The sequence below is a fragment of the Adiantum capillus-veneris genome, chromosome 20 (genome assembly GCF_014529385.1).
Source record: "Adiantum capillus-veneris isolate H3 chromosome 20, ASM1452938v2, whole genome shotgun sequence".
NCBI lineage: Eukaryota > Viridiplantae > Streptophyta > Polypodiopsida > Polypodiales > Pteridaceae > Adiantum > Adiantum capillus-veneris.
This window is the reverse complement of record NC_140950.1, coordinates 74,513,202-74,801,559: the sequence shown is the minus strand read 5'-3', so window position 1 is coordinate 74,801,559 and position 288,358 is coordinate 74,513,202. Positions and strand designations below refer to the sequence as shown.

Sequence of the window (288,358 nt, the reverse complement as noted above, 5' to 3'; positions counted from 1 at the left end):
TAGGTTGTCAAGTTGGGGATTGACTTGAATTGTTAGAGAAGAATTATCCCCCTCCGCATGATAATTTGAAGGTAGTTGGTATATTGGGGCTCGACTGCCTGTCTTTGGCAAGAAGGCGCATTATGGTGAAAAACATGTGTTTTTTGCGACATTGTGGTACGTTACCTCCTCCTTAATCTTTTTAAGTTCTTACACAAGCCAAATACATCTGTCAAGAACTCTCTATGGTCAAGCAGAGTTGTTGTGCCAAACTTTCCTTGTCGCTCTTTGCACTATCTACCACGTAGGGAGACCTTGGGCTCATTGATCTTGCCCTTGTAGATTAGTACCTTGCTAGAGAAGCTAATTTTTTGGGGACTCCTTCTGGGCAACGAGTCTTAGAAGGAGATCCTTCTCACTAGGATTCATGCTTTAGTTCCTCTAGCAAGTGGCCCATGGTGCCTCTAGATTTGCTATATTTTCATAGAGATGTGCACAGTTGGGTTGAGTTGATAGGGAAGGCGGATCCACCGTGAGTTTTCTTGGGGCCTAAGAGATGTTGCACCCATGTCTGAGGGGGAGAAGAGTGAAGGTCTGAGGAGGGGGGGGGGGGGGGAGAGAGAGAGAGAGAGAGAGAGAGAGAGAGAGAGAGAGAGAGAGAGAGAGAGAGAGAGAGAGAGAGAGAGAGAGAGAGAGAGAGAGAGAGAGAGAGAGAGAGAGAGAGAGAAAGAGAGAGAGAGAGAGAGGGAGGGGACAAGAGGGGGGGGGGGGAGAGAGAGAGAGAGAGAGAGAGAGAGAGAGAGAGAGAGAGAGATGGAGGAGAGGAGAGGGAGGGGAGAGAGAGAGAGAGAGAGAGAGAGAGAGAGAGAGAGAGAGAGAGAGATGAGGTAGAGGAGAGGGAGAGAGAGAGAGAGAGAGAGGGTAGGAAGGGAGAGAAAATGAAATGAAATGAAATGAAATGTTATATTAACGTCTTCAAAAGGCCAGAATGACCTATGAGACCAAACTGATACAAAAGTGGTGAATCTGTTACATTGTCTGGGTACCTTAGTACCAAAGTACTAAGTGTGAAAAGTGTGAAAGTGTGAAAATAAATGTGAAAAACTAAATACAAAGTATTAAATAAAGTTCTTACGAGCATTCTGGGTGTCTGGCTAGAATGCTTCTAATCCTTTGTTGTAGTCTCGTCCGGTGAAGTGTGCTTCTGCATCTCGGTCGTGGTCGTCTCGATTTCCTAAGCTCAATCGCCCTGTCAATGAGGGTGCCTTTGGATGAATGTGGGTACTCCTTTGTGCTGGCTGCTGGCCTCTTGCTTCTCCTTCCACTTCTACTTCTCTCGATCCGAAGAAATCTGTGATCTGCCTCTGAGGCTGTAGTGATCTTTGTCTTCTCATTAGATTATCCCTGTGCCGATCTAGTTCCAGTAGGTACAAGCCTAAGCATCTTTGATCTTGGTATTGCATGACTCTATCTAGAGGTCCAAAGCCTTCTTTAAATAGGCAATGGAAACGCCCATGTATCTCATAGTATACGGTGCAATGGCATATGTAGTGTAATTCTGTCTCCGGGTCCATTCCGCATAACTTGCAAATTCTGCTCTTAGGTGGGATTCCCCTAAATCTGCCAAATTCAATTTCCAACTGGTGTGAGGATGTACGAGTCTGACCAATAGCACATCTCAAACCATGAGATAGGTGGGTATCCATATAGCTCGGGCGAATCACAAATCCATCTTCAGATAGCTGTAGGAAGTTTTCTTTGTAGTCGGCCATCTTCGTGCCCAATTCTTGTGTAGGGTCTACCCATGTCCTCTTAGTATTCAACTGTATAAGATCCTGACGGATGATTTTATTAATCTCCGTTCGTGTAATTGCCAGTGATGGAGCCGCAAGAGAGTATTGGAAGGGGGGTAATCTTTCCATACTGAACCCGTGTCTGTGAAACCACGAGGACAGTTGTGCATACCAGCATGATGTATCCCCTTGCATTGCTAATTGTCGAGAGGATTCGAGGGCCAGTCTAGTATATCGGCAATTATTTGTATCCCACAAACCATGTATAAAGAACACTGATCTGGTAAGATCTTCAATTTCTATCGGAGGGGCAGCTAGTTCCGCTCGGGTAATCGCGTGTGGTACGGAGGCCTTGGATCTAATCATTCGGGAAATCATAGATACCAAAGGTCTCTCCATTGACTTCCAATTATCCTGATCCACAGATATAGAGAGAGAGAGAGAGAGAGAGAGAGAGAGAGAGAGAGAGAGAGAGAGAGAGAGAGAGAGAGAGAGAGAGAGAGAGAGAGAGAGAGAGAGAGAGAGAGAGAGAGAGAGGAACGAGTAAAGTCAGAGAGAGGGGGAGATAGAGAGAGAGAGAGAGAGAGAGAGAGAGAGAGAAAAGAGAGAGGGAGGAATGAGGTAGAAGAGATGGATAAATAAGGAGGAAGAGGATGGCGGCTAGAGGAGGTGATGGAGGAAGAAGGTGGAGGGGAGGGAGGATGTTGGAGGAGGAGGCTGAGGAGGAGAAGCAAGTGGAGGGGAGGAGGCACATGGGCGGCAAGAGGAGGAAGGAGGAGGAAGTAGAGCTAAGGAGAGGGCGGCAAAAAAAAAAAAAAGCTCGCTCCTAAGCTCGCTCAAAGACCTAACTCTTTAGGTTGTATTGAATAGTAGAGTGCCTCTGCCATGCTTTAAGTTATAGCCCCTTGATATGCATCGAGAATGCACATATGTCAGGTACAAGACCAAGCATGCTTGAGGAGGTGCAAATAGAAATATTGAGCTTCAAATGAGGTAGATTTGATTGTTGATGGAGTTGTAGGAAAGTGTGCACATGGAGAGTGAGAAAGAGAGAGAAGGCTAACATTGGGATATTTTGGAGCACAACTTGCAATGCTTCTAGATCATGTAAGCTCTATATTTCTTTTTGGATATTGAATGATGAGGGGTTAGTGAAGTGGGCAATTGGACATATCATGTTTGGCTAGAGCACATCGGACCTTTAGACCTAGAAATCACCCACTTAAAGGCCAATGTGCCTTCAAAACAGCTATGGACATATAATATACAAAGCATATAGTGTCTAGATCAATACTCAAGTTCCATAAGCACTCGATAGTGTGAAAACTACTCAAAGGGTAGACATTTGGTCAATACACTAGCAATGTTACTTTCTATGTGAATCTTGACAAGATAATGATTTTACTCTAGCACCTCTCTAATGAAGAGAGCAATGTGCTTCATCTCTCCATGGAACTTTTCCATTATTGCCCCAATGTCCCACTAGACAAGTAAGGCTATAGCTTCCTTTTTGGAATCCAATACAGCAACATAATTTTCTTGTGTGGTAGACTAGTACCAATCTTGCAAACAAGCCTTACCATGAAATTGTATCACCGGTGAATGTAAAGACATAGGCTGTCGTAGACTTATTGTCTACATAATCTTTACACATACATCTGTCTCCAAATAAAATGCACAACTCTTTTTCACCAATTAAGTATCTCATCACACTTTTGAAAGCATCATACTGCGTATTTCTAGGATTTTCCATAAATTTGCTAGCGACTCTCCTAGCAAACATAATGTTCTCATGAGTTCCAATTATGGTATACATTAAAACACCAACAAGTAGATGGATGCCAAATCCTGGCCATCTCAACCCTTCTCTCATTTTTTTTGTCTAAGTTTTACTTATGGAGGCTAAGGAGTAGGTAACATACTCTTCACTTTATATTGAAATTATTTGACAACTAAAGAGCCTTTTTTGACCTTATTGCATAATGCACATATCCAAAATGTGGTTTGCTTTACCCAAATGCTGTACGTAACTACATCTACCTTAAGACGCCACTTCCTAGTGTTGTGTATATCATCCACACATGAGATCAAAATTTGTATAGTTTTCTTTGTATGGAGGTAATGATCAATCTCTCTCTGCCTATATCCTCAAGACTTCAAAAAAGCATCAAACTTTTGATTTTGTTTCCTTGTTGCCTTCTTCAAACCATAAATAATTCTTTAATCTTACATACCCTCTAAGTGTTGCATATAAATGTTCTTATTAAGGTTGCTTTGTACGAATGTCATCTAAACATCCATTTGGAGCAACTCCATGATGTCCCCTAAAACCAAATCAAGAACTATCCGCAAGGTAATCATTTCGACAAATGATAAAAAGACCACGTCAAAATCTATGTCTTGCTTTTTCTTGAAATCTTTAGCAACTAATAGGCTTCTCATCATTCGGTTTGATCTTCAACCTATAGACCCATTTACATGACAAATCATCCTTCCCTTTTGGAAAATGTAATGAGCCAAATTTTGATTCATCTCCATCTTTGATTTCAAAACACTCTCCCACTTAATCTTCTCATCCCATAACATAGATTCATCATAGTAGGAGGGCTCTCCACAATCTATCCATATAACATTGTGTAAGCTTGGCCTAGTTCAGTTGGCCTAGAAACCATCGTTTCCTTCTTCATATAAAAGGTTTTACATGAGGAATCAACTATCCCACTATCATTTCAGCACCACTTGATAATTTAGCACTTCTTTTTGCATGGTCAGAGCTACTAGGACTACCATTTATGCACATTCTCTTCACCCTGTGGCACATGGATAGCATGTTTTCTTTATGGACATGTGGTATAACAACTTGAAAGGTAAGCTTCCTCGTCTTTACTTCTTTTGGAGGGCTCTTATGCATTTCTTCTTATTAAATATGAAATCTACGGGTTCTCATGTAAGAGACTAGATCAAAAACACAACAGCGTATCTCCCAACTTCTTTGTATCTAATAAACCACACTTTTGCGGGTCTGGTTCAAGCTTCTTCCCAAATTCATTTAGCACATGTGAAAATACTTTGCAACCATATAATTTGAAGTGATCATACAAAAGTTTCAACCACTTGAGTCTTCTTCTTGAACGCGGTCATCTAGTGCCTTCAAAGGTGATATATTGATCACATGAACTATGGTCTGCATATCTTAAGCCCAAAATTCATTTGAAACTTAGCATGAGATAGCCTACTATTTACTTTCTCTTGAATTGAGTGATTCAACTCTCAAAAATTCTTTTGGGTAGGTGTATGAGAAGAAATATACTCTCTATTAATACCATGTACATCACAAAAGCATTGGAATTCTTGGGATACGCTCCAAAAAATTTAGTCCTCGAGACATTATGCTTCTTACCTAATGGAATTTGGATGGAAAAAATCAACTTTTGGGTGATACATAAAGTATCTATTGGGAATTGTGGGCTTTGTCTCATGATCCTCATGCAAGAGTTAATTTAAGGCTACAAACCACCAAATATGATTCTTGGATTGAACCTCTAAACATATGTTTCCTTCTTGTTGTTATTTACCTCTACATCCATGCTAGCAGAGGCCTGTTCATCAGAAATAAAGCTTACTGTTAGAGATGTTCATTGTTGACCCTTCAAATATAGTTAGGAATTCATCAAGCCCTATCACAAAGATGACTTTACCAGCACACTCGTTTTGAGTTAATGCATAAACTCTTATCATGGGCTCCTAATGCTTCAATAAGTTAGCATACAAATTGTTAAACTTGTTGTTCCATGGGCATGAGATCATCAACCCATTGAAACCTACCTAATAATATTGCAACATTGTTTTTGGTGCCTTTCTTTGCAAGTTTAACAATATAAGGTGTTGGAAGAAATTTGAAGAGCCTTTTGCCCTATGACCTAGTGTGACCTCTTTGAACAAAGCTTCATATGCTTTGAAACCTATCCTACACTATCACATACCTACATTAATTCTGGTGTCACAATATCATGCGATTTGAAGAGGAATTATGGCACAAATTAGGGCCGCACTCATATTCAATGGATCATTCAAAATCTCTACAAGTTCTTTTGATTTGGCAGTGTTTTGAAGTAGTGTATGTCTTGTGGATTGAGGTTGAGCATCGGTTTCCATCATCATAATGGCCAATGCCCACAGGTTGGAAAAAAAATAGTAGCATGTCAAAAGCATGCAAAAAAAATTCTTTGTGTGTGGAAAAATAAATGAATGTGCACATTTAGTTTGTTTGATGCATTCCTTTCCTGCACCACCACATATAAATAGGACTATCATTAATAATCTCTTGTGTTTCCATGCATGAAAGCCAAGGGGAATGTACATGAGGTTATCTATTCAATGATGGTAGCATATTGGGTGATATTTGAGTGACCTTGATCTAGTTTGATTTTAAAGGTTGATATGTTGATAAAGATTGTAGCAATTCTAAGCACGTGAAGAGAGGTTGGTGATTACAGAGGTAAGAAAAGAAGGAAGAAAAAGATAGGAGGTATGGAGGAAATTGAGGAAAAAAAGGGAGGAAATTCTGAAAATACATCGAACTGATGTTCTTGTGTGTGTGTGTGTGTGTGTGCGTGCGTGCGTGCGTGCGTGCGTGTGTGTGTGTGTGTGTGAGAGAGAGAGAGAGAGAGAGAGAGAGAGAGAGAGAGAGAGAGAGCACAAGATGATGTTTCACATAGCAAGGATAGGGACTTCACCATGATTTAATGCTTGAGGTGATGATGTACAAGCATGAGAGAGGGAGATAATGAAGAAAAAACAATGGGAGAGGGTGAGAGAGAAAAAAATTGCACACTTAGAAGTGCTACACTTGTTGCCAAATCTTGGTGGTGGATGTCCTTCCATTGATTGGGAGAAGGAGCTAACTTTAATATGAACAAATGAGAGAGAGAGAGAGAGAGAGAGAGAGAGAGAGAGAGAGAGAGAGAGAGAGAGAGAGAGAGAGAGACTCACCCTCGACTTTATTCTATAAAAATGAATCTAAATAACCAATACTAATAACAACAATTAATGTGTATCATATGTACATAGTAGAGTGGATATGGCACTTACATTGATCTAGATAGATAACCATGACCTCAGAGCTTATGTCAGCAAGAGAGTGAAAGGCATGCTATTTTGGGGTGGGTTCTTATTTAAGATGAACACCGAAGTAAAAAGTTCCTCCCCTTTATCACATATTGAAACCAACCTATGGAATGACACTTAAAGTGGGTGTCATATGATTGACTCATAATAACAAGTTTTGAGATGATGCTTCAAAATGTTAGCAAAACAACAAAAAAAGGTTATTTGTGTGTGTGTGTGTGTGTGTGTGTGTGTGTGTGTGTGTGTGTGTGTGTGTGTGTGTGTGCTGTGACACTGCCAATTATGACACCCAATTTAAGGGTCATTCCATATACATATACATACATGTGTGTGTGTGTGTGTGTGTGTGTGTGTGTGTGTGTGTGTGTGTGTGTGTGTGTGTGTGTGTGTGAGAGTGAGAGAGAGATGAAGAGCCATTGTCCATGAAAATAGATTCGTAGGATCTAGATTTCCATTTTTTCAATTTTCACATGTTATTGTACATTGAATATGCTTTTGTAACACATAAAGTCTCTTGCTCAAAAGCAGTAATCAATCGGGATCAGCAAGGATTTCCAATTGGGGATAGAAGGCCTTATCTTTTTGTACCTTGCCCCTTTGATGTTGCATATACCATGTACCATAATCTTGTATCACTCTTTGTATACACATAATGAAATGAAACCAAGACACATCCAAATCTATAGGCATCTGAGAGATAAGAGGAGGAATCACTGCTTCAACCATAATTTGGAGGCTTCATGTGAAAGATATGCAATACGCCTTTTGAGGGTGAAGAAGAATCTTCAAGAGATGCATCAAAATAAATTAGTGGAGCCAAAGAGGAAAATGATCAAATAGGGTGAAGGAATAATCAATCCTCATCTTGCATGCAAACATATCATATTGTTAAGTACCTAGTAGGTACCATCAATCCAACCATGCACAATACATTAAGTGTCCATCATGAGTTAAAGTATAGCCCCTCTCTGGTGGAGATTGAGTGATGGTCCACAAATCTAAAAGACCCACATCATTGACCATATTATCCTTGAGATATTATCGCAAGAAGAACGTTCAAAACTTAGCATGTGTGAATGACCAAATGTGTTTTACTGCTTGCAGAAGCATTATGAAAATCACCACACCATAATGCCTACAATCATCAAGAGTATTTATCTAGATCTTGCCAAAGGTGACTTCTTTGAGCTGAAATAGTATAAGTATGTATACCAAAAAATTCCAAAAAGTTTCCTTGAATAGGACATTGAAAGAATATTCACCTCCCCTTAGGATCATTGTGGGCTAAATTGGATGTAATTCATGTTGTATTATCATCAAACACACAAATAATGACATGTCCCAACAAATGCAATCCAAAGTCCTACAAAGTACGAAGATTGTTTAGCAAACTTCTACTGATCATATCCATGTAAGACTACAATATCTATGTTGCATGTATGTACATATGCAAGGTTAGCTTCCACTTTTTATTGTTGCACAACCCACACACATTATATGTGAAACATCTCAGAAAAGTGTGCATCTATTCAATATTTATATATTAGGAAATTGTTGAGCTCATTTTTGGGTCTTATAAAAAATTGCTAATGTGGCAAGCTTTCAAAAAGTGCGGACCGGCAAAATTTTTGCAAATAAGATCAAAATTTGTCGGAGGTTGAATATTTAGTATCTACTCTTCAAAAACTATATAATGATATATAGCATGGATCTATCAGACATTTCCTTCATATAGATCTCAAAAAAGGTGATTCTAAGTTACTGTAACAGTAACAAAAACTAGCTGATCGAAAAACATGGCATAAATTTCATAGAACTCATCCAAAAAATTTGTACCTTGGCTCTTTAGAATCCATTTTTCAAGAGCTCTCTAATAATAGATTATGTCATGGGAACTGAGCAATATTTTGAGGGGTTTACCTCGTTGCTCTTTTTTGTGCAATTTTGATGATGTGGCACCCTTAAAAGGCCCAAAAATGAGCTCACGTTTTTCCTAATCGAAGGATTGCAGGAAAATGACATCAAGAAGTATTTCCCATTGACAATTCTGCATCCATGCCAACAACCAACAAAGGAGAATCAAAATGCATTTCTTGCAAAGGAGGGAGTTGCATAATTGAAGACAAGGTTGTGGTATGAAGCAAGGTATCTTCCTAAGAATGGGACCACTCTTTCCCATGCTTCAACCTGCATTATGTGATCATGAGAAGTGGATATAGAATGTCCGTCACTTTTTCCTTTCCGAAGAAGGCACATAGTTTCTTGAAGTAGGCGGAAGTCTAGGATTATCTGAAGTATGGAGCCTTGATTTACCCTTGTAATTTTCTGTGGTAAAAGCGCACATTTGTAAGGCCCCCATTATGAGGAGAAGCCATCGTGCGTGAAGGAAAATCACTCACCGGAAACCAAAATTTCCACGGACAAGAATCAGGGGCAACTTTAGAAGCCTCGGGGGCGAAGGCCCCCGAGACTTTTTTTCGCCGGAATATTATGGCCGGACGGCGGCCGGAAAGTGGTCGGAAAACAACCGGTCGGTTGGCCGGTGGCCGGTAGTCAATGGCCGATGGCCGGTGGTCGGAAGTCAATGGCCGGTGGCCGGTGGTCGGAAGTCAATGGCCGGTGGCCGGTGGCCGAATTCAAAAGCGGACTTGTCTTCTCAAGGGCGGCCACACATGGGCGGATTGGAGGGTCCGATTTGGACTTATTCGCACAAGGGCGGCTACACATGGCTGTCTCTCATAAGAGAGGGCAGCCCTTTTGGTCTATAAAAGGAGGCCATTTCTACACACATTGTATAGTGTGAAGTTGATGCAACAAGGTGAGTGTGAGGTGGTGAGAGTGAAGCAAGGTGGGAGCTCCATTAAGGGTATAATCCCTTTGTAAACTACTTCTTGTTTTGAAGTACTAAAGCCATTGAGTGGCTGCTTTCCCGTGGACGTAGCCCACATTGGGTGAACCACGTATATCGTGTGTACTCTCTCTCTCTCTCTCTCTCTCTCTCTCTCTCTCTCTCTCTCTCTCTACTCTATAATCTCGTGTATATAAATCTGTCTCTCTCCATTAAGTAGTCTACTCAATTATCTATTTAGCTACGTCTTATTTCCTAATAACTAGTATCAGAGCAAGGTTTGCTTGTAGCTAAATTATCTCAAGGAAAGATGTCCTTGAATTGAGTGGGAGTTATGGCGGAGGAAGGGAAGCTCAAGATTGAGAATTTCAACGGCAAAAACTACCAACATTGGAAGATGCAGATTGAAGACTATCTCTACCAGAAGGACCTCTATTTGCCACTAGGCGGTCTTGCGAAGAAGCCCGTAACAATGGCAGATGAAGCATGGATTGTCCTTGATCGGCGGTCCTTGATCGAAAGGCACTGGGAACAATCCGGTTAAGCTTGGCGTCAACGGTGGCCTTCAATGTTTCGGAGATGAAGACCACGGAGGACTTGATGAAGTCACTTGACGACTTCTACGAGAAACCATCGGCATCCAATAAGGTATTTCTTATGAAGCGCTTGTTCAATCTAAAGATGGCAGAGAATGGTTCAGTTGCAGAACACCTAAATGACTTTAATACAAACATAGTCAACTTCGATCAGTGAAAATCAATTTCGATGACGAAGTGCGAGCTCTCCTTATACTATCATCTCTACCGGATAGTTGGGACAGCCTTGTGATGGCTGTAAGTAATTCTATCTCTGGCACAAGTACTCTTAAGTTTGATGATGTTGTGGGTGTTCTCCTAAGCGAGGAAATGCGAAGGAGAAGCACAGGAGAATCATCAAGTTCTGCACTATCAGTGGAAACAAGAGGAAGGCCTAAGGAGAGGTTCAAAAACCAAAAGGGTCGTGATCGCTCAAGGCGGAGCAAGTCACGCACAAAGTCAGTTCTTGAATGTTGGAACTGCGGCAAGAAGGGCCACGTCAAGAAGGATTGCTGGTCCAAGAAGAAGAAGGAGACAGAGTCTCAAGACAACAAGCCAACATCGGAGGCCAATGTGGCAGGTAAAGTAGAGCAAGATGCTCTAATTCTCTCATTAGACAATGTGTCTAATTCCTGGATAGTAGATTCCGGGGCTTCATTCCATGCGACACCACACAAGGAACATTTCCAAGACTACACCAAAGGTAATTTTGGGTATGTATACTTGGGAGATGAAGAAGCTTGTGAGATTGTCGGCAAAGGTACAGTTTCTGTCAAAACTGCTAACGGAAATGAATGGAAGCTTAAAGATGTTAGGCATGTTCCTTCTCTTCGCAAAAATTTGATCTCCACAGGATAGTTGGACGATGAAGGTCACAACATTGCATCCGGAAACAAACGGTGGAAGATCTCAAAGGGATCTTTGGTGGTTGCCAAGGGTGAAAAAGTCGGTACACTTTACTTGTGTACTGTTAGCACGCAACCTTCAGCTTGTGCAGCAACTACAGAAGTTGACAGTGTGGTGTGGCACTACCGACTTGGGCATATGAGTGCCAAAGGAATGAAAATCCTTCAAACAAAGAAGCTTCTACCAGGTTTGAAAGAAGTGGACTTAGAGTTCTGTGAAGATTGTGTTTATGGTAAACAAAAGAGGGTAAAATTTCAAAAATCAGGAAATGAAAGAAAAAATAAAAAACTTGAGTTGGTTCATTCTGATGTTTGGGGTCCTGCAAGTACACCATCACTTGGTGGCTCATTGTACTATGTAACATTCATAGACGATGCGACTAGAAAAACATGGGTTTACGTCATGAAGAATAAATCCGATGTATTTTCCATATTTCAAAGGTGGAAAGCCTTTGTGGAGAATGAAACAGGTACCAAGGTTAAATGCCTCAGATCCAACAATGGAGGCGAATATTGCAGCCAAGCTTTTGAAAGCTTTTGTGCTAGCAATGGCATTCGGAGGCAAAGGACAACCCCAAGGACACCTCAACAAAATGGGATTTCGGAAAGGATGAACAGGACAATCATGGAACGAGCACGAAGCATGCGGCTACATGCAGGCCTACCGCTTGAGCTTTGGGCGGAAGCTGTAAGTACGTCTGTGTACTTAATCAATCGGTCACCCTCAACGGCATTGGATGGGGGAGTTCCAGAAGAGGCATGGACAGGTAAACTGGTGAATCATGCATTTCTCAAAGTGTTTGGGTGTGAGGCTTTCATGCACATAGATAGAAGCCTAAGATCAAAGTTAGATGCAAAGTCCAAAAAGTGTTTCTTCATTGGCTATGGAGAAGGAGACTTTGGGTATCACCTATGGAATCCTGAAGATGGTAAAATCTTAAGGAGTAGGGATGTAATTTTTAACGAACAAAATATGTACAAAGATTACTTGGAAAGAAAACAAACAAAAGAAACAGGTGATGAGTACATGGAGCTTGAGGACGGTGAAGACTCAAGGACTGCAAACGGTGACAATGTGCAACAACGTCAACCAAATGAGGAGCCTCAACCTATTCCCCGAAGATCTACAAGATCAAGTAGACCTCCAGAAAGGTTTGTTCCTTCCTTCAACCATCTCTTGATCTCAGATTCTGGAGAGCCGGAATCATATGAAGAAGCTATGCAACATGAATCCAAAGAAGAATGGATGAAGAGCATGCAAGTGGAGATGGACTCACTACATCGCAACCAAACATGGGAGTTAGTTGAGTTGCCTAAAGGTAAGCGGGCACTTCAAAACAAATGGGTGTACAAGCTAAAGGAAGAAGAAGGTGGGAAGAAAAGGTACAAGTTTAGGCTTGTGGTAAAAGGTTTTTCTCAAAAGAAAGGTATTGACTTCAATGAAATATTTTCTCCTGTTGTAAAAATGAACTCAATTAGGCTTGTCTTAAGCCTTGTGGCTGCTCATGATCTAAATCTCGAGCAAATGGATGTAAATACGGCATTCCCTCACGGTGACTTAGAGGAGGAAATCTACATGCTTCAACCAAAGGGGTATGAAGTAAAAGGTAAGGAGAAAATGGTTTGCAGATTAAAGAAGAGCTTGTATGGTTTAAAGCAAGCATCAAGACAATGGTACTTGAAGTTTGATCGATGGATGTTGGATCATGGATTCACAAGATGCAACTCGGATCACTGCGTCTACACGAAGAATTTGGGAGATGGGAAATTCATCATCCTAATGTTGTATGTTGATAACATGTTGATTGCAAGTGCTAACATGCAGGACATCAAAGACCTAAAAGAGGAGCTGTCCAAATATTTTTCAATGAAAGATTTAGGTTCTGCAAAGAGGATACTTGGTATGAAAATATCAAGGGACGGGACGAAGAAGACAATAAAGCTATCTCAAGAAGATTACATCAAGAAGGTACTAGAAAGGTTTGCAATGCAAAATGCAAAACCAATTTCTACACCTTTGGCTGGTAATTTTAAACTAACGAAGGATATGTGTCCAAAGACACAAGAGGAGATAGCCTATATGTCTAAAGTTTCATATGCTGCAGCGGTAGGTTCTCTAATGTATGCTATGGTCTGGACAAGGCCAGACATTGCACATGCAGTGGGAGTTGTGAGTTTATTTGAATTCAATTTTTTCCCCCAAATAAACTTAAAATCTAGAAAGTAAGACCATATCAAGTAACATATCTACAGAAAGATCTCAGCATGTAAATCACAGATCTATAATCTATGTTCAAATTTGATATTATTTATACAACTTATAGAAGGCCAAAATTATCAACTTCCTTCTGGGAGGAAAATGTTGTTGGGTTAAGGTGGATAGGTTAGTGTGCCATTCATGCTAATGTCATGCTTGAAGGTTAGTGTAGAGCTTGAGAGAGAAACTATTGCACAATACAATAATTGAAAATGATAGACTTCTCATTATTCAGCATAATATGCTTCTATATAAGTATATACAAATAGAGAACCTTTTGACACATGAGCACACGATGTAGCTGCCTATGCACAAACAAGGCATGCACAAACATGAGTGGCTTTTCTTTACACATGGGTTGTAAGGGGTTCTTCACATGGGTTATTGACACGTGACCTTTTTAGGTGGAAGAGATTGTTCACACAAGAGATGCAACAAAATCTTTCATCCCAACAATCCTCCCCTATGTGGGTTTTGGTTGCATATCACTCACACAATTCTCCCCTCAAAACACACTAGGGTGAGGCACACAATTCACAAGCCTCCCCTTGAATACAAATCTATCTCCCCTAGACACAAAGGGTGTAGGCACACAAAATATCAGGGTGTAGGCACACACAAGCCTCCCTTGGCACAAATAGAGGGTAAGGTACAATTGAGAGAATTCTTACATTACATCATCATAAACCAAGTCAATATTGTTGCCATTATCTTCGTCATAATCTCAAGAGGTGGCAAGGTTGATTTTTGCTTTTGTTTGATCTTTGAAATGCTCTTTGTGATCGATAACATGTGAATATTTATTGTTGAGTCTGCAATACTTTGTAGCATGGTTGTTCTTGCCACAAATGTGACAAGGGTTGATTTCATAGCAATCCTTTAAAAGGTGATTTGTTCTACCACAGTGTGTGCATTTTAAGTTCCTTTTGTGATTGCGGTTGTAGCAATTGGAGGAGAGTAGATACGCACCATTTGATTGTTGTTGACTGACTTTGACTTTCTTTCCGTGCTCTTGAGGAGAGTTTATTCTATCTTTAGTTTTAGGGATTGGGTCTTTCTCTTTAAGCATTGTTACAATTTGGCCAAAATTTGCATCTAGTACTGCTTTGAGAAGCACATCAATTTGGTATTCATTATCTACAGGGTATTTTATATATGTCAATTGTGTGCAAATACTCTTGAGCCTATTGACTAGAGATGACACATCTTCTCCAGGATCCATAAGCAATCCATAAAGCTGCATTTTTAATGCAATTTTAGGATTCTTGGCAATAGCACCAAAATGTTGCTCTAAAGTTAACCATCCATCATGTGCAGTGGTGCAATCATCTAAATAATGCACAAAGTTGTTGGCAAGGGATGTGAGCAGAATGCCTAGTGCTTGCTCATCTTTAGCTGCAAATTGCGCTAAGCTTTGTTTTATTTCTACTCTATCATCTTCAGCTAGCGGTTTGATGACAGACCATAATTGCTTTTGCATTAAATAGCCCTTAGTTTTTGCTTACCACGTGTGAAAGCCATGGCCGTTGAATTTATCGATGTTTTTATCTCCCCCCATGATTGTGCAGTGTTGTGTGTGGTGAGAGGAAGGTCTTACTCGCTTACACCCACCATTCTTGCACACATGGCATGCATCTATTCAATAAAATGTTCATCAGCTCCATAATAGCATGGCAAATAAAGAGGCCCTCCTAAACCTCATCATCTTCCTAATGTAAGTTAAAATGGCCTTTTGTCCACTGATGGATCACCAGAATTGACCATGATTCTAGTGAGTGTAGGTTTATTTGTATCCCAAAACACACAAAATTGATTGGAGTTGGCATCCATATTTGGGAGGTATATCACCTTGCCTAACTGAGCAACCAATAATAGAAGAAAAAGTTTCCATGTGCATGGTAATCCCACTGTTTCCACCCAAATTGGACATCTATGATAGATCAAACTTTGATCATCTTTAGTGAGAGCAGAGGGTCATACATGTGTCAAGTACATATTGAAAAAAAAGGCGAGATTGACAATAATTGTGAACAAGCATCCATATCTACCAACAATACCTCATAAAAGCCTCTTGCACCAAAATATACCCCTCTGACAGCTTGTCCTTTAAGCAAAAAGTCAACCAACTAACCCACATCCTGTGTAGAGGGCATATTTCTTGGAGGATTGTGTTAGACAAGGGGAACTAGAACCTAGGAGTCCACCTCCCAACCACCCACTATAAAGCATGACTCCTAGTCCTTTTCCCAGGTTGGAATCCCTTTCCACACTGCCTTGCCCTTGTCTAGTACGGCCTTGCCGTTGTCCTAACATTACTCCCTCCTTAAAGAAGAGTTTTCGTCCTCGAAAACAAAAGTAGGGAACTTCTTCTTAAGAACACTAATGTTTTCCCAAGTGGCGATGTTACCATATACATGTGGAGTGATGTGTGTGAAAAAACTAGGACCGCGGGGGCACTTTTTCCCTCTTTAGGAGGTTTTTTCCCCCGAGCATTGTATATACACCCATCACTCTAGGGCTATCTGTCTTTCCATTGCACACTGAGTAATACACTCTCTATTGTGTGCCTTGAGCTTCCTTCATCTTCTCCAAGCTATGTGCATTTCTCTACAACCCTAATTCCAACAATTGGTATTAGAGCAGGTTACATCCTCCCGGGCTTAGTCACCAGCTACTCCATCACACGCCTGCTCACTTTCTCTGATTACAGTGAGGTTTGGCGAGCGTTCGCAGGTCGACAAATATTTCGGGTCTGCTCGTAGAGCTCAGTCTACTCATATTTTTTATTCGGGCTCATTTCGGCCCGCGTTTCCACTACAGGCAAGTCTGCACATGCTATTTTGTCATTTTGTGCAAAATTTTTGTCAGTGCCAATTTTTGCATAACAGGTGCCTTACAGTCTTCTACGGTTTGTACTATATAGCACGTGTTGTTTCCGCTTAGTTTCTCCTCTTTTCGGGCAGTTTTCACATCAAGTGCAGCATTTACCATGGCTGACAACAACACAGGTGTGTTCAAGATGTTTACTATTGAGGAAAAGTTGGATGGGGACAATTACCCTATGTGGGCTTACATGATGCAACATGTTCTTGTGTCAAAGGGCGTTTGGAATATTGTGAAGGGCGTTGATGTACGTCCTGGTTCTGAGGATGCAGGCAATGTTGAGGATGTTGCAGGTCTTGCTGCAAGGATTGCTGCTATTAGAGTTGTTTTACCTACGGTAGAACAAGCTCGTTGGGATGTAAAGGATGTGCAGGCTCATGCATTGATTGCGTTGTCTGTGAAGCGCACCATTGTTTCTCACATCCGTTCAGCAAAATCTGCAAAACAGGCTTGGGATATTTTGGATGGTCTTTATGCAAGCCGCAATGAGGCTAAAATTGATTTGTTGCATAAAGAGTTGGAGTCAAAGATTATGCATGAGGAAGATGATATGGACACTTTCCTTGCTAGTGTCAGGGATATCAATGAGCAACTTATTTCTGTAGGTGAAGTCATTTCAGATAGCTCCCTTTTGCAGACTATTCTTGATGCCTTATAAGATTCTTACCATACTTTTGCTAGTACTTGGAGACTTATGACCCAAGGAAATCCATAAGTTGTCAACTTTGATGCATTATACACATTGCTGTTTCAAGAGTCACTTTCCAAAAAAAACAGGACTAGACGCGTGCAATTGATCAGGCTTTTATTGCTTCTCAAAGAAAGGGTGGTAATAGCAATGCAGCCACTTCTTATGGTTCTGCTGCGAGTGGCAAAACTTCTGTTCCCAATGCTTCTGTTGGCAGCACTTTGTTTAGCAATTCTGGTGATAAGGGCAAAAAGAATATACGTTGCCATTATTGTAAAGCTAATGATCACTTGATCAAGTCGTGTCCTAAGTTGAAGGCCAAAGAGGCTAAGAAGAAAGAGGGTGGTTCCACTACAAATACAGCCATTGTTGAGTCTTCTGTAAAAGGAGACTGTACTGTTGATGTTGATGCAGAATGGGCTTTTACAGCAGAGTGCACTTACAATCCTGTTGTCCATGATGCATGCTTGTCAGTTGCTGTAGATTCACATGTGTGGTATTTTGACAGTGGTGCTACAAAGCACATTACCTCACATCATGCATTGTTCACCTCTCTCGAGTCTGTCCCTCATGGGAATTCAGTCACTTGTGCCACAATGCCTCTTATCCGGTGTCGTGCAGCTCCGCTCCCATGCAAAGAAAGATGCCAAAAAAATGCACATCAGGTTTGTTTGAAGCTTACCTGATTAATGATCAGCGATTAAGGCGGCCTCGTAACAGTTCAAATTTAATATTAAATGTATGTCAAATGCGGCTGAAAGGGCCAAAACATGTCTTAATGATGCTAAAAAGTGTTATGCTTGAAGTGTTCATGGATGGGATATTGTGACCTAAAATTGTAGTGCTTGATGTGCTCTACCGGCATGTCTTTACGGCTCGTCGATTGGAACTACTGTGAAGAAGTTATGGGAGTTTAAAGTTCAAGTCGATAGCAGATCCGTGCCGGATTGGGCAACTGCAGTTGAGGGGACAAAAATGAAATGAATAAGTCAGGCTGAAGTGCTCACTTTGTGGAGTGCGTCGGACTTTTCAGATCGGTGATCAGATTTATAGTTGCCAAGTTATTGACCGTTTAAGATTTACTGGGGGGCCCGAGTCCGCACTAGTCCGGTCCACTCGGTTGGAGTGCCATCTAAGAATTTTTGACATCGACCAAGATTCGGGACGTTATGCAGTAATGCTTTGGTTGATATGTTGTGCCTGACGAGAATATTATGTATTGGAGTTTTCTTATAGCAGGAAATCCCCAACACGACTATGGCTTAAGCAGATACGAAGTCGAGGGTCTTTTTTCAAAAGTAATCACCTACACTTGCATCTTAATGGCTTGGTGGCAAGGTCTACAACACTAAACCTGGCAACAAAAATCTCGATGATGATGTCAGCCGAGGGCGGCTGAAGAAATATGCTGATGATGGCGATGCTTTAGTCGATCTGTATGCCAAATGTGAAGCCCCTTGAGGGGAACCGCGTGTCCAATGAGACACTAAGGCCGCCCAAGAGCCGGTGACCACCCACATAAGCCTTAGTAAGTGGACGTCCATGAGGGAAAATAAGGAGGGCTTTAGTGTCTGAAGAGGAAAAGAAAAAGAAGAGAGGTCATGGCGTGGCAGCGTGCAGAGGGTGCAAGAAGTGAAGAAAGGCATCGCGCTGGGCGCTATGGTGCTCGGGCGAGCCCGCTGGAGAAACGAAAAGTGCTCAGAGCACCGGCACGAGTAGTTTTGGTGCTTTTTCCGCCACAAACGGTGCTAGTCCAAATCCGCAGCTTGCCATATCATAAGAGTGGCTACCCATTAGAGACGTCGCTAATGGGTAGGCCAAATATAGAAAAGGGGGTATGCAACCTACAAAAGGGGAATCGTGTGGTTATTTTGGGGGCTCCTCCTCATGTCATTGAGCTCTCTCTATCCGGGAGAAGAAGAGAAAGCTCTTAAGCTCTCATTAAAAGCTCCTAAGCTCTCATTAAAAAGCTCTTAAGCTCTCATTAAAAAGCTCTTAAGCTCTCATTAAAAGCTCTTAATCTCTCAATAACCGCTCTTAACCTCATAAGCCATCCTAAACCTACTCTAAGCCCAAGCTCATAAGCCAAACCTCTCTAAGCTCTCTAATCCAAGCCTCACCTTCACTAAACAAGCTTAGGCCTAAATTCTTATTATCCTTAAGCCAAGCTGAGCTTCTAAACCTCATTAGCCATTCGAATGAGGAAGCAAACCATCCATAACCCGTAATAATCTTATGCAAAAACCTCCCAAAGCCATAGCTGAGCCATAGCTGAAGAAAGGATCAGGCTCCCTGCCTCTCGACCTCGAAGCAGCAAGAGGGAGTAAATCAGGTCATTATCACTTTTCTTGTTTAGCACCTGGATTAAGCCAGGTTTCATCTTGTAAGGAGCATTAAGCCTCCATTAGTGATTGATTAATCATGGATTTTGTTGACTAACTAGAATTAGGCAAAATGTTTGTTTTAAACACTGTTGTCGTTAATTGTGCCTGCTGCACCTTTTTCCCCGCACCTCTCACAGCCAGGGGCCCGGTGCCTTCTCGGCTCACCTTTCGTACAATTATCCCCCGACATTCTTGGTGCACCCGACGTGAAACGAGCCGGGGTGAGCACTGTGGTGGAAGAAGATGTCGACACCGCAAGAGGCTGCCATGCAACAATGTGATGAGGAGTTTGCTACTTACATGCAATAACAACAGGCTTCCCAACAGCAGTACAATTTGAAAGAGAGGATCCGTAAAGCTTGGCATACGGTTACCAAGAAATTGCATCGATTTGAAGTCCGAGATATTAGCAAGTTTTTCAATATCTATGAGCAGGCAATGGAAGAGAATGGAATTGATGATCAGAATGCAGTAGAAGGGTTTCATTTAATTGTGGAGCCGGAACTTAGGAGTCGAATTAAAAAAATTCAGGTGGTTCAAGGCCCGAATTGGCAAGATTTCAAGAAGGCACTGCAGGAGGAATACTTCCTTGAGGATTCGGAAAGAGTAACCAGGCAAAGCTTTTATGAAGTGGTGCAGAAGAAGAACAAAAATCTATCTACATGAGAGTTATTGCGGGAATTGGAGAAGAAATTCGAGAAACTGTCCTCGAGGGAGCAACGTTCAATGAGGGAGCAGAAGGTTGAGTTGTTCATTCAGGGTGTTGATCCTCGACTTCAGAAGAGTTTAGTGGAGTTGCTGGAGGATCCAACAGGAGAATTGAGCTTAACATCCGATTGGAAGGTAGTCACTGAAGCAGTCAACATGATCGTGAAACAACAAATGAGAGTTGATAAGCTGATCGTGGCAGACATCATGGATGTTGCAGAAGAGGAACCTAAAGAGAAAACAGCCTCGGCAATACCCAGAGTGGAGGAGCCAATTCTTGACGAATTGGTGAAAGGTATTCAAGAATTAAATTTGAATTTTAAAGCTGTTAAATTTGACGGACTAGCTGCAAAGGGGTCTACATCTGAGCCTAGACAGATGCCACCACGCAAAGGCTGCTACCAATGCATGTGGTGTGACAGTGAAGACCACAAGTACATTGAAGAATGTGATGATTTTGACGAAGCTTAGAAAAGGAACGTGGTGTTTTGGAAGGACAGGAAGATTCACCTTAGGGCAATAGGTGAGATGCTCCGCCTGAACTTCGGTAGAGGCGGCATGAAGAAGATAGTTGAAGAGATTCAGCATAATGTTGCTCTTGTGCAAGCAGCTACATATGGGCTGCAAGTCTGCGGGAAGAGTGATGATGATGGTGCAAGTACCAAAGGTCAATTATGGCCTTATGTTTTGAAGACAACAGAAATTGGACAGGTAACTTATGGGAAGCTGCGGCAAGTAGGGAATTCAATTCGAGAAACCACAAGGTGGACTAATCCAGTGGATTCTCTCTCGGTGTATGCATTCATTGCAAAGTCTCAAGCTAATGAGGCTATGGTGGAGGAAAAGCAGAAAAGAGATGAAGAAGCTCCTGGGACATCAAAAAGGACAACGAGGTTCAACAACAAGCAAGAAGAAAGTCCTGCTCCTAAGCCCGCTCTTGAAGTGGTGACAGAGGATGTACCTAAGGACAAAAAGCAAGGTAAACCCAAGGGACCCTCTTATAAGCTCAAGTCTGACATTGAATTAGCTACAGATTTAAAGAGATTTTTTGAAGAGGGAATTCTGAATAGCAAAGTGGAGCTCACATTAGGTGATATTTTGGGCATTGCCAAACGTAAAATTCATGAGGAAATAATAGATATCATCAAAAGAAAGCGGCAGATACCAACTGAACAGGAGTCGGAGTTAGTGAAGAGCCAAGCAGTACACCACATTGAAGCAATTTTGGACGAGTATGAAGAGTATTTGGCAAATCTTGAAGAAGAAGAAGAAGAAGAAGAGTCGAGGTCTATGGTGGTGTCAAATCCAACCGTACCTGAGGTAAGGCATGTTTATTTCAATGAAGATGAAGATAGTGAAAGCTGAAAAAATTTCGCCAGAGTTTCGACACACAATGGCTATCAACACAAAATAACCATTGTCCTGAAAGCTCAATACAATGAGCAATCAAAGCGCATCAAACTACACTCAACATACATGCATAAGCTCTGCAAACCTGTGTCCAACAAATGCTCACAAAGAGTACCACAGGTGACCATACATGTCATCTACAACCAACCTCTGCACTTGCTCACAAGATCTACTGCTCACCACATAAGCATACATAGAGCATTACCCGCTCAAAGACCATGTATGCAAGCCACAACACTGCAAAAGAACCACTCAACTGCAACTGGCAACACCTGTCGGAGTACTAAACTCAACTTGAACCTAGGAGTCAAACTCGATCTTGCAACACCTCATATGTGTCTGCTACCTGCAGTGTGCACGGGTAAGCTGTCTGCAGCAAAGAAAACAACAGAGCCCAAAACTGTCCTGAAAAACAATCTCTGTGTTTTTAATTTCAGACCCATTTTCACTCCGAATCAGAAAACAATTCCTTCTATAAAGTCGTAGATCTTGAAGCCAGCTCCGTTTTCAACCAAAAAGTTTTGGAATCGGAGCTTTGTAGCTCAAGTTATGAGCAAAACAGTAGACTGCCAAAAACTGAACGACTTTCTTCTATGCTTCTTTGAGCTCATAGAAAGGCTCAAACTCACTTCCCACCTCGATGCGTGAGCTGAATGTATCAATCTCACAATGCTTCCATGTCTATGGAAGCTCCAAGCTCCAATCTGTCGCCGAAGTAGCCGTTGCAAAGCTTGCCAAGAAGAGGGAAAATGTTGTACACAGTGGACTGGTCTGTAGAGGAACTGTGGACTAATCTATGAGCACTAGGAAGCTCCTGAGAGCTCTCCTGCAAGCCTCTGTATGGCTATCCACAAGCCTCCTCTATTTCTTTGCTCAGATCTGTGACCTTTGTGCCATAGCCAACGAGTTCATCGCGAAGCCGTCCATCTACGCTCTGATACCAATTGAAGGGGATCGGAGAGCACCACAAACAGAGAGCTAGAGAGAGAAGGAGACACACGACACACAGATATGCATGGGGAGACTCAAAGAGTGAGCAGCCCCCTACACACTTATGCTATGTATAAGGTATACAAGTCACTGGGCGCCCAGACTCTGGGCGGCCGGGCAAGGCAAAGGTGCCTATACCCCAACAGCTTGTGCCAATTTTAAGGTAACATTAGGGGATGTCTGTGATGAGCAAAATTTCTTTATACAGGAGCATTCCTCTTATCCATTAATTCTGGGGCAACCCTACATTACGGCTGTGCGAATGGAAACCAAAGTGTTGGATGATGGCTCGTCGGATGATGGCTCGGCCTATGCCAGGGTCTGGAGCCGAGATGGTAAGAAAGGAGTGAAATTCTTGACTGTATGTGTTTACCATGCCAGGAATAAGGACAGTCTACGTGATCATCCAATGCCGAAGATACGCAAGGAGTTTAGAGAACACAGGTTTGCACTGGATTTTCTCGGAGTGCCATTATAAAGCGGGACTATGGTGGTACAAGTGAGAACAAGTTTTCACAAAGAGAAGCTTTCTCTTTGGAGTTTTTGGGGTTAACATTTGAAGGTTCAGTCTCTTTCAAAAAAATTAATGATTTGCCAAAGTGGGAAAAACAGTATGTTTCAAGTATACAAAGTGAATTGCAAGGTTGTGATGTGCTTGAATCAGATGATGTGATTTCAGGAGTCTTTGAAGAGGTATCTTATGTAGATACTACGTCAGAGCTTGAGGAGATCAGGCAAAACAGGTTACAAAGCGAAACTAAAGTGGTTAAGGTCCATTCAATGGACATGTATGATGAGGTAAGTATATATGAAGCAATTATGCATATTGAAGATGATTCAAGTGAAACTATTGAAGCACAGGTAAAGACAAAATACAAGACTGTTGCAAAGAAAGTGAGGCCAGTGGCTACACCGCTGCCAGAAGGAAGTGATGGGATGATCAAGGAGGCTTTTGGACAGCCTATACTCAGAGATCCAAAGAACATAGGGCATAAGTTTACTAAGGAGACACTGCAGCAGTGGAAGGTTGGAGAAGACGGTTTCCTCAATGAACAAGAGATCAAATGTTTTCAAGGTATGCTCAAAAAACATGGTAAAGCTTTCGTTTTTGAGCCAAGTGAAATTGGGTGTGTGGATCCAAGTGTTGTTTCACCAATGGTTATTTTCACTGTTCCACACATGCCATGGAGCTTGCGTCCTATTCCAGTTCCTAAAGCTCACTTGCGAAAGCTTATCAATTTGCTTAATGAAAAGATTCAAATGGGAATTTTGGAGTCGTCATGTGCTCCGTATTCTAATCGATGGTTTACTGTTCCGAAAAAAAATGGTACATTAAGGTTCGTTCAAGATATGCAACCAGTTAACAAGGTAACAATCCGCAATGTGGGTACTGGCCCAATTGTGGATGAATTTGTTGAGGCCTGTGCAGGTAGATCTATTTACTCCATGGGTGATCTTTATTCAGGATATGATCAATTCCAGTTAGCTTTGGAGAGCAAGGATCTTACTACAATGTGTACTCCTCTTGGTTTGGTAAGAATGTGCACTCTGCCACAGGGTGCTACTAATTCAGTAGCTCATATGATGAACGGCATGAATAAGGTATTAAGGGACTTTATCCCACATGCTACTATGCTTTTCATTGATGATCTACCAATTAAGGGCTGTGAAGAAGGCTCAAAAGATGAAGCAAAAGACCAGAGGGGGTGCCGGCAGTTTGTTGCTCAACATATTGCTGACTGTGATGTTATACTATCGAGACTTGAAGAAGTTAACTTAACACTTTCATGCCAAAAATCAACTTTTTGGTGCTACAGAGGTCTTAATCGTGGGACATATGTGCAGTTCTGAAGGAAGAAGGCCAAGTCTAGCAAAAGTCGAAGCTATTCAAAAGATGAAGGAAACATGTTCTTCGATTACTGAGGTTTGTTGATTCTTAGGTGCATGTGTGTTCTATCGTATTTGGCTGCCACACTTTGCTCATGTTGCAAAGGTGCTGTATCAATTTCACGAAGAGGTAAAAGGTTTTCTTGGAAAGAAGTTCACACACAAGCTGTCAAGAAATTAAAGAAGATGCTTCTTGAGGCTCCGACCTTGAGGAAAGTTGATTATAAATGCAACAGGCCAGTTATTTTAACAATTGACACTAGCCTGACAGGTATTGGATGGGCTATAGGGCTATAGGTCAAGATGATGCTGAAGGACACAGGTATGCAGTGAGATTTGGAGCCAAGGTGCTCAATGCTCATCAATGAGGATATCCATAGGTTAAGAGGGAAATTTGGGGCGTTTCTATTGCTCTAAGGACCGATAAAGAATACTTTATTGGAGCTTCTGTTGTGGTAGAGACAGATTGCTTACCACTGATAGGGATGATTGCAAAGTGCTCTACTCCAGACATTGCCATGCTACGATGGATAGCCTATATTAAGTCTCTTAACCCTGAATTTTGTCATATTGCAGGTAGAGATAACCCTGTTTGCAGATATGTTATCAAGAGTCGGGTTTGAAGATGAAGAAGAGATACTGACCATGAGTGATAATGTTGGCTTGAATTTCTACACATCCTCTTATCTACATGCAAATTGTGGAAATATTGCTCATGTTTTTGAAGTCTTTTCTGAAGAATTTTATGATAAAGAGTGGCTTATGATTGGCCGCTACCTAAGTACTCTCGCTAGACAAGAAGGATGGAGTGATCAAGAGTTCAAGAAGATGAGGAAAAAGGCCTATGGCTATTTCCTGAAAGATGGATATTTATGGAAGCAACCGAAGCACCGGTTTGCATTTGCGACAAAGCAACCCAACAACAGGTGATTAAAGAGTTTCATGAAAGTCTATGGGCTGGACACAGAGGAGTCTGGGCAACCTTTGTCAAGATTAAAGATCAATATTGGTAAAGGTATGTACAAAGATGTGGTTCAATTTGTGGAATCATGCTTAATATGTCAACAATACTCTAATGTGCGACATAGAGATGGGTTGCATCCCACCTATCCACTAGCTATGCAATACAAGTGGGTGGTGGACCTTATTACAATGCCAGTAGGAGTGTGGCAGATGAGATATATTGTTCTTGCCAGGGAAGATCTTACTAATCAGGTTGAGGCAGAGCTTTGCGTACCAAAGCTACCAGTTTAGTATGCAAGTTCTTGCTTGAAGATGTTATCTCCAGGTATGGATGTGTTGGCAGAATTACTGCGGATAGAGGAGAGCTGGATGCAGATGAAGCTCGAGAGTTTTTTTCTCATATGAGTATTAAACTTGCTCTCACTACAGCATATAATCCAGAAGGTAACGGGAAAAGTGAAAGAGGACATCCGCCTATTGTTAAAGCTTTAGAGAAGGTGTTGAGTGGCATAAAATGGTAACCATCTTTTTTGCAACATTTGTCAGCCTACTCAACGTCCTCTTCCTCATATGTGTATATATTTTTCTACGCTATTAAGTTATCTAGAGTAAATTCCCCCTCTTCATTTAACCTTTGTGGCGACACATACATTATACTCTTCCCGAAAATGTCACCTTAGTCATATATTTATATTACCACCCTTTTCTTTTTTGCTTTGTAAATAGAATAAGCATACAATAACCAACTATATTACCCCAAACTTTCTTACCTCTTGTGAATTAGTAGTAGAAAAATAATATATCCATCTTCCACCCCATATAGATAAATTCCCATGAAAATCAACTCTCCACTTGTCTTTACCAAAGATTATGGTCCCTCTCTACAAGTCTTCTATGCCCCCTACATAGGTGGCCCAATATCTCTTAAGAATATACATATAGTTTCTCTCCTTTCAAAAAGACTCCAATTGTATATTCTTTTCACGAGAAAATAATATTGGGCCCTCCTCTATTTGTTTAAGCATCATAGCCTTGAAAAAGCATGATTCCCCTTGGATGCATACAAGCAAAGGGCCCATACAAGAAGACTTGGAAGCAAAAGGTTCCCTAGCCTAGTGTGGACCTTCCAAACCGAATTCCTTGGTGCATGGGCATGAAGAATAGTCCAAATTCATATCAAACATGTTAAGAAGGTCAATTTTGCCTTTTGAAGCATGTCATTCAGAGCTACAGGTAAAACGTTATGGTCAAAATAGTGTAAATCTGTCAGATTTGCAGCAAAAGGGAACTGTAAATCAAGTAAATCAAGAGGGTGAGATCTTATTTTTCCCCTACTCATCTTCTAGAAGAGCAATGAGTGTTCAAGGTCACTTGCATGTGATGGGACCAACCTAAAGATGCTTTCTAAATGCCAAGACAGACAAGTTGAGATACCCTGCAAGAGCCACCCGTAGGGCCTCATGGTGGGGCCCACCTACATTATGCACCCCTATGGAGCCTTCACGGTCTAAAATGATATTTTTGGTGAATAAATAGTCCCTTTTATGTCCAATATTCAATGAGTGGTCAAAGGACACTTAATTAGGTCTAATCACTTACTCTAATTAAGTGTAGCATAATCCCACTCCTACACAACTATAAATAGCCCCCCTTGGAGAGACTCAAGGACACACACCTATATTTTCAACTTCATGTTGTTTCTTGATCAATAGTAGAGAAAACCCCAACTCTCCCTCTTTCACATCCTCTCTCCTAACCCTCCTCTTTGGAGGAAGTGCAACTCTATTCTCCACTCTTTCCATTCTACAATCTCTTACTCCATCAACCCAATAAATCATTTGTAGCACCTCAATAACTTGTAAATACATCATGATCTCTCTCATGGTTATGTTAATGATCATGAAATCATCTTCAAAACTTTCACGTGTCGAAATTCGTGATGGTTAGCCAGCGTCTGTCCTCCCCTTAAAAGGTGTGCGAGAAATCAAGTAAGTGTTCTATTCTCAATTTACCATTGGTTTGTTTCTCCACACTTATTCAATTGGTCTAAAGAAATTTCTCACTCCAACTCTCTTTTGCTTCATTACATATGCATGTGGCTACCTCTCATGGTGATTTTATTTGTGTCACGGCATTGCATAGATGGAGATGAGCTCTCTATGCAAAGTGTGTTAGTTTGATGTAAGTGATTCTCTTGTGTGTTTGAGAGGCAAGTCTTGTGCGCATGATTTTTTGATGAGTGCTTGAGAGAGGAAGAGTTTGGATGTATTATGGGTATTCTTATGGGGAGAAGGTGAATGCTATTCCACAAATTGCATATTTCATTTTGATGCACGGCATTGGGTTGCATAATCGTTGATGGTGTTCAAGTGTCCAAAGTGTATATAGAGTAAGGGGGTTTTCAAAGTGTGTTGCTTGAGTGGGTGAGTGCAAGTGTTATTTTGATTGGTTTCCTTCTCCACTCCCAAAAGAAGGTGGTGCCCCAAGTAGTGTGCGTACCTCTTTACGAACATTTTGTGAGGGTAGGCCCATTGGTTTGGGTTTAGAGGCCCCATTTCAAAAAGCTCGCCCTCAGTGTGTGAAGGACATATTGGTGATTGGCCTAAACTCTTGCCATTTGCTTTATGGGCTGATCTCACTACACACAGTTCAGTTACAGGATTAATGCCGTTTGAATTGATGCATGGGCAAAAACCCATTATGCCTATAGAAGAAGCAGTTACGACTTGGACCATAATGCCATGGGAAGAAGGTATGTCTATTGAGGACTTGCTTGCTCTACTTATTCACCAGCTTGAGAGGCGTCAAGAGGATATTGAACAGGCTAAAGAGAAGCTTAAGGAGGCCATATTGAAGAACAAGGCAACATTTGATGGAAAGCATATACTACGACCACATGCTATCAAAGATGGTGACTGGGTACTTGTCTATGATAGTAGCTTGGATAACCAATACTCTGCTATGCAGAAAATGGTGAAACGGTGGTTTGGACCATATGTGGTGCAACATGTTTCTGATAATGCGACATATCAATTCTGTGAACTAGATGGTACTATGCTTAAGGTGCCTATTGCAGGGAAAAGGATGAAGATGTTCAAGAAGTGAGAAGGCAAAATTGCTCTTGAAGATTCTCTGATCATGTTATGTATACATCAGATGATATGTCTGATGATGATTCCAATGAAGTTGGTTAAGTGCAATTGGCACAGACCGGAGGCTGTGTAGGTTCAGAGGGGGTGGATGTCGTGCAGCTCCGCTCCCATGCAAAGAAAGATGATAGAAAAATGCACATCAAGTTTGTTTGAAGCTTACATGATTAATGATCAGTGATTAAGGCCTGGTACCAAGTCAATTTTAATGTGAATGTATGTGGAATGCGGCTGAAAGGGCCAAAACATGCCTTAATGATGCTAAAAAATGTTATGCTTAAAGTGTTCATGAATGGGATATTGTGACCTAAAACTGCAGTGCTTGATGTGCTCTACCGGCCTGTCTTTACGGCTCGTGGATTGGAGCTACGGTGAAGAAGTTATGGCAATTTAAAGTTCAAGTCGATAGCAGATCCATGCCGGATTGGCCATGCCGGATTGGACAAATGCAGCTGAGGGGACAAAAATGAAATGAATGTGTGTGGCTGAAGTGCTCACTTTGTGGAGCGCTTCGGACTTTTCAGATTGGTGATCGGATTTACGGTTGCCAAGTTATTGACCGTTTAACATTTATCCGGGGCCGATCCGGGGCCGAGTCTGCACTAGTCCAGTCCACTCGATTGGAGTGCCATCTGGGAATTTTTGACATCGACCAAGATTCGGGATGTCATGCAACAATGCGTTGGTTGATATGTTGTGCCTGACAAGAATATTATTTATTGGAGTTTGCTTATAGCAGGAAATCCCCAACACGGCTATGGCTTAAGCAGATACGAAGTCGAGGGTCTTTTGTCAAAAGTAATCACCTACACTTGCATCTTAATGTCTTGGTGGCAAGGTCTGCAACACTAAACTTGGAAACAAAAATCTCGATGATGATGTCAGTCGAGGGCGGCTGAAGAAAGATGTTGATGATGGCGATGCTTTAGTCGATATGTATGCCAAATGTGAAAGCCCCTTGAGGGGAACCGCCTGCCCAATGAGGCACTAAGGGCGACCAAGAGCCGGTGTCCGCCCACATAAGCCTTAGTAAGTGGACGTCCATGAGGGAAAATAAGGAGGGCTTTAGTGTGTAAAGAGGAAAAGAAAAAGAAAAGAGGCCATGGCGTGGAAGCGCGCAGAGGGCGTAGGAAGTGAAGAAAGGCATTGCGCTGGGAGCTATGGTGCTCGGGCGAGCCTGCTAGAGAAACAAAAAGTGCTCAGATCGTCAGCGCGAGTAGTTTTGGTGTTGTTTCCACCGCAAACGGCGCTGGTCAAATTCGAAGCTTGCCATGTCATAAGGGTGGCTACCCATTAGCGACGTCGCAATAGCAAAGGGGACATGCAACCTACAAAAGGGGAATCATGTGGTTATTTTGGGGGCTCCTCCTCATGTCATTGAGCTCTCTCTATCCGGGAGAAGAAGAAAAAGCTCTTAAGCTCTCATTAAGAGCTCTTAAGCTCTTATTAAAAAGCTCTTAAGCTCTCATAAAAGCTTAAGCTCTCAATAACCGCTCTTAACCTCATAAGCCATCCTAAACCTACTCTAAGCCCAAGCTCATAATCCAAACCTCTCTAAGCTCTCTAAGCCAAGCCTCGCCTTCACTAAACAACCTTAAGCCTAAATTCTTATTATCCTTAAGCCAAGCCGAGCTTCTAAACCTCATTATCCATTCGGATCGAGAAGCAAACCATCCATAACCTGTAATAATCTTATGCAAAAACATCCCAAAGCCATAGCTAAAGAAAGGAACAGGCTCCCTCCCTCTCGACCTCGAAGCAGGAGGAGGGAGTAAAGCAGGTCATTATCACTTTTCTTGTTTAGCACCTGGATTAAGCCAAGTTTCATCTTGTAAGGAGCATTAAGCCTCCATTAGTGATTGATTAGTCATGGATTCTGTTGATTAACTGGAATTAGGCGAACTATTTTTTTTGAACACTGTTGTCGTTAATTGTGCCTACCGCACCTTTTTCCCCGCACCTCTCACAGCCAGGGGCCCGATGCCTTCCCAGCTCACCTTTTGTACAATTATCCCCCGACACCGGTTCAAGGAGTTGGAAAGATTGTGCTTACTGGTGTTAATGGCAGTTCTTTCACACTTGTTGATGCACTTTATGTACCTTGGATCAAGAAGAATCTTTTGTCTGTATCCGCACTTGCTAAACTTTGACTTGTAGTCAAATTTGTGGATGACAGATGTACTGTTCATGATCTCATTTTTGGTGATGATTACTCCAGGCATGCATGGGTATTTCGGCTTAAAGCGAAGTCCGAAGTTTTTATGTGCTTCAAACAATTTCTGGCTATGGCTGAAAATGTCTCAAAATGTACTATGGGCACCCTCCGTTCCGATCGAGGGGGGGAGTATATGTCTCATGAATTCAATGCATTTCTGGCTAGTCATGGGATAAAACACCAATGTACAGTGCCTTATACACCTCAGCAAAATGGTGTTGCTGAGAGAAAACACAGGTCACTTATGGAAATGGCACGATGTATGGTCAAAAGTCAAGCTTTGCCGCATTCTTTTTGGCTTGAGGCCATCATGTGTGCCACTTATGTACTAAACAAGTGTCCTACGAAAGCTTTGCAGTCTATTACTCCATATGAAGCATGGCATGATAGAAAGCCTTCTATTGAACACATGCGTGTTTTTGGCTGTTTGGCATATGCTTTGGTGCCACAAACACAGCGCAAAAAATTGTATGATAAGGCTGGCAAATGTATTTTTGTTGGTTATAGTGTTGGAAGCAAAGGTTACAGGTTGTATCATCTGCAAAAAAAACGTATTCTGGTTTCATGGGATGTAGTGTTTGTGGAAGATTCTGTTCAACCCTTGCTATCATGTACTAGAGACAGTAATGTAATCTCACAGGACATTTATGACACTTTTTTGCCTCTTTTTAGTGGTGGAAATACGAATGTAAGTTACAATGAGGCAAATACACAGGCTATGGGGGTTTCTAACAATGTTACAGATCAGCCTATTACTGATGCAGATGTACTTGATGAGGAAAGGGCTGAAAATGAGCAGGCTAGAGGTATGCCAAAATGGCTGGTGCACACTTTGCGTGACAGTAAATTGGATGCACCTTTGTCTAGTCGAACTCGTTCAGGCTCTCGCCATGCATCTTATGCATCAGATTGTTATGCTTTGGTTGTGTCTAGCTTACATGATGTTGAGGAGCCTCTATCTTTTGATGAAGCACAGAATTCAGAAAATTGGATGGCTGCCATGCAATCAGAATATGATGCACTTATAGAAAATTACACATGGACTTTATGTGATTTGCCTCCTGGAAAAAAGGCCATTGGTACGAACTAGGTTTACAAGTTGAAATGCAAGCCGGATGGTGAGATCGATCGCCATAAGGCTCGACTTGTTGCAAAGGGTTATGCACAACAAAAAGGCATAGATTATGAAGAGACTTTTGCTCCCACTTGTCGTATGACTACTGTGCGTTTTCTATGTGCATTGGCAGCTCATTTTGGTTGGGATGTACATCGATCAGACATTGTTACTGCTTTCTTGAATGGTGACATATTTGAGGAAGTTTATGTAACGCAGCCTCGCGGTTTTGTCATAAAAGGACAAGAGGACAAAGTGTGCAGATGTAAGAAGGCTTTGTATGGGTTGAAGCAATCTCCTCGTGCTTGATATGAGAAAGCTGACACTCATTTGGTCAAACGAGGCTTTCGTAATAGTCCAACAGAAAGCACATTGTATGTAAAGCGTGAGGGTGATGTACTTCTCATTGTTGTTCTTTATGTCGATGATTTGCTGATCACTGGACCAAATGAGAGACATATTGCTGAATTTAAGGCTCATTTGAATGCTACTTTCAAGATGACAGATTTGGGACTGTTGCATCACTAGTTGGGTATACACTTTAAGTAGTGTGATGGTGGTATTGCCTTGTGTCAAAAAAGTTACATAGAGACATTGCTATGTAAGTTTGGACTTGAGGATTGCAAAGCTATTGCTACTCCCATGGAAATAGGTTTGAAGTTGAGTCTACATGATTTTGGCGATTCGGCTGATGTCACTCTTTATCAAATTGTTGTTGGCTGCCTCATTTATGTATGCTGGATATTCAGTTTGCAGTCTCACAGGTCAACAGATTTATGCATAGCCCAGGGTCTAAGCATTGGCAGGCTGTCAAGAGGATTTTCCGCTACCTTAGTGGCACTTTACATCTTGGCTTGTTTTATCCCAAGGGGGGATCATTGTTGCCAGACTTACATGCTTTCTCAGACTCATATTGGGCTGGTTGTTTTGACACGCGAGTGTCCACAAGTGGTTTTTGTTTCATGCTTGGTAGTTCATGTATATCATGGTTGAGCAAGAAGCAACCTACTGTGGCCACTTTGAGTTGTGAGGCTGAGTACAGGGAAGTCTTCACAGCTACGGTTGAGTGTGTATGGCTCAGACGCCTTATGGCTGATTTGGGTGTTAGACAGGACACTGCCAACACTATCTACACTGACAGTCAGAATGCATTGGCAATTGTGAGGAACCTAGTTTTTCATGCTCTCGCACAAAGCACATTGAGGTGCATTACCACTATGTCAGGGAGAGGCTCTCAGCAGGAGAGATCATCTTGGCTTATGTGCCAACACAGGACAACCTTGCAGATCTTTGCACAAAGGCATTGTCTCGTGAGAAGCTTGAAGCTTTCCACAAAGCTTTGGGCTTACTCCCCTTTGTGAACTGATCATGTCCTCAGGGCATGGAACTTCCCTTTACTCATGTGCTATCTCTCGTTCACCGCATCACTCCAGGGGGGATTCGTTACCATATACATGTGGTAGTGATGTGTGTGAACACACTAGGACCGTTGGGGCATTTTTTCCCTCTTTAGGAGGTTTTTTCCCCCAAGCATTGTATATGCGCCCATCACTCTAGGGCTCTCTATCTTTCCATTGCACACTAAGTAATACACTCTCTATTGTTTGCCTTCAGCTTCCTTCGGCTTCTCGAAGCTGTGCGCGTTTCTCTGCAACCCTAATTCCAACAGGCACCTTTCTCGGGTCGATCTTTCCACTTGATTAAGGCTTATTGACGTACATGATGACGCGTACGTAAATCATGATAGTCGAGAATACGTTCAGGTTCATGCGGTAAGGTAGGAGGTTCAATGAAATCAACCAAAATATGTTGGTCAATGACATTGTCGTCCCCATGTCACCGCTTACGTAAACGGCTTACATGAAACACCGGATGAATACGAGAATGTGTAGGTAGCAATAATTTGTATGCACGATCAGCTACTCGCTTGAGTATTTTGAAAGGCCCACAATATCGGGGAGATAATTTAGGTGTTGGCCAAGTTTTCAGACTTTCTGCATGTTCTGGCACACGTAAAAATAATTCCTCCCCTTCTTCGAAGGTAATTTGCCGATGTTTCTCGTCAGCGTACTTCTTATACCAATCCTGTGCTTGTCGGACGTTCTCACAAGCGAGTTTTAGCATATCCATGTGGTCTTGAAAAAAATACTTAACTTGTTGGAGCTTTGCGGTTGCCAACCCCACCGTAACAGGTGACCTAGGTTGAAACCCGTACATGAGCATGAAAGGACTAAATCCACTTGTGACATGCTTAACGCTATTGTAGGCAAACTCGAGAATACGTAAGTATTCTTCTCAGTCTAACTGTTTTTTGCTAACATATGCTCTTAGCATATCCTCTAGCACTTGGTTAACTCGTGCAGTTTGACCATCTGTTTCTGGATGATCAGTTGTACTGAGGTTTAGTTGTGTACCCAATCGTTTGAACACAGCCCTCCAAAAATGTCTGTTAAACTTGGGATCACGATCACTGACGATGTTACTTGGCAAACCATACAACTTGTATAGATTGTCGACAAATAACTTGGCTAGTTCTGGAGTCTTAACCGTTGATTTGGTTGGAATAAACTTACATAGTTTAATCAACCGATCTACGACCACCCATACCGAGTCATGACCTCGTACAGTGGTTGGTAAACCCACAATAAAGTCCATAGAGATACTTATCCATTTTCCATTGGGAATGTCCAAAGGATGTAAGAGTCCACCTGCTTTCAGGCACTCTCCTTTGTTACTTGACATTTTTGGCAATGCAAGACATAAGCTTGAACAAAGCCATGTAAACCTGGCCAGTAAAACTGTCATCTTACGAGAGCATAAGTCTTTCTAATACCCGGGTGCCTTGCACTTGGACTATCATGACATTCATAAAGAATTTGGCGCCGAATGTCTGTGTCCATCGGAACACAAACTCTCCCCTTATGGAGTAGGTACCCATTTTCGATGGTGAAATGCTTCCATCGTTGTAGTTCATCACTCGATAGAGGAGAACTATGTGTGGAGGTTAACGTTACACTACCATCATTGGAGTGAGAAGAATCCCTCATTTGTACATGGCTCCATACTTTGGAATATGCTTTATCATGTCCATATTTGTCTTTGAGAGAATCCAAAAATTCACTATGAAGTTCCGTGAACAAGAGAGAATTGATCTCCGGCATACGACTTAGAGCGTCAGCCACCACACTGTATCATCCTTTACGATATCGGAGCTTGGCATCATATTCCTGAAGAATCTGGGCTCACCTGGCTTTCCGACCCTTCAAATCATTTTGTTGTGTAAAGCATTTGATGCTTTTATGGTCAAACACAATCTCAAACTGAGCACCATACAAATAATGCCGCCATGTTTTTAAGGCAGACACTATTGTATAGAGTTCGCGCTCATAAGCAAAGTAGTTCTACTGAATTGCATCAAGATTCTTGCTTTCAAATGCAATTGACCGTCCATCTTGTAACATGACTGCTCCAATAGCACGGTCACTAGCATCCATTTCCAAAACGAATGGTTTCAAAGGATCTACAATAGCTAGTATGGAAGCTGTAGCTAATGCATCCTTGAGCGTATCGAAACTGTGCTACTAAGAGGGTCCCCAATGAAAAGCTTTGCCTTTTCCTTTCAGTTGATCCATCTCATGGGAACAGCAATATTAAAAGAGTTTTTAACGAACCTTTGGTAAAAACCTGTAAATCCTTTTAAAAAATGTAATTCTTCCATATTTGTAGGAGAAGACCATTGTCAGATTGTATCCACTTTGGATTGATCCATATATAGCCCATTAGCTGAAATAATATGCCCAAGATAGTGAATTTCTTCTTTCAAAAAATCACACTTAGATTCCTCGGCATATAATTTATTTGTTCGTAACAATTCGAACACCTACGTCAGATGTTGTAAGTGTTATTCTTCAGAAGCACTGTAGACTAGAATTTCATCAAGAAAAACGATGACAAATTTGCCCAAGTACGGCTTCAAGACAATCTTATAAGTGTAATGAATGTTGCAGGCACATTGGTTAACCCAAAGGACATCACCAAAAACTCGTAGTGTCCAAACCTTGTTTGGAATGCAGTTTTGGGTATATCAGCAAGTCGAATATGGACTTGGTGATAACCTGACCACAAGTCTATTTTTGTAAAAATGCGAGCATGAGTGAGTTTGTCGAACAACTCATCCACTCGTGGCAATGGGTACTTGTTCTTAACCGTAACCGCATTTAAGCCACGGTAGTCTACGCACATGCGCACACTGCTGTCTTTTTTCTTCACTAATAGGATAGGAGAAGCCCATGGTTAAGAACTAGGTTGGATTAACCCTCTGCTAATGTAGTCAGCAAGCTGACGTTCCACCTGAGCAGCTTCAGAGTAACTCATACAGTAGGGCGGTTTATTGACAAGTTTACTGCCTCCAACCACATCGATGCTATGTTGCATCGATCCTCTCGGCGGCGGTAATCCTAATGGAAAATCATTAGGAAAAATATCTTGAAATTCCTTTAATAACTTTTGTAACTCACTAGCAATGTTTGCTTGTTTGGAAGTAGCCATTGGTGGAGGAGATGAGAGAGAAGCATGCAGCATTGAGGAATGTTTAACAGATTCAATGTTAGAGAAAATGAGACAATGAGTAACACAAGAAAACTTGATCTATTTCATTATCAGAAATGAGCTGCATAAGCTTAGCTGTACATATCAATGGTGAAGGAGGTACATCCTTCTCTCCTAACAACAACACATCTGTGCCATGGGATTCGAACATCAAGCTGTTGTGCTCATAGCTACACTTCAGTGATGGTCCTAGGCTATGCAACCATTCCCTACAAAGGACCACGTCTGCCCTCTCCATGTTCATAACTTGAAAATCCAAGGATGTGGAGTAACCTTGTACTTCTAACGGAACAGCTCGGACTTGAGTATCCCAGATTTCAGTACCATGTCCATTCATCATTGCTACCTTGTAGCGGTGGGTACTGGGAGTTTGAGGAAATTTGAGTTTTTTCACCAATCTGTAATTGATAAAATTGTGAGTAGCATCGTCATCTACCAAGATGCGCACCTTGTGCCCTTGAAAAAATCCGTGCATAGGCATACGAAAGAGAAAAAAGCGCCAAAGGGGCGCCACTCAGGGGAGGCCGAGCAAAATGGGGGTCGATTACACGGCTGGAAGAAGCCAAGAGCGACCGTGGAGCCGGGTGTGGAGAGGACCACATGAGGCCGGCTCAGAGAAGCTGAGGAGATCTCATCATCCAGAGCTGCAACTACGAAAGGAGAACGAGGCCGGCTACAGAGAGATGGGTGGGTTTTCAAGAGTTGGAGGTCGCCAGCTTGAGCAAGGAGGGAGGCGGGCCTTTGAGGTCTGAGGGTTGCATGAGGAAGCTCACCAATTGCATGGGTGATCCCTGCAAGAGATTGAAGGGCTGCCAGCTATGAGGATGGCGGAGACCTCCACGTTAAAAACAATCCAAGCACTGCTAACCGGTATCACAGGGGTGGGTCGAAACCTGCAAAAGTAGAACAATAAGATACTTGACGAAAAGAAGCCCTCAACGCTGCAAAGGAGGAGGGCCGCCAGTGATTGGAGGCATCAAGGGAGTGCAGTAGAGGACGCCGCCAGGCAGGAGCATGGAAGAAGGGTTGGAGGTTGATCGTCTTTGTAGAAGATCATCGAGAAGGATGGAAACAGTTATACTCCAAAACATGTGTATTATGGGCTCTATCATTGCCCAACTATGTGATAAGATACTGCCATGATATCAATCCATTCCAGTCACCAACCAATGATTATTGTCTCTCTCAACCTCATGTCTCGTTAGGCATAACCAAGTATGGGTTTTCGGTGTGTGTCGAGTGCATGAGTTTATATGTGGGGGAACATTATAGGCCAAGCGTGTGCCTTGTTGCATATGAATTTGTGAATGTTAGAAGTTTAATATGCTTTGAGGTGTGTCGAGTCGAGAGTCTGGGTGAAAGAAGGTTGTAAGCTTATAAGCAAATTTGTGTTTTCATCAATCTCGAATTGTCTGAGAGTGTCAAGGTTGTTTTGCTTGGCATAAGGTTCTTTGAAAGGGGTGGAAGCTTAACCCAAGCATGCTTGCTTTGTGGTCGAGTGGGTGTAGTCGGGGTTGGTCGGGTATGGGCTTGGACATTGAATGTTTGCAGATCGGGAGACTAGGCGTGTGTTTACTAGGGGATAGGGGTGCTGTGAAATCACTGGGCTATAGAGAGGCATTCAGATTGTGTGCTGGTGGTTTTCCCATTTCCCCCTTTCCATCTTGTTGTGCCCCCACTGAGGATCCATTGATTGCTTCCTAACAAAGTGTTCATGCGTCAAGATGAAGCAGGAGTTTGGTCAAGTGTTCAAAGGAGATGAAGATACAGACGATTGAATTGCCGATTTTGAGCTATTTATGTTGACAGTATTGCAGATGTCAGGTGATAAAGCAAGGCTCCAAACTCTACCTTTGGTGATGTGAGGTAAAGCAAAAGTTTGGTTCGATGGCTTAGAAGATGTGCACAAGTAGAATTGGATCGGATTTTGAGAGCACTTTCTACAAAGGTATCGAAAGGTGGTGTCGACTTCGGAGGCAGATGCAAAGCTCAAAGGCTTACAGCAGGAAGTAAGTGCAAATTTTGATGCTTTTGTTGATAAATTTGAAGCTTATTGGGGGGATTTTGCGGCTGCTACCCAAGCAACCAACGCGGGGTATTTTAAGCAGGCAAGGTTTCTATCTTGCCTGCATCCCTATGTTTGTGAGAGGGTGGACTATGAAGATCCAAGGACCTTTGATGAAGCTATCAAAGTCGCTAGAGCAAAGAGTCAAAAGATGAAGAAGAAAATGGAGGCAGGATTGTTACAATCTATACTCGCGGTAGCCAGTGGACCTAGGCCCAAAGAGATTGATGAGCATCAAGAGGTAAAAGCCCTTTCTTTTTTTGATATGAATGTGATCAAAGCACGTGAAGCTGATGCCAGGCTAATGGAGGTAGAACAAGTGCCAACCAGGTCTCAAAGGATACAAAGAGGCATATTCAGAGTGCCACCTAGTTTGCTTCCTCAAGAGGAAGAGGTGATAGAAGATCTTAAAGAAGAGGTATCATTTCTAGAGCCAACAACGAAGCTAACAGCAAAGGTTCCAGAACCGGTAAGATCACAAGAGGAGTTCGACAGTTCTCATAGCTCCAGCAGCAGTTTGGACACAGATAGCATGTGGGAGACAGAATCCATGTATTCTAGGTATGAAACTTATGATGTTTTTCATGTAGATGAAGTGGAAAAAAATGTATGTGAGTTGCCTGCCATTCATTTGAAGGTAAAGGAGGAGCATACTGCAAGTGTGGAGATGCCTTGTATGAACACGCCAATCGAGCAGCCCTATCTTGTGCCTGGTGGTGGTGAGTGCTTGCTAGAAGAAATGTGGTTTGATTGTGCATCAGACCTAATTGAAGAGCAGGTTTTTGAGGATGACTTGCAGGAGCTAGGAACAGAAGCTATGGTAGGTCAAGTTGATTTATCTATGCAAGGGGTGGGGCAACCTTGCCTTGATGGGCATGTCGAGGTGTACTTTGAAGTTTCAAAGTTTGTGTGTAGCCGTGGAGAGCTAGCTCCGGCAGATGACTCTATGGAAACTGATGCGGGTGCAGCCTATAAGAGTGATGCTCCATGCAAAGAGGAAGGTGCCACCAACCTTGCAGGTGATGAGTTATTTGAAGAACAGGTTGTAGCTCTAGCAGGTCATGTTCTTGAGTATGAAAAGGTGGCCTTGGAGATATTTACAAAGGGTCTGGATACAGGTTTGCAAAGGGATCAGGTTTGCTTGGTTATGTAGCAAGTGGAAGCAAATGGCAAGGCATTGAAGCTATGTGTTGTGTTGTTGATAGCTATGTTGTTCCAGGTTGCTTTGCAAGGTGTACTATGCAGGTTTCACTGCTCATATGATAAAGGTGATGATATGGAGAGTTCTCTAGCAGGTGACATGATAGCTGCTTATGGTACCAATACTTCAAGTGGTCGAAAGTATTCTTATGGTTGGCACGAAGGCTTATGGATGCAGGGTGACAAAGCTCCATTCTATGAAGAGCTGTTAGGGTGGCTTGTCTATTGGCCTACAAGTGCAAAGGAAGGTTTGAAGATGCATGCTTTACAGATGGATGGCCACGGCCAATGTTTTGTTTTTGATCCAGGTGGACCCTATGCCATGCTTGGGGAAGCCTGGAGTTTTCCATTTGACCCTGGAAGATGATGCAATAGCTGACGACTTTCTCTCTATCTATATAGCCACTATATCATTTTTTCTTATGCAGTCTATATACCTATGTTATACCATTCTCTTTATGCAGTACTATTTTACCTAAATAATGCTATGGTTGAGCATGAATGCTCAACGAGGAGGTGGGCAATGATGCCCAAGCCGTGTCGACCCGAGAAAGTGTCAGTGACAGGTGCACGGCAGCAGATAGGTTGATGGTTGCAGGCTTGGTCATGTGCTAGATGCACATTAGAGCAGGTACCGCAGGGACGTGTATGCCAGATCCGGCATTTTGCAGCCAAGCATGGTTGTGAATCTTTGCTAGAAAAATCATGTCATTGTGTATATGAAGGTGTCGGTCATGCTCGGCAAGTTCAAGATACGACGGCCGGCCATGAATTGTCGCCATTACAAGGAAGGACCAATGTAACGAGCTGCAAACGTGATGGGGGTCGGAGAAGAAGTCGACGGGCATGCCAGACATCAATGGCGTGTGAATGCTCGCCACATCGAGGTTTTTTTTTTTTTTAACAAGAACAAATTTTATTTAGGGGCATGCAAACGAGGGCTATGGGCTCTGTAGCTTGCATGGGAAAGTCGCCATCTGCAGGTGGAAGGAGAAGAGTTTGGCAAGGTGGTGGGCGTGCAGGAGAAAACGGCCATCTGCATGGGAGAAGGAAAAAGGCGGAGAGTGGAAGGGAGGGGCCATGATCGAGATCTGGTGCAGAAGCCGCGAGGGCTGCAGCTCATCAAAACCAAGGAGTTGGAGGTTTATGGGGTCTATGCGGGGCCGCCAGGGCGTGAGCAGGAGAATGAGCCGCAAACGGCTGGCATGAAGGAAGGGTCGCCAGAGGTGGCGAGCAGGGTCAACAAGGGGTGGCATACGAAAGAGAAAGGGCCGCCAAAGGGACGCCACTCAGGGGAGGCCGAGCAGAGCGGTAGTCGGTTTACAGGGCTGGCAGAAGCCGAGAGCGGCCGTGGAGCCGGGTGTGGAGAGGACCACATGAAGCCGGCTCAGAGAAGCTGAGGGAGATCTCATCATCCAAAGTTGCAACTAGGAAAGGAGAACGAGGCTGGCTACAGAGAGATGGGTGGTTTTTCAAGAGTTGGAGGTCGCCAGCTTGAGCAAGCAGGGAGGCGGGCCTTTGAGGTCTGAGGGCTGCATGAGGAAGCTCACCAATTGCAAGGGTGATCCCTACAAGAGATCGAAGGGCTGCCAGCTATGAGGATGGTGGAGACCTCCACGTAAATAAAAAAAGCCAAGCACTGCTAACTGGTATCACAGGGGTGGATCGACACCTGCAGAAGTAGAAGGATAAGATACCTGACAAAAAGAAGCCCTCAACGCTGCAAAGGAGGAGGGCCGCCAGTGATTGGGGGCATCAAGGGAGTGCAGTAGAGGAAGCCGCCAGGCAAGAGCATGGAAGAAGGTTGGAGGTTGGTCGTCTTCGTAGAAGATCATCGAGAAGGATGAAAAGAGTTATGCTCCAAAATATGTGTATTATGGGCTCCATCATTGCTCAACTGTGTGATAAAATACTACCATGATATCGATCCATTTCAGTCACCAACCAATGATTATTGTCTCTCTCATCCTCATGTCTCGTTAGGCATAACCAAGTATGGGTTTTCGGTGTGTGTCGAGTGCATGAGTGCATGAGTTTATATGTGGGGAAACATTATAGGCCAAGCATGTGCCTTGTTGCATATGAATTTGTGAATGTTTGAAGTTTAATACGCTTTGAGGTGTGTCGAGTCGAGAGTCTGGGTGAAAGAAGGTTGTAAGCTTATAAGCAAATTTGTGTTTTCATCAATCTCGATTTGTCTGAGAGTGTCAAGGTTGTTTTGCTTGGCATAAGGTTCTTGGAAAGGGGTGGAAGCTTAAGCCAAGCATGCTTGCTTTGTGGTCGAGTGGGTGTAGTCAGGGTTGGTCGGGTATGGGCTTGGACATTGAATGTTTGCAGATCCGGAGACTAACTGTGTGTTTACTAGCGGATAAGGGTGCTGTGAAATCACTGGGCTATAGAGAGGCATTCAGATTGTGTGCTTGTGGTTTTCCCATTTCCCCCTTTCTTGTCAAATACATTAATTACATGTTAAAGGCCCAATGCTATTGGGGTGTATAATGTTATGAATTTTGGGTTTATGATGGGTAGAAACTTTTGACTGTTTTATTCAATGCTTTTGGATCATGGCATGGTCATCAACCTTCCACAATTTTACTTATAATAGCTTGTCTAAGAACATGTAGTAAGAGAGATTAAACTAGCTATTGGCATAATCATAAAACACTGTATTATGAAACACATTATCACGAGTAATCATGAGGATCAAACAATACTTTGATATCCCTTTTTCACTTGTGATAAAACATTATTGCTTATGACTATCCATTTCATAAGTGAATCATAAGCCATAAGTATTTTGCCAAATACAGATCCATTCCGATTATCAAAATTGGCCTAACGGTAAAGGAGAGGGGCTTTAAGCGTGTCCGCCATGGTTCAACCTGTGTGACACGTGGGTGTGAATGGGGGCAATCCCATAAAAGTAGTTGAAACTTCACATCGGAATGCACAAAAGAGAAAAGAAAGGAACAAAAGCAAATTGTCTTTGTTAAGGATATGTGAAAGATCTTGCAATCTTTCACAAACTTAAACTTGCAACTCAACAAAGACACAATGAAATGGACTAGGCAAACATCTTGCTATGTATGTTACTATAAAGAGACATTTCTATTATGTGTAGTACCTTTTCCAAAAAGGATGTTGCTTCCACAACTCTGCTATATTCTCTAAAGGTACACCTTTTGTTTCAGGTAAAAGTAAGCTAGTGAAAATTGTCATGACGAATACCCAACCGCCAAAAAAATAAAATATACCGGCTTTAAGGTGGCACAACATGGCTAGAAAGACTTGAGCTGTTATAGAGATGAACAACATGATGACACATATGTTGATGCTTTGCCCTGCTGACCTTATTTCTAAAGGAAAAATTTCACTAGGAATAAGCCATGCTAATGGCCCCCATGACCATGCAAAGGCAACAACAAAACCGAGTATCAAAAGGATGCCTACAATCCCAAAACTTGTCGAAAGTTCATTGTGCGATTTTAGCTTCCATTGGAGAAGAGCACCTGTTAAAACCTGATTAAAAACATGTTCTTTGTTAGAAACATGTTTTCCATTATCAATGTCACCAAAAAAAAAACAATTGTGAAGCCAATAAGCCATTAAGCGCTTCTAAGTACTTGCGAAAACAATCCCTTTTTTTTGTTTTTTGCAAAATAACTCTTTTCTCCACATCTTTTATCGCGTATAATTCAATCATCCTACAGATAAATAAAGGCAATTTTAAAAAAAAAGTTTCTATTATGATTATCCTTATCAAATATATCCCTTTATACGAATATATGACAATGTGATGCTTTGCAAAGCAAACACCTGTTGTGATTAACTGTTCTCAATTTAAATAGTGACATCATTTGATGATTATTTCACATAAAAATAGAAAAGGAAGTTTTTCTTTCATGGTTAAGACTTTAAAGAATGCATTTTAGCAAGTTGAAAAATCTCTTTTGTTTGAACCAAAACATGCCATTGTGTTAGTGCTAAGAAAAGAAAGGGCTTTCTTCAAGGCATAAAAATCACTTACCAAGAACAAGAGCATGGTGGATCCTCCCCAGAAAAACACTTTCCTTCGTCCAAATTTGTCAATACAAAGAGCGCCAATGGCAGTTACTCCTATGCTGATAACTCCCAAAATTATCGTGGAGTAAAGAGACGCATTTGTGCCAAACCCAAGAGTTTGGAATAATATGGGCATATAGAATGTGATGATGTTGATGCCAGTCACCTTGAAAGGAATTTTACATTAGATGACCTCAAACTTTGAGAAAACAACATTTTTTTTTTAAAAAAAATCAAAATTACATATGATACATATGCTAGACCCATTTGAAACAATAAGGGTACCCCGACATGGGGAGGGTGTAACTGTTTTGAGTTTACCCCCCCCCCCCCCCCCCCCAACAACACACCGGCCACCACGGGTGTGAGAGAGAATCCCATGCCATCAATCAATTCAAGCATTGTATTACAAGAACCGGCATGGGTCGACCGACTAGGAGTTCAAAATTGAATTAATGAGTCACAAATATACCTCCAAGATACCGACCATATAGTCAATCAAAAATGGCTCTTACAAACATGCAACAATACTTCCATTTTAAGTAAATGAACTTTACCTGTTGAAAAAAGGGAATCGCAAAAGCCATGATAAGTTGAGGTCGATATTGTCTCTGCAAAATACTTTTCCAAGGGCTTTGTATAGACTTTGAAAGCTCTGTAGCTTGAAGAAGGTAATTGAACTCCTCTTGCACGTCGGGAGTGCCACGAAGTCTTTTGAGTACCATGAGTCCATCATCTAGATGACCCCTTTGTATAAGACTACTTGGCAAATCCGGCAAGAATGCAAAAGCAATCGTTATTATGAGTGCAGGAACAAATGCTAAGCTCAGTGACAGCCTCCATCCCCATGGAATTATATTTACTGTTCCATAATTCACAAGAAAAGCTGATGTGCCTCCAAGTCCTATGGCTACTTGAAACATTGTTGTCAATCTCCCTCTTAATCTTGAAGGAGCCATTTCTGAAAGGTATAATGGTACTGCCTACATACAATATGGAAGGACAAAAATACTTAAAGAGTTGAAAATATAAATCTGTATTGGATATTTCTTAGAGAGACTACAATGAAAAAGAAGAGAATTTTTCTCGTGTTTATTGATTGACTCTGAATTAGATACTCAACTAAAATCCTTGATAAAAATTCTTCTTTTTTTTTAGTGAAATGTGTGTGTGTGTGTGTGTGTGTGTGTGTGTGTGTGTGTGTGTGTGTGTGTGTGCGCACGCGCGCAGGGACGTGCACGCATGTGTGTACCTATTTTTTTTCATAGTTGTATGGTAAATTTACCAAAAAAAAATACATAGTTGTATGGTAAATTTACCAAATTTACATATTTGGCATATGTTATGTTTATGATATAATCTATCATACTTACCATGCTCTGTAAGCATGGTGAGTTGTAAAATGTATACCCTTGACCTTTAGTCAATGGCCAAAGGCCAGTCTATATTTTTCAAGGAGTATAATGAAATATTTAATATGAAAGTTGTAAAACTTGTGTGTGTGTGTGTGTGTGTGTGTGTGTGTGTGTGTGTGTGTGTGTGTGTGTGTGTGTGAGAGAGAGAGAGAGAGAGAGAGAGAGAGAGAGAGAGAGAGAAGAAGAAGAGAGTTTTAACGTAATAGGAAACTATCCCAAGAGACCTTAAAGATCTAGCCGACGAGGAGTTGAACTCAAGACCTCTTATTCAAGAGGGAAATGGCATAACCAATCTACCACACTTGGGTGATAGGGGGGTAACCAATTCATTCTTGTACAAGGGACAACTAGAAATGATTATGTACCGTATTATCTATACGGTAATTACAGTTGATTACGGTTAAGTAATACGGTACATAAACATTTGAGATCTCTTGGTTGTACCTACTTCCAAGTCGATCAATAAACATGAGAAAAATTTCTCACTTGGTATATTACTTAACCATAATTACTATATAGTTGTCCCCAACTTGATTTAAAACCAACTATAGTTAAGTAATATACCTAGTGAGTGTTACAAAGTCTTAGTTTTAATGAATACCATGATAAGGTCCTTGAAATGATAAGAAGGTGAAGAAGAAGAAAACTCACTTGGTTAGTGAAGCCAAGTCCTACTCCAAGGATGATGCGCCCCAAAAGTAGCATCCACAAGTTTTGGGCAACTCCATCAAGGATTGAACCCAACAAAAAGCATATCCCACCTTCAATCACCATAGTACCAACATTTTCAATCTCCTTCCTTTACATACTATCTCGCCATCAAGAAATTTTGACATTTTCTAATTTTCTATGTACTAAAATTTAAAAACACAATTTTTTTATCTACATCTTTTACATGCTTAGTTTGATCGATTCTTCAAACCTACACCTCTTTTTAATCGACTTAAAGGATGTTTTTGAGACATTCAACCCATAATGTTATCAGTACATTTCTAATTCAAAATTTGATCCATTTGAACTTTCCCATACTTTTTCTTCTAAAGAGCCATGGATCAAAAAAATAATCAAAGTTTTTCCTAAACTCCTGGTATGAAATATACCCAAGAAAAATGATAAGCCGACAATTTCACACATAAATTAGTAATTAGAAGTGACAAGAAAGAGCACATCGTTTTGTGTGTGTGTGTGTGTGTGTGTGTGAGAGAGAGAGAGAGAGAGAGAAGATTATCATCCAGATATGACCCATGGGACCAAAAACAAAATATTACGACAGTTCCTTCTAGGAGGAGGTGCAAGATACATATTAGTTAAGGATTGAGAGTCCATAGGGACGGTAAAAGAAAAGAACAAAACCTAAGGGTGACCAAGTGAGAGGGGAGTTGGTTTGAGAGAGAGAGAGAGAGAGAGAGAGAGAGAGAGAGAGATGGATGTGGGCTTTTCAATAACAATGCCATCGCACTCATAAATAAGTCCAATTGGAGCTTTGTTTCATGTATGTACGACTCCACATTGTGAATAAGTAGTTTCAATACCTTCAATTTAAGCAAATCATTCCTAAGAGTGAACCACCTTAAACAACTCTAGTAAAGCACTCAGATTAACTTACAAATTAATTGCAATATTAATCATTACAATTGACACAGGCCCTATGCAACATAAAAACAAAACACACGCACCAAACAAAGCCACTATTGACCGTGCGTGCACCCACATAATCACATTTTGAGCTATGAGACATTGTTAGCATGAGTCTAGTATCTAGTTAGCATAAATGAGCCAATTGTGAGACATGCCCCAGTACGGAAAGAGATATACCCCTGATTTAAAGACAAAATTATGGAACATGCTTGGAATCTTGCTTATGTGTCCGCTTGTGGTGTGTTGAAAAGGGAACTATTAATGGGGCTGGAGTATCTCTAATCCTTCAAGAAGCCTCATAAATTGACTTTTCTAAACTACAGCACTAAGATAAAATCTGATAAATTTCAATATCAGCATCATTTAGCGACTTATCATTAGAAATCTGATTCCCAAATAACAACCATGATTAGATTTGCATAATTCCCCCCAAAACTACGATTTTTCAGTTGGTGTCTCTGATATGGCTCCTTTACCGTAAATCTAATGACACAATACAAGGCATATAGAAACAATTCTAATGGCTAATGATCCTTGTTGCATGCCAGCCACTTCATTACCATGCATGTCAAACATAAGAAATCAAGGATACCTGTGAGGATGGATACTCGACGCCCGTAGTCTCTAGTCACCCTAGATGCCACAAAGGAGGCAATCAGGCCCGCAAAATACAAGGATGATGTAAAAAGAGTGAGGAGCTGACTATCAAATTTACAATAGTTGTCTGTCTTGGCATCATTCTTCTTTCTGTAGACCTTTGGAAAAAACTTCAATAAAAAGTCATCCATGGTTGAGACGCCACCTATACATTTACAAACCAAATGGGTCATGGAGAGGGTCTTTATTTGTCAAAAAAAGCAAAATGGCAATACAAAAGAAAAAAAAAATCTATGGGCAGAATCTTTACAATTGAATTTATATAAAATAGAAGCTATTTCCTCGGCTTGTTTTGGGTGAATTTATACACATATTTACATACACCCACACATAGAGGGAGGCTACCCACCTCATATATGCATCCATACTTTATCAGCTAAGGTTAACTTTCAGGGTGCCTGCCACATGTTGTACGCTTGAACACGCCACATGTTCAAACACCTAGAGCACACCCACTATAGATAGACCATAGGCCGCAGTAGCGAGTTCGAATCCTCCTTGTGAGTGACACATTACCAATTGGTCGCCACTAATGGAGGCACCCCAAAATTAGTCACTATTTTACTTACACGCATAAGCTACATAAACATTTGAGGTCTCTTGGATGTACCTAAGATCTCTCTCTCTCTCTCTCTCTCTCTCTCTCTCTCTCTCTCTCTCTCTCTCTCTCTCTCTCTCTCGACTGATAGTACTTGAGTTCAAAACTCGTCTTTGAGGTCTCACAAGAAGTTTTGGACAAATTCTCACAACAATTCTCACATCGTGACTTACCTCAATTCTGTGAGGGAGGCAAAGCATACCTAGCTAGGTACGACTGGGGGCAAGGGATTGCCAGCCCGGTGGGGGGGCTGGCGGTCCCCTACCCCCAATCGTACCTAGCTAGGTATGAGGTGCCTCTTGAGCAGAAGCTCATGATGTTACGCATTGTAACACTGAAAAAGGCTTCGTTTTCCTACATGAATATTCTTGTGTCTCTTGGGGTTGTTCCTACAACGTTAATAACCTCTCCCTCTCTCTCTCTCTCTCTCTCTCTCTCTCTCTCTCTCTCAAACAAACACATAACACACACACACACACACACATAAACACAAACGCATAAGGAGAGGATGCAGACATACCAGAGATGCCCAAATCATAGCCAAACAAGAGGCCGCCAGAGGCGGCCGTGAGGCAGACAAGTACAACATAGGCGGTGGTCTTGTCATGGCCCGCTTTGTAGAGCTGCTTGCTGTTGCTGCTGCTGCTGCCGCCGCTCTCTAAGTGCAAGCTCATCTTGGACTTCTGCTACACATGAGAGCGGCCTTCCCCGGCCCTTCAATTTATGCCATATACGAAACCAGGCTACATGTGGCAGCTGGACGCTGAGTGTAGTATACAAGTAGTATACGTACTGCCGCCCTCCTCCTTTCTCCATCACACAGCCAAAGCCTCCGTTTCATTGTGGGTCCTTCCTTGCAGCGGCCTGAGGCTGCCTCTTTGTGTGTGTGTGTGTGTGTGTGTGTGTGTGTGTGTGTGTGTGTGAGAGAGAGAGAGAGAGAGAACCTTGTGCATCTTGCATCTGATCCTTGTGAGCATGGGTGTGCTTTGGACACAAGGGTCCCCTCATGAGTAGCCTATGTCGTAGGCTAGTATGTCATTCCCTTTTTAGTGAGAACAAGTCCAGCTATCCTTGGAAGAGTCCCTTCCCATACCCCACCCATTATTTTCTCATGGGAATGACCTCTTCGAGAGTGATCACATGCATGACTCCATTGCCAACTTGCATCACTCTAGGGTGGCACCCAGGTGTGATATACACCTAGCTGACTAGGTGGCCACCATTATGGGCACGTATCCCACTAGCAACACTCGTGTTCGTAGACAACAAGCCTTCGTGTATTTTTAACCGGCTAAAATCATAAAATCCATGCCAAGTTCTTGAAGAAAAACAATAAAACCTTACAAGTTTTGGTGAAAAAACCGGTAAATCCTTCAAATTTTGATCTGGAAACAAAAAGAGAAGTATGCCCCTTTTCTCTTTGGTTGGGAAAAAAGTTTTTGGCGGTATATGCTCTAGATGTATACCAAAATGCCTTGCACACGAAAGAGCCAAACTCAGCAGATAGTTGAATGTATAGAGGAGTATGACCAATGTGCTGCATTATTTGTGTTAAATTATCATTTTATACAAACAACATATTCATAATTGTATTATCACAAAATTTCAAACATTTTAACCAAGTATTTGATTGTATAAGATACTTTTGAATATTTATGGTGCTTATAAATCGCAAAAAACATCAATCGATCTTAGAGAGAAGGGGGGGGGGGGGGGGGGGGGGACCATGTTAGGCTTGTTGTGGAAACATGAAGCTACTGCAAAGTCTGCACACTAGAAGACATGTGCGTGCTTCGCCCTCTACACTTTTGTCTAGGTGTGTTCATGTGTTGTTGTCACACGAGGCTTGCTATGAGTTGTATCGTTGGAGTACCGCCATTGATTGTTGGTTGGAGGTGTTGTCAGGCATGCCATCCCTTATTGCTAGCCTTTGCTACACCCTCAACTTACTATGTGAACCATACATGTGGCACATTGTTGCTTTCCCATCAAAGCCAAGGTTTGATTGTCCCATACATCCTCTCAATGCCATTGATAGCCTCCCATCAACTATGCATCATCAATCCAGTTAAACCATTAGGGACATTCTTAAAAGAAGTGAACGAGCCACATTGAGATGTAATGTGCTTAGGTGCACCAATGTCAAATTATCCTAGATGATCTACATAATTTGCAATGCATGTTGAGGTGCGGGGTTTGTTGCACCGTAAGAACTCTTCCTATCCAATGTGTCATCTATATAAGCATTACCCATGTGACACTGTGTGATAAACCATGTGTGCCATGTGATGCCCTTTAGGCCATGATGAAGGGTCAAGGGTCAAGGGCCAAGCTAGTAGCTTGCCCTTCGAAAGAGTCAAGTGCCTTTTGGAGAAGTGCAAAGGTCACCTGTGTTGTGCCTATATAAGATGGCTTTTCTATACTCACTGCAAATCTAATGCAATCACTATGTTCATTTCCAACATGAATGGTTCATTGTTCGATCCACCATAACCTTTCAATACATGCATCATGAATTGATGGGTCATACTGACAGTGCACACTAAAAGCCCATTCTCCATCTTCTACAACATTTGCCAAAATTTGCATTTGAAGAAGCAATTGCAATGGTTACATTTGCTTCTTTTGCAAGCTTCTTTGGCCTTAAGTTTTGGACATTGCTTGATGATATGATCGTTTGTCCTACACTAATGACATTTCAACTTCTTCTTGCCTTTATCACTAACTTCGCATATCTATTATTGTTTTAAAAAGTACAAGCTACAAGGGTAGACATGCTACTTGCAAAATCATTAGAGGTGTCAATAGTGGTATTATTCCTTTGTCGTGCTTCCACAAATGGATGTTCAATAACACACACTGATTAGCTATGTTTAGAATGGGGTCTCTTGTAGCAATATAGCCTGACAAGACCGTCAAACTTCACATCATCAAGTTTATTCTCCAATACAAACCTAAAGGTGGACACAAAAGTTTGATAAGAATTTAGTAAAGGATGAAGAACTATACACAAGCGTAATATCAAGAATGATCTTACCAATGGTAATTAACTCCTCATTGAGATCTTTAATCTCAACAAGAAATACATCCATCTCATCCTCCTTGAAGGCTACATTGTCGTACGAACACTCACCAAAAATCCCCTCAATGAGAGAAAGCACGGGCGTTCACTAGGAAGTATGTAAGATAATATGTGCGAACGAAATAAAGGATTTATAATTAGGTACATTTATATAAAAATTTACTTACATAAAGGGTTTTTTAATTTAAAAAATAAAAAATTTCATACATAAGGGATAATTTTTTAACAAAATTGCGTACATAAGAAATACATATAATACTTGAAAATATACAAGCAAGGGATTATTTAAATATCTCTTGTTCGCACATGTTAAATGCAATTTTTACATATTAGACTCCCTAGAGAAGAAAGTAAGCTTTTGAGGGTGCTAGCGACGCTGCCCGGGATGTCATATGATATCAATTTTTGAAAGTACCCTTGCAAGAATGTACATAAAGAAGGAGAAGACAAAGGAGAAGCTCAAAAGCCCACGGTATAGGAAGTATTATTAATCAATGTTAATACAAAGATAAGGTTTTTTCTAAAGTGGAGGGCATATGTACAAGCCAAGGGAGAAAACCTCATAACAAGCAAAATTTTTAAGGTGGAAAAATATCCTTATGCTAGCTCCCCACTAAGAGGGCACTACCTCCTACTTATCTAACAGGTGAGGTCAATTGCATTCGCATTTAGGCTATAAAACCTTTCTTTATAGATTCTTTATTGAGTTGATTGAATTAGTCATTTTGTTCTTCCATCTTGCACATCTCTCTCTCTCTCTCTCTCTTTCTCTCTATATATATTTATTTATTTATTTATTTATTTATTTATTTATTTATTATATTTTTAATTTTTTTATTTATCTTAGCATGGTACTAAATCAAGATTAGTAATTTATTTAAGATATTAGATATCCATATTCTATTACTCAATGTGGCCTAGTGATATTAATCTTTGGGTGGTTTATTTTCAACCTTCAAGTGCTATCCATAGTATTTCTCCATAAACGATCTCTAAGATGTTGGATACTATATAGCCATCAAGGACACCATTCACATTGCATAGTGAGCTATTTACTTAGCATAGTGAGCTTACATTGCATAAGGTGCCACACCTTCACAGACTCCCAACACTTGAACTCTTGCCCTTTTCCATCCAAGCAAAGGGCAAGAGTTCATTAGTGCTACTTCATCTTCCCTCTCAATGCCACTCATAGCTATGGCGTTTTGCTCAGCTTCTGGTTCAATAGTTACAGGTTTTCTTTTTTAATTTTTTATAAAAAAACAAGTTTCCTATATTTGAAGGAGCTTACTAAAGGGTTGCTCACACACTTGCATGGCCTATAAGGGAGATGCTCAAAGCATAAAAACTTGTGACTTTTTTTATAGCAATGACTCACTCGTTTCTACTACAAGCCAATGATGAAGCTATGGATTAGAAAGAGTGAAAAAGAAACTACTTCAAGCATATCATGGCATCTCAAACCATGGTACTATGAGCTAGCTCTTACTGCAATCTTAGGACCTCTCCTATCCTAAAAAATGGAAATATATGGTATTGGCATTTCTGGTTTGGATCAACTAGAGTTCTTTGGTGAAAATGATCCAAGTTTTGTACAAGTTTTGGAAGATATTGCAAAAGCTAATCTCTAGATTGAGCAACAATGTCAAGCTCTTGATTGAGAACCTCTTACCTTCTTGGAAAACTCTGAATAGCATTATTAAGCATAGCACAAATGAAACTCAAAGGTTTTTTTCCAACTTGGTTTTCCTTTGCAGTATAATCAAGCATGTAGTTTGGTTTTATTGCATGTGATAAGCCCGCCCATTGCATTTCCGTCACATTTAAAAGAGTTAAGAAAACTTTGTGCTCTTTCTATAGAGGACTGCCCTTCCGGGGGGGAATAGGCTGACCTTTGAACATTCTGTATGGCTCAACCTTTGAACCTGGTACACAAGCCTCTAAGCCAAGTTGGCTTTTGTTCAGTCTCAGAGCTTTTCATGGTTAGTTGAAATAAGGTTATATGATAAACCATTCAGATTCCATGCTAACTTTCAAATTTCTATCATTTCAATCCTTGAAATTAAGCATAATGTCACCTAGGTTAAGCTCCACCTATGAGTTGAAGGGGAGAATGTTTGGTGGTAACTATCCCTATGCTAACCTTCCTACATTTGACCTAAGCTATGAGTTCACTACCTCCTAGTTATGACCCAATCAGTGAGGTCACTTGCATCAGCATGCAAGATATAAAGCCTTTCCATGTACATTCTCATTGATTTGATAGAGTTGATTTAGTCGTTTTTGTTCTGGGGGGGCGTTGCAGAGAGAAGGGGGGGGGGGGGGGGGCTTATTTAACATGCAAAAGGGCACCCAACAAAGGGCTTACATATAATACAGATTATTAGAGAGTTTTAACATAGGCATTGAATACACGTGATATAAAGGCTTTGCATTTAGTGAACCCCCCAAGTTTTTGTTATTCCATCTTGTATCAACCTCTCTCTCTCTCTCTCTCTCTCTCTCTCTCTCTCTCTCTCTCTCTCTCTCTCTTTTCCCCAATTTTATTAAATGTGTTTACACACATCACTATCCTAATATTGTAGCGTGAACTATGTCCTAATTTTGCTTGAACATTTGGCACAAAGATTTTTTTTATTTTTTTCAAAACTCACAATCCGTGAGTGAATTGAATTAAAACCAAAAAATTACAACACCATCCATGCTCATATCGAGCCATGGAATCCATCAGCATACTCAACAAAACAAGACGATGAGGGCTTTACATGGAGCCCTTACCCCAAGATACAACCCATACAAAAGTAACCATCATATTACAACCACCTCTAAGAAACCGTATACCGAGACGGCAAGAACATAATCTTGAACAAGGGGGGAGAGATGAGCTCCATCACCATACGAGGCTCCGATGAACGCCAACCGCCTAAGTGGAGCCACAGTCGAGAGAAGGAACAAATCAGTGGACTATTGAGGTGAGCCGAGAAGCTTCATAAAGAGACTTTCCAACTATGATCGTTGCTACTGAGGGAAGGACCCTTGCCATGATCCAGCACCCACCATCTGTAGCAACACACCAGGACCGATGGCCATACTCACCATGCAAACCACCATGACCATGGAGCACCACAAAGGCCACTCATCAATCCACATAAGCTAGCACTTCAATGAGGACCATAAAAGCAAGGGAAAGAAAGTGTTGCCACCACAGACTCCTTACCACCACCAGAGAAGCATGTACCCCTTTTGCCCCCAAGCCACACAACAAACCCTAGCATGCAAATTTCTCATCATAGAGAAGGGGGCCACCTCCCACCCTCGTTGCCAAATAATGTTGGTTACCAAAGCCACGGACAAGAGCCGGCCCAAGCCGCCAAGTGCCCCCCTCTTGGAACGAGCTCCGACTCTCTGCAAACCAGTTCTGGTCCCTATGCTAGCCAATCCGTCACCTACAGAATCGAGGGATTTAATATCCATGTAATTACATAAAATTTTGTGTGATCACAAGGAGTTATTAACATATTAACATAATCACAGTTAACATAATCACAAACAAGTCGGTTTAGGACGACCTGGTAACCCACAAAAAGCCTGTCAGGCTTTTACATTTTCCCGACACGCCCGTCGGGGAAATATAAAAGCCCGACGGGCCCATAACTAAATATATAGACGGGCCTCCTCGAGCCCATGGGGTGTTATTTTGTGAGCGTTCCACAAAGAGAGAGAGAGAGAGAGAGAGAGAGAGAGAGAGAGAGAGAGAGAGAGAGAGATCGACGACCTCCTATGTAGGTACATGGAGAGGAGAGAAGGAGTAAGGGGGTCGTGTGGGAGCGTGATCTGCATCGCAGTCTACGGAAGTAGCAGAGTACCTAACCACATGAATGTTTGTGTTGTGTGTGGTAGATGCCTTTTGTTGTATTGTATGGCAATAATAAGGTACCTTACCACACAATGTGGATGTGTGAATAAGCTATTCTACAGAACAGTTCTTACCATGGGGTCATCACCTCCATTACGAGGGAAATATGATGTCCTTGTGGTAAGTATTGGCTCATCATTTGGGTACTACGTCGGGAACATGGAGATATTTGTATCCTTATGGTGAGTCAACTTCCCTTCCCCTTGCAAAAAAAGATATGGGCATCGATCGATAATGTGGCCATATGATGTTTGTATGCAAACTATTATTACTCTTTAGATTCGAGCGGCACTCGATCGGTAATGCGGCTATAGAGTGTCGTTTGATAGAAGCATTTGTTTTTGGATAAATGTGGCGTTCAAATCGTTAACATATATGTGTATGTGTATGTGTATATATGTTTTTAAAGTATTAAGTATATGAAATACTTGGTCAGTAATGTGGTTGTGAAGAGTATTTCATATACAATTTTTTGTATTGTCTGTAATTGGCTTTTTTGAATGTTTTTGTCAAAATTTATCATATTTAATCATATATAAAGAAAGTTTGTTGATTAGTGTTAATAAGTATTGTACAATCAAACACAAATTTTTGAAGCAAAAATGGCTATCAATCCATATTAATCTTATCTTACACAGTCTTTTCACATCTTTAGGGTTTGTCCAAACTAGTGTGCGAGTGTCGGTTGCTCCCTGAAACTTTGATATGTTGTTTTTTATTGTCCAATGCAAAAATGACACCCGAGAGAAAGAAAATTATTATGCGTGTTATTCAAAAGGAGTGTATAATGGCAATATCCTTGTGTGCATATGGCCGTTTTCAACAAATAAATCAAAGTGACATTTTCATTATAAAGATCTCACTAGCACAGTTTGGGAGAACATAGAGTGTAGATTGCATGTCAAAGACCAGTACGAGTTGTTGTTGCCTACATGGATAAGAGAATTAGACCCCCCCCCATTGCAAGATCAAGACGGTGCTTGGCAATATGAAAGTATGTTGCTGAGATTTGAAAGAATATCTTCCTTTCACTTACGATATGGCTAAAATAGAGTTGTGGGATAAACAATGGGAGGAGCAAAAGATAAAGATAAAGTGGGTTAAAGATCAAGACCAGTCCACTTTACCCAAGCGACTCAAGATGGCACAAGTTACGCAAGGGGCCATGGGTGGTCGATCAGATGCCAATGGTACCGGCACAATCATGCGCACAGCGTTGAATGTCAAGTGCGCACATCTGATCGGTATTCCTCACAAGGCCCTGGTAGAAGATGCGAGGATTGGAGCAAACTCTTTGATGTATTCACATTATACACTATTAAAAGTATTTCATTCTCTCAAGATGGCACAAGTTACGCAAGGGGCCATGGGTGGTCGATCAGATGCCAATGGTACCGGCACAATCATGCGCACAGCGTTGAATGTCAAGTGCGCACATCTGATCGGTATTCCTCACAAAGCCCTGGTAGAAGATGCGAGGATTGGAGCAAACTCTTTGATGTATTCACATTATACACTATTAAAAGTATTTCCTTCTTTCCAGAGCATATCACATATGTAGGAAAATGCTACAAGGGAGAGGAAAAAGAAAAATTTGATAGCTTTCGGACAGAGCAAGGCATGCAAACACTTCACCTCTCCATTTTTAGATGCATTGGCTTTACCACCAAGGCCCCTTGGATCACAATCTTTGCATACTACAATGGGGCACTTTGGGAGATATGATGTGCAATTTGTCGTTCATGCAAGGAGCGTTCAAATGCTATATGCACAGGCTTCAATACGGCTAGAGGAATTTGCCTCCAGTAAATCAACAATTATTAGAGATACAAACTGCACGGCTCAAAGCATTGATTGAGCAGATGTCAGTTATTTTGCGAGCTTTGATTGATGGCTTTGCGGCTACTCACTCTGTTGGTATAGTGCACAATGACTTACATCCCTACAACATAATGCTAGATTTTACTCATGCAAATAAACCCCGAATTGGCATTATTGATTGGGGCATGATGCTTAGAACCCCAACCAAGTGCACATCAAACCATTTTGTGCATCTTGCAACTCAATCTGACTTTGCAATTTTGGAGGCAAAGGAAACAGGGGAACGTGAGTTCACAAAGAGACCTAGATTACTCCGGAAAGATATGATCCACAGTGCTCATATCCATACTCAAAAGCTAGCCACATTTATGCATTAGTTTTTCTATACGATGTGTTAATAGACTTCTAGAGTGCAACTAGAAAAGTGTACTTTCCAAAAGAAGTATTTTACCACCCCGACTAAGATGCTATGAGAGCTAATTTAGCAAAAAGGTGGTCACCTGGATGAAATTAAGAGAGCTCGAAGCTAGAAGAAATCAATATGATATTTTTCTATCCTTTAAAGAGCACAAAGAGAGTTAAGGACATGAAAATCTTAAACCTTCTTGACATTCTTGTCATTGCGGTTGTAAGCCTTAGTATCCTTCACAATGAGCTTGTATATCTTACCTTTCTTGCATGTTGACATTTGTTTCCTTTTTCACTCTATCATGCAAAGTTTCATCTTATTTGATCAACACTCCACGTATCTCAATAGTAAGAAGATGATTTTTGTTACGATATACATGTGGTAGTGATGTGTTTGAACACACTTAGGGCCACTGGGGTATTGTTTCCCTCACTAGGAGGTTTTCTCCCCCTGCATTGTATATACACCCATTGCTCTAGGTCTAACTTATCTTTCCATTGCACACACTAAGTAAAACATCCTATGCTGTGTGCCTTGAGCTTCCTTCATCTTCTCCAAGCTGTGTGTTTTCCTGAAACCCTAATTTCAACAATTGGTATCAGAGCATGTTGCGTCCTCCCGAGCTTAGTCGCCAGCAGATCCAGCACACGCCTGCTCACTTTCTCCGATTTTTGTGAGCTTTGGCGAGCGTTTGCAGGTCAAAAAATATTATGGGAAAACTCGTAGAGGTTGGTCTGCTCGGATTTTTTATTTGGGCTCATTTCGGGCCCCGTTTCCACTACAGACAGTATTGCACATGCTATTTCTTTCAGTGTTGTTTTTTGCATAACAAGTCCCGTACAGTCTTATACGGTTTGTGATATATTGCACGTGTTGTTCCCACTATGTTTCTCCTCTTTTCGGGTAGTTTTCACATGAGGTGCAAAATTCACCATAACTGACAACAACACAGATGCGTTCAAGATATTTATTGCTGAGGACAGATTGGATGGGGACAATTACCCTATGTGGGCTTACATGATGCAGCATGTCCTGGTGTCAAAGTGCATTTAAACATTGTGGTGGGCATTGATGTACGTCCTGGTTCTGAGGATGTAGAATGTTGAGGATGTTGTAGGTTTTGGTGGCATTGATTACGTTGTCTGTGAAGTGCACTATTACTCCTTACATTCGTCCAGCAAATTCTGTGAAACAGGCTTGGGATATTTTGGCTTGTCTTTAGGCAAATCGCAATGAGGAAAAAATTGCATTATTGCGTAAAGAGCTAGAGTCGAAGATTATGCATTACATGGACACTTTCCTTGCTGGTGTTAAGGATATCAATGAGAAACTTACTTTTGCAAATGAAGTCATCTCGGAAAGTTCCCTTGTGCAGACTGTTCTTGATGCTTTGGCAGACTCTTACCAAACTTTTGCTAGTACTTGGAGACTTATGACCCAAGGAAATCTTGAAGTTATCAAGTTTGATGCATTATGCACATTGCTGTTGCAAGAGTCTTTCCAAAAAAAACAAGACTAGACAGCGTGCAGTTGAACAAGCTTTTATTGTTTCTCAAAGAAAAGGTGGTAACAACAATGTAGCCACTTTTGTTTGGTTCTTTTACAAATGGAAAATCACATGTTCCTAATGCTTGTGTTGGAAGCAGTTTGTCTAGAAATTCTGGTGATAAGGGGAAAAAGAAGATATGTTGCCATTACTATAAAGATAATGATCATCTGATCAAGTAGTGTCCTAAGTTGAAGGCCAAAGAGGCTAAGAAGAAAGAGACTGGTTCCACTGCAACAAATGCTGGTTTCACTACAATTGTAGCTATTGTTGAGTCTTCTATGAAAGGAGATTGTGATGCTGATGTTGATGCAGAATGGGCTTTTAGTGCAGAGTGCACTTATGATCCTAATGTCCATGATGCATGTTTGTTAGTTGTTGCAGATGCTCATGTGTGGTACTTTGACAGTGGTGCTACAAAGCACATTACCTCTCATCGTGACCTATTTACCTCTCTTGAAGATGTCCCTCATGGGAATTTTGTCACTTGTGCCAACAATGCCTCTTATCCGGTCAAGGAAGCTGGAAAGATTGTGCTTACTATTGCAAATGGCAGTTCTTTTACACTCGTTGATGCACTTGATGTACCTGGGATCATGGAGAATCTTTTGTCTGTATGTACACTTGCTAGACTTGGACTTTTAGTCAAATTTGTGGATGACAGGTGTACAATATATGATCTTAGTTTTGATGATGAAATTGTTGCATCTGGCATTTTATCTCGTAGACTGTATAACCTCACTTTGTATGACAAGTGTGGGTAGAATTTTGCAAATGCAGCTGTGGATTCTAAGGCTATTTCAGATGCAAAACTTTGGCATGCACGCTTTGGACATCTGAATATTGTCAGTTTGCTGCATTTGCAAAAATCTGATATGGTTGCTTCTTTGCCACGTCTTGAAGCACCTATCAAACATGTTTACGAAGGCTATATTTTGGGCAAGATGCAGCATTCAAAGTTTCCAAAGGATGGTTTAGTTAGTGCCACATGTAGGTTGTAGCTTGTGCATAGTGATGTTTGTGGACCCATGAAAACTATGTCCTTGGCAATTACTTTTACTTTGTGACTTTCAATGATGATTACTCCTGGCATGCATGGGTATATCGGCTTAAAGGAAAGTTCATCGTTAATAAGAGGAAAAACAGGTCACTTAAAAAAAATGGCACGATGTATGATCAAGAGTCAAGCTTTGCCGCATTCCTTTTGGCTTGAGGACATCATGTGTGCTACTTATGTAGTAAACAGGTGTCCTACGAAATCTCTACAGTCTATGATTCCATATGAAGCATGGCATGATAGGAAGCCTTCTATTAAGCACGTGCGTGTTTTTGGTTGTTTGGCATATGCTTTGGTGCCACAAATAGTACAACACAGGAAATTGGATGATAAGGCTATCAAATGTATTTTTGTTGGTTTTATTGTTGAAAGCAAAGGCTACAGGTTGTATCATCCGCAAACAAAGCGTATCTTGGTCTCACGAGATGTTGTGGTTTGTGAAAGATTCTATTTAGTCCTTGCTATCATGTACTAGAGATAGTAACGTAAGGTCTTAGGACATTTAGGACACTTTGTTGCCTCTTTTCCTTGGTGGAAGTTCGAATGTAAATTTTGGATGAGGCAAATGTACAACCTATGGGGGTTTCTGAAAATGTTACAGATCAACCTATTACTGATGTAGATGTACATGATGTACTTGATGAGTAAAGGGCTGAAAATGAGAAGGCTAGAGGTATGCTTAAATGGCTGGTGCATACTTTGCGTGACAGTAAATTGGATGCACCTTTGTCTAGTCGTACTCGTTCAGGCTCTTGCCATGCATCTTATGCATCCGATTGTTATGCTTTGGCTGTGTCTAACTTACATGATGTTGAGGAACCTCTGTCTTTTGATGAAGCACAAAATTCAAAAAATTGGTTGGTTGCTATGCAATCAGAATATGATGCACTTATAGAAAATGACACATGGACTTTATGTGATTTGCCTCCTGGCAAAAAGGCCAATGGTAATTTATGTGAATGATTTTCTGATCACTGGACCAAATGAGAGACATATTACTGAATTTAAGGCTGATTTCAATACTACTGAAAGATTTGGGACTGTTGCATCATTACTTGGGTATACAGTTTAAGAAGTGTGATGGTGGTATTGCCTTGTGTCAGAAAAGTTACATAGAGACATTGCTATGTAAGTTTGGACTTGAGGATTGCAAACCTATTGCCATTCCCATGGAAACAAGTTTGAAATTGAGTCTTCATGATGTTGGTGATCCTGCCAATGTCACTCTTTACCAAACTGATGTTGGCTGCCTCATTTATGTATGCAACACGAGACTAGATATTCACTTTGCAGTCTCACTAGTCATCAAATTCATGCATAGCCCAAGGTCTAAGCATTGGCAGGATGTCAATAGGATTTTTTTCTACTTAAGTGGAACTTCACATCTTGAGTACAAGGTAATCTTTACAGCTTGAATGTGTATGTTTCAGATGCCTTATGGTTGACTTGGGTGTTGGACAGGACACTGCCATGGTTTTTTCAAGTTCTCCTCATCATTCTAAGTCCATCTAAGATCTAAGACAAAAATAACTTTCATACAATGTTGTGAAAGCATGAATGTGTCTCTTTCATCATCCCACACTTCCTAGAGTTCTCTTGGATGATGCCACTCTTAGCGCCACACAAAGTTTCAATTGGACCACTAGTACCAAACGTGAACATTTCTACATCAAGAAATAGATGGTAAATTTTTTGAAATTTTTATTCAAGATGTCTTGGATGGGGAAAAAGTAGTCAAGCTATCTGATTTGTGTAATCTCTAGCTCTTTTTTGTTTTCTTCAACAAAGTTTGCCATCATACAACTATAAAAGTGGCCCTTTGCATGCCTAATTGTACCAAAATGCCAACCATGCAACCGTAGAGAAACCTCATATACATGATATTGCCTATACTACAAACGAAATATATCTTTTAATGTCATGATACAATATCTTATGTCTTACATGCCAATCCCAAGCCTTTAGATATATTCCTCGTGTTTGTTGATTACTACTCCATTTCAATTTGCCTCAAATTGTTGCATCTGGCCACGATCTACTAAAACATTCTAGAAGTTTTTGAAGGTGATTTGGATATGAAAGATTTCTAATGACCATGGTTTTGTTTGAATTGTGTATGGCTTGCTAACCATTGTTGCTTTGCCTCTTTGTATCTTCAAATCCTTTTTTGCATAGACTTTGAGATAGTATACAATATTTAGTATCATTGTTTCATGTATTTTGACTTCCATTTTTCTCAAGACATCTTGCCCTTAAAGTTCATCCGTAGGGACTTTGTTTAGGGAGACCATAGTGAAGTCATCTTTAGGTTGGATGAACATAAGCCCTCACCGATAAATAAAAGTGACTCTTGCACGAACCATCCCTTTTCCATAATCTTTGACAAACAAATCACTTCAAAGTTTCCTTGCACCTCTCAAAATGTTTATTTTTGGCCAATTACGGTTACATATATACGTGATGAATAGATTTGGCTTTCCCTTCGTATGCACAATTGCCATTGCATCAAGATACAATTGGCACAAGATACAATTGGTACAAGTGCCAAGGGCCACCCATAAAAGATGAGGGCAAGAAAATTTTTTGCTCACACATCAACCAAGGATAACATCACTCTCAGGAAAATGCACCATGTCAACCAATCCTACCGATATGTCTATCCTCGAGGCAAAGAAAATTCTTTGACTCACACATCAACCAAGGATAACATCACTCTCAGAAAAATGCACCATGTCAACCAATCCTATGAACAACTCTACCCTCGATGTCTATTGGTTGTTGGGAACCCATGCAAGAGGACACTCATCAATGGAACAATACACATTGAACAAAAATTGCTAAAGTAAATGACCCCCACAAAGCAAGCATAGCTCTCTATTAGCACAAACTTATAGACGATATGCATAGTACTCTCTTTGACTAACACATTGTCGATTACTCAAGGCATCCAAAGAGCCATGCACATCGTTTGGAACAAGTAAAGGGGATCCTCACTTGCCCCTTTGCAATCTCAGCATCTATCTAAGCCTATTCCTCTTCCCGGTAGGAATAGCCTCCATAGCACCTTCCATAAAAAGATTTTCATAGTTGGGGGCCATTGAGGGTCGTATATGTTTCTTGTTACTGACACGCATCTGGACTCTAGCCAATGCTTCCACCACCCTTATTGATGAGTGGGGAGAACCAATCTGTTTTGAATATAAGTCTACAATAAATTTCCTTTGCTTGGTGAAGTTTTTGTGCTCGGGCTAGTGCCAAACTTTCCAATTCAATTCATCCCCACAAATTGACATAAGCACATTGCCAAGACCTTCAACCGCTTTGTCTATCAGTAATCATTTAGTTCCATTGAGATTAACTAGGTAGCTAGCTAATCTACTTCTTTCCAGCTCGTGCTACCTCCATCCCAAAACCGGGTCGAGTGTATGAGTCCTTTGTTATTGACTTTTCTAACAGCTTCTCTCCATTAACGAATTTAATCAATCACCTCCCACTTTAGAGAGCCAAGGGGACCTATGTGTTATCGAGTTTTTGAAATATCTAGTTGCCTATCCCCATTCTAGTGTCTCTGATGCTTTGGTACATTTTCATACTAGCTCACCCATGTTGCTACCTAGTTTCAGGTTCTCCCATCGAGGTGCCATCAGTTTCTCGTGAACCCGAGCCTCTTTTCACGAGCCCCTTGGGAAAATAGCTTCACCTTGTCAATCATGTGCCATGCCCATGCTTGGTCTTGCTTTGTGATTGAGACCATAAATTTAGCACAATAGGGCTTCGACTTCCATTGTAGGGTCAAGGATGCCAGTACTGCCTTGCTCCTTGGGTCAACACACTCCCATTTTTCCCACTACGAAGGCACCATATCTTTACATCAGAAGTTTTACATGAAAACTTATGAAGCCTCCTTACTATTGAATTGATCACCTGTGCTTAGTGACAGTACATTATTTAACCACTTTGTTGCATGCCTTCCATAGACTTCCATGTTGTGGGGACAAAAGTAATCTTAGGAAGAACCGTAATCTCAATTGTAAATGTATTGTTAGACCCACACGATCTATGAAGCTCTGAGTTCATATTGAGACCCAAGATTGATAGTAGCCCTTAATCCCATCCCTTATATGCCCATGTCAATTAGTGCTAAGGATAGCTTTTTTAGAGCTAGGTCACATGGGCCTCCTACCAAGGCTTGCCAAAAACATTTTTCCTAACCAAAGGAAAAAATGGTACACTTAGAATTCTCCTGATTTTAAGGTTAAAATTGGGAGCATTTGCTAGTATTTACACTAAAATTTGGAAAAAAATCTGGGTTTTCTTCAAGGCAAGCTCGAGATCTAGCCACAATTTTGTAAATTTGGCAAGTCCAAAATGCACTAAACCTAGGCTTTTTCGGAGACCTGCCTCCTACCTTGTTTCCTACTAGGTAAGCACTTTGTCATTATCCACCAAAAGCACCCATGATTATGAGCAAGGGATCTACTTCAAGCTATCGAATCTTGGTCACTTTGTCATAATAATGATTGCTCGTCATGCTCCTCTCATTGGCAAAGTTGATTGTTGTTCATGAAATTGGTAGGTCTACGCCTTCTGTGTGACCTAGACCCAATGCTCAAAATACAAGTTTTTCTAAAAACTTGAAAAGCCTACATATGGCATATTTTTAAAGGTAAATTGAAGGTTGTTAGTATAAATTTCCTTGAATTTTGTAGGTTTTCTCACCTTAAATTTACAATTCAGAGGTAAATTCTATAGGTGCACTAGAGACAAAATTTTGGGTTTAGGGAAGGAGGTGAGTGATGCACGTGCAACTTGCGGGCTCCAAGGAAAAAGTAGATGGCAAGACTTTGAGAAGCAATACAATGAAGAGACCAAAAGTATGCAGGTTGTAACGTGTGGTGGGCTAACTTCGAATCTTTTAGGGGAAAAAAAATCTTTTAGAGAAGGTGAAAATTCACTATGGCCTACATAAGGCTATCGAGAAAAATTTCATAATAAGAGGCTTCTTGGTGAGAGAGAAAAATAGAAAGTGACATTAATACTTTAAAACATGATACCTACATTATGACTTTCTCTACACAAGTAGCATTGTGAACAAAAAGGTGAAGTACTTGGTTGGATCGATCCCTTTCCCGATAGCTCGTTCACTTCGATCATGATCTCTTCTCTTCCAGTTGAGCTCTAACCACTTTGTATAGTGGTCAGATTGGAGGAGTACCCCCTAGTATCAAATGCAACAACTGAATTATTCAGATTATAATATATTTAAAAAACATAAAAAATAATGATGAAAAAACACTTGAAAAGATTGTCAGAAATTGACCAAAAAAATCAAAGTGAAAGAGGACTAGAAAGATTGTGTTTGAAGCAAAAATCAATGTCCCCTAGAGGTACACAAATGTCAACATTTTCTCACAAGGGCTTAAAAGAAATTATTAAAAATAAAGAAGTTTATTATCTTTAGCTTGCCTGCTAAAGCCAAACAAGTTTCGCTTAAGCAGGTCTTGAAAGTCTTCCTTACTTTGAACTTTGAAGATTGCCAGAGATTGGATTTGAAAATGGTCCAAGCCCATCGACTAAAGAAAGCTTGTTTGTTTGTATCCTTTAACTTGCAAAGTTGACACAAGCACATGACCAACGTGTACACAATGCCATCTTACACAAAGGCTTTATGATTGTGCGATTCAGGGCTAGCAAAAATACATTTTTCCTAACCGATCAAAATAAGGGGAACCTTGAAATTCTCCCGGTTTTCAGGTCAAAATTCGAAGCTTTTGCCAGTAATTACACTAAAAATTGTGTAAATTTACCGGTTTTCTTAAAGGCAAGCTCAAAAATTTCAGCCGGTTAAAATACACTAGACCCCAATGATTTAGCACCCCATCACATACCCCAAACAAATGTGGTTTTATTTGGCCGCCCTAGAAGATCCCCTAGTGTGCCCTTAGGCCAAATAAAAGCACCAAAAAGTAGCATTGCATCTATGAATTGTCACCAAAACATGGGTTGGTTGTATCCCTACACAAATACTGAGGCCAGCTACAATTTAGAACATCCTATACTCATCCAAAAGAAGGAGAAAGGGCACAAGTGGCCACATATCTTGGCATGCATTGTAAATTTCTCACTAGCATATTAAAAAATAGCAGCTATAATGTCATTGGAGCTCAATTTTTAATATCAAAATTTAGACATCATAGCTAGAGATCCCAGTAAATAGTTTGGATTTTTGCACAAATCTTGCTTAGTTACCTAATTTTGGTTGACATATAAAGGCCAAAATTTTGTATTTTTGGAGGAAGTAGGTCAATCTTGGAGGTCTTTATTCAAAAAACTTATCAAAAATCAACGAGAGCTAGCTCAGTTGGTAGAGCAAGAGCTCCTTGAGTCAAAGGTCTTAGGTTCAAACCCCCTTGACAGTTCGTATGACATGTAGCCCTTAGGGGTTGTTCCCCTAGTCCAAATGATGGATTGGCCACCCTAACCCGGTTGGGATGACTCACCTTAAAAGTCGAATTGCCTCCACCTACGGGGGTTGGGGGTGTGTGTTGTAATTTCAAAGTTCTACTCTCTCAAAAGAAAAAAAAAACTTATCAAATTTTTTTCCCCTTTCTGTTGGTGCATGAAAAGTAAAGAAAGAATAGACCTTCAAAGGACACGAGATCAACTGTGTGTGCATTACGGGAAGGTGGAATTACCTTAACTAACAAAGGACAAAGTTTGAACTTTCCTTTTTAGCCTTTAAGCGTGCCTTCTAGACCCAAATACTATTTTAGTATTAAGGGGTCTCCCAAGATCTCTCTCTTTCTTTGTCTTGATCTCCGGTCCTCCTTCCAATCCCTCTCTCCTTATGCCAAGTGGCAAAAGGTGCATTAGATATAGTAGTGATAGACCAATTAAGGAGCAGTGACGGTGCTCATGAGTGCTCACATTGACTCATGAGTGTTCACATCATTGATTGGTTTCTAGCATAAATTTTGTGGTTTTTATATCACCGGGCAATCATTTTCAAGGTGAACGAGGTGCACTGTTCGGGAAAAATCAATTTCACAAAATTCCCTTTAGGGTAGATCCAAAGGAAATTTTGTAAAATAACCGGTAATTTTTACAATTTAACTAGTAATGTTGGAGAAAAGAGGCACATTTTTTTCGAACATTGACAAGGTAAAAATTCACTATGCCAAGGGGCAAGGGCCCAAGGGGCTCCAAGGTGCATTAGATATAGTAGTGATAGACCAATTAAGGAGCAGTGACGGTGCTCACGAGTGCTCACATTGACTCATGAGTGTTCACATCATTGATTGGTTTCTAGCATAAATTTTGTGGTTTTTATTTCACCGGGCAATCATTTTCAAGGTGAACGAGGTGCAGCGTTCGGGAAAAAATCAATTTCACAAAATTCCCTTTAGGGTAGATCTAAAGGAAATTTTGTAAAATAACCGATAATTTTTGCAATTTAACTAGTAATGTTCGAGAAAAGAGGCACATTTTTTTCGAACATTGACAAGGTAAAAATTCAATTCACTATGGCCTACATAAGACTACTGAAAAGAATTTCATAATAAGAGGCTTCTTTGTGAGAGACAAAAGTAGAAAGTGACACTAATAATGTTAAAAAAAAATTACCAATGTAGCCCTGTAATTTGTGGAAATTCTCAAAGTACCCTTCAAATTTAAAAATTTCCCATAATACTCGTGTATCAATTTGCCCCAATTTTTGCATAATGTAATTTTTATGTCAATGGAGGTATGTCTTTAAGCATCTTAGACAAAAGTATTCACCAATGAACTCACAAATAGCGACATATGTGCCTAAAAATGATGAGAGATTTCATCTTATGTGTCCACTATACCATTTAAAATCCTAGTTCTATCATCCTCTATTAAGGGAGAACAATCTTCCTACGAAGAGTTGCAAAAATTTTGTCTTTAGAGATATTTGTGAAATTGGTCTTTAGAGATATTTGGGAAGGACAATTAAGACAATTGGAAAAATTTTGGTCAAATATGAGGAGCATATTGGGAATTTTTAAAATTTAAGAGGGTATTTTAGAAATTTTCACTAATATAAGGGTATTTTGATAATTTTTCTTATTTAAAAACATGTGGTATCACAATAAAATATCATGTTTTATGAAAAATAAAATAACAATGAACTATTTAGATTATAATATATTCCAAAAGCATAAAAAATAATTCTTAACACAATACCAATGTCTCTGGGTACACAAATATCAACTCCTTCTCACAAGGGCCTAATAGAAATTTAAAAAAATTTTGTTTATTATCATTAGCTTGACATGTGGCACTAATCAACAAGCTTTATCCAATGGTCCATAGATGCACCCAAAATCCAACCCTTTACTAAAGACTATTGAATCTTTCGAAGATGCTTTTGAGATCCATTTGATTCTTTTCATATGGAGCAAAAGCTCTTCATATAGCGAGGGTTCGAACCATGACGACGAGTTTACAAACTATTCGTCGCTCTGACCACCCCAACCAGAGCTGCTAGGTGTCGAATTATTGAAGCCTTACATATATTTTAAAACAATACATGCGCCTTGTCTTACCCTCCATGCCCGAAGACCTTCATGCTCTGCCCCACCTTCGTCTCACCTTTACCTTGCGCCTCTTGCCTGCATCCCTTGCCTCATGCAACACGAGCCCTTTACCCTCCTGAGAGTGCTCGCATGTTCAAAGATTCTTATAGCTTACGATTTTGTTGAAATCGTGCAAACATACTTATGCAGTCCAAAAATAAGGTTTAGTCATAAATGCCTTAATTTGGGTACAAAGTCTGTTTGTCTCATTAAATCGAGCTCAAGAAATGAAGGCCAAGGAAATGAACTTTCTCTAGCAATGGTGCTCACATCCATAAGGGCAAGAAAATGGTTTTTCTTGGGCAGTGATGCTCACATCTAGCAGTGGTGCTCACATCCACGAGGCAAGAAAATGGGTTTTCTCTTGCAGTGGTGCTCACATCCACAGGGCAAGAAAATGGGTTTTCTTGAGCAGCAGTGCTAACATGACTATGAGCACTAGTGCTTGCGATTTTCTTTTTACCTTGATTTTTAAGATTTAACTAATTGATAATAATAATAATAATAAGCCAATTGGATTCGACTTTATGATAAAAGCGAGGGGCTTTAAACGTGCTCACTATGGTTGAACCCCTACGACATCCGTGCGTGTGGGTGCAATCCTGTGAAATTAGCTAATGCAAAGCATCATATTGAAAAAAAAAAGATTGAACTAATAAGAAAGCCCCCATTTATGCCAAAACCTAAGGTATTTCAAACTAAAACACCTTATTTTTTGCCTTGAAAATGAAAGTCCAAAGAATTGCAACAAGGATTTTTCATTTTCAATCAAGAGTTACACTACATATTGCAACATGTGAATAATGCTTGGTATTATATATTCTAAGTCAGCAAAAGTGTTGAATCATTCGACCATCGTTGTCATAAACCATGGTAAGTAGGTCCCCAAAACTAGTTTTTTAGAAACCATTAAAGGGTATCTTGGGGAGATGCTATATGGAAAAGGGAAGGGATGAACTATTTTGGGCTTGCAAAAGGGCCAAAGTGGCACGTGACAGAGAGACAGAAGGAGCGATCGAAAGAGATGCCATGTGGCGTCTGCAGAGAGACAAAGGTGCGAGGGGCCATTCGTAGCCGATTCACGTTAGGTAGTTGGCAAAGCGCAGTCTTGTGATGACGCATCCCTGTTGCACGAGATCTGCAATCGGCAAAGACGAGGGAAGTTTGTTCTCATGTTTGAGCTTTCACCTATCTCTTGCTATTCAATTTGGATGTGCTTATATGCTATAACTGCAAATTTAAATCAGTCGAGGAGTTGAAAGTCCGCTCTAGACTGGTTTGAGGGTTTGTTTCTTGCGTCTTAAAGTAGTTGCATCGACATTTCTTTGGAGATCCTCTTTATCATGGCATCTGATGATGGCATTGTCGGTGGCGGTGAAGGGAGTGCAAGCAATGTGTCACCCAACGACGGTGAGAGCATGGACTTCTCTGGAGGTTTGCTTTTCTGTCTCGTGTGCTAGTGTTGTTTTACATTGTCGGTCTTGGTTTCTTCGTGCTTGCGAGTGATGCAGTTGAAAAAGTTTGTTGCGCTGGTGTTGTTCTCCCGATCCTGCTACTTGCTTTTTGTTACGCTTGCAAGTGATGTACTCATGATGGTGGTCATGTGTTTGGGTCCACAAAAGTGCAACAGCAGGGCTGCGGGTGCATGGGCCCTTGCTCACAGTATCAGCAGGTCACCGGTGCTACGAGGGGTTGGACCCTCATTACCCCAGCGTGGGATTGTCATCAGGCCGCGAGCTGCCCTACGTGGAGCCGCAAGCAGCCATCAGGCAGTCGCTCACCCAGGAGCCCGGAGCAACCCAAGCTCTATTCACTTGTGTGTCTCAGCGCTCGCATACGGGTTCTGGCCATCTATTTCAGATGCCTGCAGTGGGCTGTGGTACTGCACCATTGCGCCCAGGTCAGGGGCTGTTTTGCTTAGTCACCTGGACTCTGCAAGGCCAGGGTGATTAACTCTCTTTGAGTTTGTGGACATAGGCAGCAGGCCTTTTTGACTGAGGGGTTGTCTCCTTCTTTTGGCATGTATTCTGGTTGCGGAGCTCTGTCGAGCTAGACATCTCCTGGACGTGTTCGGCTAACGCTTTGAGACCCGGAGTTGGCTCCGAGGTCCGAGGGATTGTGGATCCCTCTCTCTATTTTGGTACTTGGCTATCATTCAGGTGTTTCCGGCCACTATAGACCCGGCCATAGTGTTGCTCTCGGGCTCGAGAAGCCCTCGTGTGTTGATCATTGTTGGAGTATTGTGGGTTCCCCGTTGTATCAGACCAAGGGCCCTAACGTGTCTTCGCCTTCAGTAGGCCCTGCTCAATCCCATCGAGTACCCCGCTAGGGGGCTCCTTATCAACAAACCTAGGTATTCCTAATCGCCATCCATGACTTCGATGGCTTCCGTGTTCAACGTTGCTCCCCGTGAGCATAAGGTCGCAATACAACAACACGAGCATCACAACAAATCTGGGCTTGATCTCCCAAGACCCTCATTTACTGTCATGTTTGAAACCAAACTCGGCCCATACCATGTTACCTCCTTGCATTTTGCCTGGCTCTCCAGCTCAGGCTCCACTTGTCCGTGCCATCTTACCATCGAGGAGATTGTCTGCTGTACTGCAGGACGTCTCAGGTAAAGGGACAACTAGCCCTTTGGTTGCATCATTTCTGGCCAGTCAAGCCAGGCCTGGGGGCTCAATGTCCTAAAAAACATTTCAATCCAAACTTTTCTCCATGCTTGCCATTCAATGGACAGTTCTCCCGTGTATCAAGTGAGTACAATGATTACGACTAGGACACGAGTTCCTACTAACCACCGCTCATTTGCCCAAACCATCTCGATAACATGCTTGGTCGTCCGCTGATTCGCAGGACGCCTCAGTCGAGGGGAGTTTGAACCCTCCAACCGCACCATATCTGATCGGTCAAACAAGGTCTGAAAACCCCAGCTCTTAATGGCCAGGATTTGTGAATACTTCACGAACGGGCACCTCGTCCCGAGTGACAAATCCAGAAACTGGTGGTTCATTACATCTTCATCGAAGTACAATTGCACGCTCACCATAATCTGCCCCTTCCTGCCAAGGCGCATGCCCGTTGAGAACAACCCCAAAGGTGTTGCCTCCAGTTTCTTTAACTCTGCATACACCCCACTCGACGACCCTCTGCCTTTGCTAATCATAGCACTAGCATCATGCACACGCAACGGCTGTCCCGTATCCCACAGCCCCAATCTTTTTATGTTCTGGTTATACCTTTTCTGACCCGTCTCTACTTGCAACAACTCACAAACCTCAGTAAGCCCAGCCTCGGGCATCAGTCCTTCATTAGCTTTTGACTTATGCATGTCTACGCATACTCGCATTTCCCCATTTCCTGAGGGGAGTGAATCGATAGGCTCCACCTGACGCTCTTTATGATCATCCTCACTTGAGTAACTCGCAATCTTGCCACTTGGCTCGGAGGCCTCCATATGCGTTGCCTCTCGAGCAGAAGCTCATGATGTTATGCATTCTATGAAAAACATTGAGAGACTCCGTTTTCTTGCTTGAGAAAATTTATAAATCTTCTTGTGTATGTAACCTGCCAAGGGATTTGAAACGTGACATTTTCCAAGATTAAATAACTTGTTTGCTTGCTCATCCAAAAAGAAATCATATTTGGCGCAAGCTTGTTCGCATCCTTTCAAGAAGTTCGTTTTTGCGCCTCGTTCTTCCTTTGCTTTTACGAGTGTGCTGCTTGCAGGATGTTTTTTACGCTCTCTTTGCTTTGCTCAACTAGTCAATGCTATGGTTAATTGGATGCTTCCTTTTCTTTTCCTCCTGCAGAGCTACGTAGGTTCGTTGAGTCTCCTCCATGTCCTGCAGGCAAACGTTCATCGCACCTGGTAGTGTCGAGCTCTGCCGGGTTGCCAGGGGGTTTGTCTGCAGCTTAAAGGGTGTCACCAAGAGGGAAGAATTGGGGTGTCTTGTGAGCCGGAAAGGGTGTGTTGAACAGTGTGGGTGCGTTTGTGCTGTAGGGTGTTTTTTGCAAGGTGTGAAGCGATCGTTCTGTATGCTAAAGTGGAATTGTTAGTGCAAATTAGCCAATTTGAAGGTGTTATTAGAGAGGTTAGGGGTGTTGTGGAATCCCTGGGCTATAGAAAGGCAAACATTTTGTGTGTTGGGTGTGTTCCCTATTCCTCCTCTCCATCTTCTAGTGGCCCCAGTGAGGAGCAGCTGATTGCTCGTCGGTGTTGATCCAAAACGGTTGTTTCCATCAAGGAGAGATGGCAGCGCATAGTTATGGACCAGTTTTCACCGGAGAAGAAGATCCAGAAAAGTGGATGGCAGATTTCAAGTTGTATGTTCTATCACTGCATATGCCAAATGAAGATAGCAAAATGCAAACGATTTCGTTATTGATGCGGGGAAGAGCAAAGACATGGTTCTATGGTTTGGAAGGAGAGCCAAGACTTATGTGGCCGGCGTTGCGGGCCCGTTTTCTACATGATTTTTGAAAAAGAGGTATCTCCTGTCGATTTGGATGCAAGGTTGAAAAATTTGAAGCAGGACGTGAATGAGGAATTTGATGTCTTCCTCGCCCGCTTTGAAGAGTGTTGGACGGACTTTTCAGTGGCCATACAATTGGTCAATGGTAGTGAGTACTTTAAATTGGAAAAGTTTATGTCTTTTTTGCATCCCAAAGTTCGTGAAAGGTGGATTTTGAGGGCCCGGAGAATTACAACGGGGTTGTTGCTATTGAACGGAGCCGGAAAATTAAAAAGAATATTGAGCAAGGTGCGTTGGGGTACGAAGTGATGGTTCCCAATCCGACCTCAAATCCGAGAGAATAAGTTCAAATGGAGAATCAGCCTAATCGAGGGGTAGCGATTGTTCCTCAACAATGGGTACGTACAGTTCAAGATTTGTTTGAGCAAATGCAAGAGTTGCGTTTAAGTGTTATGGACAGAGGTCAAGCAAGGGCAGGAAGAGGCAGGGCTCGGCAACTGCCTGGCAAATGTTACAATTGTGGAGAGGAGGGCCACTATGTTCCAGATTGCCCTCACCCACCGAGGAAAAGGGGCGTCATGTATCCTCTATTTGATCGAGGCAGGGGTCAGGCACAGTTTAATGGCCAAAGGAAGCAGCAAGCAGTCAAAAACCAAGCATAGGCGGCTCCGTCAGGTAACAATGAAGTGCAAAGGTTTAATATTATTGGTGTTGATAGGCAGGAGGTTGATATTATGGACAACAAAAGAGCACGAGGTGAAAGAGATACCGAGACGGAACGTGAAACTAGAGTAAAGAAGGGGAAAGAAAAGGTGAACAAAGGTAGAGAGCAGCCAGAGCGACTCAGAATGATTTTCAATTGGGACGCGGTAATCCGGAATATGATCTGGTAAGAGATGTTCAAAATCAAAAGGATAACATCACTTTTGGGCAGTTGCTTGCATTAAACCCTAAATTAAGGAGGCAGTGGTCAACCAGCGTCAGTACGAGGCTTCCCCGAGTAGGAGGAGATGTGCATGCGGTACAAAATCTAGCCTTAAAGGTAGGGAGTCCGACTGATGTGCTTCCAGTGATGGACGTTTTGCTTGAAAAGAAGAAGCATGTTCAAGCCGATGATGAGCTTTCCATTAAAGCTTGAGAAGGAGAGATAGAGTATTCTTGCTCCACACATGAGATTGTGTGAGTGTGTGTGTGATAATGCCTTGCCAAAATCAGCCCCCTCTCTCTCTCTCTTGGTTGACCCCTCTTGCAAATTACTCTTGTTGGCACCCCATTGGACCCTGCAAAGCTTAGCCAATCATAATTGAGAAGCATAAGTGATAGCCTTGTAGCATGTGTCCCCCTTTCCTCTTTTTTGAGAGATTTAGGTAATTAAATAATGCAACTAAACTCTCATTGGACCCCTTTGTCTTCTAGCCAATAGGAATCAGGCAAGCCATTGGGTTGTTGAATGCTCATTGGACCCCTTGGGAGACTATCCAATAGTCTTCTAGAGAGCTTAATTATTATTGGTTCTTTTATCAAGTGTTTTTAAATGAATTAAACTAGATTTACTCTAGCTTAATTCTCATTGGTCCACCTCTATGGCCATCCAATAGGATTTGAGTGCACCTTGTGCGCAATTGGCCTAGAGAGCTAGCATGTGTCCACTATTCCCTTTGTGTAAAGGGGCTTGCATGAATGTGTGTGTTTCTCCCTCATCCCCTTTTAAAAGGGTTGGCCCCCTCCTATGTAGTAGCTTGCAAAGACCTTTGTGTACACTTAAACCATCCAATTTTCCCTAGGGTTGGACCATTGGACATAACTGTTGAATTTTGGAACCTTAGCATTTTGAAAGTCTTAATGGGCTGAACCTAAGGGTTTTTGAAGGCCATTGTTGCACAATGCTCTTTTGCATATGGCCCCCCCTTTGGATCTCTATTGTCCCTCCTTTGGATCCCTACTGTGGCCGGTTTGCCAGCTTAACCAATATTCTAGCTTTTTCTCCCCTGGTACTTCCCCATATTAAATGATCAGTTTAACATGAGACAATCATTTAGGAGAATTAGATATTAGTTATTATAACATGTGTTGAGTTGTCTGGGTGTATGAGTGTGTACACGGCATCTTTTTCTCCATCAACGTGTCACGAACCATAGCAAAACTGACAATCATTACACTTGAATGAAAGACCAAAGAGAGAGGAACACAATGCAAGTTTTGGATTTGAAAATGAATTACCCAGTCATTAGAAAAGTGGATTAAAAGTTAGAGCAGGTTAGTAGCTTGAGCGTACATTCTGCAAAGTTCCTTCTTCTTCAAAAGATAATCCTTCTTTATATTAAAGCTATTGATCTTTATACCTAGGGCTTTCTAAATGGTCAGTGGATGGTTCACATAGACCTTTACAATCATCATGACAAAATTACAACTCAAGGAATCGGCCTGCTACTCTGGAATCAGGATTTACACAGAGTACCACTAGACTAGCTTGAAAAAATAATACAACACAAATGTGGTGTTCGTCTATGTGTCCGGCCATGTGGGCTCCTATTTGTTCAATCCGCTAACATTTCCCCCTTTGTAGCTCGTGTCGTCCCTTGACACGACCATGTGTAGTCTTGTCATTAGGGTTGTCTTCAAGATTGGTCTTTAGCTTGGGAAGTGCATTGTCATTGATGATGCTTCCCCCTTCCTTGAGTGCTTCATATCTGGCATGTTGTTGATATGTGATTTGAGCTTTGATTATTGAGGCAACTTTTTTTCTTGTTGCGCATTCCCCTCTTTGTTGCCAGTCTTGGTTGTCGTGAAGATGGATTTTGATGTGTCTGAGTTTGTATAATTGTTCATCTTTGTGGCATGGACTTTACAATGGGTTTTCTTTCAAAGTCCACTACAATTTGAGTTTTTTGCAATAGGTATCCAACGTTGAAACACTCTGTGAGCTACATTTGGTTGTTGTGGATAGCTTGCATGTTGAAGTTGTCATTGCCTGTCCTTTGGTTTTGTATGCCATTCTACATTTTGTCATTGCTTGTTGAATCTTTGTTGTTGTCCTTGAATGTAAGATACGCTTTTGATAAGTATGATGGGATCTACAGTTGCAGCTCCAAGTCCTTGTTTATTGATTTGTGTAGCCATTCCTTATTGTTGATGTAGGAGGATTACATACAAGAAGATGATGTGTTTTTAGATTAGGGTCTAAAACCTAGATGACCAAATGGAAAACCATCGGTGGGAAAAAATCACCTTTGGTATACTCTCTTATTGGAGTTAAGCATTTGGACACGACGTACCTATCATGCAAGGTGAGTACTTGGGAGAAATAAAGGAAGAGTACCTAATGCAGGTGTCAATTATGGGACACTCTCTATGCGTATGAAAATTTTTTGATTCCCCATTTTGAGAACTCCTCTATGAATTCTTGCAGGAGTTATGCTATGTTTGAAAAATCATTTCTATTTAGTGGTTGGAACCAAGCCAAGGTTGTTCCTTTCAATGTCAACGGAAATCCCTCATACTGAGTATGTAAATGTGCAATTTGTTTAGCTCTCTCCTGACTCTTTGTATTTTGTTTTGACACACTAGGCCACTTGATATGGTCTTAATCTTTGTGTTCCAGTCACCAATCTAACCAATTCGTAGTCTTTTGGAAAGATGTCTCTCATTCACTCCTCTCGTCTTGGAGAAAATCCCGGTGGAATCCTCTCTGGTATATGCTCTAGCATTGTTTTTGGTTGACAGTAAGAGATATCGGAGTGCCCATGTACGTATATCTCTCTAGGTCAATTGGATCAACAAGTTTGTACTCATGTCCATACTTATCTACCATCAAAACTTGCACTCCGTGGGAATCTATATACGTGAATGCATAAAGGTTCTTATGGGTGGTCAACTCTCTAACATTGGGTTCTACACACTTGTAGAAGATATATGGATCTCCATTTGTGAACCTATAAAATCCATCATGAGTGCAATCCATAATCACTCTCATGGATTCCTTGGTTTTGTTAAATCTTATGTTTGGTTTATTTACCAGAGGATGCCTCTCCTCGAAGTATTCTCCCAATCCCGTTGTTGAAGGCATTGCAACATTTCTTGCATTTTTCATGTCTTTGAGTGGAGTAGAAAACCCTGGTGGTGGATGATTTGTCATGGTTTAGTCTCACTCAAAGCTATCAAGGTAGTCTCTTACAAGCCCACTTTGGCTTAGTGCAACTTATCCCTTTTTGCCCCCGGTCAGGTCTTTCAAAATTCAAGTCTTTGTGATCCTTTGGTCTTTGGAAACTGTGTTTGGGGCACGCTAAAATTTTGGAATAGGAAACTAGAAAAAAATTATCTCTAAATCTAAAACTATTCTATTGCCTGCAAGCTTTCTTCTTGGCTATACCTGACTCAATTTGGAGTTTTCTATCAAAAGTTAGAGAAATTTTGGTGAACTCCATTTGAAACAGCACTCAAAACAGTTTCACGACCAGAACATAGGAACTTTGGCTTGTATTTTGACCTCCCAAAGGTATTTTTAGCTCAAAATTGAGATTTGGAATGTCCTCAAGTATGTCTACAAGATCATCAAGTCACATACCCCCACTATGCGGAGGTATATGGACCGCGATCCATGTTCCTCTGTCAAATTTTCAGACCAAATTTTGACAGTATGTAGACAAGGTCATATGCAGGCTTTGTACCAATTTTCATCATATTTTGAGGTTGTGGTACATGGATTGCGATCCATGTTCAACCACGTCTAGATTTGATCAATTGGCAGCTTGCTACTCTCTATGTCCATAAGCTAATCTCAAATCTTTTTGGATTTGGACTTGGTTTGATAGGTTAAATAGCCAACACTAGGTCTGCACAGTGGTTTTTAGTCTATCACCTGTTTTGCTCCCTTTTGACCCAAATTTGTTGGTTTTTTTCCTAAGATGGACTTGGGGATATGTTTCCTTGTGTATGCACTACTAATCTGGAAAATTTTGGGTCAAGCTATCACTATGGGTACATGGATCATGATCCATGTTTGGAGCCCAAATTGACTTTTACTGGTGCCATCAGAATCAGCGTGAAGAGTAGGTCCTATGGCACCCAAATTTTTTGAAAATGGACCTCTGGATTGAAAATTAGGTCAGTTCTTGCACTTTGTTAGTATGCTTGACAGTTCTGGATTTTGACTTGGTTTTTGATATCCAAATTTAGTTTTGAAAAGACCACTAGACTCCTTCTGATGTCCTCTAACTATGGTGCAAGTTTGATAACAATCTGTGACACAAGAACATGGATTGTGATCCATGTACCTATGTGTCAAAAGGTACTAAAACTTGGCACCACAGCTTCCCTTCGATCCACTGATCTCTGCTATATGGTTTTTGTGTGATTTAGACGTTTTTAGGTCAACCAAAAGTCAATTCACATATTTTTTTTAGGGTTTTCACCTTGAGCTGATGCTTCCAAACATGGATCACGATCCATGTCCCTTTTTGACATTTGGAATAGATATTTGATTAGTACATCCCTGATAATTAGTGGAATAACTTTGCCAAAAGGGACCATAGCAAAAAGATGCAAAAAAATTGATCAAAATACCAAAATTCTGTCAGATAGCCAAAAGCCGCAAAGCAGACACAAAATTTTTCTCGTGGTTGGGCAAAATTGATTCAAATTCAAAAAGATTTGGGGAAGAGTGTCACCATAACAATAAGTTGACCAAGTTTCATGTCAAAATGAAGTCAAACATGGATCGTGATCCATGTACCTCATCATGATCTTTGGCTGAAAATGGACAAGTGGGTAGTTGATACCATTTGGAACAACTTTTCCAAAAGGCACAATGTCAAGAAATTGAAAAAAGTTGGGCTAAATAGCCAAAAACATAAACTAGTCAAAAACCACAAGGCAGACATAAAAACATGCTTTTGACTAGAAAAAAAATTTCCAAATTAAAAAAGAAGTGGATGAGTAGACTAGTAACAGTGCAAGTAACCATCAAGCCAATTTTGGTGTTTAGATGTGATGGTACATGTATCGAGATCCATGTACATCATCATGATTTTTGGCTGAGGTTTGAGCAGTATGTAGCTGAGACATAAACAAACACTTTTCCCAAAAGAACCATTTGCAAAGAAGTTGAAAAAAGTGATCAAAAGAGCCAAAAAAGGAACATTCCCAAAACCTCCACAGTAGACTGTAGAAGTCACTTTTGGTTGGGCAAAAATGATCCAAATTCAAAAATTTGTGGATAAGCAATCTACAAAGATCACAAGCTATCAGTACACCAAAGATCAAGTCCAAGAGTGGTGGAACATGGATCGTGATCCATGACCCCCTAAGGAATTTTTGGACAGAAACTTTTTCAACTTGTAGCAGAGACAATTGTGAACAAAAGTCCCCAAAGCAACATTGTCAAAAAAGTTCAAAAATTGGGTCAATTGAAAACCCCCAAATTTTGTGTCTACAATGCTTATTTTGTTGTTTTTTCCCTATCAGCCAATTTTGATGTGATTTTTGAGTTTTTCTTTCAAGCAAACTTGATCAAAGCAATATCCCACTGATGCACGGTGTCAATGATCACTTTTTTGCCAAAATGGTCTCTGGGAGTCATATGGATCGCGATTCATGTTCCTCCACAAAATCTGGCCAAACCTTTCAGACTGTTTTTAGAGAGTCTGCTAGTGCGCTTGATCCACAAATTTTTGAATTTGGATCATTTTTCAGCTCTCTACCATCAAATTTTTAGAATTTCAGAGTTATGGTCATTTTGGCCAAAATATGATTTTCACCATTTTTTCCCTCAATCTTTAACCCAAATTTGATGGTGGTAGTTTCTACTTACCCTACTCCTAAGTACAAAAATGAAACTACAAAGAAACACAAACAAAACAGTACAAAATAAAGTCAAAACAAAAAAGGAAACGGCACTCTCAAAGCATAGAGAAAATTGAAGAATGAAATACTTTTGGCTATCTCACTCACAACCCTCTTTACCTCTCGAGAATAGATCTAGCAAGTCCTCGAATCCTAAACTCTACCAAGCATTAAACCCTGTGTCTAGCTGCTTGACTGCTAAAGTGTAAATGGAATGGAGGACAAATCTTCGAAAAAGAACGCTCTAAATACGCACTAGGTCACTCACCATCTAAGGATCACATCCCCGCCAATGGTGCCAATATTAGAGGGTCGCCGCAACAAACGTCTGTAGCATAGCTATCTGGCACTAACATAATGTCAATACTCAAGGAAGTGACTCGGATGATGGGCACAGAGACTCTTTGAGTTAATCAATCTTAAGAAGCGAACCTAACAAGAAAACACACCAACTCAACAAGCAATCACCACTCAATGATTAGGGAAATCTGCTTCTGTCCTTTCTCACCATGCTAGGTCATCACGGCATTTCGGTACTTGAACGAACTCAAAATGCAACGATACTTTAGAAGGAGGTCTAGGACACCCAGGGGCACTATCCTACCAAGTCTAGTTGCAATTGCACAAGGTACCAAAATCACAATCCATCATAAAAAAGGTCTTGAAAATTGTAACAAAACATACCATATATATTGCCCAATTATCTAAAAACGCTCTCCTATGGTCAAAACGTCAAAAAGCGGTGATTTAAACACTCAAATTTGCAATTAAGGCTCACTAATGCGTAGTTGCAAACCATAGCAAAACTAATATTTACACTTGAATGAAAGAGCAAAGAGAGAGGAACACAATGCAAGTTTCAGATTTGAGAACAAATTACCCAATCATTAGAAAAGTTATATACAAGTTAGAGCAGCTTAGTAGCTTGAGCGTACCTTTTGCAGAGCTCCTTCTTCTTCAAAGGATAAATCTTCTTTACATTAAAGCTATTGACCTTTATACCTAGGGCTTTCTAAATGGTCACTGGCCAGCTCACATGGACCTTTACAATCATCATGACAAAATTACAACTCAGGGAATCGACCTGCTACTCTGGAATTAAGATTTACACAGAGTATCACTACACTAGCTGAGAAAAATAATAGAGTACAAATGTGGTGTCTCACTACGTGTCCGGCTAGGTGGACGTCCGTTCATCAATCTGCTAATATGAACATAATCAGAGGCAACCAAAGACGAAGTCCAAATCTCTCTACAACCTTCAATCAAGCAAACAACATAGGAGCTTCAAAGACCATCACATTGCTTAGAGTAGGAAGCCTCGTCAGCAAATGCCAATAAGAAAATTGCTTATACCCACATCTTGCACAGCATAAATCTTTTCCATGCATTGATTGTGTATGCATAATAGGGTTACATTACAAGACCTGTATTTGCACATTTTTTAATGTGTCCAAGCACAGCACATACCCTTGACGATACCCTGTCGTCCAAGAGGACTCCAAATAGAAGGAGGGGAGGCATTCTAAAATGCGGACCTAATATATGAATATTAGAGGGCAATTTTTTGTTATCTGCATTGAATTTTTGCATTTGATTGTGATAATTTTTTGACAAAATTCAGAGTATATGCCTCATAATAGCCTTATAGAAAGAGTACGCGGACAAAGGTCATATATGAGCCCCTAGGGACATGTGTATGTACCTCTCTCTCTCTCTCTCTCTCTCTCTCTCTCTCTCTCTCTCTCTCTCTCTCTCTCTCTCTCTCTCTCTCTCATATTGGGCACAAGCATCGACGGAGAGCCACCCAATGTGTGTGTGTGTGTGTGTGTGGGGGGGGGGGGGGGGGGGGGGGGGGGGGCATGCATGTGAAAGGCCTTTAGGAGAGAAAATTTTTATAAAAAAATCTAAAAAAAAAAAAACCTCTGCTCTTCTTTGATTTATTGCACAGAGATTTTTGTGAGAGCTGATCACATGGCCGGTTCTCTACATCTCTAATTTTGCTTGATTAAGAGCTTGTAGTAGCTCGTCGGCCCTCAACAAAGCTCCCAAATGTGAGCTACTTGACATGCTTTTAAAGGTGCTTGATTTTCAACTACTTAAATCTATCCTGCGACCCGAAGTTTCTCTACACTTGAGCTCTTGATTTGCTACGCTTAGTTGCTACCAAGTACGATCTGCTTGATCCAAAATGTTTCCTCTTTGCAGGGTTATCAATATGCGAATGATTTTGCTTTTTGTTGAGTTGATTTTTGGTTTTATTTAGTTATTTTTTGAGATTTTCTTGAGAAAAACATGGAAAAAAATCCATAATCCAGATAAATAAAAGACTAAAGAGATGCCTGGGCGGTACAAAGAGAAGAAGGGATAGAAAAATGACCACACTTCACGAGGTATGTCTCAAAAGCCATATGCAAAAGGCTATAATGCTAGAGGTAAGAAAAGAATGCTGACCAGTCTTCAACAACATGAGGCAAAAATGACTGAGAATTGTCATAAAACTCTGGGATGGCCTACAAGGACAAAAAAAGTTGGTGATGCGACTAAATGAAAGCACCCATCAAGTATAAAGTTGTCTATCAGACACTTTATGCAACTACAAGGCCGTATACAGGAAGTAGATCTTGATACTATAAATTTTTTATCTTGTATGTGACTTAATGAAGCCTAATAAACAAAAGGAACTAACTACTGACAAGAAAAAGGGAGATAGAAACGACAATTTAGTCATTATCACGCTAGATGTCTGCAAGAGCAACCAGGGGTCAAGCTAAATTTTGGTCATCATCATTGGTTCTACATGTTTAAAGGATGCTCAGAGTATTATTCATTTGAAGTTCTCTATCCAGAAGATGCCAGAGATGCCCATCAGTCATTTTCAAGACTAAAATCCAAAAGCTAGCTTAGAAAGCCAAATACAAGCCCAAACTTTGTCGGAAGGCCATGAATAGAGAATACAAGCTAAGGGTGAAAAAATAATTTATTTATTTTTTGTAAAGGATAGAAGTCTAAACCTCTAGCCAAAGATGCAATTTTTCAAATTTGAAGCCATGATAGCCATCTACATACCTTGTATATCATGTATATGAATTTTGGGGACAATCCTAGCTCATAGATGGTCATTTACCGCAAATGATGTCGCATAAGGCCTTTTTGAGCAAGTTACTAACTTGGGGAATGAACTGGGGTTTGTCAAGCATTAATTATGTCACGTATCAAGTAGAAGAAGTATAATGATTTACACGGCACACAAAAGCTAACAGTGGAAAATGTGACTTTCATCACCATGATGAAGGAACAAGAAGTCCCCAATGAAGAACAACAAACACAAAAGGTAGACAATTGAAGACTCAAAGCCTTAAGTCATTTCTGAAGTTATAGTAAGGCCTACAACCACTTGACATCAAAAGAGATTCTAGCAAGGACTTTACAAAGGCATCCAAAAGACAATGTACAAGCAGTGGAGCAAACAAAGGAAAAAAAAACAACAAAGACCGCACCAATATTGACAATCACGTCATGTCAGGGATGACATGTATTCGGAGGGGGGGAGCGTTGACAGTACAGCATAACTCAATTTTTGTACCAAAGCCTTATTTTTTGAGAGCTATGAAATGATACAGATTATGGTTAAAAACATCAATTGTAAGAGTGGTTATTCTAGTTGCAAAAGTCGGAGAGCGATGGCACCTCCTGATTGTTGTAAATACAAAGCCCTTTGACCCATTGCACTCTATTTTGGTTTAACCTATGTTATCCTCAGTATATAAGGTACCTGGGTCATTTTGTAAAAGAGAACTTTATCTTAATCAAGTTTTGAGTTGCCGTCAACTGTGTGTGACAGAGAAAGAGAGAGAGTGTGAGCTTCATCGTGACGCTACTTCCTGCTCGCTCATCACATTGGAGATTTGACAGCACCATTGCGATAGGCTCGGAGAGGCTACGCAACAACGCCAAGCATTCCATGTGAAACAAAGCACACATGCTAACACATATATGAGTTATTTATGGTCGTAAGTGTATCAAACAATGTCTATTTTATGCGTTCAAGTAGTTGCTAAAATCGTGGTAACATAAGCTACGCAAAGGTACTCATAAATTTTAGTTTTAGGCACTTTCAAAATTCTGCTCTATCTTCGTACTACGCGTTTTTTGCCGATGGGTTTGGAGTGAGGATTTTGAGTGTAGAGGCTTTGGGGTAAGTTTATCCTAGTGAGAGGATGGTGTTCCTTAAGTTTTGTACGATTCTGGTATGATTTGATGAGTTTCCTTCCGTTTGTGTGTATGTGAGTTGGGTGGTGTAGTTGAGAGCTTTGAGATTCTTGATTTTGGTTTAGTTGGCCTTCCAGAGTGTTGTATGTGTGGGATGATCTCAGCCTGACAAGCTATAGAGATTGCCTCCGTGCACCTATGGTGTCTTGATTGACATTATGTTGATCTAGGTAGTATTGCATGCACTTTATAGGTGGTGTGATTTGCTCCCACAATAGCCATGAGAATGTGCATATGAAGAAAACCATTCTCTATGAGGTGTCACATGGAAATGGGCTCCAAAATCTATGATCCAATTCTAATCACGGCTAGCATCTTGTGCAATAAGAGCATCTAGACTAAGATCTGCTATAAAGACAAGAACGTTTGAGGAACTATGGACCTCGGGCACTTCTTCAATCTTGGGAGACTCTATCACATTGAGCTCCAAAATCTTAGCTTTGCCCTTGCTGCCATTGTCAGACTTCTTATTATCATGAGGCTTTTTCTTATTTCTTGCCATGTGCAAGAATCTTTCTTCAAGTGTCCTTTCTTATGGCAATGGTAGCACCTAGCATTGCACAAAGAGCCTCTAGATTTACTTCAACAAATTTCTCAAACCTTACTTTTGGCACGGCTGTGAATGTGATCTCTTTGACCTTATTTGCTAGTGTGGCAACTTATGCATCACCTTGATTTGCAGGCTACATTGACGTCCTGCGTATCTCTTCACTGAGTAGATTGAAAACCATAACATCATATGCCAACTTGCCCTTGGGTGCAGAGTTGCTAATCATTGTGCAAAGTATGTCCCATGAAGAGGGTAGAGAGCATAGTAAGAAGATGGACCACACTTCATCATCAAATTCCAATCCCTGTGATGTTAATTGATTAAAAAGTACATTGAATGTGTTCAAGTGCTCGAAAACTATTTCACCGTCTTTCATGCAAAGATAAAAAAGATTCTTTATCAAGTACACTTTGTTATTTGCACTTTTGAATCTCATATGTGTTGCACAACTTATCCCATAAGGATTTAGCAGTAGCTTCACCCACCATGGTAAAATAGATAGTTTCAACTAAGTGTAAGTGAATAGTGGACCTGGATTTTGATCTAGCATTTTCCATTATGCTTCTATATAGCCATCTCCCTCTCCATGCTCAAAGATTGGCTCCATTTGACCTTTTTGGATCAACACATCTTGGATTTTCTATTTCCATATAGAGAAATTCATGCTATCAAAGTTTTTCGATATTGTAAATGTCTTTTTCGATAAAAGATGTCATGTTTGCAAGAATTGAGCACTAGGGAGGTGAGGCAAAAAGTTATGGTGAGAGATTATGGTAGAGTCTTCTTTGTCTTGGAAGTGAAAACTCAATTCAAATCACGTGTAAAATGCATAAAACCAACTCAAGGGAGTAAATTTGGGCATAAACTATTAATTGTCACTCATAAACAACTACCACACATGGCCTCAAGCAAAATATCCAATCAAATACATTACCGATGGCGAGGGTACTGAAGTAGGAAAGTCCAACAACTTGTAACATTGAAGGTATCTCAACATTTGAGAATAACATAGCTCAAATAAAACCTCGCGCATGACTCTCCAAAAGGTTGAGCAAACACAAAGGCTAGCCATAGTTTCAAAAAGGGCTCTTCTAGATCGAGTCTTTAAAACGACCGAGAAATTGCCAAAAAATTCCAAACAAAGACTCCACATGGTGTACAATAGGTAGTACCTGCAACTCAACATACATGAATAATTGTGCACAAACACGCACCAAAAACTACTGCATGCAATTGAAAAAATCTTTGCAGGGATATCTGCTTCCAAAAGAGCTCACTAGCATTGTGTGTGCTCAAGAAAATATGCATCTGTCAATGCATAGCTATTCGTAGAGAAAACTCCTACTAAAACCACTGCTAAGAATGCCTAGAAGGGGTTATACCTATGTGCATGTCTAAAACCCTTGAGAAATAGGTGTATGTGGCCTTGAAAGGCCCCCTATAAACCTGATGTGGGAAAAACTGTGTTTTGGTGTAGAGTAAACACCAAACACACTAATGCTTGAAGCCAAAACTAGGCCAAAAACAAGGCTGTTGTGCTTGATGCTGATGTCAAATGGCATTCCTCAATGAAACAGGTACCTTACCCAATCATGTCAAGAGCGCTATCGTGCGCAAAAAAACACCCGTCCGCGGGAACGTCAGTGTCGAGGAAAGATGATCGAGAAGTTCATCGATGTTGTCTGGCTCTCTATGCCAAAGTCTGAAAAGGCCATTGCTAAAGTCATGAAGATTTCATCAAGGCCAAGGAGAGCTACTCTCACACACCAGGCTCCCACTCAAAGAGAATTCTCTCTCTCTCTCTCTCTCTCTCTCTCTCTCTCTCTCTCTCTCTCTCTCTCTCTCTCTCTCTCTCTCTCTCTCTCTCTCTCTCTCATTTACCTGCACTACTCGATGCTCTTTACAGATCGATTTGCCTTGCCCGATTCCGCACCTTACTCAATCCTTAAATGCAAGCCAAGACAAGCTTTTCAAGATTGCTTGATTGTACTTACAGAGATTCCAATCCCTCCAAGCCCAAGAGGGGCTACGCACACCGGGATGGGGAGGAAGTGGGTTGTGCTCCAGATCTGGCAATTTCGTGCTCTGATACAAGTTAAGGGGAGGATCATGCATACGCGAGTGTGTGCAAAAAGGAGGAGAAGAAGAGAGGAGGCACAATTTTGGGGAAAACAGCCAAGAAGGGTTTAGTGTGCGTGCTTCTTTATTCATACGTATATGGTCAATGAGGGGTTAGTATACACAAGGGGGTTAATGGGTTAGGGTCACATGGGCACTGGCCACAGGGCCTTTACCCAATAAGGATTAAGTTAAGAGGTCATGGAGGAAAGTTACGAGGGAAGATAGCGAATGAATGATGTGATTAAGTACTCCCCCCTTTCTTAGGTAGATCCTACCTTTCGAAGATGCCATCACTTTTTGAAACCAATTGTTCCAGGTTGTAATAGTAAGGACTTTGTCCAATAGTTTCCCACCACCCCATGTGTTTCATCCAGTTGCAAGGGTGGTAAGGTATTTTTGTGTAAACTAACTTGAAGTGTTTCTTCACGCAAAAAAATTACAATGGAGGACATAGGTTCATTTGTACTTTTTTGGAGATTGACAATGGTAGGTGGTGGTTGGGCTGTGTAGAAGATTTACATCTATGGATGAACTACATGATGTGCTAGAAGCTTCATTTGACTCCCCCCCTCCTAAGCTAGGTGGAACAAATTGTTCTTGTTTCAGAACCCAAACTAGCTTCAAAACATGTATGGAGTACTCCGTGATCTTTCCCTTTTTGCAGTCCTTAATTGGCTTTGGAGTTACAAGGTGTGGCTTACGTGGTTTTGTAGACAACAGGAAAGAACACAGTGTATGTTTAGGTACCCAAATTTTATCATTGCCGTCATAGTAACCTTGGGCTTCCAATAATCATTTACAAATCTAACGCACCGTATCCTTGCATTTATTGGGGCGAGCGGGGGATTTCTTGTGAGGCTTTTATCTTGAATAATATTGAAGATTAGAAGAGTCCATTGAAGATGCTTTACAGACCCATTGATATGTACCCCTTGTCAGGTCATGTTGAGTCTTGGGTGCAACATTCTCTGTTTTAGCCATGGAAATTGAAGATTTAGAGGGTTGTGCCACAGGTAAGGATGTTCTAACCTCTCAAATATGTGATGTTTCTTCGTTATGTGTTCCCTCAAGAGGTGATATCTCAAGGGCCATTCCTTGAGTGGTAAGGTTAAAAGTTGGTTTCTGTGTTGTGATGCTCACGGTTCCCCAATCAAAAGTACACATAGTTGTAGACATCCACTTACGGCCTAGGTTTATTTTGCCCTCCATAGCACCAGCATGCATGAACAAAAAAGCTTTGAGCCATGATCCCATTGTCATAAATGACAGGAGTGTGTAGGATTCTAAAGGCAACATTTTTCTTCTTATTGATACCCTTGACTTGAATGGTACTCTCGGATAAAGGTGGTTTCTCTAACTGATACCACACTCCATAAAATAGTAAATTATGTTGAGCTCATGTATCCAATAATGCATTATATAGTACTTTGCCATAGGAGCTATTCAACTCAATTGGGTATCCTAGAAGTAGGTCAAAGTCTAGAAAATAGTCGTCTGTTTCAAGTTATTAGCCTCTCGTTGGCACCTAATATGTTGTTGTCATTCTCGAGCCTCAATTTGGGCTTGTACCTTTAACTTTGCTTGTGCCTTGGCTTTCTTCTTTTCATAGATGGAGCGTAATTCCTCTTGGCTTAGAAAATCATCGTATCTTTTGAATTTACTTCCATTGAGGCATCCAATGGTTTCAACTCCAATAGTATCTTTTGAATTTACTCCCATTGAGGAATGCAATGGTTTCAAGTCCATTAAGAGTCTCCACACAATGGTAACTTGTGGGGTTTTTTCACATACTCTATATGGCCCTTTCCCAAAATATTTCAACTTTTTCTCTTTGTTACTTACTCCGTACATAAGGACCATATCTCTAACCTTGATATTTTTGTTCTTTAAATGGTGGTCAAGCCAATTCTTTCTCTTATCCTTCTCCACAAGGGCATTCTACACAACCAATTGCCTCTCTTCTTTTAGCCTCTCAAGGATATATAAACCCTTGACTACTGGGTTACCATCCCAACCTTCTTGAGAAGCTACTCAAAGACTAGGAATGAAGAACTCCTATGACATAATTGCTTCTTGGCCATATACCATCCTGAATGGTGTGCAATTAGTATCCACTTTATAAGCGTATGATAAGCCCATAGAGTGGATGTAAGCTTCAAATCCTAATCTATATGATGAGCCTTCACCGTCTTAGTCAAATTAGAAATAAGAGACTTGTTGGTACTTTTGGCTTGGCCATTTGCTTATGGATAATAATCTGTAGACTTGTGGTGGGGCTATCATGAAACTTGATATGAGTTTCCTTATCATTCCATTTATAAAATGGGTACCATTATCATTCACAATTTTAAAGGAACCTCCAATCATGTATTAATATTTTTGAACAGAAACTTAGCTATTGTCCTTACATCAGCCTTGCGTGTAGCCCTAGCCTCAGCCCACTTTGTCACATAATCAATGGAAAATGATGATATACTGGAATTTAGCGTTACAAGCTATAGGACTAATGGGACCTACAAAGTCTAAGGTCCAATTTTCAAATGGTTGGGTGACCTTAATATGAAGTAAGGGCATTTTAGCTTCCCGTGTGTTGTTTTGTAGTGCTAACATTCATCATACCTTTTTGCAAAAAGTGATGCATCCTTGAATAAGGTAGCCCACCATACCCTGATTGTAATACCTTCCTAGCAGTCAAATCTCATGAAAACTGGCCTGCAACTACGTCCATTTTTGCTTCTTGAAAAATGTAAAAATACTCATCCTCACAGGCACATCACCTAAAAATGTCATATTTTTCTCGTTTATAGAGAGTTTCAACAATCAAGCAATAAGGTTTACATTTCTTGATTAACTTTTGAGCTAAATCCTTTCAAAGCTTTTGGGTGGAAAACCATTTGCTAAAAAGTTGACAATTTTTTCACTCCATTCACGCATGGTCTCAATCATAAAGAGGGGAGTATCAAACAACTCATCATCAACTCCAATGAGGACTTCTCCATTGGGTATGCAAGACAAATGATCAACCATGACATGTTTTCTTCCAAGCCTCAAAACCATCGTGAAATCAAATTCAATAAGAATGAGTAACGATCTTGTAATTCTTTCCGTGGAGCATGGCTTATAGAATAGATATAGTAACGCTTGGTGATCAATATAAAAAACAAACTTGGTGGCAAGAAGATAATATTGGAATTTCTTTACTGCATAAATTATAGCTAAACCTTCTCGCTCTGTAGTGGTGTAGTTCATCTTAGCAACATTTAACTTCAACAGCTAGAAAAGCTAATGGGGTATTTCAATTTATGTTCTCCTAGTTGAGTTAGAACACACCCAATAGCAAAATTGGATGCATCAATATGCACATGGAAAATTACATTCCAATCACGCACTCATAAAATCGGGGCACCTTTCAAGGCCTTCTTTAATAAATCATAAATGCGATCACATTCCTCAATCCAATTAAATTCAATAAGAAGCTTGTACAACAAATGAGCTATCTCTGCAAAGTGTAAAATAAACCACTGATAATATCCAACATGGCCCATGAATTTTTGAAACCCCTTATAATTTGTACATGTCGTGGCAATTCTAGAATGGCTTTAATTTTTCCCTCATTTGTAGAAATCCCATTTTTGGACAGCATATACCCTAAAATGGCTCCATGTTGAACCTAAAAATGGCATTCAAAAGGGTTCAATGAGATACGATATAATTTGCACCTCTCAAACACCTTTTTTTGTAAATGTGATACATGCTCTTTCCAAGAGGAATAAACACAAAGGTCATCTAAAAAAGCTTCACAAAATTCCCTTACATACTCCTGGAAAGCAATGTTTACTAATCCTTGGAAGGTAACAGGGGCATTCATTAAGCCAAAGGCCATAATATGAAATGTAGACACTCCAAATTTTGTTATAAAAGCAATTTTTGCTTAGTCCTTTAGCACAATTGTGATTTGATTGTAACCAGAGTACCCATATAAAAAGCTATAAGCCTTTTTACCTGCAACTCTCTCAAGCACATGTTCCAAATATGGCAAGGGATAATGATCTCTCCAAGTGGCTGCATTAATCTTTTTGAGGTCCATGCAAATCCTAAGTTTCCCCCTTTTTTTTGGCACATTGGCAATCAAAGAAACCCATTTAGAGTGCTCAATGGGTATATGAATCTACATTTGATAAGATTTCAAGTTCTTCTTGAAAATCTTTGCTTACTTAGGATTCATTAGGTAGGGTTGTTGTTGGATTAGTTTAGAAATGCTAATCATTGAAATTGTACGTTGTACTACAGAAGGTGAAACGACCTTCATATCATGATACTTCCAAGAAAATATGTTTTTGGTTTCCTTGAGAAGCTCCTCTTCAATCTCAGTAAGTAAGGTCTTGGGCGAAAAAAACATGTTTAAATTCCTCATGAGAATCTGCTAGTTCTATCTCCTTAACTACTATGAACCATCCTAGACTCCACTACTTCCATCGGTTTGCGTTTGTTGGGCTTTGGTGTACACAACTTTTTGCTCTATTGTGGTATAAGCTTTGAAATGTTTAGGTGTAGGATGTAAGTCTCTTGTTGTGCGAGGGTCTTTGCTTCCTTTTGCTATTGAGCTGACTCTCAGTTTTGGAGTCTCCTTGCGGTATGACTTACTTTTGGCTTCTATGCAATCTCTAATTGTGCAATGTCAAGAGGTCACAAATTGCACCATATGACACTCTGAAGGTTTTCATCCCAACTGTCTACCAACTTCAATGAGCTTCACATATCCCCACACAACTGAGCCATTTTGCGGTGGATGTCTTTTTTTAATCCTAGCACGTACATTTATCGTCACCTTTTATATCTCTTACTTCTCTTGTATAGTTTTCAGCTTTGGGTTGCTTTTGACACAGACTCACTAGATTCATCCTCATCCCCACCCTCTTCACTCCTTAATAAATTGTCATAGGATGTTGTACCGGGCCCCAAAAGTTTTGTTTCCAAATTTGAGCTTATATGTGATGCCAGCTCCCTATCAAGCTCGTAGTCAATTTTTTATGGTGATTCGGTCTTTGAGCCACATTGGTCACAATCTTTTGAGGCATTAGTAATTTGGATGCCATTCATGTATTCTCCTTTTAGATCCTTAGAGAGTATATGCATTGCATCTAACATGTTTACTGTTGCAAATTGCAGTACTTCGTCCCCCTTAGGTGTTACCCAAGTTGTTCCTCTATTTCCCTAGATATCTATGGTTGCCACTAGGTGTTAGGAAATAAGACGTAGCTAAATAGATATTTGAGTAGATTACTTAATGGAGAGAGATAGATTTCACACACAAAAGATTATAGAGTAGAGAGAGAGACAGTAAACACGATATACGTGGTTCACCCAATGTGGGCTACGTCCACGGGAAAGCAGCCACTCAATGGCTTTAGCACTTCAAAAGAAAAAGTAGTTTACAAAGGGATTAAACCCTTAATAGAGCTCCCACCTTGCTTCACTCTCACCTCCTCACAGTCACCTTGCTGCATCAACTTCACACTATGAAATGTATATAGAAATGGCCTCCTTTTATAGGCCAAAAGGGCTGCCCTCTCTTATGAGAGGCAACCATGTGTAGCCGACCTTGTGCGAATAAGTCCAAATCAGACCCGCCAATCTGCCCATGTGTGGCCATCCTTGTGTAGACAAATCCGCTTTTGAATTCGGCCACCGGCCATTGACTTCCGACCACCGGCCATTGACTAACGGCCACTGGCCAACCGGCCAACCGATCGGTCATTTTCCGACCACTTTCCGACCGCCGTCCGGCCATAATATTCCGGCGAAGGGGAAAAAAAGTCTCGGGGGCTTTCCGCCCCCGAGGCCCCTAAAGTTGCCCCTGATTTTTGGCTGTGAAAATTTCAGTTTCCGGTGAGTGATTTTCCTTCACGCACGATGGCTTCTCCTCATAATGGGGACCTTACAAATGTGTATTTTTACCACATAAAATTACAAGGGGTAAATCAGGCTCCATACTTAACACTAGGTGTACCCAGTTGATGTTGTCCGAGTAAACCATTCTTTATAACGGTATTGTAGTGGGGCTTGGTGAATCGAGGTGTCAGATTGGTTGTCTATTAGAAGTCTATTCCCTAAGGGATGTGCTCGACCATTTACAAGATCAACTTGAATGACAGAGTCTTAGAATTGTAAGTAGAAATGATTTTTAAAACAACCATGTACCATTTTTGCTTCCCTCATGAAAGGAAATTATAAGATTATCTCATTTGACATAGGATGCTTAGAGGAAATCATAACGTGAAGGTATGTCTTATTTTGTGTCCAAGGACTTTGATATTGAGATCTTTTAGCATTCCAATATGTTTTGCAATAGTTCCATTAGCCATTTTTACCACTATGTTTGTGACTTTGAGGTGAGGACTTCCCATAGATTTGCAATATTTTTTAGTTACAATGTTGAACCCGACACCACCATCGAGGATTCCCCTTTATATTTAATCCCTTAGTAGTGATTGATAGGGTCACATTAGATTCATCACCTTCAAAGTATTGATCCAACTTGGTATTAGGTATTTAAACAACAAAGCTTTCATCTAGTTTGGTCTATGGATCCAAGAATTCCTCCTCAACTAAAGTTTCATTGGGCCTATCCATATATGCAATTTGTGGTGGCCCAACTTCCAATTCTCCATTGAGAAATTCTCAAAGAGCAAAGAATAGCTCGGGATCTTCGTACAACTTTGACATGATAGTGGTTTTGACTTCAGAAGCCATGACATCCATTGATTTGGTAATATTGAATGGCACTTTTTGAGGTTCTATTTTGTGACCCAAGGTTGGTGAAGATGGGATCTCCACTTCTTTGATGACATAAGGTATTCCCTCACTAAATACGTAATGTATATGCCTAGTTTTTGTGATGTCTTACACTCACTTTCTTCTTAGATTGTAATGGAAATGGTCTATGAACTTTGAGAATAGCGAAATTAGGAGAATTAAAGAGAGCATTGTTGTGAGACTACTTTGAGAACATAGAGGGTAAAATAAATTGATGGTAGAAACATAATCATAAAACTTAATTAACTTGGCATGAATAATACTTTTGCAATAGAGAGAGTTTAGAGAACTTGACAACAGTTGAGGACCGGATTTATGTGGAGCCAATCCCCCCCTGCAATAGGCATTTGTATTATAGATTCTCCCATCAAGAGAGACTTGATACAATACAATCATTGTGTTCCTTTGTGACCTAGGTGATGCAATGAAGATGGAAATATTCATGCATCACGAGCATAACATAGACTTTGGAAAAACAATTAACTATCCTCAGCCTCAGTCCCAAGGCCTCAAACACCTTCAAACGTGGAGAGAGCTAGAGGGGAATGAGGGTAGGGAAGAGGAAGAAGAAACCTTCATAGGAGAAAGAAATAGTTCCTCACTTATTGTCACTCTTCTTGCTCTAGCATACATAATAGCATAGTAATGAAGATGGAGAAGATGTCAAGCTTAAGCATTGAATCATGGATCTTGGTTGGATTTGCATTCCATAGCCAAGAGTGTTGGTGTAGGCTCTCAACTTCTCTACTAACTTGGAGAAGGAGATGGAGCTCTTGCACTTTGCATTTCACACAATGAGAGTGTATGTGAGTGTGTGTGGGAGGGTATACCCCCAAGCAGCCCCCCTTCTTTCTTTGGTCGACCCCCTCTTATAGGTTAACATGGAAGCTCATTGGACCCCTGCAAGTCTGGCCAATCACATGCAGAATGCATATCAAGTAACAAGGGTAGCCTTGGGACAAGTGTCCCCCTTTCCTCTGAGAGAGAGAGAGCATGATAAATGCTTAAACAATTAATTTAATTGACTAAATTATCATTGGACCGCTCTAAGGGTCAACCAAGAGGCTTTAGGCACATTATGGAGGCAACCTAGATAGGGCCTTGACATGTGTCCAATATACCTCTTTGAGCAAGGGGTGCCCCTTTGGTGAGGGAAAGGTCATCCATGCATATCCCCTCCTTGTAGAACTCTCCCCCTTCTTTGTAGGCATTGGTATTGACTTTCTACCCCTAAGCACATTGGCCCCCTAGTTGCTTAATCACCTCAAGCACCTTAGTGATCATGCATGAAAATAGCAAAAGCATGGCCTCTCTCTCTACCATCCCCCTAGCCTTAAGGGCTCGCCCCCTCCTTGTAGGGATTGACTTTTACCTTCAAACACATGCCTAGATTAAGTTACACCTTAGTTGTCTCATGCATTTTAATCATCAAGCACCTCAAGCAATGTCCTAGCTTAACTTAATCTCTAAGGACTTTTACACAAACCTTTGGAGATCTTTTCAATGAAGCTCACCCTAAGGTCTTTTAAGCCCCATTAACTAGCATTGCTCTTTGACAGGACATCTCTCATTTGGACCCCTTTACCATTGGCCCCGTGTCGAGATAGACTTGTAAGCACATGTCTATATTCTAAACCTTGTTCCTGTCTATTCTCTCACATTAAATGATCAATTTTATATGAGAAAATCATTAGGGTTGGTTAGATATTCGATCTTTATGACATTACCTCTCTCTTGAAATCATAGTCGTCCTCAACTATGAGGTAGAAGAGATAAAGCCTTAGTCATCAGTGAATGTTTCTTAGCGAGTAGAGGAGCCCTTTTTACCCTACGACATCTTTCCAAGATGGATGACTAATACATTTGGTGCTTGGGAGACATAGCTTCCGCAAGCATGTCTGCTCTTTAGTCCAATTCATTCTCCCAAAGTAGAGTGACAAATTCTACTTGGTGTTTGAGAGACGTCGTCATCACAAACATGATTCTAAGCATGCATACTACTTAAATTTGTGCACAATAAAAAGATAATTAGTCTTGTAAGACAAAAACATTGGTTATTTGAAAGAAATTTGTACATTTCCTTACTCTAATGTAGCATTGTAAGCATTGACAAGGTTCATACTATCCTTAAGTTGTATTCCTTGCATCCATCTAGCAACTTCAAAAGGATAATTTTTGAACTTAATAAGATACTGACGGATAATCTTACCATGTTGTAGTACCTTGTCTTCATGCCGAAGGATAGCTTCGGGTTGTAGCACCTCCTCTTGGTTTTCGATTTCGGGAGGGGAGGGTCTTCAATAATTGGTTCACTTGGTGGCTCTCCTTTGTAGGGCTTAACTAGGCTCACATGAAAAGCATTGTGTATGAGCCAATGGTTGGGCAAGTTGAGTTGATAACCCATCTCATTGGTTAGCTTCAAGATTTGAAAAGGACCATAGTATGCTTCAATGCTTAAGCTTGCCATCTTCTCCATCTTCATTACTAGAGCAAGAGGAGTGATGATAAGTGAGGAACTATTTCTTTCTCCTATGAATGTTTCTTCTTCCTCTTCCCTACCCTCATTCCCTACTAGCTCTCTCCACCTCGAAAGTGTTTGAGGACTTGGGATTGAGGCTGGGGATAGTTAATGCTTTTTACAAAGTCTATGTTATGCTTGTGATGCATGAAGTTGTCCATCTTCATTGCATCACCTAGATCACAAGGAACACAAAGATTTTATTGTACCAAGTCTCTCTTGATGGGAGAATCTATAATACAAATGCCTATTGGAGGGGAGATCGTCTCCATATAAATCGGGTCCTCAATTGTTGTCAAGTTCTCTAAACTCTCTCTCTTGCGAAATTATTGTTCATGCCAAGTTAATTAAGTACTATGATTATATTGCTACCATCAATTTAGTTCACCCTCTATGTTCTCAAAGTAGTCTCACAAAAATGCTCTCTTTAGTTCTCCTAATTTCGCTATCCTCAAAGTTCATAGGCCATTTCCATTACATCGGTATCAGAGCATTTGGTTTCACTTTTCTTGCTTAATAAGAGAGGTCCTTAAGTAGCCTATCAATGGTTGATTTTGTTAATTATATTAGGGTAAGTGGGACTGGGACCTATTATCGATTTTATTGAGCCCACTATGTGGGATATGGTGCACACCTCCGGAGCTTTGGTTTTAATAATGGGGTCTTTTAGGACTTGCCTATGGCTTTACCATTATTGAGCCATAAGAAGTCTAAAAGGAGCTATCCCTTTGTAATTCAGCAATATTAGACCCACTCCACTACTCTCCATAATTAACCAATTCGAGTCGTGGGTGTAGATGCTTAAGTGCTGATTTTAAAAGGCTAAGAGGAATAGCAACTGAGGTTTTTGAATTGCCAAAGAATACACTAAGTAAACACAAAAATTCTATTAACATGGCTAAGAATAACCAAGAGAGTAGAATGAACATTGATAACTTTGATTTTGCACATGAAGGTGCTAATGATGATGCCCCCACGTTTGTCAATTATCTTGTTACTAGGTTGCAGCAAGCTATGGGCAACCATGCTGTGCAAGCCGAAGTTACCCAACAACTTCGTGGCTATGGGATTTCCTTTCCTCTCCAAGAGGAGAGAGAGCTTAGGAGGACTCTTGATGAGACCCTCACCAAAAGAAGACTCTCTCCCATACGAGAGGAGGAAGCCAAAGAGCGAGAAAGTAATGAATCCCTAAGTTCCCCTGAAGATGTGGCGCCACGAAGAAGGCGGTCTAGATGGTCACCAACTCCTCCCAAGAGGAAACGGTCAACCCACAGTCCTTCTCCTGGTCCCTTCGAAAGGGAAGAGAGGAAACAAAGGAAGAAAATGGCAAGAAAGAGGTCATCCTCTTCTCCTTCTTCTTCACCTTCCTCCTCTTCCGACAAAAGCTATGGTTATTCTCCTAGAGAATACAAGAGGGGAGGAAATCGCAAATCCCTGCATGGCGAAGGTCACAAAATCTCAAGAAGTTCAAAGAGGGAGGAAAGAGTATCTATTTTCTCACCTATGATGGTTGAAAGACCATAGGTAAGACAGACATGCTCATAACCACCCAGCCTTCCTATATATAGGCCCCTGGCCCTCTGGCTCTTAGCTATATATAGCCCCTGTACTGCATGTGTATCCTAGGCCCTTGGCCAGGGCCATGCCCTCCTATAATCCTACCCTTGGCATGACATTACTCCCCCCTTGGAGAAGCGTTTTTGTCCTCGAAAACAAGAGTGATGATACAATAATGTTTGCCATAGTGGAATCCTTTATGGATCCAGCTGTTTGCTTGACCAAAACATGGTTCAGTAGGAGGTTCATGAAACCAAGAGTAGCATCTTGACTGTCCACATTGTTGTCCATTTGCAAACCATCTTGTGTTACCGATTCATATTCAATCATAGTGTGTAGACTCCATTTAGAATGCACATGAGCATGCTAAACGAGTTTTCACAACAAAGATGTACTCAAAAGAGTACTGCTTTTCACTTTCCACAAAAGTAACTTGCTGACATAACTCATCAGCCAAGTTTAAGTCCTTGACTTATTCTCAATTTTCATTAGTAAACAACCCCACCATAACTAGTGTTCAAGGTTGAGATCCGGACTTAAAAATGAAGGGACTAAACTGAGTCATAAACATGCTTGACCTTATTATTAGCAGCACCAACTAGAGCGATACATTCTTGCTAATTGGATTGCTTGGTGCTAACGTATGCGCTTTGCATATCCTTCAGCACAAAAGTATACTTGTAACTTGTAATCTGCCTATCCTGCTTGGATTTTGACAGTATTGAGATGTGTTTTTTCCCACGATTTATAGACAGTCATCCCAGATGATTGGTAAACGGGGATCACAATAGCATACAACACTACTGATAAACAACAATGTTTTGAAGAACCATCGTGGTTAACTTGAAAGATCCACAAGCACCCAAACCGATCCATGACCTCTGTTGGTGATTAGTAGACCCAAAAGTAATCTCATAGAGATACTGCACATAGAGTGCAAAATGCTTCATAGCACTAATGTGATGAATATGCATGCCGCTCCAAATTAGCATTTGCTAAACACTAGGGCCCATAAAACCTAGTGTGCATGCATTTAGCAAAAAACACATCCGAACCTGTATATCCATGATCATCCTTGCCAATACTTATGGAGAATGTGATGCTCCTAACACACATTAAAGAGGAATGTAAATAAAGAAACTAACTACTTTTTGTTGCAATCAGTTGCAAGCCTTGCTGAAATGTTTGGACCATATTAGAAGGTGAAACATTAATCAATGCTAGGTACAAACAATGAAACCTTTTCATTAACAACTCATAGCCTTTCTATATGCTAAAACAACCATCTGTAATGTTGTTTAGCTGCACTTGTACCTTAACAAGTCATTTTAAGTATCCAACAATTTTTGGCCACTGAAATTGTTCTTGATACACGTGCTGAAAACGGTCTAGAAAATGGATTTGACCAGCACCTAGGGACTTTGTCGTGACACAAAATTGAAATAGTGGGCGCCCGTGTCAGTCCCAGAGACTCATATTTCCACATGTGGAATATGTCTCATGTAACGGTGTCTAAAAAAAGAACATCCTTCAAGTACGAGATATACTTATGCGTGGAGGTAACTACAAACACTCTACGACGGGAGTGAGAGGGACCCTCATTAGCCTTGCTCCACACTAGCTAAACCGAACTCCTTGAGTTTCTAGACCATGTTGTATACCATGTGACAACATGTGCCAAATAAAAACCCTACAAGTGGGTCTATAACTACATAATGTAGAAACTAGTTTTGGACACCACATCCCATAATCCTTGGCTCTTACATGACCTTGTCATTTCTCGGAAGAGCAAACATGGTCTATGAATTCTACATAGAAAAACAAACCAAAAGAACCAAAAACAAAAAAGGTACGTATCTGTAGGTTAAACATAGTGGTCACTTATCCGGAGTGAAGAGCACCTGCCCAAATTTCCCACCGGAAAAGGCCTAGGAACACGAATGAAACCTTGGGTATTGCCTTTGTAATCTAGACCCCTTGGTTTAAAGCAACATTGTCAAAACCCATTGGTTAAACTTCGGAGGAAAACTGCTCAACTAGCAGCCGGCCCTTGGCTTATGTCCGTGACCCCCCTTGGGTTTGCCCGTGGTATTACACTACCCCTTGGCAGTCAGTCCAAAAATGGACCATCCACTCTTACTAAATGGTTTAGTAATCACGAGCGGGGTATTACCCCAAAATTGGACTCATACAGGCACCCTTAGTGCTGCTAAGAGGAGCTCCAGTGAAGTTGGAGTCATATTCACAACTAGATCTTTGTCACACCCAAAAATTCATAATTTGGGGTTTGTGTGAACAGCGTGCTGTCTGAAATGCTAGCTTCTTCCATACACTTTGGTAGAGATAAGCCATTACGAGTTTAAGGCATTCAAAAACTCAACTTGACTTTCACACTTAAAAATGTGGAGTGCTAAAATAATGTCCAAAACATCACTAATGGCAAGACTCTTGCGTGTCCATTATAATTGTTGGGTACTCAACTGAATGAAATGCTCGATCTTGAAAGGAATCATTTATGGATTACCAGCAGATGGTGCTTAGCATTTCCAAAATAGGTGGCAGTAGATGGCTCTTAGCCCTTCCTATTATCGTATTGACATAGAACAATTTAAAAAATCATACCTAGTTTCACCTTTCCCACATAGAAGTTGGAGAGAGAGAGAGAGAGAGAGAGAGAGAGAGAGAGAGAGAGAGAGAGAGAGAGAGAAAATGATGGGCTGAGGAAATCCCCTTATTCAAATGTGTTGTATGCCCTTTTTGAATGTTCCAATGCAGACCATGTCTGTGTCATAGCTTATCCTATAAGCATACATCAGTGTAATTGTACCATGCTCTCATAGAGAGAGGTACCAGAAGACACATCTTGATCGACTTATTGTGTTTGTGATTGTGACTGTATCAGGGTGCAGATGTATGGCACGTTGCCTGTGAATAATCATAAAAATAAAATGTTTGAAAACAGCAACAACTGAGCTCGTCCTTGACAGAGTAGCTATTGCTATAGCGAAAGCGTATGCAATGATGGGTGTTGTATGTCCAGCATACTAGTATGCCATGCATATATATCAAAAAATAGAATGATGAGTCCTTGGTTTCAATGACAGTCTCAACCATGTGAGCCCTTGCTATACGTGCCTTGCACGATTACATTGTCATGGATACATCAGAGTGCACCGTTGCGTAAACTGTGAACTTTTATCCACGTGGTGCCAAGGATGTGTGCCATTATCATTGATTTGAAGTCAATCGATATACTTTGGATGTCTCTTGCATGCCCTCTTGGCGTGGTTCATTCCGATCTCTATTGAGAAAACATGCAAACATGTTGCAAAGTTTCCCCAAGTTTGTATGCTAATGGCATATTCCAAACTTGGAAACTGCTAAGAAATATATCTTAATACGAAGCCTTGCTTCCAAGAAGTCCATCAGAAAGATGAGACATAATTATCATGAGTGCGTATAGCAAACATATGCGTCTATTGACACACAAATGTCAAAGAGACTCGACCTTGTCAAGCTTGCATAGAAAAATAGCCCGAGCAAATCAGGCATCATATTGAGAATCATACGATTGCTCAATATTGAAAGAGATAGCTGACAAAAGCTAGCCACCAATGAGAACAAACTTCGGCTGTTGGATGAGAGCAACATTCACTTATCAAGTTGGTGGTGTAAAAAATCCTGCAAAAGTTAATAAATGCAGAATTGAAACTTAACACACTAATGTGATGGAGTGACCGTTCACCCCAAGGTATAGAACCTTGCTCTTGAAAGCCTTGCTTTTTCATAGATGTAAGTGGCTTGGCGCTTCCTCGACACTAGGTCAGAGATACAAGCTTCAAACATTTTGAAAATTGTAAGACAATAGATGTCTACACAAGCCTTTCTCATGTCTAGCCGCATACAGAGTCCTACTCCAGAGGCGGTGCTGAATGTATTGAGTGCAAAAATAAAAATTTTAAAAATTTGAGGAGCCATCCTCGAGAAAATCTAGAACTCCAGATTAGAAAGAAGGAGATTTGTGGGCTTCTTGAATTGAAACTACTCATTGACCTTGTCGAATACTTGTATATTACAAGCCATAAGCCTTGCTTGTGCTTGCTTTACTATAGGCAGCATGCATAAAAATGTCTTGCCGGATTGTGGGTATTAAACCCATCTGGGCTCGGTGATGGCAGTAACGCTCACAAGTGTTGCTTACTATGAGGGCGTAAATTGCACAAGGAGATAATTTTTTATCATGGCATCACACATAGCCCTTTCATCTTATACCATGCAGCACGTACTAGAATAATTTGGCAAACAAAATCAAAATTGATTGTGTACCTCATAATTTACTTGTATCAACTTGCTGTGTTGATCGCGTGGCGAGAATGTTCGAGCTTCCATGAACCTTGAATCGAGCATTGACATCGTCTTTGCCTAGCAGCCTTGCTCAGAACCTTGTTGTTACCTTCCTCGGTCTCCTTTTGCACCTTGCAAACCGTGTCCATGCTTGATTAAAATAAAAAATAAAAATCATATATGTAGTATGTACTACCAATGCCGATCTGAAATTTTTGAAACTAAAAACTTGCTACTGTGTTGTTGGTAGCCTTCCCTAAAATGGCAACTTGTTGAGCACAGGAGAAGGAATCTCGTATGCCGTTGATGCTTTGTACTTCAAGAGGGTAGAGGGGGGCTGTCGACTGTGGGCACGCTCCCTTCCCCTTCTTTTTAATAACTAACCCAAATAGGGTTTTGCCCCTAAGACAATGGGAATAAATTTTTGTTTGAAAAAAAAACAATGTTCTGCTGCAGTGGACGATGGCCCATAATGGCGAGGAAGGGGAGATGTTCATAGCTCTCTCTAGGGGGCTCAAACGGCTGTAGCATAGAACCGGGAAACGCCGGCCTCTGCAGCGTGATCCTAACAAGCCGGGGCCCGCTGGATTCGATGAAGGTTGATGAGCTCCCTCCTCGGCCAAGACGCTTTGCACACGTTGTGGTTGTTTCGGCCTCCCTGCCTAGCAAGAGAGTCTGCACACGTAAGCTTCATCCGCATTCTCTATTTAGCGGTCCCTCCCATGCAGGTAGCCAAGAGAAGCTTTCTCCACCCAAGGGGCCATGCCCGCCCTGCAGCATCGAGAATAGAGTTTTTTTCTCATGGAGCTTGCCCACGACCGTGCACACACACACACACACACACACACACACACACACACAGACCATGCAACGCCATGCAAGCACTAGTCTTCTCCTTCCTCCATGGCTACTCCTCCATGCCCTTTGCCCATGAGCTCTGATACCAATGAAAGACCATAGGTAAGACAAACATGCTCATAACCACCCAACCTTCCTATATATAGGCCCCTATCCCTCTTGCTCTTAGCTATATATAGCCCCTGTACTACATGTGTATCCTAGGCCCTTGGCCAGGGCCCTACCCTCCTATAATCCTACCCTTGGCATGACAATGGCACCTTTGGTGCTACTTGGCATTCATCCAGCAATTTGATGTGGCCTTTGGAGATGAGGGATTCACGGGGTCCTTAAAGCTATACCATGTAGCTATGCACTTTCAAAAATCGGATCGTTAATGGTGGGCTAACCTTTGTGGCAATGGCAAAGCCCCAAAGACATGGAAAACTCTACGAGTTTCCATCATGAAGCGATTCCTTGCAAGAGATGCAAAGGACTAGGTGCTTACTGAATGGCGGAGGTTGAAGCTTCTCTCCCACGAGTCTATTTACAAATACATGGACAAGTTTTGGGATCTACATCTCAAGACTAATGATGTCCAAAAGATAGAGTTCGCCGAGCAAAAGCAGCAATTCTGTGTGGGATTACTTGAAGAGATGGCCGAGTACGTCAACTCTCAATGGCCTGGTTCTATCACCAAAGTAATCCACCACACCATGGTTGCTTCGCGCATCAATTTCCAACAAGGGGCTAGATGGAATGTCAAGCCCATAGAAAGCAAAGACAAAAGTGATGCAAAGGGGAAAACCAATGCCCAAAATTCTTACCAAGGCAATTCCAACAACAACAACACTTGGTCCAAGGAGAAGGAAGTTTATAAAGGTAAAAAAAAACTCTCTCCTGAAGAGCTTGAAGCTTTTCACAAGGACCATAAATGTTTTAAGTGTGGGGAGCAAGCACAGGACTATCGTTCTTACCCGAAGAAAAATGCCCGCAATGAGACTCCTAGAGCTTCCACTATCGAAGCTCCAAATGAGGATGCTCATTGCAAAGGATCACCTCTCTGGTATTCTTGAAGAAAGGTAAGGCAAATGATGCCTTCATCTTGTTTGACCCTTGTCAATGGAGTTGGCCACCAAGTTGGCATTCAAGTTTTCGAGATGGGAGATACTATAACTGTCGATACCACTTTCAAAGGACAACAAGCCTCCGTTACTCCCTTGATTGGGAAGTTGAGGCTTCATGTCCAAAGCTATGTCGACAAAGAAGACTTTTTCATGTCTCCTCTCCAACATGAGGATGCTATTCTAGGAGCACCATGGTTCAACCGCATGGCTGCCAACATGAAGTTCCCTAAAAGGAGAATCTACTTCACCTATAGGGAAAAGAACATGTATAAAGATGCTAGTGAGTCTGGTTGTACTATACCACTTGTAAATCCTCTTGCTTTTGATAAATCAATGAAGAGCTCAGTTTTTGCGTACATTATTTTTGTCAAAGAGTCCCTCAAAGGTCATAATGTTTCATCAAATGTAAATGGCAGGAATCAAGAAGAGTTAGACTTGTCTAATTTTCTAAAAGGATTCCAAGAAGTGTTCATCAATGATATCCCTATGGACTTACCTCCAAAACGAGGGGATGATGACCATCGAATTGAGCTCCTAGCAGGAAGCTCACAGCCTAACAAGCCTCCTTATCGAGTTTCCCAAGCTCAACAAGAGAAGATTGTGAGGCAAGTACAAACAAATGATAGACAAAGGGATGGTGAGGCCTAGCTCCTCTCCCTTTTGTTCTCTAGTCCTTTTAGTGCAAAGAAAGATGGTACATACCGTATGTGTGTGGACTATCAAGCACTAAACCATATCACTATCAAAAACAGATTTCTCGTGCCTCGGGTAGAAGATCTGTTTGATAAGCTACTAGGATCTACCTACTTCAGTAGGATTGACCTTAAAAGTGGCTATCATCAAATAAGGATAGTGGAAGAGGATATCGTAAAGACCGCGTTTTGTACAACGTTTGGTCTTTATGAATACCTAGTCATGCCTTTTGGCTTGACTAATGCACCAACCACGTTCAATCGTTTAATGGAGAAAACTTTAGACCCTACCACAAATTCACTAGAGTGTCTTTGATGATATCATCATCTACTCCAAGTCCTTGGAGGAACACAAGCAACACCTCCAAGTGATTTTTCAAGCATTGAGGGAGAACAAGCTTTTTCTCAATCAAAAGAAAAGAGATTTTTTCCTTCAAGAGATTCAATTCTTAGGTCATATTATCTCTCAAGATGGTATCCGTATGGATCCATCAAAGTTGGAGGTAATAAAAGCATGTCCTAATCCAAGGAATCTTCATGAGCTAAGAAGCTTTATTGGTATGTGTGCATACTATAGATGCTTCATAGCAAAATTCTCTCAAATAGACCATTATATGACTTAACAAAAAAGAACGTTAAGTACTCATGGACTGCTAAGGAGCAAAATGCTTTCGACAATCTCAAAGAGAAGCTACCCTCCCAACCAGTTCTTATGCTTCTGAATCTCTCAAAGCCATTTGAGGTCCAATGTGATGCTTGTGGTGATTGCCTTGGAGCAGTCTTGCTTCAAGAAGGGCATGCCATAGCATAGGAGAGCCGAAGGCTCAGATGAACAGGTCTTGAGCATTTATGAGAAAGAGATTTTAGTTGTTCTACATGCCCTAGACACATGGAAGCACTATCTATTGGGGACTCCATTTATTTTACAAACAGACCACCAGAGTCTCAAGTACTTTATGGCGCAAACCAAGATTTTTGACATACAAATGAGGTGGGCAAATTTTATTTCGCAATTTTATTTTCATATTGCTCACATTGTTGGTAAGCACAATCAAGTGGCCGATGCATTTTCACGAGACAACCAAAAATTAATGCAGTGTCTATAGCTACTCACAATGATCTATCTTCTATGATAGGTGAGTATGCTACTGACCCTGACTTTAAAGACATAATGTCAGCCCTTGCTTTGGGGAAGAAAGAGAACCATTCACCTTGCATGATGGTTATGTTCTCCACGATAATAGGCTATGTGTTACCCACTCCCTTCGTGAGAAAGTCATGTATGAATCCCATGCTCCTCCCTATGTGGGGCATAGAGGCATTCAACCTACTCTTCGAGGAGTACAGACGTACTTCTATTGGCCTACCATAAAAGTGGACATACAAGAGTATGTTTCAAAATGTGCGGTATGCCAAAAGACTATAATAGAGGGAAGCAACCTGGATTACTCCAACCATTGCCTATCCCAAATTCACCATGGGAGAGTATATCCCTGGATTTTATCTTTGGATTACCCAAGACTATCCATGGGAATATGGGAATGTGGACAATAGTCAACAGGTTTAACAAACAAGCACACTTTATTCCTATCAAAAAGATTATTAAGGCACACCAAATGGCAACTCTCTTTATATCTCAGATTTTCAAACATCGTGGATTGCCAACATCCATCGTGTCAGACATAGATCTTAGAATGACCAGTAATTTTTGGAAAGGTCTCTTTGAAAATCTAGGTACAAGATTGAACTTCTCTTCGGCCTATCACCCACAAACAGATGGCCAAAGTGAGATAGCCAATCTTACGATACTCGATCTACTAAAGACTTATGTTACAGAAGTAGACCAACGCTCATAGTGGGAAACGCACTTACCTCTTGTAGAGTATGTGTACAATAATACTGTACATACTTCTACGGGAAAAACCTTTTGAAATCATTGAGGGAAGACCTAAAAGCCCCTTGCTACTTAAAGTACATGGAAAGATCTTCGATGTCGATGAGTATAGCCGTGACTTACAAGAATCTTTTCAAAAGATTAAGGAGGCTATATCCATCTCTCAACAAAGGCAAAAAGCTGTCGCTATGACAAGCACAGAAGGGCCTTAACGTTCAAAGAAAATGATTGGGTGTTACTTAAGTTTCCCAAGGCTCAATTGAGGCAAACGACGGGCAAAAATCCTATGGGCCATCAAAAGTATTAGGCTACACTAGCAAAAAGATGGCTCTTGGTTGGATTTGCATCCCATAGCCAAGAGTGTTGGTGTAGGCTCTCAACTTCTCTACTAGCTTGGAGAAGGAGATGGAGCTCTTGCACTTTGCACTTCACACAATGAGAGTGTGTGTGAGTGTCCCCCCAAGCAGCCCCCCTTCTTGCTTTGGTCGACCCCCTCTTCTAGCTCAACATGGAAGCTCATTGGACCCCTGCAAGCATGACCAATCACATGCAGAATGCATATCAAGTAACAAGGGTAGCCTTGGGACAAGTGTCCCCCTTTCCTCTTAGAGAAAGAGAGCATGATAAATATTTGAACAATTAATTTAATTAACTAATTTATCATTGGACCTCTCTAAGGGTCAACCAATAGGCTTTTGGCACATTATAGGGGCAACCTAGCTAGGGGCTTGACATGTGTCCAATATGCCTCTTTGAGCAAGGGGTGCCCCTTGGGTGAGGGAAAGGTGATCCATGCATATCCCCTCCTTGTAGGACTCGCCCCCTTCTTTGTAGGCATTGGTATTGACTTTCTACCCCTAAGCACATTGGCCCCCTAGTTGCTTAATCACCTCAAGCACCTTAGTCAGCATGCATGCAAATAACAAAAGCATGGCCTCTCTCTCTACCATCCCCCTAGCCTCAAGGGCTCGCCCCCTCCTTGTAGGGATTGACTTTTACCTTCAAGCACATGCCTAGATTAAGTTACACCTTAGTTGTCTCATGCACTTTAATCATCAAGCACCTCAAGCAATGGCCTAGCTTAACTTAACGTCTAAGGACTTTTACACAAACCTTTGGAGATCTTTTTAATGAAGCACACCCTAAGGTCTTTTAAGCCCCATAACTGGCATTGCTCTTTGACAGATCATCTCTCATTTGGACCCCTTTGCCATTGGCCCCGTGTTGAGATAGACACATAAGCACATGTCTATATTCTAACCCTTGTTCCCGTCTATTCTCACATTAAATGATCAGTTTAATATGAGGAAATCATTTGGGTTGGTTAGATATTAGATTTTTATGACATAGATGATACTAGGTATGGCTAATGGTTTATGGTATTTGTGAAGTTGAGGTTGCATGGGAACATTGTGTCCGTAACCTTGATCTACCTAGATTCTGGCTCTGATTTCCTTGGGTCTCCTCTACTAGGCTTCTTGAGTGCTTGACTCTCTCAATATCCTCTACTAGGTTTGGGTAGGTCCCAATATTCTTCATAGCTTCCTTGGGTTTTGCTCTTGCAGCTCCTCTTGGAGGTTCTCATCCCTTTTGGTTAGCCTTGAAGATACACATTGAATCATTGGTGGTATGGGAGTGGTTTCTTTATGCCCTTCCCTAGTGGTGTCCTTGCTTGCTTCCTCTTAGGGTGATTCCCATTTGGATTTTCCCTCATTATGGTTATCTTAGTTTCCATGGTTTTGATTGAATTTGGATCATCTTAGGGTGATTCCCATTTGGATTTTCCCTCATTATGGATTGAATTTGGATCATCTTAGGGTTTGAATTTGTAGCCTTTAGAAATCTCTTCTTTCGTGTTTTCTTCTTCCTTGGGCAATTGATGCAACATCTCTTTCCTTGAGGATATAATTTGGATTTTGGAGCCTCGATCGTGTGAGTACATTTACTGGTACCATAAGTGTAGTTTGTGGTGTCTCACTCATAATCTTAATTAAGTTCAAGGGTGTGATCTTTGGTGTGTTTGGATTATTGGGACATTGGGCAATCAAATGATCTATGCCACAATGATAACACGTAACAATTGGCAGTGTAGACATGCTCCATTGTCTGGTGTAGCATTCCTTTGCATTCTAATAGGACATTCAGCTACACGATGTGGTCCTCTACATTCATAGCATTGAAGAGGCGGTCTCCTGGCAGTGATGTTGAGTTTGCCCTCTTGCTGCAAGGGTAGCCATTTGATATACATGCTTGACTTGTCTCCAAAGGTCCCCCGTGTAGTAATGGGGGCACTCCTCAAGCGTATTGACTCCATAGGTAACAATAGAGTCTATGTCATCCTCACAATCCAAATAAGCACTAGATGGATCACAACCTACTTGGTTTATAGGGAATGTGGAGGTCGTGGTCCTAGCACTGGAGGTGGTAATGGTGTGGTTTGGACAACATTTTGGGTTCTAGGGACTATGTGCTCTCATGGTTTCTCAGAAGGTGGGGCACACATTGATACAAGAACTTGAGGGGAGTCTGTTAAGGTCAAAGGTGGTCTATTTGCCATTATGCACTTGAGCACTAAGAATCCTTAGCTTGATGGCCATACCCCACATGCATTGCAATTTTGAAATAACTTTTCTCTAAAGGTCGGGCATACATTACTGCTATGTTTACCCAAACAAACTGAGTACCATTGTTACTCCCTCCTTGGATACATATGATTGTTTTGTGGAGTATGGCTATCTTTGAGGCTTCTTGAATAGCCTTGGTGAGATTTGCCAAAGTCATCTCAGATATCTTAAGCTATTTAACAATAGGCTTTATTGTATGGGCTGATTCTCATATAATTTTCAGCTAGCAAACTTTGGTTCAGAAGATACCCTTTTGCAATCATTAAATTGTCTTCTAATTGGATTGCATTGGCAGTGACTGTTTCCCAAGTAGTAATACCTCTAATGACTAGGTCATTGTAGATATCCTCATGTTACAATCCTCTAATGAATCTATCAAGCATAGATCGACTGATAGTTTCAAAAACTGTTGCCAAATCAACTAATGAGTAGGTACAACATGTGTAGGCGCTCTCGAAACCATGTGTGGAATGGGGCTTTGTCATCGTGCTTGCCTACAAAATGGCCCTTGGGTCCCATGCTTGATATGGCGTTGTGCCCAAGCGGTGGTCCAAGGTTCATAGGTGTGGCCCTAGGCATAACGGATACGGGATATGGCATGTTACTATTAAGTGGCACGATTCAACTTGAATAATAGCTTGAATAATTGTGTGTGTGTGTGTGTGTATGTGCACGCATGCGTGTAAGCAAATGGCTGCTACATGCATGTTGGAATCGAGCCTATAACTAGTGTTTCATGCACACTTGAGCTTGAGCTGGTTTTAGTTTGTAGCGTTGTTGTGGAGCTCGATCTCATTTGCAAGTTCCTCTGTGTGTGTGTGTGTGTGTGTGTGTGTGTGTGCGTGTATGTCTCTCAGTCAAGGGAAACCCAACTTGCTGACAGATGGCCTCACCCATCGGCTAGCCATATCGCTATCTTTGGCATCATCTGCATTGCTTTCGTCTGTAAGAGCCAGACTAGCCATCGCACCAGTTTCCTTCTAGTGGCCCTTTCCCAAAATCCAACAAGCAGGTAACATCCCAAGGAGTTTGTTGTCATCCCTCAACTCGATCTCAAGGGGATATGCAAATCCAGCTCGAGTTTTTGACCTTTGTCACTACTCCATATTAATTGAGCATATTACAAGCTACACAAACTACACCTATATTGACCCTATGCTCAACATTACGTAGCTCTATGACAAACACATGCACACACATACCTCTGGATTGTATTTTACTTATATATTAGATGATAAAATATGTTTATGGGTGTAAGCAATGGACGACACTTCTCAATTAACGTGCTATTGTAGGCATGATACCTTACCCTACGAGTCTATGAAAAACCCCAAATTGTTGGAATTTGTGCTAATTTGCATCTTTGCTACTGTGACCTCACCAAGGTGATGCATGCCTAATAGTGCTTAGTGTGTAGCAAAACATAATGGAAATTTTTTGCAAGCTTTCATTTGGGAATTATGTTATTGTGGGAAAAGCTGACTGCTGAAAAGAGGACCAAAGTTGTGCGACATTCATTTAGATTTTTTTTTTGGATGTTTGACTATTGGATTCACCCTCATGATCAGAGTGTTAATTCTACTTTATTGTCAAAATAAAGCTCTATTTTTACTAATTGGGAAATCTCACATGTTATATGTTGGTGCCTTGCTAAGGTTAAACCTTTGCTAGCTAACTTTTTGTGTTTCTTTTGTGTGTGTGTGGTGTGTGTGTGTGTGTGTGTGTGAGAGAGAGAGAGAGAGAGAGAGAGAGAGAGAGAGAGAGAGATTTCATGTAATACTACAAAAAGCACACAGAAAGTTCAATGTAGCCACGAGTTCTACACGAGCTTCAAAGAATTCAAGAAGAGAATTTTAGCAAGGGGAAACCAATGGTGTGCTTGCTTGCTGATGTGTACACTAAGTGGGGGACTCTCTCGAGTCTCCATATGTGATTGCCTTTGCTTGCATCTTGATGGCATGCAGATACCAATGCTCAAATAAACCTATAATTAGTGGACCCCATGAATTTTTTGGGGATTTTTCCTCTAGATTTGAAATTTGAAGGTAATAAGCCTACATATATTAGAGAAAATTTACGTAAAAACCATATAATGGATCTTTTACATTTATAGGTTTTCCAAACATGATTGTATTATTCAATGCTTTAATTGACATGTGTGCCACGGACAATGTACTTTTAAAAGCACAAAAGGTTGACAAGTTTCTTGCTTGGGATGTTGTCTCTCAAATTGCACTTATTGTAGGGTATTTCCCAAGCATGGGGGGTAGACAAAAGCTTTGGGTTGTCTTCAACGAATGTAGAGTTAGGGCTACTCTCCAAATGCATGCATTCTACCGGCGCATAGCATAATGCAAGATGTTAACCTAAGAGAACAAAATGATATTGAGATAAATAAGGGGATGACGAAAATGCTCCTGCAATGTTAAAAACCCTCTTCTTTTTCCCTTTGATATTCCATGTTGGCATATATTACTAAAAAGAGATAGCTCTCCACATGGCACCAAATGCGTTGGAGTAGCTTTGTCAATGTGCTGTGTGGATGAAAAGGGACGTGTGTTAACAAGCCTAGGAGCTACATTGAAGGTGAGGCAAGGGCCGAGTCAACGAGTGTGGCACCTACTATGGAGGGAGAAGATACAAACTATTGCTTTTATGAGCCTAAAATTACCTTATTGTTTTAAATGTTGATGTTGGTATTGATGTAATTCACTACAAGCAAGAATAACAAAGAAAAGGACAAGATGTTCATGTTGGTAGCATTGCGAGACTGAGAAGTTAGTAAAAGAGCTTTCTACACACCCATGCCCATGTTTCGCCTATCAATGCCTTGACAATCATGAGAGATACAAGGCCAAAGACTTCTCAATATGCTAAGGTGACACCTCAAGCACTCACCATAGCCACCTCACAGTGTTGTTCCTCTAGAAGAAACGAAGGGGTAGATGTAGAGACAGATGCATGGAGTCCCTTCAAATATACAATGTAACAAAGCATATGAGCAGCTTAATCTACAAGCATGCATAGTTGATGTATCGTACATATGCAAGATTGGACGTGATACAGAGAGTGAGAGGGAGCACGAGAGCACATGCACGTGCACCGCCTAGAGCAGTGCTATGCATACTGCGGGAGAGAGGAAGAGAGACTAAGAGGAGAGAAGAAGAACGACACTAACACAAGGGGCAAAGGCTCTACTTCCTCCCCATGCGTCCCTCAATGAGCCCATGGGAGCATTATTTCATATAGAAAACCAACCTACTAACAAAATTCAAATTGTTCTTCTTAGATGCACATGAATAGAATTTTTTGACAAATTGCATGCCTTGAGGTCCTCCCCCCATCCCCTTCTCTCTCTCTCTCTCTCTCTCTCTCTCTCTCTCTCTCACACACACACACACACACACACACACACACACACACATTCAAAACCATGGGTAACAGCGAGCAAAACCCGCTATAGGCCTGTCGCGCGAGCTTGTAATTTAATGAAGGTGGATATCCTTCAAAAATAAATAAATAAATAAACGAGGAGATCGGATCTTTTAAGCAGCTCGTACTCGATTCAAAGGAACACTGGTTACCACCACCATCATTATGCAAGTGCTCCAAACCCAGGCTGCTGTAGAGCACGCTCTTCTCCTGAGCAGCTCTTCAGCACCTCTCACTCCAACTGTGGGAAGTAAGAGTAGCTCACATTACGACCTGCGTACTGTTTGCGCAGCCCATCAAATGGTTGCTCGCGGGGGAACCGCTCAAAAACCGACTGGCACCCAAAAAGCAGGGATATGGAGATTTCTTAACCTTGAGGTCTCTGCAGACAGAGACCCTGGAAAAGACGACTACTCTGTGTCTCGACCTCTCATTGAAGCCATCGCTAATACGTTAGCTTGCCCTGTAAGCTATTCTTGTCGTACGTTTTATACCAAGGGTTCATGTCCCTGAAGACAGTGAGAGCCTTTTCATAATAAGATGCGACTTCAATGAAAACTCTCAGAAGTGTTGTTTTATGAATCATGGCATCTTCTTTGTGGACGCCTCAATTTTGTGGTTTTTTTTTTGGGGAGGGAGGGATGCTGCCCGTTAAAGGGATCTTTCTGAAGCGGATGACATATATTTTTCAATGACTTTTACAGCAAAAAGCAGGGCTATAAGGTGGAGCAATCACATAAGAGCTTTCTTGGGTCATAGGGAGTTTTTTGGATGGAAGGCGCACTACATGCACATCCTTCTGTGAGATCTTAGAGAGCTTAGAACCATTGTCTCTTACAGAGTTGGCCTATCCAGTCGTGCATTGCAGTACTTGGATGAGAGGTACATTGAGATGTAATTTTGTAGACTCAGACTTAGTGGACATAACTTGTCCAGATCCAAGACCAGCCCGCTCATAGAAAGACTCCTATTTGAGAACTTTTATTATGCTAGCATGAGCCAGATGATGACAAGGCCATGAGAAATGTCCTCTAGCCATTGGATGGACGTTGTTGTTAGAGTACCCCCAACTAGTAGAGGCCATGTGCTCTTTGGGTTATTGTTGACCACTTGACTAAGATGGCCTATCAGAACCACCATGGAGAGATTCGAGTTGGTCATTGTCTTGTGGAGAATATTTAACTACACGGGGCCATGTTTCTCTATGGGTTATTGTTGACCACTTGAGTAAGATGGCCTATGAGATCCGTAATGGAGAGGTACGAGTTGGTTCTTCTTTTGTGGAGAATCTCTAGCCATTGGATGAATGTTGTGGTTGGAGTACTGCAAACTATGTTGCTCTTTGTGCTATTGTTGCCCACTTGACTAAGATGGCCTATTAAATCCACAAGGGAGAGGCACCAGTTGGTTCATTGTTTTGTGGAGATTTTTCTTGTCATTAAGGGTGATCCTAAGGTTACTGCCAATTTGAATCGATCAGACTTTGTAGAACTGTTTGTGAGCAAGGTGTTTTGTTTTTTCTGTTTTTTTTTGCGGGGGGGTGTGGAGAGGGAGGAAGCAATGAGTAGATTGAAAACGCTAATCATACCATGGAGGATATGCTTTGTGCATATGGTCGCAATTGTCAATCTAATTTTGAGTCTCGTTTTCCAATGATTGAGTAAGTTTGTTTTACAACAATGAACTAAGCATTCAGCACTAGGTATGCCCACCTGCCCACCTATCTTTGGTCATGAGCCAAAACTACTTTGTAGTTCAATACTAAGGAGTGCAAATGCATTGTGGAGCCCACTTTTTGTACGGCTTCTCAAGAGTTTATATGGAAAGCATAGTCAGTTGATTCCAAGTAAATAAGACCTCAAGGTCAAAAATCGAAAAAAAATAGATTTGGAAACGTTAGGCTTTAAAGATAAAGAACTCCACCATTGCAAACATTGTCCTTGAGGAGGAAGGTACCATGAGCAATTGTAGTCTTCATTACAATTAGCACTTGAAAAGAAGGCATCATAATTACCGTAAGGTTGTAGTAATTAATGTCATTTTTTGAGTCTTTTTAAGTGTCACCTGTCATTGTTGATCCTCAATTTTAAAACGGTCACGGAGCAGGAGTAGATAATGAAGAGTACATGAATTGGGACTGGACCATGCATATAGGTAGAAGTGTTAAAGTTCAGGCATCTAAAGTGAACTGACGAGTGTGAACCCAGTATTTATTTTGGCTTTTAGGGATTTATTTCACTTATTTGTTAAAGTCTGGGTAGGGCAATTTACTGAGGTTTCTATATAAGAAACCCTCAACCCCCATTGTATTATCATCTGTTATCTCATTGCCTTGGTTGATTGGCTCTCTCTCTCTCTCTCTCTCTCTCTCTCTCTCTCTCTCTCTCCTTGGTCTACACGCTTCCGCATCGCCGACTTTGACACGGTATCAAAGCTGCACGATTGAAAGACCCTCGCGGAGCGAGGCGTCCCGGAGGAGAAGACGAAGAAGTAACTCGCCACCAAATCACCTGCTGGCTGCCCTGCGTTTCAGATTTCTGCTGCCTGCGTTTTTGGCACAACCTAGCGTTTTTCCATCTGCTGCCTAGTGCTGGAATTCAGCCCTGCCTGCTGCCTGTTCACGCCTTGCCTTCGCAGCAATCTGCCTCCAGCAGCCAGTAGCGTTTTCAAACGCAACCCCTTGCTGCCCTGCCTGCGCGAAGTTAAAACGCTGCCCACCTGCGTTTTAAAACGCAGCAATGATTCCCCCGGTTGAATAGGAAGGCGAGCGCGGCAAGTGCGGAGGAGGTGCAAGGTGGAGGAGGTGCCAGGCTTTGAAGCGGTCGGGGAGCAGCAAAGGAGGGTGTGGACAACCAACTAAAAGCTATGGAGAGCAGATCAACCTTCGAGTTAGCGGCCTATGCACCGGCACGGTTCTCAAGGAGACCACCCAACTGTTTGGCTCGACATTGTGAAGTCAAAGGCAAATGGGCAAGTTTGATCGAGGACAACGGAATCGGCAAGCTTGACACGGATGGCAGTACCAGTACTCAGTTAGCTTAGTTAGCTGCCTCGGTACTTGAGAGGTACGACCAAGGTCATGATTGTGATTCGACGCTTTGTTTGGCTCGGGAGTTGGAAGCCAAAGGCAAAATCAAGAATTCACTTGATGACAAAGTCAAAGGCAAGCTTGACAGAGATTACGGTAATAAAGTTTTGACATAAGAGATCAGCATGGCACACGTGGCGGTGCCACAATCAGATTTCTAGTCAAAGAGAAGGTGTCACCACTAGCTTCAGCCAGAGAGAGACTTGTGAGTGGCAGAGGGGTAGGCAGTGCTCCCTATGATTGATTTGGACCCTTGTGTAGGAGTTCAAGGCACATGCATCTGGCAGGGAACCGATCAGGTGTATCAAAGACACTATGGATGGGCGCGCCAATTCATTGTTGTTGGTAAGATCATGGACAGGATGTGTTCCAGAGTTCATTATCTTGGAGTGTTATATTTTGGACGTGATATGTCCACAGTTCACGAATGGAGATTATTAGATGTAGTCTTATCTGCAGTTCAGATTTTGTACAGAGGCAACCAATGCTCAAGATGGCATTTCTTTCAGGTACAAAGTTGAGGAGAGCAACACCGAGGTGTATCCAGTAGTCTGCAGCTACTGGGGTGTCCATGGTAGCTTCTTCATCTACTTGGTTTCACTATTGATGTCCACTATGAGCTGCAGAGAGGGTGTTAAAAATTTAGGCGTCTCAAGTGAACTGACTAGTGTGAACCCGATATTTATTTTGGCTTTTAGGGATTTATTTCACTTATTTGTCAAAGTTTGGGTAGGGCAATATATTGAGGTTTCTATATAAGAAATCCTCAGCCCCCATTGTATTATCATCTGTTATCTCATTGCCTTGGTTGATTGGTTCAATATCTCTTTCTCTCTCTCTCTCTCTCTCTCTCTCTCTCGTGCTTTCTCACCTTGGTCTACACGCTTTCGCATCGCCAACTTTGACAAGAAGGTTTAAGGGTTTGGGAAAAAAATTATGATAGAGAAGGGTAGTTATGAAGTTTTGTTAGTAATAGTCCAGAATATGACTTCCTGTGATGTGTAGTGGAAGTGATATATGGTAAATGCTCAGGACGAGTGCTCAATGCGTACTCAAAGTTCCTTTTATTGCATGAGAGAGTTCCTTTTACTTCATGAGAGAGATGTGCAATAGACTAGAGAGAAGAGAATGATACTGTGAGCGAAGGTTTTGTGAGTGATAGAGAGAGAAAAGACTAACACCGGATGGGGTCCCAAACTCCCTTCCAAGGGCCCCCCTCTCTAAGACGCATGTGCCAGCTTTCGTTCACCGCATCACTCCAGGGGGGATTTGTTACCATATACATGTGGTAGTGATGTGTGTGAACACACTAGGACCGCCGGGGCATTTTTCCCCTCTTTAGGAGGTTTTTCCCCCGTGCATTGTATATACGCCCATCACTCTAGGGCTATCTATCTTTCCATTGCACACTACGTAATACACTCTCTGTTGTGTGTTTTGAGCTTCCTTTGTCTTCTCCAAGCTGTGTGCGTTTCTCTGCAACCCTAATTCCAACAGAACTTTGATGCACTAAGATCAATATCTAGTCATCTCATCTAGATAGAACTCTTGATGCACTAGGATAACATTTACATCTTTGTCCACAACAAGACCTCGGACGTAAACTCAGATTTCAATTAATCATTTAGCCATCTCATCCAGATTTCACTGATCTCTAGCGTCTAGATGCAGTAAAATCATCATGTCAATCATCAACATCACTCCTGCCGATCATTAGAGACAAAATGTTGTTGACATATTACCTCTCATACTACAAACACACGGTTGCAAGAGTACATCAATCAATCCGCTCTAAGGAATTCCAAATTATAATCTTGCAAATCAATCAAAACCGAAACAACAAACACTTGAAGGAGAGCGCACCCCACAGGTGACAGTAGACAAGAGAAACGGAGTGGTGGAGTTTGACTCCCAGCAACATCGGCCCCAAAGTCTGGCTCCCCTTTCCGTACTTATTTTTATATTATATAATCCAAAGAGTATAGGTGTCGAGGAGTCACTTCGCAGTTGTGCAACTATGCATTGCTCTGCCTTAAGGCTCATGTTTAAAGGCAGTGAGGCCCAAAAGCAAACTTGCTAAAAACAATTGTTCCAAAAAGCTGGCGACCCCAAAAGCTTTCGCTTCAAAAACCCAAAGGCCCAAAGCATGGCAACTAACTGCTTTCATAACTGTTGCAGAAAAGCAAACCTGAGCTTTCGCTTTTCCTGCCAGAAAATCCGGGTGCCACATCATCTTGTCTTGGGCTCTCTCTTTTCCAGTTGGTGGGGTACAGTCACATCATTTTGTGATAGTCTGTGTGTGTCAACCCTAGATGTCCACCCATCTCCCATATAAGAGGAGCCCATTGTACTCTCTTTTTCATTGATGAAACTTCTGGCTTTGTCTTTACATTACGAATGGCTCACTCCCTTATCCACCCTAAATCACCTCACATAAGAGTTACATATTTATCAATGTGTATACAGGCCTAGTAATTTGTCAACTAAATGTTTAATATGTTTGAGCTAATCCGGAGCATGTGTTAAAGTTGTTTCTATCCATGTTTAGTGCTTGTAATTTTGTGAGTATGAGTTGATGTTTTTTGCATTTTTTCTGTTCCAGGTTGATTCGCTTCCATCTTCTGCATTGAATGTTGTTCGCAAATCTTTCGATGCCCGCAAAGTTGTAAACAAGGTTTGCCTTTTAACAATATTACTTATATTTAATTTGAAAGCTCAAAGAGGAAATATAACCTGCCACAGTATTCTTAGCCTTTTCACTTTCACTAAATATAAGCTTGGGTTTTGGAGAAAGAAATTGTAGGGTGTCTGCAAGTAGGGCAGGTTTCCTGGATGCATTTTCTAGTGATTCGTATTTTTAAGCATGGTTAAGGGAGAGCTACATGATGGTCAACCATTTTGAATGTCCATTGAAGCCTTGCTGCAAGAGATGGTGATTCAATTATTGGCCATGCAAGCTTGTTTTGGTAACCAGAAAAAGGAAGGAAGGAAGAAAGAGAGGGATGATTTTGGGGGAAGGGACTTGGGAGGCCGGGGGGAGCTCATCCTTTGCCCCTTTCCCTGAAGGGTTGTCGTTCTTGCAGTTATTAATCTTCACTTTCCTATTGTTTATTGTTAATGTTTGCAAGAAAACAATTTGTTTCTTAGTAGAACAGTGCTTAAATTGTTGCGTGAAATCTGACATTTTATGTTTTGACTAGGCATACTATTCCCCATTTTTTTTCACACATGATGTTTTAGGATGTGCGTTCTTTGTTGCAGAGTGCCTGACTATGCAGATTGTATGATCAAGTGAAATCATGCCAGAAGTATTGGCAGTTGGTGGGGAATCAAGCCTGTGACACAGCTGTGCTTGTATTTTTTTGTACACATATTCTGTTGGGTGCAACAGAACCCAAATAGAGTGTTGGATTAGGCTAACTTCCAGGCTCATTCAAGAACTTTCTTACCAATTTTTGGTGTTTGTTGTTTATGTCTCTTGTTGTGGTATGGGGTTTTATGGGTTGATGTGTGTCGTCTCATCAAGGCTAGCTTTTATTGCATCCAGGTAAGAAAGGATCCGAGGTTTGTTTATACAGTGGACTTGCATATTGATGAACTTCAAGGTACATCCTCTACAGCTGGTAAAGTGATCCAGTTTTTGAAGAACAGGCCTGGTAAATTAGAGTTCATTTCTGAAGATACAAATAGAGCTGATGTGATCGATCTTGTAAGTCGCTGCAAGATTGCATCCTTGGTAAGCATGACAGAGAAGACAGAGAATGCTGAAGATGATGGTCTGAGTGCCAATGTATCGCATCACAAACATGCAAAGATAACAGTTGTTGGAAGTGGGCCAGCAGGTCTTTTTGCTGCTCTTGTACTTGCAGAAAGTGGAGCAAAAGTAATTTTAGTAGAAAGAGGGCAACCGGTGGAGAGCAGGGGGCGTGATATTGGACAGTTGATGGTCAGAAGAGTACTTAGGCCGGATAGTAACTTCTGCTATGGAGAGGTATACTGATCCAACCTTCAAAGTGCACCATATGGATTTTGAATTCTGTGTTTGTTCAGTTTCTCATAAAGCTAGTCTTACTGTAACTAATCTGCTGAAATCGTCTCTGTTGAATCAAACGCCACCTATTCCTCCCACCAACCTTCTTTTCTATCGTTTGCTGATAGCTACAGGCTGGGCCCTTTAAGGACCCAACCTGGATTTTTTTTTTTTTGAACTCAATGCAGTGGTGCTTTTGCATTAAATTATGGAGTTCAAACTTTATTTAGAGAAGAGGTAATCATGCAGGGTGGTGCAGGTACCTGGAGTGATGGAAAACTTACAACTCGAATAGGCAGAAACAGTGATACAGTAAAAATGGTAAGAAACAGTGATACAGTGATTTTATTTGTTTGCCGGTATCGTCTCTGGTTTTCCTGGTTATTCCTTGGTGCCAAGTGTGCCCCCTTTTTAGAAGTGAAACTGTTTTTGGTGCAAGGTACTTTCCCTGGTTTTTGCTTTTCTTTATCACATGCAAGGGTCCTGTTTACTAGAAAACAGTATCGGCAAGTGATGATTATGATGCAATACAGGCTACAGAACAGGGTTTTGTCACAAGGTAGACTTTCTATTTGTAATGCACAGCAGCACGTAGCACTAGAGATGCTAAGTAATTGAAACAATAGAAGTGCTCCAATTAGGCACTGTCAACAGAACATGATTGTTTTGGCAGCATGTAAGAATTCTAAGTTGCTCTTTTGTTATTCGAGATTCTTATTTATGGCCCCTGACGAATCAGCCTGGGATCCATTACTGTTGTGGCGATGGGCAACAAAATATTGCGATTGGATGTTACAGCAGTAATGAGGTTGCTTGAACTGCCTATATCTCAAATGTGAGAGCATCCCGTGCCACCATCTCGCTTTCCCTGAGGTGTTGAAGGGGGCTTTCTGGGTTTCTATTGAGGCTAGGGTGCAAAAGCTTGGGGAGCAAAAAATGTTGATTTATCTAATCACTAGTTAAAGTGCTTGCAACATACACAATCTATTTGAATTGTCAATGGATTGGGGCAAGCATAGCACTTTTCTCGAGCTGGAAATTTTGAGGGAACAACACCAAAATATTAAGGAAAACCAACAACCTTCTCCCATACGGGCATTTTTACCGGCTCAAACTTTGATAGTCATGCATGGGTGTCCATCATTTGTGTCCCAAAGTGCGATGAAAAATGCTCCAAATGCTTATGCTTAGATTAAGGCTGTGAGCATAAGATGTCATAGAATCCATGAGCAGCGTATTATCACCATCGATACAATGTGGTCCCCCTCCCAGTTGAGAACTAAGCGGACACTTGCATTAGGCATTTTACGAGGAAAGAATAAAATGGTATCGTTTTTGCAATCGCACCAAAGACGCAATCTCGGGGAGTGCAAAAGTGACAACATGGCCCGGAGGAGCTTTATTAACCTTTTCTCATGCATTATGAAGCTTGGTGTTATATGCAGCGCAAGTGACTGAAGGTGATAACTCAGGATGAGTGCTTAGTATATTCACAAGGTTCCTCTTACTTAAATGAAAGAGATGGGCAGTTCTCCTAGCGTTTTCTATTTTCAGCCATAAGCCTTGCAGATCCAAGAACCCGCATCTCAACATCTAGGACCATTGTATCAGCATTCGTGCAATCTAAAGCAAATAACTCTCTAGCGATAGAGAGGGGGGCCCTTGGAGGGGGGTTTGGGACCCCATCCGGTGTTAGTCTTCTCTCTCTCTCTCTCTTCCACTCATAGAGCCTTCTCTCAATATCTCTCTCTTCTCTCTCTAGTCTTTTGCACATATATCTCATGAAAAGAAACACTCTTATGAAGTAAAAGGAACCTTGATTACGCACGGAGCACTTATCTCGAGGATTCACCATCAATCACTTCCGTTGCACATTATAATGGAATTAGAATCTTTACTCAAAACCTTTACTTTACAAGGAACCTTCACTAACAATATCGTTTGCTCTTCTCTCTCTTCCTTCGAGTGCACCCCTTCGCGGCCTTGTGCTCACACCAAGGTTGCTTTTTCCCACCTGATGTCGATTAGCCTGCCGCAATGTGTAAGGTCTACTCTCTATGAGTGGAAAAGAGGAACAAGGGGAGGTTGGACAAGCCCTTATTTTTTGGGTTACTTGCCACTCTTTAGAAACACAGATTAGAGAGATCCAAGTGATCTTGGGTTAGGTACAATCTCAAACAAGCAAAATTTTTTCTGTGGTTCTTAAGACAGAGCGATGAGGATAGGAGTGCACGATGGACTAAGGGTGGGAGGGATTAATAAGTCTGGGCAAAGACACGAGAATTCTTTGATAAAATATCTGAGAGAGATTCTTAGGTTCCTTTCTTGAGTAATCATAGCGAACAGTGTCAAAGAGCTTTGATACCAATGTGGGAATCTCGTTATGTCTTTTTCTAATCGTATTTTGCAGATAGGTGTTTGAATGCGTAAGTCGGATGAGGATTGCAAGGAGACTTTCCTTTTTGGTTTGGAGGAGTACATCGAATGCAACGTGAAAGTCTTACGACCCATTGAATATAATGACGCGTTAGGATCTCGAGCAAGAAATGAAGCACAACAAAGGTGAGCCTAAGGAGAACAAGTCTAGTATCCCGCAAAACCAAGAGAATTAGCAGAATGGTAAGAACAATGGTAAGTACCACATTACCTCTTCTTCTCAATCTTCCACTACACCTAGAGCAAAGAACTCTTCACCTAACAGTGATAATAAAGGAAAGGCTAAAACTCAGGAAACCCCTAAGTTCACACCTTATGAAAGATCTGCATAGTAGGAGGTTGGTTAAGTCTTAAAGAAAGAACCGAGTATGGAAAGGAAGGAGATGTTTGAAGTGTCACAGTAAAGGTCACATGGAAAGAGATTGTTCTAAGAAAGAGCCCACAACACCCACAAAACCCACATCTTCGGTTGGTATCATAAACGAGCAAATTAATGTGCCTCAAGTTTCTAATGATCATCTAGATGAGTCTCTCATTAAGTGTTATGGTCATGTAAATGGTCAACACATTGTGATCTTGTTTGATTTTGACAGTATTTATGATGTGATTAGTGATTCTCTTGTGAAGAGGGCACGCTAAGAAACTATTCTAGCACTTTCCATTGCAGTTTCTAGCTTTGCTTTGGGCATGCACTCTTCCATCACGCATGAATGTCTTAATGTGTCAGTTTGTGTGTGTCACGTATGTTTTTGTCACAAGTTTTTTGTTTCTTCTCTCTTTGGTTGTGATATGATTTTCAGCATTAAGTGGTTTCGAGAGATTGATCCACAAGTTAATTGGAAAGCAAACACTCTCACCATCACTCTCGAGAGTGCCTTTCCCGTGGTCATTCGCGGTGTGTAGAGCATCTCTTTTTTGTCATTATTCTTTCTCCCTCGGCCAACATCTGCAAGTTGGCTCCATTCTTTAGGGTTTTGACACGTCAGCAGTTTGGACTTGGAGCTCTTTTCTACCAGCCTCTTCATTTAAGAAGGTCTCGTTTATAGAACAAATTGAGCGGTTTTGTTGCGGACTTCCTACAGAGATCCGAGACGACTACTTAGAACAAAAGTCAAATTCTATTCAAGAATTGATGGGTCATGCGAAACGGGGTTTTGCGATACATTCGGGCAATCTGACTTACCCCATTGATGAGATCTTGACTCAGAGAACCCAACAGACTTCTAATAATGAAAGTAGAAAGAGAAACAGCTCCCAAGAAAAGAAAGACAAGGATTCACGACCCCGGCTCACTCTTCGACAAACTACATCAAAGAGAGGAGGTGTTTTGGATGCGGGGAACATGGACACGTCTCCGCGAAGTGCCCTAAAAAGGCACAACAAGAACAGAATGAAGACAGGCCAGAGAGTTCGAGAGCAACTGAGGAAGGTGGCAGAAAGGCAAGATGAAAGCAGGACTGGTTCCAGATTGCATGGGTACTGACCCAAGCACGATTGATGAAAGTATAGAACTTTGTCGAGCTTGGGACAAAGTGAAAGATCAAGAAGCCCTCATTTTCTTTGATGGAGGAGCCAAGGCCAACTTCATTTCACCTGAATTGGTGGCGCAGCTCAAGATTACACCCGATCGGATGGGACCACAAGCAGAGGCAGTTCTAGCGGCACCCCGACGGGACATAGCCATTACACCTGTCATTGGCAAACTTCGGTTGCATTGTCAGGGGTATTTGGGGCACGAGGACTTTTACATAATGCCCTTGGAAGGTTGTGATGTTCTCCTTGGAGTCCCCTGGTACCATAAGAACAACGCCGTGGTCGATTATCGAACGAAGAAAGCGACATTGACAAATGAAAAGGGCCGAAAAATTGTATTTGATGTGAAATTGAAGGGTGAGTCTCTCCCTATTGTATCGGCTTCGCTGTTTCAAAATTAATGAAATCCAGTTTGTTTGTTTACTCCATCTATTTGAAAGAGTTAAATGATGAACACATGACAAATATGTCTGAACTTGATAAAGAACGCCGAGATTTTCTCTACACGCATGTCGATTGTTTTTTTGAGGGCATGCCAGGCGAGTTGCCACCATCTCGTCCTGAGGATCATACTATTGATTTGATACTTGGAAGCACACCAATGAACCGGCCACCTTACCGTGTGAGCCGAGCCCAAAATGAAGAGATTATGAACCAAGTGAAAGACCTCTTGGAAAAGGGTCTTATCCAGCCGAGTACTTCACTCTACTGCTCTCCGGTGTTGTTGGTTTTAAAGAAAGACGGGTCTTGGAGAATGTGCATTGATTATAGGGCTCTCAAGAAAATCACCATCAAGAACAGATTTTCGATTCCGAGGATCGATGATATTCTTGATAGACTACAACGATACTCTTGTTTCAGCAGGATCGATTTCAGGATCGATTTGAAAAGCGGATATCATTAGATCCGAATCACTCCGGGAGATGTCTACAAAACAGCTTTTCGAACGAGCTTTGGTTTATATGAATTTTTGGTGATGCCTTTTGGCCTTACCAATGCTCCAGCGACTTTTAACCGAATGATGGATAGGATTTTCAGAGAGTATAGATCTTTTGTTGACACTTTCTTTGATGACAGTATAGTCTTCTCCAAGGATGCGGTAGAATATAGACATCATCTGTTATAGATCTTTCAGGCATTGCGAGATCACACATGCTGAATTTGGCAGCTTTTGAAGCTTTTGGGGCTATTTGCTTTATTTAAAAGGCTTTTAAAATTGACTGATTTTGGGGCTCTGCTTTTGGGCATCCCTTGTAACTTATAAATAAGTGGGCAGGGCCCTCACAACTTAGAGCATCTGGACGCAGAGTCTGAGAGTGAGAACCCTCCCACTCTTGTACTTTGAACACAATTAATACAAAAAGAAGTACCGAAAGGGGCGCCAATCTTTGGGGCCAATATCTCTAGGCACGGAATTCTGTGGGGATGTGTCGAATCAATTGTGAATTGTGAACTATTTTGAAGTGAATCTCTGTTGTGTCGCGGTAGAATCTTGACTTGGAGTGTCCAAGTTTGTTACAGTGGTATCAGAGCGCGGCCGATTTCTCTTCTACCGGGAAATCCGATTCTTTTCTCGCAACACTGATGGATTCCAACAACGAACAGTTGACTTCTCTCCATCTTGGTATGCGAGAAGATATCACGAAGAAGATTCTCACGAAGAGTACGGCCCGCCTCGGTCTACTCAGGCAGACATTGAAGAGATGGAACGTCGACACTTGTTTGACGACGCAACAAAGATGATGATCAATCTTGCGAAGGATCCGAAATTTGCAAAATTTTTGACTCGGACATCCTTCGACGAAGTGCACTCCCAGTGGCAGAAGGCCACGGAACCACCCCTCAAACTAGCACTCAATAAACCTCCTACTCGGAGTATGTTTACAGAGTAAGAATTAGAAGAAGTGGTTGACACACGGATTACTTAGCTTTTTGATGCGAACAACAAAGCCAAAAAGCTCGACAAAAAGCAGAAGAAAGGAACTGACTTCTCGGGTTATTTGGGTCGTCAATCTACTTTTGCCTCGGCAAGAAAGTAGAAGACATGTGCGATTTGAAGGAGTCTCCAGTTCTTCTTCTTCTTCTTCTTCTTCTTCTGACAGTCCTTCTAGCTCTTCCGACTTGAGTGGCGAAGAAGACAGGAAAGGGAAAAAGCGAACAAAAAGCAAAGCTTCGAAAAAGGCACGAAAGCCTAAGTTTCGCCCAATTTCTGACAGTTCTACAGAGGACTCATCTTCAGATAGTTCGAACTTCGACGATCACGGATCTTATGCAAAGAAGAAGCACTTTTATAAAGCCAACCAGTATGACTTTTCGAGGATAAAAGCAAGAAAGTTCGAGAATTTAACGGTGGACAATCAATTAAATTTGACATTTTCTAGATTCCAAGATGCTTCGAGGGCTTTGGTCTTCATACACCAGTTTGATATAGCTTTCTTTGGAGGGCATTACTTAGAGCACTCCAAGATTCAGAGGGCTACCTTTTACTTCCAAATCAAGTTGGCGAAATGGGTCTCTCAAGGGATTAGTCGTGGCCCTAAGAGTGTAGATAATTCTGGACTCTCGTAGTCCAGAGGAAACTAGCGACAAAAGCGTCTGCCTTCTGTTTCTGGGTGCATAATCCTGGTCGTTCTTCTTGTATATTTTTTTGGTGTATGAGGGGAGCGGCCGGTGTGCCCTACCCGACTCCGAAAACAAAACAAAAAATTCGGAGGGCTACCTCTTACTTCAAGGGAAATGCTCGAACATGTTGGTCCACTCTTCTATTGAACAAGAAAGCGCCAGTTAAATGGCTGAAATCTAAAAGGCTTTTTATTTCTTCTTGGCTGACTCGGGAGTACGAATGAGATATACGAATTGCTTGGAATCATCCTCGGATGACCAAGAAAGTCTTCGGGTGACCAAGAAAGATACTTTGGACGCATATTCTGAAAGATTTTGGAGCTCTTTTCTACCCGCTTCTTCGTTTAAGAAGATCTTGTTTAAAGAATAGATTGAGCGGTTTAGCTGCGGACTTCCTATAGAGATCCGAGATCACTGCTTAGAACAAAAGTCAGATTCTCTTCAAGAACTGATGAGTCATGCGAAACGGGGTTTTGCCATACATTCAGGCAGTCTGACTTACCCACAGATGAGATCATGACGCAGAGAACCGAACAGACTTCTAATAATGAAAGTAGAAAGAAGAAGAGCCCCCAAGAAAAGAAAGATAAGGATGTACGACCCCGGCTTACTCTTCGGGAGAGAGCCAACTACATCAAAGAGGGGAAGTGTTTTGGATGCGGGGAACCTTGTGGTCATAGTCTGGGTGCGGTCTTAATGCAAGAAGGCCATGTCATTGCCTATGAGAGCCGATTGTTTTCAAGGCCGGAATTGACATCACAAATTGATGGGAAAGAGCTTTTGGCGGTTATCCATGCTCTTACTCAGTGGCGACATTACCTACTCGGAGCCGATTGTATGGTCTTTACAGATCACCATAGTTTACGCTACTTCTTGTCACAGAAGCAGCTATCGGAAAAGCAGCTGCGGTGGGCGAACATCTTGTCACAATTTCATTTCCGAATTGTCCATGTGCAGGGACAAAAGAACTTGGTGGCAGATGCTTTGTCCCAGAAGCCGTTGGTTCTGCCTATTCTCGCGATACACCATAGAAGCTTCGAGGATATGGTCGATCAGTATGCCATAGATACAGATTTTGCAGATATTTTCAATCGAATACAGAATGGGGAGATAGTAGCGGGATATTCCATTCGGGATGGCTACTTCATGAAGAAAACGATGTTGTGCGTTACACAGCCGATGTGGGAAAAGGTTCTAACCGATTGCCATTGTCCACCTTTTACGGGTCACCGCGGCATTGCTACCACCTTGAGAGGTGTGGAGAAATACTTCTTTTGCCGAGCCTCAAGAAGGACGTGGACGATTTTGTACGCAGTTGCTTGGTATGCCAGAAGCTCAAGTTTGACAGGCATAAAGCACAGGGATTGTTACAGCCTTTACCCATTCCCACCCGCCCCTAGGAAAGTATTGCAATGGATTTCATTTTTGATCTCCCAAAGACACAGAGTGGGCACGATGGTATCTGGACTGTTATTGACAGATTTAGCAAGCAAGCTCATTTCATTCCAGTGAAGAAGACAGTCAAGCCGGATCACTTAGCGAGGTCCCCCTATATCGCTGACTGTTTGGAAGATTCAAGGGCCAGTCTAGCATATTTGTCTCTAGTAGTATCCCATAGGTTGTGCACAAAGGAGACTAATCTGGTAAGCGCCTCAATCTCCATAGGGGGGGCAGCTAGCTCTGCTCGAATGATAGCGTGAGGTACGGAGGCCTTGGCTCTAATTAGTCGAGAGATCATAGATACTAAGGGCCTTTCCATACGTCTCCAGCCATCCCGGCCTACACACACACACACACACACACACACACACACACACATAGATAGATAGATAGATAGATAGATTGATTGATTGAAATGAAATGAAATGTTATATTAACGTCTTCAAAAGGCCATAGTGACCTATGAGACCAGAAAGTTACAAGGTGGTGAATCTGATACAAACTCAGAGTAACAAAATAAATAACCTAACAACAGTACAAAACAAACATATATACTACGGGATCCTAGATTGGTCGATGTGAGCTAAGCAAAAATGGGCGGCTTGTTGGGATAGCTGGATCACAAAAGATCTAGCATCTGTCGTTGGCGAATCTCATCAATTTCCTCCATGGTTAGTAGTCTGACTGGGCGTCGTGCATGCCTGGTCAGCGTGCTCCGAATCTTCTGACGCAGCCTCCGTCGATGCTGTGTAGTGCTTCGCAGTCGTGGGCGCTTGGATTTCCCCAGTTCAATCGCTCGGTCGATCAGTGTGCCTTTGGTGTGAGACGAGGGGGAGCTATGCTGTGAGAGTGGCTCTTGCGGCTGTCCCGTGTTTGCTCTGAAGAAGTCTGTTATCCGTCTCTGAGACTGGCTAGCCTCGCCATTCATCAAGCTATCTCTGTGTTTGTGCAGCTCGAGCAAGAACAAACCTAGGCATCTCTGATCTTCGCATCCCATTACTCTTGAGAGTGGTCCAAAACCCTCTCTGAACAAGCAATGGAAGCGGCCTCGTATCTCGTAGTAGACGAGGCAGCTACATGTATAATGCAGCTCTGTCTCAGGTTCCATGTCACACAAGGGGCATGTCCTGGCTTCTGCTGGTACTCCGCTGTATCTCTCAGTCTCAATCCGCAGCTGGTGGGACGATGTGCGTAAGTGGCCAATAGCACATCGTATCCCATGAGACAAGTGGGTATCCATGTATCTGGGTCTCGTCACAAAACCATCTTCCGTCAGCCGGAGAAGGTGGTCTCTGTAGAAAGCCATCTTCGTGCCCAATTCTTGTGCTGGTTGTATCCATGTCCTCCTGGTGTCTAGTTGGGTCAGGTCTTGGCGGATGAGCTTGGTGATTTCTGACTGTGTAAGAATGAGAGATGGTGCATCCAATGAGTATTGGAATGGTGGCAGCCTGTCTATCCTGAACCCATGCGCTTGAAACCATGATGTCATCTCCCCATACCAGCATGTTGTATCTCCTTGTATGGCTAACTGTCGAGAGGACTCGAGTGCTATGCGAGCATATCTGTCTCTAGGAAGTTTCCATGTGCGGCTTATGAAGGAGACTGATCTGGTGAGCGCCTCCACCACTAGTGGGGGGGCCGCTAGCTCTGCTCGGATAATGGCCCGTGGTACTGATGCCTTGGCTCTAATGAGCCGCGAGATCATAGAGACGAGAGGTTTCTCCATGTTCCCCCATCCGTCTGTGCGACCCGGCCTCCCGTGGTGATCCAATGAAGGTCCCCATATCTCAGCCCCATAGAGCAATGGTGAAGCCACCAAGGTGTCAAAAGAGCCAAAGCTTCGTCCGGGGTTCGTGAAACTGAACCTGCGAACACATCCTCTCCAGTCTACCCAATGCTGCGTGGGCTCTAGTCAGTCTGGTCTCTGCTGCTCTTCTGAGTGAGAATGCAGGTCCGCTAAAAACCACTCCAAGGTAAGTGTAAGCGTCTGTGTACTCCACAGTCTCCTGGCCGTATGTGAATGTAGGTGCTGACCTCCTGATCCACTGTGGGGTGGTATTAAACACCATAACCTTGGTTTTACCAAGGTTGACAGACAAACCACTTTCGTGGGCAAACGTATGCAAAGCATCCGATTGACGTTGCATTCCCTCTGGGGATTCGGAGATCAACACAATATCATCAGCATATAACAAAAGTGGAATCCATGTCCCTGCCAACTGTGCACCTTTATCCTCATCGCTGTCAATGTAGTCAGAACCCTCATCCACATACATACCGAAAAGAGTAGGAGAGAGCGGGTAGCCTTGCTTCACCCCAATAGTGGAGTGAACCAGTGTAGAAAGTCCCTCTGGGGTGCGTACATGCCCTACTACTGATCTGTACAATGCCATGATCCCCCAAATGAGCTCTGTGGGTACTCCCATTTCCTGTAATCTGCGCATCAGTCTAGCTCTGGGTATTGTGTCAAAAGCTTTGCGGAAGTCCACAAAGCTACAGTAGATCCGTCTCCCATGAGATCTGCCTTCCTCGATGATGGCCCGGAGTGTCAAGATATGGTCAAGAGTAGAGAAGCCTCTCCTGAACCCCGCCTGCCCAGTTGCACGCATTCCTTCCCTCTCTGCCCATCTACTCAGCTGTTGCTCAAGAATGGATGCATACAACCGTGCCTGTGTGTGCCCAATCATAATAGTGCGATAATTCCTAGGCTCCATGGGGTCTCCTGACTTGAAGATAGGTACGATTGTAGATAGGCTCCAAGTGTCCGGTAGGCCCTCACACATGGCACGGTTAAACATAACTGCTAGAAGCTCTGCTAGTAGGTGTTTGGCATGCATGAAATGCTCGGCGACTAATCCATCATGATCATATTCTTTCCCAGTCCTCATCCTGTCAATAGCTTTCTTCACCATCTCAGTGGTGAAAAAAGCACGTGTGTGTGGGCATGGGTTGGGGGGGGGGGGTTGGGGAGGGGCGGCTGTCCAGGTACTGTGTACGAAGATGATGCGTATTGACCCCAGGTCTCTGTGGAGGAAATAGCGGGGGGGGGGGGGACTGCTCATGAAAGAGCCTCCACGCTTTACGCGAGTCCTGACTCAAGAATAGCTGATATAGATCCTGCTCGAGTCGAGCCAAAAAAGCCCTCTTCTTCCGCGGTACCAGGCGTCTGAAGTCAATCTGTGACTGTCTGTGAGTGACGTCCCCCAAAAGCACCTCCCTCTGAAGTCTGGCTCTAGTCTGGCGGCACTCCTCATCGTACCAGTTGTTGTGAGGCATGCTCCCTGATCGGTGGCTCTGCTCAGGCTGGGTGTGTGGGTATGCTTCTGTTGCTGCCTCATGTAATGTCTGTGTCAGTATAGTAGTTAGCTCCTCCAGAGGTCGCCCCGGGTCCTCAGTGCATAGGCGTTCGTAGATCCCGTCCATGTATACAGAATTCGTCTCCCGTGTGAACGTGTAGCGAGTAGGGGCTGCTACCCGTGGCTTGTGTGCTACACTGGACTGGAAAGAGATGGTCATCGACACCAGAGCATGATCTACTGCTACCCCAACTGGTCTGGGTCCAACTGTGAGATCCTGGATACTAGAGATGAGATTTGGTTGTGCCATGACATAGTCCACTGTGCTGGCTCCATGTCTGTGTGGGAAGCATGTGAAACCTCCCGCAGCAGGAAATCTCTGTAGGCCCTTCATGATGGCTAATCCATGTGCAGTGCCCATGTCTATTAGGTGTCGCCCATACTCCGTATATTCCACATCGTGTGATAGTCTGGACAGGCCCGTCTCCACAACATCTAGCTCTCTTAGCATCTCCTCTGAAGTATCATAAAACACTGTCTGGTGATGGGCAGTCCTAGCATTGAAGTCCCCTAGGATGATATTGTCACCATCCCTATAGAACTCCCATATGTCATCATCCAAAAAAGAGAAAGGGGACTGTCCTCTGGGTGATGCATAAACTGATGTACTCGTGGGAAAGTAGCAAATAGCTAGGTAGAGATATCTGCCTGTCTCTGTTTTCAATCGCACCCACATGTACCTAGCCTGCTCATCCCTGTGGGCTATATGTATCAATGGCTGCAGATCCTCTCTAAATAACATTGCCACTCCCCCCGAGCCCCGCCCTCTGTGTTTTGAGCGTGTCTCCTGTATGTAAGCTGTCTCCCACCTGTATCCATTGATGTGAGGCATGGATTGCCCAAGGGCCTGGTGTGTCTCAGAGTCAAAGATGATGTCTCTTCCAGTAAAGCTATCCTCAAAAGCACCTATATCAAGACGCATAGATCCATTACAGTTCCAGGCAGCCACTTTGAGTGTGGTCCCATAAGTCTCGCACCGTCATGTGGAGCGTCGCTCTAGTATTACCACTTTTCCATCTCGGTAAAAGGCAAACTTGCCTTTTCCCCTTGCCGCTCTAATCTCTGGCATTACTTCTTGCATATGAGCGATCTGCGAGAGGGTGGGATCATCCCCGAGAAAGATGCCAGTCTCTTTAAGAGTTGGTCTTTTCTTCAAGGACTTCTTCGCTTCCATGGAGGGAAAACGTAGGATGAGTGCTCTTTCTTTTGAGGTTTCTCCGCTGCTTCCATTTTTCTTTATGCTGCCCACTCTCCATGCCCTTGTGTGCGTCGGCTCATGAACCCCCATCAAGGCTGTGAGTCCCTTTACTTCTTCGTCCACATTGCCTTTGTCTTTAAGACCGCAGATTCTCACATGTAAAGCGCGCACCCGTCTCCTTTGCTTCTCCTCTAGTGTCTGATTAATGATAGTGGGTGTGGACGTGGGCGTTATCTCCTTTCCTTTTCCTTTCTTGGCCACCTTGATCCATTTCTCGGCTTCATCCGCCTTCTGTTGAGTTTTGGTAAGAACATCCACCCAAGAAGTCGTCATTTCTTTGTGTTGCTCTTCTCCCTCTTTGATGGCCCGTACTTGCTCCTCGATTGTGTTGATTTCTTCGATTACTGAGGGTTGCAGTTCGCCCTCTTTCAGTGTGTTTCTTGATCGTGCTTCGGCGAGATCTTTCTTGAGCGACGCAATCTCTTCCTCTTGAGTCGTCACTCGGACTTCCAACGTACTTATCTTGCTCTCTTGGATCAGCACGCGTCCTTCGAGCATGTTTATTGTGCCCAAGAGATTGCCGTTTATCCTGGTAATGATCTCCGTCATTTCCTCTTTGCACTTTTGAATGGCATCCTCTAGGGGGTTGGCTTTATCGTTCAACTTCCTCATGCTTGATTCCCGTCCGCCAAGAAGTCCCTAAATGTACGTGTGCACCCACACTAGTCGCGGGCGCGGTAGCTGGGCGAGTAGGGGAGCGTGAGGCGGTATGGCAAGAGAGGGGGAGCGATAGAGTGCGATGAGAGAGAGAGAGAGAGAGAGAGAGAGAGAGAGAGAGAGAGAGAGAGAGAGAGAGAGAGAGAGAGAGAGGGGGGGGGGGGGGGGGGAAGGGGGGGGGGGAGGGGGAAGGGGGGAGTTTCAGAAAGAAATAAATAAAATGATATATTAACGTCTTCAAAAGGCCAAAATGACCTATGAGACCACGTTGCTACAACATAGTGAATCTGATGCCATGTCTGAAAAAAAAAAATAAAAAAATAAAAAATTAAGACTTCCTACGCGTAGAAGAAGGGGGGGGGGGGGGGGGGGGGGTACCGGCTGTGAGACTTTCTGCGCATAGAATAAGACATGCTACGCGTAGGGGAGGTGGGACTGCAGGGGAAGCGGGGGGCAGGTTCATCGCGTGAGCAGGGGCTGGGCTGCAGGCGGAGCGCGAGGGGGGGGGCAGAGGCAGCACGAGGGGGGGGGCGGGTGCAGAGCAGGGGGCAGGGAGAAGCGGGTGCGAGAGAGAGAGAGAGCGCGAGGCGGGGGGGGGGGGGGGGCAGAGGCAGCACGAGGGGGGGGGGGGGGGGCGGGGCAGCGGGTGCGGATGCAGAGCAGGGGGCAACGAGCACAGAGAGAGAGAGAGAGGGAGAGGGGGGGGGGGGGGGGGGGGGGGGGGGGCTTGTCGAAATGATGTAATACAAGGACCAGAAGGAGCCCTTACGACGTTATGACAATATGTGAGAGAGAGAGAGAGAGAGAGAGAGAGAGAGAGAGAGAGAGAGAGAGAGAGAGAGAGAGAGAGAGAGAGAGAGAGAGAGAGAGAGTCGACACGGCATGGTGGAGTTCCGCGCCTAGAAGCATTGGCCCCAAAGACTTGCGCCCCGCTCGGTATTTCTTTATTATTGCTCATAGCAAAGTACACCTCCCGAGGGTCCTCTGCTCTCAGACTCTACGTGCAGATACTCTGTAGAGTGAGAGGCCCAAGGGCTACCGAAGGGCTCTTTTAAACTTACAAGGGATGCCCAAAAGCAGAGCCTCGAAAAGCTTTAGTTCTAAAAGCATATTAACTCGAAAGCATCTGCGCTCAAAAGCTAGCACTGGGCTCTCCAAAAGCAGCCAATGTAATTTGCGAAAATCTGTACAGCCTGCCATGTGACACTAGCAGCGCAAAGTGCAAAAATATGTACAGCCTGCCACGTCAGCATGCCAGTGCGAGTTATAGAAGTCGCTATCAGAGTTCAAGCTTCTGTCTTTTAGGGTTTTGAGACCCACAATCGATGCTTCTAAATTCTTTCAATCGATTGGCTCAATTTCTCTTTTTCACTCGGCCGTTTCTCTTCCACTTGGGCAATGAAGTCTCAAAGTGTCAAAAGCCTTTTTAATATCAACTTACATGACAAGGACATTCTCTTGTGTGTATTTTGCATATTCCGTGCCAATCAAAACATTTGCCTGGTTATCAGTGATTTGGCGATGTGGAATGAAACCATATTGAGCGTGATGAAGTCGTGTAAGAAGGTGGTCTTTAATCCGGTTCACTAACATCTTAGCCAATAGCTTGTAAACAACAAGCATCAAAGTAATTGGCTGCCAATAAGAAAACTGCTCGCAAAGTGCTTGTTTAGGCAACAATTGATGCAAAATTTCTTTGCATGCAAGTCTTGTTTTTCCAGAGGCCGTATTCAGCAAGGGCTCTTTGATAGATTCCCCAAAGGAGAGGAAGAATTCCACAGTAAGTCCATTCTAGCCAGGGGATTTCCAACGACCCAATGCATGTCACGTGACACATCGAACCCTATGTGTCCGTGGACAAGCTACAGCATGATCAGGGTTCAATTCAGTCCAGTCAGTCTAGATTTAGAAGTGATCAGGCACTTTTGTGAGTTTGTTTGAAGACCGTGCATGCCCAGTCACTTAGTATAGATGCATATCCTCTGGTTGCACACAACATGATCATAAGATTCTGATGGATTCTCATCAGAATCCATCAAAATCCTTCAAGGGAATTTTCCAGTGCATTTAGCCTATTTTCCCTATTTTTGACATTTTCACTTATTATTTTTAAGTGACTTTTGTTGGAAAGTAGGTAGGGCAAATTGAGTAAGTTTGTATATAAGCAAACCTAGACTAGCACTAATTGGCAGAAGAGGCAGCAAGAGCACCATTGCTTAACAGGCAACTTCTCAGCAGAACCCCAAGCCCTAGCGTTTTTGCTCCACAGCAACCACCTAGCGTTTTTGGACCAGATCGGCGAGCGATTTGCACTTGCAGATTCCGGCGACAGCAGAACATCAGATCAGCCTAGCGTTTTGCATTTGCAAGACAACCGGCGACAGATTTGCAGATTTTCAGCCATAGCGTTTTTGCATCTGCATCATAACCCAACGTTTTGCAGATTCTCCGTGACGGAACCTCAAGAACCATCAGCGTTTTCAGTTTTCAGCCCTTAGACACCGCAGATCCAAGTCCCGAACCTCGCAGATCTCACCGTCCCGTAGCAGTTCCGCGCCACACGGTCAGTTTCCGCAAGGTTTACATTTTCAGCCCGGAAAACGCAGATTTCAGCATCTGTGTTTTCAGCGCGTCGTCGTCGCATCGTCATCGACACAGAGTCAGAATTCAGCAGATAAAGGTTTGCAGATTTCAGCCATTAGCATTTTCAGATTTCAGCCCGTCTCGTCGTCGTCCTCAGCGTCGTCGGCAAGTCCAAGCATTGTAGAGATTTGTGCAATCAATAGTAGACCGCTCTCGCCATAGAGAGTGGGGCCTTTGGAGGAGGGTTTTACAACGTCTCTGGTGTTGTATTCTCTTCTCTCTCTATCTCTCAGTCTCATACACTTTCACGCATGGTGTCCATTCACTTTGTTTGTATCCATTGCACTCTCTCATTAAGAACAGAAGACTCTCCCTTCCATAAGAACAAAAGGAACCTTGAGCACAGTTCGGAGCACTCACCGTGAGCAAAGTTCAAACATTCATTCTGCTGCACCTTACATTGGTATCAGAGCTTTGGCAGTGTTCTGTATCATTCAAGGAAAGAACCACAAGAATCACAAGGATTTTTTTTGCTTGTTGCGGTCGCACTAACCCAAGTTTGCTTGGGCGTGTCGATTCCTAATCGTGTTTTTGAAGAGTGACAGGAATCCCAGGAAAGAAGGGCTTGTCCAGCCTCCCCTTGTGCCTCTTTTTACTCATTGAGAGCGGACTGTGCACTTAGCGGCCGGCCAACCGACGTGAGGTGGGAAAAAGCAACCTTGGTGTGAGCGCAAGGCCGCCAAGGGTGCGTCCGCGGAAAAGAGCCGAACTCGGGTGAAGAGAAGATCCTTCTCAAACATAGATTGCAAGCGAAAGAAAACCCGCAAGAATCTCAAGAACTTAAGAACCCAAGAACCAAGACCCCCAAGAACCCAAGTTCTTCGTGAATTGAAGAACCCAAGACCACAAGAACCCACAAGAACCCAAGACTTCAGTGGGTGGTCATCACTCGAAGCGGAATGGATACTTCGCTTGGAGGTGATAAGCATGAGAGAGGCGAAGAAGAATTTTCCCCACCAGGAGGTTTTTCCGACCCTCCCCCTTCCCCATCTACGCCAAGGATTGCATTAACTCCTATGGAGGAGCTGGAGCAAATGTTTATGGACAGGAAGTTAGAACGCGAAGCAAGAAGAGTAGAAAGAATGGCAGAAATGGATCACACACGCAGAAAGAAAAGCAAAAAGAGAAGCAAAAAGAAAGGCAGCCAAAGCAAGACAAGAACAGAGCGACCGACACATGCAAGAGTTGTTGCGACTCTTTTCTCAAGTGCAGACACAGATGCAAGAGATTAGGGAAAAGGAGACTCTCAGTGTCTTCTTCTCCAAAGCATGACACACAGGATTTGCATAAATTGCATGATGATAAGCATGATGATTTGAATGATTATGATAAGCATGATGATGATTTGCATGATCAAGATGTGATTTCTCACAAGCATGATGAGTTGCATGAAGATGATGTGATTGTTCACAAGAATGATGGTTTAGGTGATACCTTTTCTAGTGACATTGCATATTCGATCAATCACAAAAAACCGATCTTGGCTCTCGAGTCGAGGTCCACAGAACCCCAACATGAAGATTTGATAGATCCCGAAGAACCAATCTTGGCTCTTGAGCCTAGGTCCAAAGAACCTTTATAGGAAGTACTATGTGTTCGAATGATTCGTCAGCACGCATTGTACGAGTGTTTCATTCGTGATCGTTTCCTGTATTTTCGTCAGGGTCTTTATGTGATCCCTTTTTTTAAGCATGATATATTGTACGTTGAGCACATTTCACTCATGAATGAGTACGAATATATGAGGATTGTTCATGAAAAGCTGAAAAGTATGTATGTAAAGAAGTCACATTTCATGTCTGTTCCTTGGCATGACACATTTGTAGAAAGAACACATGAAAGTATGAGCACGAAGCATGGGCATTTCCGTTGTGAATTGCCACAGCTGACTGATTTAGATCATAAGAGAAAGATTCATTCTCATTGTTTGCGTGTGTGTGGTGAACGGTTTGACACTCCGTCTCTTTGTTCATCTACATTGCATGCACAATTTATTAGGACGACAAGATTTTTTCCACTCACTTTACATGGAATAGGTATGTTCATGTTTTTGTGTTGGAAGTAGTTTCAGGAATTTTCAGCCATGGAGATTCTTGAAGAAGAAAGAAGCATGACTCTAGACGAAGTTGAAGCATCGAAGGAGCCACAAAAGACTTTTGTGTCGCTTTCGGCGCGGCCCAAAGAAGCAAGCGTTGCAGACCTTTATGAAGTTCAAGTACCGCACGACCCACACATTAGAGTGGGCTGGCGAAGAGTCTCTTCCAGGATTCCGGACACTGTTGGCGATCTCCCTCGACGCCATACAGTTCGGTACCAGTACCGCACTTTGAAAAGGAGGGGATGTCGCGTGACACATCCAACCCTATGTGTCCGTGGACAAGCTACATCATGATGATGGTTCAATTCAGTCAAGTCAGTCTAGATTAAGAAGTGATCTGGCACTTTTGTGAGTCTGTTCGAAGACCGTGCATGCCCGGTCACTTAGTAGAGATGCATATCCTTTGGTTGCACACAGCATGATCGTAAGATTCTGATGGGAATCAAAATCCTTCAAGGGAATTTTCCAGTGCATTTAGCCTATTTTCCCTATTTTTGACATTTTTCACTTATTATTTTTAAGTGACTTTTGTTGGAAAGTATGTAGTGCAAATTGAGTAAGTTTGTATTGCTCAATAGGCAACTTCTCAGCAGAACCCCAAGCCCTAGCGTTTTTGCTCCACAGCAACCACCTAGCGTTTTTGGACCAGATCAGCCAGCGATTTGCACTTACAGATTCCGGCGACAGCAGAACATCAGATCAGCCCAGCGTTTTGCATCTGCAAGACAACTGGCGACAGATTTGCAGATTTTCAGCCCTAGCGTTTTTGCATCTACATCATAACCCAGCGTTTTGTAGATTCTCCGTGACGGAACCTCAAGAACCATCATCGTTTTCAGTTTTCAGCCCGTAGACACCGCAGATCAAGTCCCGAACCTCGCAGATCTCACCTTCCCGCAGCAGTTCCGCGCCACACGGTCAGTTTCCGCAAGGTTTACATTTTCAGCCCTGGAAACGCAGATTTCAGCATCTGCGTTTTCAGCGCGTCGTCGTCGCATCGTCATCATCGACACAGAGTCAGAATTCAGCAGATAAAGATTTGCAGATTTCAGCCATTAGCATTTTCAGATTTCAACCAGTCTCGTCGTCGTCCTCATCGTCGTCGACATCATCGGCAAGTCCAGCATTGTAGAGATTTGTGCAATCAATAGTAGACCGCTCTCGCCATAGAGAGTGGGGCCTTTGGAGGAGGGTTTTACAACGTCTCTGGTGTCGTATTCTCTTCTCTCTCTATCTCTCAGTCTCATACACTTTCACTCACTGTGTCCATTCACTTTGTTTGTATCCATTGCAGTATCTCATTAAGAACGAAAGGCTCTCCCTTCCATAAGAACAAAAGGAACCTTGAGCACAGTTCGGAGCACTCATCTTGAGCAAAGTTCAAACATTCATTCCGCTGCACCTTACAATGCAAGTAACTTTGCGGGATCTGACCGTACGGCGAGGATATGCTACGGAAAGGTGAGATCTGCGAGGTTCGGGGACTCTATTGCAGGTGTTAACTGCTGAAACTGAAAACGTTGATGCTTGTGGGGATTCCGTCGCGAAGATATGCAAAAACGCTGAAGTGTCTTGCAGATGCAAAAACGCTAGGGCTGAAAATGCTCTTGCTTTGAGAACCTCCTATGCTGGGGAGTGTGGTGCTTCTTGTTGTCGCCAGGCTGTTGTCAAAGCAAAAACGCTGGCTGATCTGAGACCTTGTCCAAAACGCTAGCCTTATGTTGTGGAGCAAAAACGCTAGGGCTTCTTGGGGGTTCTGCTGAGAAGTGGCCTGTTGAGCGAGTGCTCCTGCTCCTCTTCTGCCAGAAAGTGCTAGCGCTAGGTTTGGTTATATACAAACTTAGCAAAATTGCCCTACCTACTTTCCAACAAAGGTCACTTTATAAATAAGTGAAAAATGTCAAAAATAGGTTTAATGCATTGGAAAATTCCCCTAATGGATCCTGATGGGAATGATGATGATTATGCTCTGTGCAACTGGAGGATATGCATCTACTCTAAGTGTTTGGACATGCATGGTCTGCAAACAGACTCACAAAAGTGCCAGATCACTTTCTATTCTAGACTGACTTGATTGAACTGAACCCTTGTCATGTTGTAGCTTGTCCACGGACACATAGGGTTGGATGTGTCACGTGACATCCCCTCCTTTTCAAAGTGAGGTATTGGTACCGAACTGTATGGCGTCGAGGGAGATCGCCAATAGCATCCGGAATCCTGGAAAGGACTCTTCGCCGGCCCACTCTGAGGTGTGGGTCGTGTGATACTTGAACTTCATAACGGTCTGCAACGCTTGCTTCTTTTGGCCGCGCCGAAAGCGACACAAAGTCTTCTCTGGCTCCTTCAATGCTTCAACTTCGTCTATAGTCATGCTTCTACCTTCTTCAAGAATCTTTGAGGCTAAAAATTGTTGAAACCACTTCCAACACAAAAACATGAACATACCCATTTCATGTAAAGTGACTAGAAAAAATCTTGTCTTCTCTAAAGACTGTGCATGCAATGTAGATGAACAAATAGACGGAGTGCCAACCCGTTCACCACACACACGCAACCAATGAGATCGAATCTTGTGTTTTTGAATCAATTGTGGCAAATCACAATGGACATGCCCATGCTTGATGCTCAATCTTTCTTGTGCTCTTTCTGATACTGTGTCATGCCAAGGAAGAAACATAGAATGTGAATTCCTTGAATGCAAACATTTCATCTTTTCATGAGAAATCCGCATACATCTGTGCTCATTCATGAGTGAATCGTGCTCAACGTACAATATGGCATGTCTATGAAAAGGGATCACATAAAGACGTTGACTAAAATACAGGAAACGTTCACGAATAAAACACTCGATCAATGCGTGCTGACTAATCATGCGAACACATAATACTTCCTGTGGGGGTTCGTTGGACCTCGACTCGAGAGCCAAGATCGGTTCTTCGGGATGTATCGAATCTTCTTGTGGGGGTTCTGTGGACCTCGTCTCGAGAGCCAAGATCGGTTCTTCGGGATGTATCGAATCTTCTTGTGGGGGTTTTGTGGACCTCGTCTCGAGAGCCAAGATCGGTTCTTCGTAATTGATCGAATCTGCAATGAGGTTAGCTTCAGTAGAGAAAGTATCCACTAACACATCATCCTTGTGAAAAATCACATCATCTTCATGCAAGTCATCATGCTTGTTAGAAATCACATCTTGATCATGCAAATCATCATGCTTGTCATTGTCATCCAAATCATCATGCTCATCGTTATCATTCAAATTATCATGCTTATCATTATGCAAATCCTGTGTGCCATGCTTTGGAGAAGAAGAGATTGAGAGAGTCTCCTTTTCCGAATCTCTTGCATCTGTGCTTGAACTTGAGAAAAGAGTTGCAACATTTCTTGCATGTGCCGGTCGTTCATTGCTTGTCTTGCTTTGTTCGCGCGATCAAATTCTGCTTGTCTTTCTTTGTTCTCGTGATCAAATTTTGCTTCTCTTTCTTCGCGCTCACGCGCTATGGCTGCCATTCTTTCTTCGTACTTACGATCAATTTCTGCTTTTCTTGCTTCGTGTTCTAACTTGCTGTCCATAAACATCTGCTCCAACTCCACCATAGGAGTTAGTGCAATCCTTCGCGTAGATGGGGAAGGGGGAGGGTCGGAAAATTCTCCTAGTGGGGAAAATTCTTCTTCGCCTCTCTCATGCTCATCACCTCCAAGCGAAGTATCCATTCCGCTTCGAGTGATGACCATCCACTGAAGTCGTGTTGAAGTTCACGAGGAACTTGGTTCTTGTGGGTCTTGGGTTCTTGGGTTCTTGAGGGTCTTGAGGTTCTTGGGGTTCTTGAGGTTCTTGAGAGTCTTGAGGTTCTTGCGGTTCTTCTTTCACTTGCAATCTGTGTTAGAGAAGGATCTTCTCTTCACCCGAGTTTTTCTCTTTCCCGTGGCCGCACCCCTTGGTGGCCTTGCGCTCACACCAAGGTTGCTTTTTCCCACCTCACGTCGATTGGCCGGCTGCTAAGTGCACGATCCGCTCTCAATGAGTGAAAAGAGAACAAGGGGAGGTTGGACAAGCCCTTCTTTCTTGGGATTCCTCTCACTCTTCAAAAACATGATTAGGAATCGACACACCCAAGTGGACTTGGGTTACGTGCGACCTCAACAAGCAAAAAAAATTATGTGTTTCTTGTGGTTCTTTCCTTGAGTGATACAGAACACTGCCAAAGCTCTGATACCAATGTAAGGAACGGAAGTGAATGTTGAACTTTGCTCAAGATGAGTGCTCCGAATTGTGCTCAAGGTTACTTTTACCTACGGAAGGGAGAGCCTTCCTTCCTTTAGTGAGAAAGTGCAATGGACACAAACAAAGTGCCGAACATTGTGAATGAAGGTGCTGAGATTGAGAGATAGAGAGAGGAGAGAATACGACACCAGAATGTTATCAAACCCTCCTGCAAGGGCCCCATTCTCTATGGCGAGAGCGGTCTACTAATGATTGCACAAATCTCTACAATGCTTTGGACTTGCCGACGATGTCGACGACGACGAGACGGGTTGAAATCTGAAAACGCTAATGGCTGAAATCTGCAAATCTTTATTTGCTGAATTCTGACTCTATGTCGATGACGACCATGCAACGACAACGCGCTGAAAACGCAGATGCTGAAATCTGCGTTTTCCGGCCCAAATCTGCAAACTTCGCGGGATCTGATCGTGCGGCGAGGATGTGCTGCAGGAAGGTGAGATCTGCGAGGTTCGGGGACTCTACTGCGGGTGCTATTTGCTGAAAACTGAAAACGCTGATGCTTGTGGGGATTCCGTCGCAGAAGATCTGCAAAAACGCTGAAGTGTCTTGCAGATGCAAAAACGCTAGGGCTGAAAATGGTCTTGCTATGGAGAACCTGCTACGCTGGGGAGTCTGCTGTTTCTTGCTGTCGCCAGGCTGTTGTCAAAGCAAAAACGTTGGCTGATCTGAGATCTTGTCTAAAAACGCTAGCCTTATGCTGTGGAGCAAAAACGCTAGGGCCTCTTGGGGGTTCTGCTAAGAAGTGGCGTGTTGAGCGAGTGCTCCTACTGCCTCTTCTGCCAGAAAGTGCTAGCGCTAGGTTTGCTTATATACAAACTTAACAAAATTCCCCTACCTACTTTCCAACAAAAGTCACTAAATAAATAAGTGAAAATGTCAAAAATAGGGAAAATAGGTTTAATGCATACTGATGAATTCTGATGGGAATACTGATGATCATGCTGTGTGCAACCGGAGGATATGCATCTACTCTAAGTGTCTGGACATGCACGGTCTACGAATAGACTCATAGAAGTGCCAGATCCTTCCTATTCTAGATTGATTTGACTGAACTGAACCCTTGTGATGCTATAGCTTGTCCACAGACACATAGGGTTGGATGTGTCACATGACAATGCGTATCCGGAAGTTGAACTAAAATCACCACAAGAAATGCAGTGGAGGTCCATGGGTAAGAGGAGATGTCTCGCCACAAGGCGGCTCTTAGCTTAGAGGTTGTGTATGCATAGGTACCTCCAATTTCATAAATCTGACCATTTAGTAGGCATTGCACAATCATCTAGCGGCCACATGGGTTGTTTCTCACAAGAACTGGCTGAAGTTCATGATGAACCATCATCAATAATCCTGAGAAACCACGCAAGCCTGCATACGCAAACCATGCTGTGTATGGATAAATACCTCCAATTTCATAGATGTGACCATTCAGTAGGCATTGCACAATCATCCAGCGGCCACATGGGTCGTTTCTCACAAGAATTGGCTGAAGCTGATGACGAACCATCATCAATAATCCCAAGTAACCACACAAGCCAGCATACGCAATCTAGTAACTGACAAAATAAGAACACTGTCCAACAAACTCATGTTGATTGTGTCCTTGCAAGACAACTATATTTGCCCTACATGTATGTACATAGTGCCAAGTTAATTGCCATTTGTCAAGGTTACATAACCGACGCACATTATATGAGATGCATTTAATGCAATTGTGCATGCATGAGAAAGGATATGTACAAGTGGCAAGAGAACGTAAGGAATTAAGTAGAAGTGTCCATGGGCCCATTTTCTTCCACCACATCCATGCTAGAACCAATGCATTGATTCAATGCAGGGAATGTGTTCACAGAAATGGCTTGAGAGGTGGAAGCCTCACCAATGAGTATATCCTTGTAGGAATGCATTTTCCCCATGCATCAATCAATGTGCGATTATCATTACATGGAAGCTGCTTAATTGATCATCCTTATTAGCATTGACAGGTGGAACATGATTGCAAGAGGAGGGTGGGGTGCGAATCTTCATTGTCTTTTTGGCCAAGTGCTAGTTTCACTGGACCCAACATTTTTGCCTTTGGCAACATTCCTATTATCGGGAACAACAGACTGAGGAGGCTTGGTTTTCCCTTTTTGCACTTTTTCCACATTAGGAACTACATTAGCAATGGAGAGACCATTTTGCTCACCATCACCAGTAGATTTGCCTGTAGAGTCAGGAGCAGAAGATGGAACCGCCAAAGGAGGGAGCTGCAAGACGAGCTCAGGGCATTCAAATGGCATATGAACAAATTTGCCACATCAGAAACAGGAATTTACAAATTTGCCCCATTCGAGTTTTTGAAGGGGCATTTGCCCACCCATGGATCACCCGACAAGAATAATACGTTCGGGGGTTGGCTTGTCATTATCCCAAAGAATGCAAAACCTATTGGTGTTCGCGCGCACACACACACGCAGTCACTGACGTCCTTTTGGTGTATGGAGATGAGAGGCTGTGGTTGAGTTAGTTCGAAGAAAGCCCTCACAAACTATGGAAATTTTATATCATTTGATGTAAACTCATGCGAATAAGACCTCTTGAGGTTTGAAGAAGAAGTCTTGTTGAAAATTTCTTGCTAGTTTCAACTATAGTTTCAACCTATTGGTGTTCGCGCGCACACACACACGCAGTCACTGACGTCCTTTTGGTGTATGGAGATGAGAGGCTGTGGTTGAGTTAGTTCGAAGAAAGCCCTCACAAACTATGGAAATTTTATATCATTTGATGTAAACTCATGCGAATAAGACCTCTTGAGGTTTGAAGAAGAAGTCTTGTTGAAAATTTCTTGCTAGTTTCAACTATACTTTTATGTTTTTGCCTGTGATAAATCTGCAATTGACAGCCAGCTATTTCTGTAAAGGTGATGGCAGTATGTAGTATCTTGTCTCCCTTTCTCAAATTTAATGTATACCTTCTAAACTTAGGATGGAGAAGCTGGAGAAGTCACCCTTGACAAAGAAGTTCATTTCTTGTCATCCTTCACTTCCTCTCCCTCTCGCACTCTCTTAGTCTTGAACCTTTAGTCCCTTTCTTAGTACATGAAAAAGTTCTTGTCCGAGTCCCGTAGGATATCTTGGATTAGCAGCCTATGCCCAGTCACAACCCAGTTAGCAGTGCCTGTGTTAGAATCTTAATATGTCGTGATGCCAACTCTAAGATTCTTTCTATTGACAACCAAGAGGATTTGATGTCTACTTGTACAAATACTGATGTCTTTTGTGGTAGGAGCACATATGTATCATATTTCTAAACCATTATGCCTTTTCTCTTTAATGAAGCTCAATCTTTTTGAGGAAGCTTAATCCTAGTCATTTGATACATGCCACAAGCTTATGCATATTTTTGGAACTAAATGATCTCAATGTAGGTATTTGCAAGCCTCGTAAAATTTGGAGCTCCACCTACAATTTTGCTCGATGGCAAGCCACACATTGGAACTGACAAGCTTATCCACATTCTACGTAAAATGCGAAATCATCTAGAATCATTGGGGGTAAGACCATTTATGCAATTCTAGTTTATATTGGACCAATTTTCAGGTTGGTCAGTCTCTTTTGTTTTTTTTGAGATATTATTGTCCTTAAGTTGATGTGCCTAAAAGAGTTATTCAAGTGAAGAGCCACCAGGCCTGTCCATCAAGCATGCAGAAAAGGATTCATTGGTACCAGCATTTATAACATAATGTTGGTGTACCTTTTGATAAAATTGTTATGCAACAGAACAGCTACCAGGCCCCTCCATCAAGCACATAGAAAAGGACCCATGGGTGCCAGCCTCTAAGTATGGTGCATTTGCACGAGTTGTATACCATGCAAAGAGTATACAGCAATGAAACAGCTTGCTCTCACAAAAACATGATCGTCAAATAAAAAATGAAACTTGACAAAGCAACAAACCACAATCTCCCAATGTTCATGCTTGTATTTCTGGAGTTGTTTTGATTCCTCCATTTTAATACCGTGGGTGATTTTATGAGGTCGTGGGCTTTTTAATTTCGTCTGCCAGATCTAATTTCTACTCCGTACATGTCTGAATTGTGATGTGGTCATTACCTTTTGCCTCTCGCTCTGTTGTTGTTCAAATGCGCATTTGCCATTGCCCCTTCGCTTGGGTGATCCTCAAAGCATGGGTGCTTGCTGTTTTTGTTGTGATCGAGATGATGTTTATGTCCGCCGAAAAAACCTGTAGATATTGGAACATGCACAATTTTCATGACACCAGGTAATGCCAGCTCAAGGGACAGGCCGGGGGGGTGGGCCCGGGGTGGGGGGGGGGGGGGGGGGGGGGGGGGGGTGTTGTGTAACCTCTCCCAATCTAAAGGACCCTATTTTCTCTTTTCGAATGGTAACTTTAACCACCAGTAGGTTCCCCAGGTAGACAATGGTCTTGGCAATATTGCTTTGAGTAGGTATATATTTATGGGTAGTCCTGTTGGCCAGAATCTCGTCCTTCTTTTTCTGAACTGTTGAGGTGAATCGCCACCGTGAGATATTTCTATATACCTCCTCTCTTTCTTCTTCTTTCATAGTTGAAAGTACGTGTTCGACAAAATGTGCGAGTTCCTGAACTTTCAGCTTGCATGGACAGTTGTTCATATTTGTTCTCTCATTTGTATATGTGTCGCGCAATTTCATATTGTGGCTTGAAGGGCTTTGTTTTTTATTGCAGGTTCAAATACGATTCGGGACCAAGATGGTGGGTTTACTTGTAAAAGGCAATCGGGTTGCAGGTGTGAAGGTAAAAAAAACTGATGATTTAGATTGTGAGGATGTCATATCGGATGCGGTAGTTCTCGCAGTGGGGCATTCTGCTCGTGATATTTATTACAAATTGTTGGAGCATGATATTCACTTGTCCCCAAAGGATTTTTCTGTAAGTGTTCTAGTTATCCTCTCTGGGTGATACCAGCATGTTGAATATTTTGCAGAATGAGAAAATTTTCACCAGTACTGCTGTTTGTTGAGTCATCAAACTTGTTGTTCCAAAGAACCTTCCTGCTAACCCTCCTTTTAAGCTGTGATTTCTTGCGATCATCATGAAGGGTTAAGTACTGTTTTGAAGTATCAGCATTTTGTGTAATCCAACCCATCCCTTCCACCCCTCTTGCTGTCCATGGTGTTGCTCATGCATCATGGGAACGTTTGGGGTTCTCTTTTGGAGAACTTTGTGGTGCTTCATTGAGTTCTATCTCTCTATTTGATACCTTTGGTTGTAGTCTTTTTGTGGGAGCATTGCTACTCCACTTGTGTTTGTCATAGGTAATTGAGGGATTTAGGATATCGATTTCTCAATCATAAGTGTGGATTTCTACGGGTTCAGACCAGAGCATCTCGCTGGCAGCGCGAATTAGGGTGCCATGGAAGTCGATTCTAAGGTAACAGTTCATCTTTTTGCCAAAGATACCCTGCGTGGGACACATTGTTTCGTCCAAGGGTGCTGGCATGGATCCAATGAAAGTTGAGGCTATTGGCAATTGGCTTACGTTGTGGAATGTGCATGACGTGTGGAGCTTCTTGGGCTTGCCCTCTTACTACAGAAGGTTCATAAGACAGTTTGTGGAGATTGCTTCCCCGCTGCATACCCTCACTCAGCAAGGAGTACCATTTACTTGGGGACCTCCACAGATTGGGGCATTTGAGTGGTTCAAGAAGAAGTTGACTATTTTGCCAGTATTGATTCTACCAGACTTGCAAGAATCTTTTGAGGTTACTGTGATGCTTGTAGAAGCAGTTTGGGTGCGGTCCTCATGCCTGCTGGTAGCTTATGAGACTAGGATGCTCTCAAAGACTGAGTGGGCTGCGCAAATTTATGAAAAACATCTCTCAGTAGTGATACTTGCTTTGGCTTAATGGAAACATTACTTGTTTGGTGCAGATTTCATAGCATGCACGTATCGTTAAAGTTTAAAGTACTTTTTTGTCTCAGACGAAGTTGTTAGAAAAAAATAAAAATAAAAATAAAATTGAACCAAGGCAAAAAATGTTGCTGCAAGGCCGCGCGCTGATATCCCTGTAGCCTTCGCCATCGCCCCATCCCCACCTGCTCCCTCGCCTCATCCTTCCAGCTCGCTCCCCCCTACCTTGACCCTCCCTACCTGCTCGCCTACTCTGCCTGCTGCCCTCGCCATATCTATAGACCCTCACCCTGGCCGCCCCCCCCCCCCCCCCCCCCCCCCCCCCCCCCCCCCCCCCCCCCCCCCACAGCTACACAAGGATTGATATGGAGAGTTATGTCAGGAAGGAGATGGATGCTGCAGGGGTGGACGTTCCTCTTCGAGGAACCTTTTCAGGAGACCCTTATGAGGCCCTCCGACCCCCCCCTTCCACTTTGGCAATAGGTATTCATCTTTCTTCTGACACCTTGCGTGCCATTCACGAATCCACGTGAGCTTGGAGTCCTGTTCTTTGGCCTGTAAAGTGGTGGGAAGTCTATGCTTAGCAAGGCTATTGAAGGACTACTTTCAAGCTTCGCTTCTTCACGTCAATTTTAAGATTGTGAATGTCTCCCCTCTCGGGAGAGGCTTCTTCATGGTGCAGTTCGAGTCTGAAAGTCAAGCCATGGAGGTCTTAGACCAGGGCCTTGTGGACTTTCATTTTGCCATAGGCTTTCTTGCCAGATGGACACAGGAATCTAAATGGACTTGTAGGTGGAACTGCAGTTACAGCTAGATTCCCAGGACTTCTTCCAGAATTTGCTCCGCATGTTAATGAAATTGGGAGATGTACGGGTTTTGTGGTTGAAGATGCTGTGATTCCTGATGATGAGGATCGCACAATCTCCATAAGGATGTTGCTCTTCCCATCCTTGGCGAAGAACCCTCCGCAATTTATTTCGCTTCCGACCATTCATGGGGGAGAAATTTTACAGAGGGTTTTCTTCATTGGTCTTCCTGGTCACTGCTTTTTTTGTTGCAGAAAAGGCCATGTTGCTGCAGATTGTACTCGATGTAGGATTTCTCCTGATCAAAGGCAGCTAGCTTCAAAACAAGAGGCACTTCATGCGAATGGGGGATTGGAAGATCATTTGGTAAGGAGAAGAAGTGAAGCAGAGAAAGCTAGGAGGAAGGAAGGGAAGAAAAGAAGACGACGAGCTAGGAGGACAGAGGCTACAAAGCTTGTGTATAGAAGAAGAGAAAATGTGTCTCCTCTCTCCTCGGATACTACTTCTTCACCAGCTCTTCATGATCCGCCAGTTGATTCTCAGGGCAGTGATTTGGATATCAGCAGCAGTTCTGAAGGCATAAATTCAGCTTATGAGCGGCATTTTCCTTCTTTGGTAGAAAGTGCTAAGAAGTCTGCTGAGTCTTTGAAGACGCCTAGGAGGTCTTCAAGACTTAACCCCCATATCTAGCCTTGATTTGAGGCAATCTTGTATCTTAGATTGCCCTAGGATTTTATCTTTTGGTGATACCATTTATGGTGTTCTCTGTGTATTATTCTGATGTAATTCTACCTTGGGGTCTGTGCCCTTGAGGTGATTTTAATAGAAAGATTTTCTCTTTTGGAAAAAAAAAGTGGTTAGAAAAATAGATGAGCTAGGTGAACATCCTTGCATTTCACATCGAGATAGTGTTATTGAAGAAAGAAGAATGTGGTTGCAGACGCTCTGTCTCGCAAGCCACACATATCTGCTGCTACAACAATGCATTATTAGGACTTTGATGAGATGCGAGAGCAGTATGCTATAGACCCAAGTTTTGGCGAGGTCTTCGACAGGGTAGAGAGTGGGGAGATAGTTTTAAGATATTCTCTTGTCAACTCCCCTCAAGAGCCGTCGCCTGCAGCCCGGGTAGTGGAACCTGGGGACCCTTTCAAGGGATGCCCCCCCGAAATTGTGCGTATGTTGTTTGCTAACACTTTTTGTCGCGTGTGAATAGGTGATAAGTATAACCCTCTTTTCGGGATGAGAAAATCCTAGGACTAGAGCCTTGTGCAACCAAAAAGTTCGACAATGGAAGAGTATCATCGCAAAGAATTGCATCGGAATTGAAGATTTCAGCCATTCAACGACTTCCATTGCGAACGCTTTGCTCAATCTACCCCGGTACGTGCTTGCGAAGATTATGGCTTCTGTTTGGAAGACAATTGCAAGCAGATGATGGAGGAGAACGTGACATCAACATTCACTTGTCTGCAATGCTGAATTTCTCACTTGCATTGGTATGGAAGTCTGACATTGTATTGCCTATGATACTATGTACAATTCTCCCTTAAATGTAGAGAAGTTTTGAGGGAGGGGCTGGCTGTTCCGGCTCATTGTGTGCCTTGTTTCATTTCAGCTTTGTCTTTAAAATATACATGTGTTAGTCCTCTTAGTGTCCAATCTGGTAACAGCGGATGACTAAGAACTCCTTGAGTGGCTGCAAGCGGTTGACTCTCTCTTGTGCTTTGTGGTCTTCGTTCAACCTACCCCACAAGAGGTCACCTCAGCTTAGCCTCAAGACACCGAGATTTAGCAGTTAGCCCCACTCGAGCTTCAAACCACCCACTCAGCCCAACGAGACGAGCCTAAAGATAAAAGTCTATCCCTGCAATGGTAGTCTGAAGATCAACAATCCAATTCTCTAGATATATATATTATATATATATATATATATATATATATATAAATAAATAAATAAATAAATATATATATAAATATAAATATAAATATAAAAATAAAAATAAAAATAAATATAAAAATATAAATATAAATATAAATATAAAAATATATATATATAAATATAAGTAAGTAAATAAATAAATAAATAAAAATATATAAATATATAAATATAAATATATTTAAATAAATAAATAACTAAATAAATAAATAAATAAATAAATAAATAAATAAATAAATAAATAAATAAATAAATAAATAAATAAATAAATAAATAAATAAATAAATAAATATTATAGCGGCGAAGAAAAATGTATCTTTGCTGAATCCAAGTTCCATAGAATTTGAGCTCGGCTACAATCAATCCAATAGTGAGTTTAGGTAGACTCAAACTCGTAGACCATGCATGATGCAAGACGTATATGAGTGCACTCTCTGTGGTCGTGACCATGGCAAGAGAGAGACAGAGAGAGCTTGAAACTTCAAGAGAGTTTCTGAAAGCTTTAATCTACAGGACTGTTGCTGTAAAAATAGCAATGTAGCAGAAGAGAAGATGGGCTTCTTGAGGTAGAGAGGATGATAGAGGTAAAGGTAGAGGTAGAGGGAAATGAGAGTGATAGCGTAGAGGCTTCTTGTGCTGGGAAAGTTCACGAAGGAAGTGATCATGCTTAAGTGAGGGGAAAGTGACGAGGTTGTGGCAACCACTAACCTTAGTTGTTGGTTTCTTTCCTTTGATGTTTTTTCCAATTTTTGGCACCCTCTTTTTGAAGTCACAAATGGTTGGACATTGTGTGGCGAGTGTGAAATGGCCGATGGTCGAGAGTTTCACCCGCTATCGGGAAGGGCAGATCGCCACGAGATGGTCGGCGGGCCAGTCGGCACAGAAATCCGAGCAATAAAAGGGTGTCTAAGAACAGCTCAAAGTCAATTAGGCCCCTCGCTACACTTTATAAGTTGGTGGGTACTATGAATTTAAGAGGCAAAGTGGACACTTTGCGGCTCCAGGTTGATTTTCCAAGTCTGCATGAAGAGGGGGGGTGCCCAATTTGAGAGTGGAGGCTGATTTTTGCTTCATTAAGGGAAATCAAGTGTGTGTGAGTAGTGGGTGTAGGTGATCACAACTTTAATGGAAAGCTTGCCTTCTCCCTTGTCTTAAGTAGCGCGATGATGCGGCTCTCGCGCACCTATCTCCCCCTTTGAATACAGAATCGTAATGCCCAGCTCAAGGGAAATTCCATTTATATGTTCAGTTGTGTGGGTTCATGCGCATATGCCGAGGCAAGAGCCTCTTGTCCTGGTACTGGATTAGCTAATTGCTAATCCCTTGCAGGTACAGGTGAACTCAGAGAGATTTCACGCAAAAAATCTCGTCCGGTTCAAAGGGCAAGTAGCCCTACAGGTGTGGGAGTACGAGGGCTTGCTACAGATGCGACCGACACACAAAATGGAGCCCAAAACAGAATACAGCCTGCTGTGTATTTTTGCAGGTTTAGGGTTTCGACCCTAATGGATCTTTAATACCCCCAGGAGCTTCGAGGAAGCGAGGGGATCACTGTACAGGTGAAGAAAACAAAGAATTCAGCGCGCTGCAGATTCTTGCCAGGTTTGCAAAAGTGCTCGTATGCACTAGGAAAGTCACCTTTTGCATGGGGATTTTATTTGTGAAGCCTCCCACTGGGGTTATGCTGCCAAAAATCGGGCTAGAGTAGGCCATTCTCAGCCCGGTAAAGCGGGACAGTTTGTAGGAATTTGCAGGTTTTGTCTCAAGCTTTATACGAATAAAGAAACACCGAAAGGGGCTCCAGTCTTTGGGGCCTCTAGGGTGTCTTGGTAGCACTCTAGCTGCCAAGCCGTGGTTTGTGTGAAGTATTAATTCCTGTCACAGGTTTATTCGTTAAGTTTCTTTGTGTCATGAAGTCCAAGTAAAGTTTTTGAAGATAAGATTCAGGTGAAAGCTAAAGTCTACCGCCCTACATGCTGGTTTCAGAAAGGATTGTATTTATAGTTGAAGTGGCCTTAAAAACATAAGAGAAAAGAGGAGTCTTGTGATAAGTGTCTTACCACATGTCAAAAAAGATGATAATGTCCCAACTTTTGAAAAGCTTTGCAACAAGTGTTTTTTGAATGGTCAAAAAGAGTAGACAAGTGTCCCAACCCCTGGAAGATTTGCAAGAAGTGTCCTTCCACTTCTCCTTCTAGAGTCGTTTAGAAGCTAGAACCTTCCTTCTTTTGGAAACTGCTAAAAGAAAGAAATATCAATATGGGTATCAACTGAAAGCTCTTTCCGAGTACAACATGATTCTAGCTTCAGAACATCAATCCAAGATGATTATAAAGAGAAACACATTCAATGCAATTAGAATCCTCCTAGACTCTTCTAGAATCTTCTAGAAGCTTTTAGAACCTTCCTTTTTTGGAAACATGCTAACAGAAAGAAATATCAATATGGGTATCAAATGAAAGCTCTTTCGAGTACAACATGATTCTAGCTTTAGAACATTAATCCAAGATGCTTATCGAGAGATAAATGTATTCAATGCAATTAGACCACATGTATGCACATTTTTTTTTTTTCCGAGAAAAAGATCCTTCTATTAGTTAATGAAAGCTGCCCATAGGGCTACATCCACCTCTGCAAGAGAGGGCTACAACAAACATGATGGGGAGACTCTCCCAATGAAAAAACAGCATATATACAATGGGGCTAAATCAAGAGATGGGAGGAGGGAAAAGCCACACAGGTGGACAGTAGTGCCATCTGAGCACCCCCTGGACCATGGAGTAAAACGGCCCAGGGCGCCAGAGACGAAGGAAAGCCTCGCGGCGCTCTCGCATGCGGTCGGAGCTGCCCTGTAGTCCCTCAAGCTGTCCTCTGAGAGTATGGATCAGCTCTAGCCAAAAGTCACGAACAGTCTCTGCTGGTGGTACAAGGCGAGCCTCAAAGATGCGGAAACAACGGGCCCGTCAGATGAACCAGAGAGCTAGGCCGCTGATGAGCTCCCAACACTCCGCTCTCTCACTGCTCCACTCCTGTGGAGTAAGGTCTGCAGTAGGCTGGAGTGTAGGTCGACCCCCCTGTATCACTATCATCCTGCTGGTGGAAGATAGCTCAAACTGAAGTGCCGGGCCCGTGAGGGTGGACCAAGCCGCCGCCCCCCAAGTGTACTGTCGAGCCGTGGAGAGGGCAGGCATCAGCCGAAGAACTCGTAGCCACACCTGCTGGGCCGAGGGACAGTCCCAAAGACAGTGTCGTTGACTCTCCACCAACTGGTCACAGGCTGTGGATGCGGTCGAGAGACCACTATGTACAAGCCAGCTCCCTACTGCTGTGGCTCTGTGTGCAACCAACCACTGGAACAAGGTGACGCGCCTCGGCTGTCTGGAGTCCCACAGCCTCTGCCAAAAAGCTGCCAAGAACTCAACTGTGAGACCCTCCTCCTGCCAATGACGTGCTGCAGCGGGGCGGGCCTCTCTCTGTGCTGCAAGTATATGACGTCCAAGCCGAACAGTGTACTGAAAGAAAGGGACTCCTGGCGGTCTGCAGAAGAGAATGGGTCCCTCCATAGCCACTCACCAGGATCCCACTGTACTCGTGCCAGTGGACAGCACTCCCAAGCCCATAGCCTCCAGTGTCGTGTCTCAAGAGCTGCTGGGTCAGGGTCTATGACGCAAGTCCTCCCACAGATGCCCACAACTCGGATCCTCTGGAAACAACACTCTGCTACCTGCGGGGCCTCTACTGCAACTCTCTGTAATCGTCCCCCACCCTGAAGCTCGAAGAACAGGGCTGGGACAGTCTCTGAGCAAGCCCTGACTGAAATGAGAACCTCCAGTCGTGTGAAGGCTCCCATCCACCGGGGTGCTACTTGCTCGAGAGGCGTGAGCCAATCAGCTGGAACTGACTCTGAGATGTCCTGACACATGCTCTGAACCCCTCTCATGCCCTGTAGGTGGACAACCTGCACCTCCTCTGACAAACCTGTGAACTCTAGCCAGTCACCTAGAGAGCGCGCTGGACCTGCTGCCATGGGACCCCAAGACACATGAGGCCTACTCCCAACCAAGTGGCCTCTCTGAGTGCTAACCATGGGGTTCCAGACGAGGGGCTGCCGTAGGCGCTCCCCGTGCACGTCGGCTGCCGCTGCTCTAGGCCACGCCGCAATAGCTCCCAAGACCGAAGCAAACTCACAGCGAATCGGTCCTCCAGTCTCCTGCTCAAACCAACTCGGCGCAACTCTGTAAAGATCCATCTGGTCGAAGGTTGCCAAGGGCCTCCTGCCTGAGGCACCCTGGCACGAAGCCTTTGCAACAAGAACTCCTTCCAGGGCTCCTCGCCTGGAAGAAGTCCTCTGACGACGAACTTCCCAAGAAGGGCTCTGCTCTGCTGTGCTGGATCAATGATCCCAAGCCCTCCCTGAGAACAAGGAAGTGTGATGACCGACCAAGCCACCTTGGCTCGGGCAATCTGAGTGTCGCGACCAGACCAAAGGAAGTTTCTGATCAGCCTCTCTACCTGGCTGATTCAAGAACTCGAGAAGATCCAGCAAGAAGTGATGTACCACATAGTCGCCAACAACACCTGGTTGGCAACTACTACTCTACCAGCCAGTGAAAGTCGTGCTGAGCTCCAATGTAACAGCTTTCTCCTGATGGACAGGAGAAGAGGAGCAATCTGCTGCTCGGGGGACAAATCCAAACCAACCTGACAACCCAAGTACCGAACTGCAGTCCCTGGAGGAATCCACCTGAAACCCTCTCCTGGCATCCAATCTGGCACAGGAGCACTACCAACTGAGAAAGCCACTGTCTTTCTCCAGTTGATCAGTGCGCCCGATGCACAGCAGAAGGTCTCCAAAGCCTGCCCACATCTGTGTAAATTGGCCTCCTGGCCCTCTAAGTACAAGGCTGAGTCGTCGGCAAACTCAACGTCCAGAAGCTCATCTCCCCGTATAGGGAGTGCTAAGCCCCTCAAACCAACCTGCTGTGACACCAAAAATCTGCTCATCGCCTCCGCATAGAACAGAAAGAGAAAGGGGGCAAGAGGACAACCCTGTCTGACCGATCGTGTGAGCATGAAGCGCTCACCTCTACCTCCTGCCAAAAGCACCTGACTGTGGGCCTGTCTGTACAAAGCTGACACCCCTCTGATCCAAGCCTCTGAGAAGCCCATCCTGCGTAGCGTGCCCTCTAGAAAGTCCCCGTCAACTCTGTCGTATGCCTTCTCAAAATCGAGAAGAAGAATCACAAGGTCCTCCCCACGGAGCCGTGCAAGGGCAGAAGCCTCCCAAAAAGTGAAGATGTTGTCAAGGATACTGCGTTCCTTGACAAAACCTGTCTGAGTCCCATGTATAAGGCTCTCCAAAAGTGGCTGAATCCTCAAACTCAGAGCCTTGGCAAGAATTTTGTAGGCTGAGTTGAGAATGGTGATGGGACGCCACTGTCGAATCTCATCCAAGGAGCCACCCTCCTTTGGAATGAGGTAAATCAGGCCCTCACTCATGCTATCCGGCATCACTCCTGTGTGCAGAATGTACTGAAAGGCACTACAAAGATCTGGGCCAAGCAAGTCCCAGTACTCCAAGAAGAAGCTGAAAGTCAGCCCATCCTCACCTGGACAGCTACCACGAGGGAGGGCCCTAAGATCCGTGTGCAGCTCCTCAAGCTGAAGAGGTAACTCAAGCCTCTGCCGCATCTCCTCAGTCACAAGACAAGGCATCTGTGCCCAAACCTGCTCCCTGCATGCATCCTGTCTCTCTGACTCGGGCTCAGCCGACAGTAGCTCATGGTAAAAGTCAGTAGCAACTGCACGCATATCCTCTGGCTCGCAAACAACTGACCCATCGGGTCTCCTCAACTGATTGACCTTGGCATGCGAGTGCCGAGGTCCCACTGTCTCAAAAAAAACACCTGTCACTCTGTCACCCACCTGAGTCCACTGAGATGCCTGTCGGTGGAGGGCAAACTCATGGCGCCTCTCCTCTGTGCAAGCAAGCTCCTGTCGAGCTTGCTGTAGCTGCTCCTCCAACCATGGACTGTCTGGATGCTGCTCCTGCATCCTCTGTAGTGAAGCAATGCCTCGTCTGAGACGCTGCTCCTCCTCTCTCGCTGCAGCCCGTCGAGCCAAAGACTCCTGGAGAAAGAAGTGGCTGAGCTGAGCTAGGCCTGAGGCCACTCTGTCTGCAGGTGGAGCCTGGCTGTCCATGCCCTCTGTCCATAGAGCCTCGACCCTCTCTCTGAGTGCTGAGTCCAACAAGACCCGCTCTGGGATGCGAAGCATCGTGCTCCCACTCCTCTGCCTGTCTGCCACTGTGAGGATCACTGGTGCATGGTCCGAGAAGGATGTCCCTGCCAGGATGCCCACTGATCCCCCCAAGTCACTGAAGTGGTCACTAGTGTAGAAGCGATCTATGCGCGATAGATTCACTCCTCCCACTCTGCGGTCCGATCTAGAGAAGGCAAGACTCTCTGGAGGCCTCACAAAGCCAGAATGCTGCCATGTATCCGAGACCCTCAACGTCATACAAAACCTCTCCCAAGCTGCTAACTCGACTCCATGCAAAGTAGCATGGCTGCCTCCGATTCTGTCAGAAGGGTCCTCCAACATGTTGAAGTCCCCTCCTACACACCACTGGTCAACCTGTGGCAAAGACTCAACAATCTGTGACCAAAACTCTGCACGAGCACTCGCCACATTGGGCGCATAGATGTTCAGGAAACCCACAAGGCTACCCTGAACCTGCATAGTAATCCACTGAGCCCTGCCTGGTACAATAATCCCTCTGCCCACAATGGCCTGCTGTAATGAGTCCGCAATAGTCATACATACCCCACCCTGGATGCCTCCAGGTCCAAAAGCAGCTGACCAAAAGGTATCATAGCGTCCACGCAAAATCTGACCACATCGCCGAATGCGGCTCTTAGACAAATGGTGCTCCTGAAGCATAAGGAGATCAATTTCTCCTCCCACAAGGCATCGCTGAAGCTCCTGACGCAATCGGCCCCGCTGTCGCTGAAACTGGGGCCCACCGAGTCCCTGCACGTTCCACGAGACGATCCTCATGGGGAGCGAGAGAGAACAGATGCTGCCGCAGCAGCAAGACGAGCTATCTTCGAAGCAGGCTTGGATGGGGAGTAATCCGCATCCGAGCGTCCTCTAGATAGGCGAGACTGCAGTGAGTGCCTTGTCCAAGCCCAAGTAGAGCGAGCTGTGCGTAAAGCAACCTCCTCTGTCCAGGAGTCCTCATGAATGAATACATAGCAAGGCAAACACTGCGTATCAGCAAAAAAGTACACCACAATGTGTCTACATCCTGCTGAATCTGGGGGTGTCACCGCAAACTTGGCCAGTGGCCACAAAGTCTGCAGCAAATCTGTAACGCCAAGTTCTCCCATGTGGTGAGAGAACTCGAGAACCTGTGTATGCAACCATCCCACCACTGAGTCGAGGGACCACTTTGTCTCAGTCCTGCCACAGAGGGGGAAGGAGAAACCAACTGCTGAGTCCAAGGCCTCTGTCCCCCTAGCGGCGAGGAACAAAGGGTGGACTCTGAAGCAGGCTGCCTCGTGGTCTGCTGCGGAATCGCCAAGAAAACGAGTAAACCCGTAATTGAAGAAATCCCAGCGGCGTCGGAGGTCAAAGCTCGTCAAACCACGAGGGATAGCTGCAACAGGAGATGTCTGAATCTGCAGTGGGGGCCGCATGAAGGGCTGACCCTCTCTCGCTAGGCGACTCGTGGCGAAGGCGCTGCCAAGAGATCTCCTGGCCGCCGGCAAGGGTCCAGTCTCCTGAGCTGACTGTGGTACTGAAGCAGGAGGAGGGGGAGAAGGGGTTGGGGGGGGCGGGGGAGAGGAGAAGCGGGGTGGGGCGGCAGAGACATGGGGGGGGGCGAGGTGGGGAGTGAGCGGTAGCAGAGGGCGGGGGAGGGCATGAGGAGGAGGAGGGGAGATCGGAAGGCGGAGCGGCTGGCGAGGGTGAAGCGGAGGTGGAGGCTGGCGTAGGGGGCTCCTCCTGCTCAAGAGGACCAAAGCGGTTCCCCGTGGGAACCCACTGCTGCTGAGTAGGCACCTGGGGGCCACTCTGAGTGCTAGGCTGTCGCTGTGGCCCCTGGCGTCGACGGCCACGGGCCTGCTGCCACCCCTCCTCCGCTGGAGCCCCAGGCTCGGAGGGTGGCGCTGAATCTGTGCTCTGTGTCGCTGGCTGTGGCTGCGGCCCAGCCTTGGCAGGCTGGGGCTGAGGCTGGGGTGCGGGTCGTGGTCTCCTCCGTGGACAGGCCTTCGCTAGGTGGCCCATCTGTCTGCAAATGAAACACTGGTTCGGGAGACCCGAGTACTCCACACTCTGTCTAAACCAACCCCCACTCACCCGAGGCAGAAGGATGACCTTCGGGAGCGTGTGGGTATCTTTGACCAAAACTCGAACTGAAGGGATGCCAGCCGCCTTGGCAGCTACTGATGCTGTCGTACGAGGTGTCTCCAGGACAGTTCCGATGGCGGAGCCAATACTGGAGAGAAGTGGAAGGTACTCCCTCCGTAAACCCGGAAAGCAGACTGAGATGGGGATGTCCGCCTCCTCTACTAGCACATCCGAAGACGGGTCAAAACCATGTCGCCACTGTCGAAAGTGGGCGCGTGCTGCTCGGATGGCCAATGGACTCATAGCTATGACCTTGGAGGCCATCTCGGAAGTCTCGAACTCAATCTAGTAGTACCCCCGTCCGAGAATCTGGACATCCAAGATCTTGCCCACCTCTGCGAGGAGGCGGGCCTGGAGAAGGTCTCGCAGCTCTCCTCTGCTGGGACGAGTGCCGAGAACCTTGCAGATGACAGAAGTCGCCTGCAAGCGTTCTACCTCTGTGGCAAGGCTCGCTTGCTCTGCCGGCGTAAGAGCAAGTCGAATGGTGGGCTCAGCGGGGTCGATAGAGGGGGCTTCAGGCGAGTCCCTCAGAGGTGGAGCTGGAGCCTCCATCTGTGTCTACTGCTGAGTCGAAGAAGCGGGCGGTGAAGAAAATCTGCGAACGAGTACGCCAAGCACTTGTCCGAAGAGAAAGCGTTGCCGAGCCAGGTGCAGAAGACCTTCGGGAGCAAAGAGGACGGGGGGGGGGATGGGGGGACGGCGAGGGCGAAGTGGGCAGCCGGGTAATGTGCGGGTGCACAAGCGGCAGCGAGCGGGGGGATGGGGTGGGGATGGCAACGCGAGAGGAGGGCAGCGGGCAGCCTTTGGGGCAGCGCGAAAGCAGGGGGGGGCAGCGGGCGGGCGGCAGCGCGCAAGGGCAGCGGGTGGGGGAGAGGTTAGCGCGCAGGGGCAGCGTGTGTGTGGGGGGGGGGGGGGGGGGGGGGGGGGGGGGGGAGAGGGTAGCGATGGCGCAGCAAGGGGGGGGCGAGCAGCAGTAGCGAGCACTCAGGTCGTTAGCCTGTTCACATGTATGCACATTGACAGTCGTTCAAAATGATCATGCCATCTTATTGATTGTAACTATCTTTTGTAGCGGATCTAGCCTACACTTCAAGGCATTAATCCTTTCTATGTGCAAGTATATGATTGTGAGATGCAAGAGTTACAAGCCACATGTGCCCCTTTTTGGTTAGCTAGGTAGGAGCGTGCATTATCTATGTTCATTGTTTCGTGAATCCACCATAACCTGTGACCACTCATCAATGGCCTCTCTCTCTCTCTCTCTCTCTCTCTCTCTCTCTCTCTCTCTCTCTCTCTCTCTCTCTCTCTCCACTAGATATGGGACAGCCAGAGAAGCAACCATCACTGGAGAGCTCGGCCCACACTCATTCGATCACTACCGGCACTCTCATCGACTGAGCACTGGAGCTACGGAAATCCAGACGGCCACGGTTGAGGAGAGGGGCTATACAACATCAACGGAGACTACAACAGAGGATTCGAGCCATACTCTCTCGACATCCAGAGTGCAGATGAGGATGGATTCTAGTAGTAGTAGTATTTTGTTCTAGTCTTTTTGTACCCGGAGTAACATGTGACGCGCTTGGCAAGCTGCTCTCGTGGGAGAAGAAGGGGCCTTAAAAATCTTGCCATAATGAGAATATGGGGCTAGTGCTAGCTCTTGTAAAGTGGAGGTCCATTCCCTTGACGGTAATTTAACTCTCCGTATAGCTTGAGACTGCCTGGAGTGATGCAAATACTGGAAAAATTGTTTAAAGAACATCCTTTATCTGCAAAAGCTTGTTGTCGAGCTCGAGTCTGCCGTTTGGCGAATTTTCCTCTCATCATTGTGCCGTAACATAGCTCGAGCAGAAAACAACTCAATCGCTTGAGAGTCAGTAAGAGAAGAATGATTCGCCAAGTGCATTAGTCTGCTACAAGCATCCTTCGCCTGATTAACCTGTTTCCTTAATCGTGACAAATAATCCCTGGCATAATCGTGGATAACACATTGAACACGCATAACAAAGCGGAACCAGGCTATGTCCATATAACCATACATCTGGGAGATCAAAGGTGGGATGATATCCACAATCATAGCGCGAAAAGGCTCATGCTTGAGATAAGCATTATTGACATGCAAAAGCCTCTCCTTGGGCAGGCGATCATTGGCATCAAAAGAGCCAAAACGAAGTTTCAAGCATACAGGAAAATGATCCGAAAGACCCATAGCATAATCAATCCTCTGCTCGCATACAAAGTCATCATACTGTTGCATGTGAAAAAGATACCAGCGATCTAGCCGAGCGCGATACATAGATTGAGCATTATGTTGAAAAGTGAATCTTGGATCAGACGCATACTAAAGGGGCCACAAATCAAGCCCATTACATGTCAACATAAATTGATCCCATGATTGCCGTTCCGTATGAAGCATGTGAGAATGCCTAGTAGTATTATCCGCAAGGTTAGGTGCATTATTAAAATCCCCACAAAGAAATGTATTAGAATGCCAACAATAAGAGGAGATAGCACTCCACAACCGTGCCCTACTGCAGAAGCTGTGTATGTATATAAGCCTCCAATTCAAAAACTTCTCCATTAATAATACATTGGATCACCATCCATCTCCCAACCGGGTCATTGAAAACCAAGGTCGGGAAGAGTTCGTGTCGAACAAGTATAAGCACGCCAAAATAGCCGGCTAAGCCTGCATAAGCTATCCAGTAGCCCGCAAGGTAAGAGGTCTGTCTTGCAAATTGACGTTGGTTATGCTCCTGAAGAACCACAATGTCCGCTTGACATGTATGTGCATAGTGCCAGGTTAGCCGCCACTTGTCGTGATTGCATAACCCACGCACATTATAGGAGATGCAATTCAAAGAACTATGCATGTTGATATGGTATATACAGTGGGCGAGGAAATGGGAAAATGGGAGAAAACTCAAGTACCAGTGCCCATCGACACATCCTCCTCGGCTGCAAGCACCTGAGGAGGTGGGTCAAGACCTGGACCCAAAGGATTGAAAATAAAGGCACCTTGCGATGAAGAGGCTTCGCCTGTAACAACTTCCTTGTAAGAGCGGACCACCTTGTGCCAAGCTTCAGCCAAAGAAGTGTTGTCATTACAAGGAAGCTTTTTTGAGCAACATTCTTCAAAAGGGGCACATAATTATGAGAAGATGCCGGAATACGGGCTGTAGCAGCTTTAACGGGTTTCTTGGGCACCATCCAAGTTTGGGAGGTTGAAGCTTGTTCTTTGCCTTTGTCTTTAATATTCAGAGAGGCAGAAAATGCAGACAATTGTAGTTGTTTCCCTTTGCCTTTATTCGCCCTGGGTGTCGGAGAGGAGGTTGAAGCACCTTTGGTTTGAACCTCAACAGAAGATTTCGGATTTGAGTGAGGTTGAGGAGTAGGAACAGCTCAAGGTGGTGGTTGCAAGTTTGGTTCCAGACATTCGAGTTGCATATGATCGAATTTGCCACAACAGAAGCAAGACTTTACAAATTTGCCCCATTTAAGCTTAAATGGACGCTTGCCAACCACTGCATCCCCAGAATCAATGGAAATACCTACTGGTGTGGGGATATCTGTGTCCCACAAAATAAAAAAACGGTTTGTGTTTGCGTCCAACTTAGGAGGGCAAATGACTTTGCCCAACTGAGCAGCCAGCAAAGGAAGGAAATGACGCCAAGTGCGAGGAAAATCGACCACCTCAACCCAGACGGGACACTCGTCACGAATGAGACTGATAGTTCTTGGTGAGAGCCCAGGGCAGTACATGAGTCATCTGCGTATTGAAGAAAAGAGGAGACATTTCAAGCAAAGCATCCCGAGCATCCATGTCGGCCAGCAAGACTTCATAGAACCCGCGCGCGCCGAAGTAAACCCCTCTGACTGCTTGCCGTTTGAGCAGGAAATCAACCCATTGGCCTACATCCTGAGCCGTAGGCATTCTACCTGGGAAAAAAGAATCACCACGTTAAGTGCATATTGAGCAACAGGATCCATAAGCTCCTATATAGGGATGCGCACTTCCATGACGGGAGCGGATCCTTCCCAGGCTTGACGTGCATCCTCAAAGTCCTCATGCAAACATTCTTTGATAAGGGTTAAAGCATCCATATCCGAAGATTCCATGGCCTTCCGGCGCTTATAAATACACTGCTGAGTCGAATCCATGCTAAGCTAACACACACACACACACACTAAATTTTTGGGGGATTTTGATATTTGATTGCTATAAACACACACTTTTTTATAAATCTGACTCACACACACACACAAGCTGATTATACAAGAACCCTGCTGTTGGATAACACACACTTTTTTGTAAATCTGACACACACACACACCCAACCCTAGCTGAAACCAGCCCGTTGCTGAGGCTTCCGAGAGCTTCCTAACACACACCCCCGGCAGCAAACCCTACAGCAGGACTGCACACCTGGCTGGCTGTAGCAGCAGGCCGCACAGGTCGCAGGCAAGGAACAGGGCGTGCAGCAGGCAGCAGAGTCTCCTGTGGGCAAAAGGGAACACGCGCCAGGTAGCTGAGGGCGCTGCAGGAGATCGCGCAGGTGGATTGGGGGGGCGCAGATTAGGGTTCGCGCACAATACAGTTAGGGTTTCGTGCAAATTTTAGGGTTCGCGCGCGCGCGCGCACACACACACACACACACACACACACCCACACCCACACCAGATATCTTGGCGTAACAAACTGTTGACGAGGCAGCATGTGTACGGATTTTTGCGAATTACGTTGGATTGCTGATGTGGCATTGTACTGACCACCACGTTTTGTGCTGACATCCTGCTGATGTGGCAACTGTACGGAATTATTGCTGGCAGCTTTTAGGCCAAATACTTTTGAAACCAGATGCTTTTAGAGTTTGTAGCTTTGCAAAGTGCTTTTGGGCCTCGGGTCTTCAAATATATGGCCATGGCTCACTATCTGGCACTCTTCCGAGTGAATGTGCAGATAGGTGACGCCGTTGATGCGCTGATGTAGTAAGTTTAAGCAATTTAAAGAAATACTGGAAGAGGCGCTAGGAATTGGGGCCAGTTTTGTCTTGGGGTGAAACTCCGTCACTCCCCGTCTCGTGTGTCGTGCATCTCTTTTAGTTCAATTGTTTTGAAGCGTTCGCTTAGTGTGTTCTTTTCTGTTGGCACGTGGTGCCCTCCCGTTACAATGTGTCCCTGCATACCAAAGCAGCTGCTAGTAGCTTAGTTGCGAAGAAGAGCTTAACACCCGGCACACTGGAAGACCCAAAGCCTATTCTCGTGTGCTGCCTAGCTATGGGAGCATTCTCGGCTACTATATCAAGCACTCTCCTTTATGACCTCTTTCAAGCATGTATTTGCATGGACTTACCATGATCTTGATTGAATGTATTTCCCTTGAGTTGGGTGTCCACACATCCCCCCTAGGAACTGAGGCTAGACCAATTTGAGGTAGAGCCTACAAGCTTAATCTCAAGGATGTAGTTGCACCGTTGCGGTCAACCAGGTTAACACTCCCAAGTTGGCTATGCTGCAAGAGACAAGGCTTCTAGCTGCTTTGGCTTTCAGTGTTGAGCAACTTATGTCTTGATCGCCATCTTCAATGTCCTCGGTTTTCTCAAGGGTCTTTGGTACTCATGTATCAGGCTAAACATGTGAAAAGAGCAAAGAAGTTGCTCCTTGCCTGGCAAGGGCCTTTCATTGTCTCGGACATCCTTCTGCATGGTGTTGTGGCCCTCACGACGCTCGCTGGCTTGACTTCACCGTTGGTTAACGGCTCTAGACTTAAGCCCTATCAGACTACCTCTTTCTAACATTCTCTCTGTTCTATCCGAAAAAGTTCTCTTTGACTATAGGCCATAGTAACATGGGACGCCCATTTTTGGGGTTCCCGTCCCAACTATCCACCCGTCCCCCTCGTCCCAACATTGTCCCCTTGTTTTGAACCTCTCTTGTGAAAACAAGTTCTCTCTGACCAGGCATATTATATTTGTTTCATATTTAATGGCCCCCAGCTGCTCCCTCTTAATTTTAGTGCAAAGCAAGCCAGACACACTGTGAGATTCGACCAGGCACATTCAGGAATATTTTGCACTGGCACACTTTCTTTTGCCCAGGTATACATGGACCACGCACACTACGCCGTATTTTCTTTAGGCACACTGCAATTCCACAGCATACATTTGCACGAGGCACATTTTAGAAAAGACTATGCCAGGCATCAGACATTGTCAAGTTGACTTGGCGACAATTGGTCAACCTCAAGCATAGCACACTTCAGAAAACATACAGCCAGCCATGTCAGCCAAGTTGCCTTGATAGTAGGTCGAACTCTAGAGGAGTTGAACGTGGCTACAGTTTTGTGCTGGGAAACCTATGTTGATTAAGTTGACAGAATGTAGGTGTTCTTGTTGACTGCCAGATGCTGCCTTTGACAAGCCCAGCTCTTGTCAGGGTTATTATGCAGATGGACCCACCTGCCAGTGCACCTCAGTGACTCAGTTTTTCGAGTGCTTTTTCATTCAGTTCAGCCCCTCTCTCTCTCTCTCTCTCTCTCTCTCTCTCTCTCTCTCTCTCTCTCTCTCTCTCGGGAGTGTTCATACAGCTTTTTGTGAAGGTTTTCATTTCAGTTCGTCTCTCAGATTGTTCTTAGTTCAATGTTATGGAGTCATTAAGTCATTATTATTCAGTTGCATCATTTCAGCAAGTAGCACTCCCTGGAACAGTTAGCTGTCTTGTGGGGGGCAATCTGTAGACTGGCTATAGGGACTAGCTCTAGGGTCTAGACCAACTACCGACTGTCTAGGATCAGCCTACATTTGAGTCTAGACCGGTGGTTGGCCCATTGGCTAGTGGATCATCGATATGTACGATGGAGATGAGTGGTGGCCAGTTGGTCAATATAGCCGTGTCATCTATCAGAGGCCACTTATCCCATCCGAGGAGATAATTTGCTCACAAATCTTTGTCATGTATTTGTGATAGCTAGCTTGGGTTGAGTGTCAGACGTATCGAGCCTCGTTCTGTGCAGCACTAGCACAACTCCATGTACTGTTGAGTCTTCACACCCCCATTGTACGCTGTTAGTTCTAGTGTGGAGCTGAGAGTGCAGACGGCTAGGTCCTTGCAGCTGATACATTCTGAGTTTTGGAGTTCAGCAGAGCTTTGAGTCCTATTGTATTGTGCCATCATTGCCATTCTGTGCTGTGTTTAATCAGTTTTTCTCTGGTTATCATCATCTAGCAGTAGACAATTGCGTGTATGGTTCATTGAGAGTTGAGACTTCATGCACATTGCACCCAGAAGCACCCACTTTCATAGAGCACACACAGAGCATGACACACTTTTCCTTCTACGAAGTGTTGACTGCTTTGTGATCCAATCTCCAAGAGAATTAGAGATAAGAAGGGAGCACCTCTTGGAGGCTTGAATGAGATGCTCTATTTCATCCTTGTGGAGGATTCCTCAGTTGAAATGAGAGGGGAAGGGAGTACCTCGTGGAGGCTTGAATGAGATGCTCTATTTCATGTGTGTGGGGCCAGTTTCACTTCACGGGATTCTTTCACTCTCTTATTTGATTCTTTGAATTGGATACTTGGCACCTCTTTGCTTGTTTCTTGAATGAGATCAATTATTATGACAATATAAGTGAAGGAGTCGTGGTTTGCAGGTTGGTTTTCGAGTTGAGCACCCACAAGAGCTCATTAATGAGATTCAGGTATTGATTGATAACTTTTCAAAGTTTTTCACAAAGTTTCTCCAACATATTGTTTTCCAGATTAGTTAGTAATGGATTGAGAATATTTTGAAGAAACATTACAGTACAGCAAGTGGGCATCAGACGTTCGGAGAGGCAGTGGGAAAATACCTGTAGCTGATTATAAAGTTGCAACAAGTATTATTGAAGGTTCACGTGAATACTCGGCAAAGGAAAAGCAGTCAGGCTGTTATTCTTTTTGCATGTGTCCAGGAGGCCAGGTTATTTGTTTGATCTTATCTTTTATCATTCACATGTTCAACCTGAAGTCAACAAAACTAACTTGGAATGATGAATTATGCATAGATAGTTCCTACGAGCACAAATTCGGATGAGTTATGCATCAATGGTATGTCTTTTTCGAAACGATCCTCAAAGTGGGCAAATTCTGCTCTTGTGATGACAGTTTCCTCTAAGGATCTTGATCTCTTCGTCTCTGAACATGGACCTCTGGCAGGAGTGGCATTTCAGGTTATTGGACAAGCTAGATTTTTTGGTCTGTTGGTTTTATAAATCAAATGATATTGAATATGCTCGGACTGAAAAGGATATTTTCTAGTTGAATTGATCAGCACAGAAACTACTGGAAAAGTTAGCATGAGGAATATGTCTACAGCTAGTCTTATTTAAATTTTTCGTTCAAATGCGCATTGACACAGTAATTGTCTGCAAACACAGAGCTGGGATTTTACTTCAAAGAACAGTGATATGCAATGCTTTCTTCTTATTGAAATAGCTTTGGTTGATATGATACTGTATGCGACTATGAACAAGACAAAGATGTAGCTAATACTACAAGTAAGGTTATAGTCTGTCTACCTAATACTTGGTGTCTTAGGAGGGTTGTCGAATGAAAAGATAGTAAAGTACCAAATCAAGCAAACCGAACAAGAGATTGAAGGGAGATCAAGAAAATGGTGGAACAGGATGCTTTTGCACAAGAAACCCTGAACCGCCACTATAAGCGTGTCTACCTAATACTTAAGTGCCTTAAGAGGTTTGTCAAATAGAAAGATAGTAAAGTACCAAATCTGCAAACTTGAACCACTATAATAACAACTGAAGAAATTAAAGTGACTCAGAGTTTGAAGGGAGGTCAAGAAAATGGTGGAGCAGGATGCTTTTGCACAATAGAGTCTGAACCGCCACTCTAGGTGCCCCTGGTTATTAATGTAGTTTGGAGTACAAGGGATGGCAAGAAACTGCAAGTCTTCTTCTTCAGACAGCATGCACCAAGGAACAACTTGTGTATGTGTGTGTGTGTGTGTGTGTGTGTTGTTTTTTGGTGGTGAGTTGGGTGTGTCGAGTTGACCCTGCGCGTGCCCTTGCGGCGCCCCCCTGTCCACCTACACGATCCCCTGCGGCTCCCTCAGCTCGCTTGCACATGCCAGAGTTACCCAGAACGTGGAATGGGAACGACAACGGGATCCCTGTCGAACGGGGGAACAGCGAGGGGTTCGGAACAGGAACGGCGCAAAACAGGAGGCATAAAAACACCCAATAGTGCAAGTTTAAGCTTTGTGTGATTGAATAGAAGTAGTATCAAAGTCCTTTGACTCTAATACTCACAAAAAGAGAGAGAGAGAGAGAAAAGAAAGAAAGAAAGAAAGAAAGAAAGATTTTTAACGTCTATGTCAGGCCGAAATCGGCCTATGAGACAAATCAAATGTACACGGCGTGTATGTCATCCGTCTATCGGAAAGACAAATGAAACAAAACTGATACAAAACTGAACTGAATGTAGGTAATGGAGTATCTGAGGAGGGATGGGGCTCTATCTCTAGGGGTATATGCATGTCTATATGCTCAAGGTAGTACAATCATGAGAATGCATCAAGCTCTCTAGCTCCATCCTGTACAAATGGGGGGATGTAAGATGTGGTACATGGGCGGGGCTGGTGCCAAGGCTACCCGGATGAAAGCTGTCGGGTCGGCCCTCATCTGAGCTACTCGCTCCTCAGTGGCACGGCGCTCCCGGGCTCGGATCTCCTCGATCTGTCGGTGGTGGGAGCTCACGCCCCTGTAGCCTGTGACTCGTGGTCGTCGTCTAGCTCGGTTCACCTCCGCCTGTGGGAGTGTCACTCCTCTCTGAGTATCTGGTGAGGTAGGGGTGGCAATCCTCTGAAAGAAGTCTGTGAGCTGCGACTGTCTCCCCTCTGTCTGTGTAGCTGTGCGTGGCTGTAGTAGTGTGTCCCGATGGCTCTGTATCTCTAGTAAGAAACGTCCGAGCTGTCTCTGATCTCGAGAGTCCATGATCTCTCGGAGAGTGGGCTGTCCTCTGAATAAGGCCTCATACCTGCCTCTGATCTCAGTGTATGCTCTGCATCTACATACAAAGTGCTCCTCACTCTCCACCTCCTCTGTGCAGGCTCTGCAGACTCGCTCCTCCCTGGGAACACCAGTATGTCTCCCGATCTCAATCTCTAACCTGTGTGAAAAGATCATGACCTTGGTTTTGCCAAGGTTCACAGTCAACCCCTTGTGTGTGCTGAATTCGTCCAAGGCCTCAAGATGGCGTTGCAAGCCCTCGGGTGACTCTGAAATCAACACAATATCATCAGCATATAACATGATGTGGACCGGAGTACCTGCCAAGTCGCTCCCCTCTCCCCCTGCTCGTAGTATGTAATCGGAGATCTCGTCGATGTAGAGCCCAAAGAGTGTCGGGGAGAGTGGGCATCCTTGCTTAACACCAATGGTGCTAGCAATGGTCTCTGAAAAGCCGCCTGGGCAACGAACTCGACCCGTCACCCTCTCGTAGAGAGTATATATGGCCCAAATCATCTCTGTCGGTACCCCAATGCTGTGAAGGCGCTGGAAGAGTCTCTCGCGTGGGACTGTGTCAAAGGCCTTGCGGAAATCCACAAAGTAGCAGTAAAGCCTCTTCTTCCGCGCCTTTGCCCCATCAATGAGGCAGCGCAGAACGAAGATGTGGTCAGTGGTGGAGAAAGCTCGTCTGAAACCTGCCTGGCCTGGAGCTCGTAAACCCTCGGTCTCTGCGTAGCAGCTAAGCTGTGCCTCAAGTACTGCTCCATATAGCTTGGCCATCGTGTGGCCAATCATGATAGTCCTGTAGTTCCCTGGGTCCAGGGTGTCGCCAGATTTGTGGATAGGCACTATGGTGTGCTGTGTCCACTCCTCTGGGAAGCCCTCCCCTATAGCCCGGTTGAAGACATGTGCAATCAACTGGGCTATAGTGGAGGCCGCATAAATGATGTGCTCACTCTGTAATCCAGTGTGGTCAGCTGATCGTCTGTGCTGCATGCGGCGTATGGCCCTCTCTACCATCTCTGCTGTAAAGAAGGAGGAGCACGTGGGGCGTGGCTCATGTGGTTGTGGGATAGGAGGCTGCCCTGGCACCTCATAGAGGCGCTCTGCATAATCATGCCATATCTGTGGATCCTCAATAGCTGTGGTCGGACGTGGCTCGCGCAGGGTGCGCCATGCCGTCGCGCTATCTATGCTCATGAATAGGCGGTATAGCTCAAGCTCCTGTGCCTCTTCGAATGCTCGCCGCTTTTGGCGTGTCAGCGTCTTCATATCTCGTCTGGCCTCTCTCTCTGTGATCTCTCCTAAGGCTCGCCGTGCACGGAGGCGTCGGTATAACTCTCTCCACTCATCATCATACCAGCGGTTTTGAGGCATAGTCCCGGGGGGGGGAGTGCGTCCTGTGTGAGTGGTGTGTGGAAAAGAGCTAATAGCTGAAGTGTGGAGAACGGAAGAGATATGTGATGTGAGAACTGAGAGTGGTGTGGATGGGTGGAGGAGGCATAGGCCATGCTCGACCTCGGCTGAGTAAAGAGAGGCTAGCTCATGTGTGAAATGGATGGTGGTGTGTGGAGTGTGTGCTGTGGAGCTATGTGGGATGGTATCTCCGGTGATGGAGAAAGAGAGGTATGTGTGGTCGGCTCCGATGGGTATGGGTGGAATGGTGAAGGATGTGATAAGGTGTGTAGCCTCCCTGGGTCCCAGAATATAGTCGACTGTACTCCCCCCTCCCTCTGTAACTCCATGTGGCATACAAGTCAGGCTCCCTGAGGTGGGCCACTGGGCCATCCCGTTATAAATAACGAGACGGTGCTGGGAGCCAAGTCGAAGTAGGTGTCGTCCGTAGGCTGTGACTGGAGCTCTGTCTGCTGTATCTCTCATAGTAGCCTCCTCATCTAGAGTGTGTAGTGCCTCTGGGTCCTCGTGGTCATATGTCTCACACTGCTCACTGCGCGTACGAGCATTGAAGTCTCCCATAAGGAAGACTTCACCCAGTGTGGAGTACTCCATAATCTCCTCCGTGAGGCATGCGTACGGTGACTCCTGCTCAATAGGGGCGAATCTGGAGCCTGTGGGAGCAAAGTAGCAAAGGGCAATGTAGACGATCCTGTCTTGTGAGAGCTCGAGGCGAATCCACATGTATCGGGCCTGTGGGTCCCGGGCAACAATCTGTAGTCTGCTGTGAAGCCCCTGTCTAAAAAGTATAGCCACTCCTCCTGAACCGCGAGTGGTGTGCTGGCGCATACATCCCCGATGTAGAGACTCCCATTGGAAACCATGTATCCGTGGTAACCCTCTCTCTGGGCTCTCGTGTGTCTTTGTAAGTAGAATGATGTCTCGTCCTCTCATCACCTCCTCAAGTCTCTCTGGGTGTGTCCATAGGTCTCCATTGCAATTCCAAACCGTGACATGAATCTCCTCGTGTGTCCCACAGGCCGCGAGTCCCTATGCGATGGTCTTGCCATCAATGATAACCCTACCATCTCGATATACTGCCTTCTTCCCTTCTTTGCGGGCTTGGTGGACTCTAGGCATGCACGTGCGGCGGTGATCTTGTTGCATCTTTGTGAGGTCATCATCAAGATAAATCGGAGGGCCTTCTAGCCCTCTCAAGATGACCCTCTTTCGGAGGAAAGAAGTTCGAGACTCCTCGGAGGCGAATTGGAGGATGAGAGCTCTCTTCTTTGGATCTTTGCCGGCTCTCCAAACTTTGGAGAAAGGGATCTCTTCTTCCTTGTATCCCACTTTCTTGCATAAGGCTTTCCCATCGCTCTCGGGTGTGGACCCTTCTTCTTCTTTGATGCCGGTCACTCGCACATTGAGACGGCGAGCTTGTCGCATTTTCTCCTCCTCGATGGTTGTGTGTACGATGAGTACCTCATCTTTTTGGGCTTCCTCTCTTGCTACCTTCTTGATATTCTTTTTGACCACTTCGACCCATCCTTCTTTGGTGGCTTCTAATTTGTCCTCAATGCTTGCGGTGAGGGCTTTGGTGATCTCCTCCTTGAGGGCTTCCTTAGCCTCCTCTTTAATCTCTCCTTCCTCGGGGGTGAGGGATGTGATGGAAGCATGAAGGAGGTCGATTTGTGCCTTCATCTCTTCTTGCTCTTTCCTCCATCTCTCCCTCTCCTTCTCGTTCTCCCGTGCCCTTCTCTCCTTCTCCTCTTTGAGGTTTTGGATTTCCGCTCTCATGTCCTCTTTTTCTTCGTTCCATAGCTTGATGAAGGTGGCTTTCTCCTCCCTCCATATCTCTCTCTCCATCCACCATTCTTTCATGTCCTTCTCCAATTGTGCAAGCCTCTTGTTCGTGAGCATGAAGGTTGTCTTCATTGTCGATTTCGGCGTCTTGATGATGGGGGAAGACATAGTTGTATTCGGAGCTACCCTCTCTTCATATTGTGAAGAAGAGGGGAGAAGGGGAGTACGTGTATGTATGCGTGTATGTGTGTAGTGTGTGTGTGGGTATGTATCCGTGTGTGTGTGTGTGTGTGTGAGAGAGAGAGAGAGAGAGAGAGAGAGAGAGAGAGAGAGAGAGAGAGATGGCTGTGTGATCGGGAGAGAGGAGGGGCTGCGTGAGGGGGAGGCTGGGGGGGGGGCAGTTCAGCAGCAGGCGGCAACAGCAGGCGGGGGCAATGGCGGGAGCGACGCAACAGCTGGAGTCGGCAGCGAATGGCAGCGGCGGCAGGGGCGGCAGTGGCAGGTGGGGCTGCAGCAGCGGCTGTGCCGCGAACTGCTACAGCTGGGGGTGGGCAACGCGCGGACACGCAGGGCAGCAAGGGGCGGCAGTGGCAGGTGGGGCTGCAGCAGCGGCTGTGCCGCGCACTGCTACAGCTGAGAGAGAGAGAGAGAGAGAGAGAGAGAGAGAGAGAGAGAGAGAGAGAGAGAGATGAAATGAAATGAAATGTTATATTAACGTCTTCAAAAGGCCATAGTGACCTATGAGAACAGAAAGTTACAAGGTGGTGGATCTGATACAAAGTCAGAGTAACAAAATAACAACAGTACAAAACAAAGATATATACTATGGGATCCTAGACTAGTCGATGTGAACTAAGCAAAAATGGGCGGCTTGCTGGGATAGCTGAATCACAGGAGATCTAGCATCGGTCGTTGCCGGATCTCATCAATCTCCTCCACGGTTAGTAGTCTGACCGGGCGTCGTGCATGCCTGGCCAGCGTGCTCCAAATCTTCTGATGTAGCCTCCGTCGATGTTGTCTGGTCTTCCGCAGTCGTGGGCGCCTGGTTTCCCCAGTTCAGTCGCTCGGTCGATCAGTGTGCCTCTGGTGTGAGACGAGAGGGAGCTCTGCTGTGGGAGTGGCTCTTGCGGCTGTCCCATGTCTGCTTTGAAGAAGTCTGTGATCCGTCTTTGAGACTGGCTGGCCTCGCCACTCATCAGGCTATCTCTGTGTCTGCATAGCTCGAGCAAGAACAGACCCAGGCATCTGTGATCCTCGTATCCCATGACTCTTGAGAGTGGTCCAAAACCCTCTTTGAACAAGCAATGGAAGCGGCCTCGTATCTCGTAGTAGACGGGGCAGCGGCATGTATAATGGAGCTTTGTCTTAGGCTCCATGTCACACAAGGGGCCTGTCTTGGCCTCTATTGGTACTCCGCTGTATCTCCCAATCTCAATCCGCAACTGGTGAGAAGATGTGCGTAACTGGCCAATAGCACATCGTATCCCATGGGACAAGTGGCTGTCCATGTATCTGGGTCTCGTCACAAAACCATCCTCCGTAAGCTGGAGAAGGTGGTCTCTGTAGACAACCATCTTCGTGCCCAATTCTTGTACTGGCTGTATCCATGTCCTCCTGGTGTCTTGCAGGGTCAGGTCTTGGCGGATGAGCTTGGTGATCTCTGACTGTGTAAGAGTGAGAGATGGTGCAGCCAATGAGTACTGGAATGGTGGCAGCCTGTCTATGCTGAACCCATGCGCCTGAAACCATGATGCCATCTCCCCATGCCAGCATGTTGTATCTCCTTGCATGGCTAACTGTCGAGAGGACTCAAGTGCTATGCGAGCATATCTGTCTCTAGGAAGTTCCCATGTGCGGTTTATGAAGGAGATTGATCTGGTGAGCGCCTCCACCACTAGTGGGGGGGCCGCCAGCTCTGCTCGGATAATGGCCCGTGGTACTGACGCCTTGGCTTTAATGAGCCGTGAGATCATAGAGACGAGAGGTTTCTCCATGTTCCCCCATCCATCTGTGCGCCCTGGCCTCCTGTGGTGATCCAAAGTGTCAGAGAGCTAGAGCTTCGTCCGGGGCTCCTGAAACTGAACCTGAGAACACATCTTCTCTAATCTACCCAATGCTGCGTGGGCTCTGGTTAGTCTGGTCTCTGCTGCTCTTCTGAGTGAGAATGCAGGTCCGCTAAAAACCACTCCAAGGTAAGTGTAAGCGTTTGTGTACTCCACAGTCTCCTGGCCGTATGTGAATGTAGGTGCTGACCTCCTGATCCACTGTGGGGTGGTATTAAACACCATAACCTTGGTTTTACCAAGGTTGACAGACAAACCACTTTCGTGGGCAAACCTATGCAAAGCATCCAATTGACGTTGCATTCCCTCTGGAGATTCGGAGATCAACACTATATCATCAACATATAACAAAAGTGGAATCCATGTCCCTACCAATTGTGCACCTCTATTACCATCGCTCTCAATGTAGTTAGAAACCTCATCCACATACATACCAAAAAGAGTAGGAGAGAGCGGGCAGCTCTGCTTCACCCCAATAGTGGAGTGAACAGGTGTAGAAAGTCTTTCACGGGTGCATACATGCCCTACTACTGATCTGTACAATGCCATGATCCCCCAAATGAGCTCTGTGGGTACTCCCATTTCCTGTAATCTGCGCATCAATCTAGCTCTGGGTACTGTGTCAAAAGCTTTGTGGAAGTCCACAAAGCTACAATAGATCCGTCTCCCATGAGATCTGCCCTCCTCGATGATGGCCCTGAGTGTCAAGATATGGTCAAGAGTAGAGAAGCCTCTCATGAACCCTGCTTGCCCAGCTGCACGCCTTCCTTCCCTCCCTGCCCATCTACTCAGCTGTTGCTCAAGAATGGATGCATACAACCGTGCCAGTGTGTGTCCAATCATGATAGTGCGATAGTTCCCAGGCTCCATGGGGTCTCCTAACTTGAAGATAGGTATGATCGTAGATAGGCTCCAAGTGTCCGGTAGGCCCTCACACATGGCACAGTTAAACATAACTGCTATAAGCTCTGCTAGTAGGTCTTTGGCATGCATGAAATGCTCAGCGGCTAAGCCATCATGATCATATGCTCTCCCAGTCCTCATCCCGTTAATAGCTTTCTTCACCATCTCAGTGGTGAAAAAAGCACATGTGTGTGGGCATGGATCGGCGGGGTTGGGAAGGGGCGGCTGTCCAGGTACTGTGTACAAAGATGATGCGTACTGACCCCAGGTCTCCGTGAAGGAAATAGCAGGGGGGGGGACTGCTCATGAAAGAGCCGCCACGCCTCATGCGAGTCCTGACTCAAGAATAGCTGGTACAGATCTTGCTCGAGTCGAGCCAAAAAAGCCCTCTTCTTTCGCCGCAGCAGGCGTCGGAAATCAATCTGTGACTGTTTGTGAGTGACGTCCCCCAAAAGCACCTCCCTCTGAAGTCTGGCTCTAGTCTGGCCGCACTCCTCATCGTACCAGCTGTTTTGAGGCATGCTCCCTGATCGGCGTCTCTGCTCAGGCTGGGTGTGTGGGTATGCCTCTGCTGCTCCATGATGTAATGTCTGTGTCAGTATAGTAGTTAGTTCCTCCAGAGGTCGCCCCGGGTCCTCAGTGCATAGGCGTCTGTAGATCCCGTCTATGTATATAGAATCCTTCTCCCGTGTGAAGGTGTAGTGAGTAGGCGCTGCTACCCGTGGCCTGTGTGCTACATTGAATTGGAAGGAGATGGTCATCTACACCAGAGCATGATCCACTGTCACCCCGACCGGTCTGGGCCCAACTATGAGATCCTAGATACTAGAGACGAGATTCGGTTGTGCCATGACATAGTCCACTGTGCTGGCTCCATGTCTGTGTGGGAAGCATGTAAAACCTCCCGCAGCAGGAAATCTCTGTAGGCCATTCAAGATGGCCAATCCATGTGCGGTGCCCATGTCTATCAGGTGTCGCCCATACTCAGTATATTCCACATCGTGTGATAGTCTGGACAGGCCCGTCTCTACAACATCTAGCTCTCTTAGCATTTCCTCTGAAGTATCATAAAACACTGTCTGGTGATGGGCAGTCCTAGCATTGAAGTCCCCTAGGATGATAATGTCACCATCCCTAGAGAACTCCCATATGTCATCATCCAAAGTAGAGAAAGGGGACTGTCCTCTGGGTGATGCATAAACTGATGTACTCGGGGGAAAGTAGCAAATAGCAAGGTATAGATATCTTCCTGTCTTTGCTTTCAATCTCACCCACATGTACCTAGCCTGCTCATTCCTGCGGGCTATATGTATCAATGGCTGCAGATCCTCTCTAAATAACACTGCCACTCCCCCCGAGCCCCGTCCTCTGTGCTCTGAGCGTGTCTCCTGTCTGTAAGCTGTCTCCCACATGTATCCACTGATATGAGGCATGGATTGCCCAGGAGCCTGGTGTGTCTCAGAGTAAAAGATGATGTCTCTTCCAGTAAAGCTATCCTCAAAAGCACCCATATCAAGACGCATAGATCCATTACAGTTCCAGGCAGCCACTTTGAGTGTGGTCCCATAAGTCTCGCACCGTCATGTGGAGCGTCGCTCTAGTATTACCACTCTTCCATCTTGGTAAAAGGCAATCTTGCCTTTTCCCCTTGCCGCTCTAATCTCCGGCATTACTTTCTGCATATGAGCGATCTGCGAGAGGGTGAGATCATCCCCGAGAAAGATGCCAGTCTCTTTAAGAGTTGGTCTTTTCTTCAAGGACTTCTTCGCTTCCATGGAGGGAAAACGTAGGATGAGTGCTCTTTCTTTTGAGGTTTCTCCGCTGCTTCCATTTTTCTTTATGGTGCCCACTCTCCATGCCCTTGTGTGCGTCGGCTCATGAACCCCCATCAAGGCTGTGAGTTCTTTTACCTCTTCGTCCACATTGCCTTTGTCTTTAAGACCGCAAATTCTCACATGTAAAGCGCGCACCCGTCTTCTTTGCTCCTCCTCTAGTGTCTAATTAATGATAGTGGGTGTGGACGTGGGCGTTATCTTCTTGCCTTTTCCTTTCTTGGCCACCTTGATCCATTTCTCAGCTTCATCCGCCTTCTGTTGAGTTTTGGTAAGAATATCCACCCAAGAAGTAGTCATTTCTTTGTGTTGCTCTTCTCCCTCTTTGATGGCCCATACTTGCTCCTTGATCGTGTTGATTTCTTCGATTACTGAGGTTTGAAGTTCGCCCTGTTCCAGTGCGTTTCTTCATCGTGCTTCGGCGAGATCTTTCTTGAGTGACATAATCTCTTCATCTTGAGTCGTCACTCTGTCTTCCAGCGTATTTATCTTGCTCTCTTGGATTAGCACGCGTCCTTCGAGCATGTTTATTGTGCCCAAGAGATTGCGGTTCATCTTGGGAATGGTCTCCGTCATTTCCTCTTTGCACTTTTGAATGGCATCCTCTAGGGGGTCGGCTTTATCGTTCAGCTTCCTCATGCTTGATCGCCATCCGCCAAGAAGTCCCTAAACGTACGTGTGCACCCACACTAGTCGCGGGCGTGGTAGTTGGGCGAGTGGGGGAACGCGAGGAGGTATGGCAAGGGAGGGGCAGCGATAGAGTACGGGCGAGAGAGAGAGAGAGAAAGAAAAAAGAAAAAAGAAAAAATGCGATAGTGTACAGGCGAGAGAGAGAGAGAGCACGATAGAGAAAAGTTAAAGAACGATAGAGTTAAGTTAGTAGGTTGAAAAATTAAAAAAGGGGGGCGCGATAGAGAGAGGGAGCGGGGCGGGCAGCGCGATAGAGAGGGGCAGCGCGCGGGGTAGGAGAGAGAGAGAGAGAGAGAGAGAGAGAGAGAGAGAGAGAGAGAGAGAGAGAGAGAGAGAGAGAGAGAGAGAGAGAGAGAGAGAGAGAGAGAGAGCGCAGGGCAGGGGGTGTGGGTACACAGGGACAACGGGTGCGAGGCGAGCGAGGGAGCGGGAGCGTAGGGCAGGGGGTGCGAGTGCGCAGGGATAGCGGGTGCGGGAGAGAGAGAGAGAGAGAGAGAGAGAGAGAGAGAGAGAGAGAGAGAGAGAGAGAGAGAGAGAGAGAGAGAGAGAGAGAGAGAGAGATTAAAAAAGGGGGGCGGGATAGAGAGAGGGAGCGGGGCGGGCAGCGCGATAGAGAGGGGCAGCGTGCGGGGAGAGAGAGAGAGAGAGAGAGAGAGAGAGAGAGAGAGAGAGAGAGAGAGAGAGAGCAGGGCAGGGGGTGCGGGTGATAGGGGCAACGGGTGCAAAGCGAGTGAGGGAGTGGGAGCGCAGGGCAGGGGGTGCGGGTGCGCAGGGGCAGAGAGAGAGAGAGAGAGAGAGAGAGAGAGAGAGAGAGAGAGAGAGAGAGAGAGAGAGAGAGAGAGAAATGAAATGAAATGTTATATTAACGTCTTCAAAAGGCCAAAGTGACCTATGAGACCAGAAAGTTACAATGCGGTGTATGTGATACAAAGTCAGATTAACAAAATAAATTAAACTAGGATAACAAAATATAAATACACGGGATCCTAAACTAAGTAGTACAATGTGAAGACAATATGGGAGGGGAGTAGAGATCCATCTTCATTTGCACTCTGGACGACGAAAGAGTATTGCTTGAATCCTTTGCCGTAGCCTCCTTCGAAACTGTGTAGCTTCTGGTCTGCATCGGGGTCGTCTAGATCTCCCTAGCTCCAATGCTCGGTCTATGAGAATGTCAGTAGTGCGGGCAGACCTCTCCACCGTTGGCTGTTCCTATGTCTGTTCTTTTGGGTGTGCAATATCTAGTGTAAAGAAATCTGTGATCTGTCTCTGGGGATGTCTCTCTTCAGCTCTCCTCAGTAAAGTTTCTCTATGCCTGTGTAACTCAAGTAGATATAGCCCAAGACATCTTTGATCCTCATAACTCATGACCCTAGATAGAGGCCCAAAACCTTCTCTGAATAGACAGTGAAAACGTCCTCGTATCTCATAGTACACTGTGCAATGACATATGTAATGTACTTCTGTCTCTGGCTCTAGATGGCATAAGCGGCATATCCTGCTATCTGCTGGTGGCCCTCTGAATCTGCCAGTCTCAATCTCGAGCTGATGTGAGGACGTGCGTATCTGGCCAATGGCACAACGCAAACCATGCGAAAGATGCTTGTCCATATACTAGGTCGAATCACAAACCCATCCCCCGTGAGGTGGAGAAGATGCTCTCTATAGAAAGCCATTTTTGTGCCCAACTCTTGTCATGGCTCTATCCATGTCCTCCTCGTGTCCAGCTGGATCAGTTCCTGACGGATGAGTCTATTAATCTCTACCCGTGTCAGAGACCTCAAGGGTGCCTGTAGAGAGTATTGAAAAGGAGGCAACCTGTCCATGGTGAAACCATGTGTCTGAAACCATGATGCCATCTGTGCATACCAGCATGATGTATCCCCATTAAGAGCTAATTGTCTAGAGGACTCTAGAGCCACCCTGGCATATCTGTCTCTGGTAGTATCCCACAGACTGTGTACAAAGGAGACTGATCTGGTAAGCGCCTCAATCTCCATAGGGGGGGTAGCTAATTCCGCTCGAATGATATCATGCGGTACAGAAACCTTGGCTCTAATCAGCCGAGAGATCATAGATACCAGGGGCTTCTCCATACGCCTCCAACCATCCTGGCCTATAGAAGGTCCCCAAACCTGCACCCCATATAACATAGTAGAGGCAACCAAAGTATCAAAGAGCCATAACTTTGTCCTAGGTTCCTAGAACTGAACTTGCGAACACATCCTCTCCATTCCTCCCAGAGCCGCACCAGCTCTAGTTAGTCTAGCCTCTGCTGCTCTTCTCAAAGAAAATCTCGGCCCAGTAAAGACTTCCCCCAGGTAAGTGTATGCATCTGTATACTCCACAATCTCCTGACCATATTTGAAAGTAGGTACTGATCTCCTGACCCATTGCGGTGTAGTGTTAAACACCATAACCTTGGTTTTGCCTAGGTTTACACACAGTCCACTATCCTCTGCAAAACTGCGTAGTGCATCCAAATGTCGTTGCATACCTTTTGGTGAGTCAGATATCAGCACAATATCATCAGCATATAGCAACAATGGGATCAACGTCCCTGCCAGTTGGGCACCCCTATCACCCTTTCTGTCAATGTAATCAAACACCTCATCAACATACATACCAAATAGAGTAGGAGACAATGGGCAGCCCTGTTTCACTCCAATAGTAGAGTGAACTAGATCAGATACCCCTTCCGGAGTGCGTACATGTCCCACCACTAATCTGTAGAAATCCATAATCCCCCAAATCACCTCTATGGGCACCCCCATCTCCTGCAGTCTGCGCATCAATCGAGCTCTTGGTACCATGTCAAATGCTTTGTGAAAATCCACAAAGCTACAATAGATCCGTCTCCCATGTGCTCTGCCCTCCTCAATGATGGCCTGAGTGTCAGAATATGATCAAGAGTGGAGAAACCCCTCCTGAAGCCGGCTTGACCCTTTGCTCGTACACCCTCGCCCTCTGCCCAATTACTCAAGTGTTGCTCTAGAATAGATGCATACAACCGTGCCAATGTGTGTCCAACCAAAATAGTGCGGTAATTCCCAGGCTCTGTAGGGTCACCAGCCTTGAAGATGGGCACAATATTAGACAACCTCCAAGTCTCAGGTAATCCCTCACACATGGCACGATTGAACAACACTGCGAGAACCTCCATCAGCATATCCCTGGCATGTATGAAGTGCTCCTCTACTAGACCGTCATGATCATATGCCTTCCCGGTCCTCATCGTGTCGATGGCCCTTTGTACCATCTCAGGTGTAAAGAAAGTGCTCGTAGCTGGGCAAGGCTTGGTAGGGTTTGGAAGGGGTTCCTGTCCAGGAACCGTATATAATGATGTCGCATATTGGCCCCACACATTAGGTGAAGTAATCACTGGGGGAGGGGAGTGCTCATGGAAGAGTCGCCATGCCTCTCTTGAGTCCCTACTCAAGAACATTTGATATAAGTCTCGCTCCATCTGAGCTAGGTAAGCTCGCTTCTTCCGTCGCACAAGGCGTCGGAAAGCAATCCGAGACTGTCTGTAAGTGATGACTCCTAAAAGAAGATCCCTCTGAAGCTGGGCTCTCGTCTCTCTGCACTCCTCATCATACCAACTATTCTGGGGCATGCTCCCAGAATGTCGTCTCTTGCCCGGCTGAGTGTGTGGGTAAGCCACTGATGCAGCCCCATGCAGTGTCTTAGTCAATAGAGTGGTGCACTCCTCCACTGAGAGGCCTGTACCATTTGTGCCAACTGTGCCTTCCAATAGACGGTCCCAGATCTCCTCTGTATAAACGAAATGAGTCTCTGGAGTAAATGTATAGCGGGTGTGTGACCTGCCTCCTGATGTCTGGGTTGTACTATACTGTTTAACCGGACAGTGTCAAGAGAGCATGATCTACTGCTATGCCCACTGGCATGGCTCCCACTGTGAAATCTTGAATGCAGGGGACAAAGCTCGGTTGTGTCATAACATAATCCACTGTACTGGCCCCATGTCTGTGTGGAAAGCATGTGAAACCGGCTGCTTCGGGAAATCGCTGTAAGCCATTAAGTATGGCTAATCCATGTGTAGTCGTCATTTCCATGAGGTATCTCCCATACTCTGTCTGCTCTCTGTCATCTGAGCATTTGTCCAGTCCGAACTCACCCACATCCATCTCTCTAAGCATCTCATCTGAAGTGTCGTAGAAGACTGTCTGCGAGTTGCCCGTTCGGGCATTGAAGTCCCCTAGGAGAATGATATCACCATCCCTAGAAAACTCCCATATGTCATCATCTAGAATAGAGAAAGGTGACTGCCCTCTGGATGCAGCATACACGGATGTACTGGGAGGAAAGTAACATATGGCAATATATAGGAATCGACCTCTATCAGCTCTCAGTCTCACCCACATATATTTAGCATGATCTCTTCGTACAATATGCAGTAATGGTTGTAGTTCCTCTCTGAATAGCACTGCTACTCCTCCTGAACCTCTACTCCCATGCTCAGATCTCGCATTTGTCCTGTGAGCTGTCTCCCATCTGTATCCCATCACATGTGGCATTACCTGTCCAGGGGCTTGATGAGTCTCTGAGAAGAATACAATATCCTTGTCTTTGAAATTGTTCTCAAATGCACCCACGTCCAACCTCATAGACCCATTACAATTCCAGGTAGCCATCTTCAGTGTGGTCCCATAGGTTTCGCACCGTCATGCAATGCGTCGCTCTAAAATCACCACCCGTCCATCTCTGTGAAAGGCTATCTTTCCCTTCTCCCTTGCCGCTGTAATCTCTGGCATTACCTCTCTTATATGTGCGAGCTGTGAGAGAGTCAGGTCATCCCCAAGGAAAATACCTGTCTTTTTGAGAGTAGGCCTCTTCCTCAAGAATTCCTTCTTCTCTTCCAACGAGGGGAAGCGTAGTATGAGAGCTCTCCCCTTTGAAGACTCTCCCGTGCCGTCACTTTTCTTACCTACCCTCCATGCCTTTGTGTGCAAAGGCTTCTCCATCCCCATCATGGATGTAAGGCTTGTGACCTCTTTCTCCACATTGTTTATGTCCTTGAGACCGGTCACTCTCACGTGTAGTGCTCGCATCCGCCTTCTTTGTTCCTGTTCGAGGGTCATGTTGATAAGCGTCGGTGTACAAGGGGTTTCTTGACCTTTCCCTTTCTTGGCGACCTCAATCCATTTTTCGGCCTCGTCCGCCTTTTTCTGTGTCCTTGTTATCATCTCCGCCCATGAGGATGTCTTTGCCACACTCAGTTTCTCTTCCTCCGTGATCATCCTAACCTGTTCCTTGATTTCATCTATTACCGAGGGCTGAAATTCGCCTTCCTCTAGTCCACTGCTTACTCTATCCGCAAGCTCCCGTTTAAGGGCAGAGACTTCTTTTTTGAGTGTCCGTATCTCGGCGCTTGGGTTCTCCTGTCTGAGGGCTGAGACTTCTTCTTTGAGTGTCTGTATTTCTGCGTTAAGGCTCTCTTTCTCCTTCTTCCATTGTGCGCCTTCATTGAAGACTATCTGAAGGAGGTTGGCCTTCTCCTTCCACCATCCTTCCATCTCTGTTTTCCACTCCTTCATTTCCCACTCCATGTGCGCCATCCGCTTGTTTGTGAGCATGAAGGTTTCCTTTGCACGCGACTTGCAAACAGGCGAGACATTGATGGCTTCCGCGTCTTGTGCCGGGTCCTGTGCAGGGGAGATTGCTTCCATGTTTTGTTGTTCAAGAGATGTATCGGGCTCACTTACTCGCGGTCTATGCAACCAGCAAACACGTGGGCCCCTACTGGGTCAGCTCGCGGCAATAATTTTGCATCTGCCAGAGCCCCGTAGGCTCGTGTACTCGTGAGGACCTGCGCCACAGCCCAGTATGGGCGCCTTTGATAATCACGAACAGCCTCTCGCTGCCCCTCTGTCTGGCTGTAAACAATAAGTCCCGCAACCCCCTGTGTAAGGTATCCGCAGGCAACCCTGCTCGCTGCTGAGTGTGCATTAACCAGCCCCTCAGGCGACCCGTTTGAGTGTGTATTAACCAGCAGCCCCCACTGTGGGACGGGCCTGCTGTCCCCGCGCCTGCAACCAGTAAAGCTGGGTTGCAAAGCTGAGCGTGCTGCCCTAAGGTCTGCAGCCCCGAAACCTGCTCTAGTGTAATGGCGTGTCTGCTCACGGCTCCCAGAGAGAGAGAGAGAGAGAGAGAGAGAGAGAGAGAGAGAGAGAGAGAGAGAGAGAGAGAGAGAGAGAGAGAAACTTGCTCGCTGTCCGCCACAAACCTTCAATTTTGCGCTAGAGAGAGAGAGAGCCAAACCTGCGCGTTACTGCTCAGCCTCGCGCTAGCGCTAGAGAGAGAGAGAGAGAGAGAGAGAGAGAGAGAGAGAGAGAGAGAGAGAGAGAGAGAGAGAGAGAGAGAGAGAGAGAGAGAGAGAGAGAGGGCCTGCTCGCTGTCCTGCTGAGTGTGGCGTGAGCCCTCTGTGGCGCGAGCCCTCTGCCTACCTGCCTGCGCGTTTCTGCACCTGCGCGAGCCTTCTGCCTGTACGTGCTCAGCCTCGCGCTAGAGAGAGAGAGAGGGCCTGCTTGTTGTCCTACTGAGTGTGGCGTGAGCCCTCTGTGGCGCGAGCCCTCTGCCTGCCTGCACGTTTAGGGTTTCCTCTCTCCCGCCTCCTCAGCTTTGTGTGAGAGTGTGTGTGTATGCGTGTTCAATAGATTTTTTAATATAAAGCTGTACAATGAGTGCCTTTAAGTTGTGTAAGAACTGTAAGAAAGTAGCAAAAGAACTGAAAGTTGGTATAGGGCTTTGGAAAAATCAGCGTGTTTAAGTTTCATGACAAATAATCCGTGCATCTACAAAAAACGCAGAATGATGAACTCTTCATCGGCTGATCCGATGGCCCTCATCAAGCTTGCACGAAGATTTTGAAGATGCCAGTAGGGCCTGGGAGGGTTCAGAACTTGAGAAAGAAGTCGTCATTCCTGTTCAGCAGTCAATGGATCCTGTTGCCCAATATGCGCTAAATGCGGTTATACTTTTCTTTCACGACAAAATGCCTATGACACAGGATGTGGGACAATGGGTGGATTTCATGCTTAAACGCCAAGCGGTTCGTGGGGGAGCTCGAGGATTTTACGAGGTTTTGCTGGCAGTTAGTGAGGCCAGGGAGGTCCTGCTTGAAATGTCACCGTTGTTCTTCAACACGCAAATGACACATGTATTGCCATGGGCTCTTACTAAGGATTATTGGAGTCTCATTCGACATAAATGCCCAATATGGGTGGAGGTGGTAGACTTTCCTCGTACATGGCGTCACTTTCTTCCGCTACTCGTTGCCCAATTGGGAAAAGTGGTTTGTCTTCCCAGGTTGGATCTGAATACTAATAGATTTTGTATCTTGTGGGATACAGATGTCCCTACACTGGCAAGTATAGTGATAAATTCAGGTGATCCTTTAGAAGGGAAACGCCCCTTTAAGCTGAAATGGGGCAAATTTGCCAACTCTTGTTTTCGTTGTGGTAAGTTTGGTCACATGCAATCGGAATGTCTGGAGCCGCATTTGTAGCTTCCTCCTTCGCCATTACCCCCTACACAACCTTCTCCGTCCCCAAAGTCCCCTCCGAAATTTAGACACAGCGGTGCTTCCAACAGTGCCCTTCTTTGTGGATAAGGGGAAAGGGAAACAAGTATTGATGCCTGTTACACCTCCTTCCACAGTTTCTAAAGAAACAGAAAAGAAAAGGAAAAAGAAAAAGAGATAGGTAAGGGCAAAGATAACCTCTTCTCGTAACTATGTGCCCCCGTTGAGGACTGCATCTCAAACAAACCTCTTTATAATGTAATAAGACTCTGGCAGAGGCATGGGATAAGGTGGTCCGTTCGTATAAGGAAGCGGTTACAAGAGAATCGGCTTCTTTGCCGGGTTCTCTTCAGACTTCCTCTGCCACCCCTTGTTGTGATCCACCTATGGTTGCTTTTGCAATGGACGTGGATGTGTTGATGGGCACTACCGCTTGATTCTCTTGCTCCGCTGTCCTCTGTACATACTTCATAGGATGCATACTTCATTGAGATGCATTTCCATATAACGTGCGTGGTTATGCAATCATGACAAGTGGAGGCTAACGTGGCACTATGTACATACATGTAAAGCAGATGTGGTAGTTCTTCAAGGGAATAATCAACATCATTTGCTTTACATACATGTAAAGCAGATGTGGTAGTTCTTCAAGGGCATAATCAACATCATTTTGCCGGCCAGACTTCGTATTTTGTGCGATACTAGATAGCCTATGAAGGCAATGCCAATTACTCGGGAGTGCTTATGCTTGTTCGGCATGAATTACAGCCAACTATTGCTTACAATGACCCCAATGGAAGATGGATGGTGGTTCAATGTATTGTTAACGGGGAAGTCTTCGAATTTAGAGGGGTTTATGCTTTTACAGCTTCTTATGATCGTACAAGATTCTCTCACGGGCCCGACACTTCAGTTCGAGCTATCCTCCACTAGCAGGATGATAGTGATGTAGGGGGGTCGACCTACACTCCAGCTTGCTACAGAGCTTATGCCACAGGAGTGGTGCAGTGAGAGAGAGGAGTGTTGGGAGCTCATCTGCGGCCTGACACTTTGGTTCATCTGGCGGGCCCGCTACTTCCGCATCTTCGAGGCTCGCCGTGTACCACCAGTAGAGACTGTTCGGGATTTTTGGCTAGAGCTGATCCATACTCTCAGAGGACAGTTTGAGAGATTCTAGGGCAGCTCCAACCGCATGAAGGAGCGCAGAGAGGCTTTTCTTTGACTCTGGCGCCCTGGGCCTTTCTTCACCATGGTCCAGGGTGTGCTCAGATGGCATTATTGTCCACCTGTGTGGCTTTTCCCTCCTCCCATCTCTTGATTTAGCCTCATTGTACATATGCTGTTTTTTTTTTTCATTGGGACAGTCTCCCTGTCAGGATTGTTGTAGCCCTCTCTTGTAGAGGTGGTTGTAGCCCTATGGGCAGTTTCATTAACTAATAGAAGGATCTTTTTCTTGGGGAAAAAAAAATGATCATCAAGATTATGAAGAGGTATCTCCTTGTTCTGATGCATTTCTATGTAGAGATTTTAATAATGCGCCAACTGTTGCAGACAATACTACTGGCGAGTCACACATGTTGTGTATGGAATGTCGGGCATGGGATCATATGATGTGTTCTTGTAATGCATTGGAGTGTGGTCGCTTTTACATGATGGAGATTCAGGATTTACCTTTCAGCATAATGTCGATTCTCTTACCGAGCTTGCCTTGACCGTTGGTATCTTTTTCACAGGCAACAGTATGATGCTTTTGTGTGTGATATGAGGATTGACTACACTTTATGCCTCGGATCATGCTCCTATATGTTTGGCTTTGCACTTTGGTGCCTCTACAGATGTTACGGTTTTTACATGTCAATAATGCATATTTGAAGCATGAAACTTTTTGTAGCATGACTGTAGATATAATCCCCCCTTTGATCTCCTATATGTACATAGATATGGATGCTGCATGGTTCCGCTTTGTTATGCGGATCCAGAGTGTTGTTAGTGATTATGGCAAGCATTATATGTCTTAGTTGCGGGGCAACGTTTAGCAAGCAAGGGATACCTGTCAAAGATTGATGCATATGGCTAATTTCTCTACGCTTTCGGAGGCTGAACTTAATGCATTAATTTTAGCTCGTACTACTATATTGCATAATGATGAGCGGAAATTGGCTAAATGGCAGAAGCATGCAAACAATTTTACAAGCATTTGCATCATTCTCGTCAATCTTAGGACATCGAAAGAGTTAAGCTTTCCTCTGAGAAATGGACATCTTCCTCGTAGCAGATGGCAGAGGCTTTAGTTGTTCACTAAGGAAAGATCTTTGAAGCACGGCCCCCTCTTACCCAAGAAGCTAGACATGCACACAATCTTTTTCTGTCACATGTTACTCCCGTCATCTTTGTTCAGCAAGCACAAAATATGGAGGTTGCGTTCACTGAGGCAGAGTTGCATGCAAGTCTATGAGACCTAGGTAGATGGAAATTTCTTGGTTGGGACGGGCTTACTGTTGAATTCTTCCTCTCCTTTTGGAACTACCTTAAGGAACCTGTATTGGTAATGATGAATATGGCTTGGGAGAAGCAGGATGTACCCCTTTCTTGGAAGAAGGGGTTGCTCAAGCTATTGCCAAAGCATGTCTTTTGTGATCAATTTCCCCATTGGTGACCCATCACCCTTATGCCGATGGTTTACAAATTGATGGCCAAAATAATAGTCAACTGTATTAAGGATTACCTACATCAAGGACTTCATCAATCCCAGTATGGTTTCATACCTCGCTGGTACATCACTGACAATTTAGCAAATGTCATCATAGGCATGGAATATGCGAAATACACTCAGCAAGATGTGCTGGTTATACAAGTTAACATTGAAAAGGCCTTTGATACTGTGTTATGGGATTATATCTCAAAAACAATGCAAACGGTACATTGATGGAGGCTCTTGCTCCACCTCAGAGGGACTCTCAGGAAACCCCCTCGCCCGACCCCGCAAAGCCCACCATCCGACTTGCTCTCTTGCCGATAGAGCAAGCGAGCTTGCAGCAGAGGTGGAATGCTTGCAGGCGACTTTCGTCGGCTGCAAAATTCTCGGCACCCAACAGAGGAGAGGGGCGTGATCTTCTCTAGGCCCGCCTTCTCGTCGAGGTGGGCAAGATCTTGGATGTTCAGTTCCTCGGACGCGGCTACTATTGATAGATTTTGAGACCTCCGAGATGGGGTCCAAGGTCATCGCGATGAGTCCTTTGGCCGTCAGAGCAGTTTTTGACAATGGAGGCATGGTTTCGATCCAGCTACATATGTTCTGGTAGAGGATGGAGACCTTCCTATCTCCGTCTTCTTTCTCGGTTTGAGGAGGGAGTACTTGCCACTCTTGTCCAAGATAGGCTCAGAGATTGAGACTGTCCTGGAGACACCTCGCACAGCAGCCTCTGTAGTTGCCAAGGCGGCCGGCATCCACATAGTATGTGTTCTGGTTCGGGACACCTACACTCTCCGGAAGGTCATCCTACTACCTAGGGTGAAGGGGGGTTGGTTCCGTGAGAGCGTGGAGTATTCAGGCCTCCCAAATCAGTGTTTTATTTGCAGATAGATGAGCCATTTGACAAAGGCTTGTCCTCGTAGGAGACCTCGACCCACAGCACAGGCGCAGCCTCCCAAGGGTGAGCATGCCCAACAACCGTATGGACCCCCTTCAGCAGGGCCCGCACGAGGAGGCCTTGTCCACTTCAGGTCCTCCATCTTCTCCTCCTCCCTTAGACGCTGCCACTCCGCCTCCCCCTCCCCCACCTCCACCTCCGCCTCTCGTCCCTCCTTTCTCTTTAGTGGGCCCACAGCCTCATGTCTCGACCCCTCCTCACTCCTCAGGTGCAGGGGACTAGACACGCGTCTGCCGTGAGGCGATCTCTTGGTAGTGCTTTTGCCACGAGCCCTGTGGCTTGAGAGGGACTTCCCCACTTGAGGCCGCCTTTTTTGGTGGAGACTTCTCCTTTTGCAACAGTCCCTAGAGGTTTGACTTGCTTCGACATTCGCAAACGTTGGGACTTCTTCGACTACAGCTTCACACAATTCCTGGGTAAATCTTCTCCTGAGTTGGAGGAGACTTGCTTTCGAGTCCACGTCCTCTTCTTAGCAGCTAGAGGCATTGAGGCTCTGGACACAGCGGTGAGTTTCTCCTTTCCGCTGTGCGACAGGGAAACCACAGAGTGGACCCCGCACACTGTTCTTGATTGGCTCCAGATTCAGGCTACTGAGTTCTCACACCACACAGGGGACTTAGAAGTGACAGATTTGGTGCAGACACTTTGGCCTCTTGCCAAGTTCAGCGACGCCTCTGAATGCAGCGGGTTGCAGACACATAGTGGTGCGTCTGTTTGCTGACACTCAGAGCCCTCCTTGTTCATGGCCCGGCATAGTTCCGTGCCAAGAGAGATTGGCCCCAAAGACACTCAGAGCCCTCCTTGTTATATATTTGTATATGAGGATTCTTGGACAGAGGATGTAGCCCTTCGGGTTACATCCTAAGAGCCCTCCTTGTTATATATTTGTATATGAGGATTCTTGGACAGAGGATGTAGCCCTTCGGTTTGCACGCTCGGCTTGGGCTTGGGCGGGACAGTCACTCCTTTCGCGCTTGTCTAGAGGTCGTTCGGATACGGATTACTCCCCATCCAAACCGGCCTCAAAGATATCGAGGTTGGCTTTTGTGGCAACATCTATTTTCTCTCACTGACTCCATGAGGATCATCTCATGGAATGTGCAGGGATTAGGAGGACCCCAGTTTCAGCGTCAGGAGTGTCGGCATGGTCAGGAGCTCCAGAGATGCCTTGTGGGTGGTGAGATTGACATTCTTATGCTACAAGAGCATCATCTTTTGAAAGCCGCATTAGATGCCGTGGTCAGATTTTGCGTGGTCGCTATGAGACGTTTTGGTCAGCTGCATTTGGACCTGGAGGCATCCAAGGAGGGGTATGTATGACTATTGCGGATTCTTTGCAGCAGGCCATTGTGGGTAGAGGGATTATTGTGCCAGGCAGAGCTCAGTGGATCACTATGCAGGTTCAGGGTTGCCTCGTGGGCTTCCTGAACATCTATGCGCCCACTGTGGCGAGTGCACGTGCAGAGTTTTGGTCTCAAATTGTTCACTCTCTGCCGCAGGTAGAGCAATGGTGCATTGGGGGTGACTTCAACATGCTGGAGGACCCCTCTGATAGGATTGGAGGTAGCCATACTACTGTGCATGGAGTTGAGTTGGCAGCTTGGGAGAGATTTTGTATGACTGCGGGTTTCAGATGTGTGGCAACATTCTAGTTTTGTGAGGCCCCCAGACAGCCTGGCCTTCTCTTGTTTGGACCACAGAGTGGGAGGAATAAATCTATCTCGGATCGATCGCTTCTACACTAGCGACCACTTCTGTGACTTGGGTGAGACAATTTGCATTCTGGCTGGGACTTCCTTTTCGGACCATGACAGAGGAGGGGGAGCACGGTGTTTCGCATCCCTGAGAGGGTCTTGTTGGACTCTGCGCTCAGAGAGTGAGTGGTGGCTTTGTGGACAGAGAGCTTAGACATGCAGGACTCTCCTGTTGACAGAGTGGCCTCAGGACTTGCTCAGCTTAGTCGACTCTTTCTTCAGGAGTCTTCGGCCCGCCTGGCTGCAGCGAGAGAGGAGCAGCAGCGTCTCTGACAGGGCGTTGCTTCCTTGCACAGGATGCAGGAGCAGCATCCAGACAGTCCTTGGTTGGAGGAGCAGTTGTAGTAGGCTCGCCAGGAGCTCGTCAGCACAGAGGAGAGGCGCCATGAGTTTGCTTTCCATGGACAGGCATCTCAGTGGACCCAGGTGGGGGACAGAGTGACAGGGGCTTTCTTTGAGGTAGTGGGACCCCGGCATATGCATGCCAAGGTCAGCCAGTTGAGGAGGCCCGACGGGTGAGTTGCTTTAGAGCCTGAGGACATGCGAGCAGTTGCTCTTGACTTTTATTGTGACCTACTTTCAGCAAAGCCTCAGTCAGAGAGTCGGGATGCATGCAAAGAGCAGGTTTGGGCACAGATGTCTTGTCTTGTGACTGAGGAGATGCGCCAGAGGCTTGAGTTGCCTCTTTAGCTAGAGGGGCTTCACGTGGCCCTCAAAGCACTTCCCTGTGGTAGCTGTCCAGCAGAGGATGGTTCGACTCCTAGTTTTTTTCTTAGAGTACTGGGACTTGCTTGGCTTAGATCTCTGCAGCGCTTTTTAATACATCCTGCACATAGGGGAGATACCCGACATCATGAATGAGGGTCTGATCTACCTCATTCCCAAGGAGGGTGGCTCCTTGGATGAGATTCGACAATGGTGGCCCATGACCATCCTTAACATAGCCTACAAAATTCTTGCCAAGGCTCTGAGTTTAAGGATTCAACCACTTCTTGAGAGCATTATACATGGGACACAAACTGGTTTTGTCAAGGAGCGTAGTATCCTTGACAACATCTTTACGTTTTGGGAGGCTTCTGCCCTCGCTTGCCTCCGTGGTGAGGATCTGGTGATACTTCTTCTCGATTTTGAGAAGGCCTATGATAGAGTTGATTGGGACTTTTTGGCGGGCACTCTACGCAGGATGGGCTTCTCAGATACTTGGATTAGAGGTATGTCAGCTCTGTACAGACGGGCACACAGTTAGGTACTTTTGGCAGGTGGTACTTGGGTTGTCAGGTTGGTTTGGACTTGTCTCTTGAGCAGTAGATTGCTCCCCTCCTTCTTTCCATCAGGAGGAAGCTCTTACATTGGAGCTCAGTAGGACTCTCTCTGGCAAGCAGAGTTGTAGTGGCCAACGAGGTGTGGTTGGCTACTATGCGGTACATTACATCTTGTTGGATTTTCTCTAGTTCCTGCATCAGCCAGGTAGAGAGGCTGATCAGCAATTTCCTTTGGTCAGGGCGCGACACTCAGATAGCACAGGCCAAAGTGGCCTGGCAGGTCATCACTCTTCCTTGTTCTAAGGAGGGGTTGGGGATCATTGACCCAGCACAACAAACAGAAACAGGAGGACATAACAATATAAAATATACTCGGATAAATAGAATTTATCACTTAATACTGAAGCAAGAGGATATATATATATATAGAGAGAGAGAGCGAGAGAGAGAGAGAGAGTGTGTGAGAAGATCTACACAATACTAAGGACCACAAGATGGGCTGGTCTCCCCTCGTAATAGTATCTTTATTATTGAGGAGGAATCTATACAAGCACTTGAACCGAATGTATTACCACGTTCGTTCTAGAATAAGACTTGATGGTTCCTGTAAGCCTCGGCTTCCTATTCCTAGGGCAAAACCCTATTCCAAGTAACTCTTGTTCCTTATTTCGAATCCTCGAGAACCAAGGTTCTTGCCTCTGGATCTCACCTTCCAGACTCAGGGTATGGTATCCTTGCAACTCTTTTCCGACTCTGTTCCTAGAGTTTGTGAGACGAGCTTTGAATCCTTTTTCCGTCTGTACTCGGAGTCAAGGCTCTGCAGACAATTTCCGAATCCCATTCCCGGAATTCCCAAGCGTAGGCCGAGGCCTTCTCGCGTCTCCTTCGCGATGAAGTACCTGCAAACACACACAAACACGGGACCACAATTTGTTTGGCGAATCCACAATTGATACCTGTCGCTCTTTGCACGGGAAAAGCGACCTCCGTACTTCGTAGTCTCGCGATCTCTTGCGTCTTCTGGCGTTAGAGTCTCCTCTTGCTGGCGCTGCCTCCTCTGAGAGAGGGTGTGTGATGCTTTTATAGCTCCTTGGCCACGCCAGGAACAGCTGAGTGTTGGCTGTCCGCGTAGAGATTGCTTGCGTTTTTTTTTTCCTCTGCTAGAAAGAGCGAGAGAGAAAGCGCTGGTTGATCTGTTGCCTTATTTCAGAGACTGCCCACTTATTAAGTGGGCGGCCGGTCACCTTTTAAAAATGGTTTGAACTTGCCCAAAAACTTAATAAAACCTTGTAAGTTGAAAACAAAGCTTACCCAGCACTTCCCAGTTGCCCCTGGATGCAACCACATGCATAGATGCAATGCATACATAGACTTCCTTGCGGGAAAGCATTTGCTTTCTTGAAAAGCAACCTTCTTTCTCAGAAAGCAACTGTATTTCCTCAAAGTTTCCTCAAAACCCATCTTCATTCAAGTGCTTGCCCATTCCTTGTGCACAAATGTGACACAGTTCGGAATTTCCTCCTAACTATGGATATTCCCTTTTTGATGCACCCATCATCGAGCTTGTGACGCATCAGGAATACCCATCCCCTAGTCTTTTCCTACCGAACTTACGATACAATCTCCTTTGCGATTCTCTATGTCACCCATCTTATGACGCATCAAAGATGTCCATTCCCGGATGGTTGAATACTTCTTCTCGATGCTCCCTGTCACCCATCCGATGTGACGCATCAGAAGTACCTATTCCTGGTGGCCTTACAGATATTCCCGTTCACAATGCTTCCGTCATTACTCTGAATGACGCACTAGAAATATCTGTACTCGGATGTCTCCGGTGAGAAAAACCCTCTCACTTAAAATTCCAATAATTCATTTAGAATTGTTTTTTCTTGGTGTTCCAAGCGAGAAAACCCTCTCACTTATAAATCCAATAATTCATTTAGAGTTATTTTTCTGGTTGATAAAGCCAATTTAGCAACATCCCTCTCACTTATAAACAATTGTCCTCAATTGTAGAGGTCCAACTGAACTGCCAGGGAGAAACTGGAAAAATTCAAAATCTTGCTCAATGGTGAGTTGAGTTGGTGCTTTGTCAAAAGAGAACTTAAAAATTTAAATTAAATATAAATTCAATAATTTTAATACTTACCTTACCGGTTCATGTCCTTCCTCCAGTACCTCGAGGATATCCTTCTTTCCAACAGATTGGAAGTTTCTTCATTCGAGAATCTGTTCACGTAATCAGTGACTTGCTCGTGCTCCTATTGGGCAAACCGATCCCAATCTTCTTTGATGCCTTTCTCAAAGTGTAGAGGAAAAAGAAAATTGTGGGAAAATTCAGCCTTGAATTGAATTGAAGTCTTGTTGTAAGTTCCTTGCAGAGCTTGGGTATACTTGCAATCCCCTTGAGGAGTTTGATCACATGCCTCACCTTCGACGCTTTTGAGAAATTGCCATTTGCAAAGGCAACTTCAAACTGTCGGATCAAAGCGGTAGCTTTCGGGGCATCTTCCCTTCCGTCAAAAGTATCAAACTTGATTGGAGTTTTCCTAGGTCTAGAGACCTTCTTTATATCCTTCTTGAAATGATGGGATTTCTTGGCTATGGTTCTGGATTGATGTTCATGGATATTTTCTGGGTTTTGAATGATCTTGAGCATTCCGTTCCTCGGATTTTCTAGGTTCTTGAGCATCATGCTCTTGTTGCCCTCTCAGTGAATTCTCAAGTCTTGTTGACTTCTTGCAGAGAGAGAAATTTTCCCAACTCTACGATCTTTTCTTGCAGGACTTAGGGTTCCCTCTGCTTACTTCTCTCTTGGCTTGTCATGGCTTCTTCCCGTATCTCCCAGAGTCGTCCCCCTTTACAAAGAAAGAGAGGAGACCATGCTCTGATACCACTATCAAAAAGAAAGAGAGGAGACCATGCTCTGATACCACTATCACAAACGGGAGCGCATAACAATGTAAAATATACTCGGATAAATGGAACGTTTCAAGGCCGAAACGTTTCATCTCGAAATGCGGCGTTTCACCACGAAACGTTTTAGTCCAAAATGAGAGCATAGTGAAACGTGAGACCAAAACATGCGTTTAACGACTTTGAAACTAAAACCATGGTAACTTGTTGTTAGTGAAACAGCTTGTGTTTCACTTGGTCAGCGAAACGTTTCAAGGCCCGAAACGTTTCACCTGTCCTTACGTGTCAAAACGCATTTCATGGTGACACTGAGGAGAAGTCTATACAAGCACTTGAACCGAACGTATTACCACGTTCGTTCTAGAATAAGACTTGATGGTTCCTGGAAGCCTCGGCTTCTTGTCCCTAGGGCAAAACCCTATTCCAAGAAACTCTTGTTCCTTATTCCGAATCCTTGAGAACCAAGGTTCTCGCGTCTAGATCTCACCTTCCAGACTCAGGGTATGGTATCCCTTCAACTCTTTTCCGACTCTGTTCCCAGAGTCCGTGAGACGAGCTCTGAATCCTTTCTCCGTCTGTACTCGGAGTCGAGGCTCCGCAGACAATTTCCGAGTTCCGTTCCCAGACGTCCCAAGCATAGGCCGAGGCCTTCCCGCTTCTCCTTCGCGATGGAGTACCTGCAAACACACACAAACACGGGACCAGTACCCGTTCCTGGTGGCCCTACAGATATTCCCGTTCACAATGCTCCCGTCATTACTCTGAATGACGCACTAGAAATTTTTGTACTTAGATGTCTGCAGTGAGAAAAACCCTCTCACTTAAAATTCCAATAATTCATTTAGAGTTATTTTTTTTCCCCGAGAAAAAGATCCTTCTGTTAGTTAATGAAACTGCCCATAGGGCTACAACCACCTCTAAAAGAGAGGGCTACAACAATCATGAGGGGGAGACTCCCAAAAAAAAAACAGCGTATGTACAATAAGGCTAAATCAAGAGATGGGAGGAGGGAAAAGCCACACAGGTGGACGGTAGTGCCATCTGAGCACACCTTGGACCATGGTGAAGAAAGACCCATGGCGCCAGAGTCGAAGGAAAACCTCTCTACGCTCCCGCATGCGATCGGAGCTGCCTTGGAGTCTCTCGAACTGTCCTCTGAGAGTATGGATCAACTCTAGCCAAAGATCCCAAAATGTCTTTGCTGGTGGTACAAGGGGAGCCTAGAAGATGCGAAAGCAGCGGGCCCGCTAGATGAACCAGAGTGTTAGGCCGCAGATGAGCTCCCAACACTCCTCTCTCTCAGTGCACCAATCCTGTGGAGTAAGCTCTGTAGCAGGCTGGAGTGTAGGTCGACCCCCCTGCATCACTATCATCCTGCTGGTGGATGATAGCTCAAACTGACGTGCCAGGCCCATGAGAGTGGACCAAGCAGCTGCCCCCCAAGTGTACTGTCGAGCTGTGGAAAGAGCTGGCATTAGTCGAAGAACATGAAGCCATGCCTGCTGTGCCAAAGGACAGTCCCAGAGACAGTGACGCTGGCTCTCCACAAGATGGTCACAAGCTGCACATGCTACCGAAAGACCATTATGTACTAGCCAGCTTCCAACTGCTGTAGCTTGATGTGCAACCAACCACTGGAACAAAGTGACTCGCCTTGGTTGTCTGGAGTCCCACAACCTCTCCCAAAAAGCTGACAAGATCTCAGCTGCGAGACCCTCTTCCTGCCAATGAGGTGTTGCAGCAGGACGAGCCTCTCTCCGTGCTGCAAGTGTGCGACGTCCCAATCGAACAGTGTACTGAAAGAAAGGGACACCTGGATGGTCTGATGAGGAGAAAGGGTCCCTCCAAAATCACTCTCCAGGATCCCACTACACTCGTGTCAGTGAACAGCTCTCCCAAGCCCACAACCTCCAGTGGCCAGTCTCAAGAGCTGCTGGTCAGGATCTATGACACAAGTTCTCCAGCAGATGCCCACAACTCGGATCCTCTGAAAACAACACTCTGCCACATGTGGGGCCTCTTCTAAAACTCGGTGTAAGCGTCCCTCACCCTGTAGCTCGAAAAACAGGGAGGGTACAGTCTCTGAGCAAGCCCGAATTGAGATGAGAACCTCCAGTCGTGTGAAGGCCCCCATCCATCTGGGCGCTACTGACTCAAGAGGTGTGAGCCACTCAGCTTGTACTGCCTCTGAGATGTCCGAACACGTGCTCTGCATCCCTCTCATGCCCTGTAGCTGGATGCCGTGAAGCTCCTCTGACAAGCTTGAGAATTGTAGCCAATCACCTAAAGTGCGTGCTAGACCCTCTGCCATGGGACCCCAGGAAACATGAGGCCTACTACCAACCAAGTGGCCTCTCTGAGTGCTAACCATGGGGTTCCAAACAAGGGGTTGTCTTAGACGCTCCTCCGTGGAAGTAGGCTAACGCTGCTCGAGGCCTCTCCGCAGCTGCTCCCAAGATCGGAGCAGACTCACAGCGAAGAGGTCCTCCAGTCTCCTGCTCAAGCCAACTCTGCGCATCTCTGTGAAAATCCATCTGGTCGAAGGTCGCCAGGGGCCTCTAGCCTGAGGCACTCTAGCACTAAGCCGCTGAAGCAAAAACTCCTTCAAGGGCTCCTCCACTGGAAGAAGTCCTTTGACGACAAACTTCCCTAGAAGGGCTCTGCTCTTCTGTGCTTGGTCTATGATCCCCAACCCTCCCTGAGAACAAGGAAGAATGATGACTTGCCATGCCACTTTGGCCGGGCTATCTGAGTGTCACGCCTTGACCAAAGGAAGTTCCTGATTAGCCTCTCTACCTGGCATGCAAGCACTCGAGAAGATCCAACAAGAAGTGATGTACCACATAGTAGCCAACAACACTTGGTTGGCCACTACAACTCTGCCTGCCAAAGAAATTCGTACGGAGCTCCAATGTAGCAACTTCCTCCTGATGGACAGGAGGAGGGGAGCAATCTGATGCTCAGGAGACAAGTCCAAGCCAACCTGACAGCCCAAGTATCGAACTGCAGTCCCTAGGGGAATCCACCTGAAACCCTCACTTGGCAGCCAATAAGGCGTAGGAGCACGTCTTTCTCCAATTGATCCATGCGCATGGTGCACAACAAAAGGTCTCAGAGCCTGCTCACACCTGTGAAGGTTGGCCTCATGGCCGTCCAAGTACATAGCTGAGTCATCTGCAAACTCAGCATCTAGTAACTCGGCGCCCTAAATAGGGAACGCTAAACCTCGTAGACCAACCTGATGTGAAACCAAAAACCTTCTCATCGCCTCAGCATAGAACATAAAGAGGAAGGGGGCAAGAGGGCATCCTTGTCTGACCGAACGAGTGAGCATGAAAGGATCACCTCTACCTCCTGACAAAAGTACCTAACTGTGTGCCTGTCTGTACAGAGCTGACACACCTCTGATCCAAGCATCTGAGAAACCCCATCCTGCGTAGAGTTCCCTCCAAGAAGTCCCAGTCAACTCTATCGTAGGCCTTCTCAAAATCGAGAAGAAGTATCACGAGATCCTCACCACGGAGACGCGCGAGGGCAGAAGCCTCCCAAAAAGTAAAGATGTTGTCAAGGATACTACGCTCCTTGACAAAACCTGTCTGTGTCCCATTTATAATACTCTCTAGAAGTGACTGAATCCTCAAACTCAGAGCCTTGGCAAGAATTTTGTAGGATGAGTTGAGGATGGTGATGGGCTGCCACTGTCGAATCTCATCCAAGGAGCCACCCTCCTTGGGAATGAGGTAGATCAGGCCCTCACTCATGCTGTCAGGCATCTCCCTTGTGTGTAAGATGTACTGAAAAGCGCTGCAGAGATCTGATCCAAGCAAGTCTCAGTACTCTAAGAAAAAAACTGGGAGTCAAACCATCCTCTCCAGGACAGCTACCACAGGGAAGTGCTCTGAGGGCCACGTGAAGCTCCTCTAGCTGAAGACGCAGCTCACGCTGTGGTCACTCTCCAAGTCATCCTCATGGTAGAAACGAACATTGTCTAGCATTTGGCAAATTCATCTCCCTCTGAAGGAACGTATCTTCCTATGGCGCTGCCTGTTGGGAGCTCTACCGGTTGGCAGCCTATGGCATGCACGACATATATCGTCTTTTGCTTGCATCACATGTCATGAAGCTGAAGAGATTGTGCCACACTTATTATGGGGTTGTCGCTATTGGGGATCCTTCATTCATCAGGTGTCGGCTGCTCTTCGGCTCCGATTTCTTTCGGACTCTTTTCACGGAGGGTTTTGGCTTTTTGGGATGCTTCAGTCTCCATAGTCTCAGTTTACGGTATTTTTTGGTTGGGTCAGATTTGGGTTCTGTGGTCTATTTGGCACCATCGCAACCTTTTAATGTTTCAAGGCACTGATATTGTCCCGTTTACCTATTCCAAACTGTCACTTGGTCAAGCGCTGTATTCTGCTTATGATGCTGGGCACATTACTCTTGCATTTGTGCTTACACTTGAGAAAAGAGTCGCAAGAACTCTTTCATATGTTGGTCGCTCTTGTCTTTGACGGCGACTGCCATTTTTTCTTGGTGTTTGCGCTCCATTCTGCTTTTCTTTCTGCTCTTCTTTCTACGTGTCTGCGTTCTATTTCTGCCATTCTTTCCGCATGTCTTGCTTCGCGTTCTAACTTCCTTTCTAGAAACATCTGGTCTAAAGCCTCCATAGGAGTTAGTGCAATCCTTGCCGTATATGGGGAAGGGGGAGGGTCGGAAAAACCTCCTGGTGGGGAAAATTCTTCTTCACCTCTCTCATGCTCATCACCTCCAAGCGAAGTAGCCATTCCGCTTCGAGTGATGACTATCCACTGAAGTCGTGGGTTCTTGTGGTCTTGGGTCTTAAGTTCACGAGGAACTTGGGTTCTTGGGGGGTCTTGGTTCTTGGGGTTCTTGAGGCTCTTCTTTTGCTTGCAATCTGTGTTTGAGAAGGATCTTCTCTTCACCCGAGTTCTACTCTTTTCCGCAGGCGCACCCCCTTGGCGGCCTTGCGTTCACACCAAGGTTGCTTTTTCCCACCTCACGTCGATTGGCCGGCCGCTAAGTGCATGGTCCGCTCTCAATGAATGAAAAGAGGCACAAGGGGAGGCTAGACAAGCCCTTCTTTCTTGGATTCCTGTCACTCTTCAAAAACGCGATTAGAAATCGACACGCCCAAGCGAACTTGGATTCGTGCGCCGCGACAAGCAAAAAAAAATAAAATTCTTGTGATTCTTGTGGTTCTTTCCTTGAGTGATACAGAACACTGCCAAAGCTCTGATACCAACGTAAGGTGCAACGGAATGAATGTTTGAACTTTGCTCAAGATGAGTGCTCCGAACTGTGCTCAAGGTTCCTTTTGTTCTTATGGAAGGGAGAGCCTTCCGTTCTTAATGAGAAAGTGCTATGATCACAAACAAAGTGAATGAACACTGTGCGTGCAAGTGTATGAGACTGAGAGATAGAGAGAGAAGAGAGATACGACACCAGTGACGTTGTAAAACCCTCCTCCGAAGGCCCCACTCTCATCGGCGAGAGTGGTCTACTTATGATTGCACAAACTGGTACAAACTGAATGCATGTGACTGATGCAAGTCTAGGCTATGTCGGCGATGACGAGACCAACCTAAGGGCTGATATCTGCAATCTTTTATCTGCTATCCAAAAACGCTATGGGCTGAAATATGCGGCTAGTCCAAAAACGCTGATTTTGGGGGCTGTTTCTGTAGGTCTTTGTCGCTGAAATTCTGCAGGTTTAGGGCTGAAAACTGAGGTTTCTTGGGGCTGAATCTGCTACTCTTTAGGGGCTGAATCTGCTGGTCTTCCATTGCTGAAAAATGCCATGCTGAAAACTGTCAAAAACGCTAGGTATGGGTCTCCAAAACGCTAGGTTGCTGAGCTTCTGCTAGCGCTGGTTGCTGGTGCAAAACGCTAGGGCAGGGCTTGCTTCTGGCGATGATGCTGATGCAAAACGCTAGGTTGATGCAGGGCTAGGGCGATGATCTCCTTGATGAGAAAACGCTAGGGGGAGAGATGGTCTTGCTTGGAGGAAAATCCACCAAGGTCTTGCTTGAGAAGTTGCCTACTGAGCTTGGCTCCTGTTGCCTCTTCTGCTATTTAGTGCTAGTTTAGGTTTGCTTATATACAAACTTACTCAATTTGCCCTGCCTACTTTCCAACAAAAGTCACTTAAAAATAATAAGTGAAAAATGTCAAAAATAGGTAAAATAGGCTAAATGCACTGGAAAATTTCCCTAACTGATTGTGATGGATTTTGATGGGAATGCTTATGATCATGCTGTGTGCAACCAGAGGATATGCATCTACACTAAGTGACTGGGCATGCACGGTCTACGAATAGACTCACAAAAGTGCCAGATTACTTCTAATCTAGACTGACTGGACTGACTGAACCCTGATCATGCTGTAGCTTGTCCACGGACACATAGGGTTGGATGTGTCACGTGACATCAAGGAAGAATGCCCCAAAGGGTTTGAAAAATCCGCTCTTCAATGGGCTTGGTTACTGCAGCAACAACCAGCTTTGGTGGAGCCTGTAGGTATTCTAAATAAATGTCTTTATGAGTGTCCAGCAGCACCAAATTCTGGTTAGTATGAGCCACCTGGTAAGGGCTTCTGGCTGTAAGCTGTAACAAAGTAGCCTCAAAGCAAGGAAGCATGCCCAAGGGACCAAATAAGCCATCTAGTTGGCTAGCTTGGTCTTGGGCCTCACATTTCAGCAAGCACATGGCTCCATGGGTGGAGAAACAACTCGAGGACTATGACAAAATGTTGAGCGTCATTGGTCCACACCTAGGGGACTGCGTCCTGGTCCACACTCTAGCTGAGTGTACAGGTAGGCACTGCCTGGGGCTGATAGTCCAAGTATGGTGATTGCTCAAAATTACATATGACTTCATGGACGCTCTAACCTAGCCTGGTTCACACTGGCCAGACATAACTGGTGCACCCTTCTTGATGTCTAGGGACGGAGCAAGGATACTCCTCATGTGGCTCTCCCAAGGAGGAGGATGCTCACGCATGTCCTGAAGGGCCAAGGCAATTGGGTTGACAATGAATTCAGTCCAAGGGAACTTAGAGGCACAAGCCTTATTGTTGCCCTGTTTCTTTGGAAACAATCATTTCCTGGTTCAAGATTTTGAATTCCAAAATTGATGGTCTCTTATTATGTGCCACTCACTTTTGTTATATTTTGGACTTGTTTTTTACTTGACAGTCTTCACAAGATCTGTCTACATCTGTGGGTCCTAACGACAGTTGTGGCATGCAAAACTTGACAATCATTGAAATAAGTAAAACAAAAATATGCCTCATAAAGAGACTTCAATTTGGTTCCTGATAAGTTTCATCCTCTGTGTTTAATTAATGGGAATATACAGCACTTGAATTCCTGGAAGGCTAAGCTTGCTTTTGTTCAAACAGAGTAGATATCGGGTCATTGCAAAAATGCAAAATGTTTTTGGGAGCTTTACTTAACTTTTTTGTTTTTTGTGCTACAGAAATCTCTTGAAAGAGAAGCAGCAGTAATGGGGGGTGGTGACCTGGTGGTGCCAGTCCAGGCCGTTCCCGATTTTCTGAACGACAAGCTTTCTGGTAAGAGAGATGCACTTTTGTTTTTTTTCAAGGGAAAATTACCAAAATACCCCTGAAACTTGTGGAATTTTTCAAAATACCCTTCAAAATTTCTCAAAATACCTCTTATATTTTGCCAAAAGCTCCCGAAATACCCCTCAAATAGCAAGAATTCTTAGAAAGCCCTCTTACCAATGTTGGATTGATTGCTCCAATTTTTGCACTCTATTTTTTTCGACAAAAGAGATCCATCTTTAAGTCTGTCTTACACACAAATTTTCACTAATGAGCTTACAAATAGAGGCATTTGCGTCGAGAATTAATGAGCCATTTCATGTCGGGGCCCACAATACCATTTGAAACCCTACGTCTATCATCTTCTATTGAGGGAGAACCAATCTTCCTGTGAAGAGCTGCTAAAAAGATGTCTTTGGAAATCTTTACAGCATTAACAAGGGGTATTTTTGGAATTTTGGAAAAAATTGAGGACATTTTCGGAATATCCACAAGCATCAGGGGTATTTGAGGAATTTTCTGTTCTTTTAATTTTGATTCCCTTCTTTTTCTAAGTACACAATGGTCATAAGAAAAAGCAGGAGGTGTTCTCCCATCGTCAAGCTACAGACTAGGTGTAAAAGAGGCTCCTTTGCATAGTCTGTTTTCTGAGCATCTGACGGGGATGTTCAAACAAGCATTAGTCAACTTCGACAGACAGGTATATGCATACAGATTGATCGATTCTAGCTACTCTCTAAAGTTAGAAGGCCTTCATGGTGTGAGGTGAAAAAGTCTTCCCATATTTGTTATTGTTCTTGTCATTGCAGATTCCTGGGTTTATAGACGGGCGTGCCCTTCTTCATGCTGTTGAGGTGCTGCTTTTGCCCACAGTGGTTGCCTATTCCCCCTTGTTTGCAAGCTAAGAACATGTATCGTATGAATTTTGCAGACAAGGACAAGCTCACCAGTGAAGATTGATAGAGATGCAGAGACCTTTGAGTGCACATCGGTACCGGGTCTTTATCCCATTGGGGAGGGTGCTGGCTATGCTGGTGGAATAGTCAGTGCTGCTGTTGATGGCTTGAATGCTGGTTTAGCTCTTGCAGAACAATTGGGACTATGTAAAGACATCTTAAAGGAGAAGCGTGCGGTGGACAAGCTGATGTATTATTGATGCACAAAGCTTTTGCTCAGACTTTGGAGGCAACGATGATATCAGGTAAGCTCGAAGTTGTGGTCACTGTAAAATCAATTACTCACATTACAACCTAGAAGTTAGAGGATTCATAAGCTTGATGTCCCCGGGGAATTAGAGCTTTGGCTCATATGATGGGAAGAACCAGCATGAACCCAGAAAGTATGATTGCATGTTTGAGACTGTGTCGTGCACAATGTATGCTTTCTTGTGGTTTAATTCCAACCAAAGCTTTTCTACATAAATGCATGTCCACAAGGCTGTATATTCCGGAGTTTCAGCATGCTGCTGACAAATACAATGGTAACAAAGGGGATTTGTGTTCCTACCACATGATGAAAGCCAGTTCATGCTTTAGTAGTCTTGGTGTGGTATTCTTGAATGTGAACTGCCGAGCTCTGTTTTGACCTTTTTTTGTTGGTCACTGAGTATTCTATGCATGAATGTTTGAGGTCCTTTGGATAACCTGCTGTGAAGTAGTTTTCTACTTAATTGGTGCACTCTTGCAATTAAAGTCGAGCAAAGATTGAACAAATCCATCTTGTTGATCTTCAAAAAATCTATAAGCATAAGTTTTCAATCAAGGTTAGGAATGTTTTGATAAGATGCTCCTCATGGTGTCATCGAGCACACAAATATGTTGTAAGATAAATGCGTCATCGCAATAGACATTTACCTGATGCATGATAATTAGCCCACACCAACTGTTAATTACATCTAGAACATTACTAAAAAAAATTAGTCACATCTAAAATGATACTGATGTTACAATGTAATTTGAGCAAGATATTGGGCATTACATTGTCATTAAACCTCTCTAGCTTATAAATTTTAACGTTTTGACACAATAATGAGAGTGGAGGCTGCTCCTTTTTGCTTTAACACTGTTTTTGTGATATGCATACAATGTCTCAAGGACAAGTCACTCTAGTACAAAGAGTAGATGGTGCATTGTCTATTGACATCTTAAAAGTCATAACTTGTTCAAGCTTGTCTACAATAGTTCATTAAGTGCAGAACTGAATACCTATGGGGCATTAGAAACATTGGAGGCACCTAGAACCAACCAATGCTATTTGCACTCTATGGACCACGGTTACCCAATTATGTGTGTATATTTGCGGTGGGCCTTGGTGGAGCACAAGTGCTTGAGGAGGTCACATACAATATATGTACCTATCATGTGGGCTAACAATAGATTACTTTAACTTCCAAAATTTGTCACATTCTTTAATCATGAAGGGGTTATCATTAAGGACATTAGAAGAAAAAGATTATGAATTGAATAGAAAAAGGATGTGTTGTAATCATAGAAAATTTACAAGCAACGGACTTTAATACTACTCCTTGAATGCACTTGATAGTTTTTGTGAACTGAATAGCTTGAGCATAAGGGGCATGGTAACCATCTGTTGCTATACATCTCAAGATACTAATCTACACAAATTATGGACTGCCCCTTAATTTGAAAATATGGGGCATGGTAAACATCTTCTATACATGTCAAGATACTAACCTGCACAAATTATGAACTGCTCTTCAATTTGAAAACATTGTGAGGAAGGAATGTAGGCTATATTTGACAAGATTTTCCAATCTTTTTCTTAGAGAGTTTTACTTATCGATACGATAAATGAATTTGAGAGAAGAATATATCAAGTGCAAATGAAATAGAGGTAGGTTGGCTAGGCACGCAATGAAAAGGAAGAGATACTGCCAAAATTTTGTTAATCATGGACCAAGCTTCTCAAACTATTGATGAACGTGAGTGATCTATGATAGATGGAGTGAGTGTGACTAGTGATTATGTTTTTTCTTGAAGCCCAATTAGGCTCCAAACTTGCAATTAGACTCATAAAGAGAGGTTGAGATGACAGTGTGAATGTGTGTGTTTGTATATGACTTGCATTTCATTATACTATGGAGAAGAAAACTATAGCGAGTTTCATTGCACATAGTGAGCCTTGTTTTAGAAAACTAGGAGCATATCTATGATGGAAAACTTTGATTATTGGTGCGCGCACACCCAACCCTCACCCCGCCCCGCCCCCAACAAAAAGGTTAAAGTTTTTCAATATCATGTTTGAGCCAAAGTTGAGATGGAGACTTAAGACCTAACTCCCTTCTTCACTGAGGCTTGTTTTAGAAAGCTAAAGATATGCTTTGGAATTTTAGTTAGCCTTAAAAAGTCAAGCAACACTATGATCTTTCACTTTGGATAGCCCAAAAAATGAAAATGAAATGAAAATTTAGGCTCTTAAATGAAAGGGTCTCTACATATAGACAACCAAAGAAAATTTCAATGTTTCACATGCCAAAATCAAATGTATGTTGAACTCACTTCTTCACTAAGGTTTGTTTTAGCAAAGCCAAAACCACAAGCAAGTAATCAAGAAGTTCGAACAATTACCAAGAAAGAGAAAAATGAAAGGTCAGCACACAAGGAAACATTGTTAAAAGATTAAATGAAGATTAGCAAATTTCTTCAACATTAGATACTCAAACAATGTTAACTATAGGCTCTAGCTACCAATTGGAACACATTTTGAATCGAAACTATGTGAAGGCAGAGGTCATTGCCCATTTTCTATCCGTTGGCTCCTCAAGGTACATAAGGTGCTTGAGCCTTATTGTACGTTCATTTTTTAGAGTGTAACTCTACCACTCACTATTGTGAGGTCTGCAAAATTAAATAAAAACGTGAGTGTGAGAAAAAAAGAAAGATTAGCAAAGGGATATTAAGGCCTTCTTTAAGAAGGCCAAAAAGAAAGTTTAATTTCTATCAAGTGAAGAGGTTTGCATTATTGATTTTTGTATCTATTTGTGTTGTTTATTTCTACACCTCTCCAAAAAAAAAAAAAAAACATTTTTGGCCTTGTTTTCAAGATCAAGCTACTCATACAACCAGGATGTATGCCAAAATTTAAGACATTTACCATGATTTATAACTAAAATACCTGATTTTTAGTCTTGGAAATTAAGGGCTAACAAAACTACAACTTGAAATTTTTATTTCCAATCGAAAAATTTACACTACAAATCAAGATATCTGAGCAATGCTTTTCCTTAGCATCAATGTTAAAGAAAGTCCTTTTTCATAAATGGTCCGACTTCCTCCTTGGAAGGAAGTGAGCGAGAAGTCCTAACAGAAATTTGAAAGTTTTTTGAAGTAGTTTATGCGATTCTAATTTATTTTTATATGTTTTACCATGGTTCAAAACTGGATGATCTACATTTTCAACAAGCTTTGAACTAAGTCAAGGCCCTAGGGTGGTCACTTATCAAAAGCTCCCTATATCACATGCATTAAAGACAAAGTTAATAATAAAACCCTGGTTAACTCATTTAATGTGATACACATTTTGGAAAGTGACCACCCTGAACCCATGCAAACCTTTTCCAAGCAATGCTTTGCATATCTAATAGCTTTTGTTTTGTAGACATACTATGGATTTCTACTCATAATTTCTAGTTTGTATTGTAAGTTTTTTGGCTAAAAATGAAAAACGTCTAGTGTAATTTGATTGAAGCTTAATTTCTAAGGCCAAAATTTGGGCATCATAATTAAGAATTGTGGTAATAGTATAGATTTTTGCACACATCCTAGTTGTCTAATTGTATTGCCCTTGAAATTCAAGGTAAAAAATTAATCCCTATTGAATAGCAAGAGCTTGCTCACATTGGTCCCAACCCCTTAGGCCTTGTGGGAGTTAGTGTTGGGGCCAACCCATAGGAGGTGCTTACAAAAACTGGACTTACAACATATTTGTATTGGCCAACATTTCATAAAATTGGTTGGTTGAGCATTCGTCCTCCATGACCCATGTCATGGGTTTGTATGTGGCCAAATGACCCTGGAAGCGCACATAGACGCCCATTGGATTAAACATACCATTTTTAAAAGAGGCAATTAGCATTACTCTATGTAATTACTATACACTTTTATGCTTCTCATGTTGTACATGTTTTTTTGTTGGGTTTTTATGCACCCACCTAAATACTTCTTGCATGTAGCTACGATTCTTACATGTAACTCCCTATAGGCTATGTTACCCACCTAATTATGTTACACTTTTATGTTTCTCATGTTGCACATGTTTTTAATGGGTTTTTTCACCCACCTAATTACTTTGTATGAGTTGACGGGTGAGTTTTCATTTATTTCAGAAAATTTTCTATCAATCAATAAAAAATATTTTTTCCTTTTCTTCAAAAGTAAGCAAGGTAAAAGTTCACTATGGCCTACATAAGGTTAAGACGGTGAGAAGAATTTAATAATAAAAGTTCTTTGTGAGAAGAAACAAGAAAGGGACGCTAACATTTAAGAACAATTTTTATCACAAGTAAATATTATGTTTATTGAAAAAATCTAACAATAAACTATTATAATATTTTTCAAAAAAAAATTTAAAAAGTTTAAAAAGTCACTTGGAATCATTGTAGCAAATTGAAGAAAAGAAAACTTGAAAGAGGAAAGATTGTCAATGACCCAATATTCAATGGTTCTCTTTAAAGAGAGAGCTACACAAATGTCAACACCTCTCACAAAGACTTAGAAAAATATTAAGAAAGCAAGTTTTTGCCATATGGCACTAATCTACAAGTTTTATCCAATGGTCCACAATTGCACCAAAAATCAACCCTTCACTAAGGACTCCTTACTCAACCCATAAGGGAAAGAAACTCTAGAAACCTTAAATGGACTGTCTGCGAAATAAGCATATATTTTTGATGCGATGGAAAAAAGGTCTTTTGTGAGCGTTGTCCATGGGCATGGGCATTTTCAACGTTGTACCTTTTTGGACTACATAAGTTGTCTTTAGTAAAGGGTTGGATTTTGGGTGCATACGTGGACAATTGGATAAAGCTTGCATATTAGTGCCACATGGAAAGTTAGTGATAATAAACTTTTTATTGGTTTTTGGCCTACTCAAGAAAGGCCTTAGTATTGGGCTGGATTGGGCATTCTTTCGCGGACATCCACGTGGACGGCTAGAATCCAGGGCACATTTTTAGAGCCTTTGCAAGAGAGGACGAAACATGGGCAGGATAGTCGGCAGAGCTCAGTACCGCATCTCTCTCTCTCTCTCTCTCTCTCTCTCTCTCTCTCTCTCTCTCTCTCTCTCTCTCTGCGCATTCTTGAAATATTGCGCATGGCGTGCATGTAATTTTTCGTGTTGTCCAGGGAGTCCCAAGTGGCAGGATTACGCAGAAAGGATGGCGACAGGGCTTAGAAAAGAGACGTGTGGGAATTCGACTGCCGTGCCTGTCATCCACAAAACGGAATCCGCCGTCGGAGGAGGCCATGTTTGAGTGAAATTGGCATGCTGCATATTGGAAAGGTCTTTGGCAATGAATGGCCTTCCAAGGGTAATGTCACAATTGCGGCGCTAATGTTTTCAGGACTCTATAAATTCTTGATGATAGCGTCCAATGTGAATAGTCCATGGATGATCAGCTCTGAAGCAGACCTTGGATGTAGGCTTCTTTCAACTTAAAGGGCCCAACCCCCCTCTTGTTGCTTTCTTTGCAATAATTGATGCCGGCCTTTTGAGCAGTAAGGATAAAGGCAAGCTCCAAGTGATGCACGGTACAAGGAACCCTCACATGCAACACCTTCGTCTTTTCTTCTCCTCCTTTAGTAGCATTCCTCCATCAATGTGAACCAATTTACCATCACAAGTAGCGGCTCGTGTAAGGATGAACTAGACTGGAATGGTTGAGCTAGGATTCAGAAGATATTAATTTCCAAACAAATTGATAGAATATTGCTCATATGATGACAACTATTAGTATTATGAGTGGTGATACATGACAACAAGTCAAACTGCTCTAACTCAGCCCCAGTTGTATGGGCAGGGTTTGGCCTAAATCCTCTTTACTTCGAAGGAAATTTGGAGAGAGACTTGCAGCTGCAATTGGCACTGAACCATAAATCCGATGCTCTGGTCATCAAGCTTTCCCCTTGCATGCTAACTTGTCGAGTGGACGTGGTTGAGTTTGTGTTGCTCTTGTTACTTTGTTGTTGGGCTTCATCATGCACTTATCAAGACGTTTGCATGCTTGTGCTGCTCATTGCGAGTGACGATTCTTGTGATTGCTGAGGTTGTGTGCAATGGTTGCGCTTGTGTTTCCTGCAGCAGATGCTCGCTGTATATTGTGTGCTATTTGGAGAGACCTACAGTTTTTGGGGCTGAACCATAAATCCCATGCTCTGGCCGTCAAGCTTTTCACTTGCATGGTGCCTTGTCAAATTGGTGTGGTTATTGCCGATGTCGGTATTGTTACTCGTGTCGTCGGGGCTTCAACATCACTGCATTGACCAAAACGTTTGTATGCTTGTGTTGCTGATTGAGAGTGACAGTAACTATTGACTGCTGAGGTGGTGCGCAACAGTTGCAGTTGTGTTTCCCACAGTAGGTGCTGGCTGTGGTGTGTGTGTTTCCACGTTCATCGTCATGTTTACTAGCTGGCTCATATACGCTGCAATTTTTTGCGTTGGCGTATGGGTTGAATGTCTACTACTGAATATGTGAACCTACTTCAGTTATACTCTCTAACCTCTACATGTGTTTGGGGCTTTACTTGAGTGTAGTTCCTCAATTTGCTTGCCCGGATATCTGCATAGCTTCTGTTTGTGGATGGTGTTGAATGGGGTTATGTGGATAGGGTTCCCGTTTGATACATGGTCATGAATATTTTTTTGCTCATTTTGATTGTCTATATGTGGATCAACCAGGCCTGGTGACCTTTCAATTTGACTAAATGAATTTCCGAGGAGCATAGCAGATTCAAGTCAGTATCTCATTTTGGCTGCCATATGCTGAGCCAGTTTGGAACATCATCATCAGTTCCTCTCTTCTTTGTGATGCTTCACTTTAATGAGCTTGGAGCCAGGACCACAAGGTTTTCAGATGTGCCCATACCATCCTTATTGTTGTCTAAGTCATACTGGGATTACTTGTAGAATAAGAAGCACGGTCCGGTCAGGATGAGCATTGTAATGTGCAGAAAGTAAATTGGGATGGGTGGCCACATCTACCTTCCATTTGTTTAGGGGTGGGTTTTTTTTTGATGAGAGCTCTCATCCACTCTCGTGGTTCTTTGTTATGAAGGTCTACTACCTATAAAATTTCTCCACCCCCAAAAACAAAAGTTAAGAGAGCAACAAAAGGCGAGGGTTTGTGCTCATGCAGGATTTCTGCGCTTTGCCTCTGAGGGTCTCAGAGTCGGGGGTGCTCATGGGAGACGTTTGTAACAGGAAGCATCAGGGATCTTGCACCGGTTCGGGCTTGTGTGGTTGTGCATGGCCTGAAGGATGGGGGATTGTCCCGATGGGAGGGGGGCAGTTGGCTACCGTCCCCTTACCCGGCTGCCCTCCCCTTATAGTGCTCTCGCAAAATGCAACTTCCCTTCTTTTTGGGATTTGGGGAGGCCTTCCCACCCACCTCTCCTAGGAGAGGCAATGAAGGTCAGTTGGTCCTACTCTGGGTTGGGTTGCGTGTGAAACCGTCATAGGAGATCAGGCTTGTTGGTGGCAGAAACAAACCTGCTCACGACATCCTTGGGAATCTTTGCTCCAGGTTTCGAAGGTGGTTGGCTCACCTACAAAGCCTAAAGACTCATGGTCCTCTTTGGCAAGGTGATGGTTTTCCTCATGTTTCTGTTGGAAGGTTTTCTTATTTTGCTGGTGATTTGGTAGTGTGTTGGCTTGGGTTGGCTTCTAGCACGTGTTATTGTCAATGGCAGGGATAGTAACATGGTGGCATCTTGGTTCTCTCTCATGATTGATTGATGGGGACTATGGGCCCCGCTCGTGAAACAGATGTTTGATTATCAGGTTGTACAGGTAATGGGCTCCGGTAAAGCCCTGTGTCAAGGTTTTTATGTGTGGTGGCTGTATGTAAGGTTGTGGCTCCTTGTAAAAGCCAGGACATGTCTTTTTTTGGTATGTAAGGTCGTCAGGTTCGGGGGCTCCTTGTAAAGCCCTAGTGACGATGTCTTCGATTGTCTACAGTATGGTGGGCTCTCATGGCACATGTTGTGCACGAGACTTTCTTGTAATTTTCTGCTGTTTTAACTCAATTCCAATTCACCTATTGGTCAGTATTGCCAAAAATAAATTTAAAAAATGTGTCACATCCAAGGCTTCTCTCCTTACAGATGCAATGCTAAGACTTAAAAGCGTCAACCCTCTTCTTTTGCTTTTTGCCTTGTTCAAATTTTCCTTTCTAAAGTTTTAAATAACTTTCTGCACAGCGGGGTAAAAGCTTGGATTAAATTTTACTTGGAAGTGGCATATGCTAATTGGCTTGTAGCTACTGGCTCTATGACGTAAAACCCCATTAATTTTTGATCGAGATTCCTAGAGAATCTCTGAATTTGAAGGCAAAGGTCTGGGACGTGGTGCTGTCACCCTCCCATCGCCTCTGCATAGAGCTTGCCATCATAGACGAGGCATGTCTCTTTGTCTTTGTCATCAACAGATACATGATCTCCCTATCTCTTTGTGCCTTTGTTTGATAGACCAACTTTCTCTCTCTCTCTCTCTCTCTCTCTCCCCCCCCCCCCCCCCCCCCCCCCCTCCCCACCTGCACATGGAATCGATGTATCCCTCCACCTCTCTCTTTGTCAAACTCTTCGTCTCTCTCACTGTCCCTTCACCTTCATAACTTTACTTGCACGCTCTTCCCTTCACTCCCGAGTCCTAAATGTGCATGCCATGGAGTTCCCACAGAGAAAGGAGGCAAAAGACACCATCGCATCCGACCATTGTCATTGACCAAGGAGATGAAAAAAAAACAAGTTGTTTGCTTCCCACCTCTAGATGCAGCAGGCACCTATTGATCAGAGCCATCCTTTATGATGATGTAGACAAAAATGTTTGTGTGCTTGACGACCCATGGCATCTCCCTCTCTCTCTCTCTTCTCAGCTTCATGCTCCCTTTTTTCTTCCCAAAGCCATGAGAGCATCTCCTCGAATTCCCCTTGAGCACCGTTAAAAAAAAAAGGATCGAGCCAACTCATTTTGGGATATTTTGTACCGCTTGATCTACTTTGCAAAGATCATTCTTGTTATGCAGGCCATTGTGAGTTCTCACCTTGTTTAAAGGCCCTTGTGAGAGGGTGTTGACCTTTGTGTACCTCTCTCTTTAAAGATGGGCATTGAGTATTGTGCCAAGCATTATTTTTTATACTTCCAAAATATATTGTAATCTAAATAGTTCATTCTTACACACTTTTTTCCAAAAACACATTATATTTTATTGTGATACCACATGTTTTAAAATAGTAGTCACTTTCTTTTTTTCTCTCTCACGAAGAAGCCTCTTATTATGAAATTCTTCTCAATAGCCTTCTTTAGAGTTTGGGCACATGCGGCCGTAGCTTACTCTGTTGCACCTTGCCTAGAAGCCATGATCTAAGGGGCTCAAGAGGATTGTCTGCGGCGGCGGCAGGAGGTGCAATAGGGCTTCTGTGTTTCAAGGTCCATGAGGGTTGCACTATGTTGCTGAGGCAAGGATCTACCCCAGCGGGGGGTAACCAGCCGCATCGTCCCCTATGCGTCAGATTCTTGTTTTCGCCTCCCTCCTTTTTGGAACCAGATGCAACCTTCCTCCCTTCTTGCTTGTTGGTGACAAAGGCGGCTTGGTTTGATTGTCTGCTTTTGCACATCTTTGGTACTGGTTCGGCTTCTGAATGGCGAGGGCATGCACATGCTGGTGGCAGCTTCAAATGCATGGTGGCATCCCCATCGTTCGAAGCCTGGATCTCGTTGGTGGTGTAGATGTTGGTCTTCTTTAATGGCTTTGTATTGAATGGCGTAAGGCTTGCTTCATTAGCATGAATCTGTTGGAAGACAGAGTTCCTAGTCGAGGTGATCGAGTTGATTGGCTCCCCCCTTATGCGATTGTTATATGGTATGTGTTCTTTGTCGTCTTTGTAGTTGATTATGTTTCTGAGCATGGTATCCTTGAGGGGGTTGTCTTATTGGGGTGGCAGTCGTATGGACATCCGTGGAAACCTCAATGTCTATTGTGGTCTTGCTAATTTTGTGGTTGGATGAGCAGAATTTATGGTGTACTGATGTGGCCCTTTTTGAATCCTTGGCTATGCAGCAAGGAGAGAATGTCTTAATTGGGTTTGAGGGCTCCCTATAAAATCCCTTAGTGAAAGGCCATGAGGTGTTTTCCCCACGGTTTACAGACACTCGTCCCAGATGACTGGTAAACGGGGATCACGATATTGTCCAACATTGCCGAGGAATCAACAATGTCTCAAATAACTATCGTGATTAACTTGAAAGATCCACAAGCACCCAAAGCGAGCCATGACCTCTATTGGTGATTTATAGACCCAAAAGTAACCCCATAGAAATATTGCACATAGAGTGCAAAATGCTTCATAGCACTAATGTGACGAATATGCATGCCGCTTCAAATCAGCCATTGCTAAACACTAGGATCCATAACACCTAGTGTGCATGCATTTAGCAAAAATAGATCTGAACATATATATCCATGATCATACTGCCAATGCTTATGTCTAATGTGATGCTTATAGCACACATTAAAGAGGAGTGTAAATAGTTTTAAAAAGAAACTAAATACTTTCTGCTACAATTATTTGCAAGCCTTGCTGAAACGTTTGAACCATAATAGAAGGTGAAACAGAAGCCACTTTTAGGTACAAACAATGAAACTTTTTCATTAACAACTCATAGCTTTGCTATATGTATAAAAGACCATCTGTAATGTTGTTTTAGCTGCACTTGTTCCTTAATAAGTCATTTTAAGTATCGGACAATTTTTGGCCATCGAAATTGCTCCTGATACGTCGTACGAAAAATGGTCTAGAAAACTTGACCAGCACCTAGGGACTTTGTTGTGACACATACTTGAAATAGTGGGTGCCAGTGTTAGTCCCAGAGACTCATATTCTCCACATGTGGAATATGTCTCGTGTAAAGATGTCTAAAAAAAAGGAACATCCTTTAAGTACAAGATGTACATGTGCGTTGAGGTAACTGCAAACACTCTACGACAGGGGTAAGAGGGACCCTTATTAGCCTTGCTCCAGACTAGCTAAACCAAACTCCGTGAGTTCCTAAACCATGTTGCATTCCATGTGACAACATGTCCCAAATAAACCCTACAAGTGGGTCTATAATTGTATAATGCAGAAACTTACTATAACCCAAATTTCTTGGCTCTTACATGACCTTGCCAGTTATCTTAAGAGAAAAAATGGATGATAACGTAGTTTTTACATCCTACGTGGAAAAAGCAAACAAAAAGAAACAAAACAAATCAGATGCGACATGAAGGTTGAACAAAGTGTTTATCAATCCCTAATGAAAAGGCATCGGCCCAAATTTCCCGCTTGCAAAGGCCTATGAGCACTAATTGAAAATGAGTGAAATGCAAGTAGTATTGCACATGTAATCTTGGGTGTTGCCTTTGCAATCCAGACACCTTGGTTAAAATCGACATTCTCAAACCCTTTGGTTAAACTTTGGAGGATAACTGCACGGCCCTTGGCCTATGTCCATGACCCCCCTTGATTTACCGGTGGCATTACATTCCTTTAGAAGTTGAAATTTTTTCACTACCCCTTGGCACTCTGTGGACTTCTTTCTTTGAAAATGCAAGTGTGAAGGTTCCAAGAATTGACCATAAATCCTTACTAAGTGATTTAGTAATCACGAGCTGGGTCTTACCCCAAAAATGTACTCATATAGACACTCTTAGTGCTAATAGGAGCTCCACTGAAGTTGGAGTCGTATTCACCACGAGATCTTTTTCGCACCCAAAAATCCATAATCGTGGGTTTTTGTGAACAGTTGTGTTTTTTGAAATGCTGGCTTCATCCATACACCTTGGTAGAGATAAGCCCTTACAAAAACTCAACTTGACTGTCACACTTAGTGTGTAGCGCTAAAATAATGCCCAAAAAATAACTAATGGCAAGACTCTTGCTTGTCCATTATAATCGATGGATACTCAACTGGATAGAATTGTTCGATCATGAAATCAATCACTTATGGACTACAAACAGATGTCTCTTAGACATTCCAAAATAGGTGGTAATAGATGGCTCTTAGCCCTTCCTGTTACGGTATTGACATAGAAAGATTTCAATAAAATCAGGCCTAGTTTCACTTTTCTCGCATAGAAGTTGGCGAGAGAGAGAGAGAGAGAGAGAGAGAGAGAGAGAGAGAGAGAGAGAGAGAGAGAGAGAGAGAGAGAGAGAGAGCTGGGTTGAGGAAAACCCTGTATTTGAATGTGTTGTACACCCCTTGCATATGAACCCGTACAGAGCGTGTCTGTGTCTTAACGTATCCTATAAGCGTACAATTATACACCCTCGTAGAGAGAGGCTTAGCGTATCCTATAAGCGTACAACTATACGCCCTCATAGAGAGAGGCTTACCTTATCCTATAAGCGCACAACAATACGCCCTCGTAGAGAGAGGCTTAGCTTATCCTATAAGCGTACAACTATGTACTTGTACCACGCCCTCGTAGAGAGAGGTACCATAAGTCACATCTTGACCTACTGGCCTAGTATGTGATCGTGACTGTATCATGGTAACTTTAAATACGACACTTTGCCTGTGAATAGCATAAAAAATGTTTGAAGATATCAGCTACATACCTTGTCCTTGACAGAGTATTTAGTGTTATAGCGGAAGCGTAGACAATGATGGAGTGTCATACGTCCAGCGGACTAGTACATCCTGCATATATAACAAAAAATAGATTAATAAGCGAGTGGCTTCAATGACAGTCTCAACCATGTGAGTCGTTGGTATACATGTCGTGCATGATTACATTGGCATGGATACATCACGGTGCGCCATTGCGTAAATTGTGATCTTATATCCATATAGTGCCAAAGATATGTGCCAATATCATTTTATCTGAAGTCAATCGATAATACCTTGGTACCTAAGAGAAGCCGTGCTTCACATGAAGATAGGCAAAGCTTTTTGCTTTGTACATTGGCTTCTTATGGAGTTTGCCCAAGCACGTTGCTTCGCACAACAAAGAGATCTTTTCCAAAATAAAAGGGAAAACATAGATAAAACCAAACATAACTTGAAATTGAGTAACCTTGTCGCCCTGTTGTGGTCCGTTGTCCTGAGTTGTAGAAAAATAAAATCTCGCGTAAATCTGGCTCATAGCCATGTTTGCTGCTTGAATGAGTTAGCGTATGTATCATCTATGCCCTTGTGTGATTGAAAAACCTATAGACACTTTGGCGAGTTTCCCTAAGTTCGTATGCTATGAGAATATTCCAAACTTTGGAAACCGCTATGCGAAATGTCGAAAGGGAAGCCTTGCTTCACATAAGTACTCATGGAGTTCTGGTGCTCATAGCTATAGATACTCTTGCCCATTGACAAGATCATAGAAAAAGAAAATTGATCTTGTCAAAATGTCATAGAGAATCGGCCTTGCCGAGTCTTGCAACTTATTGAGAATCATGAGATTGCCCAATATTGATAGACATAGCATTTACAACATAGCTATCAAGAGCCAACTATTCCCAAATGCGATCAACTGCCCTTGGCATTGAAAGTCATAACAGACATATGTGTGGTGCGGGTCAGCTCATATCTGTGAATGTCAATATTATTTCATATGTACTTTGTGTACTGATGTTGCTTGTTCCTTGGCAAGCGATAATGGCTTTGGCATCTAATGCATGGAGTTGTGCTCCTGAAATCTTTTCTTTCCCCTTCCTAGTAGGTAGCACAAGGAGGAGACATCATATAATAGACAACGTAATACGCAAGTCAGTTTCTGGAATGTCTGTATATGGAGCCTTGCTCCCATAATACTTCTTCAGAAAGTTGCATATCAAATGGAGATAAAGGAAAAGTAACCCTAGAATTTATCGACCTTGTCAAGTAATTACTTGAACAACAAATAGTTATGATGCCAACCTTTGGCACCTGTCATCACGAGTGACAACAGGCCTTGCCTTTGCATCACCACAGGCTTTCCTTTACTTTGGATAGTTCTACAAAAACTATTAAAACATAGAAGTGAAAGCGCAAATTTAAACGTACTTAACAATCCGCCTTGAAAGGTAAGAAATCTACCCTCCTTGAGAGCTATTGTGATGTAAACTCGGCTCTACAAACCTTTTTTGATTGCCAAGCAAATGTATCCTTGATTTCAAGATCACGGTCTTGCCAATTCCCAATAGTGTATATCCCCGATTCTCGGCTCACAGTCTAGAGGAGAAAAGGGAAAGAAGCTGCGGAAATACCAAAAATTTTGTAGCACTGCTATTGCAGCAATTTTTTTGTGTTTCATCTTCACCCCGAAATCCATGCTCTCCTTGCTGCTTGTTAGACGAGAAGGTAAAAGTGGATGTGCCTGGTGGGCACCCTCCTTTAAATTTTTTAAAACCCTAAGGCCCTTGGCCTTGCATCATCATGGGGGGGGGGGGGGGGGGGGGGGGGGGGGGGACCGAATTGCAGCGGCTATGGAAGCCGAATGGCGTAGCAAGAGAGAAATAGAGAGAGTTTTCGTCATGTTGCTCGAATGCACCTGCCTCTGTGATGGGTTTTCCTCAGCTCGCCCTCGCGCTCCTACCAACCCTGCGTCTGCACCGTTTGGTGCCGGTCAAAAACGCGCCTTCCTCCCCCCTTAGGGTTGTTGCCAACGTTGCGGCTTCGGCTTCCAAAATGCATGCTCAAGGCACCTACCCACGGTCTTCCCCCGTTTCATCTCCACGGCTTGCATGATCATGCAAGACCATGCACGCCCTGCTCTTCAAAACGAGGGAGAGAGAGAGAAAAGACTCCGGAGAGATGGAGGCCATGCCTTATGCTGAGAGAGAGAGAGAGAGAGAGAGAGAGAGAGAGAGAGAGAGAGAGAGAGAGAGAGAGAGAGAGAGTTCTTCCCCCTCCTCCATAACTCTCCCCTCCCCGGAGCTCCGATACCAGTGAAAGGCTATAGGGAAGATAGACATGCTGATCATAACCACCCAGCCTGCCTATATATAGGCCATTGGCCCTCTGTCTCTTAGCTATATATAGCCCTTGTACTGCATATGTATACGTAGGCCCTTGGCCAGATAGACATGCTGATCATAACCACCCAACCTGCCTATATATAGGTCATTGGCCCTCTGTCTCTTAGCTATATATAGCCCTTATACTGCATGTGTATACGTAGGCCCTTGGCCAGGGTCGCGTGTCCTCCCAGTTCTACCCTTGGCATGACACTCGGACGATGTCTGTTGTTAGTATGGTTATGGTTTGATGTATTTTTGTGGACTCCATGGCTCATTTAGAGTGTGGAGGATGTATGATTTTTTTAATATTAATTTTAACTCACTCAATCGAGTGAGTATTGCAAGAAAAAAATAAAAAATATCAATAGCCTTATGTAGGCCATAGTGAAATTTCACCTTGTTTGTAATACTAAAATCCTAAGAAAAAGTGCATTATGATATAAAGTAGAAACAATATCACCTTTTCACCCAGAAAAAGGAAAAAGAAAAGTGTATGGTTGAATGGATTTTGATAATAAAATGTTATGATCTAAATAGATTTTGGCATTCTTTTTGGTCAAATAAGCATTCATGATTGGATTTTGTGCTAAATGAAGTGGTCAATCAAATAATCGGATGTCGATGGTCAAAATATCTAAAGAGTCCAAAAGAAAAGGGAAATAATTGAATTTCATTCATGATTGTTGCTCTCTTGTTGCTCAAAGTAGAACTTGAGGCTAAAAGTTTAAAGGCATTATCTGTATGTAATATACATAGATATATATATAAATGAATAAATAAATAAATAAATAAAAATATATATATTTATATATTTATATGTCTCCTTAACTTTGATATCTTTACTGTAGTTCTTTGCTGGAAAGAAAATATTTATTCTTTTAAAAGGAAAAAAATTAAAAATATTGTGAAGTGCACACAAGATGGACCAAACTGAGTGTGTCTTGCCCTTGAGCAAACACCTCCTTATATTGAGATCTTGGTAGTTACAACCGTCATCTGTCCTCCCACACTCAGTGGTCGGACATGTCTGGAGACACACACACACACCACACCTCCCCCCTTAGGGAGAAAAAGGATGGATATCTTTTTTATAATTTTGGGTTGAGAATGGACTCGAAATGAAGGGATCAACTTCGACGCCTCATCCGAGGAGAGTGATCATACAACGGCTTAGAGACTAGGGACTGTACTTTGGGTTAGTCATGTCGAACATAATTAAGACATGGAATTCATACATCTTGCTTATACAAATAGTATATCGCTATCCCAATGTAATGGACAAAACAAGGAAGGATAAATTGAAGGTTGGACACGATATTTTTGGCACATGCATCCATATCCATAAAGGGCTTGGAGGTGAGTTTGTCTTTATGCAACTGTGTTGAACACGAACTACTTCCATCTCTATAAGGGACTTAGAGACTTGATTCTTTATTGAACACAAACTACTGCTAAGAGTTAAGAAAACAAGGAGAGAACTCACAATGGCCTGCAGAAAGCAAGGGAAGGTTAGTTTTTGGCGATGAGGAGGTATGTAGTGGAGTGGTCGGACCAGTAGGTGTAGTTAGTGCTAGACGTGGTTTGTGGTAGGTCATTGCTAACCCATACGTAGTCTAGAATAGAGTTGTGTATTGTGGTTGGATGGTGTATCAATTGGTGGAGACCGTGTTGGAGAACGAGGTTGGTATGTAGTGGAGTGGTCGGACCAGTAGTTGTAGTTAGTGCTAGACGTGGTTTGTGGTAGGTCATTGCTAACCCATACGTGGTCTAGCATAGAGTTGTGTATTGTGGTTGGATGGTGTATCAATTGGTGGAGACCGTGTTGGAGAACGAGGTTGGAAAGGGTTCTATATGTGCTGGTTTCTTGAAGTGCGTCAATGTTGAAATCTCCCATTATGATTAGTGGTCGCATGGTGCGGGTTGAGTCAAGAAGATTGGAGATGCTATGCAGGAACCGTGGGAGCGACGATGTCGGTGCCTTGTAGAGTGAAATGACTGTCACCAGGCACTTGTTGGTGCAATGGAAAGTTGCATGGATTGTTTCAAGCGTTTGATTTATGCAGATGCGTATTTGTGTAGGTATTAGGTTTTTTTTATGGAGAATGGAGATGCCGTGTAGTTGTGTTGAGGATATGCTGTGGAAGCTTGGAATGGTTGTCGTATGTTGTCGAGTCTCTTGTAGGCAGAGGATGTCGGAGGCCATCAAGCTTTTGTCGTGGATGATATCGTTTGCTTGCTTTCCAAGGGAGACAACGTTTAGTGATTGCACAATGTAATGCGTATCTTGGTGGAGATGCAGCTGCTTCTGGATGGGGGAATAAGCTGCTTCTGTTCTCAACCAGTGCAGTTCTTTGATGACAGATGCATCGGTGTGAATGTTGCAGGGTAGCAAGCTCTCTATCAAATATAGATTTGCAGTGTCACGAATTCGTGTGAGAGCAGTGTATGTGAGGCCATGAGACCTAATTCCTTTGGGATTGAAAAGCCAATGTGTTGAGTGTAAGCCCTTGTGATCGGTGAATTGTGTGGGCCGTGGCAGGCTGAACTGGGAATTGCTTGCGTGTGAAGTTGTTGAAGTAGTTCTTGCCAATTTGGAATTCGCGTGCGATGCGGAGAATTGGCGTCCAACCAGGCAATGTGAGTGGATTGCGAAGATGACGGTGGTCATACCTTTGTTTTTGCCCTATGCTAGGGTTGGTGAAATGAATCCAGAGGCATGTCGTGTCGGAGAATGTAGTGCAGAGCTTGTAGACACCTTCTGCACCGTTCACGAGGCCGTCAAGAATGTCCAGATTTCCAGTGCATAGCTCGACCACTAGGTTTAGCTTCAGAGACAATGTTGCTTGGAGACCTGCAGTTTGTCTGACATCCAATGGAATTGCTATTGTTTTGCTGCAAGAAGCGGCACACTTGTCAATCGCTTTGAATATGTGTGGCTCACCGGACAATTGTGCGAAGACCTTTTCATTGTGTTCATCCTTTGCCTTGTTAGAGTAGAATAGATTTGATATAGTTATGTCAACAGACAACTCTCTGTGGAAGGAGCTGTTAATGTATGCAAGGTCGTTGATGGTGTGTGAGCCAATTCTCATTCGGTTGAGCACCTCTATAAGCTGTCCATCCATTTGTCTCATTGTCATTGTTAGTTCGTAGCACTTAGGGATTTCATGCCAGTATGAAGGTGCAACCGCCTCTAGAAGAGGTTGCTTGCTTGTGAATATCCAAGAGTCTTTGACTGGGCTAGCTTGGCAGAGGTCAATACAGAGTATGACATCAAAGCCACCAAAAGGCTGGTCGTGTTTTCTCTTGATGGCACGAAGACGTGAGTCAGCCAATGAGAAGACACTTGATCCTATCAAGGAGACTTCATCAAACACTACAAGCTCCAAGTCTTGATAAAGTAAGGACAATGCATCTAGTTTTTCTGCTCCGAGGCTTGTGTGTGTCGTAGTTATCAAAGGCAAATGTAAAGCTGAGTGTATAGTTGTGCCACCAATGTTGAATGCTGCCTTGCCTGTATATGCCATTAGGAGTGCCTTAGGAAAGTCAGGATTGTGGCCTGACTTATGTGTGTAGAAACGAATGAGGGCTCTGACTAGCAAGAGCAACGTGAATGTTTTTTCAGTGCCTGCTCCACTTGTGAGGAAGAGATGTATCTTTTCTGACGCGCTATGAGTTTTTTGAGCATGACATCATCGAGGATGAATCGCTGTTGTGGGTTTAGCTTCTTTATTGATGCGTGGAAATCCTCATTGGTCATGCCAATATGTTTGGAAAAATGCAAAGCAAATGGTTTCTTCGTCGGTTGCTTTGATGGGGTGTTGATCATCACGTTGGCATTGTCGGAATCGTTCAAGGAGCTTACACTTCTCGTGTTGCGTGAGGTTGTGACGGTTGTTGCGAACTTGTTGAGCGGAGCTGTTTCGACAACGAACTGTGATTCATTGTTTTTCACTGTCTCAATGTTCGAAGTGTAGACATCGATCCAAGACGAACCTTCGAGCATGTGCTCATTCTCATTGCTTGACCACAACAAGAAGAGAAGGCATTGTTCTCTGTAGTGGTTGTCAGGGTCTTTGGATTGATTCTATCTAACGTACCGTATGATGCGTGCCCTCCGCAGCAACGTGTCAGGCTTGGAGGGATTTTTGGTTGTGGAAGCGAACGTGGCCAAGCACATGGCAAAGAACGAGTGTGGTCTGGAGGCATATTTGTCAATGATGGAGGCAGAGAAGATTTCTGTCGTGTCGGGGTGCATTTTTTGCAAGGTGCTTTTTTTTTTTTTGAGAACGAGAGAACGCTCTTCGGGTGGATTAGTATTTATGTATATGAATTCTCTAGAGGAGCTACGCAATGGAAGCGAGAGACATATGTAAGCAGCTTGTTGTGAACTAATTTGCAGTGTGTTAAGGATTGTGCTACCAACTTTTCGTAGTCTCTCCAACGTTGTTGCATTGTTTGCGACACAGTGCTCAAGTTGTGCCTTGATTGCTCCTATAAAATGTATTGTCCATTTTTGTCATGTATGAGGTGCAGTAGCTCGCAGCTCCATGTGCGTTTAGCATGAATTGTATATCTGTGTTTGCATTACAAAGTGAAGCTATTGACTTATTGAAGTTGTTCATGAATATATCGCTTGGTTTGTGCTTGAGGAAAATAGTGGGTCCCGAGATAGTTTCTTGCAATGCAAGCAAGTACTGTTCCATGGAGAGTTGTACTTGTTCTAGCCATTCTTCAAATGTGGGGGCATTTTGTAAATCAATTTGGCTGAGTTGTCTTCCAACTTGTTGCAAGTAAAGCTTACCTTGTCTAGCTATGTTCGCCTCAAGTATTCCTTGTCGGACAATAATTGTGAATGGCATGGGGAAACGTGGAAATCCAAAATGGTAACTTTTGCTCTTCTTTTGGCAAGTCTTATGGTGCTTGTGCTTGTAAGCTTCAGAAAGGTCATTGGACAAGATGGATACATCTGTGCTAATGTGGGTATCTACAAACATTACAATATCTTGATCTGAGTGCGTTGTGAGTGATGGAGCATTTTCTAGCCACAACAAAGCATGATCATGTTGGCTACCGCGACTTTGAAACTCCGTGATGAAAAATAAGTCTCGTATTTTGCCACATATGGAAGAATCAGTACGTAACAACCGTTTCATTGCGTTGAACCTGTTGACGTAGAAACGAGCAGTTGTAATGGGATCGGCACGAATGAGGCGACGTTGGTACGAGCTCAGGCTCTCCTTGGGCTCTTGGCTCAGCGGGACTAACTTCTCTAGTGCAGCAAGAAGCTCTTTCCATCTTCGCTCTGCGGAAGAGAACGTGACAAAAAATGTGGGCGGTCCAAGTTGTCGGATCATTGCGAAGACATTTTTTTTCATCTTTTCCTTGTAGTCGGGGGATGTGTGTAGTGCCTCGAAGTCTCTGAAGCCTAACCTTGAGTTGAGAAGCCTCTCTATGTTTGTGTCTTCTACAACTTGCCTTGCAGTCAGAGTTGTACCTGCTAGCTTTCCCTTGCGCATTTGCACCCAAACAGAGGAAGCAACTTGTTGTGACATGATTTCGATAGACTTGAAAAATAAATTCTCGATGTCTAGGGCGAATCTTCTGTCAACGTTCAGGAGATCCCACTTTGAAATCGTTTGATAATCTTTGCTTGCGGGTTCTCTATATCTTCTAGGGGACCCAAAGAAAAGAGTTGGGAAGCTCAACTCTTCGCAATACTCGTCTGTGAAGATGCTCAACGGTGAATTTCCCTCACAAGGTGCAACATGAAGAATCTTGCCACTGTAATCAACAACCTCTGCCGCACTTGTGACCCCATGAAGCATGACATCAGTCTGTTCATCCTCAAGCTCAACATCATGCGCATTGGCGTCAAGGGTATTCGCAGGAGGCATACTTAGACTAGAAAGGTGTGCAAGCCACTTGTCATTGATGGTGACACCTTCTCTCGTGTAGAGTGGTGTGGACAATAGCGTAATGGTTGCACGCATTATGAGCAGGGGTCGCACAACACCGCTTAGGTAACATTTATCGTATTCGAGCTTCCGTTTGATTCCCACAAGGACAGAAGCCTCATCCTCAATGAAGCGAGGCAGCACAGCCTGGCTCTTCTCCAAGTTGGCAAGCACATTGACAACGCTACCTCTAAGCCGATACTGACCATCGTACGTCAGTTCACGTATCTTGGTGAAGGGGATACGAATGGAGACCAAGCGTGCCTCTACGAGGTTTAGATCTGACACAAAGGGAAGCACTAGATTGAACCCTGTCTCTTGCAAGCTCCACAGGCGATTGCTATCGCTTGTCAAGTGTTTCTTGCACTGGCGACAGACGTACACATTCCCATAGCGTCTTCGCTTCCTTGAAGTGGATTCCGCAACTGGAGGCAGAAGCTGACGTGTTAGCTGGCGTCGGAATAGCAAGCGTCCACATTTTCTACAGGGTGTAATGGGCTTGTCCTTGATGCTTTTGTTGTATCTCTTAATCGGCTTGCTCAACCTGGCATGGGTGCGTTGTATCTAAGCACTAGTGACCAGGCCCTTCTCGTTCTTCAGGCGTGAAAGCTTGCATTTCATGGTCTGGGTTGTGTGCAACGTGTGTGGGTGCTTGGCTTGGAATATGCGAACCACCTCAACATCAGACAAACCCTCATGCAACAAGCATAGCCTATGCAAAGTGGCCACCTCATCTTCTTTCCATCCAATACGTGCACGGCTTGAGCACGTTGTGAAGGTGGGAAGGTATGCGATGCCATTGCTTGTTTCAGAGAGCAAAATGCCCTTTGCAAGAAATGGTTTCGATGGCATCCCCAAGATGATTTTTCTCACGCTTCCATTTCTTTTCAATACACTTTTAACCTACAAGTCGCAAAGCGAGCGAAGGCCGTTAACACGTCGAGGCTAAGAGCAAGTGAGTTGGCGCATGTTGAATACAAAGACGAGAATTTTGTGGCCGTCATTGCGCTAGTGGCCCTGTCAGTACGGAAGAAGAGGCATGCACCTGGGACAGCATGTCCTTCAAGCAAGAAGCTCTCAAACAAGTCATTGAGAAAATTTGATCTAAGGTCATGCGGTGCACCTATTGAGTTTTGGAGATGGTGTAGCACGAGGAAGATGTCTGAATTGTTCGGAAACTGTGCCGCAAAAACAGTATCGACATCGTGTTCAGCCAAGTGAGTCATTGGAAAGACACGCAAAGATTGTAAATATTAAGTCGCCTTGTGTGTTTGTTTGTTTGTGTGTGTTAGATATATATATATATATATATATATATATATATATATATATATATATATATATATATATATATATAGAGAGAGAGAGAGAGAGAGAGAGAGAGAGAGAGAGAGAGAGTCTGTGCTTTGGAAGGTTGAAAAGATGGAGAGGAAGGAAGAGTAGAGAGTGAGTTATGGAGAGACACCAAGGCAACAAGGCTCAAAAGCAAGATACCATTTTCTTATGAAACTCGATATACAATGGACAAGCCAAAATTTAGTTCATCGATTGTAGAGGGGTCTAGGTAAGGAAGCATAGTTATTCGTGGTGAAAGGCCAAAAGCTATGGAAATCCATTCTCTCAAAGCATCTAGGTTTCCAACAAAGGAGTGAAAGATATCATAGACCCATTTGTGCCAATTTTGAACACACCCTCGATAACAGATGTCGATAAAATATCCCTCGCCTCTGGAATGCTCTCCATGTACACCTCCTTGAAGCTCCTTGGCAAGCCCAAAAGACGATCCACCATAGACCCTGACACTTGAACCGCCACAATACGTCTGTCAATGCTGCTTCGGATCTGTGCCTCCAACCTGAGAGTCGTGTTGATGACGTGATCTTTATCGCAAATAGAACAGCACAGTCGGCCTTCAACCTTCTTCACCTTTGGCGAGTCACAAATTGAGCACTAGGAATGCAAGAGAGCTCTATTGAAGTTCACAAAGCGCAAAGTCCCCACAACCTTTTAAAAAAAAACGTGTAAAGACCACTAAAGATGTCTTTATCCGGTTGAGTGCAAAGCATGCAAAGTCACCTCTCTATTGTAGCCGAGAATCTCACACTGTCTATGAAATGCTATGGTCAATTCTTCCTTCAAGAGTGATCCTCACACGGGGGCCAAAGTTGTGACGTCCAAAACAGACAATGTGTGCACCTTGCCAACAAAGAGCCCAATATTCCTAGCCACAAACATAACAATGTCCTCCCTAGCCATCTGGGCCATGACCCGATCATAGTCATGCTTTCGAGAGTTGACAAAGCTGACCTACATATGATAAAAGGTTTGTCAATATGGAAAGAAAGAAACGCTGAAGCCAATGCTTCTGATACGTACAACTGCTTTGTCGTTTGGGGTCGGGCCATCAGCAACAACCAAATCCCCAAATGTAGTGCCAATTTTCTGATAGAAATTACGACTTTGCAAGACAACAAACACCAGTGTCGCTAAGGAAGGATGTGGGCTAGTAGTCTCGAAAATTGCAGCGTCAGCAAGAAATGTGCTTATCTTGGTCTCAAGATAGAAATCTAAAGTAACAAGGAATGGGTCACAAGGTTGAATGGTTGTCGACGCAGTGACATGCAAGGAGAACAAAGCTGAGCCAGCATCATTATGGTTTTTAGCCCTCACAAGAGGACAATCAATCCTGACGAACAAGCCGATCTTGAGCTCCTTAGTGTAGGTCTCAATGAAGGGATCCACAACGACGACCGTGATCGTGTCAATGCAATCAGCATCGACGATGTCAAACTTGAAGTAACGTGCATTTTTCTTTTGCCCAGGGGAGATGGAACGGTATGTGCCATACCAATTCAAGATTTTCCCGTCTATGGAGAAAGGTTTACTATCCTCATCTATATCGCTAATCATGAATAGCGGCAAGGTTTCCTTGACTAACAAGCTTTTCCCTTTGTCCAGTAGCTTGCCGCTGTCCAAGACATTGTGAGCAGCTGAAGATTGGCCAACTTTAGAAAATGAGGTTGCAGCTTTGCCTAATTCGTGAGCTGGGCATGGAAGTTGTTGTTGAGACGAAGACGGTGCTTGTGCGCACTCCTCCCCTAGTGGAGAGTATTCTTTGCCTGAAAAAAAAAGCAGAGCACCATCTTAACGCAACTCAACACTCAAGAATGCATTGTAGCGAAGAATATCGTAGACACATCAAGCCTGTTCCACAAAGAATGATTGTGCACACTGGGCATACATGCACTGCTAACGGGATCGATAGTAGGGCTTCCTTGAAGCAAGGCACGCCTACACCTCTTCCCAGCTACGATTTCCTCGAAGCCCGGATTAACACCGGCAAGTACACAAAGAGCAAGAGAAAAGGAGGGGGATGTGGAGAAGCAACACAAGAAGTAGGGGAAAATATTTGGTATTATTGCATAGGGAGATAGTACAGTCAAGTATGCATCTCCAATGGCAAGCTTGCAATACACAGGCTTGAAAAACTCCAATCACTCTCTCTGGCAAAAAAGCCCTCAAAAAATCACTTCTATCCCCTTTTATAAGGCTTGGCTAAGGCTAAAAAGTAAAAAAACAAGGAGCTATCTAGCTCGTACAATTAACTGGAGATTTCTTTAGAAGTTTTCTTCCATGACCACCACTTGGCACTTTCTTGGTGTTTGGTATCTACATGGTTCAAACCTCTTGACTCCTAGTCCGTTCAATTTGGTTTCCTTTGCATTAACACTTGCATTATGGTCTCCTTTTGGATGGGTTCCTTCTTTCTCTTCATTTGCTCCCTTTTTGTCCGGCCCTTGGGCCCCCTCTCTCTCTTTCCTGCTCACTGCCCACTAGGTCCTATTGTGGATCCTTCCCTTGATTAGCCCCTTATGGCCTCGGGCTTGCATTCTCTCTCTCGCTTCACTGCACCACTGTGGGACACCCCTCCCAGGCAATAGCGACATCGCTATTGGGCCCCGGGGGGAGGCACTTATTTGTCTTCGCTATTAGGCTGGCGCGCGGGAAAACGCCCTAGTCAAGCCACATCACCACTTGACACCACCCGCGCAGGCACCACCACTCACACCGCCGATGGCAGATAAAGACCGCCAAAATCAGCACCCGGATCCCCTCACGCCAGTGCACGCGACACGCACAGCTCCGACAAGCGGCCGCCATAGCCTCAGTTCCAAGCTTATGAGCTCACACTCCACATGCTTCCAATGGGGGCTTCCCGTGTAGGCTAAATACTCCAGCACTCGGCCATTTTCTTGCACATGTGGGATTTTGGGGCTGCCACGTGGCACCTAGTGGTGAGGCCACCCCCAAATACTTTTTCTAGCTTTGTTTAATCCCATTGGATGTAAAAAACACCTCCTTCAACTGCTACTCCATGCCATTTGTGGCTCGGAACTTTGGTTCCCAATCTGCAAAGCTCGGTCACAACTTCATGATGTCAACTTCAAACCCATCCACCCTCACCGCATTTCACAGTTCTCCAAGCCCTCGAACCGAGGCCACAAAAATTGACCAAAGCATCTGCAATCATCTCCGGATAAGTGCACCCAATCTTCTGGCTTTAGTATCTTTCTGCTCCGAGCTTCGTTTGACATGCAGTCAATTCCTGCTTAGCACCGTATGATGCATACCCTGCTCTAGAACCTTTGTTGAGGCTAAAAAGATGCCAGATGGCACACCTCCCCATGTGGTCACGTAGGCACCAATCTAGCCCCCGGCAAAACCTCAATTGGCCATAAAATGTAAACCGTGGCTATGATTCGCAATCTGAAAAGACAGGTAGGCTCCATACATTGAGCACTACAAGTCCACACCCTGACTCCCACTAGGACTAACTGTCCCCAGTTGCCCTGTCCGGCAAGAATCTGCAACACACTGAACCTTCAACATTCAATAACTTGAGCTCCTTAGCTCGGTTTGATGAGCCATTTGGACCTGCTCCTTCAACACTTCAAGATCTTCATTCCTGGACCCAAAGACTACATTTTGTATCTCCTTCACCTACTATTCAAATTAGCCCCTTATGGAGCCTTCCTTGGCCTATAAACCGCATCAATTATACATTTCTGTTGTTGCCTGTCAGCCCATGATCTTCCTAGATGCTCCAGCCTTTTGCCATGCTTCTGCTAGCCTTCATATATCTGCCTGTGCCATCTTCTATGTTCGACACACTTTGGCTGTACCAACGGCGGGTAAAACGCTCTCCATCACCTCCTAAACGGAGAAGACCATCACACACTTCTCCACACCATAATTCAAAGAGGGATGGCAAAAAACAAGAGAAGGAAAAGGCGAGAAAGAGGTCACCCTCTTCTCCATCTTCTAATCCTCTTCCTCTTATGAAGAAAGTGATGGTGCAGACAAAGAGGATCAAGGTAAGGAAAAGGCGAGAAAGAGTTCACCCTCTTCTCCATCTTCCTCAAATTCTTCATCTTCTGAAGCAGGCAATGATGCAACTTTTGAATCATAAAAAAGAAGAGGCCATAGGAAATCCCATGCCGCATGGAAGAGATTGTCCAAGCTCAAGACGTTCAAAGAGGGAGGAAAGAGCATCTCTTTCATTACCTACAATGGCACCTTTGGTGCTACAAACAAAGTCTTGGCTTTCATCGAACAATTCGATGCGGCGTTTGGAGATGAGGGATTCTTGGAGTCCTCTAAGCTATTCCATGTAGCTATGCACTTTCAAAAGTCCGCCAGGCAATGGTGGTCTAGCCTACGGGAAAACCGTGAAGTCCCACAAACATGGAAAGCTTTACGAGCTTCCATTATGAAGCAGTTTTTGGCCACCAATGCCAAAGACAAAGTACTAACCGAATGGTGAAGCTTGAAGCTCTCTCCCTACAAATCCATTCACAAATACGTAGACAAGTTTTGGGACTTTCATCCCAAAGACACTGTCTTAAAAAAGATGGATTTTGGAGAGCAAAAACAACAATTTTTTGCGGGCTTAACTGAAGAAATGGCGGAGTATGTTAATTCCCAAAGGCCACGCACCATATCTGTGGTCATACACCATACTATGGTGGCTTCACAAATCAATTTCCAAACAGGAACTAGAGTTATCCAATTTTCTCAAGGGATTTCAAGATGTTTTTATTGACGACATTCCTTGTTAACTACCTCCTAAAGGAGGCAATGATGACCATACATTTTGAACTTCTTCCAAGAAGTTCACCGGGAGTTTCTCAAGCTCAATAAGAGGAGATTATCTGGTAAGTGCAGGAGTTAGTTGAGAAGGGCATGGTTCGGCCTAGCTCATCTCCATTTTTCTCACCCGTGTTATTAGTGCAAAAGAAAGACGGCACATATCATAGGTGTGTCGACTATAGAGCACTAAATAGGATCACTATCAAAAATAGGTTTCCTATTCCACGAGTAGAAGACCTATTTGATAAGCTGCTGAGGTAAGCTTTTCCATGCATGGGAACCCCCCCATATAGTTTTTCTCTTTTACCAAAAATATTTCCTATTATATAAGTTACTTTTGATTTTTCTTCCTTTTTTCACAAACGTTTTAGCCTTTATTGAATAAATAAGACTTATGCTAATCAATCACGATGTAGCATAAATAAGTAAGCTTTCTTTGTTGATCTTTTTTTTGACCTTAAATATTAAATATATATATTATAAATTATATTATATATATATTTTAGTATTTTCTAATATATTTTTCATGTATGTATATTATTCCACCCTACCAAATATTTTATTCACTAGTTTTCATTTTCAAACCTCAACCCCACTTTCAAATTTCAAGAATACCTCTATCTAGATGATTGCCAATCTTTTCAAAACTCTAGGTCATGTTTTCATACACATGAAGGAGATTACACTTGAAGGCAAGAGAGAAGTCCACTCAAAGGGGACCACCAAAAGACTTTTGTAACCACAAATAATACATCATTTGGCTGAATTTTTTAAGTAAAGAAGAACCCCGAATCTGAAGGAGCGTTCAACATGAAAGATGTAGCTCGTGATCTCAACTTTTAGCTCAAATTTTTTTAGAATTTTTGGAGTTATGAACGCGGAGCTATGATTTTTGTAGTGGACCCCAGTTTTCTCATGTAATGGTGACACAGGCCATTGCTAGTTTTCTTCCCTCTAGAATGGCTATGGTTCTACAAGTCTTCAAGCATGATTACAAGAGACAAGGCTCTTTTAATGAGGTCTTGGCAAGTCTAGAGTGATTCTATCACCATTTTTGGAGGATCCATCCTCATCAACAATTATCCACCTTCGACAACCTCTCTTATAATTTTCTTACCTCTCTCTTCTCTCCCTAATAAGCTTATGTCTAGCCAAAGCTAGACTATTGTAAATATCTCCTATCCTCTACATCCTACCCACATTCTCTCTTCTTCTCTCTCTGTTGACTCTGGTATTTTAAATAACGAGGAGACAAGATGGGAGCCACAGTCACATGCACCCCATTTTCCTAGTCACCAGAGTGGGACACTCACCTCAATTAGAAATATTGCTAAAACCTTCCCTCCTTCCCTATATAAGGAGTCCATGAGAACACACACACACACACACACACCTATCCATACACACTCTTGTGCTACATGCTTGTAGCATGAACCCTAATCACATAATCACAACACCATCATCATCACCATCACCATGCACAAAAGATGAGCACCACACCTCCACACCACTTGTAATTAAGGGTTGAAGGCACAATTTCAAGAAGAAGAAGGGTGGACACACTCATGATATTCCTCGCCATCAACTCCCATCTCTCCATTATGCCTCCTACGATCTTGTTCCCTTCTCATTTTCCTGCCATACGCTACCTATTGTATTCATCTTTTGCAAGCAATCAACACACTCCATCTTGGTGCCATACTTTGTGTCGCTTTGGATACATCTCATTGTGAGTATGGTATATGCTTGTTCCTTGCCATTTTTTTTTCTGCTTATGTTAAGGTGTGCGGATTCGCCACCATACACACACACACACACTCTCTCTCTCTCTCCCTCTCATATTCCTATCATCTTGCTACTTCCATCTTCAGGTGTGCGAATTCGCCACCTTTTGTATGAGAAGTGAGCATACTTGCATGTATCCCTGACCTCGTTATCTTCCTTACTACATGCACGAGTAGCGAGCCCATTCTCACTCACTCACCACTCCTCTCACCTTATTCTTTGACCACCCCATTCCACATTTGGGTGTGGATCTTGAAATTGTTTTCCATGGCATGTTTCATTGTGTATATGTATGCTTCCTAGCCGCATATCTTGCTAGGTGGTGCCCCTATTGCGTATTCCCCATGATGAGGCCATTGTGCATAGTCTTGGTGTAGAGGCCACCGGGTCTATTTTTTCACTTCCGCCTCTCACTGCAAGGGTCGACCTACTTCAATAGGATTGACCTAAAAAGTGGCTACCATCAAATAAGGATAGTGGATCAAGATATTATAAAGACCACGTTTCGCACTACGTTTAGTCTTTACGAATACATTGTCATGCCTTTTGGCTTGACCAATGCACCAGCCACATTCAACCGCTTGATGGAGAAGCTATTCAAGCCTCACCGTACCTTTAGTGGAGTGTTCTTTGATGATATTATAATCTACTCTAATTCACTAGACGAACACAAGCAACACCTCCGGGTAATATTTCAAATCTTAAGAGAGAATAAACTTTATGTTAATCGAAAGAAAACTGAGTTTTTCCTACAAGAGATTGAGTATTTAGGTCACATTATTTCTCAAGATGGCATCCAAATGGATCCATCAAAGTTAGATGTAACAAAAGGATGGCGTAATCCAAGGAATCTTCATGAACTAAGAAGCTTTATAGGTCTGTGTGCATACTATAGATGCTTCATAGAAAAGTTCTCACTAATAGCAGGACCATTACATGACTTAACAAAGAAAAACGTTAGGTATACATGGTCTGCCAAGGATAACAATGCTTACAAAAAGCTTGATCTCTCAACCTGTGCTTACACTGCCAAATCTCTCAAAGCCATTTGAGGTCCAATGTGATGCTTGTGGTGATTGCCTTGGAGCTGTGTTGCTCCAAGAAGGGCACGCCATAGCCTATGAAAGACGAAGGATCGACCCTGTTGAGCAAGCTCTAGGCATATATGAAAAGAAACTCCTCACAGTTCTACATGCCTTAGACTCGTGGAAGCACTATTTATTGGGGACTCCTTTCATTCTGCGAACGGATCACAAAAGCCTTAAGTACTTCATGACGTAGACCAAGCTCTACAATAAACAAATCAGGTGGAAAAATTTCCTTTCGCAATTTCATTTTCATATTGCTCACATTGCTGGCAAGCATAATCAAGTAGCCGACGCTCTCTCAAGACGGCCGAGAGTGAACGTGGTTTCCATAGCAACTCACAATGATCTCTCTTCTATGATAGATGAATATGCTATTGAACCCAATTTTAGAGATGTGATTTCAGCCCTTGCACTAGGGAAGAAAGAGGAACCATTTACTTTACAAGGTGGTTATCTTCTCTATGGTAATAGACTATGCGTTACCAACTCACTATGTGAGAGTAATGTATGAATATCATGCTCCTCCTTATGTGGGGCATAGAGGGATTCAGTCTACCTTAAAAGGGATTGAAACATATTTCTATTTGCCTACCATGAAAGCAAGCATACAAGAGTATGTTTCTAAATGTGTGGTATGCCAAAATACGAAGTTTGATAGAGGGAAGCAACCTAGATTGCTTCAACCTTTGACAATCCCTAAATTGCCATGGGAGAGCATATCCATGGATTTTATCTTTGGATTGCCTAAGTCTATCCTTGGGAATACGGGAATACAGACAAAAATAGACAGGTTCAACAAAAAAACTCATTTTATACCTATCAAAAAGACTATCAAAGCCCATCAAATGGCAACCCTCTTCATATCACAAATCTTCAAGTACCATGGCTTGCCGATGTCCATAGTGTCGGACAAAGATCCTAGAATGACCAGTAATTTTGGAAGGGTCTCTTTGAGAATTTAGGGACAAGGCTAAACTTCTCTTTGGCCTATCACCCGCAAATGGATGGCCAAAGTGAAACAACTAACCTAACAATTCTTGATCCACTAAAAGCCTACGGAACGAAAGTAGATCAAAGGTCCCAATGGGAGAAGTACTTACCCTTAGTGGAGTATGCCTACAATAACACTGTACATACTTCCACGGGGAAAGCACCTTTTGAGGTAATTCAAGGAAGATCAAAAGGTCCCCTACTACTTAAGGTACAAGGGAAGATTTTTGTTGCAGACGAGTATAGTCAAGACCTACAAGAAACTTTCCAAAAGATTAAGGATGCTATCTCTATCTCACAGCAAAGGCAAAAGGCTGTTGCTGATAAGCACAAAAGAGCCCAAGCCTTTAAAGAAATTAATTGGGTCTTACTTAAATTTCCCAAGGCTCGATTAAGGCACACGACAGGCAAGAATCCTACCGGACACCAAAAGTACTATGCTAAGTTAGCAAAAAGGTACTATGGTCCCTTCCAGATTTTTAGACCAACCAATTAGATGGCCTGTCAACTCAAGTTTCCCAGCCATTGGCTCATACACAATGATTTCCATGTGAGCCTACTAAAGCCTTACAAAGGAGATCCACCTCAAGAACCAACTAAGGAAAGACCAATCGGAGATCGAAAACCAAGAGGAGGTGTTGCAGCCCAAGTCCATTCTCTGACATGAAGACAAGGTATTAAGAGGCAGTAAGACTATCCAACGGTATCTTATTAAGTTTAAGAATTATCCTTTTGAAGATGCTAGATGGATGCAAGGAATACAATTAAAGGATAACCTAAACCTTGTTAATGCTTGCAATGCTTCCTTAGAGTAAGCAAATGTACAAATTTTTAAAATGAACAAAGTTTTATCTTATAAGACTCTCTTTTTCTTTATTGTGCAAAAATGTTAAGTAGTATGCATGCTTAGAATCAAGTTTGCGAAGACGACGTCTCCCAAACACCAAGTAGAGCTTATCACTCTACTATGGAAGATTGATAGGACTAATGTGCAGACATGCTTGCGGCAGCTTAGGCTCTCAAGTGCCAAATGGATAAGTCATCCATTTTGGAACGATTTCATAGGGTAAGATAGGGATCCTCTATCCGCTAGAAAAAGGACTAATGAATAGGCTTTATCTTCTCTACCCCATAGTCAAAAACGACTATGATTTCAAGAGAGAGGTAATGTCATAATAACTAATACCTAATTTTCCTAATGTTTTTCTCATGTTAAACTGATCATTTAATATGGGGAAGTACCAGGGGAGAAAAAGCTATAATATTTGTTAAGCTGGCAGACCGACCACAGTAGGGATCCAAAAGAGGGAAAATAGGGATCCAAAGGGGGGGCATCTGCAAAAGAGCAATGTGCAACAATGGGCTTCAAAGACCCTTAGGTTCAGCCCATTAAGACTTCCAAAATTCTAAGGTTCCAAAATTCAGAGGTTATGTCCAATGGTCCAACCCTAGGGAAAATTGGATGCTTTGAGGTGTACACAAAAGTCTTTGCAAGCTCCTACATAGGAGGGAGTGAGCCCTTTTAAAAGGGGATGAGAGAGAAACACACACACACATACACACACACACATACACACTCATGCAGGCCCCTTTACACAAAGGGAATAGTGGACACATGTCAGCTCCCTAGGGCAATTGCCCACAAGGTGCACTCAAATCCTATTGGATGGCCATAGAGGTGGACCGATGAGAATTAGGCTAGAGTAAATCTAGTTTAATTCATTTAAAAACATTTGTGAAAAGAAACAATAAGAATTAAGCTCTCTAGAAGACTATTGGATAGTCTCCCAAGGGGTCCAATGAGCATTCAACAGCCCAATGGCTTGCCTGATTCCTATTGGCCAGACGACAAAAGGGTCCAATGAGAGTTTATTTGCATTATTTAATTATCTAAAGATCTCACAAAAGGGGAAATGGGGACATATGTCACAAGGCTATCACCACTTATGCTTCTCAATTATGATTGGCTAAGCTTTGCAGGGTCCAGTGGGGTGCCAACAAGAGTAATTTGCAAGAGGGGTTGACCAAGAGAGAGAGGGGGCTGATTTTGGTAAGGCATTATCACACACACACACACACACACACACACACACACACACACACACACACACACTCTCACACAATCTCATGTGTGGAGCAAGAAGACTCTCTCTCTCTCTCTCTCTCTCTCTCTCTCTCTCTCCTTCTCAAGCTTTAATGGATAGCTCATCATCTACTCCAAGCTTGTGAGAAGGGAGGCCTACACCAACAACTCTTGGCTTTGTGATGCAAATCCAACCAAGAGCCAAGCTTCAATGCATGCTCATCTCCTCTACCATGCTGATTACTAAGCTAAGCTAAGATTATATGAGTGATTATGTGAGGAGATATACTTCTTTCTCGTAAGACTACTCCTTCCTCTCAATCTACTCTCATACCTCGCTAGCTCTCACCATTTTCGAAGGTGTGTGAGGTCTTGGGTATGAGACCGTGAGGGAATTGATGTTGTGTTTCTTAAGTGTTTGCTTAGTGCTTGAAGATTCCATCTTCATTGCACTAGCTAGTTATTGAAGGAACACAAAAAATTGTATTGTAAAATGTCTCCCTTGATGTGGTAAACCTATAATTCAAAGCCTTTTGGAGGGGAAACCGGCTCCATGTAAATCCGGTCCTCAAATATTGTCAATAGCTTAATTTCTCTCTCTTTTGAAGTATTGTTCATGACTATCTAACTAGGTGTTATTCTTTTTGTTGCTCTCTCCATCCAAGCACTCTTGCTTTGCTCCTTAGGAATCTATTCTAATGAAATGCTCACTATGTTATGCTATTTTTCACTACACACAAGTTTCTAGGCCATTAAATGTTACAACACAACCCAAGGAATTTACTTAAATTCCACCCCACACACACCACCACTCAAGATCTCCCTGAAAATTCTACCCACAAGCTCAATTTAAACTCCAAACACCTCGACCTCCAAGCCCTTGCCTACTTGCAGACCGTACAAGGAGAGTCGAGTTGATTAACACTTGAAATTGCACTTGATGGTGACCCAAACATACAAGTTAAAACATCAAAAACTCAAAAACATCCAGCCACAAAAGACATCTCTCAAACCATTGCAAAGCCTTCACCAAACTCCACTCTGTTGGACTCTTTGGAGTAGCCCCAACCCTCATGGCACCGATACAGGGTCACATAGTCTTGTAGAAAGCCGCACCTTCTTCCCTCAATTACTTGCGCACACACATCCATGGAAACCTCAGAACTTCCATAGACTATCCCAAGTGCAAAATTGAAGAGAAAAATCTCTCATTCACTACTCCACACACTTGAAAACTGGACACCAACGCAACTGGGACTGCACTAGACCATCTGTAGGAACCCTGCTTTCTCCCACACACAGAGAGGTGCAAGTGCTGATTCTTGGATTCAAATGTCCTTCCATAGTCCAAACACTCATGCACTGTGACTGATGTGGGAATTTAAAGCATTTTAACACCATTTTTGGACCTTTTTAGGCCTAATTTTGGTTAGCTTTGACCCTCGGCGGGCATTTTTCGCGAGAAAAACCCAAAACGGACTCCAAAATTCACCAAAATTTGTACTCTTGATCCTTGATACAAATTTCCTTTGCCACATCCCCACATTCCATTTTGACCACTTCTAGGGTAGTACGTGCATCATCGTAGATCAGGCACCGTAAATGGAAAGTTATTGCATGTGTCAAACTTCTCGTGCGGGTCGAGGGTGCCCACAGCTCCCACTTGCACTATTTACATTCTAGAAAGATCAAACACATTACCTAGAGCCAAAAGAATCCACTTGGGACCACATCTAAGGCTTTGACATCCTGTCCAGGCACGTGCGTGTGCCCGACCGCCGACACACGAACCTGACTATCCACAGTGTGTACACGTTGCATCATTTTTAAAACTTGAAACCACTTTGCAAAGCTCCCAAATGCATGTATTTACATGTTTTTGTACATATGACCATGCATATACACGCTTCTTTGTACATTACAAAATCTCTCAATCATCATTGCCCACCCTCTAGGTAGAGCATTTATGCTCAAACAAGAGACTATTTGCATTTGGAACCACATCCCTTGCAAATTATTTCGTCAATCTATAACCATTTATTCTGTAGCACAAGCGTTCACCAAACAATTTTTTCCACTTATATGTGCCATTAGAAAATACATACTTTACTCTGTATGGACCCAATTATTTGTCCCTTAGCTTCTTCTAGAAAGTGAAATCCAAGCGAGAGTCATACTTCATCACCGGATCTCCCTCTTTAATCTCTTTCTCTGGCAGTATCTTATTCATTTCTTCATCCTTGTCTTTGCTAGTTTTAAAGATAATAATAACTGGCTTTCTATCTATTCATTTGCAACAACTTCAGAGCAAGAATTCTTTCCTTCAGCTTGTCGTTATCTGCACCTTGCATTCTGCACAACAACTTCAAGGGATCCAATTGCACTTATATGGGCATGAGAGATTCCTGTCCATAAACAAGCTCATATGGCGTAAATTGTGTTGACACTCTACATGAAATTCTATAAGCCCACAAACACTTTTCCAAGTCCAAGTCCCACTCTCTAGCATATTTTGATAGCATCTTCACAATATGACCATTGCAATTTTCAACTAGTCCATTGCATTGTGGATAGTAAGGAGAAGAATGTCTATGCTGAATTTTCATATTCTCCATGAGAGCACCAATAATTTTTCCCTTGAAGCCCGGTCCACGATTAGAAATGATAACCATAGGGGCTCCAAACCTACAACACACGTGTTCATACAAAAAAGAGGCCACTCTTCTTGTTGTTACATCTTTTATCACTCTTGCTTCCACCCACTTTGTCAAATAATACACAGCCACAAGGATATACTTTTTGCCATTGTTGGTCCTTGGCATTGGACCTACAACATCCACTTCCCATTTTGCAAATGCATCAAAAGACATTATAGCTTTTTGAGGCTGAGCAAAAGCTTTCGGTTTGCAAACACTTGGCATTCATGGCATGACTTGAACCAAAAATAAGCATCTCTCATCATAGAGGGCCAACAATAACCGGCTCTCAAAATACAAAAGATAACTTGATTCTTACCTTGATGGCTTTTCTCTTCATGGTAGTGCTTCAAAATCAAACCTATTTCTTCTTTGTATGACGCTTTCCTTAGAATGCTATCTCGCCATAAAACATGAGATCCTCACCCACCAATGTGTAATTTCTTGCTTTTGCAATTATTCTGTTACATCAAACCTTTGACCTGCCATTGCCCTTTACCAAGAAACACTTCTACATCTTGCAATGATTCCCTTCCTGCATACAAGGCTTCCTTGACCTTTTAAGGAGCTACCAAGGCATCCAACTTGTCCCTAGCCTACTCATCAGCTTCTTTGTTCTTCTCACAAGGAACATGCTTAAACTATATCTTTTTAAACTCATGCAAAAGATTCTTGATGCCATAGAACCACTTCTTCAAATTGTCTTTCTTAAGATTCCTCAAACCAAGCAACTGATTCATGATTAGCAACGCATCCCCTTTTGCAATGACCCTCTTCCATCCAAACTCAACACATTGCTTCAACCCAAGGAAAACGTGAGATACTCAGCCTTATTGTTACTATCATCTTCATCAAGATCGTAAGCTCTAGAAAAGATTACATCGCCTTTTGGGTTCTTAATGATCACCCTTTCACTTGCCTTTTGAAGAATTTTCCTGTATGCACCATAAAAAATCATCATATATGCATTTGTAATATCCACTTCCTCTTCATGATCACCCTTGTCAATTCTTGGGTAGGATGGTAGCTCCGCTCCCTTATATACCACTATGTCCACCAGGTGATCTTTAATGGAATGATCCACTTTAAACTCAAACTCATACTCTTGAAGATCCATAGTCCACTTTAAGATGTGCTTGCTAGGCTCCTTCTGACACACGTGCAAGAACCTAGACTTTTTATTGACCCAATCCCCAGAAACTTGAGTGGAGCTCAACTTTAGATAAGGACAAACACATGCACATCAGAAGAGTATTCATAGTTAATCATCGGAATTACAACAGGCAAAGGGCATTCCAGTATCTCTCTTATCTTCTTGGCCCAAACATAAAGACTATGTGCTGCTGGAAAAAAATCTTCATGGACACATGAACATTTATCTAGATTCTTTGTGTTAAATGAAAAGAAGTGAATTGACGTCCGTTTTGATAATCCATTAAAGCCAACCATGCAACTCCCAAGAAGGCACACCTCACTTATCCTCTGATTTTGCCATAATTTCAGCAGCATAATAGCATAAGTGGCTCAAAAGACCAAAAAACCAGCCATCACAACTTGGAAATTTTTTTGCAGAGTTTCGCCAGAAGTAGAGTAGTGAGAACCCAAAATATAGACTGTATATGTATGCATAACGTGCCAACAATAGAACCCGAGCAGCAATAGGAATCACTAGTACATAGCCTATGGCGAGGTCACAAAAAGGGTGCTCCAGCCACCTGTATCACCGAAAGGATCTCACATTTGAGAATCCCCCAACTCAATAAAACCTCACGGTATCGACCCTCTCAGGAAAGCTTATGCAAATCTCATGTAGTCAAGTCTTAGAAATGACTATCTTCCAGACCAAGTCTAAAAAATGGCTGGGACTGCCAAATAAAACCAAGTATGTCTCCACAATGGCGTACAATGGCAGTATCCACAAGTAACGTACAATACCAGACAATGCGCTCAAACAGGTGCCAATTGATGCATACCCACGACAACTGCAAGTGACTCCCACTTGCAAGTGTATCACTCTACTGCAGCTACCTGTACTTGTGTGAATTACCTGTACCTGTACCTATCCCTGTAACCTGTAACCTGTAACCTGTAACCTATAATCTGCAATCTGTACTCCCAAAGCTAAATGTACTCAAAGAAGATCCTCCGTGGGGGTCCCAAAAGAATGTGAGCAGGATGGAAGCACACAAAATGCCTCTATAATCACCTGACACACACTCTTGGGATGATACACACACACACACACACACACACACACACACACACACACACACACACACACACACACACACACACACACACACACACACACACACACACACACACACACACACACACACACACACACACACACACACTATGGGGCACCACTCGGCTTACACAACCCACCTGGGCGAGTCAGGGAACACACCAATGGAGTGAGAGGAGAGAGACTATCCATTTTCCAACTCAACACACACACACAAAGAAAAAGAGAGAGAGAGAGAGAGAGAGAGAGAGAGAGAGAGAGAGAGAGAGAGAGACACCCAAAAAAATCAGCTCAAAAGAGGAGAATTTTTGATGTTTAGATACGTGATCTTGGACCAACACTAATGGGACAAATAGCTCACACAATATGGATGAAATATGCCAAATACAATCACAAATTTGAAGAGAGGCTTCGCTCACAAGAGAAAATTACACAGCCAAAACAACAAGAAAAAGTGAGGAATTTGGCAAAATGGACAGCTCCATTGCGTCCGGAGCGGCCAAAAATCCCAGTCTACAATATCAAAGCGCTCAAATCCGATCTCGAATGAGTAGTTTATGGCCAAAACAGGCTCCAAAAACATCAAAAATTGAGTTCCAGCTGTTCCTCCTCTTCTCTCCACCTTTTGCTGGTCTTTTTCTCAGGTTTTTCAGTGCCCACACTTCTCTTTATCCCTTGGGCACCTTTGGCCTTTTAGTTGACCTTAGATCCCCAAGAGGCCAAAAACTGGCCACGCAGTGCATTTTTGTTACCTTTTTACATCATCCGTACACCCGACACTCAACTTTTTCCAATAATGCATCCCGCAATCACGTGAAGTGGCCCCAAATACAGTTCTCATGATGATATTTTGCATAATTATCACAAGAAAATACCCACGTTGTGTCTGTACTTATCCACATGCAAGTCTTGACCCCATTCGACCTCCTGACGCCACTAGATGCCATCTGACGCACCTGCTTACCTCATGTCATCGGCCCGTGGATAGCTTCCTTGAGAAGTTTTACGCGCTACCAACTCCTCATTACTATAGAAAAAAAACACTGGTACTGGTGATAAAAAATTAATGTACTATGTATACGCTGTCTTACCTGTACACATGTGGGCCCCACGCAACCACCTGGCTCTGGAAAATGGGCAATCCTTTATTCGATGCACCATGCATGTGTATGTCATATGTGCAATCACTTCTTCCAGAAAACTCCTAACAACGGTACCATCATATATGGGAGAATATGAAGCAAAGTCAGATGTGAAAGTTGTACCATCACAACAAGTCACTACAAGGAAGGGTATGGACTCCCAGGGGTTGATAACACTCTTATCGACTCCAGTAACTTGTACATTACTCTAGCAGAGATTCTCAGATTAAGACCTAATATGTGGAATATAGTAGGAAGATGTCTTGAAACATTTGGAGTAAGGGATCCAAATCCACGAATGCAGGAAGGAATCAAGGAATTAGAAAAACCCCAGGTAGACATGCAACCAATGCCTTTAAACAAGGTAGGAGAATACTGCAAAGGGGAAGATGGCAATACCACACTCCCAGTTGAATTAGGTGTTACCACCATGACTATTCTAGACAATGGAGCAGGTGTGGCCATCGCAACAAAGGATGTATGGAAGAAATGGGGAAAACCGGCTTTGAAAACCACTAGAATGAAATTGCAACTAGCTGATGGTTATATGGAGAGACTCATAGGACTTTTGGAGAAAATAGTTGTTAAGTCTTGTGGAATCGAGTATGAGCGTACATTTGCTATAGTGGATTTTGGCAAGAAAAATAACTATGACATAATACTTGGACGACCCTTCATGAGACAATTAAAGATGGTCCAAACTTGGGGCTATAATCACATATACTTCAGACACATGGAGACTACTACAAGAATAAACCTTAAAAACCATAGTTGCAAAGATGTTGACAGAACCCTGGTAGAAGAATTTGATTTGGCCATGGTAGTAGGGTCAGAACTTCCTGATTGGTTAGGAAAACCAAAGGAGTTATGGATGTGTGGGAAATCCAATTGTGGAAGCGTAAAATGGAAAGAACGTATTCTAGACAAAGTGATCGAAGATACGGAATACATTCTAGAACCTTTTTCAGAAGAGTCCTTAGAACCTTTAGAATGGACACATATCCTACCAACCCTAGATGTGTGTGCTATTGCAGAGGGACCAACGACTAAGTTTTGTGACCAGGATGGGTATGATGTAGTTCCATATTACATGGTTGCGCTAATCAAATAGGATGATTACCAAATCTCGGATCAATCAAGAAAAAGAGAAAATATGCAAGAAATGAATAGAGAGTTGTTCCATGATTCTACATACCATCTTGAAGGGGATGATGATGATGGAGATAATGAATGTTCTGACAACCCTAGTGAGCTAGATGAAACGATACCTAATGTAAGGTTTTACAATTTTCCAAATCAAAAACCAAGACATCAAGCACATTACAAAAAATATAGAGAAGCTCACAAGGCCAGAGATAACCCAATGCCGAACATTAAAAATAGAATGGAATTCTTATCTCTCGTAAAGACAAAGACTACATTAAAAATGAAATATCAGCTTAGTTCTCTCAAGATTGAGACCCTAGGACAAAAGACAGTCCTAGGGATGTAAAAAAACGAACTCAGAGGCTGAAGGCAGAAATTAAATCCAAAAGAATGGAAACAGAATCGAAACTGGAAGAACCGAAGTTGAAAAAACTTGAACGTAAGAAAAGGTACCAAGAGCTCAAGAAGACTTTGAGGGAAGTATGGACAACCGAAACAGAGGATAGAGAGGATGAAAAAGACAATAGCAAAAACAATAATAATGTACCATCCCATTACAGAAATTCCACAATTCAAGATCGAAAAATAGTGCTGACACAGCCCATAAGAGAGCGACGGGAGAGAGAGTCTTATGATGGGCCAGAAGATGCAAAGAAAGTAGACTTAGCACAGCCTGGAGAGACACCACAACTGTATATGTAGCAACAGACCTGAGCCGAGACGAGGAAGAGGAACTTCTCAGCCTTCTTCAGGAATATAAAGATGTGTTTGCATGGTGTTACAAGGACTTAAAGGGAGTGGATCCGACAATATGTCAGCATACTATTCCATTAAAACCTGATGCAAAACCAAGCAGATAACGGACTTACACGTACAATGATACCTTTGCTAAGCGTATCAAGGAAGAGATTGATAACTAGAAGGATGTGGAGTTTATCTATGAGATAGAACACACTGATTGGGTATCCCCAATCGTTGTCGTACCTAAAAAGAATGGCAAACTCCGAGTGTGCGTCAACCTTAAAATAGTCAATGCAGCCACAATAAGGGATAACTATCCCTTGCCAATTACTGACCACGTCCTTGAATGAGTGGCAGGAAAGTGTGCATATTCCTTCTTGGATGGGTTCTCTGGTTACAATCAACTTGCAATTGCACCCAAGGACTAATATAAAACGGCATTTGCCACATAATGGGGCATATTTTCATATTGGGTCATGCCATTTGGGTTAACATATGCACCTGCTACATTTCAAAGATTGATGGCACATGTCTTCAAGGAGTATTTGAGGAATTTCTTGGAAATCTATATGAATGACCTATTTGTACACTCTCTACAAAGAGAGGAACATGTGGAACACCTCAAGAAGGTATTCGAGAAATGCAGGACATATAAGATTTGCCTTAATCCAAAAAAATACGTTTTCATGGTAAGGCAAGGATGAATCTTAGGGCATATTGTCTCGGAACATGGAATTTCCACAGATTTGGATAAGATTAAGGTGATTCTCAAAATGCCTAAGCTGATCAATGCAAAGCAAGTACAGTGCTTCATGGGACATTGTGGTTATTACAAGAGGTTCATACACATGTATGCAATTATTGCACAACCACTGTATAGACTTATCGTAATCTTTGAATGGACGAAGAAGTGCAAGGAATATTTTAAGAAATTAAAAGATGACCTTGTATCCTCTCCAGTGCTACGACCACCTGATTGGGAAAATATCTTTCATGTCCATATAGATGCTTCTGCATTTTCTATTGGATGTATTCTGGCTCAACCAAGAGAGGGAACCATGGATTTCCCAGTCAGCTATTCTAGTCGACAACTAAATAATAATGAAAGGAATTACACAACCACTGAGAGAGAGGGGCTTGAAATGATTTATGTCGTTAAGAAATTTTTGCATTACCTCCTCGCAAAATATGTTTGTGTTTTTCACAGACCATCAAGCCCTTTTATACCTTGTCAACAAACCATGTAATACCAGAAAAATCGTGAGATGGTTCATCATATTGTTGGAGTTTGACTTTATCATAGTGGTTAAGAAGGGGAAGACACATCTTCAAGCAGACCACCTCTCTCGATTACCTAATGGAGACGATCCAGAGGGAGTGGATGATGACCTACCAGATGCATATCTTTTCAATATAGAAATAGTACCTAAATGGTCCCAAGAGATCGTCAAGCTACTATCACAGGGTGGAGAATTTGATAAGACGGACGTAGACCTTAAATGAAGAACAATCCGCCAAGCTAAAAACTTTCAGTTGGTTGGGGGACGTTTATATAATTTAGGCTCCGACGGCATTTTAAGAGTGTGCTTAAACCTTGAGGAATATGAAACATATTTGCTAGAAGCACATATTCAGGCATTAACATTTCATTGTTCAGCCACAAAAAATTTCCAAGGACTGCAACAATTGGGAGTGTAATGGTCTACTATGTGTATTGATGTTCATGAACATACCACTAGCTGCGTCAAATACAAATCAAGCCCACCCATTGAACATGCCACATTGTTTCAGATAACACTTACGCCAGAATGGAGTCAATACATTACTAACTATTTGGAAAGACAGACGTTGATGGCCGGAAACGACATGCCATATGGGGTGGCCTCTACACCACACATAGCCTGAACATCCCCAAGCATCATCTCAAGGTAGGAGTAATCCTATAACTAGAGAGGGGCACCACCTAGCATAAGTGCAGCTAGGACGTAGACATAGATGACCTAGAGTAGCAAAAGTGAGATTCCCTCTAGGTAACCAACATGAAATAGTGATAAAGAAAACGTCCAGATGTAAAAAATTGCCTAGTCAACAGTCAAGAGTATGTGTACGAGAGAGATATGTGACAATGTCAGAATGGATCATACTGACTAACAGGAGAGGCCCCACGTGATGAAGCACAAGCAGAGTGATATACAAGAGATGAAACATCCCGCAAATGTGGGGGAAAACAAAGCTGAGGAGAACAAAGAATGGACTCAAAGATCGAGACATCATTGCACACTTTTATTGATGATGATGATACTTACAAACTGTGGTCTTGACTATTACCAACCTTGCTCTTGGCACTGGGGATGCATGATGGAATGCGAGCGCCATGTGGTGAATGGCAAAGTTTGAAGTTAGCGGGAGGTTAGTTGAGGGAAACATCAAGACGATGCAGCCACCTACGATGTCAATCACGAGCATCGAGAATGGCCCGGGGTAGTCGGTGCGTTCAATCCAAATATGCTCATGTTGCCTTGTGGCGGTGATAATGAGTTCCTTATATGCATGGGGTGGTCATGACTAGTATCTCAACCATGGTGTGGTGGAGAATGGATGATGGTGATGTTGCCAATGCTAAAATGCCCATGCTTGCAACAAAACATGATGCCATGAGCTCCCTAGCTTGGGAGGTGCATTACATGCTTAGTGGTGCATGAAATGTAGAGTGCATGGAGCTTTGTGCTTAGCAGAGGCCTCTTTATATAGGCTTGAGAGGTGGTCCTTACCTAATTGTCCTTGCAAATATCCATTGGTCACTGTAGAGAGTCTAGATGCCTCTCTAGTAAGAGAGATAGAGAGGGAGAGAAGGTAGAGATAGAGAGAGAGAGGAAAGAGTGGGGTGGGGAGAGTTTTTTTCCAATTCACTAGCCACTGCCTAGGTTATTAGGGAAGAGTGGAGTTTGGGGCATTTACAAGGGTTTTGTTGATGGTTTGGGTAGTCGGTGTGAGGTTTAATGCTGCCAGAATTGGTATTTTGTTGTGTGAAGCTGAAATGCTATGTGTTACTTCCTTTCGGTGCCCGTCGGGGTTCGCCTTCGGTGCCACTTCTTGTCTCGGTGTTGGTTCCTTGTGCTTTTGACGTTTTTCCTTTGTCGATGTCGAGTTCTTCTTGTTTTTTTTAAACTTTTTTTTGTGAGTGCGTATGACATGCACGTGCTTGTTCTAATGTGTGCGTGCACGTATGCGTGTTCCTGAGTGTATGTGTGCGTTTCGAGGTGATTTGTGAATGTGTGTGCATGTACATGGTTGTGGGTGTGTACGTGTGTGTGTGTGGGGGGGGGGAACAAGAGAGAGGGAGTAATAACATATAATATATATATATTATTTTTATTTATTACGTGCTGGCAACATTGCTACACAGAGCGTGAGTGAAAGAGAGAGAGTGTGGGTGTGAGGGTGTGAGAGGGGGTGGGAAGGCATGGTGTGTGTGTGTGTGTGTGTGTGTGTGTGTGTATAAGTGTCAATGAGTGTGTGTGTTTTTTTTTCGACTGCGGCGTCTTTGATCCTGCTCGTACAGGGAGCGCGACAGAGAGCATGAGAGCGGGAGAGAGCTTGGTGATGGTGGTCCTATGGCTAGGGGATGAGGGGTGAGAGAAGGGGCATGGGGTGTGTGTGTGTTGGTGTGCATAAGAGAGATAGAGACTGTATGGCTGTGCCTATTCGGCTGAGGAGAGCAGAGAGCACGGAAGAGGAAGAGAGAGAGGGAGCGGTCTTGGGCCCAGCATGGCCGATAGAGAGCGAGAGAGGGGGGGTTGGTCAATCGGAGGAGAACAAGGGGGGGGGGGGGGGGGGGGGGTGGTATGGTGTATTGTGTGTGTGAGAGAGAGAGAGTGAATGTTTGGATTACGCCCGCGGGGCTGTTCTCACACAGAGAGCAAGAGAGAGAGTTAGAACGAGGGAGGGAGCTGACAGAGACTAGGGGTGAGTGAGATAGAGAGAGAGACTAGGGAGAGATATGGCCCACCAGAGGGAGAAAGAAAAGGGGAATAAGGGAGGAGAGAGTGAGATCAAGGGAGTGTGGATGAGAGGGGAGAGGGAGAAGGTGATATTGTGGCCCGCCCGGGGGAAGTATGGACGAGCAAGGAGGGGTAAGAGAGAGAGAGAGAAGATTTAGCTAATATAAATAATGGAAGGGAGAGAGGGAGACTTTTGTAAAGCATGGTGGCCTGCTTGAGGGAGAGAGAGTGTGATATTTTATGCACCTTGCGGGGTTTGGCGGAAGAGAGAGAGAGAGAGGGAAATTAAAAGATGAGAGCGAATGTGTGTGCCAAGAGGAGGCGCGGCGGCCTACCTCATGTGCGCAAGTTGGTGATGGTGATAATAATACAAAAAAACAATTTTTTTGTTGTTTTTACCTCTGGCTCCCCGAATGGGTTGATTCCTGTGGCCTTGGTTTTGAAAACCGGTCAAACTGCAGTTTCTTTGGCTGGGCTAGAGGGCGGTGCGGCTAATCCAGTATTATTAGCCCTCCCCCTAAGGTTAGGGCATTTATGCCTCTAACTCATTGTCATCAGAGGTGGAGGTTGATGTTGTGTCCTCATCAGGAATGTCAATAGGTGGGGTCTGATCAAATCGTAGAAACTAAGGTTTGAGCCGCCAAACCATTTACTCTGGTTTTATGAAGCTTACCATTAGCTTCCATAAACTGGTAACTCCCATTGGCATACTTTTTTCTAATGATGAAAGTGCCTTCCCATCTGATTAGGAGCTTCTTATATTTTCGTGTGTCGAAGTGATTGTTGTAGCGGAGCACCAACATGCCCTTCTTTAATTCTTTGCGCCGAAGATGTTGATTGAAGCTAAGCCGTCTGTGTTATGCCTGTGCCGCATAATGATTGATTGCTTCTTCTTTGTCTAGCTGTAGTCGTTCCAAGTCAAAGATGTGATCCCTCAAATGCATGTTGGGTCACTGAAGCTAGCTTGCCATCACTCTGAGACTTGCTAGTTGCACCTCAATAGATAAGATTGCCTCCTTGCCAAAAACCAAATGATATGGGGTGAATCCCAAATATGTGCAGGATGAGGTTCAGTAGGCCCACAAAGCTGCGAGTAGATATTTATCCCAATCCCCAGGATGATTGTTAACCTGCTTGGTGATAATTTTACAAACCATTCCATTTACTTTTTCAACTAGGAAAATACATTGAGGGTAATATGGTGAGGAATGCCTCCTTGTGATGCCAAGTTTTTGAATTAAGTGTCCTACCAAGTTTGCTCTGAAACCTGGTCCTCTATTAGAGATAATTTCTAATAGTGTGCCAAACCTGCAACATATGTGCTCGTAGACAAACTTAGCTACCTCTAGAGCTGTGATCCTAGTTGTGGCTATAGCTTTCGCCCATCTAGTCATATAGTCGACTCGTATGATGATGTAGAACTTTCCTGAGTTGGCCCTAGGCAATGGTCCTATGGCATATATACCCCATTTTTCAAATGGTCCATATGAAAGGATAGGTGTCTGTGGTTCAGGCATGAGTGACCTGGTGCCGGTCTTTTGACATAACTTACATGTCTTACACCAATGGTGTACATCACGGTTGAGGCTAGGCCATACAAAACCAGCCTGCAAGATTTTCCTACTTGTTATATCTAAGGCAAAGTGACCACCACAGAAACCATCATGACAACTGGAAATTACCCCCATAATTTCATTAGAGAGAGGGACCTTCCTGAGTATTTGGTCCTTAACCTTACAATACAAAGTGTCATTGATAAGCCGATACCTTGTGGCCTTTTGGATAAGCCATTGCTTCTATCCTTTTGTCAAACCCAGTGGATATTCCCCTATATCCAAAAAATGCATGATGTCGGGTAAGGAGCCACTACCTTGAAATAGAGGGAGCTTTAGCTTTGTAGCCCCAACCACCACTTCCTGCAGTCTTTCGCTTGCTAAGGCATCAGCCTCATGGTTTTGAGCCCTTGGGATGTGGTGTAGTTGAACTACTTCAAACTTACCCAACAAAGTTTTTACACAGCTTAAGTGAGTCCTCAAGCTAGGATTCTTGCATGTCCATACTCCATTTATTTGCCTTACCAAAAGTAGAGCATCCCCAAATACATTAAGGCGCTTTACCCCTTGCGAGACGCACCATTGCAACCCCTTGGTCAGTGCTGCATACTCAACTTCATTGTTAGAATGTGATTCTAACAAATGGCAAATGAAAATACGTTGATACCTTTGTCATCAAACACAACAATGCCTACAACTACTTTGTTTGATGCTCGCTTGTAGGCTCCATCAAAGTAGAGAGAGTGTGCTCTTTCTACCACCAGTATCTCACCTTTTGTAGAAAAGAGACCAGTTGACGCGTAGTTGTTGGTGAAGGTAGGGCTAAGAGTGCGGACACCTTACTTGGATCGGTGGTGATGCCTTTTGCTGAAATTTCATGGCCTAAAAGAATGACTCTACTTTCCCCAATGTGGCACTTGTCTACATTTAATTGCCCACCTAGGCTTTGCAACCTTGCCAAACCCTCAATTACCTTTTCTAAGTGTGAAATGTGAGGGCTATATATACAAAAATCATCAATGAACACTCTTATGGATGTCCCAAAGAACGGTTGAAAGATATATGTGACTGGAATGTGGCAGGTGATTTGTGAGACCAAATGGTATAACTCTGTACGCAAAACAACCCCATGGCGTAATGAAAGTAGTTTTTATCTGATCTTCCAAGGCTATGCGTATTTGAAAATATCGAGAATAACCATCACACATGATGTAGCATTCAAAACCCGCCACTTCATTTAGAATTTCATCCAAGAAAGGGAGAGGAAAGTGGTCTCTCTTTGTAGCTGCATTTAGTGGTTTGTAGTCAACATAGACCCTCCACTTACCATTATTCTTAGGCATCACTACTACGGGTGGCACCCATTCTGAGTTTTCCACAGGATAGATGAACCCGGCTTTTAGTAGCTTCCTTACCTCAGTAAGGAGTGCCTTTTCTTGTATGACCCCCAGCCGTTGTAGCTTTTGCACAACTAGTTTTACCCCTTCCTTCAACTTAATATGATGTTCCACTATTGTAATACGTGTGATTCTTTCATAGTTGTCAATGAAAAGGTCAAGAAATCCTATCAACATTTGCAAAAAATTATCTTTCTCTTCAATTGTTAGCTTCATAGACAGCATACTCTTCAACCTACTTTCTCCTAGGCCAGGTGATTTACTTTCCTCTTCGTTGCTTTGCCCCTCTGGTGATGGGTCGCAAGTTGTGCTTACTCTTTGAAGATCCTTCATGATGATACCCATCACATCGGTGGAATGGTTGCTTTCATTGGTGGAAGTGGTCTTCTCCTCAGAAGTGGAAGACTCACTAGTGGTTTCATCTGATGATGTCTCTAAATCCATTTGCTTCTGCTTGAAGGTCTTCATGTCGTAGTAGATTGTTTCCCCTTTCTTACCAGTCATGCGTAGAAGGCCAATGCCCCAGTCCTACTTTGCCTTCATGGCCATCAACCATGGACTTCCCAAGATTAATGGATAGCCCTCCCCCTTAGTTTGCATCACAAAAACATCTACTTCTACCTCATTATTGAAGGCTTTTACCTTCAGAGCACTTACCACACCTGCATATTTTACTTTTGTGTTGTCTGCCATCTTTGCTTTGCATGGAGAAGGCCTGTCAACCTTGAACCCTAGCCAAAGCATCATAGCTTCACTCATCACACAAATTTGTGCACCTCCATCAATGTAGGTGTTTCCAACCCTCTTAACCTTTATGTTGACATTGACAATTGGAAGGATGTCATCCATGTTGCAACCCGAAATAGCTCCGGCTACCTTTGCTTTGGAGCGCCTTGTACTTACCATTTTGGACCGTTGCCGCCTTACTTTTGGTGCGTGATGTAGTAGCGATGGCCAAGTAATTATTGGTCCTTGCTCTGACACATCCAATGTTAGATCCTAGGGCCTAGAACTCTCCCCTAACTGAAAGTCGATGATGCCTAGTTTCTGTCGTGGCCTTGATGGCCTCTTCCTAGTCTCTACTTCCTAGTCTCTATTTTCATGCTTCTCTCATCATGATATTGTGTAGCTTTCGTGCTCCTAGCTCGCTTTACAGTCATGGCTTTGAATGGTTCTACAAAGGTTACCTTCTCCTTACCCTTATCTCTCTCCTTTACTCTGGGTGGATCCACTACTACAGCCTTTCCTTTCTCCTCTAACCTTATGATGTTTACAGAGCGATCAGGTGGTGGTGCCGGTGGAAGAAATGGAATGGGTGCTTGTGGTGGTGCCTGGGGTAGTCGTAGAATTTGTGTTAGTGGGGCTAGTGCTCGGGGTGGAGGTGTTCTCTCTCTAGGGGGTGACAATTGGTTTCTCCTACCTCCCCTATTATAGTTTTGTCGCGGTTTGGGACAATAGTACATATTGTGACCATCTTCTCTGCAGTTGTAGAAATGATACTCCCTGTTTTATGGTCAAGCTCTTCCTAGGTCTTGATCTCTTTCCTGATTCCTTCCTTGTTGTATCAAGTGGACATACAAATTCTAGAGTTGGTCAGTTAGTGGGCCAACATATCTTGTTGGTCATTTCTTACCCTAGGAGCCGGTGGTGGTGGAGGAATGGTGGTTGGCATGGTTATTGGTCGACGTGATGTTCCTGCTTCTATTGACTCGGTTTCTTTGGCTTTCATCCGCAGCTTCTTGTCCTTAAGGCGAGAAATCTCGACGGCTAACTCGTACGTAGCTGGGAATCTACCCTTCACCTTCTCTTTGAGAAGCGGCCACAAGCCATGCGTGAACCGGTCCTTTTTTAGGAAATCGGGTGCAGCTTTTCCTCTTGCTAGTGACTCAACTCACTATTCCCACAAATCCACAAACTTGGACTCATAGGTGGCATACTCTAAAAGACCCTCCTGCTTCAATTCTCTCAACTTGTCCCACAGATTCTCTGAAGTGGTACCTCCCCCAAAGCGCCCTTAAAAGCCGTTTTTAAGGGCTCCCAGTCATCCTTAGTTGCTTGTGGAAGTGTGTTTACCATGACCTAGCTTCTAGCTTCATGAGATACTTAAAGATTCTAACCTGGGACTCATCTGTATCTTTGTTGCTTACTACACATGCCACTTCAAAGTCATCTAGGAAATCAGTTACCAAATCCTCCCCCTTCTTTCCTTTAAATGTTGGAAATGCTACACTTGCCATTATTACTGAGAGAAAGAGATAGAAAGACGCAGTGCTTAGCTTGCAATCCAAAGATTTTATTTTATTTTTCTTTACAAGGAGGCGTGTATACCCTTTTTATACTAGAACATAGATTAAAATCTCAAACGGTACATTGCCTTGTACCAAAGGTAAGACAAATGGTTGATCTGATGTCGGAACCTCAAAGAAGCACTCCCCACCCAGCATGGTGTCGATGACGTGCTGGTAGTGAGCCTTCCAATCGAGTACTACCTTGATTGACCGTACTCGTATCGTAATGTGTGATCTACCTTGAGGTAGGCTGTACTGATTTATGTGAAGCTTAGAGGTGCTTAGTCACTGTCCAAGCTTGTTGGAGAGGGTGGTGTTATTTCCTGAAACAAGCTCAGTACATCCCTAGTCTCTCTAGTGAGAGCGTGAGCATGTGCTTCCGTTATATGTGCTGCAGCATCAGGTGCGACTTGGAAACTGACTGTGATAATTACCTTGGTGACTTGAGTTACTCGATTCTCAAGTAGAATAGTGTTGATTCTCTATTGTTAGAGGTCCCTCCATCTTGTTGTCACAGGTTGGTCATAGGTTGCGGACATGGTCTTGACTTCCTTCTTCTTCTCCTCGGCACACGGCCTATGTATATCCACTGAGTCTGACGTGTTGGTTGACTCTCCCAATGCAAATTGATTACCATTACGCCTGGCACTTGAGCTTCGATGGAGATGCGAAGTTTGCCTAGTTGTGCTTGGAGCTCTTCTTCTTCTGTCGTCCAATTAGCGAACCCTGCTAACCATTCATCCATACAAAAGTTTAGGGGTTTTAGTCTTGTAAACTGGAGGGTTTCATGAAAGGATCCTCGATGGGGGCGCCAAGAAAATGATGGCCGGAAATGACATGCTATATGGGGTGGCCTCTACACCGCACATAGCCTGAACATCCCCAAGCATCATCTCAAGGTAGGAGTAATCCTATAACTACAGAGGGGCACCATCTAGCATAAGTGCGACTAGGACGTAGAAATAGATGACCTAGGGTAGCAAAAGTGAGATGCCTTCTAGGTAACCAACATGAAATAGTGATAAAGCAAATGTTCAGATGTAAAAAAATGCCTAGTCAACAGTCAAGAGTGTGTGTACGAGAGAGATATGTGACAAGGTCAGAATGGCGCATACTGACTGACTGGAGAAGCCGCACGTGATGAAGCACAAGCAGAGTGATATACAAGAGATGAAACATCCCGCAAATGTGAAGGAAAACAAAGATGAGGACAACAAAGAATGGACTCAAAGATCGAGACAGCGTTGCACATTTTATTGATGATGATGATACTTACAAATGGCGGTCTTGACTATTACCAACCTTGCTCTTGGCACTGGGGATGCATGATCGAATGCTAGCACCATGTGGTGAATGCCAAAGATTGAAGTTAGTGCGAGGTTTGCACGTTAGTGGGAGGTTAGTTGAGGGAAACATCAAGACAATGCAGTCACTGACGATGTCAATCACCAACATCGAGAATGGCCCGGGGTAGCATGGTGTCGACGCATGCAATCCAAACATGCTCATGCTGCCTTGTGGGGGTGATAACGAGTTCCTTATATGCATGGGATGGTCATGAATAGTAACTCAACCATGGTGTGGTGGAGAATGGGATGATGGTGATGTTGCCAATGCTAAAATGCCCATGCTTGCAACAAAACATGATACCATGAGCTTCCTAGCTTGGGAGGTGCACTACATGCTTAGTGGTGCATGAAGCTAATGTGATCCACTGGTTGTTGTAGAGAGTCTAGATGCCTCTCTAGTAAGAGAGATAGAGAGGGAGAGAAGGTAGAGATAAAAGAGAGGAAAGAGTGGGGTGGGGAGAGTTTTTTTACAATTCACTAGCCAATGACTAGGTTATTAGGGAAGAGTGGAGTTCAGGGCATTTACAAGGGTTTTGTTGATGGTTCGGGTGGCCGGTGTGAGGTTTAATGCTGCCAGATTGGTATTTTGTTGCATGAAGCCGAAATGCTACGTGTCACTTCCTTTCGGTGCCGGCCAGGGCGCACCTTTGGTGCCACTTCTTGTTTCGGTGTCGGTTCCTCGTGCTTTTGACGTTTCTCCTTGCATGTGCTTGTTCTAATGTGTGCGTGCGTTGGAGAGGGGGAATAGGGAGCACACCCAATACACAAAATATCTGCCTCTATATACCTCAGGGATTCCACAACACCCCTAACCTCTCAAATAACACCTTCAAATTGGCTAATTTGCACTAACAACTCCACTTTAGTATACCGAACAACTATCTCACACCTTGCAAAAAACAGCTTACATCACAAATGCACCCACACTACTGAACTCACCCTTTTCGACTCACAAAGCACCCCGATTTTGCCCTCTTGGTAGCACCCTTCAAGCTGCAGGCAACAAGCTGCAGGCAAACCCTCTGCAAACAATGGCCAATACACAAAGAGCGAGAGAAAAGGAGAGGAATGGGGAGAAGCAACATAAGAGATAGGGGCAAATATGTGGTATTATTGCATAGGGGAATAGTGCAATCAAGTATGCATCTTCAATGGCAAGATTTGCACTACATAGACTTGCAACTCTCAATCACACACTCAGGAAAAAAAGCCCTCAAAGTTTTGCATTTACAGTCTTTCATAGGGGTGCCTCTAGGAGGTTCAAAAAAGAAATGATGGGTGTGCTTCTCCTCCCATGGCCTTCAATTTCCTTGCATTGTCACCACTTGGCACATTTCATTTTTGGAAACAATTGCATGATATACCCATTTTGACTCCTTTAGCCTCTCAATTTGGCCGCCCGACTTGCTCCCCTTGGGCCTTTGAATTTTATCTCTCCCACTTTGGTCTTCCCTAACCCTTTGGCAGGATTGGCCTCTTGGCCAGACTTTCTGAGCCCTTTCTCGCCCGCTTTCACTGCTCGTGGGACCACTTTCTTCCATGAGGGGGGGAGGCAATAGCGAGGTCGCTATTGCCCTCCCTCTTTCCTTGAAATGTTTGGGGCTCCAACGGAGCCACGGGATCAACCTTTAGCATGGATGCCACGTCATCACCCACTCCACGTGGGCCCGAGCGCCCCTGTGCCGCCCAACGCAGCCAAAATCGCCACCGATCGCCCCAATTGTCACACACAGCGCCCAGGAGGGCCACCCGGCTCGCGCGCCATAGCCAAATGGAGGGAGAGATCCCCTCTCTCTCCCCTCTTGTTCTTCTAATGGGGCTCACGGTCCTATATTTATACTGCATCCCTCCTGCATTCCACATCATATATGGGTTTAAGTTCGGGCCATGTGGCAGCCCATGAGGAAATAGCCCTTGGGGCTCCACAAACTTCTTCCAAAAAACTTCCCATTTTAATAAAAAAAACTCATTTTTTGGCTTCCTTCTCCAGGCTCCTATAGTCTACTCCAATGCCATACTGCCAAGCCGCAAAGCTCGGATGAAAGCTTGCATTGCCGGCTTGCTTCAACATAATCCTCATTGCTTCTCGACTTATCCAAGCCCGCGATCCGAGACAACCAAAATTTAAAAAACCATCTGCAAACACTTCATCTTCAAACGCCCTAAGTTTTCCCAAGTCATAACACGGTGCTCGAGGATCAGAATCATGTGCCGTGACTTCGTGCTAACTCCACATGGTGTACACTACCATCGAGAACTTTGGCGAGGCCCAAAAGATGTCAAATGGCATGCCCTTCAATGCAGCCAAGTGGGCTCAGACCCGACCCCCGAAAAAAATTCAACTGGCCATAAAATGCAAAACATAGCTCCGATCCGCAATCTGAAAAGAAGGGTAGGCTCCATGAATTGAGCTCTACACACCTGTACCTTGACTTCTACTTGGACCACCTGTCCCTAGCTGCCCTATCAGGCAAGAATCTACAATCCATTGAAACTTCAACCTTCAATAACTTGTCTCCGTAGCTCAGTTTGGTGAGCCTTCTGGACCTGCTCCTTCATCACTTCAAGCTCTTGATTCCTAGACCCAAAAGTTTCACTTTGCATCTCCTCTACCTGCTATCCCAATTAGCCCCTCATGGAGCCTTCCTTGGCCTATAAGCTGCATTAGGCATACAATTCCGCTGCTACCTGTCATCCCATGATTCTCCTAGCTGCTCCAGCCCTTTGCCATGCTTCTGCTTGCCTGTATATATCTGCCCATGCCACCTTCTAGAGTCGACACAATTTGGATGCACCATTATTGCTTACCCCCCAGTTGAGCATTAATGCTCAACCACAAAAGAGCTTTATTTCATTACTAACTGCAAAACCTGGCACACACTATGAGAAAACTAAAACCATATTTACATAGTTTTATTGCATCCTACAGCCAAACGTTCAAGTGGGTTGCCCCACCCCCTGCATCACATAGCTTCCACCTAGATCAAGCACGTGCGTTTGATATCTTCCACCTATCTGTAACTGATCACCATAGTACCGGACCACATCACCTAGACCATCATGTGTGTAGGCTGGCCCTAGCCTACCTGACACCAAGCTCCAACACATGTTTGACCCTCCCTCCCAACCAAATAAAGTGGAGGCCTTGAGCATATACCCCTGCACCTGCTGAACCAGCCTCCATAGAGCTGTATCTACCACCATATGCATCGCCAATAGCTTACATACCTTTAGTGGAAGCAAAGCCACTGCTTGGGATTCTTCTTTCTCCACCATTGGACATGTCAACCGCATTGGAATCTCCACCTTCTTTGGCATCACAACCTCCTCTTTGGCCGCATACTCCATTCCAGCATCATTGAGCCCTTCGTTGTCTACCGGCCCTTCCAGGTCGATCAACACCATCTACTCATCACCTTCAACCACTTGCTCTTCAATCACCTCTTCTAACAATGCATCATGCTCCTCCATGGAAGAAAGAAACTCATTCTCTACTGCATCATCTTTGTCTTTCTCCATAGACACGGCCGCTTTATCTCTCTTGGAAAAATTCTACACATGTTGCACCACCATGGCACCTTCTACCGCTACTTTCATCAGCACAACCATAACAATGGCTCCACACACTACCTTTACCTGCATTCCATCATCTTTAGGTCTAGATCGCACTACTTGGCTTTCATCAAGCATCTCGGCTTGCTTTGTTCCGTGCTCTTCTTGCACATGGGCTATTACCATATCATCAAACATAGAAGAGGGCAGCTTTACCTTCACCAGTTCAGGTTCATCAAATTCCGTCTCTTCGTCATAGGATGTGGACTCATTGTCACTATTCTCCTTGCTTGTCTCCCAGCTAGTCGAGCTTGTATCATCATCATCATCGACATCATATACCGACTCTGTATCTGCATCTTCATCCACTTACTGCTCCACAAAAGCTTGACCATCTTCACCGTTTTGCAAACTTTGTTCATTAGCTTCTGAGCCCTCGGCATCTGCATCTCGCTTGCATTCAACTACCTTTTCATGCAAACTCTTCGCAAGAACATTCTTTACCTCTTCAATCCGTACCGGAACCTCCAAATCTGCTACCGCTTTTGCATCTTGGTTCACCTCGACATAGAGGTTCTCCTCGTTGACAAGCTCTTCCACCCTCGGCACATGCACATCACAAACTGGAAACCTCCAAGGGACATAACCAATAGTAGGTCTTACCTCAACAAGCTCTGCATTTTGAACAATTGGAATCACCTTGGGTTGGACCAAAGAGCACTTCGCTACCTCCGCAACAGGCATATAATCTGTTGGCTTTAACATGCCCAACTCCAACTTCCGCTTCACCTTTTTGCTCTTTATCTTTGCCAAATAGACCATGTCTTCATAGGTATCTGCACCATCTTTGACCTTTTCTCTAATCCTCAGATGCAAGCACTCTAACAGCTTTGAAAGCTTCAAAGATTGATTGTTTTTGACCCCAGTAGCAATCTCTAACTGCTTCCAATAGACTTCAAATTGCTCAAGGAAAATAGAGAAATCTTTACTTACATCCTGGTGTACCGCACCCTCAGCCTTGCACCAGCTTTTTCCACTGTAATCACCTCTCAAAACTGCTCCAGAAACTGATTCTGCAACCTTTGCCATGATTCTCAATCACTGCTCTTTAAACCATCGAACCATACCTTGGCTTGTCCTCGCATCAACAGTGGCACCATTTCTAACCTTTTTGCATCCGTTGACATACGCATCGACAACAACCATAATTTGAAATCTTCTAACCAATCCTCGGGATCTTTGATGCTCATAAATATGGGGCCAAAACCTGGCTCCACCATCTCTGTCAGCTTCGAACTCCACCATCCAACATCTCGACCATCAGCCAACCTCTTTGTCGGCTAAAAAACACCACTTTCAACCGCAAATTGGAGCATTAGACAACTCCTCAATGGCAGCACCAGAAGATGGAGAGGGGGAATAGGGAACAACCCCAACACACAAAATATCTGCCTCTATATAGCCCAAGGATTCCACATCACCCCTAACCTCTCAAATAACACCTTCAAATTGGCTAATTTGCACTAACAACTCCACTTTAGCATACAAAACAACTATCTTACACCTTGCAAAAAACACCTTGCAACACAAATGCACCCACACTGCTCAACTCACCCTTTCCAACTCACAAAGCACCTCAATTCTGCCCTCTTGATAGCACCCTTCAAGCTGCAGGCAAACCCTCTGTAAACAATGGCCAATACACAAAGAGCGAGAGAAAAGGAGGGGAATGGGGAGAAGCAACATAAGAGATAGGGGAAAATATGTGGTAGTATTGCATAGGGGAATAGTACAATCAAGTATGCAGCTTCAATGGCAAGCTTTGCAATACACAAACTTGCAACTTTCAATCACACACTCAGGCAAAAAAGCCCTCAATGTTTCGCATTTACATTCTTTTATAGGGGTGCCTCTAGGAGGCTCAAAAAAGAAATGATGGGTGTGCTTCTCCTCCCGTGGCCTTCACTTGTAGCTTCAATTAGAATTTCCTTGCATTGCCACCACTTGGCACATTTCATTTTTGGAAACAATTGCATGGTCAATTTGGCCACCCGACCTGCTCCCCTTGGGCCTTTGAATTCTCTCTCTCCCACTTTGCTCTTCCCTAACCCTTTGGCGGGATTGGCCTCCTGGCAGGACTTTTTGAGCCCTTTCTGGCCTGCTTTCACTGCTCGTGGGACCACTTTCTTCCATGAGGGGGGGAGGCAATAGCGAGGTTGCTATTGTCCTCCCTCTTTCCCTCAAAAGTTTGGGGCTCCAACGGAGCCGCGGGATCAACCTTTAGCGCGGATGCCATGTCATCACCCACTCCATGCGGGCACGAGCGCCCCTGCGCCACCTAGCTCAGCCAAAATCGCCATCGACCGCCCCAATGCGCCACGCGCAGCGCCCAGCAGGGACGCCCGGCTCGTGCGCCCTAGCCAACGGGAGGGAGAGCTCCCCTCTCTCTCCCCTTTTGTGCTTCTAATGGGGCTCACGGCCCTATATTTATACTGCATCCCTCCTGAATTCCACATCGCATATGGGTTTAAGTTCCGGCCATGTGGCAGCCCGTGAGGCAATAGCCCTTGGGGCTCCACAAACTTCTTCCAAAAATTTTAATAAAAAAACTCATTTTTTGGCTTCCTTCGCCAGGCTCCTATAGTCTGCTCCAATGCCATACTGCCAAGCCGCAAAGCCCGGATGAAAGCTTGCATTGCCGGCTTGCTTCAACATAATCCTCGTTGCTTCTCGACTTATCCAGGCCCGCGATCCGAGACAACAAAAATTTAAAAAACCATCTGCAAACACTTCATCTTCAAACGCCCTAAGTTTTCCCAAGTCATAACTCGGTGCTCAAGGATCGGAATCACGTGCCGTGACTTTGTGCTAACTCCACATGGTGTACACTACCACCAAGAACTTTGGCGAGGCCCAAAAGATGTCAGATGGCATGCCCTTCAATGCAGCCAAGTGGGTTCAGACCCGGCCCGCGAAAAAAATTCAACTGGCCATAAAAATGCAAACCATAGCTCTTATCCGTAATATGAAAAGACGGGTAGGCTCCATGAATTAAGCTCTACACACTTGTACCTTGACTTCTACTTGGACCACCTATCCCCAGCTGCCCTGTCCGGCAAGAATCTGTAATCCATTGACTTCAACCTTCAATAACTTGGGCTCCGTAGCTCGGTTTGGTGAGCTGTCTCTACTTCTCCTTTAGCACTTAAAGCTCTTCATTTCTAGACCCAAAAGCTGCACTTTGCATCTCCTCCACCTACTATCCCAATTAGCCCCTCATGGAGCCTTCCTTGGCCTATAAGCCGCATTAGGCATACAATTCCATTGCTACCTGTCATCCCATGATTCTCCTAGCTGCTCCAGCCCTTTGCAATGCTTCTGCTTGCCTGCATATATCTACCCATGCCACCTTCTAGAGTCGACACACTTTGGCTGCACCAGCGTGTGTGCGTGTTCGTGAGTGTATGTGTGCATGTATATGGTTGTGGTTGTGTACATGTGTGTGTATGTGGGAATGAGAGAGCGGGACTAATAACAGATATATATATATATATATATATATATATATATATATATATATATATATATATATATATATATATAGCGGGACTAATAATAGATATATATACAATTTTTATTTATTACATGCCGGCGGCATCGCTACACAGAGTGTGAGTGAGTGAGAGAGAGTGTGTGCGTGAGGGTGTGAGAGGGGGTAGGAAGGCATGGGATGTGTGTGTGTGTGTGTGTGTGTGTGTGTGTGTGTGTATGAATGTGTGTGTTTTTTTTCCGACTGCGCGCCTTCGGTCCTGCTCATACAGAGAGTGTGACAGAGAGCAAGAGAGCCGGAGAGAGCTTGGTGATGGCGGTCGTGTGGTGGTTGGGGAGGGATGAGAGGTGAGAGAAGGGGCATGGGGTGTGTGTGTGTTGGTGTGCATAAGAGAGATAGAGACTGTATGACTGTGCCTATTTGGCTGACAAGGGGAGAGAGCGTGGAAGAGGAAGAGAGAGAGGGAGCCGTCTTGGGCCCAGCGTGGCCGACAGAGAGTGAGAGAGAGGGGGACCAGTCAACCGGAGGAGAACAGGGGGGGGTTGGTATGGTGTATTGTGTGTGTGTGTGTGTGTGTGTGAGAGAGAGAGAGAGAGAGAGAGAGAGAGAGAGAGAGAGAGAGAGAGAGAGAGAGAGAGAGAGAGAGAGAGAGAGAGAGAGAGAGAGAGAGAATGTCTGGATTGTGCCCACTGGCATGTTCTCACACAGAGTGCAAGAGAGAGAGTTAGAATGAGGGAGGGAGGTGAGAGAGACTAGGGGTGAGTGAGATAGAGAGAGAGACTAGGGAGAGATATGACCCGCCAGAGGGAGAAAGATAAGGGGAATAAGGGAGGGGAGAGTGAGATCGAGGGAGTGTGGACGAGAGGGGAGAGAAAGAAGGGGATATGGTGGCCCGCCGGGGGGAAGTATGGACGAGCAAGGAGGGGTAAGAGAGAGAGAGAGAGAGAAGATTGAGCTACTATGAATAATGGAAGGGAGAGAGGGAGACTTTTGTAAAGCATGGCGGCCTGCCAGAGAGAGAGAGAGAGTGTGATATTTATTGGCTCTACGGGGTTTGGTGGAAGAGAGAGAGGAAAAATAAAAGATGAGAGGGAATGTGTGTGCCAAAAGGAGGCGGGGTGGCCTACATCACGTGTACGAGTTGGTGACGGCGATAATAATACAAAAAACCTTTTTTTTTGTTTTTTTTAACCTTCTGCTCCCTGAATGGGTTGATTCTTGCGGCCTTGGTTTCGAAAACCGGCCAAACTTCAGTTTCTTTGGCCGGGCTAGAGGGCGGTGCGGCTAATCCAATATCAAACTTTCTTGAAAATATAACTAAAGCACGACAGAGAACGATAGAAATAGAAGCTCATGATTTCACTCTTATTGAAAATCAGCTTTATAAAAGGGGAAAGGATAATCAGCTTAGGTTGTGTGCAATGGAGAACATGTACGTTCCAACCCTAGAACAAGCACATGGAGGGATTAGTGGGCGCTATTTCTCAGGGGACAAGACATCAAGAATTGAATTGACATCAGAAATATGGTGGCCAACGTTACATATGGATGCAAAAAAGTATACAAAACGATGTGAGTCTTGTCAACAAACCAACGTACCAATAAAACGTGATGAGATGTCCTTACGGCTAATGATGGGAGCCAGAGCCTTCACCAAGTGGGGAATAGACTTTGTAGGACCAATATCATCCCCTGTTTACAAAACACATGCCCAGTAGATCATTGTAGCCACAGATTATCTCACAAAATGGGTAGAAGCTAAAGCTACACAAAAGGCCGATGCCAGGACTACTGCACAATTTCTATACAACAATGTCTTTGTTAGATATGGTATGCCTATAGAAATTTTCAGTGATCGAGGCACACATTTCATGAATGAGATAATTGAAAATCTTCTTGAAGACTTCATGATCGTTCATAAGAAGTTAGCTCCCTACCACCCACAAGCCAATGGCCAAGCCGAAGCCACAAATAAGACTCTATGCACAATCCTAACTAAGATAGTAATAGAGTCTAGAACGGATTGGGATCAGAAACTACATACAACTTTATGGGCGTATAGGATTGCTTACAAAACCTCAATAGGCACAACACCTTACAATGTCATGGTGTTTGGACTTAATGCTATATTGTATATAGAATTCTTAATCACAACCCTAAGAACAACAAAATGTCTAGAGTGGACAGGTTATGAGACGTCCTCACATATAGATGACCTTGAAAAGCTAGATGAGCTTTGCTTAAAAGCAGTAGCTTCTATCTGTGCTCAAAAACGTTGACAAAAAGAAATTTTTGATAAGCATGTACGCTCCAAAAAATTCAAAATAGGACATCATGTTTTGGTTTACACGTTAAAACAACATGCAAAGAAACTTCCCTTTGTCATTAAAGACTTATCACCAAGTGGGGCTGTCAAGCTTGCTACATTGGATGGGGAGGAAATGCCTAACTAGATAAGTGGTTTCCGCCTAAAAAGATCTCATCTACCACTAACCCTAAACATACTCCAACAAATCCATCAAGCAAAGAAGCGAACGCACACAAAACAAAACATAGTTGCAGAAGCTCAAGCCGAGGCTAAAGAAAGGATAGCAAAAAAGAAGCTTCTTTGACAACAACAACAACATGGACCACCTTTGAAGATAAATGCAATTTGGGTCATAGAATTTGACAACGATACCATACAGGAGCCTGAAATTGATGTCAAAATTGGAAACAATCAAGTGAAGGAAACAACGATACTTGATTCGGGAGCTCAGGGCAACTTGATCTCCTACAACCTTTACAAGAAACTTCAACTTGAACACCAACTACAAGAGACGAAGAACGAGCTCCAAAGTTATTCAGAACACTTGATTAAGGTCCTGGGATGGACAATGCTCAGCGTTGAAGAGGGGGAATAGGGAACACACCCAGCACACAAAATAGTTGCCTCTCTATAGCCCAGGGATTCCACAACACCCCTAACCTCTCAAATAACACCTTCAAATTGGCTAATTTGCACTAACAGCTCCACTTTAGCATACAAAAAAACTATCTCACACCTTGAAAAAAACACTCCACAGCACACATGCACCCACACTGCTCAACTCACCCTTTTCGACTCACAAAACACTCCTAATCTGCCCTCTTCGTAGCACCTTTCGAGCTGCAAGCAAACCCTCCGCAAACAATGGCCAACACACGAAGAGCGAGAGAAAAGGAGGGGAATGGGGAGAAGCAACACAAGAGATTGGGCCAAATAAGTGGTATTATTGCATAGGGAATAGTACAATCAAGTATGCAGCTTCAATGGCAAGCTTATCACCACACAAGCTTCAAGCTTCCACTTACACACTCATGCAAAAAAGCCCCCAAATTTTCGCATTTACAACCTTTTATAGGGGTCCTTCTAGGAGGTCCAAAAAAGAAAAAAGGATGAGTTTCTCCTCCCGTGGCCTTCACTTAGAGCTTCTTTTAGAATTTGTTTGCATTGCCAACACTTGGCATAGTTCATTTTTGGAAAGAATTACATGGTGTGCACATTGGTTCTTTGTCCCTTCCCTTTGGCCGACCGGCTCTCCTTGGGCCTTTGAGTGTCCTTGGCCTTGCCCTTTAACTGCCCTTGTCGGCTCATCCTCTTTGCAACAAGACCCCTCCCCTGTCGAGGCAATAGCGATGTCGCTATTGGGGGGGGGGGGGGGGGGGGGGGGGGGGGGGGGGTACACCCCTATCCTCAAAAAACTTTGGTCCTTAGCGGACGTGGGCACCGGCCCTTACTCGCTGCCACATCATCACTGAAATTCCATCCCACGCGGGAGCCCGGGGGCGCGCCACCTCCTTGCACTGCCAACACACGCCAAAACCGCCGCCCAATCGCCACACAGCGCCGCGTGCAGCACTCGGCAAGGCCGCCCACACGCATGCCATTGCCATGGGAGGAGAGCGCCCCTCTCTCTCCCCTCTTGTGATACCAAAAGGCCTCACGGCTTGGACCATATACCACGGCCCCCGGCTAGTCCCTTGCGCATGTGGGATTTTGGCGCAGCCATGTGGCAGTCCCTCAATGACTTGCACCCCCAAGGGCCATAAACCCCTTCAAAAGAATTTAGAAAAAAACTTTTTTTTTGTCCTCTTTCCCCAGCTCCCATTCTCTGCTCCAAGGTTGGACCGCCAAGCCGTAAAGCCCGACTGTGAACTCACTTGCCTGACTCTGGATTCACCTTTCCTTGCCACCCTTCACAATTCTCTGAGCCCCCAAACCGAGGCCGTAAAAAACCTAAAAAACCATCTGCAAATACTTCACTCTTAACTGCTCAGGCTTGGCCATACCATAACTCTGTGCTCGAGGCTCGGAATCACATGCTGTGACTTCATGCTAACTCCATGTTGTGTATACTATCATTGAGAACTTTGGCAAGGCCCAAAAGATGCAAGATGGCACATCCTTCAATGCAGCCAAGTGGGCTCAGACTCGGCCCCCGGAAAAAATTCAATTGATCATATCTTGCAAACCATGGCTCCGATCCGCAATCCGAAAAGACGGGTAGGATCCATGAATTGAGCTCTACACACCTGTACCTAGACTCCCACTTGGATCACTTATCCCCAGCTGCCCTGTCCGGCAAGAATCTGCAAACCAGTAAAACTTTAACCTCCAATAACTTGGACTTCCTAACTCGGTTTGATGAACCGCTTGGACCTGTTCCTTCAGCATTTCAAGCTCTTCATTCCTGGACCCAAAAGTTGCACTTTGCATCTCCCTCACCTGCTACCCAAATTAGCTCCTCATGGAGTCTTTCTTGGCCTATAAGCCGCATCATGCATACAATCGCGCTGCTACCTGCCATCCCATGATTTTCCTAGCTTCTCCAGTCCTTTGCCATGCTTCTGTTTGACTGCTTTCATCTGCCCATGCCACCTTCTAGAGTCGACACACTTTGGCTGCACCAGCGTACAGGTAAACCAACATGTATATCCACATAAATTTTATGTGGTAGAAGATATGAGCACACAACATGGAGTATTGCTAGGGCAACCTTGGTAGAGACAGTATAGCGTACAACTTGAATGGAGTCAAACACTGTGAGTATACAATCAGATTCAGCAAAACAACAAGTTCCTTTTGCTACATTAGCGAAAAACAAAAAATCTAATCTGCAACTGACGGGCAATGAAGAGAAGCCCTTATAACCACCAACTGACCAACAAGGGATTCTAAAAAGCACTTCGGGGCAGCAGGATCAAGTCCAAATGGCAAAGACTCTAGTATACAACAGAAGCATGATGTATCATAATACAAAGCACAGAAGCCACCACCACATACCCCGACAAAAACAACATGGTCTGTCCAACAAAGCCATCAAGCAGATTTGGGTCAGAAAGGGTCAATTGACCAAGGAGGAGCCAACCAAAATTGCAGTTCAGCCTCCAACGACATCTAATACAAACAGGAGACCTAACCCAAACTCTTGCTAAAAACAGATATGGGTACCAAAGAAGATACTTGGAACTAACAACCGCCATACCAAAATCTGGATTCAAAATCAACAACCTCAAGAATTGCCAGTCCACAATTTCTACACACAAAAGATGGCAAGTTCCAATAAGCAAGCATTGAGTTCAGTGGTGGAGACCTAAGCAAAGAACAATCATGGACACCAAAAAAATAGAAAGCCTGGCTTCACAAACTCTATTGACCATCAAGGAAAGAGCCAGACTACTTGAGAACTTATTGTTCAGACGACTTCCCCAGGAGCATACTTCCATGCAAAGCTTCAACATCAACATGGTCGTCCAGGAGGACTTCAACTAGGAAGGGGAGAGGAACCAACATGCTACAAGTGTTGAAAAGGGCACTGTTTTCCTTGATTTTTTGGAATTTTATGTTTGATTGCGATTATTTTGATAAAACTCGAACTAATATGCCCTAAAATATTGTGTAATAACAAGATGACAGAGGAAAAACACCAAGATGAGTCTTAGGTGTGTGTGTGTGTGTGTGTGTGTGTGTGTGTGTATATATATATATATATATATATATATCAATTTTCATACAAAGCACAACAAGAAAATGGAGCAATCCGGCCGAAAATACTACGGATAGATGTATATAGTGAGTCGTTATGATATTACCTAACTATATCAATTTTTTGATAATTTTTGGGTCAAGTTAGATATTTTCCTTTATTTTTTAGCCAAAAACAAAGAAAAATAGAAAAAGCAGATGAAATGACAACTTGGCAACAAAAGAAAAACATAGGAGTGATCAATGAGCAATGGACAACTTATGGTGAAGACGGGGTGTAAATATGTGAAAATGTTGCGGAAAGCCAAAATGGGCAAATCTTTGGCCAATTGACAGATCTTTCAAAAGCAGAGGAACCGAATCCAAATGAAGAAATTTTTGAGCCTAAAGTACATTTCACAACAAGATAGGAGCACATGCCAAATTTGGTAAAAAGTGGTCAAGAAACCCCGATATAAGTTCTTTCGGGCCCACTTAATAGCTCATTTTCACTATTCACAAGTGAGAGAGAGCTTGAGAGACCTAGAGCGATCGGATCTTCTGCAACTCCATATGATGCACTCGACACATCAACTGGCGCCAGATATGAGAGGTAGGCTTGTTATCATGAGCTTTTCTCGTCCCACACTCTCTTTGTCGCGAAAAACTTCAAAAATCGGTAATGTGGCTTCACGGGAAAGAAATTGAAAAGGGCCCGTAACGCATCAACCACCTAACTAGTTGCTACAAGACTTGATGCGGGGTTAACTCTAAGCTAAATGGACACTTCTACAACCTCCAATGCGGGTTTAGGTCAGCTCGAAAAAACCCTAACCTCTTCGGGCACGACAAAGACTAATCGGGAGAGAATCGCCTAAACGATGCGAAAATTTAAGAGAAGATACATTTCAAGCATGTCTACAAGCCAAGTGAGTCTCCGTCCAAATCGACCATCAAAAAGTGGGTCAAAACATTGGGCAAGGCTTCAGGACGGAAAGCGTCATTTGGGCCTCACGATCGAGATAGGTGTCCGTTTGCCACCAAACTTCACAGGCTTCATCGACGTATCATCAACAACCAACATGTAAGGTCAAACATAAAAAAAACTGTCTACAACAATCTCCTCAACAAAAGATGCTATTTGAGCGACAAATTGCCAAAAGGGGCATCTGTAAGTCCAAAGGATTCATCATAGCCCACAGGAGGATGCCCAGAGACATCCACATGCGGGGGAATTAAAGATCAAGAGGAACCTCTAAGAAAACACGGCCAAAATGGAGAAATCCCTTTAGGAGACTGGAATACCAAGCAGGGAGTTTCAAACTTGACCACTTGACTTTTTAAAGTGAAAGAACAGCTAGCAGGGCTTAAGGCACAATCACCAAACACCTCAAAGCATCAATATCAGTTTTTATCACTGAAGACTTCATACACGTATCAAGTCTCACAGAGAGCTTTTGCACGAGAAACACTCACATGAATTCACATCATCATTCTGCATACCCTCTAGATGGAACATACAAAATTTCATTCAATTTGGAGCTATTACAGACACTAAGAACCGAAAAACGCAAAGTCTCAGCCTAATTCCAATGTTTGGCTTTAGACTTATCAAAATGGTTCCACATTATGTTAAATTTTGTACATAGAATAAACCTAGCCCAAATATCATTTGACTATGCTAAAAAATATTCTGTAAAAATAGACTTCATACGCGTATAAAGTTTAACTCCGCAATAAAGGAATGCTGCTAACAAACTGATCATCCCAGCTTGTAAAGCATACCACACCCAACCTCTACACCAAATTTGGACCAAATTGGGAATGTATTGGTCATTTCTCACTTCATTCTCAGAAACAAAGTGTCATAACCTGATTTACGACCTTAAGATCAATAACACTTACCCAATTTCATGTGTGCACCTATCAAAGCCTTATAAACATCATGGACTATGTCTGCAACAATTTTGGGTCAAGAATTCTAAAGAAGACTTTATAAGCGTATAAAGTCTACCAGTCTTGACAGGTAGGCTAGCTAGGATTTAAAGCATTTAAATCTTGGAACACATAATCATGAGCCCTCTAACATACATCAATCACAATTGGAGGTGATATGACCTTCATTCACTCAAAAAAGCTAAACAGGTGTCTTGACATCTTTTGAAGCCTTTTAACCAAATCCACTAGTTCAAACTCATTTCAGAATTCATGAACACTTTACACAAGCCATACAGCATCAGCCTGTGGAATTTTTAACTGTTTTGCATTAGGAGTCTTTATACACGTATAAAGTCTAAGTTGTAATATAGCAGCCAAACCAAGAAATTCTCAGCATTGGTTTGTGCATAATGTTGCATACAATGCATACCTTCAATTTGGACAGGTTTGGACTAGATAATGACCACTTGCAGTACAAAAGCAAAAGGTTCCTCCTATGGAGTAATCTAAACCCCATCCAATTAGCCCACACCCTAATGAGGATCAAAGTTGATAATGGGAGTCCCAGCCACCAAAGGAAGCTCCCGAGGGATTCACTCTATATACAAAATGGGATGCCACCTGCGAGCAGACAACTTTGGTAAAACCCCTATATACCACTCATATTAGGGATTATGACCCCCCTTCTATGCTTATACAACAATCTATGAAGAAAAATATCATACCCCTATCTTACATATAAAATTTAGGTCTCACATGATCTAACAAAGAGTGTATAGCATAGTGATTGGCAATCCCGGGGCAGTCACTTATCAAAAGACCCCTATATCACGTGCGTTCAAGAGGTAATTAATAATACCCCAATATACATACTATACTTACACTATGAGCCTATTTAAAAAACCCCCACCCCCCTCTGTATGTATACATTTTTATACATTTTGGTCTTTTAATAATCCTCTCCAGTTAACTCACGTGATATCATACACATTCTAAAAAGTGACCGCCCCGGGTTGGCAATGTACTAAGGAACCACTTCTGCTGATAACTAGATGTACGCTCAATGTGTCTTAGTTTGACTTTCAAACTATATGTACGATCAACCTAAACCCTGGCTACTCATCCAATTCTGACCCATCCAAAGCTGGTGTAAATCAACCTTTGAACTGCTCCAAATCAGCCCTTATCTATGACCTGCTTGATGAAAAATTTGATGTGTGACCAATAAAAAACTTCTCCTAAAATCATCCGAGTTCTAGTGCCCATTGGTGACCAATTGTTACAAGTAATCAACCCGGGCAATCCCCCCCCCGCAAATAAATATGATACCCCCCCTTCCTTATTTTTAAGCTTGGGAGATAAATTATTGGGGGTCTGTCCCTAACTTATACACTTATATAACTTGTAAAAAAACCCCCCTCCCCTGCACTTATGTGGTGTGGTAAGTTTTCCATGGCGAATCCCTCGGGAGGAAGGTACAGAAGAAGCCTAAGCCAAAAAGCTCAATGTTGATTTCATACGCGTATGAAGTCTCCCAATCATAAAATGACACACTAGGGCAAAATTCTCAACTCCAAAGATTTTATCCCAACAATATTAACCCAAGGGTCAAGTCCCATCAAATTCTATGGCCATTTACCCATCTTAACCCCAATATCGGAATCCCAAGCTCCATAAGTGAAATCTGGCTCCGCTCAGGAGGAGAATCCAGAATCCAATTCCACTATCACAGAGGGGAATCACATGGTAATGACTACATACACTAAAGGTCTGAGTCGTTTATAACACAGTAGACTTTATACACATATAAAGTTTCACTGCTTTGAAGATGAACCTGGAGATCAACCTTGACCAATCTAAGCCTCCACAAGAGGATTATGAGGGGATCTACCCAATTTCATCCCATTTTAGCCTCATATACCTAGAACTTAGCCAAAATCCAGTTTCAAGCCTACAGGGAGCTCTAGTGGTCATAGCTTGTCCAAAAAACATCCAAATTGAAATTTAGACATATATTCATTAAGTACAGGATGAGTGTTGTGCTTATGTGAAATATCACTATGTTTTGAGCACTTAGACATTATACGCGTATAATGTCTCACAACATCATTCAGCACCCAAAATCAATCATCATCATATGCACTACACTCTTAGGCCTAGTTAGATTGTTTTTCAATTTAAGAGTCATTTGGACAGATAGAAACTGAGAAAATGTAGGATTGTCTAACCTAATCCTTTCAAGTGTCTGCAGGATCTATGGAGTCTGGTGAATCACCAGCAAAGAAGAAGAGGATGTCTGTAAAAGACATTATTGTGGTCAGTGAACCCTATACATTGCCAGAGGAGACACTCAAGCTAGCCAAGGCCCAGGTAGACAAGGCCACATTAGAAAAGGAAGGGATTTCAGTATATCAAGGCACTTTTAAAGACCCACAAGGCAACACAATGGATATCCCAATGAATCCACGGGAGATGTTAAAAATGGAAAACAGAGAAGAAACCATCCACCATCTAGAAAGAGCGGACCTCCATAACTTCTACACGGCACCACTAGGATGTGTGGATGTTCAAAGAGTATATGAGCTAGTTAGCTCTATTCAAGAAGACGGCAAGGCAATTATAACAACTTTGGATGGCCAGAAGACAGAAACTCTCATCACACCTCAAACCATAGCAGATGCACTTGGGCTCCACAATAGGGGAAGCTCAGTTTGGGAAAGAAGAGATGAGGTGAAGGTCTACGCACAAAATAAATTTAGTCAGACATTCAAAGATCTGGTGGACCCAAGGGCTGCAAAGATATGCAAACTCTACAACCAATACTTCCACGTTTGCAGCAAGAGGCCACATAAATACACAAATCCTCCCCATGCAGTGGCAACAACTATAACCTGGGCTTTTAAAAGCAGCATACCCAAAGAAGTGATTTACGCCCAATACCTGCATGAACAAGTGGTTGGCATGGGCATGGAAAAGCCCAAGTACATTGGAGGAGGGGAAACCTTAACAAAGATTGCATATGAGGCAATTGGAGCAAGAGGACATTGGCCAGATCCACCAACACAGAATGAGTGGTTCAAAGTGAAACATGATATTGAAGATGAGCCGATAAAAGAAACAGCTCCACCCATCACCACTAGGCTAAGAAGAAAGTTGGAAACAGTGCCTAAAGACGAGCCTGTGGAGCCACCAAGGAAGAAAGGGAAAGCAACATTCACCAGGGAATCCATACCCAAGGAAACACACAGTCAAAAAGCTGCTCGGATTGAAAGATTGGTAGAACAATTAAGAGCAAAAAGAGCATTAAAAGGAGATTTTGAAGAATACTGGGTGCCAAACCCGGCCAAAGTTGGAGGAAGCTTCTCTAAACCACTAGAGGACCAGTTCGACCATTACATCGGGGCATATGAAGAGAGGAAAAGGGTACTTGATCAGCAAAACTTAGAGCCTTTCATGATGGAAGAAGTGCAAAACATCTAAAAGAAATTGAAGGAAACATCAGAAACACCGGACAAGAAGGATCAAGAGGAAGAGCAAAAGAAAGAGGAAACACCACCTTCACAACCAAGTTCTCCCACACCTCCTCCGAGCCCAAAACCATCTACACCCGAATTCCAATCTTCACCAAAAGCAACAAAAGAGGCCACATTTGCACACAAAGATAAGGAAAAGGATGAAAGGAATACTTATGAAGATCTCATCAAGCGGATATACAATGGTAGAGGCTTCAACAGTGGTTTATGGTACTCCTAACCCACCATGGGCTGCAAAGGAAGAAGGAGAAAGACAAGAGCTCCCTGAAAACGAGAAAGAGATGATGAAGTGGAAAACAGGAAGGTAGATCATGAGTCTCAACAAAGAGCTCCAAAAAGATACTCACCAAATCCCGGAGTGCCAGGGATGGTTGAAGTCCCCACAGTGCCTCAATGGAGACCTTTGGCTAACCCCTACAGAGCACTACCTGCAAGAGTTATGATCAGCACGGGTTATCAAGTTTCATTGGGTGGTCCACTCAATAGACCCACAACTAAAAACCTGGTAGTAGCAATTGAAGATGACATAAGAGTCGCCTATCAAATATTGGGAATAGTCAGGACGTGGTCTCTCACCATTGCTAAAGAGAATAGCATGTTTCATACCAGGGATGACAACATGCAAATGGAGCATGAGAACCTCTCAAACCTGGTACAAGATACCCACCTGAAGGCCAAAGAAGCAGAGAGGGATCTCGACACTCTTACTGCAACACTAAGGGAATCTAAGAGAAAAAGAAAAACTCTAATGCTAGAGATGATTGAAGCCTTGAGAGTAATCAAGAATCTCCAAGAGCAAAAAGATCAGGTCTCGGATGAATTAGAAGCGGCAATAGACGAAGTCCTAGAGCTGAAGGAAAAATTAGAGCTCCAGGACCTGACAATCAAAAGACTAAGGGCTACACCAAGGGCAGTGAGGGCAAGTGTAGGGGTAGATGCCCAATTTATACAAGCCCTGGAAGCACAAATTGCCACCCTACAGAAGGTATTGCGGCTAGAGCAAAGATAGAGGATGCATATGGCAGAAGGATCTCTAGCCGCCGAAGAAAGCATGAGAGACGAACACCAAGTTTTCTAGAAAGGACATGAAAAACTTCAAAAGAATCTAGAAACATTGCAAGAAGATGTTGTTGACATGGCCAAGGAAGCTACTCAACGAGACACATTGGCGTAAAGACAGATCACTAAGTTGCAAAAGGAGACAAAAGTCTTAAGGACACAGGAACCAGAACCAGGGCCCAGTGAACGGGGACACATGCGAGAGATGAGCCCATGGAAATTTTTGAAGGTGCCGAAGACATACAGCACAAGAATGAACATGAGGAGACAATGGTAGAACAAATACAACCATTGACTGCAAAGGAGGAAACACGCCTCTAGCTTCTGATAGAGAAGATAACAGTAGAAGACCACAAGGCAGCCTTGGAATGGGAATTAAAAATGCTCCATTCTGTAGGAGTCCAAGGGCTGGCCACAAATGTACTTAGGGAGGAATGGATGCAACCCACACTCCCATATACTCTCCTAAAGTATGAAGTAATACTAATCAAGAAAAGAGTCAAAGCAGAATCCAAAGAGCCGATAAATGAAGGAGATGTCAAGAATATAGAGGCTACAGGTAGAGTGGTGGACTCACAACCAAGATGGAGAAAACCATGGCTTCTAAAGTACCCAGGATTTTTAAAATACTTGATGGAGGCCCCAAAGATTATTAGAGATGACCTCCTCTTTTGTTTGCCCAGTCTCTCATGTTCGCACTTGGTCAAACCATTTTAGAATCCTAAAGGCTAATCCAAAATGTCTTAATTACCCATCTATGCCTGCACCCACGGAAGGAGAGAGAATATGTGCCTCTTATATGGTGAAAACCTTGAACGACACCATTAAGATCTTCACATGCTCTCCAAACTTGACGTGCATCATGATCATGAAAATCTACAAAACCTTCTGGCTTGCTTTGAAGTGTTCGCACCCTCTAATTGATGGATTCTACACTCCTATCAACGGGCGACATTGTCACCACAATGACATATGATCTGTCAAAACAACCATCTCCAGAGGTTTTACCTTTATTGTATTAGAGAATCATGTTTCTACCTAGCTATCACATGCAAGATTTTGAAGAAGCTTTCTACACGGGGTTCTTTACATACAATAGCAAGATATTTGGCCCAACAATCACTTTCGGGAATATCCGGTATGAATCGTACCCGAAGCTGCTAAAATCTCCAGGCTTCCACTGAGTAGCTCTCACTAAAGCAAGACCAATCATGTCAAGGACAACATGGACGTGGAAGGGGGAAGTGTTGACAGTGGATATAGAAGAGGTTCCCTAATACATTGTACTACTATTTTTTGAAGCAAAATGATACCTTTGTAATATTTGAGCAGCCATTAGACCTTTTGGGAACGAGCCTCTATGGAGGAATGTATATAAGTCAATTTTTGTAGCCATAAACCCAACTTTTGAATTAATCAAATCCGATTATCACTGTGCGTGGTGTTTGATTGATTGATTGATTGATTGAGAGAGAGAGAGAGAGAGAGAGAGAGAGAGAGAGAGAGAGAGAGAGACTTATTCTCTTTCCTACGCGTGCTACGGAAGGTCCATTGCTAAAGCGACACCACCATTGTGTTAGCAACGACAAGGGATTGCATTCAACACCAAGAGTGTGTGACTCCGACTACGACGCAAAGAGAGCTCCTACGAGCTTCTGGGTGAGTTTTCTTGCAAACCAAGTGTCTTCTTGGTGGGTTCTTTTCACCTATGGGAACACGGAAAGTAGGACTACACATTAGGATCATATGCCACAAAAAATGGTAACTTTTATTTTGCTTTCTGTCTTTATACACAATTGTCGCAAGAGGTAGTTTGAGGTGGGTTATCAAGTCCATTCCATAGGATATTGATCTCATGGTAAGGAGAGTGTATCTTGTGAGTTTCGTGACATTTCGAATGCATTTGACCTAGATACGGTTAGCATCAACATTGTAGGTTGGATTGCCTTCACTAGTGCGTTCTTGGATTTGATCTCCTCAATTAGAGATTATCTTAAAAGGTTGAGAAGTAGTTTCACAATCATCTTCTTGTTTCCATGCGCCTACAGGTTAAGCTTCTCCCTCGGCCACATAGAGTTGTTGGTTTTATTCTCGCTATGCTAGTGTCCGCTCGCGGCGTACCCGCCAACACTTGTGCAATGTTTTTATCTTTTTTGCGGCTTTTGACTTCTTGAATCTTGTGTTTTGAGTGTTTTAAGATGACCAAACTTCAAGTTTCAAGGTGTTACTAGGGTATAATGGCCCTTTTGAACACACTGGTACAATCCATTTTCAAATTTTGGTCTCTTTTTAGCCCTTGAAACATCATATACGTATGATGTCTAACTTTGCAAATTTGAGATTTTTATGAGCAGAACCCTCCCAAATGTCTTCTTATGTTCTCAGCAACCCTCAGCCATGCAAAACCTTTATGTGAACTTTGTTTTTGTATTGTTTTGCTTGTTGTCTTTATACACGATTGTCACAAGAGGTAGTTTGAGGTGGGTTATCAAGTCACATTCCATAGGATATTGATCTCATGGTAAGGAGAGTGTATCTTGTGAGTTTTGTGACATTTCGAATGCATTTGACCTAGATACGGTTAGCATCAACGTTGTAGGTTGGATTGCCTTCACTAGTGCGTTCTTGGATTCGATCTCCTCAATTAGAGATTATCTTAAAAGGTTGAGAAGTAGTTTCACAACCATCTTCTCGTTTCCATGCGCCTACGGGTTAAGCTTCGCCCTTGGCCGCATAGAGTTGTTGGTTTTGTTCTCGCTATGCTAGCATCCGCTCGCGGCGTACCCGCCAACACTTGTGCAATGTTTTTATTTTTTTTTCCGCTTTTGAATTCTTGACTCTTGTGTTTTGAGTGTTTTAAGATGACCAAACTTCAAGTTTCAAGGTGTTACTAGGGTATAATGACCCTTTAGAACATACAATCAATTTTCAAATTTGGTCTCTTTTTAGCCCTTGAAACATCATACGCGTATGATGTCTAACTTTGCAGATTTGAGATTTTTATGAGTAGAACCCTCCCAAATGTCTTCTTATGTTCTCATCAACCCTCAGCCATGCAGAACCTTTATGTGAACTTTGTTTTTGTAACTGTTTTGACTAAGAATCAAATTATTTTCAAGATTTCAATGCAAACAAACAAATTAAGCAAACCTTCATTGATGGGCAGCTCTAGATCAAGATCAAATCATCTATTCAAAGCTACTTCTAAACATAAAAATGGAATTTTGCAATTGTGAATAGAAAAAAACTTAGCTGCCACACAACTAGCTAATGATTTTATCACCTCATCAACCACTCAAACACCAAAACATATACAAATCTAAACTAAAAACCATCTACATAGGTGACCCAAGCAAGACACACGCTCCCTAACACCTCTCAATGGATCCTAACTAAAATAAGATAAAAAGAATACTCTGGAAAACCAGAGGGACTCTCACCTCATAGGATTAATCAAAGGTCATCCGTTTAGGGTAATCATCCTCGGCATCAACCCCAATGTTGGGATAGAATCCGCCATCTCAGACACTAGCACAACAAGAACTAGACCAACATAATGTCAACCAAGGATGGAGCAACGACCCCAAGCGCATGGAAAAAAGCAAGTGGTTGTCAATCACCTACTCGACCTTCTAAGATAATCACTACAAAAAAATCTATCCCGACCCACTATGTACATGACAGCTACCATATCTATGACACATCTACCTCTCGAAACATAACCTAACGATGTCCAATCATCACGAAACTTGAGGGCTAGTCTCTATACACCTAGAGGACACTACACTAAAGTCTCTACCCCAATATACTATCTACACGCACACGCAATCACAATCGCGTATGATGTCTAATAGTAAAATTCAGGTCATCGATTTCCAACATGATTAGGCCTAAGGTGTAGCTTGTCTTGACGTGAACGCGTGGATATATAAAAATAATGAAATAGACACATGGATAGGGAGAAAACTCACTTTGAAGCTCAAGAAAGAGCTCTTCACGAAAAATCAAGAACTGCGCGTGCTTGGCGTTGTGAGCGGTTTGGACACACACACAAATCTTCTATGATAAGCCGACACACACTCTTGGAATAAAACACACACACACACACACACACACACACACACACACACACACACTATGGGGCACCACTCGGCCTACACAACCCACCTGGCCGAGACAGGAAACACACAGATGGAGTGAGAAGAGAGAGATTTCCCACTTGCCCGCTCAACACTCACACATACACACTCACATACACACACACTATCAATTCAGCTCAAAAGAGGCAAATTGCTGTTGTTTAGACTCAATGAAGATCAGCCCAACACCAATGGGGAAAATAGTTTACATAGTATTGAAGACATACACAAGATACAACGCAAAAGTTAAGCAGAGGCTTCACTCACAGGAGAAACGTACACAGCCAAAAAAGATTTTTTTTTGGAGAAATTTGGCAAAATGGACAGCACCATTGCATCCGGAACGGCCCAAAACCCCAGTATACAATGTCAAAGTGCTCAAATCCGACCTCAGATGAGCAGTTTATGGCCAAAACAGGCTCCAAAAACAGTAAAACTCAGTTGCAGCTGTTCCTCCTCTTCTGTCCACGGTTTTTCTGGTATTTCTCTCAGGATTTTTAGTTCCCACACTTAGCTTTATTACTTGTGTAACATTTAATAGCCTAAAATCTTATTTGTAGCGGAAATTAGCATGAACATAGTGGGCATTTCATTAGAATAGATTCCTAATGAGAATTACAAGAGTGCTTGGGTGGAGAGAGCAACAAAAAGCATAACACCTAGTTAGATAGCATCGACAATACTTTCAAAAGAGAGAGAGAGAGCAATTAAGCTATTGACAACAGTTGAGGACCGGATTTGCATGGAGCCGGTCCCCCCTCCAAAAGGCTTTGTATTATGGTTTCTCCCATCAAGAGAGACATTGTACAATACAATTCTTTGTGTTCCTTCAAGACTAGTTAGTGCAATGAAGATGGAAGCTTCATACACCAAGCAAAACACTTAATCAAACACAACTTGAATTATCCCCGTTCTCAGACCCAAGACCTCACACACCTTCGAAGATGGTGAGAGCTAGCAGGGTATGAGAGTAGATTGAGAGGAAAAAGAAGTATCTTACGAGAAAGAAGTACATCTCCTCACATAATCACTCATATTAGCATAGCTTAGCTTAGTAATTAGCTTGGTAGAGAAGATGAGCATGCATTGAAGCTTGGCTCTTGGTTGGATTTGCATCCACATGCCATGAGAGTGTTGATGTAGGCTTCTATCTCACAAGCTTGGAGTAGGTGATGAGCTCTCCATTAAAGCTTGGGAGGAGATAGAGTATTTTCCCTTCACACATGGTCAAGTGTGAGAGTGTGTGTGTCAATGCCAAGCAAAAATCAGCCCCCCCCCTCTCTTGGGCGAGCCCTAGCTGCTAAGTTAGTCTGGCTTTTGCCTCATTGGACCTCCCCAGGTCAAGCCAATAGGGATTAAGCAGCATAAGTGATAGCCTTCTGACATGTGTCCCCCTTTCCCCTTTTGTGAGAGCTTTAGATAATTAAATAATTAAACTAAACTCTCATTGGACCCCTTTGCCTCCTGGCCAATAGGAATCAGGCAAGCCATGGGGCTCCTGAATGCTCATTGGACCCCTTGGGAGACTGCCCAATAGTCTTCTAGGACACTTAATTCTTATTGGTTTCTTTTATTAAATGTTTTTAAATTAATTAAACTAGATTTACTCTAGCCTAATTCTCATTGGTCCACTTCAAGGGTCTTCCAATAGGAATTGGGCACACCTTGTGGGCATCTGGCCTAGGGAGCTGACATGTGTCCCTCATTCCCTTTGTGTAAAGGGAGCCTGTGTGTGTGTGTGTGGCTTTCTCTCTCATCCCCCTAGCTTTGGGGCTCGCCCCCTCCCATGTGGGGATGTAGAAAGACTTTTTGGGCACACTAAGCATCCAATTTTCCCTAAGGTTGACCTTTGGACACAACCTTTGAATTTTGGAACCTTAGCATTTTGGAAGTCTTAATGGGCTGAACCTTAGGGTCTTTTTAGCCCATTGTTTCACATGGCTCTTTTGCAGATGGCCCCCCCTTTGGATCCCTATTTTCCCTCCTTTGGATCCCTACTGTGGCCGGTCTGCTAACTTAACCAATATTCTAGCTTTTTCTCCCTTGGCACTTCCCCACATTAAATGATCAGTTTAATATGAGAAAATCATTTAGGAGAATTAGATATTGATTATTATGACATTACCTCTCTCTTGAAATCATAGTCGTCCTCGACTATGGTGTAGAGAAGATAAAGCATATGCATGAGTCCTTTTCTTAGCGGGTAGAGGATCCCTATGTTACCCTACAACATCATTCCATAATGGATGACTAGTCCATTTGGCGCTTGAGAGCCTGAGGCTGCCGCAAGCATGTCTGCACATTAGTCCTATCAGTCTTCCATAGTAGAGTGACAAGCTCTACTTGGTGTTCGGGAGACGTCGTCTCCGCAAACTTGATCTAAGCATGCATTCTACTTCATTTTTGTGCACAAATAAAGAAAAAGAGAGTCTTATAAGACAAAAAATTTTGTTCATTTTTATCATTTTGTACATTTGCTTACTCTTGGGAAACATTGTAAGCATTGACAAGGTTTAGGTTATCCTTTAATTGTATGCCTTGCATCCATCTAGCATCTTCAAAAGGATAATTCTTAAACTTAATAAGATATCGTCGGATAGTCTTACCGCCTCTTAATACCTTGTCTTCATGTCGGAGAATGGACTCGGGCTGCAGCACCTCCTCGTGGTCCTCGATCTCCGGTGGGTCTTCAATAGTTGGTTCTTGAGGTGGCTCTCCTTTGTAAGGCTTCAAGAGGCTCACATGAAAAGCATTGTGTATGAGCCAATGATTGGGCAACTTAAGTTGATAGGCCATCTCATTGATTGGCCTAAGAATCTGGAAGGGACCATAGTACCTTTTTGCTAGTTTAGCATAGTACTTTTGGTGGCCCGTAGGATTCTTGCCCGTCGTGTGCCTTAATCGAGCCTTGGGAAACTTTAACAAGACCCAATCGTTTTCTTTAAAGGCTTGGGCTCTTCTGTGCTTGTCACAGCAGCCTTTTGCCTTTGCTGTGAGATAGAGATAGCATCCTTAATCTTTTGGAAAGATTCTTGTAGGTCTCGGCTATACTCATCTGCAGCGAAGATCTTCCCATGTACCTTAAGTAGCAAGGGACTTTTTGATCTTCCCTCAATTACCTCGAAAGGTGCTTTTCCTGTAGAAGTATGTACAGTGTTATTGTAAGCATACTCTACTAAGGGTAAGTACTTCTCCCATTGGGATCTTTGATCTACTTCCGTTACATAGGCTTTTAGTAGATCGAGAATAGTTAGGTTAGCTATTTCACTTTGGCCATCAGTTTGTGGATGATAGGCCGAAGAGAAGTTTAGCCTTGTTCCTAAATTCTCAAAGAGACCCTTCCAGAAATTACTGGTCATTCTAGGATCTCTATCCGACACTATGGACATTGGCAAGCCATGGTACTTGAAAATTTGTGAAATGAAGAGGGTTGCCATTTGATGGGCTTTGATAGTCTTTTTGACAGGTATAAAATGAGCTTGTTTACTGAACCTGTCTACTATCGTCCATATTCCCGTATTCCCATGGATAGACTTAGGCAATCCAAAGATAAAATCCATGGATATGCTCTCCCACGGTGAATTAGGGATTGGCAAGGGTTGAAGCAATCCAAGTTGCTTCCCTCTATCAAATTTTGTCTTTTGACATACCACACATTTGGAAACATACTCATGTATGTTCACTTTCATGGTAGGCCAATAGAAATATGTTTCAATTCCCTTTAGGGTAGACTGAATCCCTCTATGCCCCGCATATGGGGGAGCATGAGATTCATACATTACTTTCTCACGTAGTGAGTTAGTAACGCATAGTCTATTGCCATAGAGAAGATAACCATCTTGTAAAGTAAATGGTTCTTCTTTCTTCCCTAATGCAAGGGCTGAAATCACATCTCTAAAATCGGGATCAATAGCATACTCATCTATCATTGAAGATAGATCATTGTGAGTTGCTATGGAAACCGCATTCACTCTCGGTCGTCTTGAGAGTGCATCGGCTACTTGATTATGCTTGCCAGCAATGTGAGCAATATGAAAATGAAATTGCGAAAGGAAATTTGCCCACCTCATTTGTTTGTCGGAGAGCTTGGTCTGCGTCATGAAGTACTTAAGACTTTGGTGATCCGTTCGCAGAATGAAAGGAGTCCCCAATAAATAGTGCTTCCATGAGTCTAAGGCATGTAGAACTGCAAGGAGTTCTTTTTCGTATATGCCTAGAGCTTGCTCAACAGGGTCGAGCCTTCGACTCTCATAGCCTATGGCGTGCCCTTCTTGGAGCAAAACAGCCCCAAGGCAATCACCACAAGCATCACATTGGACCTCAAATGGTTTTGAGAGATCCGGTAGTGTAAGCACAGGTTGAGAGATAAGCTTTTCTTTAAGCTTTTTGAAAGCATTGTTCTCCTTAGCAGACCACGTATACCTAACATTTTTCTTTGTTAGGTCATGTAATGGTCCCGCAATTTGTGAGAACTTTTCTATGAAGCGTCTATAGTATGCACACATACCTATAAAGCTTCTTAGTTCATGAAGATTCCTTGGTTTAGGCCATCCTTTTATTACCTCTAACTTGGATGGATCCATTTGGATTCCATCTTGAGAGATAATGTGACCTAAATATTGAATCTCTTGCAAGAAAAATTCACTTTTCTTTCGATTAACATAAAGTTTATTCTCTCTTAAAACTTGAAATATTACCTGGAGGTGTTGCTTGTGTTCCTCTAATGAATTAGAGTAGATGATAATATCATCAAAGAACACTCCAGTGAAGGTTCGATGAGGTCTGAACAGCTTCTCCATCAAGCGGTTAAATGTGGCTGGTGCATTAGTCAAGCCAAAAGGCATGACAATGTATTCGTAAAGACCAAATGTAGTACGAAATGCGGTCTTTACAATGTCTTGATCAACTATCCTTATTTGATGATAGCCACTTTTTAGGTCAATCCTACTGAAGTAGGTCGATCCTTGTAGCTTATCAAATAGGTCTTCTACCCGTGGAACGGGAAACCTATTCTTGATAGTGATCCTATTTAGTGCTCTATAGTCGACACACATACGATATGTGCCGTCTTTCTTTTGCACTAATAGCACAGGTGAGCAAAATGGAGATGAGCTAGGCCTAACCATGCCCTTCTCAACTAACTCATGCACTTGCCGCATAATCTCCTCTTGTTGAGCTTGAGAAACTCTATAAGGAGGTTTGTTAGGCGGTGAACTTCCTGGAAGAAGTTCAATTGCATGGTCGTCATTACCTCGTTTAGGAGGTAGCTCACAAGGGATGTCGTCAATAAAGACATCTTGAAACCCCTTGAGAAAATTGGATAACTCTAATTCCTTTTGGTTGCTTTTATTTTCTTTTGCTAAAGCATTAGGTTCATTTTGAGAATCTTTAACAAAAATCATGTACACGGAAATAGAGCTCTTTATTGACTTGTTGAAAGCTGGTGTATGTACAATGGGAATGGTGTTACCCATCTCCCTAGCATCTATATACATGTCCTTTTCCCTGAACTTAAAGGAGATTCTCCTTTCAGGAAATTTAACATGGGCAGCCAGACGGTCAAACCATGGTGCCCCTAGGATTACATCCTCATGCTTGAGAGGAGAGATAAAGAAGTCCTCTTTGTCCACATAGCCTTGGACATGAAGCCTCAATTTCCCGATTAAGGGAGTGACTGAAGCTTCTTGCCCCTTGAAGGCACTGTCTGCGGGTAGGATATCTCCCATCTCGTAGGATTGTATGCCTAGCTTGGTGGCTAACTCCATAGATATGAAATTGTGAGTAGAACCAGGGTCAAAGAGAATAAAAGCATCATGTTCTCTTACCTTTCCCCAAGCATGGCATAGAGGAGATCCTTTGTGGTGAGTTTGATGAATCTCCTCCTCTTGGATTTCAACCAAAGAAGCTCTAGGAGGATCTTGGCGGTTGTTCTTTTGGGGACAAGCGCGGTACGCATGCCCTTGTTCGCCGCACTTGAAACACCGGTTATCTTTACGATAACGCTCAAGCTCTTCAGGAGAGAGTTTATTCTTTCCTTTGTAAACTCCCTTCTCTTTAGCTTTGTTGGGATTGCCCTTAGGAGACTTTTGGACATTGTCCTTCCCCTTAGGCTCATTGGAACCCTTGTTTTCCGGGGGCTTATTATTTCTTTTACCCCCCGTTTGGAAATTGATTCGCGAGGCCACCATAGTATGGTGTATTACCGCCGATATGGTACGTGGCCTTTGGGAGTTGACATACTCCGCCATTTCTTCGGTTAAGCCCGCACAAAATTGTTGCTTTTGCTCTCCAAAATCCAACTTTTTGAAGACAGTGGCTTTGAGTTGTAGGTCCCAAAACTTGTCTACATATTTGTGGATGGATTCATTGGGAGAGAGCTTTAAGCTTCGCCATTCGGTGAGTACTTTGTCTTTGGCATCGGTGGCCAAAAACTGCTTCATAATGGAAGCTCTTAAAGCCTTCCATGTTCGTGGAGCTTCACCGTTGGCTCGTAGGCTAGACCACCATTGTCTGGCGGACTTTTGAAAGTGCATAGCTACATGGCGTAGCTTAGAGGACTCCGTGAAGCCCTCATCTCCAAACGCCGCATCGAATTGTTGGATAAAGGCCAAAACTTTGTCTGTAGCACCGAAGGTGCCATCATAGGTAAGGAAAGAGATGCTCTTCCCTCCCTCTTTGAATTTCTTCAGCTTGGACGACCTCTTCCATGCGGCATAGGATTTCCTATGGCCTCTTCTTTTTGATGGTTCAAAAGTTGCACCATCACTTTCTTCAAAAGATGAAGAATTTGAAGAAGGTGGAGAAGAGGGTGACCTCTTTCTCGCCTTTTTCTTGTCTTGATCTTTGTCGTCTTCACCATAGCTTTCATAAGAGGAAGAGGATGAAGAAGATGGAGAAGAGGGTGTCCTCTTTCTCGCCTTTTTCTTCTCTTGCTTTTTATCATCCCTCTTTGAATTATGGCGTGGAGAAGAGTGTGATGGTCTTCTCCGCTTTGGTGGTGATGGAGAGCGTTTAGCCCGCCGTCTTCGTGGAGCCATCTCCGCCGAGGTGGCGGGAGACTCGCTTCTTTCTCGTTCCTTCGGTGGAGGCTCTTGAGTTCTCCTTTGGGAAGGAGATGCATCATCAAGAAGTAAGTTCTTGAGCCCTTCATATGGATTCTCTTCTTCTTCCCGAATCGGAGAGAGACCTCTTTTGGTAGTCTCACAAGGAGGCTTCCTAGGTGTTCTCTCGTCATGGTGATGAGCTTGGAGAATCCCGTGAGCACGGAGCTGCCGTTGCACTTCACTTTGGAGAGATGGATTGCCCATGGCTTGTTGAAGCCTAGAAACAAGATAATTAACAAGCATTGAAGCATCATTAGTAGCTTGCTCATGAGCAAAATCAAAGTTATCAACATTAATTTCACTCTCTTTAATATTGTCAGCCATTCTAACAACTTTTAGGTGTAAACTTTTTAGGTGTACTTTGGCACTTCAAGCCCTAGTTGCTACTCCTCTTTACCCCTTTAGAAAAAGCACTCAAGCTACTGTACCCGCGGCTCGAATACCATTAATTGCAAGGAATAGAAGAGAGGGTCTTTCGACACCAAAACAGCACCGGCTCCTGTCAAGCTTCTAATAGCTCAATAGTGGTTAAGCCGTAGGCAAGCCCCGTAGGACTCCACTATTAAGACCATAGCTCTCGACGGTGATGCCCCGTTAACTGCACAAAGGCAGGCGCACTGAAAGGCTGAAAAATCCCTATTCTACTTACTCACAGGCAATTAATAATACCAACCATTTGTAGCTAGCTTGAGGACCTCCCTTCTTGAGCAAGAAAAGAGAAACCTTGACCTCTGATACCAATGTAACATTTAATGGCCTAAAATCTTATTTGTAGCGGAAATTAGCATGAACATAGTGGGCATTTCATTAGAATAGATTCCTAATGAGAATTACAAGAGTGCTTGGGTGGAGAGAGCAACAAAAAGCATAACACCTAGTTAGATAGCATCGACAATACTTTCAAAAGAGAGAGAGAGAGCAATTAAGCTATTGACAACAGTTGAGGACCGGATTTGCATGGAGCCGGTCCCCCCTCCAAAAGGCTTTGTATTATGGTTTCTCCCATCAAGAGAGACATTGTACAATACAATTCTTTGTGTTCCTTCAAGACTAGTTAGTGCAATGAAGATGGAAGCTTCATACACCAAGCAAAACACTTAATCAAACACAACTTGAATTATCCCCGTTCTCAGACCCAAGACCTCACACACCTTCGAAGATGGTGAGAGCTAGCAGGGTATGAGAGTAGATTGAGAGGAAAAAGAAGTATCTTACGAGAAAGAAGTACATCTCCTCACATAATCACTCATATTAGCATAGCTTAGCTTAGTAATTAGCTTGGTAGAGAAGATGAGCATGCATTGAAGCTTGGCTCTTGGTTGGATTTGCATCCACATGCCAAGAGAGTGTTGATGTAGGCTTCTATCTCACAAGCTTGGAGTAGGTGATGAGCTCTCCATTAAAGCTTGGGAGGAGATAGAGTATTTTCCCTTCACACATGGTCAAGTGTGAGAGTGTGTGTGTCAATGCCGAGCAAAAATCAGCCCCCCCCCTCTCTTGGGCGAGCCCTAGCTGCTAAGTTAGTCTGGCTTTTGCCTCATTGGACCTCCCCAGGTCAAGCCAATAGGGATTAAGCAGCATAAGTGATAGCCTTCTGACATGTGTCCCCCTTTCCCCTTTTGTGAGAGCTTTAGATAATTAAATAATTAAACTAAACTCTCATTGGACCCCTTTGCCTCCTGGCCAATAGGAATCAGGCAAGCCATGGGGCTCCTGAATGCTCATTGGACCCCTTGGGAGACTGCCCAATAGTCTTCTAGGACACTTAATTCTTATTGGTTTCTTTTATTAAATGTTTTTAAATTAATTAAACTAGATTTACTCTAGCCTAATTCTCATTGGTCCACTTCAAGGGTCTTCCAATAGGAATTGGGCACACCTTGTGGGCATCTGGCCTAGGGAGCTGACATGTGTCCCTCATTCCCTTTGTGTAAAGGGAGCCTGTGTGTGTGTGTGTGGCTTTCTCTCTCATCCCCCTAGCTTTGGGGCTCGCCCCCTCCCATGTAGGGATGTAGAAAGACTTTTTGGGCACACTAAGCATCCAATTTTCCCTAAGGTTGACCTTTGGACACAACCTTTGAATTTTGGAACCTTAGCATTTTGGAAGTCTTAATGGGCTGAACCTT

The 288,358-nt window shown here is 43.6% G+C and overlaps 6 protein-coding genes and 1 pseudogene across 9 annotated transcripts; 4 read left to right on the top strand and 3 right to left on the bottom strand.

The window, feature by feature from the left end:
• Positions 1-38,699: 38,699 nt before the first annotated feature.
• LOC147432760 (uncharacterized) lies at positions 38,700-39,701 on the top strand. The gene has a single exon (XM_086491642.1). It carries the CDS (start codon positions 38,700-38,702, stop codon positions 39,699-39,701), a length of 1,002 nt encoding a protein of 333 aa, XP_086347768.1.
• A 744-nt stretch (positions 39,702-40,445) lies between these two features.
• On the top strand, positions 40,446-41,234 carry LOC147432759 (uncharacterized). The gene has a single exon (XM_086492586.1). The coding sequence runs from the start codon at positions 40,789-40,791 to the stop codon at positions 41,146-41,148; it is 360 nt and encodes a 119-aa protein (XP_086348712.1). The 5' UTR covers positions 40,446-40,788; the 3' UTR covers positions 41,149-41,234.
• A 92-nt stretch (positions 41,235-41,326) lies between these two features.
• Positions 41,327-49,076, bottom strand: LOC147432758 (hexose carrier protein HEX6-like). Of its 2 annotated transcripts, XM_086492585.1 has the most exons (7): positions 48,639-49,076; positions 47,456-47,665; positions 45,877-45,986; positions 44,368-44,793; positions 43,776-43,976; positions 43,098-43,267; positions 41,327-41,420 (listed from the first exon to the last, which is right to left on the bottom strand). In XM_086492585.1, exons 1-7 carry the CDS (start codon positions 48,790-48,792, stop codon positions 41,342-41,344), a joined length of 1,350 nt encoding a protein of 449 aa, XP_086348711.1. In that variant the 5' UTR covers positions 48,793-49,076; the 3' UTR covers positions 41,327-41,341. The 2 variants fall into 2 exon arrangements, with proteins under 2 accessions (XP_086348711.1, XP_086348710.1); XM_086492584.1 differs by lacking the exon at positions 41,327-41,420 and having other exon boundaries at positions 42,838-43,267; positions 48,639-49,074.
• Positions 49,077-112,777: 63,701 nt separating this feature from the next.
• PDE327 (FAD/NAD(P)-binding oxidoreductase family protein) lies at positions 112,778-204,134 on the top strand. 3 transcript variants are annotated; one of them, XM_086492583.1, is made up of 13 exons: positions 112,778-113,116; positions 118,342-118,413; positions 119,287-119,730; positions 120,019-120,090; positions 145,504-145,629; positions 146,805-147,008; positions 166,799-166,846; positions 166,951-167,106; positions 167,192-167,356; positions 202,461-202,554; positions 203,130-203,248; positions 203,358-203,402; positions 203,480-204,134. In XM_086492583.1, exons 1-13 carry the CDS (start codon positions 112,817-112,819, stop codon positions 203,702-203,704), a joined length of 2,070 nt encoding a protein of 689 aa, XP_086348709.1. In that variant the 5' UTR covers positions 112,778-112,816; the 3' UTR covers positions 203,705-204,134. The 3 variants fall into 3 exon arrangements, with proteins under 3 accessions (XP_086348709.1, XP_086348708.1, XP_086348707.1); XM_086492582.1 differs by having other exon boundaries at positions 203,127-203,248; XM_086492581.1 differs by having other exon boundaries at positions 203,121-203,248.
• Positions 204,135-209,276: 5,142 nt separating this feature from the next.
• Positions 209,277-211,839, top strand: LOC147432756 (uncharacterized). Its single transcript, XM_086491641.1, has 4 exons — positions 209,277-209,673; positions 210,465-211,196; positions 211,309-211,367; positions 211,475-211,839. The coding sequence occupies exons 2-4, from the start codon at positions 211,044-211,046 to the stop codon at positions 211,518-211,520; spliced, it is 258 nt and encodes an 85-aa protein (XP_086347767.1). The 5' UTR covers positions 209,277-209,673; positions 210,465-211,043; the 3' UTR covers positions 211,521-211,839.
• A 9,381-nt stretch (positions 211,840-221,220) lies between these two features.
• Positions 221,221-222,285, bottom strand: LOC147432755 (uncharacterized). Its single transcript, XM_086491984.1, has one exon. It carries the CDS (start codon positions 222,283-222,285, stop codon positions 221,221-221,223), a length of 1,065 nt encoding a protein of 354 aa, XP_086348110.1.
• Positions 222,286-226,344: 4,059 nt separating this feature from the next.
• On the bottom strand, positions 226,345-227,625 carry LOC147432754 (uncharacterized; annotated as a pseudogene).
• Between the last annotated feature and the right edge of the window lie 60,733 nt (positions 227,626-288,358).

Excerpts from the sequence above, each read along its gene's own strand:
- LOC147432755 (XM_086491984.1), bottom strand. The coding sequence starts at position 222,285 with ATGGCATATACAGGCAAGGCAGCATTCAACATTGGTGGCACAACTATA.
- LOC147432759 (XM_086492586.1), top strand. The coding sequence starts at position 40,789 with ATGGGAGAAGGAAAAAGGCGGAGAGTGGAAGGGAGGGGCCATGATCGA.
- LOC147432756 (XM_086491641.1), top strand. The coding sequence starts at position 211,044 with ATGGGGGATTGTCCCGATGGGAGGGGGGCAGTTGGCTACCGTCCCCTT. Across the intron at positions 211,197-211,308 it reads TCCTAGGAGAGGCAATGAAG|GTTTCGAAGGTGGTTGGCTC; the intron begins GTCAGTTGGTCC and ends TCTTTGCTCCAG. Across the intron at positions 211,368-211,474 it reads TCATGGTCCTCTTTGGCAAG|GGATAGTAACATGGTGGCAT; the intron begins GTGATGGTTTTC and ends TGTCAATGGCAG.
- LOC147432760 (XM_086491642.1), top strand. The coding sequence starts at position 38,700 with ATGAAGAAGAAAATGGAGGCAGGATTGTTACAATCTATACTCGCGGTA.
- PDE327 (XM_086492581.1), top strand. The coding sequence starts at position 112,817 with ATGCAAGTGCTCCAAACCCAGGCTGCTGTAGAGCACGCTCTTCTCCTG. Across the intron at positions 166,847-166,950 it reads AGCTCATTAATGAGATTCAG|TACAGCAAGTGGGCATCAGA; the intron begins GTATTGATTGAT and ends GAAACATTACAG. Across the intron at positions 203,249-203,357 it reads TAGTCAACTTCGACAGACAG|ATTCCTGGGTTTATAGACGG; the intron begins GTATATGCATAC and ends TTGTCATTGCAG.
- LOC147432758 (XM_086492584.1), bottom strand. The coding sequence starts at position 48,792 with ATGAGCTTGCACTTAGAGAGCGGCGGCAGCAGCAGCAGCAACAGCAAG. Across the intron at positions 45,987-47,455 it reads TCGAGTATCCATCCTCACAG|GTGGGATATGCTTTTTGTTG; the intron begins GTATCCTTGATT and ends TGGTGATTGAAG. Across the intron at positions 44,794-45,876 it reads GACTTGGCTTCACTAACCAA|GCAGTACCATTATACCTTTC; the intron begins GTGAGTTTTCTT and ends TATTGTATGTAG.